This window comes from Paramisgurnus dabryanus, chromosome 14, assembly GCF_030506205.2.
Source record: "Paramisgurnus dabryanus chromosome 14, PD_genome_1.1, whole genome shotgun sequence".
Classification (NCBI taxonomy): domain Eukaryota; kingdom Metazoa; phylum Chordata; class Actinopteri; order Cypriniformes; family Cobitidae; genus Paramisgurnus; species Paramisgurnus dabryanus.
In genome coordinates, this window is record NC_133350.1 from 35,831,903 (window position 1) to 36,051,167 (window position 219,265).

Below are 219,265 nucleotides of genomic sequence, written 5' to 3' on the forward strand. Positions count from 1 at the left end.
ATGATGTAATGGCACGTTTCGTTTTTGTTGATGGCATTCGAAATCTACATCCAGATGGAAGTAAAAAGAACTCTAAGAAAAGTGGGTGGGATGGATCATCCAGTATCCTCAATGCCAGATTGAGGGTATACTGGTCTGTAAGATTGGAGATGGTTTTAACATCGGATCCAGTAATTTTTCTGCCCATTTTGGTCACCTTATCCAGCATATTCCTGTTCTGGACAGAAAGACCTCCCCTCCAGCACTGGATGGCAAAAGACACTACACTCTGAATAAAAGTTAAATAAAACAATGTCAGAGTTGTTGTGTCTGCATTAAAACTACGCAATTTCCTTAAAAAATAGAGCCGCTGCTGTGCTTTTGAATATCTTGCTAGTGTGTTAGACCAATATTTATGTATAGATAGTAAGAAACTAACAATATTGTGTATGGAACAAATGGCGGTTCTCATGCTACAGTAAATAGGTGGGAAACTCAAAGTAGATGTTGCTGCCTATGTAGGGCATATTGAACCAATCACTTCTGAGGTTCCATTATAGTTAGGATGGCATCTTAAAAGGCAACAAAACATCCAACTATGCTTTGGAACAGAGCCAATATCTCTAATGTTATAAATACATTTTTTGATGAATCATTACGTACACAATAAACATCCTTCATTGATCCAAGGGTGAATATATAATTAGGCAAACATGATCTTACCTTAAATAGATTGAACACCGATCACAGAAATTGACCCTTTTGCAAAGCATTTCAATATCGATGTGTTCATAGTCCAGCTGAGAGACCAATGCGAATTTAAATCCAATTTTAAACACGTAACCATGTACATTTCTTATTTAACTTCCAAGTAAATAAACAATAAAATACTCTTGCCTTTTAACACAAATATTTAAAAAAAGTATTCTCCACCACAAGACAAACAATTGATCTTTGTTTTGCATTGTTACAGTATGTAGTATTTCTGGGTTAAAGGGAAGTTATTCAATGACCTACATGTTTCCATGTTTGATCTGTATCTTTGCATTTATAGCTGTCGTCAGGGAGTGAGCGTCTTTATACCACGAATGTGTGTCAAATGAACACGGTTTTTATTCTGCCCCTATGATGTCATTGTCGTCTACGTGCCATATTAAGCCGCACAACATTATTTGCAGTCTCTCTCGTTTTCTCTTCCTGTGAGCATAAGTGTGTGGTTCCCCGTCCTGACCCCTGGGTTTAATCTGAATCAAACTCTTCAGCTGGAAAAGCTAGATGCACTGCCACATTTGCATTATGAAAATAGCCTCATAAATGAGAATTACATGAAAGATGCACCGGGGGAACAATTTGATTCAGGATGGGGCAGAGAATGATGCACTGTATGGGAAAAGCATGTTATAAATCTGAGACAAATGTGTTCTCCCAAACATTTCCCATTATTTTAGAACAAAAATACTTTTGGAGATTTGGAGTTTTTTATAAGGGGTGCATTATAGTTCATTTTCTGTTTGGGCCCATAATAGAATAGAACATGCCCACTGTGTTTGTTTATACAGTATTGCTCACTTTAAATTCTGCTCTGTTATTTTTAACGCAATGCTGGGTAAATATTGGCCAGAACTATAGACCAATTTCGAGTAGACGTCACAGTTACGTCACTGCAAGCTGCGCGCGCAATGTGGTTGCAGAAAAACAGTGGAAATGAATTAGACACGAATGAAACGAGCAATATAACTCACTAGAAAATGTCCTGTCGTGCTGTTAAGTGTCAGAATAGGAATGTCAAAAAAGATGACCTTCATTTTTATAGAATACCATCATCGAAGACATCATTTGAAGGTAAATGTAGGTGTTTATGTTTGCAATAAGCCCTTAAACGGACAGACTGGAGCGATGAAATCATCTTGAAATCTATTAATAATTAGAATAGAAAATAAGTAGAGAAGATGTCCGGTGTTCTGCCGAAGTCTGTTCCCTCTATGTGTTTCTTATAGCATTTTTATTACGTTATGTTTATAATTTAGAATATTTAAAATAACAGTTTTTTATACTGTAAAAGCAATAATATCACACATTTTTATATTTCATATTTTTTCGTTTTCTATTATTTCTTTTTATTTTCTTATATCTCAGCTTATGTCTTCTTCTTGTTTGTTATAAAATTATTATGTTTACTAACTTAATAAATATAGCCCACACACACAATGTAAAGTTTTATTTACATATAAACGGGCCTTTTTAATTATAGTGTAAAGATAATACTTTTAATAGTTTTAGAACAAACATGTAGGCTATAAATATAAGGAAAAATTAATAGAAAACACAAAAGAGATATCACTTTCTGCAACCAGTTTGGCTCCACCCACAAAAAACGTCATCTCTGTTTGCAAACACGAAAGTGGTCTATAGGGTTGCAAAATTATGTGGATTTTGAAGGCTGGTAACCCTCCACAAGAATTAAATATGGGAATTAAATGCAATATATGCGAATTAACAAGAAAATAATGGGAATAAACTGGGATTTTGAAAAAAGCACAGTTGCCTATAACAGAGAACTTGAATGTAGTATAAAACAAATTGTTGCAGCATAATTTTGTTTAAAACAAAAAGATTTAATGCAATTTCAATTGAATTTCTACCCAGCATATTCTTCAGTCACATGCACACAGCACACTGATGCCACACACACTGCATGTACTTGCATTATGTCATAACATTCACAGATAATTTCTTAAATCCTGCATGCAAAATAAGGTCAAAATGTCCATCTTTGCATTTTTACGTAAATTACATAAATGTGTTTAAACCTTCCTTATGTAAAGACAAATACACTGACTGAGAAAACATTTAGGCGAGAAATTTAAAAAGGTAGTCTCTAAAAATGACCCCCCCCACACACACTCACTCCCCCTGAAATAAAACAATCCTCCATATATATATAAAAGGGGGATTCCCCTCCATTTTCCAGGCCTTGACTAACAAAGAAGCCACATTTAATTGCTGCATTTTAACAGTTAAACTAGCAAATACCCAGGCCCAGATTGGCCATATGGAGGACCGGGAGAATTCCCGGTGGGCCGGTCTGTTTTTTTGCCACGAGGGCCGGTGTTGTATATTGCTGTCCATATAGGCTGTCAGCACTCACAGCAGCCCCACTCAAACATTTGCGGAGATGTTCCCGCCGATTTATGCCCAAGTTGATTGTGTCCCGAGTCCTAACCACTTATTGGAAGAATTCTTGCATTAGGGTCCATTAAGATCTAAAACACATGGAAAACGAAGGTTGCGCTGCTTTCTTCTGCTTTTAAAGCGCTCACCTGTGAACATGAGTTTTGTTTCAGACGCGTCTACATTTGAGTGCGCTTGTCGCGCGTCTAGATTAAGAACACGAACGGCCTCTAAAAGGGAAAGGATCTACAAATCGTATTTAAAGCTCACGTAACACAGGCTGTTTCTGCATTTCTGATGTTAATCTGGAGTACCTATAGAGTAGTATGACATCCTTTATATCTCCGAAGAGTCTTTCTACACTATACAACACTGTTTTAACTTATGATTCACTACATGTTCATGTCATTTATATAATATGCACGCGACTATTTCCAACATAAGACAGAAATCTTACTTACCGCGTGCAACTTGTCATGACCTGGTTGGGAAAATCCACCGCATCAAACACACATGCAAAAGTCCGCTGCTACCCCAGATAATAAACTATATTTACGTTTAAGATTTGAGAGATAAAGATAAACTGTCAAGATTATGGGTTCAATCCCAGGAAACACACATAAAAGTGTATAGATTAAATGCACTAAATTGCTTTGGGTAAAAGGATAAATGTAAATGTAATAGCATGCTTCTGTGTGTGTTTCTGGTAATTAACACGTTGTGGGGACATTTTGGGGTCCCCATGAGAAAACAATTAAGCTTATAAATCAAACAGAATGATGTTTATTGAAAATCTAAAATAGGAGAAAGTTTTTTGTGATGGTTGGGGACTTGGGGTTTGGGAATACACAGTTTGTACAGTAAAAACCCCATTACATCTATAAAATGTCACCACAAAAGATGAAAACCAGAATATGTGTGTGTGTTTGTTTAATGTGTATTCACACACACACAACTCAGTTGTTAAGAGCAGGACACAAGAATAACCTGAGGTCTTTATCAATCACCTGTTAAACTTTAACTGGCCACCGGATACACAGCAGTCTTATCAGCCCAGCTGCCCGACACAGTTTTTTTCCACACACAGAGGACGAGAGAAAGAAATAAGAGGGTTATGAGGGGAGAAACAGAAAAGGATTTTGACAGAAATCTGTAGATGATCATCTTTTGATTTGTAAAAGATCAATTATTGATGGCTCTGCTGAAAAAGAGCTTAAATCATACTGAGGTGTTTAGCTGGACTCTTTTCCGAGATGGGTTTATCCATCCTGGTCCCACTTGTAATATAAGATTAACACATAACTTTCAAAATCACAAAACATTTGAGCATTTAAATAGATGCTGTAGAAGTATCTGCAACATTTAATCCAAAACCCTTACAAAATGTTTAAAATATCTAATGTATTCTTTTCAAATGAATGCAACGTAATGGACAAATATGCGTAGGACAATCTGTTTAACAATAGTAACAAAATAACTCTTAAAATATATTTGAAACCACTAAACCTACAAAAACAAAAAGTTTATTAAAATCATGTACTGACAGAAATATAAAGCATAACAGACAGGTGTAAGCACAATAATTTATTTCTTGCAAAATTTCAAAAGCAGTATGAAAAGTAAGAAAATTATGATGTGCTCTCTGCCTTGGTCCTCTTTGGAGTTTTTGAAGTACAGAGAAGTATTAAAGTTATTAATCCACCAGAACGTTAATCCAAATTTTCTCTGTCAAGGTGAGCATTTCAAATTTCAAAAGTAGAAAGACTAAAAAATGGCAATTTCACAAATCCTTGACGTAGCACGCAAGAGCCATTGAGCGTTTGATATCAGTGTCATAAAGCAATGGTTCGTAAAGTTTCTTGAAACGCAATATTTGAATTCAAATTCACAACGAATGCAAGATTTGGCATTTACAGTCGCTAATGAGGAATGGAATCAAGATCGCTGGATAAAGAGCTGAATTTGGATCTGTTTCTCACAATTATTTGAATTTTAAAGATGTGGATTCTTTGTGAATTTATGTTGTGTTAAACATATTAACAAACTTAATATTACATAATGGTTAAATGATTACAGAAATGTTATTCATTTTATGGTTTTAAGGAGTAGTCTTGTTTAAAAACCCTATAACTGTCACTGTCCCACAGGTGGGACGTTTGGCATTACATATTTAGAACAATAATTACATAGTCTAAACCTACACCAATCTTGACAAACTATATACCATTGGAAAGCTCTAAGAATGTAGTTTTAATATATCAACACCATTTTGAAAAAAAAGTATATAGTAAGAGTCATTTTCTAAAATGCCGCAGACCAACAGGTGGGCCCAAAATGTTATTACATATTTATTTGTAAATATCCCATTAACCTGAAATAACCTCGACAAACTATAAATTGTTGGAAAGCTCAGGGAATGTAGTTTTCATATTTCAAGGCCATTTGATGATAGAATTTGTATAGAGACAGTTATTTTGTTAAATGTCTCTCACCCCATAGGAATACATATAAATGATTATATATTTTAACACTAATACCCTATAAACTTGAAATAATCTTGACAAACTATATATTGTTGGAAAGCTCTAGGAATGTAGTTTTCATATTTCAAGGCCATTTGATGATGGAAATTTAGTAGGGACAGTCATTTTGTTATTTGTCACTGACCCTGTAGGAGTCCATATGAATTCGTATATATTCATAATTCTAATATTCTTCAAAATGAATATATGAATCTTCAAAAATCTTGACAAACTATATATCGTTGGAAAGCTCTTAGAATGTAGTTTTCATATTTCAAAACCTTTTTGCATTAAACACAATGCAGAGACAGTAATTTATTAACTTGTGACAAGATATTGCAACTAACCGTTGACACCTAGTGGCCTTGGTTGGTAAAACCACTAAAAGTGTGACAGAAACTTCATTTTTTATTATTTTCACCTAAAATTTGGTTCAGAACTAGTTGACACTTGTGTCTTTATTGGTGTGGTCTTTTGAGAGTAAAACATTTTAATTTTTATATACATTTGATTAGAGAGTATATACTTTATTGCATTATTTTTATTATTTAAAATAAATTTGAACGGGTATAACTTTTTTGTCATTTAATATTTACAACTTCAAACACCTCAGTGTAAAACTATAAATTGTCTTCTTAAAAAAGAGACTTTTTTAAATTTAAATTTAGATTTTGCTTCTAAACCAAAGAATGCCAGAGTTATAGTAATTTTAACATGCAGATCACCTTTTCACCCCCCCCCCCCCCACTCAAAAGGGGCGGTGACAGTTATAGGGTTAATATTGTGTAATTCTCTGAAACCCATGAAACCCATAATAAATGAGTTAACTGTCTTAAATATTAAAGTCAGAAAATATGACTAAAAACATGTCATTAATATGAGTAAAAATTCCAATGCCCGTGATTTTAATATTTATGAATAAAAGTATGTACAAATATGAACATCTGTTAATATGTAAATAATTAACATATTAGTCCTGTTAAAGTGTTGACATTATACATTCAATGTGTTTTAAAATGTAAGTAAACGTATGTGTGGTACAACTTAAAAATAAACACGTATTCACATGAGATCAGGTTGGTTTATAACGTTGGTTTAAAACTAGTCACTCCTGTAGACCTTTAGCTAAACTTCATGTTGAACAAATTGGGAGACCAGCTAAACCAGGCCAAGCTGTTTATTTCACCTGAATTGGCAAACTTGTAAGGAAATGTACAGGTTTTTGTTGTCTGGATTGTAAAAAAGTAGCCAGGATGTGGATTTCCATCTCAGTGATCATGGTTATCCATTTCAGTGTGTCTGAACTCAAGCAGAAAATCTTGGAGAAAAGAAGAAAAGGAATCAGGAGGCATGTGGGTCTGCGGACCAATAATGATGATGAGATCAAATCAATGTGAAATAAAAAAAAACCTGAACCAAGAGTTCAGCAGCTGATTTAATAGATGTGTTTAAACCGCACACGTGTTCGATCACTTACCGCTCAATACGTAGTGAATGCTATTTGTGAGTGAAATTGAGTAGATAAAGACAGCTGATGACTAGACTGCATTTTGTGTATGAAATTACAAATGTCACATCACAAATAACTCAATTAAACTACATGAAATGGAATCTAACCATTCAGACTAAAAAATATTTTCAAAATTCTAATCTTAAATATGAAACTGAGCCCATATTTTAGCCATCCTAGGTGTATATGACTTCCTTCTTTCAATCAAACACTGAGTTACATTTATAGTCACAATGAAATAGAAGTAGTGACTGTCTTATTAAAAAAAAGGTAGGGCTGAACATGAATTCGTCCATCGACAACTGATTGGTTTGTTTGAAGTTGGGTCATGTTGCTATTCGATAATCACTGTGATCTTTTCCTGGACCCCGCCCACCTGCCATACCATAAGCCGGAAGTAAAGAGAGATCGTTTTGAGGAGGAGGATATTTGCGTTTTTGATAACAGATTATGAGGGCACATGAATAAAAAAGTAATTTTAAAAAATACCACAATATTTCAAAACAAATGACATATTTTTATTTTTATTTTATTTTGACTTTAAGCAATATGGCTGGAGAAGGAGTGTGATATACTCCAGCTCTATATCATCACAGCTGTGATTAGGCCAGAGGCACGAGTATGTAGTGTCTCAGTGTATAGTGAGCCAGTGTCCTTACCTGCAGTTCCAAACTGTGTTTTTGCATCCTTTTAAGGGCACTTCAGGTAGGTTAGATGCTTAAACAGCCTCCCAGATAAAGAGAAAATTATTGTTTTCATTGCTTTATTCACCATGTATATGTTATTCGTCCACATGATGTGACATTATTGTGCTACTCCCTTGAAAGTTTACATTCAAGAGCTATGATCTTTGAAGGGATTTGGGCATAGGGTTAATCACTTCCGACTGGGATTCACAAACTGATTCATGAGCTCGGGAACTTGAATGATACAAGCGGTGAAGTAGTTACTGTTATGTTATCAGTACAATATCACACAGCTGGAAAGAGCTCTTAGCCAATCAGATTCAAGAACCAACAAAAACTGTTGTAGAATAAATTATATCCTGCTAATTTCAGCTACAATGGCAGAGGATAATGCCCCATTTTTTAAATATGGCCTCAGTTTCATTTTGGACTGAACTATTATCAGAACGTTTTTGATAATTTTTTCATACTGCAATATTCCATATAAAAATATTTGTGATGCCTGTCTAAACAAAGTTTATGAGAGGTTGATTGTATGTACCACCACCTTGTAAGTCGCTTTGGATAAAAAAGCATACAGTAAATGTAATTTAAATATACTGTAGATCCATCAAACACAGTTTGTTTTGTTGTTACGTGCCATTCAATCTAAAATAGATTGCACTAAAATAATAGACCAGCATTAATAATAATAATAATTAAAACTGCAAGCAGTGATGGAAGGGCCCTCGCACGCATGTGCACCGCCACTCTATGGCCTTAGTAAAGCAATGAACCAGGGGGATTGAAATTTCAGTGGGTAAATATAGGCGGATATTCAAAGGAACTTTGAAGTGCCACACCTCCTTTGTGCAGCAGGTGGCGCTATGATTGTATTTGATTGTTGTAACATTGATGTGTTGAGGCCAGGACCCTTGTCAAACGTATGATGTCTGTGACAGGTCGGACATTGCATGCCTGAGTTACAACAGCTTTCTCATGACGAAACATCACTCTTTGCGAGGCCGCCACGGACACGCCCTTCAACGAAAAGTCAAGATCTTCGCAATTTATCATCGCAAAGGGCTTAAGATCAGTCTCACCTGATATGATAATGATTTGATTAAATCTCTGAGAACAGTGAATCACAGCGTAAAACAAGGCATTTCCTGCTACCTCTAGGTGGCGCTAGGACTGAAGCTGAATATTGGCATTGAAATGTGTTCAGGCCAAGACTCTTATCAAACATGTGAAGTGTGGGGCAGATTGGACATTGTATGCCTTAGTTATAACAACTTCCTGTTTCATGGCGAAAACGCTGAACTTTGTCAGGCCGCCACGGACACACCTTCCAACGAAAAGTCAAAAGCTCCGCAATTTAACATCGAAAAAGGCCTTTAGATGAGATTGACCAAATATGATGACGATCTGACAAAATCTCTAGGAGGAGTTCGTTAAAGTATGAAGCCTGGAAATGACAAAATTTGCACAGAAATTACAACAAAAATTCAAAATGGCTGACTTCCTGTGAGGTTTAGAGCTTCACTCCAAGAGACTTTTTTGTAGGTCTTGGGGTGATATATGACCCTACCAAATTTCGTTTCTGTAGGATTTTCATAGCGGCGGGGCTGTTCTCTTGAAATTTTGCAGGTGGCGCTATCGAGCCATTTCTGCACGCCCACTTCTGGCGCCTATGCCACATGTAAATTTTTGCCACTTCTGACGTGTGTGCAACGTTTTATGACTTTTTGAGCTTGTTTAGCCTGTCAAAATGCGATTCATTTAGCGATACTTTGCCAGGCCGCCACGGACACGCCCTTTAATGAAAAGTCAAGGTCGTTGCTTTTTATCATCACACAAGGTCTTGAGATTACACTGGTGAAATATGATGTTGATATGGTTAAATACCTAAGAGCAGTAAGTCACAGCGTCAAACATGGTATTTCCTGCTGCCTCTAGGTGGCGCTATGAGTGTTACTGAATTATGCCATGTTGATGTGTTCAGGCCTGGACCCTTATCAAACGTGCGAAGTCAGGGGCAGATCGGACAATGTATGCCTGAATTACATCAGCTTCCTGTTTCATGGCGAAACATTACACTTTGCCAGGCCGCCACGGACACGCCCTCCAATGAAAAGTCAAAAGCTCCGCAATTTAGCATCGCAAAGGCCTTTAGATGATACTGACCAAATATGATGATGATCGGATTAAATCTCTAGGAGGAGTTCGTTAAAGTACGACGCTTGGAAATGTCAAAAAATGACAGAGAAAATTCAAAATGGCTGACTTCCTGTGGGGTTTAGAGCTTAGCTCCGAGAGACTTTTTTGTAGGTCTTGGAGTAATAGATGACCCAACCAAATTTCATATCTGTAAGTTTTTCGTAGTAGGGGGGCTGTTCTCTTGAAATTTTGCAGGTGGCGCTATCGAGCCATTTTTACACGCCTACTTCTGACGCCTATACTACATGTAAATTTTCGCCACTTCTGACGCGTGTGCAAATTTTCATGAGTTTTCGGGTATGTTTAGGCCCTCAAAAATGCGATCCATTTCGGAGAAGAAGAAGAAGAAGAAGAAGAAATATAGCTGCAAGCAGCAATGGCGGGCCCTCGCACGTTTTTTTACCGCTACACGGTGCGTCCGAGAAAACGATGCACGGTGGGCAAGGGCATCAAGTGGGTAAATATCAGTGGGCCATTTAATGTTGTTACTGAGCCATTTGGGGACTGTAGGTAAAAGAAACCCCACATTTTAGACAAACGGGGGCGCTAGTGAGCCACTTAAGAGACACGCCTATTTCTGACCTGTTTGTGCACACTTAACAGCCGACAACTCTGATGTGTGTGCCGACTTTTAGGTAAATCTAAGCACGCCAAGAGTCCTAAATATGCCTGAAATAAATGTACGTTTGGGGCGATGCCATGGGAACAGCGTTCGAGATATCAAAAATCCCTTCGCAATTTATCATCTACTATGTCTCGGCATCATGTTGACCACTTCTGGTGTCAATCTCATGAATATTCTAGAAGGAGTATTTAAAAGAACATTGGCGTCAACTGAAAGGCTTAAATATGCCTTTAAAATGAAAGTAAAGTTTGACGCGTTGCCATGGGAACAGCGTTCGAGATATCAAAAATCCCTTCGCAATTTATCATCTACAATGTCTTGGCATCATGTTGACCACTTCTGGTGTCAATCTCATGAAAATCCTAGAAGGAGTATTTAAAAGTTTCCTGCATGCAACAGAAAGGCTTAAATATGCCTTTAAAATGAAAGTAAAGTTTGACGCGTTGCCATGGAAACAGCTTTTGAGATATCAAAAATCCCTTCGCAATTTATCATCTACAATGTCTCGGCATCATGTTGACCACTTCTGGTGTCAATCTCATGAAAATCCTAGAAGGAGTATTTAAAAGAACATTGCATGGAACTGTCAAAAAAATCCAGCTTTGTGACTGACACACTTCCTGGCGCCTGGTGGTGGCGCTATACCCGGTAGTCACAATAGGCACATCGATGCAATCGGAATCTTCAGACGAACAAACACACCGCGTGTCATCACAATAAGACATTTTTTGCATTTGATATTAGACACTTCCTGTTTCTCTGATTTCACCATAAATTTGTCGCCTCGCCACGGCAGCACCGTTTGAGATATCAAAAATCCCTTCGCAATTTAGCAAGTACAATGTCTCGGCATCATGATCACCATGTTTGGTGTCATTTACATGAATCCCCTAGGAGGAGTATTTAAAAGTTCATCGCATGCATTTTTTAAACAATCCAAAATAGCCGACTTCCTGTTGGGCGGAGCTTAAATGTTAGAGGGCGAAAGTTGTTCGGGTCGATGAGATCTATAAGCGTCCCAATTCTCGTACATGTGCATACATGTTTGTCCGATCTGTGCAACAATGTTTGTTTTTGCATTACAGGGGGCGCTACAGAGCCCCCCTGCCACGCCCGAGTTCCAGTCTTTGCCAGGTCCTAATGGCCGACGACTCTGACGTCTGTGCCAAATTACAAGAGTTTTCGAGTATGTTAAGGCACCCAAAATGCCCCAAAATGTAAAAAAAAAATAAAAAAAGTACAAAAAAAAAAAAAAAAAAAATAATAAATCCGAGCAAAAACAATAGGGCTTCGCACCTTTCGGTGCAGGCCATTCTGGCCTGCTCCTCGGTGCTCGAGCCCTAATAATAATAATAAACGGAGCAAAAACAATAGGGTCCTCACACCCTGGTGTGCTCGGGCCCTAATAATAATAAACGGAGCAAAAACAATAGGGTCCTCACACCCTGGTGTGCTCGGGCCCTAATAAACGGAGCAAAAACAATAGGGTCCTCACACCCTGGTGTGCTCGGGCCCTAATAATAATAATAATAATAATAAAACAAACAATGGAGCAGCCACATGTTTACCTTTTATAAGGGATCACTGTATGATGACGTTATCAGAAGAGTCATTAAGAAACAAAAGGTATCGTCATCAGACCTGAAGGTGTGCAGGCATGAGAAGTTGAAAAACATGCCTCACCTTGCATTGTTTCAGACAGGCGTTGTCTTACCCAGACATGCCAGTTATATGTAATCAGGGATAGGAAGAGCCTACTTTTCTTACTGTATAGCACCCAACCTCAAAGCAAAGGTTTTTCCCTAACACTACACTACAGATTTGTTATAGTTATGTGCCTGCATGTGGCGGGATACACCAGGTTATGTAACCACACAATTTCTGACCTTGTTTTAGGTATCGAACATTTTACGGAGCTATAAAAAGTGAATCCAGCAATGAGTGCTGAATATTTGAACCCTATCCAGAATGTTATAATAAGACATGTATCTGAAAAGCCTAGGATATATCACTCAAGGCCAAGGGATCTATGATGAAGAACATAAAGGAAGAAAATTTCATGAACCTTATTAAACAATATTTAATAGACATTACAGAAATTCATAGACATATTTAGCGAGTATTATCTTTCCAAGTTACCACAGGCAGCTCACTGTGTTTTACAATAGAGCGTTAAAGGGAAAGTCTCTTGACAAAACACACATATGCCCATTCCTCATGAGACCCAATGATTTATTTGAACAGTCCTAAAATGTGTATTAAGATTTGTTGGTTCTTCACAAAATCATAAAAAAAGTTTCTCTTTACGTCTTATTTGTTATTAGGACGTCACATGAATAATGTGACTTATTCAACCTATCAACCAACAGGATGAACAGGACGGAAAAACTGAATGAAGCTCTCAGTTAAACTATGCCCACATCAAGTATTACATAACACTAATTGTTTCAATGTGTACAGAAAGAGAATAAACCTGCTTGAACCCTTAAACTCCATTCATCACTGCTCAAATCTTGCTTTGCGTGTCAACATATTCACCTAACATGGGGCTAAAAGAAAAGTTACACTCAAAAGAACACTTTTGTCATTATATACTTAACATCATGGCATTTAAAGCCCATATGCTATTACATTATGGGTTAAGTTTACATCAGTGGTGTAGGAGGAGAGGCAAACAGATAAGAAAAGGCTGTAAAGTGTACATCGCATTGGCCAAAAGTGATGTCCAACTTTGAATAACTGATCTAATCTTATCTCTTTGTTAAAATATTAAAGAACATTCAAAATATTGTATTCATGTTGCATTGGAGTTTATGAAGTAAAAAGTGAAGCTCAGCTTTCTGAAGAATTTTAAAGGGATAGTTCACCCAAAAATGGATATTCTGTCATTATTTTCTTACTGTCATGTTATTACAAACTTATATAATTTGTTTTGTTTGATGAAAAAGATCTTAACATCTAAACTGAATAGTTGTCCACAAAATAAAAACAAAAATGATCTGACCAGCTAATAATCCTGACATCAAGTGTACAATAATGTTGTTTCTTACGCTCATATCACATTACACTTACTTTTATCCACATGTGCAAAGACTGGTAAGCTCCTCCCCCAGAGAATCGTCATTCTTTAATGATTGGCTCTTTTCATTGGAAGGTGGAGCTTTATTCACTAAGGCACAGAGGTACTTTGCACTTTGCCCCATTCAAAGCAACACTACTGCACTGTTTTTTTTTTATTATTAATATCGTCTATAACATGAAGTCATATTTTGAATTTTATGTGGTTGATTCAGATTAATTTTTTAGGCACTTTCATCCAAAGTTTTTTTTAACACAGGTGTACCAATCACAAGCATACACAGTGTGAAGGCCCAGCTTGAATACAATGCTTTCAGTTTGATCCTCTCTTGTACACAACAATTCAAATTTGAACATACTGAAAACCACAGGATTGCATCTGTTCGCCAACTTCAAACTGAAGTTCTCACACCTTTGTTGCCAGAAGCCTCTCATGTTAGATATCTCCAAACTGATTTCACATTTAAATAAGTTGCGGCTGTCACCAAATGTGAAGTGTAAACGTGAGTCAGATATATATCACATACTGTAGCACTTAACAGCTCTGACACACTGTGGTTGGGGTTATCAGTGGCGCCGTGTACCTTGCATCTGGCAGCCTTTTCTCTGTGGAAACTTTAAAGAGACAGTTCACCTAAAATGAAAACTGTAATGATTGACTTTGTTTTCAAACATGTACTTTTCCGTACAGTGAAAGTGAATGGTTACCACTGTCAAACTTATAATATTGCCCATTAGTTATTTGCTTTTATGGGATTTATTTGTCATATTTGGATGTTGACAGACCCTGATCACCCTTACATTTCATTGTATAAAGCAAATTAAACATCCCACCTATCATCCCCCTTTGCGTTCAATGGATGAAAGAAAATTAAAGTGGTCATATCTTCTCATCTGTTAACATGGTTCATGAAGGCATCATGGTCTACAAAGGCTGTTTTTCAGGGTATCTGGACATGGACAGTTTAAACTCGGGTACGACAGGCTCCATGTTTTCGTGAACGGGGCGATCTAAATTTCTTCTCCACCAAATGAAATAATTCCAAAAAGAAGGGAAAGCACCAAACTCTGGGATTTCCATTTTGCCACTCCCAGCAACTTGGCCACTCAAATTCGAGGACAGAGTCTTACTTCTATACTTTTAAGAGGTACTAAAAGAATCCTGCAATTCCTGCACTACAAAATGAAAAATACAGTTTCAGCCATGGATCATTTAGGATATCCATCATTAGGGACACAATTAACAGCACTGCAGGCTGAAAAACCAAATGATGAGTTTCCTGATGCTCCCCATGTGGTACTTTGCAGCATTGTTATATAAATCCAACGGCAAACATATCAGCAACAGAAAACCACAGTGAGAATGTCGCTCTGAAAATCATCAAATATTCAATGACTTATTGAGTGTATAGCCTCCAGAATCCTCAACAAATTGCCAAAAGTTTTGGCCTTACAGCTTTCTGTGATTGTGTAGGATTGATTTCTTATTGAAGCTGAGAAACTGAGAAAGCTGGGCTGTGAACAAGTATTGGGTCTTGGTAAGGCTGTATTTTGTGTTTTATTGGTTTGAAGTGTGAACACTTATATAAGTCAATAAAACAGCGCAAAAGCTCATGGATTTGACTCCCAGAAAACATACATGATATAATGTGTACAGTAGCTTGAATGCCCTGCAAGTTGCTTTGGATAAAAGTGTCTGCCAAATGCAGAAATGTTACTATGTTTAAAGTTAAAGTCAGTTTTAAATATTGTTCCTGTATGTAAATTAGTTTGTATATCTTTACTTGAGCTGTAGCGATCAGGGCTGCTTCAACTTTTGGAAGTCTTGGAAAGACAAGCAAATACATTTTTACGTGTTAAGACTTGTTTGCACAGTATTATGTAATTTACTATATACTGTATGGGTGTCCAAAATATGCCACAATGTAGATTTCTGCAGAATCAGCATTAAATAAAACTGAGGCTACAATTTGGTGCTATTTGTCTAGAGGGAAATTAAGCTAAATTATGCTAAAATAGGTCTGAAGATCGATCCCTTGAGAGCACAGACAAAACAAAAGCAATAAAGTATTGATATGTCGAGAAGTAACAAACTAGTAGTGGTCAGGTACTGTTTGTTAGGCTGACAGTTTTAAATGCGAGCTATAGTGAACAGACTAGGAACAATATTAAGAGCTTATGAGTCAGTAAAATCATCAGGTCATCCTGGAAGAGCTGTCTCAGTTCTTTGTACTGGATGATATAAGGATGAATCACTTACGTTGTACTCTGGATAAAAGCTACTTAATGAACACAGTGGGTAAAATAAGTATTGAACACTTCACCATTTTTAAGTAAATATATTGCACCAGATATCGGTAACAACCCATGCAATCCACACATGCAAAGAAATCAAACCATATGTCTATAAATTAAGTGAAATCATGTAAAATGACAGGCAAAAGTATTAGATCCCTGAAGAAAAGGAGGTGCAAAAAGGCATGGAAAGCCAAGACAGTCAGTATAAAAAGGCAAACATGTCTCTTATCAATGAAAACAATAACAGCTAGTTCAATCCCAACTGAAGGCCTATAAAATAATTTCTTGTTATTAGGGTTGGGCATCGTTTTGAATATATCGATTCCGATTACAAATTCGATTCCAATTTCTAACGATTCTTGGTTTCGATTCCAAACGCAATAAAATTCAAGCCTTTATAGGTAAAAAAAATTATTATGTGCCATTACTTACACTCGTAAAATCAATGTGTTAAAATAAAACATCCCTTTGAATTATTTGAAGATGTTGCAAACCCATCTATTATTCCTAACTTATTGCACATAACTTGAATTTTAATTTAGATTTAGACATCTATGATTTGATTTCTTTGCATTGCATTGGTTGTTACCAACATTTGGTAAAAATTTCAAGTCCAATAGCACATTTAGAAATATGTTAACTGAGAAGAATGGTGACGTGTTCAATACTTATTTTATCCGCTGTAAATGCACATGTAAAAGGAAAGCTTCACTGAAACACCTCATAGAGATTATTACAGACTGTACTGTAGCATGCAGGCAACCAATCACGCTCAACAATTTAACCCAAAAAGGCAACAGTGAGATAGTCCTGTAATGAATGATCACAGTTGAATCGGCACAAGGATTCTTCAGTATTGAGGACACAGCAGCAGTGTGCTGAACTTCTCAATTTCACTGCATTCCAGTCTCTCGTCCCATTGTGTGTCTGGTCATTCAACAGCGTATCTAATTTGATTATGATTTCATCCACCATAAAGAGTCTACCAAATCTATTTCACAGAATCCTATAGACTTTCTTCTAAAATCAGCTCAGAAAGTGCAAAAAAAGTGACGCAGTTTCTGTTTAAATGCTGGAAGTGAGTTTAGTGATAGTAGACTGCAGTGCAGAGGAATACTGTAGGTGTAGATTTGCTCTAAGCATTGGGGAGTGTTGAAGTGTCATATGTATATGAGGAGTTCAGATGCAAAACCCTTTAAGTGTGACAGACATAAAATGTCTAAGTTCAGTAATGTCACTTTAGTGCCAATGAAAAGGTTATTAGTCAGTAATAGAATAAAATTCATCAGGAGTAATAAATAAAACAGGAGTAGATTTTAACATATATGTCATTCAAAAAGATGATTTCATGCCTAGAAAGTATTTCACGGAGCTGAATAACATATATTGGGAACTTTCCTAGACAGGGTTTAAATTAAGCCAGGACTAGGACATTTTACAAATATCCCCAATGGTATGCATATTGAGACAAATCAACAGCACTGATATACTGTATTTTAAGATATGGAAGTGCAAACTCCTCGGGCGCAGTAACATCATCACTCCTGACTCGGAAATTTGAGCGAGGGGGGAGAAGTCAGGAGTGATGATGTTTCTGCGCCAGATGTCAAAGTGCTGCAAACTAAGCGCTCTTCCGCCATAAAATAAAGTTCTCATTTTTTATCCACTTAGAAAATTGCCATGTTATTTTGTGCCACCATACTTACTTTTCTAAATGTCTTTAAATAGGAAAAACATGGAAGTGTTTTGTGGCTTCTAAATTCATCTCTGTTTGGATCCTAAAGAATGAATGGTGCTAGGCTAAATGCTAACACATTCCCGACCCGCTGTACAAAGATTAAGTGCACCCATTGAGTAAAGACAGCTATGTATTAATTTATCAATAAGCTGAGATAAGATATACAACCCCTGGCAAAAAGTATGGAATCATCCCTCTCAGAAGATGTTCATTCAAAATGTTTAATTGTGTAGAAAAAAAAAACAAGTACATATATCCCACAAAACAATTTTTACTCAACAATCCAAACTTCTGGCTGTATAAAACACTTTAAAAAAACAAAGAAAGATAACTTTAGTCAATTACAACTGTTTTTACAGATCAAACAGAGGAAAAAAATATGGAATCACACAAATCCGAGGAAAATTATATGGAATCACCAAATCAAAACACTACTAGTACTTTGTTGCACCACCTCTGGCTTTTATAACAGCTTGAATTCTCGGAGGTATGGATTTAACTAATGACAAACAGTATACTTCATCAATCTGTCTCCAGCTTTGTCTTATTGCAGTTGCCAGATCAGCTTTGCAGGTTGGAGCCTTTTCGTGGACCATTTTCTTTAATTTCCACCACAGATTTTCAATTGGATTGAGGTCTGGACTTTTTGCCGGCCAAGCCATTGACATTATATGTCTTTCCTGTAGGAATGTTTTCACAGATTTTGCCCTATGGCACGATGCATTATCATCCTGAAAACTGATGCTACCATCACCAAACATCCTTTCAATTGATTGAATAAGAAAAGTGTCCAAAATCTCAACATAAACTTGTGCATTTATAGGAGATGTAATGACTGTCATCTCTCCCATTCCTTTACCTGACAAAAAGTTCCAGCATCATCACCCTGCCCAATGCAGATTCTTGATTCATCACTGAATATAACTCTCATCCAGTCATCCACAGTCCAAGATTGTCTTTCTTTAGCCCACTGAAACCTTGTTTTTTTCTGTTTAGATGTTAATGATGGTTTTCGTTTGGCTTTTCTGTATGTATCCCATTTCTTTTAGGCGATTTCTTACAGTCCGGTCACAGACATTGACTCCACTTTCTGCCCATTTGTTCCTCATTTGTTTTGTTGTGCATTTTCTGTTTTCACAGCATATTGCTTTAAGTTTTCTGTCTTGGCGCTTTGATGTCTTTCTTGGTCTACCAGTACGCTTCCCTTTTACAACCTTTCCATTTGATTTGTACTTGGTCCAGATTTTAGACACAGCTGACTGGGAACAACCAGCATCTTTTGCAACATTCCGTGAAGATTTACCTTCTTTGAGAAGTTTGATAATCCTCTCCTTTGTTTCAACTGACATCTCTCGTGTTGGAGCCATGGGTTATGTCAATCAGCTTGGTTCAACACATCACTAATGTGTGCAAGCACTCTTTTTTAACTGCAGACTGATTAGCAGTTGTAATCAGATACAGGTGTTTGTTTTAGAAATGCAAAGTGCATGCTGATTCCATATAATTGTCCTCAGATTTGTGTGATTCCATATTTTTTTCTTCCGTTTGATCTGTAAAAACAGTTGTAATTGACTATAGTTATCTTTCTTTGTGTTTTTTTTAAGTGTTTTGTACAGTTAGAAGTTTGGATTGTTGAGTGAAAATTGTTTAGTGGCATATATTTGCTTGTTTTTTTCTACACAATTAAACATTTGAATGAACATCATCTGAGAGGGGTGATTCCATACTTTTTGCCAGGGGTTGTATATGTAAAATATTGAAAAACCTTTAAGCCCTGTCCAGGAAACCACCCCATAGAGTACAATAGAGTAGAATATATTATTTTGATGATACTGACAACCAAACATCCGAAATGCTGCCTTCGGAGACAATCCAATGTTTGGTTTACTTCCTGTCTCCTGAAATAAATTCATGTCTTGTCCCACAATTATATGCGTTTGTGTGTAGGTGGGGAATGTGATTGTTTGAGCCGGGTCAAGTCTGAAATAAAATGACGGTCTAGCAAGTGTCTGTAGCACAAATGTATTATATTTTCACGTTTTACACCTTTTGATTGCATTTTTCTCTGTTCATTTTTTTATGCTGCCTATGAAGGCTGTCCGAATGTGTTTTTTGGGGCTGCCTTCATGCCGTCAAAGTCATTGCCTCATGAGGCAGCTAGGCAATAAGTCAGCTACCTTAGTTTTCAGATGCAGCCATGATAATCTGTGCGCCCCTATTATCTGTCTCCAACCACTATAGACTTCAAGTCTATTTTTGCAACTATGTTGTTAAGAATGCAGACTTTATATCAGCCTATACAAAAGTATCTCTTCCTTTCTAAGTTCTGACTGAAATATCTCACTGAAACCCCCTAAAGAGAAAGCACTAAGCTCTGTTTTCTGCCTGTACATTATCACTCACCCCTATCAGAATAAAACATTTCAGTCGGATTATGGTCATCTAACACCCTACAGGACATACAAACAAAAACTATAGCATTAGTTCTAGCAGTTGTCTCCGGTTCCTTTACAGCCTCTCATGCTCCTCCATCATCTCTTCAGTGTTTAACTCACTCGTTTCTTTTAACTATGCCATTAGATCCATCCTCTTATAAATCTGAGTTGAAGTCTGTTTGAAATCAAAACACTCATTCTTCCCCAAACAACCACCTCCCTTTAAAGGGACACTCCACTTTTTTTGAAATATGCTCATTTTCCAGCTCCCCTTGAGTTAAACATTAGATTTTTACAGTTTTGGAATCCATTCAGCTGATCTCCGGGTCTGGCGCTAGCACTTTTAGCATAGCTTAGCACAATCCATTGAATCTAATTAGACCATTAGCATCGCACTCAAAAAAAAACAAAGAGTTTCAATATTTTTCCTTTTTAAAACTTCACTATTCTGTAGTAACATCGTGTACTAAGATCAAACAAAAAAGTAAAAGTTGAAAATAGTCCCCTTGGTAACTTTCAATAGCAGAGGACTATTTTCAGGCACTGTGTAATATCATTGTGCCTCCTGCAGCCATGGTACGGTAGCAAAATCCTTGATTCCAGAATAAGAGTATAGTTTCTAGCCATATCGGCTTAAAAACATCACAACTTTTAATTTTCCATTGGTCTAAGTACACAATGTAGCTAAGAAGAGTCAAGTTTTAAATGGGAAAAATATCAAAACTCTTTGGTTATTTTTAAGCACAATGCTAATGGTCTCATCAGATTCAATGGATTGTGCTAAGCTATGCTAAAAGTGTTAGCGCCAGACCTGGAGATCAGCTGAATGGATTCCAAAACGGTAAAAATCTAATGTTTAACTCTAGGGGAGCTGGAAAATGAGCATATTTCAAAAAAAGTGGAATGTCCCTTTTAAAGGAAGGTGGTTTGGGGAAGAATGAGTGTTTTGATTTCAAACAGACTATGAGCATATTTTCAAAAAAAGTGGAGTGTAACTTTAATTTTGAGAGATCTTCTCTAATCTTTTACCTCCCCTCTCCTCTGTCAGCACATCCTCGTCTGGGGTCATCTTATCAGATATAATGCATTAACAAATCCTGTATAATGTCTTAATAGTTGAACAGGGCATTGATCATAAAATTATACAATGGAGACTGAATATAGACTGATGCAAAGGGAGTCCTTTTTTCTTACCTAACAGTATACCTAGGATTTATAGTGCTCCTAGATAAGAACAACATTTTTTAGAAATGTAATTATCATAAAAGTAATTATTGCAAAATCCAAAACACTATTATTTATACATATTTAATATAAATAAAGAAATACATATTACTTTTTCATCCAACCTAAAAACAGGATTAAAATATTTTCCATCTACATTTACTATACGACTATGTTTGAAGACCTGAAGATCAAAGGGGTCTCTGATCTTGAAATATGAGTAAAATCTTCACTCATTCTCAAATAGAAACATACTGTAGCACATGGGTTAGAAAGAGGAAGCCGAGCAGCGATAGTTTAAGCAATCGGATGTGGTGCCATCACATGCTTCAGAAACCATCTGTATCTGAAATTAACCACAAGGCAACAGGAAACCACTTCAGTGTGGGTGGGGGAGGAAGTCTCACCTCATGTTACAAAAAACACCCCCTGAAGGACAGTTTCCATACAACTACCCTGAGATCCACACAAGATGATCAGAACTGAAATCAAAGAACATATTAATGCAAACCATTTTTGTCATATTTTTTGTGGTGTTATAGGAAGAGATGGGGAGATGTATACTGTGTGAAACAAGGACACCAAAAAAACTGGAATGAATAGCCACAGCAGACTAGATAACCAAAAAATAATTCAATATTTATTTGCAGTACAAAGTCTTGTATTGGTTTTCATATACTATACAATACATAGGGACAATTTTATATCCTTCATAAACCAGAAAATTTAACTGCCCGGTTACCAAGCCCAGTATTATACACATATATAGATTGTATCTTTAAAAAAAAATTGTATACAGCACATATAAAACAGCTCTTTGACATTTGAAGCTGTAACACGATGCCGTCGCATTGTCAAATAAAAATCCCTGAAAAATTCCTCAGTGAGGTAAGATATACATTTCCTTATTCACTCATCTCTAAATGTCTCATTCTTGCTCCGTATTATCACGTCACTGCCTTTTACTGTCATGGAGCTACAAGAAATATCCACAGAAAACCTTGTTCCTGTGTTCTGGCAATATACAAACAGAGAACATTTTTTCTCTTTCCCATTGTTATGGACACAAACATTCCTCCATGTAAAGCAGCTTGAAATCAAGATTTACATTTAAATTAAAAGCAGCCCTGAAATGAAGTACATTTCAATCCTAGGGTGTACGAGTCGAACATCGCGTGTCCCGTTTGAGACTGTATGGCGAGTCGTTTCGAGCACAAGAAACAGTCATCCAAGATGATATGTTAATGAGATGACTGTTGCATATCTGCACATAATATATGTTCAGATACACAAAAAGGCCACAGGAGTCAGCATATAGCACATTATTACGGAATTCCGTGGAGTAAATCGAATCCAATGAAATGCGACCGGACAGATCGTAACCGAACGAATATGTGATGCCAAGCCCTGTACTTTGGACACCCCAGGATAAAAGCTACTTCGGTTTCAAAGCGAACGAACGAAGCGTTATTTCTGTGGAATTCTAGTAGAAAAAGTCGGAGTCAAAAACCCGAGGCCATCTTCTAGAAAATACTGCAAAGTGTTGTTGAGTATATTGCAGAGTAACAAATACAACTTTGACTGACCCGTTAGAGACCGTTAGTCGTCTATTATTACTACACATCATTTTCTTTAAAAATGAACAAAATGCCGTTTAATACAATGATTTCTAAATCGAGATACAAACCGTATTGAACAGTCAAGAGTAGGAAAGAATTAAAAAGGTTATATAAGGCCAGCTTAAAGCAACCCTGTTAACTCAAGCACTCGCTCGCTCGGGTCCGTTCGCTCGTTTCCATGGAAACGCCCTCGCTACACACTGTTCGCCGCCCTGATGGCACCAAGTGGCGCGCACGTAGGCGGCGATAGTAGTTAAAAAAACAGTTCTCGACATTCGATGCTCACGAGAGGAACACATGCCCAAATACGTATAGTGACTAGATATACTCTTATTTTGAAATTAATACAATATATATTCATACTGTAATGGGAAACATCAAGGCCAGAAGGTGAACGAACCCTAACAAACACTTTTAAACGAGGAAGTCGGGACTCCTAGCTAGGACTGAATCTGTCGTTTACAGTTAAGGAACAATGAGCTTTGAGTAAGTGCGTTGTGTTCCTCGCCACCACGCAGCTGCATGGCCTCGTCGCAGCCTAGAACTGGCAGCTCCGAGGGATCTCTGAATGTCTCTTTATGTGTGTTGGAGTACCGGTTTTAAGTGCCAAGAAGTGAAAGGCTTCACCACTGTGCAAAACGCATTAGGTCATTGCAAATGTAGGAAAAAAACAGAGATTCCTATGGAGAGGGGAGGGGTCACAATGTTTGTTTTTGTTGGCTACGACCTAGAATTCGGCTCCGTCGCCAACACTGCTCAACTCCAAAGGCACAACTTTGGAGAACGTTCGACACACATGTGTTTGCCAACATTGTGAGGAAATAAAAAAATATATAGAAACAGACAGACTGTATGTATTGAGAATGTATTGTGCACCTTTTCAATGGTGTTTTGTCTCTGCTTTCAGAAAATAAAATAATAATCCAAGATTTTCTCCAATTTCAAAAAAAAAACAAAAATCCCAGTTGGTACGTTATTGGCACCCTTCAAGACAGGAGGTTGAGGGCTTCATTGCCGCAAGACAGCAGTTCTGCTTCCCTCTCTTTGTATCAAGCGCTGTGCAAAAGTCTCTTGATTCGTCTTTCATCAAACCAAGACAAAAATAGAACAGTCAGTTCCATAAAGGCAAGAAAAGCTGCATTAAAATCCACCAAAATAGCTGCAGGGCTTCAAAGGGTTCGCCTTCAAGAGTGGCACCCTCGTGAAAAGCAATACCACGTGTGTAACCACCCTCCATCCCACCCTTCGCCATTGCCACTGGCCTGCTCCTCCAGGTCAAAAAATCCCCTGGGAGATGATGGGTGATAAACATTCAAAGGGTGGTGGCTCCCACCCAGCTTCCTCTGCTGGCCTTCATGTGGACTCCAGCGTATCGAGCTGGAACATGTTGTGATTGGTTGGCGTAGTGAAGAAGAGCTGGTCGTTGGGCGTGCGGTTGTCGCAGGGGCTGTTGAGCCCTAGCGTCCTCTCGAAGTCCAAAAGTTGGCCCATGAAATTGAAGTTGGGCGAGATGTTGGATTTCTTGCGCTTGACAAAGTCATAAGCGTCGTTCAACGACAGGTTGAGCTTCTGCATCAGGTACGCCACCGTGACGGTGACCGAGCGGCTGATTCCTGCCAGGCAGTGCACCAAGATGCCACACTTTTTGGAACGAGCTTCATCTGAGGAATAGAAGAAGAAATATAAAAACTGTATTATGCTACACCAACTTATCCACATTTTACACTTGAAACGAAACCAACGTGACGTATGGTTTAGTACCATAAAAACATGCATTTACCACCATGATAAAGATGGATAGGTAAAATTGTCTAGAAGCTTATCTAGATTTTTGTCTTTCTTCTTTAGCATCTCTGAATGTATTCATTTCATCAAAAAGTACGTTCACACCAGATGCAAATGGGATTTACATGTTAAGTCAATGCAAAGACGTGATATACATCCTGCAGCGTGATTCGTGTGAATGACCAATCGGGAGCTTGGTCTCGTTGTGACATGATTACGATGTAGCAAGCCGAGGCAGAAATACGAATCTTTGTTGCTGTATGTGGAAACCCAGAGCTGTACGACACATACTTTAAGAAACAAGAATAAAAAGGCTCTTGCTTGCGAGTTAAATCAAAATGTTCAAATAGTTCGATTTATTAGTTTCATTAACATCTGGTGTAAACGCACAGTAACAGCTGTCTGTCATCATGCTAAAACTCTCATTGACAAATCCAAGGGCATTTAGCTGCACAATGTACAAATGCAGATGAAGGTTTTCAAATGTTGTGCTGGGGTCCTTCTGTATTTGTGAGCAGTCCACACATGTTGGGACTATGTAATTTAAATAAGTACACAATAAGTAGTTTCTGCACATTTTTACTCTGTAAAAACTTCAATTATAAAATAAAGCGACCACTTATGTTACGAAACAACCTACTGGTGTGAACTAAAGCCTTTTTCAATACGGTAATGTGAACTGCATTCATTCCTTTCTATTTATTCATTGACTTTAAACAAGGCTCTTCAAAGTGAAGCACTGCAGGTCGGTTTAAAGATACTGTTCAGTGGATTCACAAGCAACGTAATCTTACGCTGAATAACAACACAGCTCTTATGAAACCCTACGTCAAGTGAGAAATACCCTCTTTAAACGGCCTTACTTCGCCTGATCCGCGAATTTGAAAGATCAGCGGCATGCATTATTTACAGATAAAGTGCATCTGGTTCTGTGGTGCATGACGTACTACAGAGCCATTAGTGCCAGGCAAGCCAAAGTAAAGTGGCTGTTTCCTTCTCTCCTCCTGTGATGGATGATGAACAACACTTTCAGCCCAACTGAACCCTTGAACAATGAGGTCACTTCCCCAGAATCACTATCTCCAACAGCGAGCCTCTTATCTTCTGCGTGCAAAGCGAAAGGTTGGTTTTCTAAGCGACATAAAACCATAAAAAATTATAACGAGGCGACTGGCAATGACATGCCACTGACCTCAATAGACTCTAAAAAGGAAGTGTCTTTCTTTCACTCCAGGATCTTTATTAAAAAGCAAGATTTGCATGAACGGTCACATGAAACGTCTCTGTATGTTTACGTAGCAAAAGCGAAACCGTTCGCAGACTGAACGACGTCCAGCCACATAACAGGATGTTTTGATCGAGTTTGGCGTTCACCACTTTGCCCTTCCGTTGTATAAAAGTCACGTATCTTTTAAAAACTCATAACCTGACCACAGAAAGATTTTTATTATAACATATGAATGAACAGATGTTCCAAAAAACAAAATGCTCTGTCATTGAGGAAAAAATAACATCATAATCACAAAAGGAGATTTCTGAAGGCCCTTTACGCATCTCTGTTTGATGAATGTGAGCCTGAATGAGATCTGAGAGGTAAAGGATTTCTATGCATAACACAAAGCTATCATACGACTTCAGATGAAATTGTATGGATTACTTTAATGATGTTTTTATTGTGTTTCTGCTCTTTTTAAAACATGAAAGACATGATGAGCTGTTGTTGTATGGAAAAGAGTTGCATGCAGATTCTACGAAAATTCACCTTTTGTGTTTGGTTAATAAAACATAATATCCGGAAATGATATGAGGGCGAGTAGCTAACGACTTGAATTTTGTATTTCTTTAATAGCAATGTTGAACCCATTTATAATCCTACACAGTATGAATGAACCAGAACGACAGAATGAAATGTACACCACAAGCTCGTAAAAACCAAGAATGAATTAACAACTCAAACCAGAACAACAGGTTCTAGTCACAGATAACATGCAATACACCAAAACTTCAAGATTGGAAATCCATCTCTGTTTCAAATACCTGTAAAGCTCTACATGGTATTTAAAATCAAAGTTCAAGGAGTGCCAGCAAATTCGAAAGCTTGTTTCCTTTCACTTTGGTTACCAAAAGCTAACATGTGAATAACTCGAAAGCAGGATGAAGCCTACATCTACTATCCTGACCTTTAAAACATCATAATTTTGCTCAACAGATGAATTCTGGGAAAAACAGGCTGAGCTTTGTCAAAAGACAAAAACACCACGTCATCTTCACAAACTGATGCCTGTCTTTTAATACATCAAGATAAGATAAGTTTGTTTTAAAACAGCAAACATCCTTAAATTGTCCTTTAAAAAGCGGATACCACCAACCCTCAATTTTGATTGGTCGAGTCATATTAACTGCTAAATTGCCTGACATCCATAAAATGATCAATAAAAAAAACCTAAAGATGGTCTCTGAGATTAACTCTAAACTTTAAAGCGCTTAATACAACTGTAATCCAAAAATGGATTACAGGCATTAACAATATCTACATAACTGAAAATAGCCTTTATCATGCAAATATAACCTCATACAGGATGTTTTTAGGAAATGACTTTAAAATGTGTCAACCAAGGTCTGCCACAGCCAGAAAATGTGGCGGTACCTGAAATACACTCGCACAACCCAAACAAAAAATACAAAGAGAAAGCAAAACCAATAACGGGCTTATTCTTTTGAATAAAACAATTCTAGTCAATTAAACAAGCGAATAACAGATTACAGAACTTTTAAACTACTTTCACAAAATCAAAACAAACAGTGAAATAAATGGTTTTGTTAGTATATGCTAACAAAAGTGGGCTTTATTGATTCACACTTAAATGGTTCAGTTCACCATTAACAATGCAGCTCTGTGATCCATGACCTAGATTGATCACTTCTGTACTAAACTTAGGAAATCAATTAGATCTACTTCCGGTTTAACTTTTCTAGTCATTTTGTGCTGTTGTTATACATCACTCAGGCAAATCTTCTTTTGACTGGATAGTTTATATCTTTTTAAGTCATGTTCACAAATAAACAATTGTCAGTCAGTAACTAAGTTTACAGTATTGTTTTTTTTTATTTAAATCTCAGAATAACAAAATGCTTTTCAGCCCTGTGCATTAACTTGTGCCGCATTTTAAAAAAAAAGAACAAACTTTTTAGAAATCAAGACCACAAAGACTTTTGTGCTTAAAGAGTTCAAGTAGACTGTTGAACACAGAACAATGTGTGTATACAAACTGTATATCATCTCCTTTATATCCTAAACTTATATAGAGTCTCAAAACCTAATACGGTATAGACGAAGGTATAGACGGTTCAGCAGTAACAACATAAACAAACAGCTTTCGTGGAACAAACATAACTTCCGGTAAACTTTTACAAAGAATCAAAAACAACTGAGTAATTTTAGAGTAGTTTATTTCTGATAACAAGCCAAATAAATAATAAGTAGAATACCTTTATTTTAATTATAGCTAAAGCGTATCACATTGAGCTAACATTACAGTGTACTATAATGTATACAATGTTAACTACAGATCGTTTGCCAAATTTCCCTCACATAGCAGTGATCCATTATTGCCCTCTCCCCTCGTCTTTAGGAAACAAAAGACGAGGTATTTGTTCAAGAGTTCAGATTAGCCGCCAGACCATTAAACAAACAGAAACCGGAAGTTAAGTTTTGTCCAGACATCTAACCGCAACAACATATTAGAATTACACTTACAAGAGGTCAGCTACTTACCTATGAAAGAAATGGCTTCTGGGAAAAACTGAGAGAGATTTTGGCTCCAGTGATCAGAGATGGGAATTTGCTTGTACTTGAATTCCCCGTCGTGTTCAAACATGTTGGGCAGGTTGGGAGTTACGTTCAGGATGTACTTGATGTTGTACTTGCCCAGAACGTCCAAGTTGGCGGAGTCTTTGGCACAGCCCAGAAAAAGGTATGGTAAAATTTGGACTGGGAACGCTGGTTGATTACTGGGTAAAGGGCTGCCCTCTGACTCTGTTGCGCTACCTGGTTCCCGGTCCGACTCTCCGTCAGAACAATCCGAACTGATCCGTAAACCTCCGAGGCCCAAGACGGATGCGGGTGGAGAGCTGCTCGGACACGAGCTGTCCAAGTTAGTCTCGCAGTGCTCTGGGTATTCGGTTTGAAACTTGTTAAATCCTCCTAGAACAAGCCAGAAAGCACATTATTATTAGTAGCAGTACTAGTAAGTAAAATGGGGCAACACTAATATTAATTTATTAATGACAGTAAAACATATTAATGTATTAAACAGTTCATACTGACCACTGGTTACCTTGGATTCAACTAGTTGAAGATTGACATTAAACATGAATATGTACAGATAAATGTTAAGCATCAAAGTCTTTTAGGTTTTATTAGAGTAGTGTTTGAGTGTTGAATGTTGGTCACGTCTTGTTGCTGTACTGCGTTCATGAAAGCTCGTGAGTTTAACTCACTCGCCTTATTTTGTGAATGGTGGCGATGCAGAGAATTACACAACCACAAACCATATCACAGCTAAACGACAAAACGCCACACATATGCTCGTATTTACATTAAACGTCGAATAAAATCCATAAATGTGTGAAAAGGCGTCAAACTGCGTCGTATTTCAGTCCTTTGGCAGTTCATTCATGAATCGCTTACTTGAGCTCTGAAAGACAACATGGCGGAGCCATTTTAGGAAATTAATTGAAAACATCTTTTCTTCCAAAGACTCTTTTTAAAAGTTTGCCTTCAAAATACGTCGCTAAGAAAGAAATAAAATCTTGTATCAACCAATCGTGATTTGGGGGATCTAAACGTGTGTATACATTGTAATGAGTGTGACATTGAACCATTGCAAATAATGTAGGTCGAACATCTGAAGTTTGTTCAACTCGCACGAGCGATTCACTGTATTCGTGAAACAGTTTCTCTTTAGTAGACTAAATAAAGTCAATGTTTATCCTCAACATCTGTAAACGTGACAACTTGTACGTTTAAAACTTAAATGACGTTATTTCTTACTGACAGATGTGCACGAGTACAGTCAAATCCGCTACGAACGTAAATCCGTTTGAATAAAAACCCGTTTTCACGTAAACTTGGCGCTCAAGGACCGTACAAAGTTTTGAAAGGCAAATGGATTAAATCTGGCTTCAGGCTTCAGATGAACGTCTGGACGATATTTCCCTGACTAGTAACTTAATGCTTCTGTATTAAAATCCAGAATTTTTACCTTCCAAATAATAGGCTTTACATCCATCATCCCGCAGTTTCTGCATGAGCAGCCCCAGCACAGAGCCCGCGGCTCCGTTCTCCTGCCAGTCCGCGGTCGCCTCGTCGTACAGCACCACCGTGTCCGTCTTGCAGCGCTTCACGAACTTTTCCTTGTCCTCGTTATTGGGAAAGATCGATCGGATGGGCAGGTTACCTTTCTTCAGTCTCCGGAGCATAAGTCCCGGGATGGCCAGGTGGATGGCGGACTCGATATGCGAGGACTCGAAAAGTTCGTGCGACCTGCAGTCGAGGAGCAGCAGCGCGCCGCCGCCGCCAGCCTCCAGTTCATCCTGCAGCCATTCCGCACTTTTGCTCGACATCATCGCGCCGCTCCAAAGATTATTTTTCATGGGGGAGATAGGGCGAGAGGCGTCTGTGTGCGATAAAATGTAGGGGAGGGGGAACGAAAAATTAAGCGATGAAAAGTTTCCCGGTAGGCATATCCACACTCGCGGGTCTCCTGTTTCAGTGTGATGGCGCTGAGATTGCGTGCGCGCTCACCGACACATCGCGGGTCTCCTCCTGCGGTCTGCGGAAACAGGAGAGAGCGGGCTCGGCGTCCATATGAGATCGCGGGCAGGTGCGGGCGGGTCAAATGAGGATGGCAAAACGAATTAAATGTTCAGGGAATGTAGGGTGAATAGTGAAGCTCATGATAGCTCTGTGTCTGTTTGTCATTTTCGGATGGCAGTTTGACAGGCTGTAATAAAAGATACACGTCACAGGAGTGGGAGGAGTCTGCCGTGTAGCATTTAAAGGCGCAGTGCCTCTTATTTTTCCCTCTTAAAATAATGAATGATATGTGGAGAGCTGTTTGCTTATTAAATTTTTGTTACTAAATGGTGTTAAAAGGATACAGATTTATATAGTTCTTAGACAAAAAACATGCAAAGACCACCTTACATTACAGACCCATAAATAAAAATAGTACGTTATTTCTTTTTGTTTGTATCTGTTAGTTTTAAGGTTATTTATATACTCGTGTCCTACCAGGCTGATTCCATTTTATGATGTACCTACTTGGAATACATTTTTACAAAATCTGCAATTGCTATAAAAACCACCCTAAACAAAACGAAAGCAGATTGCATTTAAATTCATGAATGATATTGTACACACTTATACAAAATAGCCACCTAATAAAACATTTAGCCTTGCTGTGAGATTGGGTTGGTGCTACCTAAAGGTACACTGTAAAAAAAATTGTATCCGTGCTGCCTTTAAATTGTGTTGATTCAACTAAAAATATTAGTGAACTCAATTTTTTATTTGAATTAGCTCAAAATTTTAAGGCAGCACAAACACTAACTTTTATAAATTAAAACAACATTTTTTTTACAGTGTAGCGAGTACTGTCATTGTTTTCTTTGGTTGGTTAGATTTTATTTTGAAAAGAAAATAGAAATGTTTCCCTAAATATTTACTTGCTTCTTTATTTTAACCTCCATTTTATCATTTGAAATGTTTAAGGGGTAAAGGGGTACACCTCAATTACAGTCCTTTATCTTGAAAAATGTTTTAAAGCAGTACACCGAAAATAAATCAAATCAGTACCGGTCCTTTAATGATAACAGTTGTGTCTCACAACATAATTTCTATCAATGTTGATTATGAATGGATAACTTCCAGTAATCTTATTAAAAATTAAGTAAAAGATCTTACTACTGATGCTGTGTAAAACCTGATTTAAAAGTATGCTAATAGAGAAATGTGATCTATTTTTAATTCATAACATGAGAACAGGTTAGCCCAGAATAATGTAATCCTCCAGGAACGAGGCCAAAGTCTTATATGATTTGAAACTGAAAACTGATGAGATTCCTAACATTCCTATAAACAGAAACATCATATTACCTGTAACTCATCCTGAATGCTGACGATAAAGAATGCAGCTTTAGATTGGGGGCAAAAGAAGGCAACTTTTCATTTCAGTACAGATGCATGATGGGAGGAGTGAGATGCTTAGGCAAGACACAATGGCCTTTTATATTTCCAGATGAGTTGTAGTTACTGTCAGCTCTTGTGTGTCTCCATCCTCTCATCCCAAAGGCCTTTCCACAATAAATAGCACAAGCACCTTTTCACTGAAGGCTGTTGATTGTTTTAACAGCAGAAAGATTATATCTACTGACAGATACACTTGCTGAAATTTTATATCAATTACAAAATAACAGCAAAGGGATGACAAATGCTTTTTATTAAAGGGGTGTGTAATGCGCACAATTACATGGTTTTACTGACAAATTACAAACCCATATTACCCGAGACAGCTTGTCTTCCCAAAGTGCATTTTTTTCAGGTGATGATATGAGATAATAAAAATAATGTTTCACCAAGAAATTTGTCACATATTCTGAGTTATTACTATCACGCTCTATCCGCACTAGGTTTTGTATTTCTGTCTGTCACAGTGCCCAAACTCTAAATAGTGAAGGATGATGGGCAGGAAACCACACTTAGTTTTAATTTCCTGCTGGATTCGACTCCCAGCAAACTCTTCCAAAGTAAACATCACAAATACTGCCGAGTTAGATACAGCAGGCCAAACATACATTTCTACCTTGTCAATATAAAGATTTACTATGATTTAAAAGTGTCAGAGCTTAGAACGTGTCCAAATAGCTTGTCACGAATGAATCTGTCAAAATATATCTGCACAGATCAGATTTGTATCATTAAGAGACCAGCTACTGTTCAGATAAAGTATGCACAATATAAACAGGACAACAAAGTGATCTTTCAAATGACCATTAGATAGACATGGTTCAGTGAAGTCTAGTCTACGTGATACGCAGTATTGTTTATGCATGTATTTCAAATACATGTTGTTTCTTCTCCTTCTTCCTTTATTTCTTTATGCCATTCCAGCATCTATGGCTATATTCATGGCGAGAACCAGTTAATCCATACACAAGTTTTATTTAGACAAGTTGATCCATACACAGGTTGGGGGAGGGCCAATTTCTTCAATTCACCTAACTTTCATGTTTTCAGCCTGTGGGAGGAACCCGGAGTAAACCCACACTGACACAGGAAAGGCTCGAACCAGGAACGTTCTTGCTGTGAGGCGACAGTGCTACCCCAGATATTTTGTGCAGCCTTTGACACAATAGATCACACAATCTTACTTAATAGGCTAGAAAACTATGTTGGCATCAGTGGTCAAGCGCTAGCCTGGTTCAGATCGTATCTAACCAATCGCTATCACTTTGTTTATGTAAATGAGGAGGAGTCACATCACTCCCTGGTTAAATACGGCGTACCGCAGGGATCAGTTTTAGGTCCTATCCTGTTCTTGTTATATATGTTACCTCTGGGAGATATTATCAGGAATCATAACATACAGTTTCACTGCTACGCAGATAACACACAGCTTTACATCTCCTCACATCCTAGCGAAACACACAATTTTTCTAAGCTATCAGACTGCATCAGCGATATAAGTGACTGGATGGCACATAACTTTCTTATGCTAAACTCCAATAAGACAGAGATACTTATTATTGAACCGAATCTCTACAAATATAATATGACACACTACAAGTTGCCCATAGATGGCTGCACTGTGGTGCCAACCTCCACGGTTAAGAATTTAGGTGTGATGTTCGACAGAAATTTATCCTTCGATAGCCATATCTCCAATGTCTGTCGCACAGCATTCTTCCACCTTAGAAATATCTCAAAAATACGCCATATGTTGTCTGCATCAGATGCAGAGAAGCTTATCCATGCTTTTATGACCTCTAGAATAGACCATTGTAACTCGTTACTCGGAGGATGCCATTCAAATCAGGTAAACAAGCTTCAGCTAGTTCAAAACGCTTCTGCAAGAGTTCTTACTCGATCTAAGAAGTATTACCGCATAAGCCCAATTCTGGGATCTTTACACTGGCTACCAGTTAAATATCGTATACAATTTAAAATATTACTAATCACCCACAAAGCCTTAAATGGCCTAGCACCCTCATATCTTAGAGAATTATTATCAGAATACAATCCATCACGTGCATTGCTGTCACAAAATTCTGGCCTCTTAATAATCCCTAAAATATCAAAAGTGTCTAAAGGTGGCAGATCCTTTTCCTACTTAGCCCCTAAGCTATGGAATGATTTACCAACCGACGTCCGAAAATCAAGAGACAGTAGATAACTTTAAATCTAGACTTAAAACTTTTCTCTTTAACAAGGCATTTGCATAGTTTGTTTTAGCAATAGTACTTATCTCCCAATAGCTAGCTTGTACAACCTAATAAATAAATAACTTAATGAATAAATTAAAACCCTTTTTTTCGTCAACACTCCAAAGCATGGTAAATGTCATTAATACTCTTTAGTAATATGCTGAATCTTTGAATTGGTTGTCGATTGAGTCTTAATTGCCAAATATGGTCGGTTTGCAATTTTGGCATTTTTCCCATGGCCTTAAAAATAGTATGTCATACAGAACCGTTTGCCACTGTACGTTAGTATTAACGACGGCAGTGGGGCCTCTGGCCTTAGTCAAACGAGTTCTGTTTCTGTTTCTAAAATCATCAACTATATGTAATACACTTATCTCCCAATAGCTAGCTTGTACAACCTAATAAATAAATAAATTAATGAATAAACTAAAACCTTTTTTTCGTCAACATTCCAAAACATGGTAAATGTCATTAATACTCTTTAGTAATATGCTGAATCTTTGAATTGGTTGTCGATTGAGTCTTAATTGCCAAATATGGTCGGTTTGCAATTTTGGCATTTTCCCCATGGCCTTAAAAATAGTATGTCATACAGAACCGTTTGCCACTGTACGTTAGTATTAACGACGGCAGTGGGGCCTCTGGCCTTAGTCAAACGAGTTCTGTTTCTGTTTCTAAAATCATCAACTATATGTAATACACTTAACTAGCAATAGTTAGCCTGCCCGGAACCGAGCTGACTAAAACCACATTACTGTGTGACACTTGCTTTTTATGTGAACGGCCCCTACGCTAATAAGATTTTGTTTCTCTCTCCCTGTCTCGTCCTCAATCCCGAGGACAATAAGACAAACAGATCCAGATCCAGTTCCGGTAAATGTGAAAGTCGGCACACCTCTGATCTACTGGCTGTTCTTCAACGTGATGTCCAGCTGATGCCTGACCAAAGACCACCGGCAGAACCTGCTTAATCTCCGCTTAATCTCCTTCTGTTTCAATGTGTATATATATATATATCTCCCAAGGGTTTTTTCCTCCTAGGACTTTTTTTTTACTTCCCCGGCTAAAATTCCGGGGTTTTTTCCTCCTAGGGGGTTTTTCAACCCGGGGAGGCAGCCTTTTTGGGCTTAACTTCTATACGTTACATTAGTAATACGTTTGCTTATAATGTTGATTTATAGCCGCAGCAAATTTAGCTGCTTGTGCTATCATGTATTATGTTATGCTATCTGTCGATTTTCTGTGCTTTTCACTACATCTATTATGTAAAGCTGCTTTGATACAATTACCAAATTGTGAAAAGCGCTATATAAATAAAATTGAATTGAATTGAATATATGTATCAAAAGTGTGTTTTGTATTTTTAAAATATACTGTAAAATATTTTGTAAGAAGTCTACTTAGTCTTGACCACATACAAATGCGGCTTCTGATTGGTGTCTGAACAATATATTTTGGTTTGCATACCATTGGATAAATAACTGTCTGACACGCAATATATTATTATGATAACAAAACAAATGTTTAATTTGTTAAAAAAAAACTAGTTGCTATGAATACAGGTGCCATCAGTTGTCTTCTTATCAATGACTTTGATTGAGTCATCCAAAAATCTGACATAACGAATGGCCTACTTTGCATTAGCAACACTGACAAACAAGTCAATGTAACTGTGAAGCAAAAGATCTGATAAAAGTTGTATTTTTAAAATTATTTGTAAAAGTTTTTTTTTTAGTATTTTCAAAATAGTTTCTTTTGATACATCTTGTGGCTGCTGTATTTTGTAGTTTATTTTGATACACTTAAAACTAAGGTATTAATGTATTTTAAAATCCAGGTATACTCTGTGTAAAGTCAAGGATTTCTGTATACCAACTTAAAAATGCGGAAGGATATGCAACAAAATTACACTCTCATTCATAAATAGTGTGCCAGCTGGTTACTTCCTTTAGCGGGTTGAACTTTTATTTATATTTGGTGTGTTTGACTTCATGTGGCAGCAGCGTGAACTAGACTACACTACACTACTGAGATAGTTGAATGTTAATGTCATTAGTAAAGGTGAGCACTATAGCTGATGCTTCGAATGAAGTGGTGTTTGGCAAATCGGCAGGAACTAATGACACCAGACCCGGCTAAAGTTTCCATGCAGCAAAGTAAACCCTTCATTACCAGATACACATGTCAGATTTTTGCATGACTCAATCAGAGTCAATGTAATTGTGAAACAATAGATCAAATAGTCCATCTGATGTAATGTTTGTCAAGAAATTCTATGCTCCCTTGTAAAAGTATAATTTTTTTTAGTATTTTCAAAATATTTATTTTGATACATGTTGTGGTTGCTGTATTTTGTAGTTTATTTTGATACACTTCAAACTAAGGCATTTGGTATTTTATTTTAAAATACATTTGTAAGTATCTTTGCCCAACCCTGTATGCAGGTATACGCTGTGTAAAGTCAAGGATTTCTGTATACCAACTTAAAAATGTGGAAGGATTTGCAACAAAATTACACTCATTCATAAATAGTGTGGCAGCTGGTTACTTCCTTTAGGGGTTGAACTTTTATTTACAGTCAGGTCCATAAATATTGGGACAGAGGCACATTTTGTGTTATTTTAGCTGTTTAGCAAAATGTATTCCAGTTACAGTCATATTATGAGTATTGGCTTACAGTGCACACTCTTTATTTTGAGGGTATTCACATCCAAATTGGCTAAAGGATTTAGGAATTACAGCCGTTTAATATGGAGCTCCCCCTTTTTAAAGAGGTCAAAAGTAATGGGACAGTTGACTTAAAAGCTGTTTTATGGACCGGTATTGTCTATTTGTTAAATAATTTCCTCATGAATGACAGATGTTAAAGGTCTGGAGTTGATTTTAAGTGTGACAATTGCATTTGAAAGCTGTGGCTGTGAACCAAAATCATTCGATTCAGGGACATCTCCATGCAAGTGATACAGACCATATTTAGGTTTCAAAAACACAACAAATCCATCAGAGAGATAGCAGGAACATTAAGAGTGACCAGATCAACAATTTGGTACATCCTGACTAAAAAAACAACACACTGGTGAGCTCAGCAACATAAAAATCTTGTATGTCTATATAGGATAACAGTAGTGGATGATCGCATTATCCTCTCCATGATAAAGAAAAACCCCTTCACAATGTCCAGAGAAGTGAAAAATTAATCTGAATGCTTCTGTCTTCTGTTACATCACCAAAAAACACCAGCGATCCAGTGCCTTAGGAAACCATGCATGGAAATGCAATCCCACTGCCTGAACACTATTTTACTGAAGATGTTTCTGCTGATATAATGAGATGTTCTTGGCCTTCTTCATCAATTTTTATTCTCATTAGTTTTATACAGGTTGATATCAGTTTAATCTCTCCAAATTAAGCTTTTTGAGAGCTTGTCTGACTTTTTTTGGAGTCTAATTTCCCCTTCCTATTCTTGTGGCTTTTGTATCTTGTGGTGAGCCCTTTTTATTTCTCCTTGTAATATCTTCTCTTTATTGTTTTGATTGACAATGACATCTTTACCTCCTGTCCTCTAGAGTGTTCTTCATTTGTCTGGACATTGTAAAGGGGCTTTTCTTTATCATTGAGAGGATAATGCGATCATCCACCATTGTTATCCTATATAGACATACAGGATTTTTATGTTGCTGAGCTCACCAGTGTGTTGTTTTTTTTAGTCAGGATGTACCAAATTGTGGATCTGGCCACTCTTAATGTTCCTGCTATCTCTCTGATGGATTTGTTGTGTTTTTGAAAGCTAAATATGGTCTGTATCACTTGCATGGAGATGTCCCTGAATCAGATGATTTGGGTTCACAGCCACAGCTTTCAAATGCAATTGTCACACTTAAAATCAACTCCAGTCCTTTAACATCTGTCATTAATGAGGAAATTATTTAACAAATAGACAATACCTGTCCATAAAACAGCTTTTAAGCCAACTGTCCCATTACTTTTGACCCCTTTAAAAAGAGGGAGCTACATAACGGCTGTAATTCTTAAATCCTTCGGCCAATTTGCATGTAAATCCCCTCAAAATAAAGCTGAGAGTGTGCACTGTAAGTCAATAGTCATAATATGACTGTAACTGGAATACATTTTGATAAACAGCTAAAATAACACAAAATGTGCCTCTGTCCCAATATTTATGGACCTGACTGTATATTTGGTGTGTTTGACTTCATGTGGCAGCGTGAACTAGACTACACTACTGAGATAGTTGAATGTTAATGTCATTAGTAAAGGAGCACTATAGCTGATGCTTTGGATTAAGTGGTGTTTGGCAAATCGGCAGCAACGAATGACACCGGCGGACCCGGCTAAAGTTTCCATGCGGCCCACTTAAGTGCTAATCCACCCCAACTCCTACGCTGTGACTGGCATTTCCTTTACTCGCATTCAGACTGGGAAATCTATTTGGTTTTCTCCTTAACAAGAAGCCATTTCTTTTTAGGAAAGTCTTGCCGTGTCAGTTCTATGAATGGTCCAAAGGATTTTTCAATAGAAAATTAAGAAGGTGACTCATTGATGAACTCTGGCTTTCTTTCACCCAGCTTTATTCGACTATAAAGAGATCAACACCTTCCTACGGCCATAAAACTGAACGACAGAAACAGATAATTTTAGACTTAATTATAACTTGACTGTCATGTGCAATAAATTAGATGTAGTGTGCCAGATACATCAGAGATGGTTCGCTTATGGTTTAGCACAGAAACAAAGTCCTGAGTACATGGCGGCCGGTGATTTTCGAGGGAGAACAATGCAAGGCCCTTCATCTAAACATATGTGCATCACGCGTCATGTCAAAATAAGTGCCTGCTGCAGACGCTTCAAAGAGGTTTATGATAAAAGAGATGCTCACGTTTGTGTTATCAAAGTTTAGTGTTAAGTTAGTGTTTTGAGAGTATTTTGTGAAGGTGAGCATCTCTTTTATCATAAACCCTTTTGACGTGTGTGCAGGAGGACACATATTTTGTGCATGATGCACATAGGTTCACATGACGCAACAAACACATATTTTAAATTTGCGCCCCTTAGAAGAGAAGTCACCGGCCGCAACTGCCTGCTTATTAAATTAGGTGTGTGATAGATTTGATTTCTGGGCTGTTAAGACTTCAATCCAGCAAATGTTTGCAAGCTTTCATTTTCCAAAGTTGGTCATGGTTATAAGAGATTAGTGTTCAAACAATTTCTGTAACATTTAACATCTGCAACGATTCATGCATACACTTCACTGATGTTTAAAAGTATACCTAGAGAAAGCTATTCAGCAGCATTATTGATGTCTAATGGTGTAGTTACATCCATAGATATGTATAATAAAGGTTAGATATGTTTTGGCGGAGTCTCTACCGTCATCACCTGGTGGCCATCTTACCTCAGACAGCTCGCTCACTCATAGCATTGAGTTTTAATGGTGCAGGTACTTTTAAATGACCATAACTTTTTCTACCGATTTTCAAAGGGTTTGGTTTCTTACAAATAACTTACGTTATTAACGTGACTATAATTCTGGATGCTTTAACATGATTCATGAAAATTATTCATTAAGTATGCAATGTCATAGGTACATCTCTGACGTTTATAATACACCAAACCGTTTGAAAATCGGTAGAAAATTGAGCAAGTAATGGTCATTTAAAAGTACATGCTCCATTAAGTGCAATGCTACGAGTGAGCGAGCGCCCTGTGGTAAGATGGCGGCCAAATGCGGACGTTCCACTCAATTGGCCAGCAGCGCGGCCGAGACATTTAGCCTTTATTATACATATCTATGTTACATCTATCTGATCTGTCAACAGGGGTTAATTTGCTCAGGCTAGCTCTAAAGCTAAACACTTCCCTTCTGTATAAAAAGTAAAGAAAAGGCTTTGTTTTGATAAAAATATATTTTTATTTAATAGTTTTTGTAGTACAACAGGTAATTTAAAATAGTTTATTTTTAATGTAAGCCTTTTTACTGCCAAGTCTCTTATTCTGTACTTTATTTATATGTACTTTATTAACATTTCCATCTTAAGATTCACTTGAACACCTTAGGTTTGACTTTACCTTTTAAAAAAATATGTGTTTGGATTTTTAAGAACAAAGAAAGACATTGGGGTTCAGATGGCATGAGGGTGAGAAAATAAAGCAAATGATAAAGTAAAATTTTTTTGTGTGAACTATCCCTTTAAGTATTGAGTAAAGTAAAGAAAAGCAGAGGCAACAGCAGCAGTGAGTGTAAACTTCATTCTACAGTGCTGTGTGGGCTGATGCTGTGAGCTCACGAGGGAAAAGGAATGACCTGAATTCCCAGACAAACATAAACCCAATACTCACACAGGGAGAGGAAAGAGGAAATAAAGCACTGCTGTGCCCAGTCAAGCCTGAGCAATATTAGTGGTCAGGGGGTACATCACTCCAGTTCTTTCATCAGCTGTAGTGTTTTTTGCTGTCTAATGTTTATCTTTTTGATAAACACCTGCTTTTAAATGGTTTTAACGCTCCTTTAAGTAGTCAGGTGTACAATAGCATTACAGTTGCAAAAAATTACAAATTAAATCAGTTAAGGTTCCTCCAGTACATTTACATTAAGGCATTTAGCAGATGCTTTTTCCCAAAGCAACTAACAAAAGCGAGGCAAACAGTAGAGCGACTTACTTTATTGACAGATTGTGTCAGTACAAAACATTGACACCTGCTGCCATTTTGTCAATCAACAAAAAGTAATAAACGTAAGGCTGATTTATTGATGTTTTCAGCACCAACAACATAAACGCAACTTCTCGTAGTCTTTTTACAGTAGTTGAAATCTTGCCTGGCTGCCAAACCTCTCCGCACAGTTGTGATCAGTGCTCATGGTCTCCCCTCATCTTTAGCAAACCAAAACATTAGATTTTTTTACAAGGTATTTGTTTCAGAGATCACTTTAGCCACTAGCCAGATTGATAAATTAAATCGAAAGTTCACTTCAGTTCAGGCGCATTAACTGCGACAATGAAACCGTCTATAGACCCACGTGTGCTGACGCGATACACATCTGAAACCGAACTTTACTTCCGGTTTCTTTTTTTTTAATGATCTGACTAGTTGCTAAACTGATCTCTTAAACAAATGCTTCGTCGAAAATAACTAATGTTTTGGTTTCCTAGGTAATCTATTTGTTGATTTTTTGCTTGTTATATAAATAAATTACGTTTAAAGAACTCTTCTTAGTGGAGTTTATCGGAAGTTACGTGCTGACCACGACAGCTGCTTGTTTATGTTGCTGAAACCGTCTTTACTTCTACATCAGACCAACGAGTCAGTTTCATTCATACTTCTGTGTTGTTGTTAACCAATTACACATGCAGATCGCTAGTAGTCAAAGTTGACGGGCATGTTAGTCGTGTAACCCACAGTTTCAAGGCAAAGCCGAAGAAGCAGCAGCTTGTTGTGTCTGTTGTTGGAGTAGCATCAGCAGTGATTGTTGTTGCAGCTTGAGATGTTAAATATCTCTCCTCAAATTGGTCGATGTTTGTTTTAGAGGGATTGTTATGTCACCCTTTAAACTGTAAAAATTACCATTTTCCTTAACAGCTGATTTTCAAAATATTCTTAATATTTTGTCTCCTATCAATCTACGCTCTCTGTATTCCCAGATTTAGGTAGGAATGTAAAATGCGAGTCTAAATTGCAGAACAAACCATATTACTGCTTAAAATCATTTTAATAACTGTAAAAATCATCTTTGTGAAACTGGAAAAAATTCACACGTTTCCTTGAGCAACCATCCAACCTCCCACATTCCCAAGAACAGGAAACTACTTTTCTTTTCAAATCCTATAAATCTTAATGAAGTAAAACGATCAGGAGAAATATATTAGCCATGAAACTCTGAGATCACTGCAGCGTCATACTGAACTCTAACATAGGGCTCATATGAACACAGCAGTGGCACACAGCAAATTCGGGGGGGGAAACTGCATCCAGATGTTATCGCCATAAAGGGCCAGAGAGAGAAAAAACAGGGCTGACTAAGTCTTGCCTCAGCCCCGTGGGCCACACATGTGCAGCATTATTGTTGCGGTTTTCATTTCTCCACTTCTTTTCTTCCAAAAAGCAAATGCATAGAAAGCACTACATGAGGGAGGCACTAGCTGTAGTTTGAAATAAATTTGTTGTTAACATCCTCGCTCAAGGTCCGATCACATCGGCGGTCTGTTCGGCCCTGGCCGAATCTCAAACGTTTAAAAGGAGGCCCTGTCCGATACAGACCCGTGCCTCCAGACAGGAAGGAAAAGAGTAGGCTGTTTTGAGAATTCGGCTTTTGTTTTTCTTTTTTTCACGAGTGTTAAGCACTGTGCAAACTTAAGCACACTCCAGCAGTTGAGCCATGCGTGTTTTGTGGCCAGAAGGCATCCGGTTCTCTCAAGGGAACGAGCGAACAGAAGAGTCCCACCTGAACTACAGTGAGGTCATTTGTCTGGCAAACTACATGACAACTAACTCTAAAGTAGGTCTACAGAAGCGGGGTTATCTTTTCTTTTTACTGCTGGCTTGGTATTTTCTGGATGCTGCAGAAACCGAACACAATGTAAGAGTCTAAATATCAAGCTGTAAGAGATTACAGGTTTTTGAAATGAGGAAACAAAGTCAAGTATGTATACAGAGTCCTTTTAGAACTTATTTTTGTGTTGTGATGCTAAATATGCTAAATAGATGTTTCAGATAACCAATACGTTTGAGAATTTATGCTATATTGTAACTTTAATCAAATGACATATTTACAATAAAAGTATTACCTCTTGTACCGCATCGCTTAATGGCTAATGCTTATTCAGGGTCTCCACATCTTTCCATGAATGAAATTCAATCGACATTTTCCTTTGTTATAGACAAGCAATACTGCACATGAAGTCATGCTTTATTGTAAATGTATTTCACAAAGTGTTTTAGCAGCTTTTTCACAATATGTGACGCTGGTCATACATAACATCGCACAGGTATAGCAATAGCCAACAATATACTGTATGGGTCTAAATCATACATTTTTCTTTTTTGATTTATGCCAAAAATCATTATGATATTAAGTGAAGATCATTTCTTATGAAGATATTTTGTAAATGTCCTACCGTAAATATTAAAAACATGTATTTATGATTAGTAATATGTGTAAATTAATCTGGAATCTTTTTCAATATTTAGATTTTTTTGCACGCACAGATTAAAGATTTTCAAATAGTCATATCTCAGCCTATTTGAACAAACAACACATCAATGGAAAGCTTGTTTACATTACAATGAAATATAATTGACCCTTATGAATGGTTTTGTGGTCCCGGGTCACATATCTTTACACTAATACTGCATTTAAGCTCACTAATGTACAGTAATATACATCAACGACACATAACAGCATACACAGAGCCCACTATTCATGTTAAATAAACACATTTTATTAATGTTTTCATTGAATAAAAATGTATACAAATATGTTGCCAAAACTATGCAGTGCAATACTTCACGTCTCATAATAGCAATGTTTCAAAAAGAGCATCAACTCACAGCACATCAACACACAGCATCAATAGTAAAAAGGATAACTACAACCCCAGTTAATTTAGTTCAAAACATTCATACTGCTTAACAAGTTTGAAAAAAGAAAGGTTGGCATTTAGATTTTTGTCTTATCAGAATAAAAGGTTAAGTTTCATCGTGTGGTTTTAAAGATGGATTACATTACGGTCTTCCTCTAGTCCTGCCGGCCGCAAGGGACACGAGTGGTAAGACCATACTCAGCAGAAACCAATACAATCCTCAGCACAATTCTCCATCGTATTTTGTATACAATACAAAAATCTGCCTCTCAAGGCACATCTCTTACTACATAATAAACTATGATTTCTTGTTTTATTTACGTGTGACAACAAATCAATAGCAAATCTGTAAATGAAAATGTTTTGGGGCTAGAACAAATGTTTAATTGTTAAAAAGTAAACGTGTTTGAGAGGTAGATGGCTGGATCATGTGTCAGATCGGTGTTGAGAGCTGATCTTGTGTTGATTCTCCATGCACTCTTTTAGTTTGTCTTCCGTGAGTGTCAGGCGCTGCTCCAAAATGGCCACCGTCTACAGAACAAGACATGAGAAAGTGACTACATTGAGTGAATCATAGCGAATGTTTATACGATTTTCACATTATTCCCAAGCTGCAAAGTTGGAAGGGAGATTTCCAAAAACTAAGGATTATAAAGCAGAATGGATACACTGAAACCAAAAGACATCAATACAGTAAGATGTTGGGAAATAAATGAAAGAAAGAGAAAGTTAGATTCAGTCGTGGGTGAAGTCATCATCCGTCGTCAGAAGAATGCATGAATGCATCTATTTTAGACGGCCCCAAACAGATGTGCCGTTCTCCTCGCAGACAAACCCTCTGATTATGCGGGAAGGAATACGACCCCCCGCTCGTGGCGTAAAGCAGAAACCAAACACCACATCCACTATGTGGGGCGGAAGCACGGACAGACATCTCAAGAAAGCTCCCTTTTCTGAGCGAGACTGAAGATGAGACGAAGGAATGAAGGCAGCATGTGACGTGCCAGGGTCAGCGTGGTGTAGCGTGCCCATGGTGAGGGCAGACACAGTCAACACTCCTGACCTACTGTACTGAGGGGGCTGGGCAGAGGGATTTGCCATTCACTACGACACATCTGTTATGTGAACACCAATCGCGTGAAAACAAGCTGTCTGGGAGAAATATGAGTGCACGATTATGTGTTTCTTTGCTACTCACAGTAGCTCATCAGGTTATTACATAATATTACCCAACCTATTATTGTCCTGGTCTGGTTAATTACAGGGATGTGCAAAACTACATATTTTCAACTAGTCGCTCTAATGTGTGCCAACTGCTACTATAGTCCTCACAAGTGATAATGAAAACAGCGCAGATTGTTACAGTGCTAAAATGGGCATCAGTACGTCTTCGCAACTATCTGGGAACACTTTCCACTAGATGTTCAGCCACAATAACATTTGTGGTGTGTGGCGCCAATTGGGTTTATTATCATTACGTCACAGACAGCCTTTTAAAATTGATGGTGTTTGATGGGGTTGAGGTCAGGACTGTCAAGTTCTTCCCCACCCATCTTGACAAATCACTTCTGTATAGATTTCCTGTTGTCATAATGAGTCAGGAAAGGACCGTCCTTACACTGTTGCCACACGTTCAACAACACAGAACTGTCTAGAATATAATAATAAACCCGTTTTTATTCTTCCACGAAACACTGGCACAATGCTTTTGGGCAGGTATAGCGTTCTGCTTGGCAGGCACTCAGACTTCTCCATCAGACTGTCAGATGGTGAAGTGTGATTCATTACTCCAAACAACATGTTCCCACTGCTAGAGAGTACATCAGCAGCAAGCTTTACATCACATAGCACAGTGGTCCTAGACCTGGGTCTCCGGTACGACCGTAGACACGACTTCACAGAGTTCCAGACAAACAATTCTCGTGTTAAAGGAGTAGTCCACTTTAAAGATGGGGTCTATTGACTTTTCATAGTAGGACAAAAATATACTATGGTAAGTCAATGGGCCCCATCTATAAAGTGGACTACTCCTTTAATGTTACATATAATGCCACTTTACCACCAAGGCAGTTAGCCAGAGCCTGATTTTAAATCAAATCTTTTTTTGACACCCAGTGCACCAGCTCTGAACCACTGTGTGTGTGTGTGTGTGTGTGTGCGTGTGTGTGTGTGTGTGTGTGTGCATGTGTGTGTGTGGGGGGGGGGTGATGTACACCTTCAAATCGTTTGCATTTATTGTAATAAATAAAAATAATGCAATAAAGGATATATTTATACTAGGGCGTTAACGCAAATTCATTTTTACGCCACTAATTTTACTAACGGTGATTAACGCAACGCGCAATTTCTGTTTTTCCCTTGGTCCAGCCCATAGTTGAATGAACAGAGACGCAGACAAATGTGACCCTGTCTAAATGAGTCAAAGGTGTTCATAGAAATAAGAACATTAAGCAAATTGTCTAGCATATCCAATGCTCTAAATGTTCGTTGGACATCTGAAATGATCTTTATTTATATGTCTGAGATAGGGCTGTCACTTTTCGTTCGAAAATCGATTGCACAATCGATCGGACCAACCAAAAAAAGTTTCGAAACGAAAATAGGCAATCGATTTTAATCAAATATGTACACTATTAATTTTAAAAGAATTAAACAGTTAAAAATATAGATGTAACAAAACTCACAAACAAGCAGAAAAAGAAAATAAATAATTCCGAAAGTGCAGTAGGTGTGCGAAAGCTAGACAGAAAATACCCAGCAATTTTACGCACCTATAGTTCCCTTTCAGTCGGTCACTACGACGTCACGTCGTGACCGACGAATTGGGAACTCGCTTAGAGAGACCAATCTGCTTCGAATACTACTAAAACGCCAATGAACTTGGCATTGAGATATTTGCATAATGCTGGCGCCGCCCCGCCAGGTGCGTATATAAGCCACAGGTGCAAATATGGAAATTAGCTTTTTTCGCTTCGAAAGCCGGCATTATCTGCTACTGAGAAGCTACTCTCTGCTCTTCTGGGAACGGTTGCTGAAGTTGATTGACAAGCAGTACTGACACAGCGGACGCTCGCAGTATTCCACTGCTCTGCATATTTTTGTTTTGAGTTTAGTGTGTGCGTTGCCTCTCCCTGTGCGCATCATCAGCTGAGCACCTAAAGAGTGATTTCCCTAAAGAGTGATACGTGAGAGCTCTGTGTCTTTTTAAAGACAGCCACTCTCTCGTATATTCGGAGATCAGCGTCCTTTTCAGGATAGCTTTTCCTCCGTGCGATCTTGGATGCGAGAAGTACAGGGATTCCAGTGACGGTCACGAGCGCTGTCTTCGTGCTATGGCATCGAGCACTCCGAGGCTGCGTTCGTGGAGAGCTCTTGCTCTCTCTGTGAGAGCATAACCCTCTTGGATTGCGGAGACGACTGTCGTTTCTACGGGAACGGCGTCCGCGCCTTTGCAGTGCTGAACGCCGCCATGGTGCGGCTGTCAAGCGCTCGCAGGACGCTCTTCGCATCACTATGCTGAGTAGGACGGAGGATGCGTCCTTCACCTACCGGCCTTCTCATCCTCAGCCGGTTGAGGCTCCGGTGGAGACTGCAGAGTCGTGTTCTGCGATTTCTGCCGAATCCACTGGACCTCCTTCTGGTCCCGTCACTTCTACAGCATCAGAGGGGTGCCCATTTTTTTCCCTCCGAGGCGGAGTCTTCCCGGAGATGGCGGCCGTGCCCGCTCGAGCGGCGGAAACGGTAGAGTTGGAGGGGTTAATCCCTCTCCGCCCGAACCGTCCCGCCCACATGATTGGTACTTCGGAGCTGTCCGGGCCTCTACGGTCCTCACCTCCTGTGCCTGCCTTTCCCGACGGCACGAAGAGCTGACGTGATTTGCGGCCGTCTCGGCCGTTCAGCTTCACCCCTCATCTCCCTCACTAACGGAGCCGCTAAGGGGGGATCCCTTCAGTTGAGCGGGGGGTTGCGATGCAGCTGCGTTCCTGGAGGGACCACCCAACCCTTCCCTCCCGTGTTTGTATAGACAGTCGTCCGGTTACGGGCGCTGCCCATCAGGCATGCGGAGACGCGGCTTCAGCCCTGCACGCATTAACGTACTGCAGGTTCACCAAACGAGGCTTTAGAGATATACGAGGGAAGCCGCGACCTTCAGTCGTGCGATGTCCACCACAGTGTTCAAGATCGCCACCCTTGGCTATGTCTGGCTTATATGACGGAACAACTTCATGAATGCTCCTGTCTCACAGACCGGCCTCTTCGGCGAGCCCGGGGAGTCGTACAGCTCCGCTGCGCAGACTGAGGCGATCTCCTAGGTCGTGCCCCGGCGGATGAGAGCTGCCCTGGTCCACCAACGCCGGCTCCTCAGTCTGCCTCTCGCCGTCCGCGTCCTGCGGCGGCCACCTCCGTTCCCCTCCTCGGACCCCATCTCGGCAGCGCAGGGGAACCGGTCGTCAGCAGCTCGCCCCGCCCGCTTAGCCGCTTCCCGTGAAAATCGGGAGTTTAAGTGGCCAGAGACGGGCGACCCGGAGTGGCAGAGGATCACTCTTCAGGAGACAGTGATTCGCTCCTTCCCCCGGTAGAGGGTCGGGTGGAAAATCCTTGGTTTGCATATGTTCCACCGGCTGTCCAGCCGGTACCCACTTAACCACACATAAGAGTGCATTCCTCTTTCCTCTCCAGGTCTCCGGAGGATCGAGAGAGCCGTGGGCGTACACCTGCTCACTCTACCTCTCCTCTATCGCCAGCGGGTGTCCTGAGGAGTCCGAGCTCTCCACTGAGCAGACCGGACCACCAGCACCCTCATCGGAGTCTGCGCTCTCCGCAGAGGAGACCAGACGACCGTCACCCTCAGCGGGCTCAGGTCAGTGTCTCACCACACACATACTGTAGATGTTTATGCTGTCACAGCAGACGCACCGGCAGTATCACCTGTCCCGCTTCGCTGCCCCACCGCGGGTACTTCGGTAGTGTCGTTAATTCTCCTCGTACGGTCCCGGGATGCTTCGCTTCAGTTCCCAGCCCGTCTCGTTGGGTTTTACGCACTATCCGCCTCGGTTACGTAATACAATTACCGGCACTCCCCCAAATTCTCGGGCATTCGTTTCACTATAGTGAAAGCGTCCGATGCACATGTACTGCGTGCAAAAGTCGATGTCCTGCTGGCGAAGGACGTTTCGAGCCGGTCCCTCTTACCGAGAATGATGATAGGGTTTTTCCAGCCTTTATCTCATAGTACCCAAAATACGCGGTGGGTTACGACCGATTTATTTACGCACCGGCTCTACAAATGTGATCCTTTAGGATGATACGCCGAGGCTCGTATTTCAATATTCAGATCGGTTTGCAGCATAGACCTGTAGACGTGTACTTTATGTGTCCATCTCCCCTCGCCTTAGACCGTTTTTCGCTCTGCGTTCATGGAGTGGACATACTAATACTACGTACACCATTCGAGCTGTCTCTCTCTCCCCGTGTCTCCATGAAAGTGCTAGTCATGGCATTAAAATCTCAGAGAGAGAGAGCGTTGTTCGTATTCTGCTTATATTTACGTCAACTATAATGGCTCGTTCTCGGCAGACGTGCGCGAACACAGAGATTTAATGCTTCAGCATCTCGCTCGTTTAAGTCATCAGGTCAGCTGGGAAAAGAGCAACTTTGCCCCGTGCAGAGGATCCTTTTCTCAGTATGGAAATAGACTCGATCGATTTATTGGCGTGTTTTACAAGAGCGCGCAACCAGTCAGTTCTGACTTGCCTCGGTTTAATTCGAGGGAAGTACACGGTCCCTCTGAAACAATTTCAGAAGCTCTTGGACATATGGCAGCATGCTGCGGCTGTGACACTGCTCGAGCTGCTTCATATGAGACCGCTTCAGCATTGGTTTTACGATCGAGTCTCGAGGAGAGCGTGGCGCAACGGCATACACTGTGTAACCATTACACCTGCGTGTCATTTCAATTTTACCCCGTGGCAGACCCAGCATTTCCGATAGCAAGATATGCCCCTGAGTCGGGTCTCCTGGCATTCTGTAGCACATACAATGCCCCCAGCACGGGATGAGCAGCCACGTATGACGGGCTTGCAGTCTCAGGGGTGTGCATAGCACCCCAACTGCCGCGAGCGGTGCGCTGTATATCTGGGACTTGTACGCTCCGCTATGGAGATGCGAGGGAAGGATGTATTAGCCGACACCGACAACATTGCGACTGTTGCGTTATTTACCGTTAAGGCGGTTTTTGCGCTCTCGTCACCTGTCGCATCTCGCTCGTCATCTCCTCCTTTGGAGTCAGAAGCATCTGAGGTCCCTTCGTGCCATTTACATCCCGGGTTCGCTCAATACAGCGGCAGACGCGCTTTCCCGAGCTGCGTGCCCCGGTGAATGGCTACTCCACCCCCAGACGGTCCAGCTAATTTGGAAGAAGTTTGGTCGTGCACAGATATATCTGTTTGCGTCGCCGGACGATACCCACTGTCGCCGGATTTTATTCACTAACCGAGGGCAGCCTCGGCGTGGATGCGTTGGCACACAGCTGGCCGCGGGGGACGCGAAAATACGCATTCACTCCAGTGAGCTTAAATGCACAGACACTGTGCAAAGTCAGGCAGGACGAGGAGAGCCTTTCGTTAGTCGCCCCATACTGGACGACCAGGAATTGGTTTTCAGAGTTAACGCTCCTCGCGACAGCCCCTCCCTGGCGAATTCCCCTAGGAAGGACTTTCTTTCTTTAGGAAGGGGCACATTATGGCACCCGCGCCCCGACCTGTGGGATCTCCATGTATGGTCGTTGAGTGCGCGCAAGGTTTAGGTGATTTATCGCTAGTGGTATCTAACACCATCGACGCGGTACGAGCACCGTCCACATGACGGGCTTACGCGCTTAAATGAAACCCTTTTCGTCACCTGGTGCTCTTCGCAACGCGAGGACCCCAGAGAATGCTTAACATTGTGCTTTTATATATCCTCAACATAGGTTAGATGGTAGGCTGTCACCCTCCACCATTAAAGTTGATATCGCCGCTATTTCTGCTCATCACTCGCTTATTAACAGCAGATCAGTTGGCAGCATGATTTGGTTATTAGATTTTAAGAGGCGCTCGCAGGCTAAACCCCTCGCGCCCTCCCTCTATTCCTCCTGAGACCTGTCCATGGTGCTGAAGCCCTACTACAGGTTCCGCGTTCGAGCCTTTGCAGTCTGCGAGTCTGAAGTTTTTGTCAATGAAAACTCTGACCCTGCTAGCATTGGTCTCCGTGAAGAGAGTAAGGAATTTACATGCATTCTCTGTTGACGATTCGTGCCTTCAGTTTGGTCCTGCTGTCTCACTGAGACCCAGACCAGGCTACGTGCCCAAAGTTCCCACCACTCCCTTCAGAGATAAGGTGGTGAGCTTGCAAGCGCTGCCCCCCGGAGGAGGGCAGACCCAACCATGGCTTTATTATGCCCCGTACGAACGTTACGCATCTACGTGGATCGCACACAAAGCCTTAGGACCTCAGATCAGCTCTTTGTTTGTTATGGTGGTCAGCAGAGAGGGAAAGCTGTCACTAAGCAGAGGATGTCTCATTGGATAGTTGATACTATCGCCCTTGCTTATAATCTGCAGGGCATTCCTTGTCCATTTAATTTGAGAGCTCACTCTACTAGAAGTGTTGCCTCATTTTGGGCATTCGCTCGTGGTTCCTCGCTAACAGACATCTGCAGAGCTGCTGGTTGGGCGACACCTAATACGTTCATTAGATTTTAGTGTTCGTGTCGAGCCTGTCTCCTCTCGTGCCCTTTCCTCGTTAGGGGAAGCACAGAGAACAGGCTCGCAGGTCGGCTTGCAGCCTCCGACTGCTGCTCCAAACTGAGCTCAGTATGGAAGGCCACCAAGGCAAAAACGCGTAATAATTTGTTTTGCCTTCCTCCGCTGCCTTGGCAGCCTGATGTTGCGGAGCATCCGCTGCCAGCCTCTCACTAGCTGCATCCTCGCGAACCTGTGTTTGGCTCGGGCATCCACATTGCGTCCCACCGGGTTCCTTTGTGAGTATTTTCCGTGGGGTTAATCCTACTAGCCCACGTTTCCCTCAGCAGAGCACTGCTTTGCTTACACAGCCACGGCTGTCATTTTTACCTCAACTACGGTTGACTTCGCCCACCAATAGCCCTTAACGGGGCGGTGGCTTCCGCAGCGTCCCTATACCGCTCAGATAGGGCGCTTCCCAGTCGCTAGCACTACTGTGGGGTTAAAGGAACATCTAGTGCCCGGCCTTCTGCCTTAAAACCTAATTCTCCTTATCCTTAAGTGGAACCGGAGGGCTTTACGCAGACACTGGAAGAGGTCAGCCCTCAGTGGCGTTTTGGTAGGGATTCCCAATTCGTCGGTCACGACGTGACGTCGTAGTGACCGACTGAAAGGGAACGTCTCGGTTACGTATGTAACCCTCGTTCCCTGAAGGAGGGAACGGAGACGTCACGTCCCGTCGCCACAGGGCTGCTCCCTGCTGTTTATCGGCCGGTCACACTTTCCGGCTTTCTCAGCGAAATGAAGCTAATTTCCATATTTGCACCTGTGGCTTATATACGCACCTGGCGGGGCGGCGCCAGCATTATGCAAATATCTCAATGCCAAGTTCATTGGCGTTTTAGTAGTATTCAAAGCAGATTGGTCTCTCTAAGCGAGTTCCCAATTCGTCGGTCACGACGTGACGTCTCCGTTCCCTCCTTCAGGGAACGAGGGTTACATACGTAACCGAGACGTTTCACGCTTTCAACCGCTGCATCTAGTGTTTTGCAAAGAAAATGGAGGACAACGTCAATAAACCTGTGCAACACGAGAGAGCGTTGAAATTGTGACGTTACAGGAGATGAAGGAGTTATGACAAGGAGCCACCCTTGCGAGCTGACAGCAACCCGCTTTTGTGATGGAAGATTGGCAGTACGAAATACGCAGCTGGCAACGAAGTACCCGAGTTTCCATGGGACATCAGTGCGGTCGGAGTGCGTCTTCTCAACAGATGGACATATAGTGAATGAAAAGCGCTCTGCTCTTGACCCCTAAAATGTTGATCGACTTGTTTTCCTGACCAATAATTTGTAAAGGCCCTATTCTTTTTGCGCATTTCATTATGCCTGCCTAGTGCCGCCTAAGTGTCGGTTACGTTTAATAAAACACAGAGAACACACAGCATGTTCTCAACTTCAAGTAAGTCTATTTAAAGTTTCATTTTTGAATAGTTGTTTGAAATGGATCGAATCATTATTTAAAATAATTTTTGAATTGCCTAAATCATAAAAGCAGCCGGTTGAAGCCTGCAGTAATGTTTTTCATTTATGGCAGCAGTCCACTCTGCATATTTTTTTAGAGAATGTTGCACTACTGTTGCTGTTTTTTATTCTGCACGAAACTTAATGACAATGAATAAGAAATATTGCTGACTTGTGCGTTTCAGGCGCTCTCTTTACATTTGTCTGTTATTTGGCGTTGAAAATGGAAACGTCTTTTTTAGACATGGAAAATCGATTTTACAATCGATTCAATGAAGACTTATATATTAAAAATCGAAAATGATTTTTTCACAAAAGTGACAGCCCTAGTATAACGTTACCGTCCTCCTAATGCTTAATCTAATACAAAGATGCGTCTCAATTCATTTTGGTTTCTCTTTTATGCATGGCTTAGAAAATAGACTGCAGGACTTGCTTGATTCCGACTCAACTTGCCAGCACAGGTCACAAATGATGCAGCAGCAAACAAAAATGGAGAAAGAAAATTCTTCTGAAAGAGAAATTGCAATGGCTTGATGGTTCTGTTAAAAATTTAAACAGGCTGTTGTTAACATACATTTGCATAAAGCATTCATGCCAGAAATGCTACCAAAATTGAAGACCTAAGTCTAAACTAGCTGTTATCCAAATCCCGTCAATGTAGGTACGCAAAGTCATTGACCATGAATAATAATGCAACATCTGATATCGTTTATGGTAAATGGACTGCATTTATATAGCGCTTTTAAAATACCCATGGCCATCCAAAGCGTTTTACAATTTGCCTCACATTCACTCACTTATTCATACACCGACGGCGGTGTCAACCATGTAGGGCGATTTCCATCTCGTTGAGAGTAGACATGGGCCACTATGAGATTCTGGCGGTATGACAACCGTAAGCAAAAATACCACGGTTTTGCGATGAAAACGGTCTCACAGAACATATTAGTGGTTTTGAAAGCTTGACTCTTTAAGACCTCGGTATACCTTGAAACCGGTAACCAGCCCATGCCTAGTCGGGAGCAGGGTTAAGTGTCTTGCTCAAGGACACATTGACACTTGGTCAGGTGGAGCCGGGGATTGAACCACCAACCTTCCGGTTTGTAGACAACCTATATGAACCACTGAGCCACTGCCGCCTTTTATGGTGTGTTTGTGTTTGTGTTTGGCTGCTGTGCTTACATTAGTCGGAAAGATGAGATGTATACAGTGATGGCTCTGTTTAAGCGCATGCAAAGGCAAAATGATTCTTAGATGGCCCGCCAGTCGAACCAACTTTGAACTAGCAACCACACTAGCTCTAAACCAGCTGGTATAAAGGTGGCATGAATCTCTGTATTGAGCACTGTGACTGAGTACAGACAATGTTTTCAACTTTGAGTGACCTGTTGTTCCTTATTTTAAGAATAGCAATCTGTTGACCAATAGGACTGATCAGGGCAGAAATATGTTGTACTGACTGAATGGAGTAGTGGTGGCATTTTAGTCACAGTGTAAAACTGGAAGTAAAAGAGCTGCAGTGAAACTGCCTACAAAGACTAATTACATGAAGTACCTACTCATCGTATATGTTCTATATAGTATGAATATGGGTTTTGGACGAATCTGCCATGTCGATACATCACGTGGTTGTCATAACAACAAGGAACAACAGCAATTTAACCTCAAGGAACAACAGATGTTCTGTATTTACATTTGAACAGAGCCACATTACCGCATTTTTGATAGCCTCTTTCATGCAGTAATTTGGGTAAATTACCAAGAATTTACCAGAATGACTACCAGTAAATACAAAAATGTGCTGTTCACACACGCAGTGACGCTGTCTTTTTACCAGTGAGATATCATTCACAAATCAGTTTTAAAACACCGGTAAACATGGTGAGAAAGCAAAGTTATCCGTCTGGCGAGCTCAGTGTTGTATTTGTAATCAATGGTGGGTTATGACTTCATATCCACCGTCAATAGTTTGTTGTTTTCACTTCTGTGCAAAAGCTGACAGTCGTGCAGATGCTCGTGACCAAACAACATTGCATTAGGTGACTACAAATGAAACTGAACTGCAACCGGCATGAGGCGAAACAGACCTCAACACTTTATTTACGCGCTGTTGGATAAGTTTTGTGTGTGCGCACAAAATCTGACACGTGCACATTTTAAAGTGATTTGATTACTTTATTCAGCTTTTGTACTGTATCTGAAAAACATGAATAGAACTATTTCGTTCATTTGTATGTTTGTTCTGTTGTATTTATTTGTGCTATTGCTACATTTGAACAGTCATCATCGTTAATGTTTGAGGATGGCGTGTCTGAAGCGATCGTAATAGTGACAACAGCCAATCACAGAGGACCGCAACACAACAAAAAAGCAGCTTTTGTTTTGACAAATGGATGCTGGTTTGGTTGCGCTAGCGATTGCTGGTGTAGCTCTAGTGTTATCCACCACAATGATTCATCTTTACTCCATTTCTATGCTGCTCTGTTGTAAACACAATTGGCTAGCATCTGCACTAGGTTTTTGCATAAGGTGATATGGTTGGCTGACGTCTGCGTTGACCAGACATGGGGGACTCGAGTCATATGACTTGACTCGAGTCAGACTTAAGTCGCAAATTTGAGACTTGAGACTTGCTTGACAAATATTAAAAAAAGACTCGACTTGACTTTGACTTGACATTCATGACTCGAGACTTGACTTGAGTTAAATGACTCGAAATAACTTGTTTTTTTACAAAAAAATCTGTTTTTGAATGCACACAAGAGCGTAATCTAACCACGTGATGCAGCAGGCAAGCAGAGGGAGAGCGTGCAATATATCCGATATAACCAGCACCCACGTCGAATTTCATTCGACACTACAAATCACACAAAACACTGTAAGTAACAAAGTCTGTTCCATTGTTTTCAGCTAACGTCTTAGCCATGTTAGAAGTTGATAAAAATAATCCAAGGCACTCAAATGTTATTGAGAAAAAAATGTATGTATTCTACCGGTAGGTATGATAAACTGGTAGAAATGTGTCAACCAGCAGAGATTTTGGACTATAGTCTCTGTCGAGATTAAGCGCCTATACGTCACATGCTGTGCGCATGCATGGTCACGAAAACTTAACATTTGTTCACATATTTAAGCACCGCACGCTGTTTCTGTGTGAGAGGAGCGTGCAAGTCACGCATCCGCTGCTCATTAAGCTCGTGAGTATTTTTTGCCGCTTATTGGCCCTATATACACATATGCATCAAAATTCCCACCTTTGCAAGTATCCTCATAAATATGGCCATTTAGGTCTTAAGAGAAAGTAAACCGCTAAAAGAGTGAACGCATGTGTAACAGCAGCTGTGTCCCAATTCAAGGGCTGCGACCTTCTAAGCATTAGACATTGAAAGGTGAGCACTATGTCTTTCAAGGTGGCAGCCTCAGAAGTTTGCAAAGAGATAACTGAAATGAGACGGTCTAACCTTCGGAGGACCCATATTTGGCATCACCTGCTGCACGCGCCCACCGCGCCTGTCAGCAGGACACAGCGGAGACGTTTCTGACTTATTAAAATAAATATGGAATCAGAAAAATATCAATTTATTTAAAAAAATATATGACACTTTGATGTAGATTTAACTATTCAACAGTATATCAAATTAATCAACCTTAGAAATATACACAACATAAACAGAATAATATTAACATAAAACATAACTTATAATACTAAAACAGTGACAAGAAAAAAATGTTTTCTGATAAATTCAAACTTTTATTTAATAAAGGTTTTTATTGCTTATTTTAGAATATTCAGCCATTATACAGGTTGTTGCAGGCGCGCACCTTTTAATAATTTTTTGTTGCAAATAAAACTCTCATAGTCCATAACTACTGTAGATTTAACTTTGTTTAATATATACATTTAGTTAAATCATCAAACATCTGTATGACTTGCCAGTGACTTGCTTGACTCAAGCTACGACTTGACTTGAATTGCTTGACATAAAGCAGTGACTTGACTTGACTTGACTCGACTCTCACAAAAAATGACTCGGACTTGCTTGAGGCTTGAAAGTTAAGACTTGAGACTTACTTGTGACTTGCACATGTGTGACTTACTCCCACCTCTGGCGTTGACGCACGAGAAGTTGATACATTTAAAAAAATGTAAAGTGTCAAAAAACATTTCGTACAAGTTTCAGAAAGTGCTTTTTTGATTACGGGCCCAGCTGACGTTACAGGGGCTTCTATACGCATCGCTTCAAAGTGAATTTTTTTTACATGCAAGTTAAAGGCTCATTAAATTTAATAGATTATAATAAACACTAAATTCAAAGACAGGGGTTTCCTTTCTGGTCAGAAAGCTTACATCTGACCTCAGTATACATTTCTGGAATAGCTTCTGTTGCAAAGGAGAGTCATATCAGACAATGCCGGTATAGAGGTACTGTATCATCCCGTATCCTGTTAGAAAAAATACTAAATATATACCCAAAATTCGGTATGCTGCCCAGCCCTAGTCTCACTAGCCTATGTTGGTTTAATTATGAGACAGTTGAAGCTACATCAAACCAAACAGACGCTGTCCAAAAAAGATCAAACCTTAAAACTATCAGCAAGAACAAAGAACCCTTGTTGTTGAAGCCCGGAAAGGCCAGCGATTACTTTGAAGGAGCTGAAGAGTTCAGTCGTTGAGAACAGAGTGAAGTTGAATAAGTCAACCACATCAATAGATCTGAAGAACACTGGACTATGAGCGTGAGCCACAGACAGCGACCGAGTTTCAGTCTATCACAGAAACTCTGTTTGATATGTAAAAGGCAATATGTCCCCTCAATGGCCTTTGACATACAAGAGGGCATCTGCGAATAAAGAATAACAGGAATGTCCTTAGAAAAAAGTCTATGAACTTCATGGAAAGAAGAGTATGTCAGTTATAAGATGGTAGCTAGACTCAGGAGCAAACATGAACATCAAAAATGTAAAAACGAGCTGATTTTTTTTTACTTTTTTAAAAGTGTTTTAAAATGTTCTTCCATTTTTCACTCCCACTTCTGAGACATTGGCCATGTATAACAGACATCTGGACAGCGACAACTACAGCAGCAGCGGAGGAGGTCAGATTTTCAAAATGTGGCAGACTACAAACATGATAAAAAGAAAAGATTTGACGATTTAACACGTTTGTTTCTATAGTGTGTGGAGTGCCGCTATGTGGTCATGACACCACACCTCGCGCTATTAGATTAACTTCACAAACAATGAGAGTCTCAGCTGAGAACACAGGAAATCTCATGGAGATCTTGCGATGTCTCTTGCGGCCAAACGTAACTTCACAATAAACAAACATGGTGAACAACAGGCATAAAGAAATGGCATTAATATAATGGACTGCTTTTTTATATCTCTGAAGTCCATCTCACTTTGGACTGTATCTGCTGCACCATGTAGTTGATATACCATATACCTACATGCACAGGGGTAGACATAACTGGTACGCAGGCACAATTAAATAAAAAAATGTGCACCAGACACTAGGGATGTCCCGATCAGGTTTTTTTGCCCTCGAGTCTAAATCCGAGTCATTTGATTTTGAGTATCTGCCGATACCGAGTCCCGATCCGATACTTCTATAATACATAAAAAAAAGAATAAAGAAGAGCGAAAAAACAGAACCAGGATGTTCCTTATGTCATGCCGCACGCATTGCTGTTTCTGTGTGGAGTCAAAAGAGTATAACTCTGTGCCAGCGCATAACTACAGATGTGTTAAAAAATAATGAATATATAGTATATATGTTCAGGGGTTAAATTGGGGTTTGTTTTGTGGGAAGGCTCTGTTGGGAGGGAGGGTTCGAGGGGTAACATGTTTAATCCTGATGACAGCAAAGCCGGTGTGTTTCAATGACGTTTTGTATCTCTGATAGGATTTTATAAGTTTCAGTTTTAAAGCTGTGCCACATGTTGACCCAAACTTTAAAACCTGAACTTTAAATTATGCAAATCTATGAGTCTGACACCCTATATGCATTTGTTGCACATGTCATTATGCACAATTGATCAAACTTTGAATGAAGTTATAAGACTTAACCTCCTTGACTCATTCTAGGCATAAGATAGGCTACCCAAATAGACTCAATTAACAAGAAAAACAACATACTGATTCAGCAATATGTCTTATAAATTAGCCATGGAGATTCCCTAAGCTGAATGCAGTTAGTTAAACAATCACTAGTTAGGTCGTGATTCATTTGTATAATCAAAATACATTATTTTATTAAACTATACAATCAGTTGTATCCAGTTATCTAGTTAACATTTTGTAATGAGATGAGTGACATGGCTATACATACTTTAATACTTTGTTTCTAGACTTCTATTAGGTTTTTTCGACATGGGCACCATTCTTACCCCTCTCTCTCTCTCTCTCTCTCTCTCTCTCTCTCTCTCTCTCTCTCTCTCTCTCTCTCTCTCTCTCTCTCTCTCTCTCTCTCTCTCATCTCTACAGTAATGTCAAATGATCCTGCGCGAATGCGCGTTCTTGAGGTTCTGAGTGAGACGCGGAACTGCGTCTGAGCAAATGTTGACAATAACGATCAACGCGTCGTTTAAATGAGCGGTAAAAACGCGGTTTTGTCGTGGGTTCCTTGCACGCAAGAGTGTGAAGCCTATGAATGAAAGCACGTCAATAGGCTTGTTCGACTTCATGCGGCGCCGCAACAATCGACAGCCGGGTGACGTCAAACTACCGCGAGAGTGATCTGCGAAATCATACGGAGGAGTTTGCTTTTAAATCGTTCACGCGGAACTTTGACGTCATGCAGCACCACAAGAACCAGCAGCCGGATGAAGTCGAACAAGCCTATTCTCTTCAGTTCACACGCACCAGCGCAGCGCGTACACTGGCGCGGAGCAGAGCGAGAACTTAATGGATTTTAAACCCTGCATATGTATCCGAGTCCTGATCGGGAGGTAACGTCCGATTCCGATCGAGTCTGAAACCACGTGATCGGGGCCGATTTCCGATCACGTGATCGAATCGGGACATCCCTACCAGACACTGCTCTAAAAGGTGCTTTTTGTATACCAAGGTTGCTGGAATTTTGTTACATAGTAACTTAATTTACTGCAACATAAGGGATTTCTCCATGCATCATTGGTAAGATAGTTATTACAAACATGTGTTAACAGTGATGCAACAGCCACTGGCCTAAATGGCCAATTTAAATATTTAAGCAACTAAAAGACGATAAACAGATCTCAGTACTTCAGTTGTTTGATAAGCACCTCTAAACTGCAAACCTGATCAGCATTTCAACAGCATGCAGTTCAAGCAAATAGTAAAGATAGCGCGCAAATGACAACTGAGTTCATGTTTTCTTGCACTTGAGCGGACATTTCAACACAAAATTATCTCAAAATGCTGTGATTATAGTAGTACACAGTCTGTTACACCTTAAATGAATATAAGCAGTTGAGAAATGCGTGTGTAACAATATATTGGATCCGTGAACTTAAAGTGACAGTACACAAAAGAAAAAGGTGGGTTGTTATGACCTAACCAAATATTCTGTTCAACACAGACCCAGCTATGGGTTAAAAACAACCCAGCATTTTTGGAGTATAAACCACAATGTAATCATTTTATTTCTGTCTTCTAATTGTTTTGCTATAAGTAAAAGTTTGGCATTGTAGTCGTTAGAATAATAGGATTGTTCGACTCCATTCGACGCCACTAGAACTGTCAGGGGGATGACGTCAAAGTGCCGCGAGAGTGAGATAAAATTACACTTCGTATGATTTCTCGAATCGTTCTTGCGGTACTTTGATGTCATCTGGCTGTCGGTTCTTGTAGCGCCGCATGAAGTCGAACAAGCCTATAGACACACTATGTGACTGATCCTGCTTCTGTCAACAGGTGTAAGCAATTGGCAGTGTGTTTGAACTTGAGTACTTACTGAGTTGTTGCCTTTGTATGTGTGCCTAATGAAGGTATCTTGATCGAAATGTCGCCACTTTTAACTTTTATAAATAAAGGGAGAAGAACAATGTGCAGATTTTCTCTTTAATATGTGATATATATATATATATATATATATATATATATATATATATATATATATATATATATATATATATATATATATATATATATATGTATATAGATTATATATATAATATAAATATATTTTGATACAGTGGATTAAGCAGATGTGCGTACTTTAAATTCCTCTATGATAATTAAACCACAAACAAAGAAAATCAAAGAAAATCATTCAGTTTCTGTACTCTGAAAACTACTGCCAATCTGAAAACATGAACAGCACTGTTTATTTAATTTGTATGTTTGTTTTATTGTATTTATTTGTGCTATTGCTCAAAATTTGATTATGTTTTATAACTGAACATTTACTTGTCTTTAACAATATATAAAAAAATATGAGTTTAATATGGCTTGTAGTTATTTATTAAGGTTATATGGGTTTTTATGCTTAAACCATATAAAAGGCGAAGAGAGGTGTCAAGAGATTAGTGATGATGATAGCATGTAGGATGTCTGTGCTATGAATAGTGTGAGTACCTAGCAAAATCTCCAGGTGCTGCTTTGAGAACCAGGCCAAAAAGTTATGTGAATCCCTGAAAATTAATGCCCTTGACAGAAATAACTAACCAATAACTACTATTCCAAAACTAACAAATTCCTCAAATTCTATGTTTATTTACAAACTCTCATCTAGCTTTCATGCTTCACATGCGCATTTGAATGTTTGTCTTTACCACAGTATGCACAATGTAAACCTGCTCATCATTTAAAAGCCTGTTGTCTCTTTAGAAGACATGAATTTGATCTGATAGGTTAGAAACAACATGAGGGTATGTGATGACATTTTCATTTTGAGGTGATATATACCTCATAAATACAGTAGACTGAGTGTTTAATAACACTTACTTTAAAGAGCAAATCTACAGAAGCAAGAAAACGTGTGTGAATCCCTAGGAATGAACTGGTTTTCTATAGTGATTTGCCATAAAATGTGATATGATCCTCATCTAGGTCACAACAAACACAATGTGCATAAGCTGACAACACAAAAATACTTCTATGTTTCTTCTGTCTTTTTTCAAAAACAACCATTAAACATTCACAGTGCTGGAGGAAAATGTAAGTGAACCCATAGATGAATTACTTGAATTATAATGAATGCTAATTTGTGTCAGAAGCTGGCAAACTGGAGTCCGATTAATAAAATGAGTTTAAAAATATGGTTAGTGCAACTTTTATTAAAAGACATTCAAGCATTTCAATTAATATATAACACAAACATGTGTACTAGTGTGCACAATTTTAGCAAAAGCAGAGAAGAATTTTCTTGCACACCACTATGTGCGTTTACAAAAACACTCAAGGATCCTCAGACACCTTTCAATTTAAGTCTGATCTGGTTTAAAGACATTCGACAATAACAATCCACTATTCAAGAGTGCTTTAAACTTTTGGCTGTTTGGTGGGGTGTAAACAACACGCCACATAGCAGAACACAAAAATCCAATAACAGACGTTCCTTGTTCTTTTTTACACAAGAAAATTTGAAGGATTTAGTTTTCATTTAGTTTTTTCAGCTGTCAAACGCTGGCTACGTTTCTATGCGTCAAACGCTCCAACCACAGACTTGAGTCTTTTCTGTCTTGGGACTGTCTTTATATAATACTTAAGTTTGAAATCAGTTTACAGTAAAAGGCAAATCCAGGGAATGCCAATTATAGACGGAGAGTTCTTTACAGTGCATTTCGAGTGTGCCAGAGCAAAGCCCTTCTTTCACCAGGACGCACTCGACGCTCAACCCGAGGATGACCCGCGGTTCAGAATGTGGGCGAGACAGAGCCGATGCTCAGTAAACAGGCTTCCTGAGCCAGTCTCTTGAGGCCTGAGAGGCAGAGCTCGATAACATCTGCTGGTATTTCATGCTAGAGGGAATGGGTTTTGCATTTCCTTCCTCTGCAAGTGTGCTTTTCCAATCAATACGTGCAAAAGCTTATCGGACCTATCTGAAATAGCTGGGCAGCACCAGACTGCGGCACAACACAGCGCTCAAGGTCACCAGTGTTACCACAAGTTAAATTGCTATAGCGGTGCGCAACATGTTATTTACAGAAGTAGTGATCAAAGTGTAGAATCGAACTGAAAATAATGCTTTTATTTTCTTCGACTTTGACGCGGCTGACGGCTTTTGTTGGATAGGATGAGTGTGCCACTTTAAACAGCATTTCTAGAGTCATTCGCTTTATAGAAAGTGACTGCTTTGGCAGTAACAGATGTGAACTGGCGCCTGATTTAGCCATGGCAAGGAAATAAAACGTTTGGTTTTAAACACCACATTTTAAATATATTCTAAATAAAGGAGCGAATTCAGTTTTCCATTATTAAGAAAGAAGTTTTCATAGATAAACCAGAGAAACTCCATACTGATGTAGTACAGATGGAAATCATTTATAAATGAGGTTAACTGGAACGGCATGCAAGAATTTAGATAGAAGTCAAATAAAGTAAGTTCAACCTAAAATAGATGCTTCTATACGGAGTAAAACAGCAGGTTTGCACCGTAAAACACGTGTTATAGCTCCATTAAAGCCAACTCTTAACACAGCTATATTTTTGTTTTAGTGGTGGCTCTGTTACCCACATACCCCAGCTGTGGTTTTCAGTCTTTTGAAATGGGTCCTGGACTTGAAATTCAGTAGTTTGAGTGATCGTACTGACATTTGGGCTCACTTTCATAAGCTGAGGTATTAAAACTGCTTTTAATGTTACCAGTTTGATTTCCCATAATAACATTTTCAATCTGCAGTAAGGCTGATACGGCCTGTCAGTGTGTGAAAGTGTGGAGCTTAGCAAATTCCCCCGTTTCAGGTTTGAATGTGAATTATTCATGGGGTCCTTCCAGCAACTGGATACAGTGTTTTCTTTAAAGAGCGTTACACTTACAGTGTGCATTAGATATGCTTAACACTGAGCATTCATACGAAGATTATATTACACAGATAAAACACATTGTAGATGAAGGTTTTAGCAAAGAGATTTACATAAAAGGAAAAGTTCATACAAATAAAATAATAATTCACTCACCCCAATGATTTTCCAAATACGTATGACTTTAAGAATACAAAAGGAGATTTGAAAGAATTGCACTGGCGAATCTTTTTAGTGCAGTGAGGTTTTCAAACTTAGCATTAAAGTATTTAAACAGCTCCATATGAGTTATGTTTTTTTTTCTTAAGTCTTTTGAAGCCATACTCAGATAGCTCAGAAAAAGCAGTCGTGTTACTCATTTTGTAGAAACAGCTATAGTTGGGCTTTAACAGGGTGAAAAGTTAATTGAGTGTTTATGTATCTTTAAACAATGTGTTTGAAAGGGAACAGATAGTTTTTCTGGGTAAAGAAGAAAATAATTTGATCCAAGAATTCATCCAATCTGCCTGTTAATTAGACCATTTTAAATATTTATAAAAGACAGCGTTATAATGAATATGAACAAAGTATAGATTAGATTTAATTATAGATCAGAAGTGTTAAGTTAGTTTGGATAGCCACAGACCCCACATCCAGAGTCTACCCAGTGATCATCGTGGGCCATCTGGGTGGGTAAAAAAGCTTTGCTATGTTTAGATATTTACGTCTAAAACTACGACCAGGTGCAGCTAAGCTCCGATGTGCATTCCCGCGTACAAAACTGCAGTGATGGGCTGTGTCCGATACCGCCTACTTCCATACTATGTAGTAGGCGAAAAGCAGTTCGCGAGTGGAGTAGTATGTCCGAATTCATAGTATTCGAAACAGTTGGTGAAAAGTACCCAGATGACCTACTACTTCCCGCAAGATCCCAAAGTGTTTACTCGGTGGACACTTTACTATCCCGTGATCCCCCAGGAAAGGAGTAACCCAACGAAGAAGACGGAGAGGCATTGTTTTATTTAAAAATGCCCAAAAGCTTTTACGTATATATGCAAATACATTGTCCCCTGTGTTTAAAATGCACTTGTTTAACATCATTCCAGTTAAGGAATAACTTATTGTTATGACGTCATATGTCATGTTTTAACATGGTGGATACAGAACGTCTGAATTCATTCATCCTATCCATATTCATACTATATAGTACCTACTGTTTTAACAGTTCAGGGCTCGAAATTGCGACTATTTTGGTCGCATATGCGACCGAAATTTAATCTGTGCGACCTTAAAATATATTTGGGAGCATTTGTGCGACTGCCCTTTTTGTTGTGTGGTGCGACTTGATTTAGATTGTGATGCTGCGTGCTGCTGTCCCAGGTTCAGTGTTCTCTCCAACGTTACATAACCAATCAAATTTCACCATTAAGTTCTTACGTTTTAATGAAGACCGCAGATTGGCTAATATGAGCGTCAGTCATTCCTTGTTGCCGTGCTACGTTGGTACGTGAAGCGCGAAAATGTGAAAGACAAACCACGAGCGTGACGAGAACGAGCCGATTATAGCCAATGTTACTACTCTAATTAATGACGACGATCCGGATTCAATTGCGACTCCACCACTGGAAAATAAGACTTGACGTTAAACCTTTCAGAGAGCGTGGTTTAAAGATTACGAGTGTCTCCGCTATGAGAATGGCCTCGATGTAACTTACTGTGTTTACTGTAAATCCTGTAAAACGGCGTTGGTGGCGGAATCAAAACATTTTAAGCGCCAGACCTTGCTTAAACATGGCGAAAGTGCCAAAAACACAAGTAGTGTCATGATAAATGTGTTCATTATTGATGGAGACACCGACCTGTCTGTCAAAGAGTGTTTGATATGTGCGCATGCGCTGGTGAATGGACATCCGACAAACACCCTTGTGGTCCATGTTGATGTGGAACACGACAATGATGGTATGTTTTTATAGTATTTTTTAAAACATTGCCTATTTAGTAGTAATAGCATCCTGGTAATGCAGTTAAAATACCAATATATTAGCCTTCTATTTTAAGGTCAGTTTTGTAATGTCCCAGTTAATCACTGTTTTACGTGTTTGCTAGATTTTCTATTGTTATCTTAATCATTTTACCTGTAATTGTTAAATTATTATTGCTATACTATTTCAACAGCATTTGGGTATTAATTTTGGAATCTATGCAGCAAAAAAATAAAATAAATAGAAGACCAAATTTTAAATGCTGGGTATGGTGGCGTTTTATTAACATATACATTGTAGTTTTGGTGCCTTTAAATTTTTGGATGGATGCGCCTAAATTTTTGCTGGTGCTCCTAACTCTTTAAAGTTGGGAGCACCAGTGCTACTAAATAAAAAAGTTAATTTTGAGCCCTGCAGTTGGTGAGTAGATCCATCATTAAGTTGATTACTATGATTGATTACAAACTTAAATTTACTGCCTCCAACAAATAGAAGACAGATAAGAACTGTCTATCCTCTCACATCTTTGCCATTGTGCCATCAAAGACCCATACCGTCAAACACAACCTGCACATCAACTAAATGAAAGCCTTTCCTGTTTGTACAAAAGGTTATAATTTTCTGATTAATTCATTTTTTAAATCATATAAAAATAACTGAAATATTTTGATACGTTTTCTACAGTTAGAGTTATAAGCAGTGTTGGGAACGTTACTTAAAAAAAGTAATTAGTTATAGTTACTCACTACTTGTTCCAAAAAGTAACTGAGTTAGTAACTGATTTACTCTATAATAAAAGTAACTCGTTACCAGGGAAAGTAACTATTTGCGTTACGGTTAAAAAAAAGTTGCTATATGTCAAAGAATTTGTATTTTTTTTAGCAGTTTTCACATGTCAGTTGAAATGAGTAGAACAGACAGGTGTTCATACATAACTTTCCATATTTATTGCACGTCAACAGACAGCAAGAGTTTTATCCTACACTTCAAGTATTATCTTTGTAAGAAAAGTAAACAAGTTACACCATATAAAGTGCATTTAACTTCAGCAAACTAAATTAAATCAAACTCTCTCAACCTGAGACAACTGGTCAAGTAAACAACCTGTACTTCCAAGTGTTTTGTTCACAAAAAGTTAACTTTTAAACAACAAAAAGTGTGTTTGCTCTGTAGTCGTATTCTTAATTAAATAAATCAAACTCCAAATGTCAGACAACTGGTCTGGTAGACATTCTGTACTTCAGGTATTTTCTTCAAAAGTAAACAGTTAAATAATATACAGTAAAGTGTGTTTGCAATAACTGTAGCAAATTAAATAAATCAAACTAACAACCTGAAATAAATAGTCTGGAAGACATAGGCTGCTGTATTTTGTTTTCTTCATTAAAAAAGTAAACAGTTTAACAATATGATTCATTAAATTAGAGTTGCTTACAACGGATGTCGACAAAGTCTTCGCTCCCGGACATAATGTACACATTACATGCACATTTATGCCAACTTTTCATCGCATTGCTCCTCCTGACTCGCCATATCTCTTCTGCTACCGCGAATCTCTGTTTAGCTGTTGCGTGTGTGTGGGTAAATTCCAAATGCCGTTTGTGCGCCCTTGAAGGGCACTTCGCGAAGGGGATGTAAAATCCAAATAAACAGAAAAAGACGCTGTATTTTATCACCAAGTGTATTTTAATTAGCCACACTATGAGACAACATTGCGCAACTTTCTCTAGAGTTTATACATCAAGAGATTTGATCTTCGAAGGGAATAGGGCATAGTGATCATCACTTTCGATTGGAATTCGCCCTGTGTGTGTGTGTGTGTGTCGCCGCAGGCGCGTGCGCTGGCATATGTATAACAACACATGTATAACCTACCTCCTCACTAGCTATGTGAGCCAGGGTTGCGTTTGCATCACACAGTTTATCAAGTCAGTGCATAGTAACGCACCGCATTTAACGTCCCCTAACGTTAACGGCGTTGTAACGGCGGGAAAAGTAATTAATTAGATTAGCCCGTTACTGAAAAATGAACGTCGTTACGTAACGCCGTTATTTTAAACGGCGTTATTCCAAACACTGGTTATAAGAATATATAAGAATTTATTGGTTTGGTCTCCGATTACTCTTTCATTAAGGTACATTCACATCCACTCCAGTAACTGACGAGAGACAGATAACGTGAACTCCCCTGCTTCGTTCTCAATGGTAGTCGTTCCTGAATGTCGCTCATAATTTGCATAAAGTTAAACATTTCTCAACTTTGTCACGCGACTTGACACGCCCATTCAGCAGTCAATGTTCACTGTCGCTCGTGTTGCCGAGCTTCCATTGAAATCAATGAGATTGCGTCGCTCTGCTACTGCTAGTCGCTTATTATGTGAATGTACCTTTACTCTTACACTGCTCGCATAGCCTGTGCAATGGACGCACCATTGTCTTGACAATTACATTTTAAAGTCATAAAGTCAAAACTTCATACTTTACGCCTACCTTCAACTGGAGGTAAAATTTAGTCTCAGATGTTTGTGATGCCTAGATTGTGCAACAGGTATAAATTCTACATATGATTTAAAGTAAATTATTCGTCGAGACTAGTCTGACCAAGTGTACGTCCAGTTGGTGCAACTGGATCCAGATGTGTATTGTATAGTAGCAAGCCGCGATCTGATTGGCTGACTTTACACAGGGGACACAGATTGCTTTAAATCAGTCTGCTTGATATAGTACGTGCTTTCAAAAAAGAACCTAATCACGCAATACGAATTGGAATTGAAATATTCAACTGAAGCAGAAAATTTGCATGACGTAAAGTTAAATCCCGCGAGTAATTTAGAGCGATGAACATGATGCTTGGCGTTTGGTGTTTACGCAGCATAAATATTTAATCCTAATCCATGCAGAATAGACAAAGGTCTGTACTAGTCTGAATTTGGGTAGAAATTGAAGAGTTTGGTTCCAAAATGCACTAAATACATTATGACTCATTTCTGTTAAAACTCGTTTTCTATACCAAGAAAGTGACGAGATGAAAAACACTATTTTCTGTTACAAACTTTTACATAGCATCTTTAGGTTATAGTAACATAAAAAATTCAAATCCATAATTTGATTTTCAAAGATTTATTATAAAAACTGATTATTTTTTCCGCAAAATGCTATAAATCTACTACGGGTCTGTTAAATGCTTTATTTTGATTGGCTAAGAAATGTTCTATGAGTGTTGATTATTTTTCTGTAAACTGCACTCCTAATATTTTAAATGTCTTAAAAATAGGCACCTGAGCAATGTTTGTGGTAACCGTGGTATAAAAGGAATAACTGACTTTGAATTGGTCCTTTGAATTATTCGAAAATAATGCAAACCTTGCATAGTGCCACATTACCATCTTGGGTGTGCATTGTTTTTGAACAGTTAACTTCAAGTAAAATAATAAAAAGTTTTTCATAAGTTCCCGAGGTCAATGTGTTAGGATGACAGAAGCTTGATGCTTTAACAAGCAACAGCCGGCATTTTTACTCTCCGTAAAATATTCAAATTTGATGGCTTACGTTTCTTTCCCGCCACAGTAAACCATCACAGTTTATCAATGCCATCAAAAGTAATATTTTGTTTTTGTTTGTTTGTTGATTACGAAGTACAAATAAATGAGGATAACTAGGATTCTGTATGTATTCGAAGCGCCGCCATTGTTGTTTATAATGCGTGAATGGTGCGCTGTGATAGGTTGAGCGGATTTATGGCATTTTGCAAAGGACTGGTGTTTGCAGCAATTGGGAAAAAAGAGAGAAAAGATGACAGAATAACACGTCGGATATTGGATTTTGCGTAAAATGAAGAATTAACTTTTTAATACAGACCTGATACAATACTGATTTTGGTGGTAACAAATAATAATAATAATAATAATAAAGACATGTAACAGTTTATTTGAAGGAACATATTATTCAAAAACATTGCTTGCCAACCCATGTTATTTTTAATTTGCTGAAGTAAATAGAGGAGTCACTAGAAGTCATCACATAATACCAGGTGTTTAAAAACTTCTTGAAAATCTTGACTTTTAGTGTCCACTGGCTTTGTTAGCTGTGAAGTCTGTGGTGCAGAACTCAAGCACATTACGCGTTAACTTATCAGCTCTGCTTATTTGCGACTCTGCATTAATTTGTGCTGCTTTAGTAGATTGTGATTGTGTGCACTTTTTTAGTAAATAACCCGCAGATAGTACCACTCCCATTTGCACATTTTTGGAATTGCACTTGCAAGCAATTTGCCCCGTTTAGTAAATCTGGCCCATAGTGTGCAATTTTTGAATCAGAATTGCAAATAAATCTCCAAACAGCCTTTTAAACCCTCCTCCAACTCAAACACAGTCTCTGCATGTGGCTGTTGTTGTCCTTGCATCCTGTACTGGTTTAGAACAGAAGATCTGCACTTCACATAAAACACACACTGCACTATTAACGTTGTTTGGATCAAACTTAGCTTTGGTCTCTTAATCTAATTGAAGCCTCACAAGTGAACGACTAACAGACCCCTGTAGCAGAAATACAGGTCATAGCGGACAGTGCTGTTTGTTTACAGGTAAAAAGGTTAGCAGTCTCTGCATGGAGAATGTGAATCTGGAATATGGATAAATGCTCCCAGATGATGAAAAACCTCCTTTGAGGCTCGACTATTTTCCACATGCTAGAGAAACAGCATTAGGGCAGAAAGTGGTGTTCTGCAATGGAAAGCAGCTGTTATGTGCTAATAGCTGTAGCATAAAGGTTTTTTTTCCCTCTGCTATCATGCATTGAACTGATTATGAAGTGATGCTGCACAGATCTGAATGAGGTCAGGTCAGGTGAAACGGCTGACCTGTGCAGCTCAAAAATATCAGCTTGTACAGTACTTCCCAACAGATAATGAGTCCATACACTGATGTCTGACATATTAATTCATAATGTAAATATCTGCCGATATTTGAAGGGTCAGAATTCATTGACCTTCCTCATCATGTAATAAAAATCGGTTTAAGTGAGGTCAAATGAATGTACACTGGCTTCTTCAACCAAGTAACACAGCATATTACAGCGAGATATCTGGACCATACAGAAAGCAAAGTGGTGTGAAACTGGTTCTTCAGTGTATAATATCCAATTCATATTTCATCCAAATGTGGAGTAGACAAACACTTCAGAAAGGTGAAGATTATGGGTGGTTGATGTTTCTTCATATATAGCTTGCATGACTTCAAAAGTATTAGAAAAAAGACAATCCCACCGAGGCATAAGGTCTAGCAAAACTATAGATTTTTGCCGAAAAAATAAGTACTTTTCAACCACAACTTCTCGGCTTCCACGTTGTTGTTTGTGGAATGATACTAACTGATGTCTTTGTGTCAGTTGACCTGATTGCTTATTTTATTTATTTAATTTTCGTTAAATTTAGTTTCGCTAGATAAGAACCTTATGCCTCGGTTAGGATTGTTTGGAGCCCATTGAAGCTTCAAATATTAAACTGCATTGAAACTGTGAACTGTTGAGGTCCATTAAAGTCCACTATATGGAGAAAAATCCTGGAATGTTTTCCTTTATATACATATACATATATATATATTCGAATGAACAAAGACAAACATAAACATCTTGGATGACATGGGGGTGAGTAAATTGTCAGGATTTATTTTTTTATGAAGTGGAGTAATCCTATAAGCGAATTTAATTGTTAGCACAAGCAGATTACATTCAAAGTCAATGCCAAGACATAAACAAATGCAAATTCGCATCAGGTGACAAATTAGACAATGTGATCGCTGCAAACTGCATGAAATTTGCTTGTTGACAAATCTGGTTGTATAAAAAAAAAATGGAGGAATGTTTTAATTCGCAATAAACAAGTAATCACACTTTGCACCTTAATTGATTGAAAAATCACGAGTGAGTACATAAAGATTTTTTGTGAACTATTCCTTTAAAGCTTTAGTTTAAAGCAACACTATGTAGTTTCCATGTAAAAATGACTTACAGCTCCCCCATGTGGTTGAAAAGCGCAACAGTGCCTGGTATCAGACACTCTTCTGCAGGCAGGGGGAGGGGCGGAGCTGTGTTTCCTACCCTCCACCGCCACTTTCAGAGTGTGCTTGTAGCAGCTAGGAGGCTGCTCAGGTTGCAGCAACAGTACAATTTGTCCAGTTAAAAGTTGTTCTATCACTGAAATAATTTTGGAGACATTATTTAAAGGTAAAAAAACTACATAGTGTTGCTTTAAGTTTTAATTCTGACCAAAAAAACATCTACACCTTAACAACTAGTTAAAGCATTATCTAACACAAACTATCAGTGAACAATACTTCTTGTGCATTTATTAATCAAAGTTCACTGTCAGAAAAAAAGGTTTAAAATTGTACATTTTCTGACACTGGGGTGGTACCCTCAAAGGTTCAGTTTTGTACTTTTTATGGGTATACAACACATTGAAATGTTGTACCTTTTGGGGTACAATATTATTCCTTTAAGGACCTATTTTGTACCTTTAAAGGTACAATTAAATGTTTTGTACCACTAACATTTATTTGGTACAAAATTGGTCCTTAAAAGGTACACAATAGGTCCTAAAGGTATAATATTGTACCCCAAAAGGTACAACATTTCAATGTGTTGTATAGCCATTAAAGGTACAAAACTGATCCTTTGAGGGTACCACCCCAGTGACAGAAAAGGTACAGTTTTAAACCTTTTTTTCTGAGAGTGTTCATGTTAATTTTAGCCGTTACTTACAGAATCAAACATTGAAACTGTTAACACTAGTTTGCACGATAAACTGACATAAACAACTTACTTTTACAGTGCTTTGCTTCTGATGCACCCGTGTCCTTTGTATTTGGACATATTTAGGAAGTTGCACCTTTGAGAAAACTTAAAAATAAAAATCTTTTTAAATGTTTAATTACTATTTGGAGCATTGGGATCGCTAGACGAAGGCTTAATGAACTTATTTTATAAAAACCTTAAATTTGACCAAAATAAAAATGTTTCACTTATTTTGTCTGTAGCAAAAAATTAGAAAGTGTGCATTTCGACTTATTAATACAGGTCACAAACAGTGTGCATATTAACACTGACCTATTAATCATCCATTCTGATATGGATCTTAATTTAATCAGGCTGTGGTGATTTTGTGTTTCTGGAGGCGCATTAAACTTAAACTCCAAAGCAAGTAAGCTTTTCTAATCCCTGAACTCATATGAGTGATGCATTTTCCTTGAGGTTCTGTCCCTAGATCTACACAGCAGGAGTGATGAACATTAGTGAGCACAGAGCAGATTATTACTCTCATTTCCTGTACATTGAGCTGATCAACACAAAGGCACTAAAAGTCCTTTAGGAGTTCAGCTCAGGGAACATAAGCGTCCGGTCATATATGCATACAGCTTCTAACAAGAACACATAAACAGGCTGTGTGACTGCTGAAGGTTTCACCATTCTTCATTAAAATGTCCTTCATCTCTTAAAGATCATTATAGTTAATTACTCTAGATGTATTGTACAGTACTTAAATGGCTAAGGCTGATTTGAGAATATATATTTAATATCACATACTCTTGCCTAATCCATGCAATTACTAGAGCAAAGCATTAGGGTGTTTTCACATATACACTGTTTAGGTCGGCCCAAATGACGTGTCGCTCCGAGTACGGTGCGTTTGGGTCAGTGTGAACACAACAGCCGCACTCGGGTGCGCACTAAACAGCCGCTCCGAGACCGCTCTAAACAGGTGGTCTCGGAGCGGCTGTTGCCGAACTCTGGGGCGACCCACCTGTGGTGTGAACACTGCTGGACCTCAGGCGGAACCAAATACAGGAAGTTCTCCACATGTTTGAGCCACTGGGCTTTCGTTGTGACGTGAGCCGGGTGTTATATTGTGGGTTAACAACAAACAAGCCAATCCTGATCCGTTGCATAGAGATTCGCGGTCTCCTTTACGTTTGAGCTGATGATTTTATAAATGCATAGCTGTCCTCCACACACAAATAGTGACATTACGGGCTTTTTAGCAAACGGCTCCGTGAGAAAGGCTTTAATAGAACAGCTACGCAATTTCGCGTTACAGCAAAGAAACTTCGCAAAGACGTGCATCGTTTATCTCCACATCTTGATAGCTGCGCTCTCCCTGTCAGGCTGGTTGTCGTGGAAACGTGGGGGTGGTCATGAGACGGTAAGAGCTGTCAGAGACCAATGACAGCGCTGACCGTTGTCACATGGTGTACGGTGCGGCATGTCGAGTAAAGTAAAAAATATATATATGTGAACACGGACCGCACTAACTGAAAAATGATACAATGTATTTTGGTGCGCTCCGAGGCCGCACCACGGTGCGCACCAACATATGTGAAAACTCCACTCTGCATATTTTTTTAAAGAATGTTGCACTACTGTTGCTGTTTTTTATTCTGCACGAAACTTAATAAGAAATATTGCTGACTTGTGCGTTTCAGGCGCTCTCTTTACATTTGTCTGTTATTTGGCGTTGAAAATGGAAACGTCTTTTTAGACATGGAAAATCGATTTTACAATCGATTCAATGAACACTTATATATTAAAAATCGAAAATGATTTTTTCACAAAAGTGACAGCCCCAATACTAACTCGTATAACAAAAATGTATAAACTTGTACTAATCTTTCATACAAAGATTTCAATGTATTACAAGTTACCTATATACATTTTTAAATTACATTTAAGCACTTTTATTTAATATTAAATGTACTAAAGAACAAAAAAAATGTAGGCTTGTAGGATGCATTAACAGGTGTGTACGACTTCATGAGGCGCTGCAAGAAACGACAAGTGGATGACGTCAGAGTAACGCGAGAGCGATTTGAAATCAGCCTCCTCCGAAAGATTTCTCGTGGTACTCTGACGATGATGGCGCTGCGTAAAGTTGAGCACACTTAAAAAACTTAAAGCAGCTGAACTCGACAGTACTGCCCTGCGTATGCATGCGCCTCATCCATTAATTGTATATAGGGCTGGGCGATATGACTCAAAAAATTATCGAGAAAATGTTTTCCATATCAGTCGATATCGATAATTATCATGATAAATAACAAATCTTTACTCCTGTCAAATTTAAAGGCAGATTTTTGCTCCTGAATGAAAATTGTAAAAACCAGACAGTTAATAATGGTTTTAAACTACTTTTTATTCAGAACATGACAAATACAAAAACTAAAATCTTGTTTTAATGCATCTGTATTAAATGTAAATCTATTTGTTATGAAATCAACACATTTCTGACACAAAAGCAGCAGACTACTGTCCCTTTAAGACCCAAGACAGACTGCTTTAAGTTTCAATATACTGAGTAACAGCTGTTTATGTTCACTTAAACAAGAAAGAAAACTTAGTTCGGTGATCACGCGTGTGTTATACATATACGAGCTATACACGCTGATAAATGGATGTCAAGGGTGTCACTTTGCTGTGGGAGCGCACATACCCAAACACTATATTCACTGCAGTGGTGGATCTGCTGCTTTTCCTCAGTTTCCTGAATTTGTGAATGTCCTGTAAATATACTTTTAAAGCTGGGCGGACGTGTGCGTGCGCAAGGCGGATGCTGAATGTAAGTAAAGTATACTGCACGCACCTGTGTCTGCTGTGTTTGACGAACCCTGTTTGCGCGTCCAACATTACACACAAGAAAATGTTTCCGCGCATTTGGATTCCGTGATTCCGTCCGCGTTATCCGCATCGCGAAAATCATAGGTCTCTACTAATAAATAAATAACTTGCCTCATCTTCCACTCCTTCAAGTCTGAATGTCACTGTGATTGTAAACCAAGAGCGCGTGCCGCATCCGGAAGTGCTCGCGCAACATTACGCACAGTGCTTAAACATTATCGATCACTTATCGAACTGTCCTTATCGTTTTATCGAAAAAGTTTATATCGGTAAAATTATCGTTATCGAATTATCGCCCAGCCCTAATTGTATATTAGCAGGACAATTTATCTCCTACTTCTCAGCGTGAGAAATACAAGGTATGGCATGTGAGCGTGTGAACTGACTGAAATGCATGTGTCTCATGGTGAATGCGTGAGACTTTAGAGCCCTGATGTACTTCCACTCACATACCTAACAACTGCTGAAAACGCCAACACACAGTCCTCGTCTTTTCCATCACTCTCTTGCCTGTACTACTGTAACTGACTGAAAAGTGAAGTTTTGCCAAACTTGCGATCTTAAAGAGGCCGGCGGTATCGGTTACTACATACTGCACCCAGTGGAAAAGCTCCCAAAAGTAAGCTGACCCAACCCAAACCAAACCGTGGGGTACAATGCAATGAAAAAGCGCCATTAGAGTGCAGTAAGACCTAAACAAAAGTAAATGTTTTTGAGTCTGTTGTATAAACTGCTTCTCTACCTGGGTGAGCACATCCAGTTGCCCTACAATGTGCTCGAGGGTGCTCGCCAACGTAGCAGGGATGCTGTCTGTTTCAGTCGGCTTCAGCTGCTGCTGTTGGGAGTATGATGGAGATGAAGACTCCGTATGGGGTTCAGAGAAGATCGGAATGGGCTGATCGAGGCTTCTGCTGCTACTTTTGTGCGAGTCAAAGTCATGAGACTTTTCAGTAGCATCTGACACCTGCAGAAAAGTGTTCAAAATTATTTCACTTTGTTATCAAACCATGATCGTTTCAGAATACATTTAATTAAAGGATTGGTAGAAGCACAGGAAAAATAAAGGTTAGCTAATGTTGCCAGGTTACAATACTTTCATGATTACTAAATAATGATCACAAATGAGACTAACAGATTAACCACAGCATATTTTACTAGTCTCCACTGGACAATAAGATGATGGAAGCACCACCAACATAATAATAACAGCTCTTGCTTAAATAAAATGACACTAATAAAGACAGATTAAATCTTGGGCACTGAAGACACTAATCAGCATTTTAGCACCATAATTCTTTGCAATTTCCATCAATGATGATTTAAAAATGTAATATTAATTTCTGGTCCTTACTGTATCTTGACTATAAAATTATACAGCCCAGTTTCAGACAAGACTTAGATTAAGCCCAGATTAGGTCTTAGTTAAATTAAGATGCACAGCAGTAAAGCTGCTTAAAGGTCCCATATTTCAAAGCTTTCTAGAGTTTTATTTTAGTTTAGTTTAGTTTAGTTTATTTATTTAAGGACATTGCACATTAATAAACATTTCTGTAAATGTGCCAGTATTAGCCAGCAGGCTAATTTTCAACTGTAGTCCATTTGGCAAGATGTTATATGCACATAGTAACTAAAAACGAAACATATTAAATCACAGAACAATTAATATACATACTAGCTACGTTTACATGGACACATTTTGCCTCCATCGGATTAAAATCCTTCCGACTAATAAATCCTATCATAGCGTTTACACGAACACTTAATAATGTGATCGGATTGATGTGCGTGTTTATATGACACAAGATTTACATCAGATTTGATCATTTGACATGCGCACATTGCACAAATATAGTTTCAGGCTGTTTCAAGATTTGCTTTGTGCCTCACTGATTATAAAGCAGCAGCAAAAACACCCATTCACGTGTGCCCAAAAAGCGTATTTTACTTCACGCGGTGCTGCAAGGACCGTTCGCGAGAGCGAGTCCAAACACATGCGTTTGTGGATCAGAGAATAAATCATGGACTGACCGGACAACGCTGTCTTGTATCACTTTATGGGGAATTGGACGGATAATAGGAACAAGATTAACAAGACAATGGGCTCTATTTTAACGATCTGAAACGCAAGTGCGAAGTGCAATGCGCAAGTGAGTTTGTGGGCGGATCTTGGGCGCTGTTGCTATTTTCCCGGCGTGAGAAATAACTCTTGCGCCGGGCGCAAATCAATAAGGGGTTGGTCTGAAGTAGCTTCATTATTCATAGGTGTGGTTTGGGCGTAACGTCAAATAAACCAATCAGAACGCTATCCAACATTCCCTTTAAACGCAAGGGTGCAAGTTCCATGGCGGGTTGCTATTATTATGACGGATTTACCAGGCGCACGCCAGGAGCGGTTCACAGCCGAGGAGACCGACGTCCTTGTACGGGGGAATCCCACGCTTGCCAGCATAAATCGGGCACGCGGTGTAACGGGAGGTGGATCTGCCTCAGGACTTGACGCCAGCAGAGGACATCGCTGCGTCCACCCTCACCGCTGCAAGGGTTTGGGGGCTTTGAAATCGGACCCAAGAAACGCAACCATGGTCCAACCCCAAAGTACTCTTACAAATCAAGTTCATATACATTAAGGTTTCTTATGAAAACATTTTAACTATTATTTACATAAAATAAACGTAATACAGCCACACAACAAAGTTATGAAAATATTTTAATCGTTATTTGCATGAGAATAAATAAAAACTATCACCACAATGCTCACCACTATGATTCCCCTTATCTCGTGTATTAATATTTTTAAGTGTAACAATTTATGATTTGCAAAAATAACTGTTGCATCTGTGTAGATTAGATAAGCAAAGTGTATGCGCGTTGTGCACGCTATACATTATGGTCAAGCATGCGCCCTTAAAATAGCATAATGAACCACGCGCAACGCGCCACTGACTTTAGACTAGTTTTTTTTGGTTAGTAGCGCAATTGTTTTTTGAAACTGCAAAATAGCATAAGAGAGGGTTTGCGCCGCAACACACCTCCTTTTTGCGCTGAACCGCCCAGGGAGCGCAAGTTCATTCCCTAGTTTGCTGACGTGCATCTGTGGAGGGAAAAACCCCGCTGTGCGCCGGCGCAAAATACGAATGATACATGCGTCACTGACAAAGTCAATTGCGCTGGGTGCAAGATAGGGCCCACTCACTTCTTGTGACTTCCTTCAACAAAACAAACTCGAGTTATTTGCGTCACATGTCATTACGCCAATTCTACGTCATTGCACGTGTGCATATTATGGTGCATAAGCACCACACTCCCGTCCTGTAGGTGGCAGAAATGCACCTTTCAGTGCGTTTGCCAACCGGCATTAAAAAAAGAAAAGATGGCACATGCGCAGAGCATCCCAGTTTCAGTTATCCATCCGATCAAGTGTATACATGTCATTTTGAGCGGATTACAAACGGTATAAAGCAACCCCTAACAAGCGGATTACATGGAGCATTTTTATTCAGATTGATCATTGAAACGGATTACAAATGTCCATGTAAACGCAGCTACTGCCATAATACTGGCTACATTAAACATAAAATCATAAAACCTAAAACATATAACCAGACAGCCATACAACTGTTGGGAAATTAATAAAATTACCATCTATCAGTCATGCATAGTATACCATAGGTTACATAAAGCTAAAATGTAAATACAAGCATATATCACATCTTTTTTTGAATGTATGGTATGAGGTGGAATTTCTAATGTCCTCTGGCAATTGGTTCCATAATTTAGATGCTCTCACTGAAAAACATAATTGACCAAAGGAATTGAACCTAAGAGGGACTACACAGTCCCCTCTTAAGGCAGACCTTGTGGTTCTGCTGCCAATTAACTTTTGCTTTATAAAAGTACAAAGTGGAGGTGGGGCATTCCCATTAATGATTTTAAAAATGAGGCATGCATCATTATATTTTAAAATATTTTCCCAACTAACTAGACTGTATTTGTTAAGAATGTTACAGTGATGATAACATTTTTTTTTTTTTATCTAAGACTTTAAGAGCTTGTTTGTAAAGTGTTAAAACTGGCCTTAGTGTTGTGCTACATACCTGGGTCCAGCTAGTAATACAATATGTTAAGTGTGGAATTATCATAGTATTCATGTATAGCTTAGCTACAGGTGTTGACAAACAGTTCCTTATATACCTAAAATTTGCTAGGTTATATTTTGTTATTTGCACAACCTTTCTCACTTGTTGTTTCAATGGCAGTATAGAGTCAAGAATAATGCCTAGATATTTAAATTGTGTAACTGTTTGAATGATCTCCCCAGACACACAGACATTGCTTTCACTGTGAGATACAGTGTTGTCTTCTTAACATTAAGATTCAACTGTGAGCAAGTAAGCCATTTACATACATGTATCATTATGTCACTGAGTTTAGCAGCAGCTTGGGATTTAGTTTTCGCATGAACATAAATGACTGGATCATCAGCATATATCTGCACCTCACATCCAGTGCACACTAATGGTAGGTCATTTATGTAGATGCTGAACAAAATAGGCCCTAAGACAGATCCCTGGGGTACACCCATTTCATTTCTCAGGGGTGGTGATGTCACACCGTTTACTCTCACATACTGAACTCTATTTGACAGATAAGATCTCATCCAATCAGTAACACTGATTAAAATAATTTTAGGTTATGATGTCTTTAAAAATATTGCAGTTTAAGTATCAAAAACAATCTCTATATATTTGTTTCAGCTCCTCTTTCAGGAGCTCTGCTTAGAACAGGTAATTTTGGCCTGTATCAAGTAATATTCATGAGCCTCTCTTCTAATAGGCCTGTTGTTTTATGAGTGAAATACACAGTTGAAATAATGTCATTATTTCTTGCTCTTTGGTCAGTTTTTACCATGACTTTTATTGCTTTGTAGAATAAAATCCTTCTTTGGTAGACCTGATAAATTATTTAATCATCAAAAAGTTAACAAAGTAAACGTCTATGATTTTTTTTAGTTTAGACTGTTATGCATGTTTTACTGGTTTTAATGTCTTACAACAGAAACAGAACAAATGTATATAAGAATGACATTATTGATCACTTAAAGTACAGTATATGACAGGTCAGAGACTAGTAGCAAAAGCTCAAACACTAAAATGGCTTTGAAACAAATGTGACGTAGTGATGTCACAAATATGCAAATTAGTACATCAAGAATCGATTCTGAATCGAATCGGGACCCTAAGAATCGATTCTGAATCGACCCTATCATCAGTATATCAGGACACGGCGCGTTTACATTTGTCACATCAAAGTGGCTTCTGTATCTGGATGTGTGATCGGATCCCGTGTGGGGAGACGCGCTGGATGAATAGCTGTCAATCACAAATGCCTACAACTGCCTTTAACCATATGATTTAGGGTTGTTGCGGTAACCGCAATTCCTTATTATACAGTGCTACTGAGAAGCCAACAGCAGAGAATAACTAAGTAGTTATATGGGACCACCATTCGTCAAACTTTTATGACCCCCTCCCCCACCCGCTGACAGGTCGTGTTTTATGACCCCTTGACAGATGGCGTTTTATGACCCCTTGACAGATGGCGTTTTATGACCCCATGACAGATGGTGTTTTGACAGGTTGTGTTTTATGACCCTTAACAGATGGTTTTATGACAGTTTGTGTTTTATGACTCCTTAACAGATGGTGTTTTGACAGTTTGTGTTTTATGACTTCTTTGACAGCTCGTGTTTGGCAGGGGGCGGGACCATCAATCAAAATCTGTACAAGTTGTCAACTTTAGACAGAAAGTATTTAATGGTTTTATGACGGGTCATTTAGTGGTTTGTTTATTCTTGAGCGTGTTTTATGTCAAGCGTATGGTGTCATGTTTAATGACGGCTCGTGTTTCGACATTTGCTGTTTATTGACATTTGATGTCAGATCTCAACCATCCTCCCTCCTTTGCTCGCCCCGTGCGCTTCTCAATACTGACTTTCACACCGCGGGTGTGTTGTTGAATCTAAAGTTTTGCAACAGCATAAGTTTATTTAAAGGCAATCACTAATCATATATATATATATATATTAGATGTACCTGGCTATGCTTAAAGCCGATGTTTTCTATCGAGCTATAGTTTCTGATCAGACACAAAGTCTGAACTAAATAAAATTTTAAACGGTTCACGAAGTCCGGGAATCTTTTCATGACCTGGTCTACAGTTTCACGCGTATTAAAGATCCGGCGGTGTCTGACAAAGCGTCGGGTGATTGTTCATATCTGTCATTTAAAATAAAGTTAATAAATGTAATTCTGTCCACTATGGCAAAATAGGATTTTATTTTAGATTTAGGGGAATCTTTAACCAAGTCTCTGATTAAGACATGTGTATACGTGCACAGATGGTGACAGAGAAACTTATATATGACGTTAATAAACTTTTAAATGTTTTTAAGAAGTATTCACCCCATTTTGGGGTTTTATTTTTAATTAAAGGCTTCTTAAAACATGTGTGATTATGTGTATATTATACAAAGAGTCTTATATTGTCTGCTCTGACAAAAATAAAGTATTATTTAGATTTAGGGGAATTGACTGCGTGTATCTTATAAATACAACTTGATAATACGTTTGTTTTGTAAAGAGACTTCTTTAAAGTCACGCAAGAATAAAATCTTTTAGTTGTAATGGTAAACATTAAATATACTATTATCTATTTAACTATAAGCTATATTTTTCTGATCAACCTCAAAGTTTTTGATGTTGAGCTTATGACCGTGTGTGATAGATATTTCACAGCAGGGTCGGTTTGTAATCTAGGTAGAGTCTTTTAAAACTGTAGTGGTAAAATGTAATATGGACACTCTGTCAAAAAAAAAAGTAAAAGGTTTATTTTAGATCATAATCTATTTTATGGCAAACATTACTGTATCTAAAAGTTTTTAACAACACAATTTATTTAATGAAATACGCAGTATGTGTATAGCAATGAATTGTACCAAAACCCCCGTAGGTCGACATTTCTTTAGACTAAATCCTATTTATTTTAAACTATATAAAAGTTTAATCTTTTCAGACATAGTATTCTGATCACAACATTAGATCGCGCTCCGGCGTTTACAAACATACGCGGATGAATGTTCATATCCACCGTTAAGAAACTTTTAAACGATTAAAAACACTTTCATATCATCTTCTGGGTTTTGTTTTAAATTAATGATATCTTAAAACCAACTGGGAATATGTGTTTATTACACAATAAAATGTAATTATGGCCGCTCCGGTATAATAGGAGTTTTATTTTAGATTTGGGACTTTCTTTAACCAAGTCTCTGATTAAAACATGTGAATGCGTGCACCAAAGTTGTCAGATAACGTAGACTGATGCGCACATATATCTGGTGTTAAGAGCCTTTTAAACGTTTTAAGACATTTCACACCCTATTTTGAGTTTAATTCATTAATGTCATCTAATATCGAAGTGTGTACATGTCTATTTACGATAAATGTAACACGGTACGTATTGTCAAAATAAAAGGTTTCTTGAACATGTTATTCCAGTGTGTGGTTCTTGTCTTGCGAGTGTTCGACATATTTAGTGATGTGGAAAAAGTTTGTTGTTTGGACGAACAGTTTCAGTCTCTCTCTCTCTCTCTCTCTCTCTCTCTCTATCACCAGTCCGCTATCAACCAGCAGACAACCCCCCAGATGTCTGGACAGAGGGAGTGTTGGTAAAATAAAAGAAACTCAGCCCCCATTGACAAAAAGTAATAGTTTTATTTTAGATTTCAGGCTTCATTACTCAGATACAGATTAAAGCATGTTTATTTCTTATTCATAATTTAAAGAAACTTAGAAGTTTTAAGACATTTCATCACACATCCTATGATGACATAAACCCTTGTGTTAGCCCTTAGAGGACAACAAAACGGGTGCAAATATTATCAATGTCTGATGTTGTTATAAACCAGGTTGTCACATACGTGACAACAATCATTGCTTTAAAGACAAAACATTTAACAAATTTGACATTTTGTTAAACATGGTTGTGTGCGTCCACAAACACAACAGCAGCTAGGACATGGCTCTACATAATATTAAAATCACGGGCTTACGTTAAATAGGTAAACCTTAATTTTTACTAAATAAAATAAAAATAAACTATTTGAACATCTTAACCGACATTAGGTTAGGTTTAAGATGAATCAGTGTCTATAGCTTTACGAATTACATCGTAAAACCCCCCAGAGGATATGGTATGTGTGTGTGTGTGCGCAATGGTTGTTATCACGTGGTGCGGACCAAACGACCAACGCTGCGGGGGTTGTGAAGCGAAGAATGAGTTCTGAACACAGAACCTTTACCAAAAACGTAACACGGATTAACACATCACAGAACAATTTGAACAACCGTGTCGGATTCGTACACACCAGAGGTCTGTTTTATGTTTTGCAGAAACTGTGGAAACTTTTGATGCTGCCAAGGTGTCCGAGTTCGCAAACAAACTATCAAACGCAACGCGGCGGAAACAGTGGACACGAGCCTTTTGTTGCTGAGAAGGCGATTGAACTCAGAAACAAACAAGCAAGCAAAGTTGTCTACGAAACTACAGATTCTTGAAAAAGATGTCACAAAGATCATTCGAACGACTACGCAATGGCCAGATGGGGTATGTGTACGGGACCGACCTTTTTAAAGATATGCTTAAAAAGAACTACAAGCGCGAGATGTCCAATCTACTATGTACTGTGATATACAAAGAGGCCAATGTGTGCATGCCTCCAAACTATTGCGAATCTAACGCCGGTCGTGTAACCAGACTCAAGGAAAAACAGATGGTGTGAAAATTATAGATGGAACTCTTAATAACATGGTACAGGCCCAAGAGGAACCCCGTGTGATTATTAGAAAGGCCCTAGAGATATTTTATGAATGTGACGAGGCCGAGTTCTACATCATCAATATCATACTTATGTCGGCCTTTGTAATTGACGTATGCATTGATATCTTTGTAAAGAAACGAGAAATTAATGTGTGTGAAATCATAGAAAATGCCGTAGATTTCATGTTTGAAAAGGGTCTTGGATCATGCATGCACTATCTATGGTATCTAGATAATATCATAACGGTTAATGATGACTAAAAAACCAAACCTGTGAGCCAATGGTATATTTTACGCAAGTTTTACAGTTGTTTTTTAGTTTTACCAAAAGTTTTAATCTGATTTTATTTTTTACTCAACATTATGATTGATAAACCATGTCCGTCAACAAATGTATACTTTAACAAAAACTACGTTCTAGTAGTTTCAATGTATGGTAACTGGTGGTTTTTCATCATTGATTTTGTATACTGCTTATGTTTTTGTATGTTTTGCTGTACCGGTTTCATAAAAACAAAATATACAAGGATTTTTTTTGGTCTTAATGTCTGTTGCTACCATAAGATACAAACATTAGAACATTTAGACATCTTGTTCAGACAACGTGTGACATTGCTCATTCTTCATATGTTTTTGCAACACCACACAGAGAAACGTGAAAGATTGATAGAAATTACATGTGACTACATCACATGTCTTTCAGAGGCGTAAAATAAAGTCCCCAATGTTAGTATGGGATGCTAAAACAGCACAGGCACAAGCTGATCCTAATTTTGATACCTGACGTCTGTCACATAGTCAAAGCTCATATACTTCATGTCTCTACGAATCCTGACAGAGTTTTAGTTTCATATACACAACACATCAAATGTAAACCACGGTAAACTAAATACATTTGACAGCAAAGATCTCTAATTTTCTGACAACCCCCAAAAAAGATGATGGGGTCATCATCAAACATCACTCACTTTTTAGGTAGCGAAAGGTTTTTGTTTATTTTAGTTTAACTCGACACTGAAATTTTAGTTAAGCACACAGAAATGCACAGATTTTACGTTTTAAGTATACATGTGTACATCACATTGCGATTTCAGTCTCAACTAGATCGATGATCTATCAATATTAGCTACAAATGTTGTTAGTATGCTTGCTCTGATTTCACAAAACATCCATATACATTCAAAACCTAGGGGTTCAACGCCTTAAAGTCATCAATTTTATTTCGTACACATCAACCACACCAAAATTTTTAGAATGTGCAAACTGTTTTACTTCGTTTTAAACATGTTTGTGCGGTTTCGGTCTAGATTTTATAGAAAACTTCAGAACATGACACCGTTTTAACATTTACAAAATGATGAAATATTTTACTTTTAAATGGCTCCCATGAGTATGTGTTGCTGTGACAAATACTTTTGATTGTTTGGAAATTATATGAATGCAGAGAAACAACGCAAAAGTTTTGAACTTTAACATAATTTTATATGGGTCCTGATTTTTAAAAACAGTAAGCTGTAATGTTTCTTACACACAAATCTAAACACATCACAAGTCTGAATGTTATTAGTATGCAAAGGGTTGTTGGCGTATTTTAAACACAAGCTGTTTATCTTCATCTTTAAACAAATGTGTATGACAAAAGTTGTTCTGCCTGAACTGACACTAAGGATCGATGCCGAAATGTTAAATCTTAAGTATTTGCAAAACAACCTTGACCACCATATAGATGTTTTCAATCTAACGGTACCGGTTTTAAATGTGACCAAACTATTTCAAACATTACAAAGTTGTAGATGTTTGTGACTCAAGTTACAAAGGTTTTAACAAACATTACTGTTTGTCACGGTGTGTTTCATCGCATTGCTGATGTATGCAACAGACTCTCTAGTTTATGGTAAAAGGCTTACTAAATAAAAACCTAAGCATTCTGTATTATGTTGGTGCTGATGATTTTACAAGTTTACAGTTTCAAACATTTTTGCTATATTCGCTGTGAAAGATTTAGTAAATAAATCTAAAACATAAACAGTGTTGAAGAGTTACCTTAATCTTCTAGCAACAATTTTCAAGAGATTACCAACATGTATGATGTACTAACTGTCAGGGGATCTGTGATATTATTTTCAGAAGTAATTAGCTATCTAATGGCTACTACACAATAACTTAAGCGATAAAGAGTTTGACAAATGTTACATAAACTATAGAAACGAAACAAGATAAATTACAAAGTCACTGGCATGAGGTTTACACTTAATTAAATCACGCAGATGTTTAAAGTGAAGTTGTTACGCCCAGAGAGGAATGTCCCTAACACCAGGACTCCTATCTCCGCCTATCCATTACAGTCATTAAATCGGTGCCAGTATGATTCATTCAAACACAATCGCCTAACAAGTTTCAAGAAACTATGGACTCCTACTGCTACACCGACACATTCGCGCTACCCACCCCACAGCAATATGAAGATGATAGAACCTACAGTTGGACTTGCGCACTCAATAAGTCCTCCACAGTATCTGATGGCGGACCATCACCCTACAACAACACCACCCTTTGTACGGCTCAAGTAATGTCTGATGATGTTCCAATGGACCTGTGTCCCCAAGAAGGATCCGACAATGCCTGATGAATCAATACACATTGTGTGTATCGATTCCACAGACTGTTTGGTTTCAAGATCATGAAACAGGCTTCGTGATACATCTGTTACAAACTTGATGACAAAAAGCTAATGGTATTCTGTAGAATATTTAGAGACTATTACAGTGTGTTTGTGTTGTTTACAATATCAAATAATGATCAAATTGCTGTTTGTGAAATTATTGAACCGATGGATGATCACATTCTTGTGAAAAACGTTGTGATATTTCTACACTACAATGATAACAAATTATGTATTTCTATTACTTGATGAGAAATAAAACACATGTACCACTTTAAACATCTGCGTGATTTATTTAAGTGTAAACCTCATGCCAGTGACTTTGTAATTTATCTTGTTTCGTTTCTATAGTTTATGTAACATTTGTCAAACTCTTTATCGCTTAAGTTATTGTGTAGTAGCCATTAGATAGCTAATTACTTCTGAAAATAATATCACAGATCCCCTGACAGTTAGTACATCATACATGTTGGTAATCTCTTGAAAATTGTTGCTAGAAGATTAAGGTAACTCTTCAACACTGTTTATGTTTTAGATTTATTTACTAAATCTTTCACAGCGAATATAGCAAAAATGTTTGAAACTGTAAACTTGTAAAATCATCAGCACCAACATAATACAGAATGCTTAGGTTTTTGTCATCAAGTTTGTAACAGATGTATCACGAAGCCTGTTTCATGATCTTGAAACCAAACAGTCTGTGGAATCGATACACACAATGTGTATTGATTCATCAGGCATTGTCGGATCCTTCTTGGGGACACAGGTCCATTGGAACATCATCAGACATTACTTGAGCCGTACAAAGGGTGGTGTTGTTGTAGGGTGATGGTCCGCCATCAGATACTGTGGAGGACTTATTGAGTGCGCAAGTCCAACTGTAGGTTCTATCATCTTCATATTGCTGTGGGGTGGGTAGCGCGAATGTGTCGGTGTAGCAGTAGGAGTCCATAGTTTCTTGAAACTTGTTAGGCGATTGTGTTTGAATGAATCATACTGGCACCGATTTAATGACTGTAATGGATAGGCGGAGATAGGAGTCCTGGTGTTAGGGACATTCCTCTCTGGGCGTAACAACTTCACTTTAAACATCTGCGTGATTTAATTAAGTGTAAACCTCATGCCAGTGACTTTGTAATTTATCTTGTTTCGTTTCTATAGTTTATGTAACATTTGTCAAACTCTTTATCGCTTAAGTTATTGTGTAGTAGCCATTAGATAGCTAATTACTTCTGAAAATAATATCACAGATCCCCTGACAGTTAGTACATCATACATGTTGGTAATCTCTTGAAAATTGTTGCTAGAAGATTAAGGTAACTCTTCAACACTGTTTATGTTTTAGATTTATTTACTAAATCTTTCACAGCGAATATAGCAAAAATGTTTGAAACTGTAAACTTGTAAAATCATCAGCACCAACATAATACAGAATGCTTAGGTTTTTATTTAGTAAGCCTTTTACCATAAACTAGAGAGTCTGTTGCATACATCAGCAATGCGATGAAACACACCGTGACAAACAGTAATGTTTGTTAAAACCTTTGTAACTTGAGTCACAAACATCTACAACTTTGTAATGTTTGAAATAGTTTGGTCACATTTAAAACCGGTACCGTTAGATTGAAAACATCTATATGGTGGTCAAGGTTGTTTTGCAAATACTTAAGATTTAACATTTCGGCATCGATCCTTAGTGTCAGTTCAGGCAGAACAACTTTTGTCATACACATTTGTTTAAAGATGAAGATAAACAGCTTGTGTTTAAAATACGCCAACAACCCTTTGCATACTAATAACATTCAGACTTGTGATGTGTTTAGATTTGTGTGTAAGAAACATTACAGCTTACTGTTTTTAAAAATCAGGACCCATATAAAATTATGTTAAAGTTCAAAACTTTTGCGTTGTTTCTCTGCATTCATATAATTTCCAAACAATCAAAAGTATTTGTCACAGCAACACATACTCATGGGAGCCATTTAAAAGTAAAATATTTCATCATTTTGTAAATGTTAAAACGGTGTCATGTTCTGAAGTTTTCTATAAAATCTAGACCGAAACCGCACAAACATGTTTAAAACGAAGTAAAACAGTTTGCACATTCTAAAAATTTTGGTGTGGTTGATGTGTACGAAATAAAATTGATGACTTTAAGGCGTTGAACCCCTAGGTTTTGAATGTATATGGATGTTTTGTGAAATCAGAGCAAGCATACTAACAACATTTGTAGCTAATATTGATAGATCATCGATCTAGTTGAGACTGAAATCGCAATGTGATGTACACATGTATACTTAAAACGTAAAATCTGTGCATTTCTGTGTGCTTAACTAAAATTTCAGTGTCGAGTTAAACTAAAATAAACAAAAACCTTTCGCTACCTAAAAAGTGAGTGATGTTTGATGATGACCCCATCATCTTTTTTGGGGGTTGTCAGAAAATTAGAGATCTTTGCTGTCAAATGTATTTAGTTTACCGTGGTTTACATTTGATGTGTTGTGTATATGAAACTAAAACTCTGTCAGGATTCGTAGAGACATGAAGTATATGAGCTTTGACTATGTGACAGACGTCAGGTATCAAAATTAGGATCAGCTTGTGCCTGTGCTGTTTTAGCATCCCATACTAACATTGGGGACTTTATTTTACGCCTCTGAAAGACATGTGATGTAGTCACATGTAATTTCTATCAATCTTTCACGTTTCTCTGTGTGGTGTTGCAAAAACATATGAAGAATGAGCAATGTCACACGTTGTCTGAACAAGATGTCTAAATGTTCTAATGTTTGTATCTTATGGTAGCAACAGACATTAAGACCAAAAAAAATCCTTGTATATTTTGTTTTTATGAAACCGGTACAGCAAAACATACAAAAACATAAGCAGTATACAAAATCAATGATGAAAAACCACCAGTTACCATACATTGAAACTACTAGAACGTAGTTTTTGTTAAAGTATACATTTGTTGACGGACATGGTTTATCAATCATAATGTTGAGTAAAAAATAAAATCAGATTAAAACTTTTGGTAAAACTAAAAAACAACTGTAAAACTTGCGTAAAATATACCATTGGCTCACAGGTTTGGTTTTTTAGTCATCATTAACCGTTATGATATTATCTAGATACCATAGATAGTGCATGCATGATCCAAGACCCTTTTCAAACATGAAATCTACGGCATTTTCTATGATTTCACACACATTAATTTCTCGTTTCTTTACAAAGATATCAATGCATACGTCAATTACAAAGGCCGACATAAGTATGATATTGATGATGTAGAACTCGGCCTCGTCACATTCATAAAATATCTCTAGGGCCTTTCTAATAATCACACGGGGTTCCTCTTGGGCCTGTACCATGTTATTAAGAGTTCCATCTATAATTTTCACACCATCTGTTTTTCCTTGAGTCTGGTTACACGACCGGCGTTAGATTCGCAATAGTTTGGAGGCATGCACACATTGGCCTCTTTGTATATCACAGTACATAGTAGATTGGACATCTCGCGCTTGTAGTTCTTTTTAAGCATATCTTTAAAAAGGTCGGTCCCGTACACATACCCCATCTGGCCATTGCGTAGTCGTTCGAATGATCTTTGTGACATCTTTTTCAAGAATCTGTAGTTTCGTAGACAACTTTGCTTGCTTGTTTGTTTCTGAGTTCAATCGCCTTCTCAGCAACAAAAGGCTCGTGTCCACTGTTTCCGCCGCGTTGCGTTTGATAGTTTGTTTGCGAACTCGGACACCTTGGCAGCATCAAAAGTTTCCACAGTTTCTGCAAAACATAAAACAGACCTCTGGTGTGTACGAATCCGACACGGTTGTTCAAATTGTTCTGTGATGTGTTAATCCGTGTTACGTTTTTGGTAAAGGTTCTGTGTTCAGAACTCATTCTTCGCTTCACAACCCCCGCAGCGTTGGTCGTTTGGTCCGCACCACGTGATAACAACCATTGCGCACACACACACACATACCATATCCTCTGGGGGGTTTTACGATGTAATTCGTAAAGCTATAGACACTGATTCATCTTAAACCTAACCTAATGTCGGTTAAGATGTTCAAATAGTTTATTTTTATTTTATTTAGTAAAAATTAAGGTTTACCTATTTAACGTAAGCCCGTGATTTTAATATTATGTAGAGCCATGTCCTAGCTGCTGTTGTGTTTGTGGACGCACACAACCATGTTTAACAAAATGTCAAATTTGTTAAATGTTTTGTCTTTAAAGCAATGATTGTTGTCACGTATGTGACAACCTGGTTTATAACAACATCAGACATTGATAATATTTGCACCCGTTTTGTTGTCCTCTAAGGGCTAACACAAGGGTTTATGTCATCATAGGATGTGTGATGAAATGTCTTAAAACTTCTAAGTTTCTTTAAATTATGAATAAGAAATAAACATGCTTTAATCTGTATCTGAGTAATGAAGCCTGAAATCTAAAATAAAACTATTACTTTTTGTCAATGGGGGCTGAGTTTCTTTTATTTTACCAACACTCCCTCTGTCCAGACATCTGGGGGGTTGTCTGCTGGTTGATAGCGGACTGGTGATAGAGAGAGAGAGAGAGAGAGAGAGAGAGAGACTGAAACTGTTCGTCCAAACAACAAACTTTTTCCACATCACTAAATATGTCGAACACTCGCAAGACAAGAACCACACACTGGAATAACATGTTCAAGAAACCTTTTATTTTGACAATACGTACCGTGTTACATTTATCGTAAATAGACATGTACACACTTCGATATTAGATGACATTAATGAATTAAACTCAAAATAGGGTGTGAAATGTCTTAAAACGTTTAAAAGGCTCTTAACACCAGATATATGTGCGCATCAGTCTACGTTATCTGACAACTTTGGTGCACGCATTCACATGTTTTAATCAGAGACTTGGTTAAAGAAAGTCCCAAATCTAAAATAAAACTCCTATTATACCGGAGCGGCCATAATTACATTTTATTGTGTAATAAACACATATTCCCAGTTGGTTTTAAGATATCATTAATTTAAAACAAAACCCAGAAGATGATATGAAAGTGTTTTTAATCGTTTAAAAGTTTCTTAACGGTGGATATGAACATTCATCCGCGTATGTTTGTAAACGCCGGAGCGCGATCTAATGTTGTGATCAGAATACTATGTCTGAAAAGATTAAACTTTTATATAGTTTAAAATAAATAGGATTTAGTCTAAAGAAATGTCGACCTACGGGGGTTTTGGTACAATTCATTGCTATACACATACTGCGTATTTCATTAAATAAATTGTGTTGTTAAAAACTTTTAGATACAGTAATGTTTGCCATAAAATAGATTATGATCTAAAATAAACCTTTTACTTTTTTTTTTGACAGAGTGTCCATATTACATTTTACCACTACAGTTTTAAAAGACTCTACCTAGATTACAAACCGACCCTGCTGTGAAATATCTATCACACACGGTCATAAGCTCAACATCAAAAACTTTGAGGTTGATCAGAAAAATATAGCTTATAGTTAAATAGATAATAGTATATTTAATGTTTACCATTACAACTAAAAGATTTTATTCTTGCGTGACTTTAAAGAAGTCTCTTTACAAAACAAACGTATTATCAAGTTGTATTTATAAGATACACGCAGTCAATTCCCCTAAATCTAAATAATACTTTATTTTTGTCAGAGCAGACAATATAAGACTCTTTGTATAATATACACATAATCACACATGTTTTAAGAAGCCTTTAATTAAAAATAAAACCCCAAAATGGGGTGAATACTTCTTAAAAACATTTAAAAGTTTATTAACGTCATATATAAGTTTCTCTGTCACCATCTGTGCACGTATACACATGTCTTAATCAGAGACTTGGTTAAAGATTCCCCTAAATCTAAAATAAAATCCTATTTTGCCATAGTGGACAGAATTACATTTATTAACTTTATTTTAAATGACAGATATGAACAATCACCCGACGCTTTGTCAGACACCGCCGGATCTTTAATACGCGTGAAACTGTAGACCAGGTCATGAAAAGATTCCCGGACTTCGTGAACCGTTTAAAATTTTATTTAGTTCAGACTTTGTGTCTGATCAGAAACTATAGCTCGATAGAAAACATCGGCTTTAAGCATAGCCAGGTACATCTAATATATATATATATATATGATTAGTGATTGCCTTTAAATAAACTTATGCTGTTGCAAAACTTTAGATTCAACAACACACCCGCGGTGTGAAAGTCAGTATTGAGAAGCGCACGGGGCGAGCAAAGGAGGGAGGATGGTTGAGATCTGACATCAAATGTCAATAAACAGCAAATGTCGAAACACGAGCCGTCATTAAACATGACACCATACGCTTGACATAAAACACGCTCAAGAATAAACAAACCACTAAATGACCCGTCATAAAACCATTAAATACTTTCTGTCTAAAGTTGACAACTTGTACAGATTTTGATTGATGGTCCCGCCCCCTGCCAAACACGAGCTGTCAAAGAAGTCATAAAACACAAACTGTCAAAACACCATCTGTTAAGGAGTCATAAAACACAAACTGTCATAAAACCATCTGTTAAGGGTCATAAAACACAACCTGTCAAAACACCATCTGTCATGGGGTCATAAAACGCCATCTGTCAAGGGGTCATAAAACGCCATCTGTCAAGGGGTCATAAAACACGACCTGTCAGCGGGTGGGGGAGGGGGTCATAAAAGTTTGACGAATGGTGGTCCCATATAACTACTTAACTAGCAACCCCAATAACCGAGATGTTCACATTTTAAGCTTTATATTTTTAGCTTTAAAGGCTTTATCTTTGTTTATCTGCAGCTTCCGCACTGCGGATGGACGTTTCAGCCGGTGTAACTTTACCTGAACTTGACTTTCACACGTAGGCCTATGCGTTTCATCAACAACAAAATCCGTGGAAACATTATGTTATTATGGTTTGTACACTGTAAAAAATTTCTGTAAATTTACATGAAAATTCAACAGCAAAATGCTGTTTTAGTGTAATAACAGTAAGTTGCTGTTTTTTACAGTGCATTGTGGGTAGACTTGCTCACTTCAGGTCGGTTGTCGAGCAACAACAGAATGTCACTGTTATTTAACAGTATTATAGCATATTTTTCGTTGTGCACGCCATTTTGGGTTGTCTGCATGAGGTAGGTCTGCAACTTTATCGATGCTTATGCTATTTTAAAATTACATATTACTTTTGAATATTGCATTTTATCCAGTGAAGCTTTAAAAAAAACAAAATCAGATTCCATTTCCTATTTTAATCAGGCAAAGCTGGTATTCTACCATCACATCAGTTACACTCACATCAGATCACAGGTAAGAATTCACCAAAGTTTTATCCAACATGTTAATTTTACTCAAATCTGTGTAAAAGATGAATGAGGAATGATCAAAATCAATGATTGGTTTTGTGTGTTTACATTTTTTATGTGTGTATTCTCTCTATGCAAGTGAAAGATAAGCTTGTGTTATCTGCAAATTCGCCTGTTATTTGTATTATCTTAAAATCCTTTTAAAATCCATTGTTAAGTATATCTACAAATAACACTAAAAAGATCTGTTGTAAATTCATTACATGCTGGTTAGCTGGTTTTAAACATCCTGTTGTATGTGGCACACTTTTATCGGTGGTAAGACACATTAAGTTTATAAAATGGACATGTATCCCGGTAGGGCTGCACGATCACAGGAAAAATGATGATCACGATTGTTTTGCTCAAACTTTTGATCACGATTAAAAATACGATCATTCTTTTAGTGAAGAACTTCTGTTTACTTCAGTATTTTATTACACTTTACAGCCATGTATATAATATTATATACATTTTATAGGCCAATATTATAAAATATTTTATTGTTTTGTAATATCCACAGCTCCCATTCTCTTAGATCTTTTTAAAACATTTAAAATAATTCCGCAAAATTCCACATAGATTTTGCAAAAGAAATCAGCAGAAATAACAAAAATAACTCCTTACACAGATTACAGCTGTACGACTATTGCAGCAATTAAAGCAGTTCAGTTTTAACTGGCAAAATTATAAAATATCTTTTATTTATTTTAGAACCTTTTTTGTTTGTTACATTAAGGTTTTTGATACTGACCAAGCGGTTAGCGGCCGACAGCTAACGTCATGTTGACGACTTGTTTGATCAAATGAGCCTCTCAAATCAACAATTCACTTGCCTACAATAACATCTATATAATATATATATTTTCAGCATATAACAATGTTAGTTTAAATGTTTATTATCAACACACTATTTTATTAAAAGCGGAGGGGGGCTGCTTTGTTGCTCGCAGACGGCGGGGTGCAGAAAAATAATCAATCAAAACAAAACGAAATAAACATGAAACGAAATAAACATGCAGGTTGCTTTACCTTACACATTCGCTATGCATCAATTAAAATTCAAGGCTTTATACCGCTTTTTTTACATGACTACCGAAAGAAGTCTTTTATAGATTATGCACAGTATTTAAGGTTTTTATTCAGTTCTCCATATTCCCCGATGCACTTAAGGTCCTGCTGCTGGCGGAGACGCTAAACACCGTTGCAACAGGTGCATTGTGAATGTGCGTAGTGGACTCGTGCGATTGTTAAACGTCTTTCTTTTACAATTTATCAATGTCTCAACGTTTCTTTTAATTAAATTATTATATATAAAGGTGGAGAAGCCTAAAAAATCCAGAGGCCTGGCCGCATATCAACTGTGATCTTAAAATTGGTCCGAAACCCGACCCAATGGGCGTAAAAAGGCTGAAATGCAGGGCTCTAATATATATTTATTTCAAATTAGAATTAAACTAAAATAAAAACAAAACATTTTTTAAATAAAAAATGCGTAAGATATGCCTTTTATGTGGCAATATTTTTTTTAAACCCCTTGCTGCTCACGGTGCTTATTGGACACATATCCTTGGCTAACTTACATGATACGCGATCCGTTATTGTTGTCTGTGTCGTGGATGGTCGGGGATTTTTTTTGGTTGCGGCTTGTGTCTTCAGCTTTTGAAACTCTTGATATTTCACATTTGGACGGAACAGGAGCACAGTTTGCACAAGACTCGTGACTTACCCGATCAACATCACTTTCCTCAAATCCGAAATATCCAAACAATGGAGTAGGCCTATATGACCCTTTTTGGGATTAATACATACCTATTTCTGCACTTTCTTCTTGTTGCTCTGCCATTATGTTCGAATGACTGTAAATCTCGTGATGCTAACGTATTTCTACCTTAACACAGACTTCACTTGCAAAAAAACCATCTTGACGCGGAGGTATACCTTTCGCGTCACTTTTTGACGAACTGGGGACTTCAATACTATCAGGTACGCGAAATTGTCTTTCCTATTTTCTTACCATTTTCTACCATTTTCGCGTCGGTTTAGGGTTAGATTTACATAATGACATCCCTACCCAAACCTATCCCTAACCCCAATGTCAGTTGACAACTGTTTAATTTCGCGTACCTAATAGTATTGAAGTCCCCAGTTCGTCAAAAAGTGACGCGAAAGGTATACCCTCCGCGTCAACATATTGACGCATGGTCAAGTGTCGTCAAATATTGACGCCATGGGTGTGAGACTGTGTTGAAAAAACACTCTGTTTACTCTGACTCCGCCCATAACAAACACTTTGCTTGATTCTAGACCGTGTGTTTTGTGCTTGGTCTTTGCTCATTAATTGCGACGATTGTCATTAATTAATCGTGGGGCACGCATATCGTTATCATGATAAAAATATGATTAATCGTGCAGCCCTAACTTCATGTAAGTTATGGTAAGTGGGGTATATGAATTCGTTATTATAGTCTGATTACACAAAAAATTAAACAAAGGCACCCTAATACATAAGACTCAAGCAATGGTTCTTGGTCTTATTAAGTGTTAAATTAACTAAAAAGCGCTGTGTAAGTATTGTTTATTGTAAATTCATGTTCACTAAAATATTTAACTTATGTTATTTAATGACACATTTTTGTAAAGTTTAACTGAAAGTTTGATAATCTAAGTCAGAGTTTTAAATCATTGTTCACTGAAAATATTCCCTTTTTATTTTCCAGACGCTTCATTAAAATCAAACCAGAAAAGGGAACCAAGGCTGCAAAGGGAAAAGTGACCTCTAAAACAAGAAAACTGCAAAAGAAGACCATCAACAGTCAGTCTGAAACTATCAAATCTTTAAAAAAAAACTTATGGACTTTGAGTGGTACTTCATTTAAAATGTAGCTGACACTTCCCACCAATTTTTTTTTAAATATGGTGGGATGCAGCCTGCAGTGATGGCAGGTGACTTCTCTGAGGGGGCACGAATGCAAAGCTAGCCAAAACATTGTCATGTGTGTGGCTCCTCATTTCGAAATGTGTGTTCGGCGCGTCATGTGAACCTGTGCATCGCCTGTCATGTCAAAATACGTGCCTGCTCCAGACACTTTGAAGGGGATTATGATAAAATGCTCGCTTTTGCCAGATAATCTCATGTGTAAACAGAGTTTAGTGTTAAATGAGTGTCTTGCGAGTATCATGTGAATGTCTCTTTTATTCTTTATCATATTCAAAGCGTTTGTGGCAGGCATGTATTTTGACATGATGTGCGATGCATATAGGTTCACATTACACCCCGAACACATATTTTGAATTCAGGCAAACACTGGTGGGGTGGTGTTTTTTTATACTGGTTTGTATATTATAGACCATGTTTTCATATTTAAAATTGGGCTGGTGTCTGTTAAAGAATTAGTGAATGAAGTTTTTATTGAATTCTTTTAAAAATGTGGTGTTTTTACAGTTGTGAAACTTTTGTGCTTTTTTGAAATCTAAATTTTAAACTACATTTGTATTTTAAGTAAAGATAAGGCATCTCAATATTGTTCTTTGTTTGCTAGGTTTTTTGTTGTTTTTGTATTTTAGTATGTTATTGGTGCCTTTTTGTTGCACCACAGTTTATGCACTGAATATTAAAATATATCTGCTTGTATTTCTGCCTGTTTTATGGCATAACAAACATAGCATAACAGTCAATCTGGAGTTGAATAGAATAAAGAATAAAAAATGCATAACCTGGCCTTTTTTGTTTTATGTTATCCACTTTGACAAATTTAAAATGCAGGGTATAATAGCATTTAAATAAAAAAATAATGAAGTTGTGACTGTAAATTAACAGGTATATGATGCTAAATAACAGTTCCCTTTCAGTCGGTCACTACGACGTCACGTCGTGACCGACGAATTGGGAACCGCTTCGCGGGTGACCTATCTGCTTCGAGAAACCTTTAAAACGCCAATGAACTTGGCATGCAGATAATTGCATCTGCCGGCGCCGCCCCGCCGCACAGGTATTTAATGAGCGGCAGGTGCAGTTTTCAAATCAGCTTTTTAGCTTCGAAAGCTGGCAGACAAACACTGCTCACGAGAAGCTGCTCTTACCTCTCTGGATAGATCTCTGCGTGCTTAGTTGGTTGGGCGAGGGCACCACAGCGAGGTTCGCGGAGTGTTCCACCTTCTTCACTCTCTTTTATTTGAGTGTGTGCGTTCTCCTCCCTGTGTGCTTCATCAACTACACAGCTAAAAGAGTGATTTCCCCTAAAAGAGCTGCAGTTGAACTTGTGTCTTTTTAAAGACAGCCGTTCACTGCTCACGGGCGTTAAAGCGTCTTTTTAAAGATGTCTTTTCGTCCGTGTTCGACTTCTGGATGCGGCAAATACATGGGTCCTCGCGATGGACACGATCGCTGTCTCTCATGTCTGGGTCTCCAGCATGCTGAGGCTGCTTTCGTGGGAGGGACATGCTCCGCGTGCGAGAGCCTGACTCTTGCGGATCTGCGGGGTCGTGTGGCGTTTCTCCGGGAACGCCGCCCTCCGTTGCTGATCACCGCTAAGAAGGCGGCTGTGAAGCTACGGAGAGACGACCTCCGCCTCACGGTGCTGAATCGGCAAGCTGGTTCGTCCAGCGGCTCTCAGCCACCGGATCCGCAACCATCTGAGGTTCCGATGGAGACGGAGAGCGCGCGTTCTGCGTCGCTTTCTGCCTCTGTCGGACCTCCCGAGGATTCGGTATCGGTCGTAACATCGGAGGGGGGGCCGTCATTTTCGGACGTGGATCCGGATCCTCTCCCTCCTTCGGGAAGGGCTGCGGTTCCCGATCTCGACCCGGAGATGACGGCCATGCTCGCTCGGGCTGCGGAGGCGGTCGGGTTGGAGTGGAGAGCTCCTCCCCCTCCCGTACCGTCCCGCCTAGACGATTGGTACTTTGGGGCTGCACGGGCTTCACAGTCTTCCCCACCAGTGCCTTTCTTTCCCGAGGTGCATGATGAGCTGACTCGGACGTGGAAAACCCCGTTTTCCTCCCGGAACCGTCCGCATCAGCCATCACCCCTCACCTCCCTCGATGGGGGGGCCGCTAAAGGGTATGCCGGTATCCCGACAGTGGAGCGTTCGGTAGCGATGCAGTTGTGTCCTGCCGGCGTCTCCTACTGGAAGGACCGTCCTACCCTTCCCTCACAGGCCTGCAGGCATTCGTCAGCTCTGACGGAGTCTGCATACCGGGCTTGTGGGGAGGCGGCCTCAGCCATACATGCCATGGCTTTGTTGCAGGTCCATCAGGCTAAGGCTCTGAAGGACCTGCACGAGGGAGGTCACGATTCGGCGGTCTTTAAAGACCTACGTGCGGCTACGGATCTGGCGCTACGTGCGACCAAGACCACCGCACAAGCCGTCGGTCGTGCTATGTCCACCTTGGTGGTCCAGGAGCGCCACCTCTGGCTGTGCCTTGCGGACATGCGGGATGCCGATAAAACCCGGCTTTTAAATGCCCCGGTGTCCCAGGCCGGCCTGTTCGGCGAGGCGGTGGAAGACTTCGCACAACAGGTCTCCGCCACCCAGAAGCAGACTGAGGCCCTTGCCAACATCATGCCACGTCGAAAGAAACCAACACCTGCCCCGTCGACGTCGGCACCTCAGTCTGCCCCTCGCCGAGGGCGTCCTGCGGCGACGGCCGCCTCCGTTCCTCATCGGGGCCGTCCTAGGAAGCGAGGAACCGGCCGTCAGCAGCCCGCCCCGCCCGCTCAGCCCGCTAAGCCTGGTGGAAAGCATAAATTTAAGCGGCCCTGAGACGGGCGACCTGGAGGTGGAGGGGATCGCTCTTCGGGAGATGGTGAACGCACCACTCCCCCCCCCGGAGGAGGACCGGGTGGGGAATCCTTGGTTTTCTTTAATTTCCGTTCCGCCGGCTTTTCAGCCGGCACCCACAGAGCCACAAAAAGAGCGAATTCCTTTTCCTCCTCCAGGTCTTCAGAGGCAGCCGGGTGTGACGGATGGGCTCATAACCCTACGTCCTCCCTCTCCTCTCTCGCCAGCGGATGTGTCGAGCGCACCGAGACATCTTCATCAGAGTCTTCCCCGCGCAGCCATCCGTCAGCGGACTCAGGTGAGTGCTCATTCACACAATACACATGTCAACGCAGCCCAAGAGAGCGCGTCATCGAGCACCGCTGTTCCGCTCGCCGCGGGTACTACGATTGTGCCGTTAGTTCCCCTCGCTCGGTATCTGGAAGCTTGGCAGCAACTTCCCAGTCCGTCGCGTTGGCTTTTACGCACGATCCGTCTCGGCTATGCGATACAATTCGCCCGGCGACCTCCCAAATTTACGAGCATTCGTTTCACTGTAGTGAAACCCGCAGATGCGCACGTATTACGTGCAGAGATTGCTGTCTTATTGGCGAAAGACGCGATCGAGCCGGTTCCTCCAGCCGAGATGAGGGCAGGTTTTTACAGCCCTTACTTTATTGTACCCAAGAAAAGCGGCGGGTTGCGACCGATCCTGGATCTGCGCGTTCTGAATCGAGCACTTCACAAGATGCCGTTCAAAATGCTTACGCAGAAGAGTATATTTCAATGCATTCGCCCACAGGATTGGTTTGCAGCCATCGACCTGAAGGACGCGTACTTTCATGTCTCAATACTTCCCCGACACAGGCCGTTTCTCCGCTTTGCGTTCGAGGGTCGAGCATATCAGTACAAAGTCTTACCGTTCGGGCTCTCTCTCTCTCCCCGCGTCTTCACGAAAGTCGCAGAGGGGGCTTTGAAGCCCCTCAGAGAGAGCGGTGTTCGCATTTTGGCATATCTCGACGATTGGCTCATTATAGCACAGTCGCGTCAAATGCTTTGCACTCATCTAGATCGGGTGCTCAAACACCTCGTCCGTCTCGGTCTTCAGGTCAACCGAGAAAAGAGCAAACTGTGCCCTACACAGAAGATTTCTTTTCTCGGCATGGAATTGGATTCGGTCAATCTTACAGCACGTCTCACGGAGGCGCGCGTCCAGTCGATTCTGGCTTGCTTGAATACGTTCTCGGGCAAGACTGCGGTCCCTCTGAAACAATTTCAGACATTACTGGGGCATATGGCAGCAGCCGCGGCTGTAACACCGCTCGGTTTGCTACATATGAGACCGCTTCAGCATTGGCTTCACGACCGAGTCCCGAGGAGAGCGTGGCTCACCGGCTTTCACCGTGTCACGATCACACCGAAATGCCGTCTCACTTTCTCCCCGTGGTCAGACCCAACTTTTCTCAGGGCGGGGGTGCCACTGAGACAGGTCTCCAGACATGCAATAGTATGCACAGATGCCTCCAACACGGGGTGGGGAGCCACGTACGGCGAGCTTGCAGCTTCAGGAGTGTGGACATCACCCCAGCTGCACTGGCACATAAATTGCCGAGAACTGTGGGCTGTATATCTTGCGCTCGTCCGCTTCAGCAGCGAGTTGAGAGGCAAAGATGTGTTAGTTCGCACAGACAACATTGCGACTGTTGCGTATATCAATCGCCAAGGCGGAGTGCGCTCTCGTCACATGTCGCATCTCGCCCGCCATCTCCTCTTTTGGAGTCAGAAGAATCTGAGGTCTCTTCGTGCCATTCACATCCCGGGGTCGCTCAACGCAGCGGCAGACGCGCTTTCTCGAGCAGCGCGCCCCGGCGAGTGGCGACTCCACCCTCAGTCGGTCCAGCTGATTTGGAGACGTTTCGGCAGAGCGCAGATAGATCTGTTTGCATCTCCAGAAACAACCCACTGTCGCCTATTCTATTCACTGAACGAGGGAACACTCGGCGTGGATGCATTGGCACACAGCTGGCCGAGAGGTCTTCGCAAATACGCATTTCCCCCAGTGAGCCTCATTGCGCAAACATTGTGCAAAGTCAGGGAGGACGAGGAGAAAATTATTTTAGTTGCTCCATATTGGGCCACCAGGAGTTGGTTTCCAGAGCTCACTCTCCTCGCGACAGCCCCTCCCTGGAGGATTCCCCTGAAGAGGAGCCTTCTGTCTCAAGAAGGGGGCACATTATGGCACCCCCGTCCCGATCTGTGGAACCTCCATGTGTGGTCTCTGGACGGGGCGCGGAGGTTCTAGGTGATTTACCCCAGGCGGTATCTAACACCATAGCTGCAGCGCGAGCGCCGTCTACGAGACAGGCGTATATGCTGAAATGGAACCTGTTTGTTGTGTGGTGTACCTCTCAACGAGAGGACCCCCGAGAATGCTCGATCAGTATTGTGCTTTCATATCTCCAGCACCGCTTGGAGAAGAGGCTGTCACCATCTACTATTAAAGTAGATATCGCGGCAATATCCGCGCATCACGCACCCATAGACGGTAGATCTGTAGGTCAGCACGATCTGGTCATTAGGTTTTTAAGAGGTGCGCGGAGGCTGAATCCTTCGCGCCCTCCCTCTATTCCTCCGTGGGACTTGTCCATGGTGCTGAAAGCCCTTCAGCACTGCCCTTTCGAGCCTCTGCTGACGGTGAGCGTCAAGTTTCTCACTATGAAAACTTTGACGCTCCTCGCACTGGCTTCTATTAAAAGGGTAGGGGATCTTCATGCATTTTCGGTCAACGATTCGTGCCTTCAGTTCGGGCCGGCTGAATCCAGCGTTACACTGAGACCCCGGCCGGGCTACGTGCCTAAAATTCCCACCACTCCCTTTAGAGATCAGGTGGTGAATTTACAAGCGCTGCCTTCGCAGGCAGACCCAGCCATGGCTTTGTTATGTCCTGTTCGTGCACTACGTGTGTATGTGGATCGTACTCAAAGCTTTCGGACCTCAGAACAGCTCTTTGTCTGCTATGGTGGTCAGCAGAAAGGGAAAGCTGTCACTAAACAGAGGATGTCTCATTGGATTGTAGACACAATCGCCCTGGCGTATGAGAAACAGGGCATTTCTTGCCCTTTTAGTTTGAGAGCCCATTCAACCAGAAGCGTGGCTTCATCTTGGGCTTTGGCTCGTGGTTCCTCACTTTCAGATATTTGTAGAGCTGCTGGCTGGGCGACACCTAATACGTTCACTAGATTTTACAGTGTTCGTGTTTAGCCGGTATCCTCTCGAGTTCTCTCGTCAGATCAGTGAGAACATCGAGGAACGGCTCCTGTGTCGGCTTGGTGCCTTTCTTTTTGGTGCTGCGCAAAAACCGCACCATTATGGAAGGCCATCAAGGCAAAAACGTTACAAAAAATGTTTTTTGTCTTCTCCACCGCTTGGTGGCCGATGTTGCGGAGCATCGGCTGCCAGCCTCTCACTAGATGTATCCTTGACTATCTGGGTGAGGCTAGCGCCCACATTGCGCCCCCTAGTGGTTTCTTTGTGAAGTATTTCCGTGGAAAGTTTCTGATTTACCATGTTTCCCTTAGCGGAGTTCGTCCCGCGCCTCTCTAGTCTTGCTAAGAGGGTGTATTTTTTATAGACCTCGTGTCTTTTTGTCCATCACCTTAGTGGTAGACCCCTAGAGGGTTTTCTTTCCGCAGCGATCTTAGTCCCGCCTGACGAGTTCGCTTCCCAGTTCGCCTAGTCACTATCGTGGGTTAAGGAACAAGTAGTGACCGGCCTCTGCTTCAACCCCTTTTCCGTTCCCTTAAAGAGGAGAGTCGGAGGGTTTACGCAGGCACTGGAAGGGTCAGCTTCAGTGGCGCTTTGGTAGGGATTCCCAATTCGTCGGTCACGACGTGACGTCGTAGTGACCGACTGAAAGGGAACGTCTCGGTTACATATGTAACCCTCGTTCCCTGAAGGAAGGGAACGGAGACGTCACGTCCCGTCGCCACAGTTTGCTGTTCCACTGCTGATATCGGCCGGACATTTTTCCTTCTGGCCAGCTTTCTCAGCAAAAAATAGCTGATTTGATAACTGCACCTGCCGCTCATTAAATACCTGTGCGGCGGGGCGGCGCCGGCAGATGCAATTATCTGCATGCCAAGTTCATTGGCGTTTTAAAGGTTTCTCGAAGCAGATAGGTCACCCGCGAAGCGGTTCCCAATTCGTCGGTCACGACGTGACGTCTCCGTTCCCTTCCTTCAGGGAACGAGGGTTACATATGTAACCGAGACGTTTTATGCTGTAGATAACAAAAACAGTATCATGCTATTAAATAACAGCTGTATTCCATAGATAACACAAACAGTACCATGCTGTTAAAATAACAGTTGACTGCTGTAGGTAACAAAACAGTATCATGCTGTTTTTCCTAATAACAGTATCCCGCTGTAAATTAACAGTGCAATGCTGGCAACCACAGCTTCCAGCATAATACCGTTTCTTTACAGGGAAATTTTTTACAGTGTACGTAAGGGTGTCACGATTTCGATTTTAAATTGAAATCGATCGAAATTAAGTCACAGCTTCGAACTTCAAATTAAAAAATGGGATCGTCGATGCTGCCACGCCCCCATGACACGTCTGGTTGGCTTGCCAAGCGAGGGAAAAAAACTCTCAGAGATGCCTTTAAAAACATCGGTCCATATTTTAATATTTTAAACACAAGGGATGTATTGCTACAACTCCTTGAAATGCATATCATAAACAGGATTACTACCTAGTGATCTGACTTTGGACAGAGCGCAGCTCTCTGCACGTGCACGAGAGTGAGGTGGGAGCAAAGATGCAGTGGGTTATATTTTAAACAAAAGGGATAGTTTGCCTCAGCTCGCATGAAACGTGTAAAACTGAACAAATACATAAAGATCACTACTTTAGTTTATGTTTAGACTTCGGACAGATGCGAGAGCGCATGCACGTGAGACAGAGAAGCGCAGCTGCTTATGATGCTGGATTTATTTCAGATGCTAGGAGTTCAAGACCTCTTGGCCGAGGCGGGGCAGTCCAGAGGACATGCTTAAAAAAAGCATGTCGTGTGGCCAGGATGTTCCAGGGTCAAGGGGCAGGCGTGGACCTGGGTCATGGGGCAGGCGTGGACCTGGGTCATGGGGCAGGCGTGGACCTGGGTCATGGGGCAGGCGTGGACCTGGGTCATGGGGCAGACGTGGAACTGGATCATGGGGCAGACGTGGAACTGGATCATGGGGCAGGAATGGACCAGGGTCGTGAAGCAGGCTTGGATATGGGTACACCTCTGCCTCATCCTCGCTGTCCTCTGCCTCCCTCCTGTGTTCGGGTACTACCCCCCCCCAAAAAAAAACTTGGGGAAGCTTCCGCTGACCAGGGTGGCGATGGAGGTGCTTTAGACCCTCCAACTGGAACATGACTTGACGGTGACTCAGGTGAAGCAGACGAATCAGGTGAACCAGACGACTCAGGTGAATCAGGTGAACCAGACAACTCAGGTGAATCAGGTGAACCAGACGACTCAGGTGAATCAGGTGAACCAGACCACTAGGTGCGGGGGGCTCAGGTTCGGACCTTCTGGTCGTGGTATCAGGTGCAGGAGACACCGGATCGAATCCCTCTAGCCGTGACAGGAGGTGCATCAGATGATTCAGACTCAGGGGCTTGAGGCGCTGAGTTGCTGTTCAAACAAAGTGATGAAAATCCTCCTTTTCAAAATGTATGTTTTAAACGGAAGCAAAGATAACAACCATGCATTAGGAAAATTAATAATTGGTTTATTTAGGCTATAGCAGTGGGGAACCTTCAGGGCCTTCTACGCCTTCAGAGAAGGCCTTAAAAAATTTATAAAAAGATTTTTTATAAATAAATAATAAATAATATAGTATTCAATAAAAATATGTTTTTACATTTTTAAATTTCTATTTAATTCAATTTAATACAATACATGTAATATATTTTCTCTCATCTATGTTCTAACGTTAAGCTTACTGTCAGGTTCATGTCATGAAAACATCTAATCCAATCAGAATCGTCTGTCTCTATTAAGGCCCGGTTATCTGGCTCATTCATTGGTTAGGACTTCATGAATCCCAGGGAAGGCCAAGCTATGTGTTTTGGTGTGGAGAGTGACGGGCAAATCGACCAATCACGTTTTGATTTCAAGTGGGCGGGTAAAAAACAAAGCATTGTAAGCCTTCATGAAGTCCTAAGCATGCAACAAACTGGATGCGAGCTGCTGTAAAACACCAAAAACGAAGATCATAGACCGTTAATATTAATACAGTCTAATGGCCCGAAACTCTGCGGTGAGAGTGGTTGAGGTAAATGGCGGAAAACGTGATTGACGTTGTGGCTAGCTTGATAGGGGTGAGGTAAAAACGAAATTACTTAAGCGCGTACTCGTGAAGAGCACTGCCTGGAGAAGCGCGTGCAGAGGAGAATGACGCGAGAAAAATAATGGGTTTAATTATACTTTTACTTCCTGACAGTTTCACTTGTTACGTGAGGATAGTAATGACTGACAGACGACGCCGAATTACATACAATATAATTTCCTAACTAAATCTGAGAGAATGCGAAAACATACAAATATTTTTTTCCACCATATACCCGATGGGCAGGGCGGAGATACATTTTTCGACATGAATTCGCTATAGCCCCGGGACCTCGGGGCTCGGGTTAGCGATTTTGCGAGCCCTGGATATCTTATAACAACAGTTATAAGCCACAAGGAGGTGCACTGAGAACGCTGGGTGGTATATTTCCCCTTATGAAAAGACTAACAAGGTATCCTACAGCTAAATATATATTTCCAAAAAATTAAAAAATAAATTAAAGAACATAATTTAAGCTTGTTAAATGCAAATTTACAGAGCCCCTGTCATTACAGAGCAGCAGAGTCTGTATTTGTGTTTATCAGTTAGATTAAAGTAATTTTAAACTTTAAAACTGCATTTAAAGGCAGACAATGCCCATTCTGTAATTTAACTTTGCGTGCTCAGAATTTTTACACGTTCATTGTATGATTTAACGAAATACGAATAGTTATGGATGTAGAGGCATTTGCACTTCATTGCATATTTTGTAGGCCCAGCTGAAGTACCCACGGTTCGCCACTGGGCTATAGTATATTTTCTATAGACGTGTAAAACCATATTTCGGCAGATTGTTTTTTTACTTTCATTATTTTTACTAGTTTGCCTGCCCATGTAGTTTTAATAATTAATGAAACCTAAACGAACTTGGCTTGTTGTTCTCAAAGGCAGCTCGAATCTTGGTCGCGCTCGAGCCCCAATTCCAAGTAACAGAACAGAAGAAAAATGCAGTGAAGGAGGAGAGATGCCAGAAAAATTGCGGCTGGGCGCAGAGGCACGGAGACTCACGTTTACCATATGATTTTAATGTTGACTGTTTAGGTTCCTTTCAAAACCTACGTTAAAAGTGTAGCCGTTAAAATATTATTAGCCTAATAGTTTATTTTGATCATGGTGCTACGATCGATGGATAATTCTGAAGTTGTTTTAAAGAAGAATAAAATAATTACTTTTCAGTCATTTGCGATGTCACACACTTGAAAGTCTCCACGTATTTACATGATTTGCGACGTACATTTGCAAATGATTCATAAAGTCATACCTCCGCCGCAATTCTTTGATCGATTGTGTTTTAAAAGTACTGCAATGTGATCGCTGATGCGCTGGTAGAGAGAGAGAGGCGGAGAAAAAGAGAGAGCACGGCCCTGTACAAAAGTAGAAATTATTTGTTATTTGAAGTCGGCTCTTAAAGTACAAAATACCTGATTAAGTTATTACATGGCTATTATACAAAAAAATGTTCTTGCGACCCGGTGGCAACTTGTCCACGACCCAGTATTGGGTCGCGACCCGGTGGTTGGGGACCTCTGCTCTAGCAGACTCGATCTCACTCGTCGGGTTAAGGGGTGGACTGGAGAGGTAGGTGAGGCAGCCATTTTGTGCATTGGCAATAGGTGTGACAGCACTCTTGTGAAGTGGCTCAGGTGCAGGTATTAGGGCCATCTTGATGGCAGGTGCAGGGTTAACAACAGCCCTCTTCAATGCAGGTGTGGTGGTGATGGCCTTTTGGATCACAGGTGCAGGAATGGGGGTAGCCATCTTGAAAACAGGTGCAGGTGACATACTGCCATCTTAGGTGCAGAGACAGGCATGGTGGCGGCCATTTCAGAGACAGGCATGGTGGCGGCCATCTTAGAGACAGGCATGTCTTGAACAGGCTTGGGTAACACAGGCATGACTTTAGCTTGCTTTTGTGAGGTGGCTGTGGTTGAGCTGCAGTGTTCCTCATCTACAGCTCCCATGGTAAAGGGAGAACCATTCAACAAGAGAGCAAAGTCTATGTACTTCTTCAAGGACCAGGTTGAAGCATCACGTGGCATACACAGGTGTAAATTTCCATCAAGTGCATTATAAAAAATGTTCTTAAGCATGTCATCATCATAATGTACGTGATAGCTCAGATCCAGAAAGTCTTTGACGTAATCCTCAATAGGTTGGTTGTTCTGGCGTAGTTCAAGCAAAGCAAACAGTGGATTCATGTTGCTGGCTGGAAATTACAAACCTCTGCTGGATTCCGGTTTGGCTGATTATTCTGTAACGTAGGGTGCTTGAAGAAAGCGAAGGAGAGTAGAATCCAAGTGCAAAAGAGGTTTATTAAGTAAATCCCAATAGGGCAAGCAAACACATCCAAAAGGGGCAATCCAAAACGTAATCCATTGATCTGAAGAGGCTATATACTATACAAACAGGAAGTGGGAAGTGAAGCATGACATTTCAAAATAAAAGCCGGAACAGAACAGGGTGTCAAAATAAAAGTACAAAACACAAAACACAACATAATACAAGACAAAACACTTACATAGAAACTGCCAACAGACCAGAAAGAAGTGCAACATTCACGTTGATATGTCACCATGGAAACTCAAACATTACTGTATAACGATCCATTAAATTCTGCCATTAAACAGGGCTCGACATTAAGGCTTGTCCACTTGTCCGGGACAAGTGGATTTTTTGTTGGACAAGTGTAAGAGAAAATTAGTTGTCCGACTGGACAAGATAAATTTCAAACAAAATAAAATGACATGTTACTTAACGTTATGTGCCTTTAACGACAGAACGCGCAGCACAAACACAGAGCGGAATATTGAACAGAGAGCGCCGACACACACACGTTTACACCTTACCGTTATTGTTCCTAAACAAGCTGCGCGCGCATGAAACCTGATCGCCAAACACGTAGGGGCGGGAAGGCATAATTTTCACGGCAGTGATGTTTTTCAGGCTCCGGCGTGAATATAAATGACAGGCACTTCAAACGCGTTTTCATCACTGCGTGTCAAAAAAGCCGATTTAAGTCCGTATTTTTTCTCTTCTAAAGTTCGGTAAAAACACATAATGGGCTTAAAATCTTGTTTTATAATGAGGATCTCTCTTTTGTGTGTGTATGTGTGCCGCGCGACAGAGTTCGTCACTGTATATTCAAAAATTCCACACAAACATTACAGCGTAAATGCTAGGATTAACGTTGATTTTATATATAACAGACAATCTAGATACATTTACCCTAATACGTTTTTTGAAACATGGTAATGTTTTAATGTTTTGCTTTAGTGTTTTAATGTCAGACAATCATTGAAATGTGGGAAAAATGAGGAGAAATGCAGCAGATATGGCATCCTTCTTCAAAAGAGTAGCAAGAAGCAGCCAAATGAATCTTAGTAAAATACATTTCAGTAAAATACATTAACGCACCTATAATACTTAAAAAAGAAGTTGAATTATAGAGATTTTATGTGCCAACCCAGAGTAACTGCTGGCCCCTGCCTGGCCACCCCTATGAAAAATACCTGGCTGCGCCACTGATTAGCAAAACACAAAAAATAAACTATATTATAAATCTTTACCCGGACAAGTGACTTTTGTGCATGGCCAAGTGAAACACAAGTGAAGGACAAGTTCCTCAAAAAGTTAATGTCAAGCCCTGCATTAAATATTAAATCTCTCCATGAATACAACCCCAAAACAGAAAAAGTTGGGACACTGTAGAAATTGTGAGTAAAAAAGGAATGGAATAATTTACAAATCTCATAAACTTATATTTTATTCACAATAGAATATAGATAACAAATCAAATGTTGAAAGTGATACATTTTGAAATGTCATGCCAAATATTGGCTCATTTTGGATTTCATGAGAGCTACACATTCCAAAAAAAGTTGGGACAGGTATCAATAAGAGGCCAGAAAAGTTAAATGTACATATAAAGGAACAGCTGGAGGAGGACCAATGTTTAGGAATGGGAATGTTGTCCCATTCTTGTCTAATACAGACTTCTAGTTGCTCAACTGTCTTAGGTCTTCTTTGTTGCATCTTCCTCTTTATGATGCGCCAAATGTTTTCTGTGGGTGACAGATGTGGACTGCATGCTGGACATTTCAGTAGTCAGATCCTTCTTCTACGCAGTCTTGACATTATAATTGATGCAGTATGTGGTCTGGCATTGTCATGTTGGAAAATGCAAGGTCTTCCCTGAAAGAGACGACGTCTGAATGGGATCATATGGATCTAGAACTTGTATAAACCTTTCAGCATTGATGGTGCCTTTCCAGATGTATAAGCTGCCCATGCAACACGCACTCATGCAACCCCAAACCATCAGAGATGCAGGCTTCTGAAATGAGCGCTAATAACAACTTGGGATGTCCTTGTCCTCTTTAGTCCGGGTGAAATGGTGTCCCAGTTTTCCAAAAAGAACTTCAAATTTTGATTCGTTGGACCACAGAACAGTTTTTCACTTTGCCACACACCATTTTAAATGATCCATGCCCAGAGAAAATGCCTGCGCCTCTTGATCATGTTTAGATATGGCTGCTTTTTTGACCTACAGAGTTTTAGCTGGCAACAGCGAATGACACGGTGGATTGTGTTCACTGAAAATGTGTTCTGGAAGTATTCCAGAGCCCATGTTATGATTTCCATTACAGTAGCATTCCTGTATGTGATGCAGTGCCGTCTAAGGGCCCGAAGATCACAGGTATCCAGTATGGTTTTCCAGCCTTGACCCTTACGCACAGAGATTGCTCCAGATTCTCTGAATCTTTGGATGATATTATGCACTGTAGATGATGATAACTTCAATCTCTTTGCAATTTTTCTCTGAGAAACTCAGAAAACTATTTTTTGCTGCAGCATTGGGGGAATTCGTGATTCTCTGCCCATCTTGACTTCTGAGAAACACTGCCACTCTGAGAGGCTCTTTTTATACCCAATCATGTTGCCAATTGACCTAATAAGTTGCAAATTGGTCCTTCAACTGTTCCTTATATGTACATTTAAATTTTCTGGCCTCTTATTGCTACCTGTCCCAACTTTTTTTGGAATGTGTAGCTCTCATGATATCCAAAATGAGCCAATATTTGGCATGACATTTCAAAATATCTTCCTTTCAACATTTGATATGTTATCTATATTCTACTGTGAATAAAATATAAGTTTATGAGATTTGTAAATTATTCCATTCATTTTTTACTCACAATTTCTACAGTGTCCCAGCTTTTTCTGTTTTGGGGTTGTAGTTGTAACATAAACATATGTCTGAATTACTTAAATACAATCATCATCAGTGTTAAAATGCTTTTGTATATCGATTTATTTCAAGATACTTTTAAGCGTAGCTAGCAATGCTCCACAAATATGAATTTGTGCGTCTCTCACCTGCGCTCCATGACCTAACGTTGTTTATTTTTGACAGCTGTCAGTGAGATAAGATGATAGTGGGCAGGGTTTTGTGTGACGTTGACCTGTAAATGCAAATACGATGGCTGGATTGCGTTTACATTACACTGAGATCCGATCACAAAGCGTTCTCGACAACCTCTTCATCAGGACACACAGAACGGATAACATTCCGATCACAAACGCGTTTACACTTGTCTTTTCAATGTGTATGTGGACAACATCTGGATACAGGCCCCATGTTAATGCCAAGTGTAAACGCAGCCTAAGAGATTGTATTTTTTGTTATTAGAAGTCTATACTCAAAAGTCTGAAATGCATAACTAAGTTTACTGAAGAATTTCAAGTATATAATTGGGTAAAATTGTTGTTATACAGCGACTAATTGTTGAAGGGCAAAGCAGTGACTGTTGAGTTGGACATTATTAAAAGTCAAGCAGCGGAAAATTGTAAAACCATTTTGTCTAAGATGAACAGATGATGTGAAATTGCTAAATGTAATGAACGTGAACTTGTGTTTACAGTTTCATACTATAAAATAAATCCAAATTGACAGTACATTTTTAGAAATTGAAAAACAGCTGGGAAATAATATGGATCCATGTAAACAGTTCTTTGTTTACATTGGTAAACATAAATGCGCTATATATTGTCTTTTTCTATTTAGATTTTAAATTATTTAAAAGAAAAGACATGTTGGCATTATCTGTTTTAAAAGAGGATTATGTTTGCAGGGTTACAATGTTTTCCACGCACACTGAATATGCAGTGTGCCTGTAGCACAATAAGACATTTTCTGCAACTTTGGAAAAGGGAGGGTATGGTGCTTCTTCTCACAAACCTAGCAATCAGGTAATCGGTATCAACTCTGCCTCTTCCATATAGCATGTGAACTATGAAATGTTCCCAGATCTGTGATGTAATGTTTGTTCTTCAGATCCATCCCTGAAACCCAAAATAAATTAGCTAAATGCAGAAAAAAAGTAGAGTTTCTTTCTACTCAAATCTGCCAATCTAACTGTTTGAGTGCTTGTGTGTTAAGGGGAGAATCTAAAGCTATTTTATGCATTCTGACTTATTAACACAGTTAAAGAGTTAAATTATTAATGTTAAAGATGGGCAAATGTTCAAAAAAGCAGTTGGACGAATAATGGAGTATTTCTGGGTCAAACACAGTCCTCTTCTTTCCTACAAGTTTCAGAAAGTTTTTTCGACTTCTGAATCTGTTGCATAACAGGTCTCGAGAGTATAGTGGAAGTCCTTATATGGGCACTTTAAGGTGTAGTTCACCCAAAAAGGAAAATTCTGTCATCATCTACTCACTCTCATGTTGTTACAAACCTGAATACATTTCTTTGTTCTGATGAACACAAAAGAAGATATTTATTTGGGTTTGTAACAACTAGGGATGCACCGAATCCAGATTTTTTGGGTTCGGCCGAATACCAAATCCACTGTTTAAGATTCGGCCGAATCCGAAACCGAATACCGAATCCTACTCGCATCCTTATTCCATTACAGGGCTCGCAAAATTTCAATATCCCTGGTAGCCCTTCGGGCAGGCACTCTTCAGTTTTTGGTAGCCCGAAATTTTGCCAATACAAAGCCAATAGGGCCTCTAACCACAATGTTTAATCTGCTATTCTTCTTGTTGTTTTGATGCTGTTGGTTTTTTAACAAACAAAAAAACTGGATTTCCATGTAAACCAACTGTTCCTGCTCATCCCCACACCAGATATACCCACCATTTAAAAGTGGTTCAGTGGGTCACAAAACTCACAGTTTGGATCATCCAGTTAGAGATTGGAAAATTTTTTCGATCAGAAAAACAGGGGCTACTGTCGCTTTAAGAGCGATTCTGCACAGAGTCACTATCTTCACTACCCGTACAATCTATATCACTTTAAAGCTTGCTGCGAGAGATTTAATTTTCTTACGTGAGGATAGTAATGACTGACAGGACAAAGTTGGAGGATTTGCACAAAAATCCATGACAAATCAGTATGGATTGCTTCCTGTACTGCGGCTTCGCCCGATCGCGAAAGTGAAAGTAAAACTCGAGCTCGCGCTCAAACGCAATTTAAATACCCAATGCCTGAATTTCATGCACCACAATTACCCATCCAAATCTGTGAGAGGATACATAAGCATTTAAATATAGTTTTTCCTCCCTATAAGTCAAGATAGCCCGACGAGCCGTGCGGGGATGCATTTTGATAGCCCGACTGCAAAGCACAATGAAAGCGATGCGGTGCAATGCGTTAGTTTTTCCAGGTGGGTCCACGAAATGTGAAACGCCCCTAGGGCTCACCGGGAAAAAAAACACTTATCTCCACGTCAGCACCTGATGTGTGTAATCAACGGCCGCGTGACGTCGACCAGCATAGCGCAAGCTTAGGGTTCGGTTCGGTGGAAAAAAATCTAAGATTCGCCCGAACCCGAACCCCGTCAAAAAGCCCAGTATTCGGCCGAATCCGAATCCTGGATTCGGTGCATCCCTAGTAACAACATGAGAGTCTGTAAATCAGGGGTCTTAAACTAAAACTGGCTTGGGGCCATTTCTGAGACTGACATTTCATCAGAGGGCCACAGAGCTATTTTAACGTTCAAAAAAGTACAATATTTCTTTAAAATATTTTTTAATGTATAATAATACTTAAAAATATATAAACAGTGGTTTTTATCTTTAAATATACATTATTTTATAAAAGTAAGTAAATATTTTCTTAACCTTATTAGGCTTTGAATTATTAACTAAGGCCTATTCAAACTAACAAATTTAATTCCTATACATTTATAAACTATTATAAAAAAATGTACAAACAGTAAGTGTTTCTGTTTTTATTTATTTTGGACTGTTTTCAGTCATAGTATTGACTTCATTATGTTCAATTTTTGTTATTCCACCGTTTTAATGAATTTGCTATTAAATTTAGAAAAATATTAATAAGTGAAAGTGATCCTAAATCATTTGGATGGGTAGTCAATGTTACATAAGCTAGTTGGACAGTAAAAATAAATCAATAATACTGCTCTATGTATAATCAAGCTAGATAATAATGTATTATACTTCATATATATTTCATTATACATAGAAGTGTACATAATTTTATCCTCTGTAATTTCTCCTCATCTTTCCTCTTTTTTCTAACCTGGGCACTTTGATGGGTAATTTTCTCATCCGTAGTTTAATATTAAACTGTTGCAGTACATCTCCCACTGCGGTGTCTCCATTAGAAGCTGTGACTTGATGTGAACTACGTTAATAACCCCACAGCAGCTCTTCTCTGAGTAACAGAGTATCCACCCGGAAGTAACAAATCTTCTCTGGACAAACACTATAAAGACGCGATCAAATGAACTGATTGCATTTTGACAATGATATGATTGACGCGAGAGGAATTAAAATCCGATCACACATTCTGTTACCCTTGCCATCACGGAGCGCCCGCTCGTGGCTGCGTAGCCATGGGTGACGCGACCCCACGCTGCGCAACCTCCGCTCCCAAGCAAGCACTTTGAAAAGTAAACATACTTTAAGAAATGCCTTGACTCGTTTTAACTCGCGTTGTTAGACGCGACGTGACCAAACCCTTAAACGTAAAAAAACGAATTTAAATAAAAATCTTTCTGCGGGCCAGATGACGTTATATTGTTGAAAGGTGATGTGGGCCGCAGAGAGGGGGAGGGCGGGCCGCAAATGGCCCCCCGGCCGGGAGTTTGAGACCACTGGTGTAAATGATGACAGAATTTTCATTTTTGGGTGAACTATCCCTTTAAACAGAATAACACTTGACACACCAACCAGAAGCGGACACAAAATCAACGTCACCAGAAAAGTGTGTTAATGTTTGTAAGGGAAATGTAAATTTGTTCATGGGAACAATGCATATAGTTTGTTTATTCGGTGTAGCAGTGGAATTGTGTGTGTTTGTTTAATGCTGGATTTCATTAAAATGTCATGAGTCACAGACAGTAGGTAAAACTGCTTCAAATGTCTGTGTTTTGTTGGCCATCACTGCGTAAGTGCATATAATGTAAACTACATGAACATGTAGTGAATCATAAGTTATCCAGAGATAGTGTTTGTGTGTGTTGCGTGGTCGTGACTATCTCCGCCCGCGGTACGCCTCAAGGAGCTCGGGTTTCTTCTTCAAAAAAAAAAAAAAAATCGGTACAGCTGATCTGTCTTTTATAAATCTGACAAAACTAAAGACTCTTTGCAATACTACTCTATAGGTACTCAAGATTAACATGAGATTAGCAAAACAGAATGTGTTATGTGACATAAAATTGTATAAATAAAAACTACATGTATACAAATAGCTATCACAACTGTTACAATTATTACACTTCTGTAATAATGTATATGAAGTTACTATTGTTAAAGCACTTAATATAGTACAGTGCCATCCATAAGTATTGGGACAATAAAGGCAAACTGCTCTGTTTGCTGTGGAGTCCAGAAATGTCTAAACATTCAAATGTGAATATGAGACAAAAATTCAGAATTTCACAGTTTATTTTCATCCGTTTTAAGATGCAATTACTAGACTCAAAGGATTAACCCATTTGGATTTTAATAATTGATACTAATCTGAGCATATTGAGACAATTGTTTGACAAATGTTAAGTGATGAGCTGTGTCCTGATGCATTAATTGTTCACAAATGAAAAGCAGATAATGTGCAGTATCAGTTTTGATCCATTGCTTCTATAGTCTAATAGTCACGATAAAAGGGTATTGTTCTTTGTTGGTAAAACATGTATAGTATATGTTGAAACAATCAAATGTTAATAAATGTGACATTCTGTACTTTTGCCAGTACTGTGTACTTTTCTTGTCTCCACAGCAAACAGGGCAATTTTGTCTTTACTGTCCCAATACTTATGGAGGTATATTAAGTATATGACACTTTGTACTTTGAACTTGTGATGGTACACTTCACCAGTGTTGGGTGTAACTAGTTACTAAGTAATAAGTTACTGTAATTTAATTACTTTTTTCTTTAAAAAGTAAAGTAAAGGATTACTCTTATTTTTAATAAAATTACTTCTGATTCTGCATAACATCATTCTACATACTTAATCTGACCCAATTCCAACCAATACTTAAACCTAACAACCACTTTACTAAGAAGTAATAAGCAGTAATTATGAGTATAATGAGGCAAAAGTAATTGGGTCATTCTGCAAAAAAGGTGGAAATGCTTGTCCCTTGCTTTTGCAGACCCCTTAATCATTTAATTTGACCCAATAACCCCATAATGATATATATTTAATAAATATAGACTGTCTTTAAAATGACAAGAGAGTTTATTCATTTAATTTTCTTTTTTTTTTCTTTTTTTAAACTTTTTTTTAAATGTCTGGTCCTGAAAACTGCCCTGTCCCTTTGATCATATATGGAAGTTGAACTGTATTATTTAAAACCATGTTTTTTATAAAACAAATCTAATTTATATTTACCTGTAACCCTGTATGAATTTACTACAACACTGAAATGGTAAAATACACTATTAATATGAGTAATATCAAATAAATATTTGTCCACCAAATTTATGTCATTGGTGTTACCCTACCAAAGCACTTTTATTTTGAAACAATGCATCAGCTCTTTGAAGTTTTTCATGGGTCAAGAGGTCAGTGGAAGAAGTGCAGTGGAGGATGGCAAAAGGTTTGTGAGATGTCTTACCTTATTTGTCTAAAATATCATGATATATCTAAGAATTTTGAGATAAGATTTTTTTTGGATGTCATTAGTGTTACTCTTTTTATAGCTGGGAGCGTTAAGATCTTTACATAAAAATACATTATACTGAATAAGTATGTGATTGTTACATCTCTGATTAAATGGCACATGGCTAATGGCTGCCATTTTGTTAAAAATTAGTTTTTTTCTTTAAATTGTCATTGGTGTTACCATCATTGGTGTTACCGTCATTTGGTGTTACTTCTCTAATGAGTACTTCCTAAGCACTATTCCTTTAAATGACCAACATAAAAGCATAAAAACAAAACAAGATGGAAAATTTTATGAAAGTTTATAAGTTTTATCATATTCATTATCTATTATTATATTCTAATTTTGTCATTGGTGTTACATTGTGTCATTTTGTTACATTGTGTCATTGGTGTTAAACCAAGTTTTGGTGTTATGAATGTATTTTCTTGTACTTTCTAGTAATATTTTGTTGTTGATATGGGATGTAAGACATTGTTGATATTTTCAGTCTTTGCATCAAAGCCTTTTTGGTTGAATATTTTTGTTTATGTTGGTTTTATAGAAAAAAGTCAAACTGAGAATCAAATAATTTCATAAAATGCTGGGTAAAAATGAATAATGTAATTAAACAAATATTAATAAATCAATTATTTTTCTTGCTGTTATCATTCCTCTACTCTAGCTTTCACTAATACACAAGCTGTACTTAGAAAAAATATTTAGTATCAACATTAATGTTCTTTAAAATCACAAGTAACACCAATGACAAATAAATGACTCATGGATTCTTTATTAAAATTTATTAAAAAGTTAAAAATAGATTAAACTCCCCGTTTTGCGGATTCATAGATTTGACAAGTTAATCAATGCTATTAAAGAAGTTTTGGGTGTGTTCAAAGAAGTTAATTTGAGCAAATTTCCATCACCCGAATTGAACCTTTTCTGTAGAATGACCCAGTTAATAATTAGTTATCAGAATAATTTATGTACTTTTGATACAACTAATACGAGCCATTTCAAGCCTATATTTGTATCATTTACTAAACAGGATTTAGAAAGTAATTAGTAAGAAGTAATTATTACTTTTTGGAAAGAGTAATCGTACCATAGTAATGGTAGGAGTAATGTACCATAATCTAGTTACATGGTTGAAGATGTGATCAGTAACTAGTAAATGAATTACTTTTTTGAGTAAGTTTCCCAACACTGCACTTCACCAACGTAGTGATGTACTTGTCATAAAGACCTTATGTGGCTGCAGCTACAGAAGTTTAATGGTTTCCACCTAGTCTTGCATATTTTGCACAATTAAAGTAATAATGTCTGATTTTATATATTTTTGTAATGTACATATTTATATGAAGTTGATGATGATTTGTATGGGATGGACTCAATTTCCCATGATGCATCTGTCACATTGGAATGTATTGGATGGACTCAATTTCCCATGATGCATCTATGTCACTTCCTGTTAAATGTTTGGTGAATCTAATGAATTAGCTGGTGAGGCTACAGAGGGAGTAAAAGAAGAAGAAGAAGAAGGCTACAGAGGGAGCTACCTGTTTGAGGTGCTGCATGCTTCATTGTGTCTCATGTTATGTGTACAAAGGTTTATATTGTTTATGGTCAACTCAACAACGAATTGTGACATCCTCTCTTGGTTTACAAGCCGGTAAAGTGGTATGTTATGCTTTATTTCGGTTATTTTAACAATGATTGATATTGTGTTTGGGTTTATGAATGTATGATTGACGGTGGTATGTAATCTTGTGTTTGTGTAGTTCTACGTTGTTTATGTTTCCTTGTTGGAGAAATAAAACATCAGTTTGGAGAACCTGGCCTTGGATTTGTGACTAAGAGCGGTACACCTTATACTTAATTTCCATTCTTTAAGGTAATATTATTTACTGATATTTATTTATTTCATGTTGTATAGGCATATGCATGTTTTTTTGCCTTAACAATTGTTAAGCAATTAACAGATTTTTAATACTGAATTTTTTATATTTTAAATTGTATTTAATTAAGATTATAAACACCAGGGGGACTTGGTGACTTGGACTCGAGTCGACTTGAGTCACTATTTTTGACTTGAAAAAAAATAAAATACTTGAGACTTGACTCGGACTTGGAAGTTAAAGACTCAGGACTTGACTTGACTTGAGACACGGTGATTTGAATGACTTAAGTGTTAAAGGAATAGTCTACTAATTTTCAATATTAAAATATGTTATTACCTTAACTAAGAAGAGTTGATACATCCCTCTATCATCTTAGTGCGTGCACGTAAGCGCTGGTGCGCGCTGCGACACTTCGATAGCATTTAGCTTAGCCCCATTCATTCTATGGTACCACTCAGAGATAAAGTTAGAAGTGACCAAACACATCAGCGTTTTTCCTATTTAAGACGAGTAGTTATACGAGCAAGTTTGGTGGTACAAAATAAAACATAGCGCTTTTCTTAGCGGATTTAAAAGGGTAACTATATTGTATGGCAGAACAGCACTTTTGGGAGTACTGCGACTCGGCGCAGTAACACTCTCCCTCTCCCATTATGAGAGGGAGAAGGGGACCGGATTTTTCAGGCGAGTTGCAGTACTCCCAAAAGTGCTGTTCCGCCATACGGCCACATCAGCATTACGGTTACTCCCAAAGGGCCGATTGTATTTGAACGACTGAATGTATCAACTCTTTTATTACTGTATATTGCATAATTTTCTCTGCATTTGCTTACTATTGGTTTTGTTAATAACTCAATTAATACATAGCTTTGAAAGTAGAAGCCCAGGCAAATAATGACATGGGGCCCTATCTTGCACCCAGCGCAATTGACTTTGTCAGTGACGCATGTATCATTCGTATTTTGCACCGGCGCACAGCGTGTTTTTCCCTCCACAGACGCACGTCGGCAAACTAGGGAATGAACTTGCGCTCCCTGGGCGGTTCAGCGCAAAAAAAGAGGCGTGTTCCGGTGCAAACCATCCCTGATGCTATTTTGCAGTTTCAAAAAACAATTGCGCCACTGACCAGAAAAAAAAAGTTTAAAGTCAGTGGCGTGTTGCGCGTTGTTCATTATGCTATTTTAAGGGCGCATATGCTTGACCATAATGTATAGCGTGCACAACGCGCATACACTTTGCATCTAATCTACACAGATGCAACAGTTATTTTTTGCAAATCATAAATTGTTACACTTAAAAATGTCAATACACGAGATAAGGGGAATCATAGTGGTGAGCATTGTGGTGATAGTTTTTATTTATTGTGTGGCTGCGTAAAAAAATTCTCATGTATTACGTTTATTTTATGTTAATAATAATTAAAATGTTTTCATAAGAAACCTTAATGTATATGAACTTGATTTGTAAGAGTACTTTGGGGTTGGACCTTGCTTGCGTTTCTTGGGTCCGATTTCAAAGCCCCCAAACCCTTTCAGCGGTGAGGGTGGACGCAGCGATGTCCTCTGCTGGCGTCTGTGTAGAGGCAGATCCACCTCCCGTTACACAGCGTGCCCGATTTATGCTGGCAAGCTTGGGATTCCCCCGTCTCCTGACATCATTGTAGCGCTTGGCGCAACGATGGATATGCCAGCTGATGAGACTGTGGCTATTTCCTCTCACGCCTGTTTAACATATACGCTGATTTGGGCGGGTTTCTCCTATCCCCATACAAAACAACTTCTCTGTCTGACTGCTCTTACAAGAACGTCGGTCTCCTCGGCTGTAAACCGCTCCTGGCGTACGCCTGGTAAATCCGTCATAATAATAGCAACCCGCCATGGAACTTGCGCCTTTGCGTTTAAAGGGAATGTTGAATAGCGTTCTGATTGGTTTATTTGACGTTACGCCCAAACCACACCTATGAATAATGAACCTACTTCAGACCAACCTCTTATTGATTTGCACCCAGCGCAAGAGTTATTTCTCACGCCGGGAAAATAGCAACAGCGCGCAAGATCCGCCCACAAACTCACTTGTGCGTTGCGCTTCGCACTTGCGTTTCAGATCGTTAAAATAGGGCCCAAAGTGTATAGAGTACAACTATTCTACAGATTATTTTAAAAATAATTGTGGTGACAAAACACATGTTGTATGTGAGTACACTCAAAATGTTCTGTTATCCTTCATGGTGCAGGTATGAAAATGAGAGGTATTTTAAGATACTAATAAAGAGAATAATGCTCTAATAAATCTCCACCACAATATGCATTTATTAGACACATATACTCTCGCTTGTCATTTCTTGCCCTCTTTACAAAAAGCTGTGATTTTTACCTGGCTTTGAGTGTCTGATTGACTGACGTCATATGAGTTCAGTGTTGTAGGCTACAGATCAATAGTTTCAATCGTTTATTAAAAGTAATCGGTTCAGATGAGTCATTAGTTTACGTGTTTAGCGGGAATAGACGCGCTGTAAACATACTGTAAACTAATCCCAGCTGGACATCGCAAAACATTTCTGTAAATGAGACGGAAAACATTTTCTCGCTGGATGCGGGTGAGCGTGCGTGAGAGAGGGAGAGAAAGAAAGAGCAGATAGGCTACTGTCCATTTCTAAATCCAAAGGCTACAGCCTGCGGAGGTCGCATTGCAGCGTCATCAAGCCTGGTTTATTTAAGTTAACTGACCATTACATTCGCAAGTCATACGCATATTAAAACTATTTACTATAAACGAAGAATAATTTTAAACTTTATAATTGTTAATATTCTGAAACAACACAGTCTTGATGACGTATGCAGCCTGGAAATGCGCCCTCCGGAAGCTGCACCCTTCGCATTAAGACACGGCCACTGTAGTAGTGCGCGCGTGCGTAGCACTGCTCGTTCTCCCACAATAAGACTTTGGAGGGACAAAAATTAGTTTTGGTGGCTGCTAAAAAAATCAATGTAGGAAATAATCTGCAAAAAATAAAACTTATAATAACAATAAAATTATCTGTAAACTCTCGTGGGCCATATAATTAACATAATTTGTAAACTCTCACGGGCCAGATGAAATGAAGGGGCGGGCGGATTTGGCCCGCCGGCCTTGAGTTTGACACCCCTGATCTGAGCGATACGAGACTTGGCTACTTTTTCTAAGTTTGCCAGCTCAACACACACAGAGAAAAATGACTTGATTCTACAATGTTAGGGGCGGTTCACACGTCCTTTGCACACTCAAGTTCGTATTTCAAATGTAGGCGTGCAAAAAAAATTTTGTTTGATTCCATGATGTATTTTACTGAACATGAGTATTTACAATGCAAATCCAAATTATTGTAATTCACCGATAGTTACTTACTGTATATCTTGTCTTTTTACTTTATTAAGATCAGATTCTGCAGGTAAAATTACAATAATAAGGTGACTTGACTTGAACTACTACAGGACTTGACTTGACATCGCCTGTGACTTGACTTGCCCAAGAAAAAAAATACTTGGGACTTACTTGAGACTTGCACATGTGTGACTTGGTCCCATCTCTGATAAACACCCACAACAACGGTACCACTGCCGGTAGATAACAACACATTACTATAGCAGTTGTTCTGCGACGACTTTAAAGCAGGCCAACCAGGCCTTGCCCCGACGTCTTGCGTATGCTTTGGGCAGGAATTATTTAAATGAGCAAAATTATGACATTTGGATACGGAGGAAGCACGTTGTAGTCATAATAATCCATTTGTTGTAGTTCAGGAAAAGTGTTTTCTATTAAAGAGATCGTCTCCCTTTGGAGCAGACTTTGTAACTTTGCAGGTTTTAATGCTTAAACGGCAACAATACATACTATGATAAAGCATAACAGGACCCCAGTAAAGTACCTCAAGAAAAACATGAGACGAATGCTGACAGCAAACATGAAACTAGTTGTCACATGTAGTCATAGAGTCTGGCGAGATGTCTAAAATTTCAAATTAGGTGATACAACAGAAAACTTAACAAGCAACCAAGTCAGACCAAGAAGAAAGACATATATCCAGCAATAAAAGGCCTCTGAAAACATCTGGTGAGCAGGTGCTTTCCGAGTACCAACTCCTGGTCCAAAGCACGGTAAATATTTGCCTGTGTGACCCTGGTGATTTCAAGGCTGTTTAACACACACTAATGTGATGGTGGTACAAAGCTGCCCTACTAAAAACAAGCAGGATCCTTGTATGGTAAATAAAGTAGCCCTACAGTAAAGCCTTTATATACTAATCAGTACAGGGTGCAAAAGATTAACACAGATGTGTGATGACAGTGTTTATAAAACAAAAAAATTCTAATCTTAAATATGACCTAAAATATAATAAAAGACAGTATTGGATTTGTATAAATGGACAGTTGTGATTGTTATAGAGAGGTGTGCTATTTCTTTATCAAGCAGTCGCATCTGTTTTGCAGTGATGCAGCGAAATGAACACAGAAAAATCTGGATTTATTTACATGAAAAACAAATAAAAAAAAGTTTTTGTGTAATTGTATCAAAGGTGCGTTAAATTAATGAATACATTTTGCTATGCAATCATAGCAGTGGCCAAGTATTCAATGCGGCGCCCATCAAAACAAGAGCTAGCCTTAAAACCAGGGCCTTTTACTTATTGATTTTATGCATAAATTATAAGTAGACCATAGTAAAAAAATAACACTATAAAAATGGCTGATTTACAGCATCTTTAATATTAGACATTAATTTAATAAATTTAAATTGGACTGCAAAACAATAAAATAATCAAACTATTTTGAAAGTACCACAGCAAAATGATTAGTTACATGCAACAAATTTAACAGCTTTTTCTTGTAGGAGAGAGACTTCTTGTGTGAATAAGCTTGCAATGCGCTCACACTTTTCCTCGCACTAGAGAGGTTGTTATGCGCACAAGGGTTTAAAACCAGTGAGTGACTTGTTCCCACTTTCTGCCACGCAAGAAATTTACAGAGCGCCCAGCAATCATGTTATTAACGGCATGAAGTTTAAGAAGGGTGCGGTCGTGACAGTGTTGCTAGCTGCCCTTAAAGTAAAGCAGCTTCTGTTTTAGTCTTCCAATCCAATGGCTTGTCATAGATAAATCAGTAAAAAATTATCACATAAACAATTAAATGAAATTATTGCCCCTGAGTAAGTCAGATTGCATAAAATAACGTTTATGTAATTATTTGAGAGCCATAGCATATAAGGCAATAAATTCCCTAAGATATGTTAGCAAACAAAATAATTTAGTGTAAATTAAGTATGAACAACAGAACAACTTCTGCTACTATTTTAAATGTTGTCCCAATCTTTCCTAAACAAAACAATGGGGTTAAAATCTCCAGTGGTGAAAATTAGATAGTACTAACTATACCAGCTGATGATCTGTAAATCTATTAAACACAGTCCTGCTGTTTCTTTGTTTAAATTACATGTGGCCTCTTTCCTTTACAAATGTCTATTATTTAGTTTTATGTAATACTAAGACAGCTGCCACATTCTCTCAGAATTAAGTTTAAGGTCTCAGCAGGTCTGTGTAGCATTTAAGAAAAAAAAAATCTTGGACAGCTTAGTAGCTCCACCTGTCAGACATCAGTCCAGTCAACGTGGAAAACTACTCAACTTTGCCAGCAGATTTCAGTGATACAGTATTTAGTGGAACTCTTTAACCACCAACCAGCTCATCTCTAATGACTAAGCCCTGCTGCTTATCAAAGGATATTTATTACAATGGCAAGCATGGGATTTTCTTAATCATCATTCTTTATTCACTCACATGTAATGTAAAAGTGTGCATTAATTTATTAGTATGCTCGGAGAAAACTCTGCTTTAAATAGAGGACACCACAAAGTGCCGCGTAAGTGGCACTGCCCTGCCAACTCAAATATTTACGTACAATGATGTATACCCTTATAAAAACCATGTGCGACCGGCTAAGCACACTACAGCTCTATATTCAATCAGGTTGGGTTGGTCTGGATTAGTACAGTTCATGTACTACACTTTCATATTGGAAACAGAACTTTTTGGTCTAGAAGCAGGAGTTTGACAATACACGTGCTTGGGTCTTATTATAACACATAATAGTGTTCCTGTTTTTGAGCCATTAGGGCATGGAGCTAGCAACTAGCGGTGTGAATCATTACTGGTCTCATGAGTCAATTACAACTATTAGGTCAATGGTTCAATTCGATCTTGATGCATCACCATGCTGGCATTCTTATTGTTTTATATTACTGCACACAGTTAGGCTAAGTCTGTCTCCCTCATACTTTTACTGTTTACTTTTACTCTTTGTCTTCTTTCTTATCAAAGGCACTCATGAAAACTTTGCTCCAGAGATGGGCGCTTTATTAATATGATGCGTATTATTTTGAGACGCAATGTGACATCTTTAACGTTGACTGAGCCTTTTATATCCTAAAAAACTTTCAACAGCAGCCCAAGTAAAAAATATATATATATATATAAAATGTGCTCCATTTAGACTGTCTTACTGTGCATTCACACCGCCACCGGCGAGAGAGTCAATAGAAGCTCTGGCTGCCCTCCCAACGACGCTAAAGAAAAGGTGTAGTGGACGCGCCGACGCTCGACTGCATTCTCTGAACTCCTCTCATGCGGAGGTTTCCGCCTTCCGATTGGTTGCCGCCGAAAATTTCCGCCTTCCGATTGGTTGCCGCTGAACAGCGTCATATCTCATTACCATAAAGTTGAGCTGATTTCAACTCTCCTCGACGCTCACGCTGTACATGACGCGACGCGCCGGAGCTCGTCGCCGGCTCTCATTGAAAATGAATGACTTCCGGCCACTTTGACGCTCTCGCCGGTGGCGGTCTGAATGCACAGTTAGTCTTTTTGAAACTTTATCATGTCGGCTCCCATATAAGATAACATGACCGCATTTGTAAAATCTACTTATTTGTTTATGTTCAACTGCAGAAAGGAAGCCATATACATTTGGGATGACATAAGGGTTAGTAAATTTTCATATTTGGCTGAACTATATCTTTAACTGAATTACATAAAGCTGCTGATCCAGTAAACAGACCTTTAGAATAGCACGCAGGCAGTGGGCAGTGAGGTTGGACTGCTAAGGAGGGGGGATGAAACAAAAACACAAAAACATAAAAGCTGAAGCTTATGCCGATCCAACGGGCCTCCAAAAAGCAGGATTAACTCTTGTTGAGAGTTGGACTTATTCACAGCTCAGCAGTAACCCAGCTGCTCAAACACGCACACGCAAACAGTGATACACACTCACGCACCCTTTAACACCCTCACCATGAATCACCTGGACTGGAAAAACCAACAGTGGAAAATTTCCTGGGGCCCTGATGAAACTCTAAATTGCACTGGACTGACTGATCCATCAATAGCCGCTTCCTCATATGCAGTCATTCATCAAGAGCCGCCTCATATACAGTACCAGTGCTCCCACATACACAAGAGGAGGCACTTTATCATGTTACCAAGCTGAAAACTGGGAATGCATGTGTAATGTATGATTCACCAATGGTTAACATATCAATGTGAATAAAAAAAAATATTCTGTAATTGTATTAGGGATGCCACAATTCTCAATATAATATTGAACTGTTCGGTACGACCTTCAAGGTTCAATGCTCACATGTGAATTGCGGTTTTTCAGTTTATGCGTCCAGACCCGTCCTTTTATTATTCCTTAAGCATCTGTTTGTGTGTCTGCAAATCCACTTGCCTCCCCCCGAGTAAATGTTTAATCACTATGCACTAAAGCTACAGGCGCTTAAATATGCTTGCGATGTTGGTGTCAGATTTCACACACACTCTACCATAGTGAGCAGAGAAGCGAGACACCAATTTGAGGCAGCACCGCCATCTTTCAAATCTGTAGTGTGCAGGGTTTCCCGCAGCATATTTCAGTTAAGGCGGCCCGCCTAAGCTTGGAAACCCTACCGCCTTAAAGGAATAGTCTACTCATTTTCAATATTAAAATATGTTATTACCTTAACTAAGAACTGTTGAATCATCCCTCTATCATCTGTGTGTGTGCACGTAAGCGCTGGAGCGCGCTGCGACGCTACGATAGCATTTAGCTTAGCCCCATTCATTCAATGGTACCATTTAGAGATAAAGTTAGAAGTGACCAAACACATCAACGTTTTTCCTATTTAAGACGAGTAGTTATACGAGCAAGTTTGGTGGTACAAAATAAAACATAGCGCTTTTCTAAGCGGATTTAAAAGAGTAACTATATTTTATGGCGTAATAGCACTTTTGGGAGTACTTCGACTTGGCGCAGTAACACCCTCCCTCTCCCATTATGAGAGTGAGAAGGGGAGCGGACTTTTCAGGCGAGTCGAAGTACTCCCAAAAGTGCTATTACGCCATAAAATATAGTTCCTCTTTTAAATCCGCTTAGAAAAGCGCTACGTTTTATTTTGTACCACCAAACTTGCTCGTATAACTACTCGTCTTAAATAGGAAAAACGTTGATGTGTTTGGTCACTTCTAACTTTATCTCTAAATGGCAGCATTGAATGAATGGGGCTAAGCTAAATGCTATCGTAGCGTCGCAGCGCGCTCCAGCGCTTACGTGCACACACACAGATGATAGAGGGATGAATCAACAGTTCTTAGTTAAGGTAATAACATATTTTAATATTGAAAATGAGTAGACTATTCCTTTAACTAACTTGTCCAAAAAACAAACAAAAAAAATTCGCTGCACAAAAGGCCGTCAAGTTCATCTCGGAGAACAGCGCGTACGTGCATCACACCGCATGCGGGGACGCGCGCCACACGGCCGAAATGAGAAAGACGTGGTCCGGACCTTCACTGTCTGCAGTATAACTAGCCAGTTCATAAAACATCTCGGAGAATAGCACGGACGTGCTTCACACCGCGAGCGTGCACGTGCACCACACGGACGAAATGAGATAAGACTTGCTCCGTCATGTCTGGAGGATAGCCAGTTGATAAAACGTGTCCGTGAGAACTGTAAGTGGACTTCTGTTTTGGGTTTATTTAAGCCTGTTATATAGGCTATAGTTCTTCTAATTTTAAAGTAAGTTAGTGTCAGGATCCGTCAAAATCATGTGTTTAATTATATCTAGTCTTTTTTTTAGGGGTCCTGGCAGTACCATGTTCTATGTGGGAAATGCATGGTTTTAGTATTGAATTATTCTGACCACGCATTTCCTGGGTCTCGTCACTTTTTACCCGCTCCCTTACTTGTCATTGATTTCAGCTGTGTCCCTCATTAGTTCTCCCTATTTATTGTCCTTGTGTTTGCTGTTCTGTGCTCGTGCGTCTTGTTACATTCCTTGTTGTATTCCTCGTCGTGTTCCGGTATTTTGCATCTGTAAGTATTTAACTCTTTCACCCCCAGCGTTTAAAAAAAAAGTTGCCAGCCAGCGCCAGCGTTTTTCATGATTTTCACCAAAGTTTAATGACTTCCAGAAAATGTTCTTCTTTAAATATATAAACATACAATAGACCAAATGAAAGAACAGACCCTCTGCTTTCAAACAAAAAAAACCGTTTCATCCTACCTTTAGTGGTTCTTTTGCAATCAGCTTTTGAATATGGGTAGGTTTTTGCAAAAACACCATATTTTGAGCAAAAAGCAGAGATAATTCCATTTTTGTGACGTACTTTTCATAGAGATCCGATTCAGAGCGATCTCTAAAACAGACACGGACATGCAGCCGCTTGCCATAGGGCAATACTTCCGGTTTTAAAAAGTTGCGGAAGGATATGGATAATAACGGTATTGCGGAAAGACGGAAAATCTCGTCATTGGCGGGGAAGCGTTTTCTCTTAATTGACGAGATATCTCGTCAATGGCGGGGAAAGAGTTAAGAAGATTTAGTCTGGTCTGTTATATGTAGTGTAAGTTTATTGTTGGTTTATGTTTAGTTTAGTGTCAGGTTAGTGTTTTGTTTTTCCCTGTCTTGTTTTGCCCCCTCATGGGTTTTGTTTTCCCCTGTTTTGTACAAATAAATCATTCATTTTGTCACGTTCACATTTGGTTCATTTCTTTGTTATATCCTCAGTTAGCTGGTAAATTTTGTTGTTTGAGCAACCTGCTTGCTAGGTTTCACATGTCTGTTGATTAGATATAATTGTTGAGCGCTCTTGTTCACTTTATTCATGTGCACTAGGTCAGGTGGAGCCAGGGATTGAACCACCAACCTTCCTACATTGTATCTTTATTGTTATAGTTGGGGTCAATTCCACTATCTTCTTTAAAATAAAAAAATTGCAATTAAAACCATTTTTTTCTTTTAAACATTTCACTGTCCCTGTCTTTCATCCTTGCTGTCTGTTATTACTACAGGATAATGAAGCTGTTAAGCTTTAACCACAGGTCATAATCATGTATGAGCGACTGTGATGATGATGTGATTTGTTTTGTCTTGGTGACTTATGTAAAGAATAATTGGCAACGAGTCGTTGAATTATTCAAAAGTAATGAACCCCCAATGCGATAACGTGGCACGACACCAAGTGGAGTCAATTATTCCTCTTATGTCACCACAAACATTGCTCTGATGGTTAGTTTAAGACATTTGACAGGTTAGTTGTGCGGTTTACAGAAAAATACTCAACATCTGTGGAACATTTCTCAACCAATCAAAATAAAGCATTCAACAGGCCTGTGGTGTACCAAGTAAAAAATATTCAACATGTCACCATATAAAGTTCTAGAGAAAAATAAATACTTTAGGCATAGTAGGTAAAAAATTAAATGTTCAGACAGATGGTCTTGAGAAACAGACAGATGTTCTTGTTAGTAGATTAGATAAATTATATTTGTCTGCAATTACTTTTCCTCACTGAGTGCAATGTACCGCTGACTCTATGCAGAGACGCTAACAAACTGTAACTTCAAATTTGGTTTCTATTATTCATCAGAATTAAGTGAAAATTATAAGAAAAAAATAAAGAGTGAATTACTGTAGATGATTGAATCTTGAATAATAGTTTTTGCGTTACAGGCATGTGGTCATAGAGAAACAATAACTACTCTCTTAAAAATTCGGCCGACAATCAATCACTTCTTAGAAGAATCATTTATTTTATACATTTTTAAATGTATCATATCATGAGCCTCAAACACGATTGTTTCCTCCTTCTTATGAAAACCTTGTGCATGCAAAAGACCGCTGGAAAACAGACCAATCTCAACATAACACCAACTGTGACGTTACAGTCGTGATGTACACCCCCAACATTAAATGACACATTAAATTAAGTACAATGTTGTTACAATGGTAAAACAAATTTGTGACTGCTGAGTTAGCGCTATATGCTAGTTAATGCTACATGCTAACGTTTAGGCTGAAGTTTTACTATTGAAGTTACAGTTACGGTTTGCAGGTCCATTATAAAAAATACACAAACTTACCACTTAGAAACGTCCATTAACAATCTCCAAACAATTGATTATTCCTCAAAATCTGTATCTTCATCTGATGATGCAAGACTTATAACGTCCGTTTACACATACACACAGAGCTACTCAAATGAGCTGCTCTGAGAAACAGCCAATCAGAGCAGAGCTCAAAGTTATTATTCATGACCCTTTCAAACTAGGTAATAATAGACCATTTAATTCTGAAGGCAAATCCTATTGTTGTAAATGGACATGTAAAACCATCACTGGATAATCTTTGCACTTAATAAAGCCACCGACAGATATAAGAGAACAATGTAACATATGGTACCAATGCATTCTTTGGGACTTTTTAAAGGTTCCTTATGGAACCCTTCAACCCACAATGCTTCTTCTTTGGCATCATAAAGCACTTTTATTTTAAAAAGTATACAAGTAGATGTGTGAAAAACAATATAGTCTCTAGGGGTGTAACAATACATCGATTATATTCCTAACGGTACAAAGCATAGATGCCACACATAAAAAATATACATTTAAGATACCTTTATTTTGACACTCTCCACATCCTCATTCCTTAACTTAACGTCCATCTACGCATTTCCAAAGCATGCATTTTCGTTTATTTTCGTTACTAGTGTCGGCAAATGAATGTGATGCAGCAACAAAGCGGTTGTAGTTGTAAAAACACAGTGAAAGAGACAGAAGTCGAGCGTGTGTTTAGCACTGCAGGTGATATTGTCCATGAAACGCAGTGTCCTCTCTCCTGAACATTATGATCAGATGATTTTTTTTTAAAGAAAAATCTCCCAAAAGAGACCACTGCAGCATTTGTTTGACTGTTTGATCTGAATTTTTGTGACCGATCAAATGCTTTAGCTTTATTTTTAGGGCCCAAGCACCGAGGAGCAGCCCAGAATGGCCTGCACCGAAAGGTGCGAAGCCCTGTTGTCAGATTCATCCATCATTGCGACCGGGCAAAGACTACAACACAGGCGTTGCAGGGGTGCTTTGTCGCGCCCCCAGTAATGCAAAAAAAAACAAAACATTGGTGCACAGATCGTGCAAACATGTACACTCAGGTATGAAAGTTGGTAACCATAGAGATCTCATCGACCAGAACAACTTTCGCACTCAACCTATTAGCTCGCCCAACAGGAAGTCAGCCATATGGGATTGTATATATTTTGGTTGCATTGGTAAGTTATTAAAAACTACCACTGCTTAATATGTAATATAAAAATATAAATAAATTGATCGAATGGAATAGTAATTGCATCCAAGAAGTGTTTGATGTATCAGCAAATATCGCATAGCTGGTGGAGAAAACAGATATTGTATCGCATGGTAATTAACTGTCCGGTTTACACCCCTAATAGCCTCATTTGGATCTTGTAAACTGGTCTGATATTTTGAAAAGATAACATAATAATAAATACATAAATCTGAGTATTTCTATTATCATCAGGTAGTTTGATTTAAGATAAGCTTCAAGCTCTGGATTATATAAGTTAGAAAGGATAGAGATGTACACAGGGAGAGATAACATGAGTATCAAGCATGGCACCATATCATTCTGTCTTTCTCAGTAGTGTTGTTCCTGGAAGTTCGGTTATTAAGACAGCGAGAAAAAGAGAACAAGAAAGACTTCCAAACCTGACAAAGGGAATTCTGTGAAGTATGGCCAACAATTGCCATGAAGAATTACAGCATGCACATTGTTTTAACGTTCCCAGTAACCTCGCTGATAGGAATATGATTCACTGTGAATATAATATTCCAGAGTAGTTCAAAGTTGAACATTTCATTTTCCTTAGGTTACAAATGATGTTGAATGTCTTGAGTTCATATTCAGTTAAACATAAAAAATGTATATTAAAAAATATCACATTTATTATTATATAAAAGTATGCATTTCAACTATTGTGAGTGCAAGATTTGCATTTTATCAATGTAAGTGATTGTCATGAAAGACCAAATTTCTTGATCATTTTCAGTCGAAAATGCTTCATTTTCTTTGTCAAATATATTTTTTATATAAGTATGAAATGTAACGTACTTGCACGTTAGATGTTACACTTACAATATATAATACATCACCTACCTATTTAACATCTGTTATTATTCTATTATATATCAGAATAAGGATGTAATAGATCAGACACTATTGTTTGATGTATGTGAGCTTTAATGGTGTTTGATTGAAGCGGATGTTGACTCTTTTTAACCACAGCCGGTAGCTGTTCACTGCTGTGATGCTCGTATGTCTGTGCACGTGAGAGTAGGCGGAGGGGGGTGGGACACACAGATGTGAAGCGGGGGAGATTACATTCAGAAGAATGTGATCCTTAAACGCTCATCTGTCCATCACTGCACCAGCGTGTCACTATAACCTCTCTATCCTGATTTTACATGACAATCTCTCTTAAACTCCCCACAACCTGTGAGGTTACAAGAGCACCAGTTGTGACAGATGAAGTGCTTCATCAAAAAAACAGCAAGCACTGGACTGGGTGGCCATTATAGATGTGATTTTCTAAAAATTATTCAACTTAATGGGGTCATATGATGCAATTTCATGCTTTTCTATTTGCTTTAGTGTAGTATGTGACTGTTTGTGCATGTATACGATCTCTCTTTTTTCACAAATTATGTGTTCTGTTGTCAGACATAAAACAAGTACTGTATAAAATAGTGATTGAACATGACCCAATAACACTTCATGTTTTTAATCCAACCTGCTAAAATCCTAATTCATAAACGTGACATAATCGGGTGCATGCCGCACCACAAGGAGGGAGAGACCTTGCACACAGACTCAAACCAAGTACATAATGAATGGGTGTGTGTGGGAAACACTGCTAACCTTTCGGTAAGTCATGATAAACTCGATTAGCCGTCTTCCCTGTCAATAACATCTGTGACTGTTGACATTTACGTAAAAAGGCAAGTACACGGAGGAAGGCATTGAAAACACTGCCACCTTTTAATTTGTTCACGGTCATGTGAGGTGCGCTTCGAGGCACTGCACACAACGAGAGAGAGAGAGAGAGAGAGAGAGAGAGAGAGAGAGAGAGAGAGAGAGAGAGAGAGAGAGAGAGAGAGAGAGAGAGAGAGAGAGAGAGAGAGAGAGAGAGAGAGAGAGAGAGAGAGAGAGAGTGTTCGCAACTACTACAATGAACTAAGTTTGGATTAAAGATGACGGGCCGTAGAATCTTTCGAAAGTAATGGTGGTAATTTGGCACCGATTTTTGTGTGAGCATTTCAGTGAACACCCCTGACCCCTCGGTGAGTTTCACGTCTTTGTAAACGAAAGTTTAATGCATTTTAGGAAGGATTGTTCCAGTGCACCATTAAACCCATTGTAAAGGTAGGAGCTGAAACACAAACACCCCAAAATTCTCGGGGCAGCCGCATATGTTGAAATTTCAGTCAAAACCGTTCTATTTCATCATAAACAATCTGAAAACAGGGCTTTAAGTGTAAAATACCGAACTTGTCCTTTAATCAATCAGAATAAAGCATTCAACAGTAAAATAAAAATGGGAATCATGAAAAATCTATTCCTGACGGCCAGTGTTGATACTGTTGCGGGCCGCCACAAATAAATCAATGTATGGGAAACACTGTCAAAAACCCTACACGTGCTGTTTGCTGTTACCTTTTTTAATACATGAATGATACACGCTTTAAATAAGCGCAAACCTTTTTATATTTTAAATGGAAAAAAAAAACTTTACGGTATAGTGGAAGATTTTCTTTTTCTAGGTGGATCATCAAGACTATTGGTCATCCCAGTTGTCAATTATTCTGGTGATACGTTTACGTAAGGCCGTCGTATGTGCTTGTCTCTAGGTTTGCTTTCTGCGCATGCACACTTTTAGGTGTACCGTAAAACTTCAAATAATAGCCTGGGCTTTTATTTTCGCAAACCTATCGTCACACCAGGCGCCTAAAAGAGACAGGCGTCTATAAGAGACAGGCTTTTAATTACATTGTTCCAAGCATGACAGCAGGAGGTTACCACATATTACGTTTTATTTATAATAAATTATTATAAATTATTAAATTATTGGCAGCATAAATAAAGCGAACGAGAATATGCTTTTTATTGGTTGTTGCGTGAAATCTTACCCAGATACAACAGTGCAATTTTCTGATTGGCTATTGTTTAGCCTCTTTCTTAAATTTTTTGGATTGGCTCGCTGGACTAGAACTCCAGGGGAGCCGGGCTTGATAGAGAGAACAGTGCGGCCAGATACATTTGGGTGCTGCAGCATATTAAATATGATAAACAGTGTTTCCGCGCGAGAAATACAATGTGTGGCGGGAGTGCATGCATGACAAAAGACTGAAAGCCTGGCTATTATCAGCGGCCTCAAAACACTACCGGCCCACTGAGAAAAGTCCCGACTCTCCCGATTCCCACTTCGCTACTGTCATCATCACTTCAATCCCGACGACGAACCTTGTTGTGTTGTCATAGTGATGAGTAATGGAACGACTGCGTCTGTCACGTGACATCTACCGGTAATCAAAACTTTAGAGTGTGCTATCTGCACCATAGAACTGGCTTAAACAGACGATCTGACGGGTTTTATGGTACGTTTACACCAACCGCGGTAGAGGCGTGAAGCGCGAGTGATTTCAATGTTAAGTCAATGTGCAGACGCGTTGACGCGCGTCAGGAGGTCCCGCGGCGCGGAAGAGGCGTTCGGCGCGGCGCGGAAGACGCGTTTCCGCCTCTTTCGCGCGTGAAGCTCGGGCGAAAGGCGCGAATTGAGCGTTGTGCGCGATACGCGCGGTAAGCGCGAATGTTGTTTTTGTGCATCTTGCGGTTCACGCGAATTTGCGGCTGACGCCCGAGTTGAAAAATTTGAACTTTGGCGGAATTTCGCGCCGCGTTAACCAATCAGGAGCCTGCCTGCTGCTGTGGTGGCAGCCCCGCCCGGAGTCACTCATTCAAGCAGTCACTCGGAGCTATATGACACAAGTTGTTATTTCTATAGAGGAGACAGGGATAAAAAGGACCTCGCTTGGAAGAGTGTCAGTAAGGACTTTGGGCAACTTGGTAAGTTGTAATACACGCTTCACTTTTGAGTCACGTGACGTTTATCTGCCCGCGCCGTTTATTTTTCCCCATAGTAAGGTTAACCAATACAAAATTGGTAACTCTCTTGATAAATGCACAAGTAACATCAGTCATCTTGCAAACAGACACTCGCACAGCAGTTGCCCCTCCCACAAGAAGCGGAGTTTGCCTCGGACGCGCGTCAAATGCTTGTTTTTTCCGCGCGTCTACTCCGCTCTACACGCGCGAATGCATCCAAAATGTTCAAGCGGCAAACCTGGCGCGGTAGACGCGATTTTGACGCCCAAACCGCGTTTGGTGTAAACTCAGCATTAGAAGATTAAATACAACCCGAAACTAAAAACAGAGCCCGCCTTTATTTGAGACAGGCGTTTATTTACCCAAACCTGTCGTCACACCAGGCGTCTAAAAGAGACAGGCGTATATTTGGGACTCGGCTATTATTTGAAGTTTTACGGTATATGTGTGGTGGGCTACGGTTTCAACCATTCATTGAAGCTCGCGTTCTCATCATGTTTTTTCAAAATGTCTGAGGGTCATAAGAGAAAAAGTGTTAACGAATTGTATGACAAGAAGAGAAAGGCCTTTAAAGAAAGAAACAAGACCAAGAGTGTTTTGGGAGAATATTTCACACAGGTTGGGCTTCCCTCTTGATGCCTCAGTCATGAAGTTTCTAATCGACAGGTAAAGTTTGGCATGCTATTTGGGGAAATCCATTTAAAATCGCTGCTAGTAAAAGTTGATGTAAGCTATGATTAGCGATGCTAGCCCTGGCACAAGTCACGAACCGCGCAGACATGGTAAAACATCTCAATGTATGAGCCATGCCGGCAGCAACTTGTAAACAGAGCGAAGAGATGAACTAGGCTCATGCATGCTCTCTCAGGTAGAGTGTTGTGCATGTGCATTTTTTTAAAAAAGTGGAGGGGCCCTTCTTTTAAAAAATTCAGGAAAATCCGCTGAACCTTTAACACAGAGTTGAGATCTCACTTGACTCTGCCGACTATGTGACAGTCAGCACACGGTCATTTCACATTTGTTTACAAGATGAATGCTCTTGTTATGTTTATTATAAAGTTATATTTACATTGCATAAAAGCGCTGAAATTTTTTAGGGGTGTAAGAAAATATCGATACACTTGTGTATCGGGATTTCTTGTTTGCCGAAACGATTCTACAGAGCTTATATGGGGACATTTGCAAATAAAATATAAAATAAGACTTAAAATGATTTGTTTGTGTCTGTAGATACAATGCAAGATATATACAATTGGTAAATTTTTTTGCTTATTAAGAAAAACAGACAGTACTTTTAAACATCACATAAAGGGCATTGTAATGGATTAAAGGCCAATATGACAGAGAAATGGAATGGGTCAGACAATGGGTTGGGACAAAAAGTTTTGTTTGCTTCTTTAAAAGATATTTCATTTTATACAATTTGTTTCTTAATTTTAATATATGTTTTGTTGATAGGTTTTGTGAATATAAATAAATAAGAGCATTAAAAGGAACACAAGGAACATCTCTTATAGCTTTTTAAGTTTACAAGTAGGCTACACTTTACTCTTTCCCCGCCATTGACGAGTTAACTTGTCAATTAAGAGAAAACGCTTCCTTGCCAATGGCCAGTTTTTCCGGCAATCTGTAATACCACAGTAATACAAACAGTAAAAACTCTGTGTATGTTTTGATCATCGGTCCGAATCTAATCTCTATCGAAAGTGGTTTACAAAAACACAATCTCGGCTATTTGCTTAAAAATTTTTATTTTTAAGAAACCTAACCATATTTAATAGGTGATAAAAAGAGAACAAATAAAGGTAGGATCTAGGATTAAATTTTTTTTATTTGTTTGAAAGCAAAGGATCTGTTCTTTCATGATATATTTTAAAGAAGAACATTTTCTGGAAGGCACTAAACTTTTGTGAAAATCATAAAAAACACAGACGGGGAAATAGTTAAAAATAGACACAGGACAATCTCTTTCTCTTTAGGGTTGGGCGATGTCCCCTCAATTGGCAGTTGACGATGGTTACGTTAAACCATCGCGATGGACGATGATATCATTAGGCGGGGGTATTTTAATTTTTCGTTATTATATAATTATTATTCATTATTTTACTTCATTACTTCCACTAAAGAAGAGTTGTGCATTTTTTTATATATATATCTTTACATAAATACTATTATGTACTTAAAAGCTATAATTTCGTTCTTTTATAACCCAGCTACTGACTCTTTCTAATAGGATGCACATAAGGGAGAAAAGTAGCTTTATTCCATAAGAGGAGTTGTGCACTTTTTTTAAATATCTCTTTACATAAATATTATTTCTTCTAATTAAAAGCTATAATTTCGTTATTGTACTAACCCAATGACTCCTCCGCGCATTCCAATAGGTTGCACATAGGCTAAATATCTGTGCATATCTGCCACCAGTAATCCGTCAGAGTGGGTCTTCAGCACCGCGGGGAGCAGCCAGCACCTCAATCCGCAGCTTATAAAAACTAGACAAAGTAAACAAGTTGGTATTTCTGGCCAGAAACATCGAAATTTAAACATGGTCTGTGTATGTAAATCCCGTGTTTCGGTCGGAGTGTTGTTCCCGTTTTCTTGTTCTTGGCGTTCGCTGAATTCTGGGTTTATATCTTAATCTGCTGCTTGCAGTATAACCACATAGCTATATAACAATTAAAATATTAATACGCTAGTAATAAATGATTAATATGGACTGTTTTCTTGTAGAAAATTAAATATTTTAAGTTAAATGTACACAATGTAAAAAGACAAGATTCTAGAAATGTCAAGATCAAATGCCTGACAGGATATTTTCACAGACTAACACACGTCACGTCTCAGGCATATACTACAGTATTTAAAATAGCATATATGCATTAGTTATATTTTCAATTTAATTTATAGAGCAATTCCCGCAAAGATTTTAGGTTAACTATAGTCTATAGAAGAGAGTTAGTATATGTTGACCCGCAGCGGAGTGGGGTGGGGGCGTGACATCAGGATGGTGTTTCTCAACGATGATATCGTCCATCGGCACAACCCTATTTCTCTATTTTCAACAGTTTTGTGTCATCTCCAAAATTCCAGGAACAGCTTATCTGTTTCTTAGCTTCTGACAAGATAAGCACCCTTTTTTAAATATATTTTAAAGCTGATATGTTTTTTGGATGCTGGTGTGGTGATCTCAGAGTCTGATTATGACAGACAGAACCTGAAGCGGGTATTCAGCAAGCAACCATGTTTCTCTGCTTTTTGGACATGCACATATTAATGTGGACATGCACATCACACATTATTACAGTGACAATAATTCAGAGTTAAATATAAGCTTGTTTTTAAATAAAAAAATTAAAGTGCACAGGTGATGGGTGTTAAGAAGATTGTAAATGTATTAGTTAGTAAGGGATATTGTTTGTTGGTAAGAGAGCTCCTGATTCTTTACACCACATCGATATTAATTGTATGGCAAATTGAAGGAATGGAAAGACTCGGCTTTGTGAACAAACCAATGAAATTTAAGTCGGCAAGGACCTATCGCGCAATTCTTTTGCTGGCTGGCACTCTTCCTCAGTCTGGCATTTATTCTGCTGGCTGCATAGAGCAGGGGACTGTGACATTGGACTGTGATATGACACGTTTGGTGGACCGACTTCTCTCCTGGACTGAGCATTAACTGAGTGTCTCCCTTATTATAGAGCACCCGCCTGCCTGCGGTTTGCCCAAACAGAAAAAGGGGGGTAACCAGTTTGATATTATGCTGTGTGATTTTAAATAATGAAATAAAGAATTGTTTTATTGACATCCTGGTGTCAATTTACATTTATGGCATTTCTCGGTTCTGCACGGGTCCGGGTCCAACTTTTAAGTATTAGACGGGTCTGGGTCTGTTCTTAACTAACTCTGGAACACAACAGTTCACACAACATATTTTTTTGCTAAGATGTGCATATTGTGGTGTGTACTTGAAGATAGCTTTCCTAAAATTGTATCCTATTTTATTCCCAAAATAAGAAAACTCTCAGTATAATCACCTCGCTTACCGACATGGGCCGCATTGTACCGTATTGCAATACTTGTGTGCAAGGTATTGTGGGCAAATGTGACCCAAAACAACTGTTAAATCTCTTAGACAGGACTTAAGAGTTCAAATTAAGAACGCAATGTCCAGACACTGTGATCTTCATACAAAACACCATTTATTCAGGCACATGTTGCAGACACAGTCTAATGAATAAAACCCGCTTTCAGCTCGGACACAGACAATGGAGAAATATTAGTGTTATTTATTCTTTTTTTCACTCTTTTACAAATACGTGTGTTCACGTTTCAAATGTTCCTCTAATTACATCTGACAAATGTAATGAGTTCATAAAAAGCCATTAAGAAACCATGGAAAAGCATTTCTTTGAATTACAGCATGTTTGACTTTGACATTTACAGAACACACAGGCTGATGGTTTTAAAGGTTTCTTTCAAAGCCTGCTGTTAAGAGAGAAAGCTTTCAGTGGTTCAAAAATAAAACTACGCTTAACCAAACATGCTGGCCTAAAGCGCTATGCAAAACTACTGTATGCTTACTGACCACAAATACTAATATAGGTTATGAAATGGTTTCTTGCAACCTGCGTCGAGGTAACACTCCTGTCGGAGGACTCAGCATTAACTATTCTTACACACTTGTCTTTTGGAAAATATCTTTTGAAAGCTTGAGGCACTAGTCCCTAACAGGACACACGGTACTATACGATACAATGCATAAAAAAACAACCAGGGACTACCAGCAGTTAATGTTGATGCATTGTGATTAAACCTCATTCAGAGGTGGTCAGGGATAGATTCTCATCACATTCAAGTAAATTTAAATGTGTTAATTTGTTTACATACAATTGTGGAAACGTAAAAATGCAGAAAAAAATGTTTTAGTCTGTTTACACCTGGTATTAAGATGTGTTTTAATCGATCGGATCACAAGTGGACAACGCTAAGGACAGGTGTAAATGAGGTGTAAAACGTTTTAAGCTACATTCAGAGGTAGTCAAAAACAAATGTGTTCAAACAGCCACAAAAGACCACCTACTCTCCACCTATTGATCTACTGTGATGTACTGAGCACAATGTTTTTACATTGGACATGACTTCTAAATCAAACACACTGTGTACAGTACAATCTTTAGGCTTTCATTGGGAAATCTTTGTTTCATTTTGCAAGTGTTTGAAAGTTGTGCAAGCTTATTTTATTATTGCACAATTCTGATATTTATTCACAGTTTTTTACAGACACTAGGACACATTTCTCAATACTAGGTCACTTTTGCAAAACTCTTCACACAGTGAGCACAACAGAAGTCTATGTGGGATAAACTAAGGATCAATTATCATTGCTTTGGCACAAAATGCATTCAATAACTACATCTCTCAAATTTAATGAATTTTTTCTCACTCAGACACAACAACTGCCTAAACTCTTTATACATACAGGCCAATTTGCAAATGCTTACATACTGTTTTCAAAACTGTTAAACTTATGTTCAAAACAATAACATAATACAAAACTGAATAAGACAGCAATTCTCTACATTTCTACAGTAATATTTTAATGAAATATATTTTAAATCTTAAAAATAAATGCTATAAAAACTATTGGCCAAATGGAGAAGACCAAGTAGATTAGCATTACTATTGTATCTGTCTCAGTGGATGGTGTGTATACAAATTCTTGTATTTTGGAATTACTCCTTGCAAAAAATAAACTATTTTTCCAGTAACATATATTGCAGTAAATTATAAACAGACATGTGTCCTTGTTTTACACAAGAAAACATTGTATAATGCTACATGTTGTTAGTATTTTTTAGGTCATTGTTTTGTGGGTGACAAAGTGTGTTTGTCGGCTGTAAACCTCTGCTAGTGTTCTGGAAGAATAAGTTGATTTGAGACCTTGTAAAAATGAACTGCTTTGCCAAGCTGAAAGTTGGTTAGGAGAACTGTGTGAAGAGTTTTGCAAAAGTGACCTTAGTATTGAGAAATGTGTCCTAGTGTCTGTAAAAAAACTGTAAAAAAAAATTTATTTCATTTTTTAATAGACCCTTTTGCTGTTTGTACACAATGATGACGTGGCAGCGTATGCGCGCGCATTTAGGCAACGGAAGTATGGCAAGAATCAGCAGTGAAGCAACACAGACAGAGAAGGTTATTTTAAAAAGTTGACTTATCAACTTTTTCAACACATCAACCAGATCCGTGTACCATAGTGGAGTGGATAGAAGACGTTAGCAGATGTCCAAATATAAACTTGCCAGATACATATATACGTATATTATATTAGTGCAACCAAACGCAACAACCAGTCATTTTGATGCTGGGAAACCGTTTTAATAAACTTTCTAAGTCACTAACACGTTAGAACCAATGGGGAATAACACCACTTCTGTTGCCTAAATGCGCGCGCAGGCTATTTGATCACGTGAGCTGTAAAAGGGTCTATACAAATATAAATAACTAATAATAAAAATGTCTTAAACATTATTAACTAGCTTTACTAATAGCTAAAGTATGTTGTTAGAGATGAGTTAAAACAAAGAGTATGGTTTCCTTTCACAACATCAATTTAAAGTTCTCTGTGCTATTGATCTGTGTAAAAACAGACGGCGGTGCACTGGGAGACATACGTAGTTCAGAGGCGGCTGCATCGAACCTGTGCTATGCCCTTGTCAATGTAAATCACACTGCTGGCTTAAAAACACAAAGTTGAAGCTTTACACGTGGTTCCACTTCTCCCACTACATTGGAGACCGCTGTCCTTTTCACAACACCTACACTATATTTAATGCCTGTAATTTCCTAGCCTCGTTTGAAACACAACGTTCAAAGGAATTGGTTAAAATAGTGAATCGATGGTGGTCTGGAAACTATTAAAGAACGTGACTTTGTTTCTACGAAGGAAACCTATGTCTGCGAGATAATTATAAAAGTGGCAGAGGCTTCGCAGAATAAAGCAAACAGCAATGGCTGTTGTTACAGTAATTCACTTCTGCTTTCACTGTAGACTATTAACCCAAAAAGGTCTAAAGTAGACATATGAAGCACACTTTAGGGGAAAATATCTGAGCGATTGTTTAGGACATACTATCCAAACCAAAATGTTTTTTGTTGCATAAAGATGGCTTTATAGGCCTGCGTTAGTTGTACAGCGTAGTCTACGCAGAGACACAAACCCTACCTAGTAGCCTATAGCATAGCTTAACGGGCACCTCTCCCAAAATGTAACAAAGCAACAAGAACAACTAAAAGTTTGGGAACCACCACTTTAACCAGTTGTGTGAGGGACAAAGATATTTAATATTAACAAGATGCATCACTACATTGATATGAAAGGGGGAAAGTGAAGCGACTTCCTTAACCCTGAAAAACCCATGGGTCAAATTTGGCCAATGTTAATTGCTGCTAAGAGAAGGGTTTTTGGGCTTTCAAGGGTTAAAACGACTTTGCATTAAGCAGCACCCCTACAGCCACTTAAAGCACAGATTTTTAACATTCACTGCATTCAACAACCAACACAAATGCTTTGAATCACCTTCTTAATGACTTCGTCATTCTGTACATAGGACCCTAAAAGAAACATGATAGCTTTGTGGTACAGGTTAGTTATTTAACAAATGTATGAATGTGTGTCAGGGGACACGCTCTGCACCTATAAATACATCCGATCAGTATCTAAACCAGTCCAAGTATCAAGTCTATATGACAGTCTAGTACACTGCAGACGAACATTGGTCCTGGAGAGCCGCAATCCTCCAGAGTTTAACTCCAACTTAAACCCACCTGAACAGGCTAATCAAGGTCTAATGGATCGCTAGAAAGCTACAGGCAGGTGAGGTTTAATCAGGGTTGGAGATTCAACTGCGTCTCTCCAGGACCGATGTCTAGTAGTTCTGACAGCTCTGTCACATGCCCACTAGAACAACCACAGTAAAAACAGCTCATGATAGGGATCTTTAGGTCAGGCTTTTAGCCTCTATTTATCTCAAGCAAAAGATCAATTTGTGCTTTTAGGTGAGAGGAGCAAACTCTGGTTAATTTGGCTGCTGTGAACACACGCGTGAGAGTGGGACACATGTTCATTGTGTGGGGATTGCCTCCAGTCTGTCAACGGCACGATAGCGTGATGAATCAAAAACAACAGTAGCGTTATCTGATGCCGCCGGACCGTGCAGTGTGGCGTGACGATGTGCTTTAAAGTGACGCAGGCAGGAAATCAGCCTTTCACCAATGCATTCAGTAAGTTGACATGACAAAGCCAAAACAATGCAATTGTACAAACTGGGTCTTGTATTTTTTAAAGTGCCAGTCAGGTCCAATTTTTAAGCTTCCAAATATTGTGGTTAAGAGATGCATGTTGTTCCAAGTAAAATGGGTACTGAAAATATGCCAATGCTGGGCTGTTGTTATGCAACCACGGGTTAAAATAACCAAGCAGTTGTGTTAAAACAACCCAGCATTGGGTCAGTTTTAACCCAGCAGTGTGTTCTGTCTAATATTTACCCAGCAAAAGTTAAAAATAACCCAGCCATTTTTTACATGTATTCAGTCTAAAGCAGTATCATCATGTATACATGAGGAAAGTCTCGCTGTTCTCAACAGTACAATTGGCAGGCACAATTGGGAACCCCTGAAAGGTAACTACTGTACAGAGTTGCACATCTAACAGTATTAATAACAGCACAAAAACAATGTTTTTTAATGCCATGACATTGGAAATATAAACTATTTCATTAAGTTCTACTAGTTTTAAATAATGCAAAGTTATCCTAATTTAATGTATATTTGATCTTCTCTTTGAAATACAGATTAAAGCATCATAATCTAATGAGATTTGGAGTATCTAAATTTGATTTAAAATTTAAATCCCCGATCTCACATTGATGTCAAGGACCTTACTCAATGTAACATAAATGTTATTCAAATTATGTAGAAAGATTTTATGTAGAAAACAGTAAATCACTTAAGAGGTTTTCAACGACTGGGTCACACATTTTTACTGGAAGACATTTATGTTAGTACCCATATTACACAAAACAATTAAATATTAGATAAAATATTACCCGTCTTTGTATGTTTACGAATCCATGCTCTGCTAAGGCAAACTACACATGATGGGCCCTATTTTATCGATCTAAGCGCATTGTCTGAAGCGCACAGTCTAAATGGGCGTGCCCAATGCCACTTTTGCTAATTTAACGACGAGAAAAACGGTTTGTGCGCCGTTTTCATCCCCTTTAAAGGGATAGTTCTGCCAAAAATGATATTAAACCCATGATTTACTCACCCCCAAGCTGCCCTAGTTGCATATGTCCATAGTTTTTCAGACAAACACATTTTCGGATATTTTAGAAAATGTTTTAGATCTTTCAGTTGATTAAATGTAATTATACAGGGTCCACCCATAGTCCATGACATTCAAGTCCAAAAAAAGTGCGTCCATCCTTCACAAATTAAATCCAAACGGCTCCAGGAAGATAAACAAAGGTCTTCTGAGGGTAATCCGCGCGGTGTTGTTGTAGAAATATTCATATTTAAAACTTTATTAACAAAAATAAATACCTTCCGGTAGCGCTGCCATCTTAAGGGGATCGCACACCGGCCGCGCCGTTCTAAATGAACTAAACACATTACCTAGAGTATGGTCAGATTTAGAGAAATCAGTCTGACACTATTTTGCAATCCACCTCTGACTTGTAGCAAGTAATGTCAGTTTCAGTGCTGGCATTTTTAGGACAGAAACTTTAAACAATAGTCCCTATTACTCAGTTACATTTTTGTGCACAAATTATATAAAAATCAGTAAACAACACTATATATATATATACATTCACAGCATTCTGGATGAAGTTATCCTATGGGCCTCATATATGTTTTAGTTTTAACGTGTATTTTTTTGTAGTGGGTAAAGATTAATAACAATTAATCACATGCAAAATAAAAGTGAGTTTTTGCCTATACACACACACATTTATGTATGTATCCAAGAAACATTTACATGTGTGTGTGTGTGTGTGTGTGTGTGTGTGTATACAGTATATACTGTATATATAAAAACATTTTCTTATTGTACACATGTATATGTTTGTGTTACTATATACATAATAATTACACACAAAACACACATATATTATGCAAACTTACTTTTATATGCAATTAATCGCAATTAATCTTTGCCCACCACATGTAGCACTGTATGACAAAATCTGTTCGAACTCTCCAAGTCTGAATATTGCATGAAATATCTTTACGTTTGTGTAAAGTTGACTGTATTCACGACAGACCTGTGTGTAATAACCCCAACAGCCTGTCTTTACCTTTGTTGGTACGTGGTTGGACGTTTTGTGATCATGACTGAAAGGCTCAAACTCTGAACGAGTGCATTTCTGCTCCAGGACTTCACTGTAATCCACACTGTCAAAGTTAGTCCTCCATACCATCACCTGCAGACAAGAGCCACATGATGTATGTTACTCATTATATATACGTCAAACTATAAATTCCAGACTACTGAAGTTTATTTCTGTCTGTATAAATATATACTGCATCACCTGCTCATCTGAGCCACCAGAAGCAAAGTAGTCTCCAGTCCTTGAAAAAGCTACACAGGTGGCAGGGCCCTAACAAAATTCAAGAGAAAAATAATAAGATACAATATGAATTTATTAAGACATATGCACAATTTCTTACTCAAGACATAACAAATTCTGAAAAGTGGCTTTAAAGACCTGAAATGTAGAACTACAAATTATGGTTGTGCCCATAGACAACAATACTATCGCGTCACACATGACGGTAGTTGGCAATAGTTATTATTATTATCATCATAGTTTCACATTAACATGCGCATTGCATGATTTTCCTTGCATGAGAAGGTTTGTAGGATTCACTTTGCGTGAGAGAGCTTGTAACCTGCGCGGATTCCTTCTTTGCACGCACCTAGACTTAATGCGTACGTCTTGGATTCTTGCTCGGACCTGAATGCACACGGCATGGACCCCTCCTAGCACCTGAACTTGTAATTCCATGACTAATGGCCAGTTACTCTTCGCAGGGGTTTAAAACCAGCGAGTTTCTTATTCCTGCTTCCTGGCATGCAGGAAAATTTCAAAGCGCCTGGGCTTTAATGATGCGCTCGAATGGCATCAGTTTTAAGAAGACTGGGGTCATGACAGTGTTGCCCTTAGAGTACATCAGCTTCTTTTTTGTCCACCAATAAAGTGACTTGTCATAAATGGGTAAAAAATGAACAAATAAATAAATGAGTCAACTACTGTCCCGCCCCCCAATACTATAGTATATCTGCGAGCTCACAGGCTGACGATAGGACGATCTCAAAATAAGGCATATCACCCAACACTACTACAAATGGACTACTTTTTATTAATGATTGAAAACAGCCCCTTGGGTTTTGTTGTATGGCAGACATTTTGCAAAACACATTCTTTTGTTTTCTACCAATACAATACTGTAATGATATGAGTGTGACAGTACCCAAAATACAGCAGTGAAGTTTTATTGCTACAGGGCCAACAGCAGTGAAGAGTGATGACTTCTTTATATAGCCTTCCTAGAAAGATGTGTTGTTTTGCACTTTAATAATCCATTTGGTTAAAAAAAGCTAAGACACCGCCCCTCTATACACAAAATTATCGATGAAAGAAGAGAACAGAAGAGAGCGCTTGACCATCCTGTAGGAGGAAAATTATAACATCATGATGCCATATTGACTTTGGTCAAACAGAGTAGGCTAAATTTAGACAGGACATGGTGCTGAACACAAACCAGACACATTACACAGACACAGCTCTGGCAAAGCAAATAGACATGTCGACAAACTCCACCCACACTGCTGGCATAGTGGTTGAAAAACTATTATAAAGAACTAGCATTACATTGTTTATGTGTATATACGTCACATATAAAATATAAGGGTGGATATATAGGTCTGTTAACATGTGAAATAGTCAAAATTACTTTGACCTTCACTTCATGCATTTCATGAATACGGTTACAACACAGAAGCACACAGTTTCTGACTAATAGTAAAGGTATAGGTTTTAATTTTCATTTCATAGTTCGCTCTTAGAGGTCTTAAAGTACCCATTCATTGGATTAGTGTGGCTTTGTACCTGAATTAACCCGTGAGCGAGTGTATGTGTGGTACTGGGGTGACTCACTATGAGTCAAAGAAACAACACCATAAGTCCTCAGATGCACCTCCGTCAGTCCGCCAATCATATCAAGCTGACAAACAAATCCATTAGCTGCACATCTTTATCAGGGACAAAAAAAGTCAAAACCATTAACACTTTCACAAGCTTGACAAACAAAATGGCCAAAATCACCCACATCGCTACACCAGGCATCTTCCCAAGCTACCTGCTTTAAAAACAACATTTACAAATAACTTTGTAAATAATTCAAACATGCCTCAACTGCATTTGCGCTGTGCGCTTTAGACCCTGAGCTTAGATTGTTAAAATCTGGCCCTTGGTGTCTGTGATGTCACCCGTAGGTTTCTGAAGAGCATTTTTGAAGCCCAAAGCACTTCACATCACGTCACTCACAGATAACCAAAAATGGGCAAAGAGGCGAAATCACAGTTGTCATGACAGCAAAATTAGCCATATAGACCAAAAACACTTTTTGTCCCAGGCTGTAAACATATTTTGTCTGGTGTAAAGTTGGACATTTTAACATGGGGATGGGGGGTTTATGGGATTTAATGCTTTTTGGAGCAGTCTCTGGTAGCTAGTCAATGAATTGCAGTTTAAGTCAATTCCGTGTTGAATTAACGAGAGATAGCGTACGGTTGCTGCTTAATGTGGATGCAAATTCAGGTTAGTCAGTAATTCTGAATTTCGTTCAGCTCTTGACCTCCAGGACATTACTTTAAAATGCTAACGTTGTTCACTAATCCCAATTTGGCAAAAGTTCTGACACATTTCAGAATGGGCTGATGCATAAAACTACATTTTAGGGTGTTGACTAGCAGAAATGCATCTATTACCCATAATGCTTTACAGTAGCATATCACAAGCTGAGTTTCCATCCAAACGTGAAGTTAATCTTCTTAAAATTCACAAAAATATAAAAACAAACAAATGCAAATCAGGTTAGTTTTCATCAGGTTGTTCGAGCAAATGATGGTTGCACTGGTAACCTGGTAACCAACAGTAAATAAAACAAGTCATGCTTGGACAGACAGGACTGCATGTAGTCACGATTTGGCAAGTTTTTAATTTACTAGCAGTGCAGCTTGTAATTGCCAAACTAAATGCTGGGCGCAGAAGAAGAAATGCAGACAAGGTCGATTCCCATGTATGGTAAAGACAACGTCAACAGAAACAACTAGACGGTAAGTCCCATGGGTTTAATGTTCGCTACGTCAGAATTTATTCGGCAAATGCGTTTCCATCTCCCGTTATTCACATTTATTCTTTTTCAATTAAGTCAAAGCGAGCGTAAAAAAAAATATTTTTATTCGAAATTTGGTGTTTCAATCACTTGTTTTTGATGCAATTCTTCAAAATCTGGGTGATGGAAAAATGGCAACAGAGTGTGCTCTGAGCTGTCATGATTTTTGTCAGCAGAATATAAAACAGATTGAAAAGCACTGTAAGGTTACAGCTCCAAAACATGGCAACACCTGCGGATGCTGAAAAAGTGATGGTAGCATCATCTACTTCTGGGTAACGTGCCATTGTCACTACATGTCAAAAAGAGTACAGAAAAAATCCATGCTATGCTTCTTAAGCATGCCAAACTGTACTTGTTCCAACCTGAAATGAATAAAGGTCGCCTTCGGGAGTCAAAGAAGGAAGCGAGTTGCAAAGGAGGGCGACTGATGACGGCAGATGAAAATGAGGAATGTAAACTTGGCAGAGGTGTGGAGCAGGACAGACATCCCAGCTGGATCCAGGCATTCCAGACACCTTCTGCTGAACAGGTCTGTAAGACGTACAATCACACACATGCACGCACATGCTCAGAGGAGCTTAACCTCCCCTGCCCTCAAGAGTAGCATGAAAAAGTGAACAGATGTTGTATGCTTCAAGTAAAAAAAAGTCAATTCTAGTCATAAATGCAATTTGAGCTGCATTTTCATTGCTAAGTCGCTTTGAATAAAAAAGTCAATTGTAAACACTTTTACAGTTGTTTACATTTACATCATCTAATTATTATTATTTTCTAAATATAAAGTAATATTCACACCAAAGAGGTTATGTAAACACAGCACATATTTAGCACTTTTCCGCCCTTGGGCCGAACCGTTTAAACCCCTTAAAGGAATAGTCTACCCTTTTGCCATATTAAACTATGTTAATGGGGCTAGGCTAAATGCTAACACATTCATAACACGTTGTACAGTGCACTCATTGAAAAAAGATAGGTATGTATTAATATGTCTAGGTTGAGGTAATAACATAGTTTAATATGGCAAAAGAGTAGACTATTCCTTTAAGTGTCAGGTTAATGTGCATCTTCAAATAAAAATAACTCTGGCATTTTTTGGTCTAAAAGCCTAATCTTGGTCTTGTTTTAAAGAAGTCAATTTAAGATTTTTCACTGAAGTGTCTGAAGCTGAAAATATTAAACAGAATATATATAAAATACTGTTATATCACTGTTATAGCAGTTTGAATTTATTTTAATTGATAAAAAATAACGCAATAACATGAATTTTTAAAAATGTAAATGTTTCACAAAATAAATAATGTTAACATAAAGCCATTAGCCTCAAGTAGTTATCTAAATTTTAAGTTCAAATAAAAAAAAAAGGTTTGTGTCACACTTTTAGTGATTTTACCAACAACGGCCACTAGGTGTAAATGGTTTGCTGCATACTCTTGTCACAAATTAATAAATTACTGTCACTGCATTATTATTACTGGCCAAACGTTGGGAAATATGAAAACTACATTCTTAGAGCTTTCAAATGAGATATAGTTTGTCAACATTTTTGTAGATTTATACTAAGATATTGCGTTATGAATATATATATTAATTAATATGCCTTCCTATGGGGGTGTCATATAACTTTCACTACATTATTTCTATCATCAAATGACCTAGAAATATGAAAACTACACTCTTGGTTCTTTCAAATGTAGGGCTGTGATGGATCACAAAACTCACGGTTCGGATCACATTACGGTTTTTGAGGCACGGATTGGATAATTTTTCGGATCAGCAAAAAAAAAAAAATTGGGCGGGAAAAACTAATAACAAATAAGGAAATTACAAACATTTATAAAAAGAACAAAGTTGCACTTTAAGTAAGGTCTAAAATTAGCATTAGGTACAGAAATCAAATCAAATGAATAATAACCCTGTCTTTATTGTATGAATTAAATATAATTATTATTTTTTAGAGCCACAGAAGTGATTTTGTCTTGGGTTGTTTGATTAACATTAATGACACAGATTTAAGAAGGTTAATTGAAGTTACTGTCTCTTTAAGAACAAATAAGCACAGCCTGGTCTGGTTTCTGACTCTATAATTGACATAAACAAATGTTCTTATTAGAAAAAGAATACTGTGAGATTATTTTGTGTGTATGTGCCCTGTCAAGAACAGAAAGATTTTATGTTGGCTTACTTTTTTTAACGCAACTCAGTCCATATATGCACTACTGAGGGCACTTAAACGCATGCACATGCACACAGGCAGGCTGAGGACGAATTCCAAACGGCGCTTCAGGAAGAAGATGCAGCCTAGACAGTCACTTCAAATAAATACGTTACGTTTTGTCATTGCTCTATTCAGCATGTTAATGGACTACAGAGACACAGTAGCGCAACTCTCTCTATAGTTTACACATGAGGAGTTCTGATCTTTGAAGGGAATTACGTCTGACTGGAGCTGGACCGGACACACTTAACCGCATGTGCCTACAGAACTCTGCTCACTTTAGCGCCTTTTTGCGGTTAAATTGTTATAAATCACTTGAATGTTAACATTTGCAAGCCTAGAAACACGTGCAAATGATAAACATTCCCGATTTAAATTAATTTAAATTAGCATATTAATCCGCGAATTGCATGCAAGCCGAACCGTGGGTCATGATCCGTGCGGATCACGCATCAACTCCCATCGTCACAGCCACTGATCTATATAAATGACTGGATTGCGCATAGAACACTTGACATAACTGCGTGAGGTAGAGCCAGCGCAGAGTTCGAGTGGCCATCTTGGTATACCCAACCGGCAGAGGGCGTCATTCACTTCCATTCATGATCAAAATGTACCCCATTTACAGCGTATCAGTTACACAAGGTTAATTTTTAGGTACGTTTAGTGTACGTAAATTATTTGTTAATGCTGGTGTTATTTGCAATGTTTATGTTTTAATCGGGCAGGATCATGGATTTATAAAAAAAACGTAAAGGTGAGTGTGTCTGCTGCATTTGTTAATGACACGGGTATAAATAAAGTTTTTTTTGACATTCAGCTACACGGTGGCAGTCAGCGTTATTTCTCTAAATAAGTTTAGGTAACTTGTAAGTTTAGATAACATAATTACAAAACTAGCAAATTATTGCATGCACATATGGTACAAAGCATGATTATTTATTTAGATTTCAGAATGAGCACGTTTATTGTCATTAATACTAAATATGTCTGCTGATCTGATACTGTAATAAAGATAAATGTATAATAACTGATTAAAACGCAAAATGTACAACTTTCAGTAAATAACTATTTACATCCTTAGGACATTTGTGTTGTAATAATGTACAGGGTAACTTCACATATAAAAATGAAGACGAATAAAGAGATGTTTTATCATTAAAATCTGATAACGTCCATTGATTTAATAGAACATTGGGGTATACCAACATGGCGGCGCGGTGGCTTCTCAAGTGTGACGTCATGCGCAATCCAGTCATTTATATAGATCAGTGGTCACAGCACTATTCAAATGATATATAGTTTGTCAAGATATTTTAGGTTAAGATAGGGTATTAGTCTTACAAATATATAATAACAAAATGGGCCCATCTCTGGAACCGTGGCATTTTAGAAAATGTCTCTCACCATGTCATTCATTTCCCAAATGAGGATAAATGAAAACTACACCCTTTTGAGCTTTCAAATGATATATAGTTTATCATGATTATATAAGAATTTACATAGAAAACACTGAAGTAAACGTAGGCGTCCTGCTGGCGGGACAGTGACATTTAGCAGGATATGAATGTTTTGAGGGATACTCTTATCATAAATGAATCAATTACTCTTCCTATATTATTTATTTTAAAAACAAGAGACAAACATGGCAGTGAACACTTTCAAAATAAAAGACATGAACATGACAAGACAAAACCCTTATACCATTTCGACTCATTCAGTACATGCTGATAGGCAACCGTTATTAAACGGTGCTGTGCCGATTTGTGTTCACAGTCTGTCTGAAGACTGCTAAAGATTGGTACTTACAGCGCAATTTGAGGGTGCTGTTTGGGTCACAATCTTTGTCAAATGGATCGGGTAAGGTACTGACTAGATCTCTCTACATATGGGCTTCCTTTAGCTTTTTCCTAAAGATTTATAACTTTATGTGAAACAATCAGGTTTCATTAAGCTTCAGAAAAACAATTTAAGTTTCAGTGCTCAGTCTTACGCTTGCTAGAAAATCCATTTTGTTTTGTATTAAACATTCATAATGTGTACTGTGCCTATATGCCTGCTGGCGAATATGGTCAGTTTATCATAAACAGACTTTAAGAAACACATGTGAGAGACAGACTGTGCTGCTGACTAATAGGCTCTCCCAGCCACTGTCTCACGAGTCTATGAATCTCACAGACTGGCGAGTGCATGCAGACACAGCTTACACCCTCTTTATTGTGGCTTAGTATGTAGCATGCTATCAGTAACACCTGCTTATCATTTTTAAGCCAAGACTGGCCCATAACAAAATCACAGATTTAAGCGAGAAAGAACTGGCTGAACCTTTGGTGAACAACAGCTAGATTCTTACCACAATTACATGAATGCATTTTTTAACTTAAAACTCAATACTTTTGCTATGGTTATGCGTGGTTATGCTATGGTTATCCACACTACTCCGTAGTTTTCGACTCATAAACGGAGACTGATCTGTTTTACTACAGTGCAGACGCGCCTAAACAGAGTCTTATGTAAAGGAAGGCACTCCGACTTCACTCCCTGATTTTGGATCATTGCGTATCCTTTCCTGATTCGCCAAGCCCCTATCATGTGACCATAATTATAATGAAAGATGACAATGACCAGCTGCAATGACTGTGTAAACAATAACAAAGACATGGCACAACAAGCATGCAAGTACACTGTGGCTGCAAACAAAAGGCAATCCATTATAAGAACAATAAGCTCTTTTACACATGTACATGCATGCCCAGTGTGCGTGAACGATCAGGTTGAATTTGTTTATTGTATAGTGTGGACGGAGACCTTTTATGAAATTCCAGTATAAACGAGGACCTCTGTTTAACCTCTTATGAAATGGCTGAAATTCCACAAGGGGGTGTATTTATTCCTCAGACATTGCACAACAAACGTGACACCCAAATGTAGCCTTATATGTCTTGAATGAAAAGTGAGAGTCGAACAAATGTCCGGTAGTGAACTACTTGTTTACAGTTTTTATATCATAATTCGGTCAGAAACATCAAGATTGTGAGGCAAACAAATTGTTTTGGATTAAAAGGCTTGGATATTCCATTTCCTTGGACTTTTGGGGATTTATGAACAATTTGTTTTGGACAATTTCACCGAACTGGATAAAGGGAAGATTTTGAAGGTAAGTAAATAAACTCAATCGCCGTCGCCCGGTTCAGGTAACTAACAACTAGATTACAGTTTTATGACTGCTATAAATCATATTATGCTTTGTGTGTGGGCTTAATGGAATCCTGAGAGTTTAAGCTTTCAAACGATGTGCCGCATTACTGTATATTTTAAAGATTTAATGCTTGAAAGTTACACCGGATTTCCACCAACTGCAGAGCGGCTGCGGATCTGCTGCGGAATGGCAGGCAAAGTCAACCGGTTCCCATTCAAGTCAATGTGTGTATTTCCACTGACTGCATTCTGCATCCGTCACAGCTCCGGCCATCTGCAGCCCTCTGGAACAAATGCGCAGAGCTTATATTTTTTCCGGATGGCGGCCAGCTCCACAGGGCGGAGCCATGACTATATCGCGTGATCATACCTGAATTGGCGAGATCTCATGTTGTGATCTGGGCTGATCAAGCAAAACGTCATAATTTAACGTCATAATGGGCAGAGACAGAACTAGATATCGCGCGATCATCACGTGAATTTGCGGCACAGTGATCCTCCTTATCAGGTTAAAAAGGACTGTTTCAAAGCGAAAATGTATCTGCAAAAATCTGGCGGACATATTGACATATCACAATACAAGGGTCGCGATACAATGCGATACTTCGTTACGATACTGTAGGAAAGGCAATACGCAAATATTTAACTTGTTGTGTAAACTGTTGTGTTGGACCTGGACCTGTGCAGAACCTAGAAATGGCATAAATGTAATACTTTAATCCCAGAAGATATAAATAAATCTTAGTAGACACTAGGGCTGCTTGCAAATGGGCAAATTCATAATCACAATTATTAAACACGATTACTCTGTGACTTTGAAAACATGCTACTTTTTTATTAAGTGTTGCAATATGCTACACGTGTCAAAGCAGTGGTGCCTTTGAAGTGCCATACAAACACAACAGTCCAGCAGCATGCAATTTATATTTTAATTGCACAATAATTGGTTTACCTTGGTTATCTTGTTTTTTAATTGTTTGACATATAAATTTAAAATTAAAAATGATTAATTTGCAAGCAGCACAATATTAAAATCCTGCTGACCAGAAATGTTCAAAATAGAGCATCTGTACGGTTGTTGAGTAAAGTCATTTTTAAATGCGACACCTAAAAGCATATGCTGACATACAGTAAACATCCTACTTTTCTGGCAAAGCAGCTGATTGATTTGCTGGTGCACCTTCCAAACCAACTGCAGGGAAACTAACACCAGTCATTTTGAGCATGCAGTTCTGAAGTGTGTTGTGTGTGGATTAAAAAAAGAGCCATTCAGTGGAAAGTTACGCAACAGACATGTAGGAAGATGAGGTCAGTGCAGCATAGGCCGATATTTCACACAAGCATTTCATAGCGTATATAAACAGATGTCAAACACCAGATGGGATGGGAGACCTCCGATTAGTGTGATGGATCCTTAAATTAGGAGATTTGTCTTATCTTGGGCATAGGCCATAAATATGTTGGGGAGAAATCCACAAAAAATACCAGTTGAGGATTTAGATTGATTAGATTATATTTCAGCACATGAGCTTAAAGCATTAACAAGCAAACTTCCAATACTGAAACTGTGACTACCTTCATAATTCTGCACATAATAACTCAAATACTAGCATCATATATTTTCAATCCATGTTACATGTACATCTACCATCCATGCATGTTCGTGTCCAGGGTCACTAATAGTAATGAACCTACACCTTCATCCTTTAAAACTAAACTGCTGTATGATTTCATTGTCTTGATTGTTTGTATTTATCGTTGTGTAGAAGAATGCGTGTGTACACAGGCTTAGTGTTTCTTCAAAAAAGCAACTACTGACCTTGCATGCATAACACAATGTTTTAGAAGCTTTCAGCAATCCATGCAAACGCCGATCATTTGTTGTGTGTGCAATTTTTCTAAAGCAGATAACTGTTTGTAAGCCGAGCCTAAGGGCCGATTAACATTTTGCGTCTTTTGCGCGTCCAAACACGTTATTCTGAATACAGCCACGTGGCGAGCGTGACACAGCCACTTGAAAAAACGTTAACTTTTCAGAATGCAGCGTTGAAAGCGCGTATGAAAGAATAGGGGGAAGCATCACGGTGTCACATTTTAGCACACCAGGCTGGTACTGGTAAGAAAAGTTAATGGTAAGACCAGAAAAATGAATTAGGAAACTACACAGAGATCAGTTTCATGTCATGTAGACTTTAGTAACTTTAAAAACACTGAATTAAAAAGAGGCGCACACACACATGTGATGTGATGGCTAGTTCAGCTTCTACCCATAGGGGATAACCAGTCGTGACTGTACTGTATACTGTATGTTTCAAAGTGTTGCATTCATGAAAGCTTCGTTTAAAGCTTTCTCTTTTCATTTTCTATGCGTTGAAGGCTTAGAGAGGTTATTCACAACTCATCCTACACCCACAGATGATAGCAGGCGTTTAGTACATTCTGCAATACAATTATAACACTACTATAACCAGAAGGAATCAGGTTTACAATAAACATGACTCATCATCAATGGGTAGGCGGTGAGGTTTTTTTATACACTTTGTGCAGGACTGATTTAGTTGACGTTCCATTAAAGAGAAAATAAAATAACTGGAAAGGACTCATGAGTGTGCACAATATGTGTCATGCAATTCATTCGTTTCTCACACACATACAGTATGTGTGCATGTATGAGAATTAAAATAAAGTACATTCCGTTTAATCCATCAAGAGAGAGCTATCAGGAATATTTCATAGGTGCGTTGTTACATAATATTAAACATTTATATTAAAGCTGAGCTTTTTTGGAAGTAAAAAATGGTTATGTAAATGTAATTTATATGGAAAAGCATGCATGAAATCAGCTTTACAGCAGCATAAGCATTCATTTCAACTATGTATAAAGAAAGATTTGCACTTCTTTATACATAGTCGCATATACTCAAGACATATACAAGATATTTTAAAACGGTGTGTTTATGGGATGTATTTTATGCATTTAAAACTATCAAAGTGGATAGTATGAACCCTATCTTGATTTTGGGTTGAACACATACACTCAAAAAAATGAACTTGGTTGGAGTCAGTTTTACTAAATAATTTCTTGTTCACTTTACTTAACAAACACAAGTAATGGCATATGATTAATTTAACTTAGTAATTTCAACAAAAGACTGTGTCTTGTCAGCTTTACTTCAAAATTATTTGTTCAGCCAATAAAACATTGTTGCGTAAAAGTAACAGATTAATAAAACCAATACAGAATTGCATCTCATTGGCTGATGATGCTGCAGTGTATTATGGGTAAATTGTTGTTCTGGCAGAATTGTTGTACCCTCTTGCAAAAGTGTAGCACGATTAGATAGGTACCTGAGTAATAAGTGGCCAAATATTAGTTAATTAACTTGTTCTGATATATTTTAGAACAAAACAAACCAACAAACGGTTTGAAATGTTACATTGCATTTCAAATATGTTTGTGATATGTTTGATAAACTGTAATTAAATAAAGGTTGTATTGAGCAGCTGCACTTTGATTGATTGATTCGTTGTAATGGAGTTATTAAATCTTTTTTTTTTTCATCAATTAAATGTTTCATAATAGTGACTTTACTAGGATTTCTTTAGTCCATGTAACATTTAAATTGTCAATTTTACACAAACTTTTTTAGTAAATACAACTTACATTTTATTTGTTGACATTACTTAACAAAGCTATGTGGAACCCACTTGACGAAGTTTTTTTAAAGAGCATCAATTATGCTAATAAATTAGCACGTTAGCACGTTATTGTAATATCCCATAGTACATACATGTTATTAAAACTTGAACTAATGCACTGTGAGTCTTATAAATTGCTTACATACCTCACCGATTTCTGCATGTCTGGAAAACGCTCGGATTTAGTTCCTGTCTCCGCCTCCCAAAATGTCTAGTGTATTCGGATTGGTCAGATGACTACTCAACTGTAATTGGTCAACTGGGTTCGGCGTGTGTTTGAAAGGTTACGCCCCTGACTACGCGTGGGTTTTCCGGTTCTGACTGAGAGTCACAGGCAACGTAAACAAGCGCTATATTTCTCTATAAACGATGGTGTCTGTACTGCCTTACCACTTCGAGCTCGATCCAGAGAGTTCAGACGGCCGTTACGATATAAACGATCTCCGTCAATGAACGCGATTGGATTTAACTTTTTTAGGTGTCCTTAGCTCTGCCAGAATGCTAAACGAAGACGAAAATGTGTTGCAAAGACATCTAAAAGGTAATTATAACGTACTACATTACTTTGCAAACTATATGGAAACACCAAATGTAGCACATAGAAAGTATTTTTTGAAATGATTATAAAACTATTTCACTTATTAACATTATTTTACTATAGTAAACTTTATTATAAAAGCCTGCTTACATACTATATTACTGTGCAAACTATATGGAAACACCAAATGTAGCACATAGAAAGTATTTGTTGAAATGATTATAAAATAAATTCACTTATTAACATTAATTTACTATAGTAAACTTTATTATAAAAGACTGTTACATACTATATTACTGTGCAAACTATATGGAAACACCAAATGTAGCACATAGAAAGTATTTGTTGAAATGATTATAAAACTATTTCATTTGTTAACATTATTTTACTATAGTAAACTTTATTATAAAAGACTGTTACATACTATATTACTGTGCAAACTATATGGAAACACCAAATGTAGCACAAAGAAAGTATTAATTGAAATGAATGTTCTACATTATTTCACTATGGTAAACTTTTTTATGAAAGACTGCTTACTTATAAGTGCTATGTTTTTACTTATTAGGTTTTAAGGAGAATGCAACAGGTTCCAGGGACTCTTACCTGCGTGATTCATCATCCAGGTTTTGCACAAATTGTCTAAATCCCTACACACAGAACATTTATTGTACCGACTATAAGCCTTTGAGGTGCAGGACTAGAGTAAGTTTTATTACATTTTTAAACCAATAACACTAAAGTATCATTATAGTAACAAAGTACCCAAAAGAACAAAAGATGTAACTTTAAAGAAAATATAAAAGTCAGTAAAAAGTTTTTTTTATTTATTACAAATATATATTTAAATGTTAAACAATATATAAATAAACATACTTTAGTAACCATATTGTGCTCTTGTTTCAAAAATTGTTCAATTCATTTCTTACAGCTATCTATAAATGGCATATCAAAGCTTTGTCAGCTGATGCTATCTAAGACGACACTATAAGGTTATCATCCTGTCGTGTGTTGTTCTCCAGATACGCTTGGAGCTTCCTGATCAGATCGGTCACAATTTTGGCTTTCGACGACCCCTGCACTGAAGATGGCATGCAATCACGTCCTCATTTGAAGGTCTCTCAAACTGTGATGCCAGGTCCATTGGAATCGGGGTTTCCTTCAGCTTATCTTCAAATACCTCATCAAACACAAGCCTGATCACATCATCCACATAACTGTAGAAATATTGCAGTCAATAAATCTTTTGTTTTGATCATTTATTTCCCTGCTTCATACATTACGTTTTTAATTATGAATGTATTTGAAATAAAACATTACTGCTTACGGTATGTCACTTGTGTGTTTTGGGAACATAGCCTTGTACTTTCCCTCTCCTGCTTTTGTTACGGCTTGGTGACATTGTAATGGATGGCTGCAAGGTACAAATACCTGTAAAATATAAACAAGCAATTAATTTATTGTAAAAGTAAATACTACTTTATTTAACACAGTTACTAAAATACTTAAATACCTGCACAGCATTCCAATAAATGAGAAAATCAAAAATTTTTTGCTGCAAATCTGAAATCTCAGGCTACGGACGGCAAAGGCATCCACTGATGATGGTGATGGAAACATTGTGAAACGGTGCTACTGCCTGGGTTCCTATTATTATGCAGAGAAAAAAAACTTTGTCATCATCAGTTATACATCTAAGACTGGTAGTGGTTTCACTAGGTAAATACATAATATGTGTTAAACACCTTTGCTCCTCATATGCCAGTCTGACTCCTTGTACTGTGTGTAATGATGTTGCATGTTTGCATACAGTGTAGAAGGATGTGTACAGCTGCGAATCTAGGATATAGACAAATAAAACAAACATGTATTCAGTCAAAAATACATATTATAACAATAGAGTACAACGACTATAACTCGTTAGACTATTCATTAAAACGTAAATGTATTACATATTACATTAGCAACACACATTACGTGTTTACTTCGTTTCAAAATCTAAGAAAGCTTCAAGTAAATACAACAGTAAAATACATATAACTTTAAACAAATCATCTGTACTTAGAGTTTCTTGAGTTTGATCATGAGAACAAATTTTACTGGTAACAGTTTAGCTGGCATTTGTATTTGTATTTATCTTAGCAACTTAGCAAGTTTGTAAACATGTCTAAACCAACATCGATAAAAAAAAAACGATAGTCTGCATAATTCAACATACACGTGTGTAAATATGGTACGTTGTTTATGAAATACAGTATTCCAACACAAAACAATTAGCTTGCAAGCTTAGCTCTATGCACATTATGTTAATCTCCGGTTACCGGTTACGTAACGTACAGTAAAAGGCAAATAATAAACGTGAATACTTACAGCCTGTGATCCAGAAGTGCACAGTAATCCAACTTTCAAGAGGAGACGTCGTGCAAATCCAGCTTCGGTTCATGAGAAGCAGTTATTGTGAAAACTCCGTGAACAACTTCTGACTGGATTTTTCCGGAACCGTATTAAACATGATGTCCTCTGTGGAAGTCCATAAAGTGCTATTTTGCCCTCGCATCTAAAGAGACAGCGTCTACTCGAGAGATTTAATCGCTTAAACAATGAAACAAGAGTTTGCAATGCAAACAGAGTCAAAGCAGGGACTCACAACCTCCGCCATTTTAGCTCTCTTCTGACTCGGCGCTCCCCACCCCCGTCTTTGAGGGCGTACCCAAGCAAAGCAGAGAGGGCTGAACTATGATAATGTTGGTCTTATCTACGTCACTAATCCCAGGAAGTAAACTGTTGCCTACAATCCGAGTGTTTTTTGTAGTCCTCAAACGTTAGAGACGATAACTCGCGTCATCGTTTTCTTTGAGGTATGTACTTTTTGAATATCGTTAGCATGTACTAATGCACACTTACACACAAAAGGATGTTTAAAAACGTGTATCCCATAATAGGTGCTCTTTAAGTAAATCCAACTTTTTATTTTTTTGAGTGTACTTGTGTCACATGACTAAACAAATGCCTCATCTATAACAATACTTTTCCTGTCCAAAGTATAAACACACTACATCTTCAAATGTATGCTACTGTGCTAAAAAAACTATGAATGGATTATCAAGATTAATGTGGATGTATGTAGCCCTAGTTATTACACAAAGCTGACACAGTTTGTGGACAGAAATGTTCTTGTTTTTTGCCGACTAGCCAATGCATGGTCTGGTGTTAAAGCATGAAGTACAGCATGTGGTGGGTTACCTGATGACCGTGTAACGTGAAGAGCAGTCTGCCCTCCAGCAGGTCCAGTATCTTGAGGGTGGAGTCGTTGGAGGCTGTTATGAGGTAATTTCCAGACGGGTGGAAGGACAGTCCATTCACCACACCACTGTGAACTGAAACAGGACATGCAAAATCTTCACGCACCATGAATACGCAAACACACAGCTCAGCACATCTGGCTACCGGCAGCAGTGGTGTCTCAAAAAAAGAAAGTTTATAACTCGAGTCAAACATTAAAACATTGACTGCCTGTGTCCCAATAAATGTAAGTGTATTTCAATATGGCTAGGATGCAAAGGAACATTGATACATTTGTAAATTGTAAGTATCAATATACTTTGATACATTAAAAGATGCACACTTTTATCCAAACCGACTTGCAGTGCATTAAGCTCCATTAAGACAGCCAGCGACCAGCAGTAGCAGAGCGACGCGATCTCATTTATTTCAATGGAAACCGGGCAACTTCCGGCGGCACGAGCGAAAGTGACCATTGGCGACCATATTCCAGCGACACGAGAAAGTTAAGAAAAGTTTAACTTTATGCAAATGTCGAGCGAATTTCGAGAGCAACTACCAATGAGAACGAAGCAATGGATTTCACGTCATCCTTCTCTTGTCAGTTACTGGCGTGGATGGTACTTATTTGTTTATGACAAGCAGATTTAGAAACGACTCATTGAAAGAGACAGGCGACACACAGCGATAACATCACTGGCTGTCTGAATACGGCTTTACATGGTATAGAAATAAAGTATGTGTGCTACTTGGGAATCAAACCCATGACTTTTTGCACTGCTAACGCAACCTTCTACTCTCTGTGCTACAAGGTTTTCTCCCCTTCTTATAATATCCACTTTGAAAATTAAAAAAAACAAATACCTTTCTAAAGTGTTGTGTTACGTGCAATTTAGTAGTTGTATTTATCATCACAACTGTGACTTTAACCCTGGTAAAACCAATAGCATAGAACAGATTTCACGTAGTTCATTAAAATGTGTGTAAAGACGTGTGAATTTGTACACATACATTGGTATTCATTTCACAATTAATGTAAAGTGCAAAAGGTTGTGTAGTAAAGTTAATATGTAAATTAACTTTACTCAGTCTGAAACTAATGAACTTGAAGTCTTAACTTGGCCCCAAGTCTCTATGGCATTACTGTAACAATGAAACTCTGAACTAAGTCTTAAGTTATGTTTCCAGTCAAATACTTAATTTTCTTTTTGCTCTGATTTTTAGCGCTTGCACACATGTGGATATCACAAAATGGCCCTCAGCAGAGCTATAAAGAATATCTACTTGCCCGAGTGAAGCACAGGCCTACTTAACTTCCCTGAGGACAAACACTAGTTTGCACTACATGACGTCACCCTTATGAATGATTACTGGACTGCAAGCCTTAGACTGGGACGCCCTCAGCAGACTCATGTAGGAATTGCAACCCAATATACAGTCAAGTAAATAATGTAGATGATTTGTGATTTCACTTATTGAGAAATCAATGAGTGAAATCAAAACTGATGAGACTTTAGACAGGATCACATATAAATAGGATGCACTGGAAATATTATGAAATGCAGGTTTTTCCTGCATAGAGAAGTTTGAGGGGCCACCTCCACTAAATTACCTGCTCTTGACAGATGTCATTGTTATGTATATTATGGGAAACACTAACAATTGTTGCATCTGGGTTTTCATCTGTAACTGTAGTTGTTGCCCCCTCCAACTGTCAATCCCCTGCGAGTTCCATTTCTGAATAAAACGCCTGTTCTATATCCAATCAGTTCACAGTGGAAACAAAAGCCACGCCCACTATTTTCTTTGTGTGATATTTCGTTTCACTTGGGAATAGGTCACAATACGGAAGTAAAATCGATTGCGAAATTCTGTTCACAAGAGCTTTAAATTAAATATCTGTGAATACTTATTTAAATACTTACTTGGGCCCATCAGTAAGCCGTTGAAGACAATATAATAGCAAAAACTTTGTATTTGATCATTACAATTTGGTTTAAATGTTACAATGTTATTTTAACAATATGCCACATCTGTCTAAACTGTGCCACTGACATCTCTTCGGTGTTGAGGATATCAGAAAGGGATTGTGACGCTGAAGGTGAATAAAGACGCTGCATCATTATTTCATGAGTTGAGCTCTCCAATCATAATGATGTGTTCTTCACCTACTTCACTCACTGTCTGTGTCCTGGGCCACGTGCCAGCCAATGACAACACACTGTGGTCCTGTATTTAACCTCTAGCAAATGTGAAATCTATTTATATATCATGGAAGCTCTATCACCACTTAGTCATATTGAGTATACTGCTTTCTAAATCAAAACATCCACAAAGTGAATCGTTTTGAATATCAATGCAAGTTTCCATTGTAATCCATCTTTTGATTTGCTGAAACAAAGCAATTTAGCTATCAGATGATTTAGTAAAAATTAGTAATTTCTACTATGCTGTATTTTCACAGCCTCATCCTTTGTGTCTTTGTTTTTATAGCATTGATTAGAATTTCTAAAAAAAAAATTACTGAACACTGTGAGCAATTAATTTCACTTGTTTTGACAAGAAGTTTCCATAATACTAGACTAACTTCCATTTTTATTTTTATCCTTTTTTTATTTTCCTTACTTTAAGCCAGAGCTGTCAAACTCAAGGCCTGTGGGCCAAATCCGGCCTGCCACCTTATTTTATGTAGCCTGCGAGAGCTTACCAATTATTTTATTATAATTATCATTTTTATTTAATTTTTTTGCAGGGTATTTCCTGCATTGAGTTTTTTTGCGGCTGCCAAAAAAAAATGTTTGTCCCACCAAAGTCTTTTTTTGATAATTTAATGTAATTAAGGAGTGATAATGTTGAGGATTGCAGGAGAGAGAACGAGCAGAGAGCTCCGTCCCAGACGTGCGCACTCTCCTTACTATGCACAGTCTATGCTCTTTCTCTCTCTTCCTATCTCTCTTGCGCGTGCTTATGCTCACATTCATCAAAACACATACAGAATGATATAAAGTCGGAATCCCAAATCCTATCCAGCGAGGAAATGTTTTCCGTTTCTACACAAAGGTTTGCCACTGAACCTGCATTAACGACGACAGTGGGGCTTTAGGCCTTAGTCAAACGGGTCGTCAGGTTTCATTTTCTCTTAAAGATCGGAAGGTGACCCTTATTTACCATATATACCCTCGCATTGGGCCCCCAATTTGCTAAATCCTCAACTGTGGATAACATAATTATGCCGCAATATTTAGTCTGTCTGGAACTAAGCTGAGTTAAACCACATCACTGTGTGACACTTCAATACATATGAACGGCTGCTACGCTAATACGATTTTGTTTTTCTCTCCCTGTCTCGTCTTTGACCCGAGGACGAGACAAACAGACCCAGTCCCGGTAGATCTGAAAGTCGGCACACCTCTGATCTACTGGCCGTCCTTCAACGTTATGCCCAGCTGATACCTGACCAACGATCACCGACAGAACCGCTTAATCTCCGCTAAATCTCCATTTCCGTTCTCCCAAGGGTTTTTCCCTCCTAGGACTTATTTTTCCTCGGATAAAAGCCCGGGGTTTTTTTTTCTCCTAGGGGGTTTTTCACCCCGGGGAGGCAGCCTTTTTGGGCTTTACCTAGCTTCCTCTTCTATACGTTGCTTTAGTAATACGTGCAATTATAATATTGAGTCATAGCCGCAGCAAATTTAACTGCTCATGCTATCATGTATTCTGTTGTGCTATCTGTCGTTTTCTGTGCTTTTCACTGCTTCTATTTATGTAAAGCTGCTTTGAAACAATTGACTTTTGTGAAAAGCGCTATATAAATAAAATTGAATTGAATTGAATTGAAATGTTTTGCGATGTCCAGCTAGGATTAGCACACAACATGTCTATTTCCGCTAATGTCTGATTCGTTCATTAATTTTAACGAGTGATTGAAACTGCTGATCTGTACAACAATGAACTCATGAGACGCCTGTCAATCAGTCACCAAAGCTTTTTTGCAAAGAGGGCAATAAATCATGAAACCAAGAGTGACCGGTATCTGTGTCTGATAAATGCATAAAGGCCTATATATAACGTGGTGGAGGTTGTAAAACTCTTTATTGGTATCTGAAAAATGTCTCTCATTTTATTACATAAACATGTTTTTTGTTAGCACATTTATTTTTAAAATAATCTGGAGAATGGTTGCACACTTGAATACACTTTGTCATTATATGTCCTGAGCTTCTACATTCAAAGCTAGGTATTAATGGAGTTATTAACAAAACCAGCAGGAATAATTATGCAATGTAATAAAAGAGTTGATACATTCTTATAGTCTTATAAACAACCGGCCCTTGAGAGGGCAACCGCAATGCTGACGTGGACCGGGATGAAACTGAATTTGACACCCCTGCTTTAAGCAGAGTTTCAGATGGAAGTATCGACCTGTCCTATTGCCAAAACAGGTATGACAACAAGATAACCAAATGCCAAGCTTTGATAGTTTTACCTTGATAGTGCTGCAGGAGTTTGTGGGTGCGAATATCCCAGACCTTTACTGTGTTGTCTGTGCCAGCTGTTGCGATGCAGGTGCCACTTGGGTGAAAGTCAACGTGATTCACATATCTAAAAACAACCGATAAATAACATTCTTTGTGTTTTTGTCACATGGGTGTAGCTGAACATCATATTGAGACTGTGTGTTGTGGCGCTCACTCACCCGCTGTGCTCACAGAATGAATGGATGCACTCTCTGCTGTTCTTATCCCACAGCTTCACTGTTTTATCGTCACTGGCAGAAACTATCAGTCGCCCATCAGGTGAGAATCTAAAGGATGGAAAAAACTTTACATCAGTATTTTTGTAGCTCAACTGCATTAGCACCACAAAGGTTATACGTTTGATCCCCAGGAAACAAACGTACTAATAAAATGTACCTTTTGTAAGTTGCTATTGCGTCCGCCAAAGGTATAAATGTAAATATAATTGCCTACCGGCCTCAGACACTGCTTTCAGTTAGTGTATTCAATGTGCTAGTGTACCTAAACTAAACTAGGACTGTATGTCTAAGTCTTACTGTTACTTCAAGAATGTATCAGTTCATGCAACAGGTAAATAAGTGAGATACTATCTGGCAATCTTTACTCTCTTTAAAAGATCTCACGTATCAAGTGAGTGTTTGGAATGAGGGGGTCAAGACCTACCTGTAGTCTCTAAATGTTATCCCTGGGGGAACTGATAAAACAAAAAATGCCTAAAATAATTTTTCAGAGATGCAAATAAAGTAGATGTTTACAACTTTATATTATCATTTGTGACAGGAAGCTGGACATAATTAAATTTACTAAACTGAACTTTACGATGTGTCAGCAGACTTTGTATTTATTTCATCTTAATGCCATTCCAGCATCTATGGGTATATTCATTGCGAAAACCGGTTAATCTATATAGAAGTTGATCTATACACACTTTGAGGGAGGGCAATGTGATATCTCCAATTCACTTAACCTGCATGTTTTTGGACTGAAACCTGAGTTAACCCACGCTGGAGAGGGAGAACATGCAAACTACACACAGAAAGACCTCCTGCCCCATTCGAGGCTCGAACCAGTGAAACTGTCAATGGTCATTAGGCTGTCAAGATTCCCACACCTATGTTGTTCAAAGGTGAATTTTCAAGAATAGTATTTTGCGGGAAAAGTATTTATACAGAATTTCCATTTATACGGATTATCCCAGGTTTGTCTTGACCACAGGAATCCTGTCATGTCAGCACACTGTCTAATCTGTCAGAAGAATGGGAACCACATACTTAGCACAGCGGACCCAGTTAATGTGTTGATTGAGAGAGAAGAGAAACTTCTGGCGATGAACAGTCCAGACTTTGATAGTTTTGTCATCAGATGAGGTGACTAGGGTCTGGCCATCACTTGAAAAGCTCACACTTCGTACTGTTCCAGTATGGGCTCGGAAAACTGTTGACTCCCCTTTCCTAAAATAAGTTTTAAACAAATATTTAGAAATATACTTATAAAAATCCCTTTTTAAACAAATAAACCCAATGTTCAGTAATTGATTAACATTGTGTCAAACCTACAGGATTTGATTAAGTAAGGGATAATGTATAGGCAGCATCCGGGTTTATTGAAGTGGTTTATTTCTCGATAACAACCTGTTATCGCTGCCTGTACATTATCCCGCTTATTACACTGCTATTTACCTCACAAGTAAGGTAAGGAACATTAAATACTGATTTGGAATTTAATGTGCTCTTTTTTGTAAGAATGCAGACCTTCTGTGAGGAAAACACGGTTACTTTCAGTTTTAAGATAAAACAAGACGTTCAAATGTAATGAATGGTTTATTCATTTGTAAATAAAATGTCATATCCTGCTTGCTATTCATATGACATATTTATATTTATTTTTTCTGTCATATTAAACTCTACCTGTCAAAATGATTTGCAGCATCCGGGTTACCATGTGTTATTAGTTTTAAGCGGTAGTAATCTGATAAGTACAAACCTTGGTAACGTTGTTGACCTGCCAATCAGAATCTAACATTTTTAAGTGTCATGTAAAATTCAGACATATTGAGGACTAAAACATGTTTATGAGGCTATTAAATAAATACTTTTTTTAAGGGAGAGGGTTTCTTCATTATTAAAGCAGACTTATTTGATTATTATAAATACATGTAAATTAGGAACTGTTTGACTACAGGGTTATAAATGTTAACTCAAACTAAACACATGTCAGTCAAATAAAATAAAATACAGGGTTAAAGGCGGGGTGCACGATTTTTGAGAAACGCTTTAGAAAAGGGAGTCGAGCCGAGTACCAAAACACACTTGTAGCCAATCAGTAGTAAGGGGTGTGTCTACTAAAAGACATTGTTGCCTGGGTTGGGTATGTGTGGGGCAGATCTATTAAAAGAAGGTCCAGGTCCTATTGTGGTAGGGGTGTGTTTGTTAAGGTGATTTTAAATGTCAACATTGGCTTTCAGAGATCATGCGCCAGCCTTAAAATTTGAGTTAAAGTAAAACTTGAGTTAAAGTAAAACTTGAAGTAATTAATAGTTAGAAATGTTGCTTTAGCAAAACACTGTACTAAGTGTAAGAAAGAAACAAAACAAAAAATAATTTAACACTAAAATAAAAGGCATGAAAGCTATAAATTTAAAATAAAAGTAAATAATCAAAATGTTAATAAAACTAAAATAAAACTCAAACACTTGACTTTTGATGTTTACAAAATTAATGAGTTTTTGCCTACCCCTACTGTTAACATTACACATTGCATAAATCCAAAACCTCATAATAAGGTTCACCTAATAAAATCTGGATTTATAAGAGTTTGGTTCCAAAAAGGGAAAACTCTCTTCATGTTTTTGATTGTGCATTCCAATTAATATTGATCAAACTGCAGTTGGTTTGTTTCATTTTTTTTATTATCTCGTTTTGGAACCACACTCTTCATTTACACACACATATGGTTATGCCAGATCTCTGAACACAACAGATACTGCTTATGTGTTGAAATGGATGGATGGATAGAGGTTTTTTGTTCTTAAAGATACAGTATATTTTCACAACACATGAGGCTCTTAAGTGTTCATATGACTAGGGATGCATCGATACCGATACTGGTATCGGCCTCGATACCACATTTTCTAAAGTACTCTTACTCTTTAAAAGTCCCCCGATACCTGGAATTGAGAAATGTCTATGTTTGAGCGGCATGTAAGGGGTTAATGCCTCTTGTGTTGTCCAAAGAGGCAGACTTTACAACAAACTGGAAAACTAGTCCTTTGTTTTTTTTGTTAAATTATATGACTAAAGCTGTTACCTGTAAATTTAAATCATGTTTTTTATTAAGTACTCGGTATCGGTATCGGCAAGTACTGAAATGCAAGTACTCGTACTCGTACTCCAAAAAAGTGGTATCGGTGCATCCCTACATATGACCTCTTGTGTTCTCATAATCTGAGGTAACACTTTATTTCGACAGTCCACTTTAGACATTTTACTAATTATAAGTAACTTTGCAACTACTTATCAACTACTTATCTTTAAAGAATTTGTAGACTGTCAGCTTAATATCTACTAACACTTTATTGTGATGATATCTCAACAGACATTCAATTGTTTATAAGTATCTTTGCAGGTGCATGTCAACTTATTCCACTAACCCAAACCTCTTCCCTAACCCCAACCCTTACAGTCTACTAATACACTAATGACAGTTAGTTGATGTTTAGTTGCAAATTATTGAAAGTTAGTTGACATGTAGTTGCAAAGTTATTTATAGTTAGTAGAATGTCTAAAGTGGACTATCAAAATAAAGTGTAACCTAATCTGATTTCAATTGAGCCATTACTCACACACTGGGAACCCAGAGCCGGACCGTCTTGTCTCTGGATGCAGAAACAACAAGATGACCAGAAGGTGAGAACTGAACGGACATCACAGCATCTTTATGTCCCATGAACCTGTAACCCCTCATTTGAGGCTTCATATTCCAGATCATAATACACGAGTCCATGGAGCCAGTGGCTGTTAAACACAAATAACACTTTACACCACCATTCATCTGAAAACCACTAATTTTGGTCTAAATAGAAGAGTCTTAATGTTGACCAACAAGAAGTGTAAATGCATCATGTCCTGCTAGATCCAAGGAAACCTAGTTGGGCTTTCCTGTAGTTCAAATGGTAAAGCACTTGGCTTGCAACAACAAAGTCATGGGTTTGATTCCCAGGGAATGAATGCACTGATAAAATATAAAGTCTAAATGCAATGCAAGTTATATTGGAAAGAAGTATCTCCAAAATGTATATATATATATATATATATATATATATATATATATATATATATATATATATATATATATATATATATATATGTGTGTGTGTGTGTGTGTGTGTGTGTGTGTGTGTGTGTGTGTGTGTGTGTGTGTGTGTTTTCTATTCAACCATTTATGTTTTAGGTATTATTTAGCCAAGAGACTATGCGATTGCATGCACTTTTTGTGTTGACAAGTTGTTTTTAAACTGTAAGGTACCTTTGAAGGCTGTGAAAGTTATCAATAAATACAATGTCTTATTATCATTATTATGTATCCAATCTGATGTTTAACATATGAGATGATGCACAAACCATGCACATCAGTCTAAAGCTGGTTGATGGACAAAAAGCACGACATGATGCATAATCACACAATATCTTACCTATTTGTTTCATATTAGAATTGAAATCCACACTTGTGATGACATCTCTGTGACCCTTAAAATGTCTCTCAAGGGTCGGATCATCCTGATATAAACATATCAACAGGTTATATAATATTTGCAATATTCAAACGACACTTATAAGTTAACAACTCATGATTAAATTTGTGTTTTATTGTATTCAGATTGTAATTCGTCACTTACCAGGACAGTGCTCATTGTCAGATGAGATCTCCCTCCAAACAAGAGAAAAACTACGAATACGAAAGCTTTAAAAGTTCCTGTAAAGGTAACTTAACGTTACTATTTTAATACATGAAGTCTTTGCGTTAATATAAAAAGAAAACTGTCTAAAAAAATAAATATTTTTACTCTCGTAAATTAAGAGTATGTTGTTTGTTTACATGCAAGAAACCAAACTAATTTAGCCAAGTTAAAATCTGTTAAATTGGTATTTCCAGGTTAAACGTCCATCAAATGTCAACGAATTTGCAGTTAATGTGTTATAACAGCTTCTCAAACTATCATATGAGTGAATGTCATGTTGCAGACTGGTTCGTCCGTTAATTCTCGTGTTTTACGAAGCTAACCGGTTGCTAAGGACCGTCGATCGGTTATTTACAGCTTTCATTTTACCCGCCCTCGTTTGCGCATGCGCGTCTGCGAAAACGCTCTTAAAGGGGACGCGCAGTTAAATTTAACTGTTGTTAAATAGGGCTAATGAAATGCATTGACGATTACTGATAGTCCGAAATAGCCACATACCATTATGTAATGTGTTTGAGGGAACAGTCACAGTTTACTAATTTAATTACACGATGCACCGCAATAACGAGTTTACAATCGATGTACGCACACAGATAGCCGGGCTGTGGCTAGAAGCAATACAGCTACGTCCAACATCTCGTGGAATCCCGCCGGATGTGCGCTGTTTTCATCCTAATCCTACCCCCTAAATTAACTTTACCCGAAACCCAACATTACCCGGAATTTATGCCGTAGCAATATTCTATCTAGCCAGAACTTTTCTTTTTATTCTGATCCTACCCCAAACCTTGCCCTAAACCAAACCTCTCGCGAGATTTGGCCGTAGTTGTTGTATACCCTCTCGCCAGAACTAGATGACCGCTTGGAAACACCCACTGAGGCTGAATATATTCCCGCATCTCGGCGCAAGATGGCGCCCGTAGGCCTTCTGCTGTTCTCGTGCACTTGTTTTACTTCACTTCAATTGGACTACTGTATATTAATAAATTAATGTGGGGAATATTGATTGAAGTGAATATAGGGTAATTTGGGACACAGCCTGAGACAGCATAAAGTAAAGTTTCAATAAAAAAAAGAAATAGCACAAAGTAGTGTTTCAAGTCATGATGAGCATTTAAGTAACAAAACAAAGTAATTAAAACATCAAATCCAAACGAAGGCAGCTAAGTTGTTGCCAAGTAAATAAAGACTTTGGAAACAAGATAAAACACGCATCAAGCGATTTTCTAAACCTCAGCAAAGTGGGTAATTTACAGGTTTGCACAGGACACAAGATAATAGCGTGAGATTGCCTGATTAACTGTACCTTATAGAGTGGTTTAATTTTCCACTGCATGAGTATTATTTGTCAACAATATATATTTTTAAATGTATGTAAATATGAATGAAGAAAGACCCATGATGGTGACAAATGTTTTGATAAAATACCTTCTTTATTGACAAATATAATCTTTTAAGATTATGATGTTACACGCAACATTGTATTTGTTTTGTTGCATAACTCATTGAAACAAACATCACTTTTAAACCTTAAACAAAAAGCACTGTCCTTATGAGGAACATAAATGGTTATTTTACTGGCATCAATGGGCATGGGGGTTTTCTTAAAACCACATTAAAATGTTTAATCTTTGGTTGCATAAACTTTTATGAAGTTCCTTTTACTGTCAATAAGGGCTTGAATGAGGAAATAGTAGCCTGTTTGTTTGTTTAAACTTTATTATCCATCCCACAAATGTCTTACGTCTTCTTGTCCAAAGCTGTTTTTTGCCCTCAAACAGCAATAGTCACTTTTAATAGTAACTACATTACTGTTGCTATTAAAGTTTCATGACTCTTCATGAGTTTGCCACTGCAGGTGAAGTGTTACACAAACACCTCATTTGTACTTTGATTCATAAAGGGCCTTGAACTCTACGAATGTTGATATTTTGATGGTAAATATTAAACTTTTTTCCTATAACTTTAATGTAATTTGATGTTGTTACATGGATAACCAGTTCCTCAGGTATAAACCTTAAGATTAGACTGGTTTTCAAGTAGATAATATAACATTATATTATTATTATTATACAAATATTTTGTACTAACATGATTGATTACTAACATGAACACATTACAGGACAATAGCGAGAAGCAATTTTTAAATAATTAATAAAACTTTCATTGACAGCTCTTCTTTTTGCATGCATGGCCTATTTTTCTTTCCAAGACAAACAAACAGCTTCCTCTGCTGTTATACAGGACGAGACCTATAAGCTCCTCTATTGTTTCACATCTATGGCGCCAAAATATGCATACACAGCCCACCAGCACCTTATAAAACACCTTTTCTGAAGAGTGGTTTGTTCAAATCATGAATCCAAAGTATGAGGAATAGTAAACCCTAAATAGTCAGCCACATTAAATGACCTTTTTGCTGACCCACTTTTAGAAGTGCTCCGGATAAAACTAGCTGTGCGAGTGGGTCACTCTGAACAGGGTTAACCTACCAAGTGAAGGTCTGCCGATAACCTCATTCATAAGACCTTATGCCCTGGTTGTGTGTGCATAACCGGTGAAAGTGTCATAAGATTCAGCAACATGCATTTTCTGTATGGGGTGACTTTTCGGACTGCTGACTATCTGGTACGTACTGTAAGTGTCCTTTTGAACGATTTAATGGTGGAGTTCAGGTGCTTGAATCAGTGCAGTATTTAATCGACCAGCAGGGACGGATTGGCAATCTGTGCGTTCTGGAAAAGTCCAGAACGGCCGTTCAATGGAGGGCCGTCGCCCGGCCGATGGCAAAAAAAGTCTAATAAATATGAACAGCCAACAGCAGAGGCACTAATACAATCACTTATATGCTGCTACGTGTAAAAAAACGAGGGAGAAGAGTCGGCCTACTAGTCTTGATTGGTCCACGGATTCCCGGAATTCGCGAGCGTCTATGTTTGCGAGCCTGAGCATCCACAGCCTGGTCATGATGAGGGACAGACCGAGTTAACTTCACATCAGCAAGAGCTAAGTGCCAGTAGTAGCAGGACACGTGACATTATAATATAATATACACGATATAAAAATAAATAAAACTCGCGTGAAAATTAACGTAATGCGCAACTAGTGTTAGAGAAAGACGTGATGTGAGTGTGTATGCGCACGCGCGTGTGTGAGAGATGCGCGATTGAACAGTGGAAACATAAAAACAATACATACTCTGTCATTTTGTTCATATGGGACATAATTCAAACGGCAAAGTGTTTGCTTAAATTTGTATACAGTCGCAATAAAACAAAACATTTTTCTTTTGTCAAACTGTAAACTCTTGTCAAACTGTAACCTACTGTACAACCAACTGTCATCTAACCAAAATCACACACATCAAAGCAAAAAATATTTATCCAACCCCGTTTAAAAACAGTCTGTGGGTGGACATTAATCGTATTGCATTGGTTTTCATTTCTTTCATTGACTTTATTGTATATGAGAGGTTGTAGTGAGCTCACATTTTCTGCTACAATGAAGACTAAGGTATTGAATTAAACGGGTAAATATCAGGCATGTGTCACGGCCCAGGGGCTGGCGCTCACTTTACTAAGCCACGCCCCTTCTCAACTCCCACCTCGAGGCGGTCCCCAAAGCCAACCCAATGACCAGACAACACGAGAACAGGTGAGTATTAAAACAATCTTTATTTAAATATTTAAAAGGTAGTAGGGGAAATGGGGAAGGGAAATTAAAACTAATGTCTATCTCTGCCCTCCAGGTGGGCCACGGACAGGGAACAAGGGGTAACGGGATGTCCAGGACACTGAAGACCAGGAGGGACGTAGGACTCAGGCTCCAACCTGGTCTAGACTACCCGTGGCGCGCTCCTTTGTCCTCCTGGAGGCAGAATCAAAACTGGATGAGTGTTGTAGATCTTTATTTTAGGCTGCATACCTGGGTCTCCCTGGTGTGGGCTCTTCCTCGCGTTTTCACAAGGTTTCGTCGAGTCACTCAATATTTCCTCTTTCTTCTCCACAGGTAACAACTTAGGCACAAAGCACAGTTAATTGGCTTGGAATGGTGCTCACCTCTCAGCTGGACTCAGCGTACCGTAAGTACAAGTCTCACTCCTTTGCTCCTCAGAGCAATAACTCTCTCTCCTCTTCTTCCCTCAGGTATCGACTTGGACACAAAGCACAGTCAGTTTGCTTTACAATGACTCTCACCTCTTGGCTGGGCTCAGCGTACCGTAAGTACAGGTCTCACTCTGTTACTCCTCAGAATAATCACTCTCTCTCCTCTTCTCTCCACAGGTATCGACCCGGACACAAAGCACAGTTAGTTTGCTTTACAATGGCTCTCACCTCTTGGCTGGGCTCAGCGTACCGTAAGTACAGGTTTACTCTGTTACTCCTCAGAATAATCACTCTCTCTCCTCTTCTCTCCACAGGTATCGACTTGGACACAAAACACAGTTAGTTTGCTTTACGATGGCTCTCACCTCTCCGCTGGGCTCGGCGTACCGTAAGTACAGGACTCGCTCTGGTTATTCACTTTCTCTGTTCTTTCCTCCACAATTATCAACTTAGACACAGAAACACAGTTATTTGACTTTGGATGGTGCTCACCTCTCAGCTAGACACAGCACACCGTAAGTACAGGCTCCTTCGATCTCTCCTCAGGTTATTCACTTTCTCTGTCCTTCCCTCCACAGGTATCCGCCTAGCGAAACACCTGATGGAGTAAGCCGTCCCTACGTGGCGTCGGGGGCGAACCCTCTCGACGGCTGTGCGGTGGCAGGGGGGTGGGAATACTCAACGTCTCACCGGGCCGAGCGCTTCCCTCTCCTCGCTGCCGTCGGCGTTCGAACTCTGGACAGGGGCGCCCCTTTGTAGAGGCCACGGGACGATGGAAATCCCTTCACCTCGCTCTCTGCAATAATAAAACTCGCACAGTTTACAGTGTGGAGTAGTAATTGTCACAAATCGTACTCACGATGCTGCTGCTTCTCCAGCTCTTCGTTGGCGCTCACGCCACCCACCAAATGTCCAGGCGGGACAGGATAGTCTCGGGGCGCCGTGCTAATCTTCTAAACTCTGAAACACGCTCACAACATATGCAGGATTAAGTCAAGCTAGGGCCAGCAGCCTCTTGGTCTTCCTTTAGCGAAGTATGTAAAAGCGGGGGTCTATCAGACAAGACACACAGCAATCCACAGCAACCCACAGCAATATACAACACCACGTCAAACTCAAAGGTCTTCACAGCACAAAGGACTCACCCACCACGCTCAGTGCACAAAAAGGACTCCCGTCTTCCTTTACTTCACTTTAGTCGGAGCGGCGATGGATAATGTGGCCCAGCTAATGATGTCGTCGTTGTGACTGCTTCAGTGAAAACCTCCACTCGGCTCACCCACCACGCTATAATAGGGGTATGGCCGTTCTCTTTCTCCTGAAGAGAGTTTAGCATATACCAGGTCAATATAACAATCACTTGCGCTTGCTCTGGTACTCACAGCATTTGTTGGTTTAAATATCCCCTTTCACTTCGTCTCAATCCGTCATGCATTCGTTCTTCTCATCACCTTTAAGGTTTACAATGTCCTCAACATTTACTGTTCCAGCCTGTGAGAGAGAGAGAGTTCAACAGCCACAAAACACAGCGCACCAGCAGGCACTACAGTGCTTACACACACCCAAAAAAAACTCCTGACTGTGAATAAACTCAGCCTTAAGTACTGCTGTGTTCAGCGTGTCTTCCAATCATCGCCCGCTGTTCCTAACTAGGCACAGGTGCATTGAATTTCCCAATCTTCTCCCTTACGGCGCTACCGGAAGTCCGGTGTTCGGTTCTTCCGGTCTGGGCGGAAACACTTCCGGGCGGAACCAAACTTCCCCAACTTTGGTTCCGCCCCCCTAAAAGATCGTCACCTTGTGACATCCTCCCCCGCCAATGCGTTCTAGTCCCTAGAACGTCTTCGAGTCGTCCACTCACCGTAACGGGCGGGAGGTCGACCTCGATTCTCCCGCTGGGACCGCCTTAAAGGCGAATCGGGCTCAGCCGGTTCAGGGGCCGCTTCTGGTTCTCTCGGGGCGACCGGAGGTGGCGCTACCACGGGTCTTCCTGGTATCACAGCCCATCCTCCAATCCAGGGGGCCGCCGGTACGGGCTCCGTGGGAGTTTCTTCCACAGCTTCGGGGTAATTAGGGCAGGGGCGGATCATATTGCGGTGTACCACCCGCTCTGGGCCCGGCTTGCCCTCAGGCCGGATGGTGTATACCGGCTGTCCCGATCTCTGCTGTCTACAGACCACGTAGGGGGTGGACTCCCATCGGTCGCTCAACTTGCCCTTCCCTTGCCGACGATTATCCCGTACCACAACCCTCTCACCTGGCAACAGGGGGGCGTCTCGGGCGGTTCGGTCATACAGCCGCTTATTCTTTTCCCCTGTCATCCGAATCTTTCTTGACACCTGTTCGTAGGCGTAGTGTAGTCGTTGATGGTGGCGTCCCACCCACTCGGTCACATTCCCCTCTTCCTGACCTGCTGCAACTCCTAGGACCAGGTCAATGGGCATGCGCACGTGCCTGCCAAACATCAAATAGGTCGGGGCATACCCCGTCGTACTATGTATGCTATTATTGTACGCTTGAAGAAGGTTTGGTAAGGCACTCAACCAATCACTCTGCTGCCGTTGGTCCAGGGTCCCCAATAACCCCAATAGGGTCTGGTTGAACCTCTCGCAGCCACCGTTTCCTTGGGGATGGTAAGACGTTGTATGGGTTTTCGTGCAACCGTACAGCTGGCATAGTTCCCGGATCACTCTGGATTCGAAGTTGGCTCCCTGGTCAGAATGTAAAAACTCTGGGCACCCAAACGTCTGAAAAACAACCTGCCATAAAGCTGTGGCGGTAGTGTTTGCTGTCTGGTCGAGTGTAGGGACTGCCCAAGCATACTTGGTAAACAAGTCGGTAATTACCAAGATATTCTGGTATCGATCTTGAGGCCGGCCCAGCATCAGGAAGTCCATTGCCATGATGTGCAGGGGAGCCTTTGCGTGCATAGGCAACATGGGTGCTCGAGCCTCTCGCCTAGACTTGAACAACAGGCACCTGGGGCACGCTTGGATCAGGGCGTGTACCGAGGCTTCCAGCCCTGGCCAGTAGAAGAACCTGCGCAGCAGAGATACAGTTCTCTCTTGGCCTTGATGTCCTGACTGATCATGGTATGCTGTAACTAGTGCTGTCACCTGGTCTGTCGGTACCACGATCTGGCGCACCTCCTCGCCTAGTTTTGGATCACTGATCTTCCTGCACAACACTCCTTCTTGCAACTCCAGCCTGTCCCATTGTCCCAACAGCCGCCTTCCAACATCAATCTGGGCCACTCGCTCGGCCGGTATCGGCCGTCGACCTTGCTTCACCCACTCTCGCACTTGACAAATGTCCCGGTCCTGGGCCTGTCTCTCCGCCCACCGGCGGGGGTCCCACCCCCAGTTCTCTGGCACGGCTTCTGGTCGGCTTCCTGGGGCGTCCACTGCCCCCACCATGTAGCCTTCCTCACGGCTGACCGCATCAGGATCGGCCCGGTCCCTCGGGCCTTCTGTCTCCTGTAACCTGGAGAGCACATCTGCATTCGTGTGCTCCCACCCAGGGCGATACTGGATCTGGAGGTCATAGTTGGCTAGTAGGGCCACCCACCGCTGCTCCACGGCACCTAGTTTCGCCGTCTGCAAATGTACTAAGGGGTTATTGTCAGTAATCACAGTTACCTTGGCACCCCAGAGGTAGTCCTTAAACTTCTCACTTACAGCCCACTTCAGCGCCAATAGTTCTAATTTAAAGGAGCTGTAGTTCGCGTCATTTCTCTCAGCGGGGTGGAGGCTCCGACTTGCATACGCGATTACTCGCTCCGCTCCCTCCTGCCGTTGGGCTAACACCGCCCCCAATCCAAGGTTGCTGGCATCTGTGTATAAAACAAATGGCTTGGAAAAGTCAGTGTATGCTAGGATGGGGGCCTGCAATAGTTCCTGCTTCAGCTTGCGGAAAGCCGCCTCGCAGCCAGCGTCCCAGTCAATGGAGGGTGACCCCCGACCTCGGTTCCGACCTGTACCAACTAATAACTGGTTAAGGGGTTTGGCAATCTTGGAGAAGTCCTTTATAAACCGTCTATAATAGCCCACAAACCCTAGAAAGGATCGTACTTGTCTCACCGTCGTTGGTGCAGTCCACTCTTCCACCGTAGACACTTTCCCCGGATCCACGGCCACCCCTGCTGCACTGACCACATGACCCAGGAAATGGACTTCCCGTCGCAGCAGGTGGCATTTGTCGGGCTGCAGCTTCAAGCCATACTTTTCCATAGCCCGAAAAACTTCCTCGAGGTGTCGGAGGTGAGAATCGAAATCTGGGGAATAAACGATTACATCATCCAAGTATATCAACACTGACTCCATCAACTGACCTCCAAGGCACCGCTGCATCAGGCGCTGGAAAGTGGCTGGAGCGTTACAAAGCCCGAAGGGCATCCGATCCCACTCTAATGGTCCGAAGGGGGTCGTAAAGGCGGTCTTCTCCCGATCTACTTCGGCCACCTTCACCTGCCAGTAGCCACTGGCCAAATCCAGGGTGGAATACCATGCCGACCGCGTGAGGCTAGCAAGAGAGTCTTCAATCCGTGGTAGGGGAAACGCATCCTTCTTTGTCACTAGGTTGAGCTTACGATAATCCACACAAAATCTCCATGCCCCTGTCTTCTTCTGGACGAGCACAATGGGCGCTGCCCACGGGCTACTACTCTCCCTGACGATGCCTCGCCCCAGCATGCCCCGCAGAAGAGTGCGCACTTCGGTGTATAGGGTAGGTGGGATCGGCCGATATCTCTCCCTGCTAGGCCCAGCGTCCCCAGTGGGGATGTGATGTTCCACCACCCCGGTGCACCCATAGTCTTCATCATGCGTGGCAAACACATGTTGCCACCTTCGGAGGAGTGCCTGTAACTGTTGTGTCTGCGCCCGTTCTAGGTCCTCTCCCTGTAAGGACTCGCCTCCAAGGTGGGTCGGCACACCCTGTCCAGACCTTCCTGTCGGGACATCTACCTGTGTCAGGGCCACCTCGATGACAGTGGGGCACACCTGACGAAAGCGGACGTCTCTCTCCTCCCTCACCTGCTGGGGCGCAACCACCGTCAACCGGGCCAGCCGTTGGTGTCGATGTAGGTGCACTGCGTATGGGTGTTCGTTCCGCACTCGCACAGGGATCTTCCCACGGTGAACCGTTGCCAGGGCTCGTGCTACCTCCACTTGTGGGCAATCTATGTGGGGTTCGATCAACACCCACTCTTCCGGTCCAGGCCCCCGGGGCGGCACTCGGGCCCACACAATGGCCTCACTCCTAGGGGGAATAGACAAAGCAAATTGACAGGTTACTCTTCCTACCTCTTCTCGACCCTTACGGGCCTGGTTCATCTGCACCCGTTGGCAATCAGCCACTACACGCTTCCACTTGGGCCTCTCAGCAGGCGCGATCCTTGGGCCCGGCCTAGCCCGAAACAACTCTTCCCAACATTCGGAAAGGACATTCATGCCCAACAGAGCTCGGTGGGTACCTAAACATTTATCCTGCACAATGATCACACCTCTCTGGGGGACCATCACCCCGTGAATTTCCAGGTCTGCCAGTAAGTAGCCGAGGTAAGGAATTTCCAGGCCGTTTGCGCCCTTCAGGGTCAACCAGGGGGCCTCCGCTCCATGCGTCCCTTGTCTACCAAACACTTCTCGGGACAGACTTTCGGCAAACAGCGTAACTTGCGAGCCCGTATCCACCAGGCACGAAACCGTCTTGCCACACACTCTTACCTCCGCCGTTGGGCTATGCCCGACCATCTGGCTCCTAGAGCCATTTTCTCTCCTAGGGTCTTCTCGAGGGGTCCCGGCCACACGACCCACTGTGGCCGGTCGACTTAAAAACCCCCCTCAGATGCTCTGCGGGGCCCACACTGGCGACTATAGTGACCCGGCTTCTTGCAACGGTTGCAAATTGGTCTCCCCTGCTCGTCCCACTCAAAACGGGGCCGATTAACATAGTCTGTCCGTCCGGGGGGCTCTCGGCCCCTCTCAGAATACACTCTTTCTTTGGGTACCTGCCTTGGCTCCTCTCGCGCTCGTCCCTGGCGCAACTCTCCCAAGAGGGTTTTAGATAACTCCGACATCTGGTCCCGGACATCTTGGAGAAGTTCAGCCTTCAACATTTGTTTCCAGTCAGGGCCCTCCGGTGGTGCCGGCGTCGCTTCACTGACCACCGCACACACTGGGGGCTCACCCAACTCGGTCTCGTCGCCTTCTAGAGCTAACGCCTCTTTCTTCAAATCTTCGTACGTGAGGCCTGGATCTCTTCTAAACTGCACTCGTAGGCTCTGTCTCACTGGGCCTTCCTTCATGCCCAACAAAAACTGATCGCGCAGCAAGGCTTCCCCGTCTCCCAGCCCATGATCACGTCGGGCTTGTAGTCGTGTAAACTGTTCTCGCAGCCTTAGGGCGAAAGCTCGTATTGGTTGGCGGGGACCTTGCTTGCAATTAAAAAATTGAGAGCGGAGGACGGCTACGGGGGTGTGATCGCCATATTGCTCAGTGAGAAACTGGAATATCGATGGGCGGTAGCTCGAACAGCTTCGGGGGCGGCCTGCACTTCTCTTCGTGCTTCCCCATCCAGGGAATTCAGCATGAATTGGAGCCGCTGGGCTGCACTAAGGCCCTGCAAATCGGCCAGGTACTCTAACTGGGCTTTCCATTCTGCTAATCGTACCTCAGACTCTGTGCCTCCATATTTCTGTATCCATGGACTACCCATAAAAACGGGCGTGGCCCGGGGTTGGGCTGCCGGTGCGGGCGTGGCCCGGGGTTGGGCTGCGGGTCCCGCGTTGTCGGTCATTGGGTGACCTTGGTTACTCAACTCGAGGTGGGGCCCTGCCGACTACGCCAAAATCTGCCACGGCCCAGGGGCTGGCGCTCACTTTACTAAGCCACGCCCCCTTCTCAACTCCCACCTCGAGGAGGTCCCCAAAGCCAACCCAATGACCAGACAACACGAGAACAGGTGAGTATTAAAACAATCTTTATTTAAATATTTAAAAGGTAGTAGGGGAAATGGGGAAGGGAAATTAAAACTAATGTCTATCTCTGCCCTCCAGGTGGGCCACGGACAGGGAACAAGGGGTAACGGGATGTCCAGGACACTGAAGACCAGGAGGGACGTAGGACTCAGGCTCCAACCTGGTCTAGACTACCCGTGGCGCGCTCCTTTGTCCTCCTGGAGGCAGAATCAAAACTGGATGAGTGTTGTAGATCTTTATTTTAGGCTGCGTACCTGGGTCTCCCTGGTGTGGGCTCTTCCTCGCGTTTTCACAAGGTTTCGTCGAGTCACTCAATATTTCCTCTTTCTTCTCCACAGGTAACAACTTAGGCACAAAGCACAGTTAATTGGCTTGGAATGGTGCTCACCTCTCAGCTGGACTCAGCGTACCGTAAGTACAAGTCTCACTCCTTTGCTCCTCAGAGCAATCACTCTCTCTCCTCTTCTTCCCTCAGGTATCGACTTGGACACAAAGCACAGTCAGTTTGCTTTACAATGACTCTCACCTCTTGGCTGGGCTCAGCGTACCGTAAGTACAGGTCTCACTCTGTTACTCCTCAGAATAATCACTCTCTCTCCTCTTCTCTCCACAGGTATCGACCCGGACACAAAGCACAGTTAGTTTGCTTTACAATGGCTCTCACCTCTTGGCTGGGCTCAGCGTACCGTAAGTACAGATCTCACTCTGTTACTCCTCAGAATAATCACTCTCTCTCCTCTTCTCTCCACAGGTATCGACTTGGACACAAAACACAGTTAGTTTGCTTTACGATGGCTCTCACCTCTCCGCTGGGCTCGGCGTACCGTAAGTACAGGACTCGCTCTGGTTATTCACTTTCTCTGTTCTTTCCTCCACAGTTATCAACTTAGACACAGAAACACAGTTATTTGACTTTGGATGGTGCTCACCTCTCAGCTAGACACAGCACACCGTAAGTACAGGCTCCTTCGATCTCTCCTCAGGTTATTCACTTTCTCTGTCCTTCCCTCCACAGGTATCCGCCTAGCGAAACACCTGATGGAGTAAGCCGTCCCTACGTGGCGTCGGGGGCGAACCCTCTCGACGGCTGTGCGGTGGCAGGGGGGTGGGAATACTCAACGTCTCACCGGGCCGAGCGCTTCCCTCTCCTCGCTGCCGTCGGCGTTCGAACTCTGGACAGGGGCGCCCCTTTGTAGAGGCCACGGGACGATGGAAATCCCTTCACCTCGCTCTCTGCAATAATAAAACTCGCACAGTTTACAGTGTGGAGTAGTAATTGTCACAAATCGTATTCACGATGCTGCTGCTTCTCCAGCTCTTCGTTGGCGCTCACGCCACCCACCAAATGTCCAGGCGGGACAGGATCGTCTCGGGGCGCCGTGCTAATCTTCTAAACTCTGAAACACGCTCACAACATATGCAGGATTAAGTCAAGCTAGGGCTTGGTCTTCCTTTAGCGAAGTATGTGAAAGCGGGGGTCTATCAGACAAGACACACAGCAATCCACAGCAACCCACAGCAATATACAACACCACGTCAAACTCAAAGGTCTTCACAGCACAAAGGACTCACCCACCACGCTCAGTGCACAAAAAGGACTCCCGTCTTCCTTTACTTCACTTTAGTCGGAGCGGCGATGGATAATGTGGCCCAGCTAATGATGTCGTCGTTGTGACTGCTTCAGTGAAAACCTCCACTCGGCTCACCCACCATGCTATAATAGGGGTAGGGCCGAGAGTTTAGCATATACCAGGTCAATATAACAATCACTTGCGCTTGCTCTGGTACTCACAGCGTTTGTTGGTTTAAATATCCCCTTTCACTTCGTCTCAATCCGTCATGCGTTCGTTCTTCTCATCACCTTTAAGGTTTACAATGTCCTCAACATTTACTGTTCCAGCCTGTGAGAGAGAGAGAGAGTTCAACAGCCACAAAACACAGCGCACCAGCGGGCACAACACAGTGCTTACACACACCCAAAAAAAACTCCTGACTGTGAATAAACTCAGCCTTAAGTACTGCTGTGTTCAGCGTGTCTTCCAATCATCGCCCGCTGTTCCTAACTAGGCACAGGTGCATTGAATTTCCCAATCTTCTCCCTTACGGCACTACCGGAAGTCCGGTGTTCGGTTCTTCCGGTCTGGGCGGAAACACTTCCGGGCGGAACCAAACTTTCCCAACTTTGGTTCCGCCCCCCTAAAAGATCGTCACCTTGTGACACATGCATTGCAACCACTCTAAACGTGCTAATAAGAAAGGGGGCTAAATAATTGACCAAATATTAGTTTAACAAAAAAATCCTAGCTTGCACTTTCTGTCTGTCTTCCATCAGAGTACAGTTTTTCCTTGTCTTTCATATGTGTTTAGTATTGTGGAATTGGCAAAGACCTGGTGGTTGTTTGTGAAAGCTGTACAGACAAAATTAATAGGCCTAGCTATTTTCATTATTTCACAGCCTTATTATACATCACAGTTTAATATGACATGGACAAAATATTAAATATCCTTGTCTAATAGTCTGACAGTATTGTGGCATAGTATCAGGACATCCTTGTGTCTGTTGTGCACGGCTAGGGGCGAATGGCCGGATGATGGGCCTATTTGGGAAAAAGTCCAGGGCTGTTTTTTAGCCCCAGTCCGTCCCTGTCGACCAGTATGTTAACCTTTGACAATAAGGTTATGTTTTTCATATAATTCATACTACATTTATAATAAAGCTTAATTCACATGACTTTAGGAATATGAGCCAAACATAGAGGAACATGAAGTCAAAAGGAAACCAATTCCTCCTGAACATCATGCGAATGTTATTTAAAGTTGCACATGCAAAATGTTGAACTAGAACATTAAAGGGATAGTTCAACCCAAAATAGAAATTCTGTCATCGTTTACTCATCCTCGTGTTGTTCAAAACCTGTATGAGTTGTTCTGCTAAACACAAAAGAAAAGATTTTGATAAGCACACAGTTGACAGTATTTGACTTTTATACTAATTGTTTATCTATTTTGGAAGTCAGTGAATATTTTGTGAATTTTCCACTAAACTTCACAACCTCAAGTCTGTTCAAGTTTTACTGTATGCTTCTTATTTTCCAACTAAATGAAATCCTTTAGCTTTTGTGATCTGTTGTGTTGATAATCCAAACCCCTGCCTGCGTACGTGCATTTTTTCATGTACAGTACACAGTAAAGGTCCTTAGGAAAACAGCTCTTGGAGTTCTATTTTTAATGTTGGCAGCTGATCAAGAGAAGCTACTGTAGTGTCTGCTCATTACAGACACATCATAATCAATTGAGTTTAATTGACCTTTTTACTTACAACAACATTTGTTCTTTTTACGGTTAGTACCTGCAATATTACCAGAATGAGTTAAATCTCAGTGCAGTCTGAGAACAGTGCTATCTTTTGTTTGCTGTTAAAAGGAATAGAGTTTCCTATGTTCGCGTGACAAAGCACTGTTTACAATCCCCCTGTGTGAAGAGATCAGTTCTGCCCACTTTTGAGATCAGGGAGAGGAGCTGAACTCACTCATGAAACCGCTATTCAAACCTTCATACCTTTACTGTGTTCTAAAACGCAGTGACTTTACTGTGCTGTATGACATTACTATATCTACAATAAGAATAAACTTATATGAAAATCACTTGTTAACCATGTTCTTTACTATTGCTTTTCTTTTCCATAAGTTTGTTTTTCCAGCTGTCTTATTTAAGACGAAGACATTTATTTAAGACAATGTAATTCTGATGCTTTGTTATTTTTATGGTTGACCTTTTGCTATAGGAAGTGCGTCTGGTTATGGCGTGCAGATTCAGGAATGCACAGTTTCCACATATGTGTTGCTGGGTGTGTAGCTGAATTAAATCGTCTAACAGAGGCAACAGCATGACTCACAAACTCACCCAGCCCGCTACCCTGACCCCCCCCCAAAACAAACACATACAGAAGGCTATGAAGAATTCAATAAATTATTTTGCTATATTCCTAGATTCTTATTACAGCTATAAATCTACAAGTGTCACACCCTTTCTCCACATAATAATCATATAATTATTTATATAAAGTAGCGAGTTAGTTTGCATAAAAGAGCATTGTGTTCTCACCATCACATGCCTGAGGTGTCTCTCTCTCTCTCTCTCTCTCTCTCATATAAACCCAGAGAGATACAAAAGAGTTTGTTTTAACATGTTAAATGTATTGTATTGACATGGCTGTTAAAAGAAATGTTTGGTTAGAGCTTACAAAATATAAACTGAAATTATGTTGATTAGGACACTTTTCCCAAATTTGACTGGCAAAAAGTGTGCCAGTCAAACTGAATTGAGCCAGTACAACTGTGGTACGGTTGGTAAATATACCTATCATTATTATTTGTTGCTTCCTCACTCTTAAAACAAATGTGTTAAAACAACACATGATGGGGATGTAGTTAAGGTGTCCTTAACACATCTCTGTGTTATTATTGAAACAACACACAAGTGTTGTTTTAACACATCTTGTGTTGTCCCTTTTATTTAAATCAACACAAAATGACACACAATGTGTTAAATAGGATAACACAAAACAATGTGTAAAATAATAACACTTCTGAGAGTGCTGTTTTAGGCTTAGCATCAATTACTGAGAGCATTTTTGAGCCTCTGAAGCTTTAAGTGTCATTTCAAAAACTGACCCTTCCAGAAAACCTGGATACCATTGTCACGTCACGGAAGAAATTTAATTATTTAGGACATTGTGATCCTTAATAAAAAAATTGTTTAAAGAACTTTGTGTTTGTAATGTTAACCAATTGAATGATAGAAGGACGTAGCAGACTTGTTCGAGTTCATGCGGAACCACAAGAACCGACAGGAGATTGACATCACAATACCGCGAGAGCAACTCGAAATCAGACTTCTCCGTATGATTTCTGGAATCGCTCTCACGGTACTTTGATGTCATCCAGCTGTTGGTTCTTACAGCGGTGCATAAACTCGAACAAACCTAATAACAGACATGAAAACGTATGCGTGTGTATGAGGGACAGGTGCACTAACACCTGATTGCATCAGTAACTTGATCTGTAACAGTCAGATAATTACACATTATTTTGTAGTGGACAAAATAAGTAAAACAAGCAGATTGTAATTTAATATCTATTGTCAGATGACAGCTGTGCTTGAATACAAACTGGACAATGCAGGCAATGTGATTATATACATTTTAGTGAAGCAATCTCTTGTATTTAGTTAAAACAACAGGAAACATGAATAAAAAATGAATGAATAAAACCATCACAATAAATGAAAACGTATAGAAGTGAATCCCATATGAAACAAAACTTTATTCAAATGTATTTTTCTAACAAACCATCACATATTTACTGTCATCTCAACACAGCTGTGATTATTCTACGGCTTTATTTTCATGAATCAGCTGAGCACTTTAATTGTGGTATATCCAGGGTCTGTGCGTGAAGTCTGGGTGCTGAGGAACAGCCCTGTGTGTGTATCGAAATCACCCGATTGGCTGATCTCCGGTCGATTGCTTTGCTTTCCCGTGGCATCATGGGAAAGCTGGGATAGAAGTGTCCATCCGATGCACGCTTCAGAAACTGGGCGGACTCAGTAGGGCATCCGGGGATTTCTCGCCTACTGATTTTATGGATACTGAGGATTCGGACGTACTATTCGTTCGCCTACTGCTTTTTGCCTACTATATAGTATGGCAGTATGCGGTTTCGGATTCAGCCCTCGTTTTGGTAAACTATTCTCTGCAAGCATGTGAAAGAATAGTTCATGGAAATTTGGCTCCCTTGTGATGTCAGAAGGGGATCTTATTAAAATAATATCGCCTCTTAAACTGCTCTATCCAACCACAACACTGCCATTTAGTGCAAAGATCAACACATTTGCATTTAAAGGACACACCCAAAAATGGCACATTTTTTCCCACACCTACAAAGTGCCAATTTGAACATGTTATAATAAATTATCTATGTGGTATTTTGAGCTTAAACTTCACATATGTACTCTGGGGACACCAAAAATGTATTTTACATCTTAAAAAGTATTGTGAAATGCCCCCTTTCACATGTGTTCTTTTTACATTAAATACTTTTTAAAATCATTTTTACATTAGATGGATAGACCCTTAACAGCCAGCACAAGTGTTTGGTAGAGGTCTGTAAAAATCTAATTTAGGGTGAATAAGAAAATCAACAATCTTAACTTTATAAAAGTCACCTAACATCAGACACAACAACTTTCTTATTTGACAAAAAGGTACATCTGAGAGAGCCATATAAACGACTTCTCTTTTGAATCAGTAAACTTTTCTACAGAGTGCTGGATTAGTTACACTTTAATCTGATGTGACGTGAGTTTAATAGCCTGAAAATCACATGACTGCATACCAGCCAAGGGCTGCGTGTCTAAGCACATACAGCTCACCCGAGAAAGCTGCTTAATAAACTCCGGATCATTCGTACTCTGACAGATGTAATTTGAGTTTAAATTCCTTCTTTTTATGAAGTCAGATAAGGACAAAATGGACTATTGTTCAAAGGCATCAGGTGTGTATTTGTGTATAGCGTTAGAGAGATGTGTCACTGATAAAAGCCCTGACCCATAGATCTCCTTAGATGTGATTCTGCACTACTGTGTCACATGTGTTCATGTGAAATCTTTGTTCAGTTTCCACCTGTACATTAAATGAGGAAGTGTAAATCAGATTAATAAACCCAAATGTTTCCTGGCACAGAGCTCATTGTGTGCCATTGACAGAGAGATTTCATTTGGAGTGTGTTGAGCGGTTGTGTCAGAACAAGTCCTCAAGAAGCAGGTTTGCATTTTATCTCTGATGATTTAGGCTTTATAAAGTCATGACGTTCATTAACTGTACTATAGAGGTAAACTTTACTCAGGTGAATCACACAAATCTTGCCAAACCTGTTTGAGTCATATTTCACAACAAATTCACAAAGCAAAAAGCTTGTTTAGTTTATTTTGTTTGGCATTTTGACATTAGTATTATGACAGTAAGTTAATTTACATAACCACAAGATTGCCATAAGGGTTGGTCCATCAATATTTAACTAAGACCTGGTGTTTCCACATACGTAGACATCACATTTTTTTTTTTTTTTTGCACCATAATACTTAACTCTTTGTAACTGGAACCTTTTGTACACAAACATGGAGAATTACACTGCTTCCTGTTCAAAGAAAAATATTTGGTTATTATTGGTTCTTACTAACCCCATATAGCTGGAAGAAATATAAAAAAGACAAACCAAAGCTCAGGTCTCAGGAGGCTGTAGACAATAAAATTAAGTTTCTTCAGGTGACTGATCTCCACGGTGTTGTTTTGGACATTCCCCCATCTGGTTAAATAATCAGATTAAATTAAACAGGTTTGGGTTTTATAAAAAGCAGACACTTCCATTCATCAAGACAGATCAACTCTGTACACTGTAAAAATGCAACACAAAATAACATTTGGATTATGCAAGTCAAATCAACCTACTATTTTAAGTTTTGACTTGGAATAAGTTGACATTACTTATAAAAACAAGTTGAGTTGTTTAACTAGATTTGTAAAGTTAAAGTAACATACAAATATATCTTGGTTTCACATCACTTTTTACAGTGTATGGTCCTATTTAAGGCACCCAGTTAGACAGACTCTACACCTCCTCTTTCTCTTTTTAACCTCAAGACATGACTCATTCTCATTACATCAGCTTATGGTCATGTTTATCCAGACACATCAAATTTAGAGATGAAATGTTTTAGATAAATAAAGTTGATTATAAAATAATACATGTTAGAAACAGTAATAGAGCAGTATAAAAATAGTCTTTTTATGACGTAATGACATCATAGTTATGGTGTATTACGGTGGTGGTGAATAAGACACATGCCTTTGGTGTGAGAGACCCAGGTTCGAATCCACTGTGATACACGTGTCCCTGAGCAAGACACTTAACCCCTATTGCTCCAGAGGTTGAAATATATAGCAATTGTAAGTCACTTTGTATAAAAGCGTCAGCTAAATGAATAAGTAAGTAAGTAAAATGAATAAGTATTATGGAGATTATATATATACAGTATCACATCATAAAATGTTTTTTTTTTTCAAATAAACATTGGCAAAAACGAATGGAAACAGCAAGGAAAACAGCTCAAAGTCTTCTCTGATCATATCTAATGAAGAATTGATGGCAGGTGATTATTCCTCCAAACAGAATTTCTCCAGACCCTTCATATGTTACTGATCTCTCCTCTTCAGTCATAAGCTGGTGAACTGGTTTAAACTGGTCTTCTAGTTTGGTTTTAGCTAAGCTGGCCTAACTGTGTTTTTGGTCACTTTTTAAACTGGTCGAGCTGGACTTAGCTGGTCAGGCTGGAGAACCAGCTGACCCAACAGTCTGACCAGCTTTGCCAGGCTGGGAGGACCAGCTTTAACCAGCTACTGCCACCTTAAACCAGCTAAAACCAGCTACCAGTTTATGCTGGTCTCAGGTAGATGTTTTAGTAGGGATGTCTTGACGGATGATTTAACCACGGCCCATTATAACATCTTGTGTTCCTGCTGCCAATAAACTCTTTTTGGTTTCATATGGCCACAGAACCGAGTCCTGTTTAAAGTTTCAGTTCGCCAAATGAATTTGCTGGTGTTTGTTTTTTGCATGAGAGCAAAGGATTTCTTAAACTGTGTCCCAAACAACTTGTGGTGCTTTTTACCTTTATTTATGTATTTATTTTTAATATTTCTGACCTGAAGATTCATCTGATTTCTGAAGTTCTCCATCTGTGATCCTTGGAGAGTCTTTGTCCACTCAAATTATTCTCCTTGCTGAGCATTAAGATGATAGATAGATGATAGAGATCCTCCTTCAGACAGATTTGCAACTTCTCCACACGATTTAAACGTCTTTATTATTGCCCTGATTGTGGAAATAGATGTTTTTAACTATTTCCATAAAGCCGCTTTCTATTTTGTGTAGTTCAACAATCTTTGGCTGCACATCAGATATAGTCTTTGGTTTTACCCATTGTGATAAATGATTTAGGGGATTTGGGCTTTGTGTTACTTAATATTTATTCTCTGGACAGCAACATGTTTGCAGTCACCTGGGTGTGCTAAGAAAATTTGTAATAACAATACGAATGTAAGATTTATTTTCACTGTGCTCATATTTACCAAAGGTGCCAATATTTTTGTCCACAACTGTATATATATTTCTAAACTCTAAAAAAATGCTGCGTTATTTTCAACCCAGTGTTGGGTCACAAAGGAATGTTTGGTTGTAAACACATGCTGGGCCAAAATGTTTTAAATATAAACATTTTCTGGGTTAATTTAACACAAAGGCTGGTCTTGACCATAAAAATATGAATCATGGAAATGATTTCTTTACACACTTCTATGATTCATATTTCATTTATATTAATTTTCATGACTTTTTCAAGTTTGGAAATCAGGGTTAACATATTACCTAATATTTCCTGGGTTTCCACGGCCGTGGGAATCTTGAAGTTTATATGTTGAAATAATTTCGTTTACTGGCATTTTCTGCTACAATTTACAGCATTACTCATTCCTAACCAAAACTGAAAAGTTAATGACCACTGAGTAAATAGTTAAAGATGTGATGGTGTTTGCCAGTACTTAAATTCCTCTTTCTTAAAACAGCATGATAGATCACAAGAAACAGCACAGGAGCCAGCCGGTCTGTGGTTAAAGCTAAGAATGAAATTTCCAGATTAGGAAAGGTCCGTTGATGTCAAAACATTGGCTGATTCATCATCAATCATGTGACTTTCACTTGAAATTCATTTAACCACATTAACAGACTGCCATTTAATAGCATTATTTTATAAGCAGTGATCTGGAAACTCAAATCAATGACACTTTTTTTCCTCAAAAACCAAACTGAACAAAGGGTGTAGCTTTTTGAAATTAGTAGTTGCAACATCATGGCCCACGTTTTTTAGACCCATTTTTTATATAGGTCACCTCATTTTCACTTCCACAGCTAAATATCATCACTGGATGGAGGAAACAGATGGTGATGTCATATACACCTGTTTTCTACAAAAGGATTGGTTGTTGTCATCTCATGTCCATCTGTTTGGAGAACCGTTTCATTTTTCAGCTGACCCACTACCTGGCCAGTTTATGTAAGTAGGTTAGTGTGTCAGGGATGTTACGTTTATTGTTATGGCCATTATTTATAGTGATCACTGTAATTGTCAACATGCTTTGAAAAGGTGACATTTTCACTTATACAGTAAACACAGTGAAAGGGCGCGAGGAAGTAGGTCATTCCCACTTCTCTTACATGCCTATTACTCATAGCTCTCTAATATATTAACCATGTTTTTCCTTTACGCTGTAGACCCAGCTTTTCCCAGCCATTTTCCAGTACATTGATATACTCCTTCAACAGAAACCCTATCGTAGGCCTACGTGTATTAATGAAATGTATGCATTTGGCATTTGCTTTTATGTAAAGTGAACACCTGAGCAATTCCATGCATTGTCAACCTTACAATAAATAAAAGGTTTTCCAAATACTGATGTCTCAGATGTCAGTGTCTGGTGGCTTTAATATGCATGTAAGGTCTCTGTTTAAGTTTTCAAACTTTATTTTTTTCTAATTTCTTTCCATAATTAGATAAGTGCAGATTTCAGAATTGTCACATTCATAACATTTCTTTCTTGTAAAGGCACACCCGAAAATTAAAATAAAATGTTGTTCCTTGAAGAGCCGCCCCTTCTCCATTTGTTGGATATTATTGTTTGTGCATTTTCATCATGCTGGGCAAGCTACTTGGAAAATGTAGTGAGCTAAGCTACCAGTTACTTCACATTAAATGAAGCTTCACTACACTGAAGCTACCCCCCTGGGAAATGTAGCAAGCTAAGCTACATCAATAGTAGCTTGCTACATCCAAGCTACTTTTTTATTTTTAACCAGTTTTATTATGTAATTATTTATTCAGTTTCAATTTATCATTTTGGTAATTATAGGCAATACAAGCATAATGTAGGCCTACGTACTTCACATTTTGGGGCTGTTTGCTGGACTTATCCTACTTTCAGAATAAAATGCATGTTTGAGCTGCCTTTATTCAAAAACACCTGGCCCTGAAAAATCTTAACACAAGGGTCTCCAACGTGGGCCCGCAGGCAGCAGGTAGCCTGCACAGAGTCTGTGAGGTGCCCGCCAAAGCACATTCTATTAATAGTTTCAATTGTAATATTTATTAAATGTTTTTATATTAGCTTGGCTTGGTGACATAACCCAGTCAGAGGTAGAGCACGTGTCTTCACAGAATGCGAGCGGTAATGTTTTGTATGAATGAAGGCTGCACAACTCGAAAATACGGAACAAATGACGTCCTGTGTCGATTCAAAATGACGCGCTTATTCTCAAATTCAGGACGACTTCAGAACTGTTTGGAAAATTGTAGCTTGTGTGGAAGCTACCTCACTACTTGGTCAAAAAAAGAGCTTAGCTACTGAAAAGCTATTTGATTTAGAAAGCAGCTAAGCTACCGCCAAGCTACTGAAAAATGTAGTTAAACTTCTAGCTTCGCTACTTGTAGTGAAGCTACTGCCCAGCACTGCAGGCACGTCTGTGCACAAAGGCCACACCGAGACAGACGGCGGGAGAGCGATGAGAAACACACTGGAACGGGGAGAAATCCACACACGTCTGGGCACAAGCCACACTTCAACAGACGGCGGGTGAGATATAAGAGAACACACTGGAGTATTAGTGAAATCCACAACACGCCTGGGCACAACGCCACACTCGGCAGGCGAGGGGAGTGATCCTGTGGCGGGCAGAGAGAGAGAGCGTTAGGTGCTGAGAGCTGGACAGAGAGAAGCTGGACAGCTCCCGAGGCGAAAGACCGCTCATAAAGACCGCTGGACGGCGACAAAGCCGCGGCGTAAATCCTCTGCACGGAGATGGAGAGATCGGCAGTCTTTATGAGTAGGAGAAAACAGAGGACAGCAGATGGAATCAGCGGCGGTAATCCAAATCTTAACGATCAGCAGAGAGCACAGATAAACTGGAATTAAACTTTAAACAAACTAGATAAATCACACGACAGGACAAGACTAGAATCTAGACGGGGCTAGAAACGGGCGAGCACATACAAAAACTAACTTGCAACGAGACACAAAACACGCAGGGATTAAATAGCAAACCGATTGGCTATCAAAATGAGGAGCAGCTGTGAAGTGACGCACGTGAAGGAAATCACACTGATGACACCCATGTGAGAGATGCGCACGTGTGAAGCTGTCAAAACAAAAACACAAAGACAGGGAAACAAAACACAGCGGCCGGTAAGACCGAAATCATGACAGGACCCCCACACGACCGCCACCAGGCGGTCCATTGCAGGGCTCACCTCGTCGCCGACGGAAGTCCTCAATCAGGTCAGGGTCCAGGATGTCCCAGGCCGGTACCCAAGACCTCTCCTCCGGACCATAGCCCTCCCAGTACACTAAATACTGAAAGCCCCTGCCCCGACAGCCCACATCTAACAGAGATTTAACAGTAAAAACAGGGGAGCCGTTTAAAAGCTGCGGGGTGGGAGGGGTGGGAGCAGAGGGAACAGGGTTAAGAGGAGAAAAGAAAACAGGCTTAAGTTTGGACACATGAAATACTGGGTGGACCCGACCGAGAGCAAGAGGCATTCTGAGGTTGACCGTCACCGGATTGATACCTTAACAATGCTGTATGGCCCAAGGAAGCGAGGTGCCAGCTTACGAGATGGGCCTCGGAGAGGCAGATCCTTGGAAGAAAGCCATACCTTCTGCCCACAGATAAAGCTGGGCGCGGGTCTATCGTGACGGTCTGCCGCGGCTTTGTTCGTCTGGAAGCTTGGAGTAAAGTAATTCTAGCCCTCCTCCAGGTGCGTCTGCAACGTCGAACGAAGGCTAGCGCAGACGGAACCACCGCATCGGGTTCTTGGGCTGGGAAAAGAGGACGCTGGAAACCCATGGAAGCCTCAAACAGGGACATGTTAAGGGACGATACCGGGAGAGAGTTATGGGCATATTCTACCCAGGGTAACTGTTGGCACCAGGAGCTCGGATATTGAAATGTCAGACAGCAGAGAGCACGACTGAGATCTTGGTTAGCCCGTTCACATTGCCCGTTGGTCTGTGAAAGATAACCTGAAGACAAGCTGGCTGTGGAGCCGATCTGTCTACTGAACTCTTGCCAAAAAGGGGAAATAAACTGAGGACCCCTATCAGAAACTACGTCAGAAGGCAGACCATGTAAGCGAAAGACGTGTTCTATCATAATCTGAGCCGTTTCCTTGGCAGAGGGGAGCTTGGGCAGAGGGACAAAATGCGCCGCTTTAGAGAAACGGTCGACAATGGTCAGAATAACAGTATTACCCCTAGAACAAGGTAAATTTATAACAAAATCAATGGCTATATGAGACCAAGGACGGGAAGGGATAGATAATGGTTTAAGCAGACCAACCAGGGCTTGATGAGAGGCCTTATTACGGGCACAAACCTGACAGGCTAACACAAACTGTCTGACATCGGAACCCATAGAGGGCCACCAAAACTGCTGACAGACGGCAGCCAGCGATCTCCGAACCACGGGATGACAAACCAACCTGGACTCGTGGCCCCACCGGATGACCACGGAATGGACCGATTCCGGAACCCAAAGTCAACCCGCCGGGTACCCTTCTGGCACTTCCCCCTCCCGTCCAGCCTTCCTCACTCGCTGTTCGAATCCCAAGCGCAAGGCACCCACCACCCGCCCCTCCGGGAGGATGGTTTCGTCCCTTTCGGAACCGGAGACCTCTAACAAGCGAGAGAGGTCATTGGGTTTAGTGTTTTTAGAACCCAGCTGGTACGAGAGGATGAAGTTAAATCTGTCAAAGAAAAGCGCCCAACGAGCCTGACGAGATGTTAACCTCCTGGCTGAACGGATATATTCTAGGTTTTTGTGATCTGTCCAAACCAGGAAGTGTTCCGAGGTCCCCTCCAGCCAGTGACACCACTCACCCAAAGCCAGTCTGACGGCCAGCAGCTCCCGATTCCCTATGTCGTAGTTTCGCTCCGCTGGGTTAAGCCGGTGTTAGAAAAAGGCGCAAGGATGCACCTTGCCATCCTTAGAAGATCGCTGAGATAGAACGGCACCAACCCCTACATCCGATGCATCCACCTCAACAATGAATTGAGCAGTAGGATCTGGAATAGAAAGAACAGGAGCAGTGATAAACCGGGACTTTAAATTATCAAAGGCCTCCTGAGCCTCATTACCCCAGACAAACCTCTCCTTAGTGCAGGTGAGAGCCGTAAGGGGTTGAGCAATCAGACCAAAGTTTCTGATGAATCGCCGATAAAAATTGGCGAACCCCAAGAAACGTAGAAGTGCCTTACGGGAGTCGGGAAAAGGCCCCTCGGCCAATGCTCTGACCTTGGCTGGATTGGGATGAATCTCACCAGCGGCAACCACAAAACCCAGGAACAAAACCGACCTCTTATGAAACTCGCACTTCTCCGCCTTCACAAAAAGTTTGTTCTCTAACAGCCGGCGTAAAACTCGGCGGATGTGCTGAGTGTGTTCCTGCCTAGAGGGAGAAAAGATGAGAATATCATCTATATACACAAAGACAAACTTGTTAATCATGTCTCTCAGCACATCATTAACCAGAGCTTGGAAGACAGAGGGAGCGTTCGTGAGCCCGAACAGGAGAATGCAGTACTCAAAGTGTCCAGTAGGGGTGTTAAATGCTGTCTTCCACTCGTCACCCTCTCTTATGCGCAGCAAATGATAGGCATTGCGCAGATCTAATTTGGTGAAAAACTGCACTCCCTGCAAAAACTCAAAAGCCGAAGACATTAAAGGAAGAGGGTACCTATTCTTAACAGTAATGTCAAGCCCCTATAATCAATGCCGGGATGGAGGGAGCCGTCTTTCTTCTTAACAAAGAAAAACCCCGCCCCTGCGGGAGAGGTGGAGGGACGGATGAGACCGGCATGTAAGGCATCATTAATGTAACGGTCCATAGCCTCTCTCTCAGTACCAGACAAAGAAAAGAGTCTACCTTTAGGCGGACAAGTGCCTGGGAGGAGTTCGATAGAACAATCGTATGGCCGGTGGGGAGGAAGGGAGGTGGCCCGGGCTTTACTAAACACCTGACCGATGTCGGCATACTCCGCCGGGACCCCGGTCAAATCAGCCGCCGGAACCTGAGAAAGAGAAAGAACAGAACCCGAAACAGCAGAACCAAGACAAGACACATGACAAGACTGAGACCAAGCTAAAATAATATTGTGTTGCCAATCAACGTGAGGATTGTGCTGCGCCAACCATGCATGCCCCAAAATAATGGGAGAGAGAGAGGCATGAAGGAGGTACAACACAATTTCCCCACTATGACTGCCGGAAATAAGAAGACTTACAGGTGGGGTGCAGTGCGTGATCTGTGCCATCTGCTGACCTCTGATGGACCAGACATCCAAGGGAACCTCAAGAGGGACAGCCGGAATACCACAAGAGCGATCCAGATCTTTATTTATAAAATTGCCTTCAGCGTCCGAGTCGAGAAGAACCGTGGTGGAATGTTCATGGCCAGAGAAAGACAGCGTGACAGGGAGTTGGGTACATGATGACAGGGAGGATTTCTGTGATAATCGCATCCAACCTAGAACGGCGCTGGTCGCGGAACAGCATCCGGGCTTCAACCCTCAGCGCGAGCTCAATGATGCCGTGAAGTGAGTGAGGCAGGTCGTGGGTCGGGTGGAGGGTTGGCAGGATGGGGCTCCGTATCAGAGGGCAGGCGAATCCGATCAAGGCGTGCAGAGAGCTCGTTCATGCGAGAGGACAAATCATCAACCTCCTGGGCTGTAGTAGTGAGCTGCGCAGTATGTTGACCCAGCCAGGCTCCCTGCTGAGCAAGAGCAGAACGAACCGAATCAGCATCTGCGGGATCCATGGTGCAAGTTTGTTTTGTTACGAAGAGAAAACACAGAGATCCCAGTGCAGATGATCAGAAATTTTATTATTAATAAAATACTCAAAGTCAATATCCACGGCATGTCTGGGCACAAAGGCCACACCGAGACAGACGGCGGAGAGCGATGAGAAACACACTGGAACAGGGAGAAATCAACACACGTCCGGGCACAAGCCACACTTCAACAGATGGCATATGAGATATAAGAGAACACACTGGAAAATTAGTGAAATCCACAACACGCCTGGGCACAACGCCACACTCGGCAGGCGAGGGGAGTGATGCTGTGGCGGGCAGAGAGAGAGAGAGAGCGTTAGGTGCTGAGTGCTGAACAGAGAGAAGCTGGAAAGCTCCCAAGGCAAAAGACTGCCCTGCTGGACAGCGGCAAAGCTGCAGCGTGAATCCTCTGCATGGAGATGGAGAGATCGGCAGTCTTTATGAGTAGGAGAAAACAGAGGATAGCAGATGGAATCAGCGGCGGTAATCCAAATCTTAACGATCAGCAGAGAGCACAGATAAACTGGAATTAAACTTTAAACAGACTAGATAAATCAAACGACAGGACAAGACTAGAATCTAGACGGGGCTAGAAATGGGCGAGCACATACAAAGACGAACTTGCAACGAGACACAAAACATGCAGGGATTAAATAGCAAACCGATTGGCCATCAAAATGAGGAGCAGCTGTGAAGTGACACACGTGAAGGAAATCACACGGATGACACCCATGTGAGACGCGCACGTGTGAAGCTGTCAAAACAAAAACACAAAGACAGGGAAACAAAACATAGCGGCCGGTAAGACCGAAATCATGACAAGAAGGGGTATTGGTTTTAAGAAAACTTTTACTGTATGAAAGGTTTTAATCTACTTGAAATGTTGATTTGTGTTAGACTTTTACTTGTGGTCCACAAGTTTTGTTATTTTAGCTGTTTACCAAAACATATTCACAACTGTTCTGGTTTTCATGGACTTAAAGTACAGACTCTCTCTTTGAGAGATTCACATCAGAATTAGATTACGGGTTTGTGAGTTGCAAGTGTTTCATATGTGGCTCCATTTTTTTAAAGAGGCCAAAATTAAAGGGACAGTTGATTCAAAAGCTGATTTATGGACATGAATTGTCAATTGGTTAAACAATTTCCTCATAAACATAGGATGTTAAAGGTCTGGAGTTGATTTTAAGTATGACATTTGCATTTGAAAGCTGTGGATCTGAACCCACATCATGTGGTTCAGGGAAATCTCCATGCAAGTGATACAGACCATATTTAGCTTTCAAAAACACAACAAATCCATCAGTCAGACAGGAGGAACATAGTGATCAACAATTATTCTGAGAAAAACTACATTTACTGGTGAGCTCAGCAGCAATAAAATCCTGGATGCCTACATAAGATAACAATGGTGGATGACGGTATTATCCTCTCTATGACAAAGAAAAATCCCTTTAAAATGTCCAGAAAAGTGAAAAATAAATCTAAATGCTTCTGTCTTCTATTACATTACCAAAAAACACCAGCGACCCAGTGCCTTAGGAAAGCATGCATGAAAATGCAATCACACTGCCTAAACACCATTTTGCTGAAGATGTTGTCTGCTCATTGGCCCTCTCCATCATTTTTATTCTCATTAGTCTTATTTAGGTTGATATTAGTATTATTTCTCTAAATAAGTTTTTTTAAGAGCTTGTCTGACTTTTTTAGGAGTCTTATCTTCTCTTCCTATTCTTGGGGCTTTTGCATATTGTGGTGTGTGCATTTCTCCTTGTAATGTCTTCTCTTTATTGTTTTTATTGATACTGACATCTTTACCTCCTGTAGTGTGTTCCTTACTTCTCTGAACATTGTAAAGGGTTTTTTCTTTATCATGGAGAGGATAATGCGATGATCCACCACTGTTCTCTTATATGAACATTCCAGACTTTTTTGTTGCCAAGCTTTCCAGTGTGTTCTTTTTTAGTCAGAAAGTACCGAATTGTTGATCTGGCATCCACTTAATTGTATCTTATATGACTCATGGATTTGTTTGTTTTTTTAACCAAAATCTGTATCACTTGCATGAGAGCTCCCTGAACCAAATGCAAAAACTGTAATCAACTCCAGATCTTTAACATCTTTCATTCATGAGGAAATTATTTAACAAATAGACAAAACCTGTCCATAAAACTGCTTTTAAGTCAACTGTCCCATTACTTTTGGCCTCTTTAAAGTCATATAACTTGTAAACCCCAAACCCATCATCTAATTTTGATGTGAATAGGAAGAACAGGTGTATTTTGAATAGGTTTTGGTAAACAGCTAAAGTAACAAAATACAGTGCACCGTTTTGTGTTGTTTTGGGTTTCTCAATTTTTTTAAATATTTTTTACTAATGTCACTTGGGTTTGGGGTAGAGCAAGTTTTTGTTACATAAAATGACATCCAAACTCCAATTCTAACCCCAACTCCAAGCGACAAAATAGGCAAAAACATTAAGAAAGCTATATATTAAATGACATCCTAAAGCAAATCCCAAATATAACCCAAACGAAAATGTAAAAAAAAAAAAAATCAGAAAACAATCTGAGAAACCAATAGATAAAATGACACAAAAAGATGCGTTGTATTAAGTGAATGGGAAGGACTGGCGTATCATATGCATGGAAAATTAGAATTTGGTGTATGTATATGTATCTTCACACTAGTGCTATTCATACACATCTACATGAGACTGGGTATCAATGGCTTAACTTATTCATATTATTCTAGATAATTCCCAAATATGTAATGAATGAATTAATGTTTCGTTTACTAAAAACATTATTTAAATAAACATTTTAAACTAAATATATCATATGTATTATATATTGTTTCCATTAACAAAACACGTACACAAAATAATTTTTTCTATAGATTTATTTTCTCATACAGGATCTGATGTACAATAGAGATCATTTATGGTACGTCAGACGCTAACATATCTGTGAGGAATGCATAATGCTGGATGAAGGCGGGCGTTAACCGCAGGCCATAATGGGTTGACTGAGTCCCCTGAAGTAGGCTTTCTCCCTCTCGCTCATCACCTCAAAATGCAGCGGCTGCCGACACATGTTGCACTCGGCGGAAGTGTGTGGCTTCAGCTCTAGACCCACCTCCTTCCAGGTCTGGGTTAGCTTATCTAGGGTGGAAGAAGAAAGTCATTGATTATTAAAATGAACAATATATATTAGGAAAATGAATTTTTTGTTCAACCAGACTTACCGACAAAGTATTTCATCATCTGTGGCGTGTGATGTGGTGTTGGGGCGATCCGGAGGAGCTCTTCTCCTCGTGCCACGGTGGGGTAGTTAATGGCCTGGACGTAGATGTTGTAGCGACTCATCATTATGTCACAGACCTCTGTGTTCTTCTCTGCATCTGCAACCTGAATATAATCATTTATATTAGGGCACATTTCATTGTAAAAATATATTATATATTCAATTATATATTCTAGGGATGCACTGAAACATTTTCTGTGGAAAAGCAGATATTCGAATACTTCGAAAGACATCTACTGATAGATACTGATAATTTTGTGCTTTATATTGATGTTTCGAAACCCTAGAAGTGCATACATTACAAAAAGTTCTGATGCATTTTATATAATCAGATATAATGCAGATACCGATTATCTGCACGATATATCACTGCATGCTTGAAGACAGTGATTTATCAGGTTGTTAATTAATATAGAAGTACACTTTGTCAACCAACAGAAGAAATATGTAGTTTGTTTAGAGGTAATTGCACTTTAAGCGATTTTGTATCAAAAACAACAGATATCACAGTCCTGTGAATGATAGCCAGTATTGAGCAGTATCTACGTACTCTGACAGGAATAATGTGACTGGGGCAGTGGACTACAGGCAGGCCGGTATCCATCAGCATCTGACGCAACAGCTTAACGTTACGCTGATGTTTGCGTCGCAGTGCTCGACCTTCCTCACTCTTCAGGATCTGAATGGACTCGCGGGCACCGGCGAGCAGCATGGGTGGTAGGGATGTAGTGAAAATAAAGCCAGCAGCATAGGAACGGACCGTGTCGACTAAGGCGTTGGTACTGGCAATGTAGCCTCCAACACAGCCAAAGGCTTTACCTGTGAAAATAAAATAAAGGAGACATTAGAGAAAGTGTCTTCTCTAAGACTATTTTCTGCATATCTGTTTTCAGTGCAATAATGATGCACTGACAGTAATCTTTTAATTTGTGACAAGAGTATGAGGCATACCATTGACACCTAGTGGCCTTTGCTGGTAAAACCATTAAAAGTGTAACACAAACCTCAATTTGTAAAATATTTTTATGTATAAAATATATATTTTATTGCATTTTTTTTTACAATATATGTAAACTAGTATAACTTTTTTTATATATATTTTTACTTTCAGATACTTCCGTAAAAACTTTAAAGTGTCTTCTTTAAAACAAGAGTTATTAATTTGAAGGTGTACATCAACTTTTCACCCCCCCCCCCCTTCTCAAAAAGGGCTGCACCAGGTAAGCGGTTAAAAACCTTTTACTGGAAAAAATCTGGTGATTTTGCTTGTAAATTCAGTCAGCAAATCAGTTTCAATCACTCATACAATAATTTTCCTTCCAAATCTGCTTGAATGATTCTCTAATTGAGCTGAAAACAGTGTGAACATTTTACAATATAATTCTTTCATATATAATTATTTATGCATGTTGAACAAGAGATTGAATGTGTTTTAAGAAGAAAATGATGATTTACTAAAACACTCCAAATGCAATTTGGGTAATCTCGATCAGACTGAAAAAGCCTTCAAGAGTCTTCAAAGGGAATTCAATAAGAGCAAAGCAGCAGCACTTGTTGCTAGGCAACAAGACAGCAGCTTCTGTTCCACGAATATTCACTAGAGCTTTGAGTGACAAAACCAGACATCCTCTGTCACGTACACAGTCCTGGCCTCGATTCAAAACGAACAATGGGGCTATACAAATAAGATAACTTGGTATGAAAGGTCACAACCGATAAACGAAGAGAGACCGTTCTCACCGAGTGTTCCGGAGATGATGTCCATCTTGTGCATAATACCATCCCGATCTCCAATGCCACCCCCTCTGCTTCCGTACAGTCCCACCGCATGAACCTCATCCACAAAGGTTATAGCACCAAACTCGTGAGCGACATCACACATCTCCTCCAGTGGACACACAGCACCTAACACAACAAACAAGAGTCCCCATTAACTACCCGAAGACACAGGTGTTATCTCATGCTCACCGAGCATAACAAAGAGGTCCTTACTAACCATCCATTGAGTGCACGGTCTCAAAGGCGACAATCTTTGGAGTAGAAGGGTCAGATTTCACCAGAAGCTCTCGCAAATGGTTGGCGTCATTATGACGGAAGATAAACTTCTTGGCGCCGCTGTTCCTGATGCCCTGTATCATCGAGGCATGGTTGCCTGCATCTGAGTAGATCTCACAACCTGATAGGAGAATGCATATCAGAAATCTGAATAGAAACAAGTCATGTTTCATACCAAACCCTCTGAAGGTCCCTTAGCAAGCATTATTTGTGTGACAAAAGGCACGTTGTTCAAATGCGTGATGAAAACAATTACCTGGCAGCATTTTTGCCAAGGTAAAAAGTGTGGAGTCATTGGCCACAAAGCAGGAGGTAAACAACAAAGCAGCGTCTTTCCCGTGAAGATCGGCAAGCTCGTGCTCCAAGTCCACGTGAAACTTACTCGTCCCGGATATATTTCGAGTTCCTCCAGCTCCTGAACCATGTTTTTGTAAAGTTTTCCTGTTGAAAGAGAACACAGGAAGCTGTTAATCCAGAAAGTGAAATTTCAAAACATCAAAATTATCAAAAATAAAATTTGGGACTCAACATTAAAGTAATGTGCCTAGACTTTATTTGGGCTTTCCAATTCTTACTGATTTTTAAAATGTTTTTCATCATCATATCATGGTGGTAGAGCATTGCATTAAAGGTCATGGGTTCGACCCCAGGGAACACACATGCAGATTAAAAAATATTTAGACCTTACAATCCACCTTGAAGAAAGCATCTGCCAAATGCATAAATCTAAATGTATAAATTCTTGAATTTATTTTTTGTTACATTAAAGAGACAAGAACAGGATAATAGAAGTCTGTCCCTATCTGTCATAATGCAACAAAACAATAGGGCTTTATTTCTTTCTCACGCATTTATTTTCTTCAGATATCTGGCGAAATATGACACTGAGAGCTTCTTGAGAGGTTTCACAACATTGCTTACATTACAGCTTGCGCAACTCGTGGATGGCGGCTCATGCCGAGATAGTCGTTGCTGCACCACACTGAGACGTTTCTCTTGAAAGACTCGGTATAATCGTCGCCCATTGGGAACTCGGTAGCTCTTCGGTTTACAGTTTTAAACACACGGTATGTGTGATCATTCTTTTTGGCCTCGATTTTCTTCTCGAAAAACTCATCGTAACGAAAGTTGGAGACGGCTGCAAGAGAAGAACACAAGGTAATTCAAAATGGGAAGTGGTAATGGGTTTCAGTTTCCACATTTCGAGCTAAACATAAACTCTTACTCTTGGGCATGTTCTCCTGCAGCAAATGAGAGACACTGGTGGGGCGCTGTTTCATCAGCTTCCTCATAAGGTTCCCTCCAACCTTGGTGTCTTGGACATCTAAAAAATAAAAGATCACCTTTAAATGTCAAGCTTCATAAAAAGCTTCAAAAGCAGTGAAATGCTTTCTAACAAACCTTTGGAGACGGTGCGTATTTCTGAGACGTCTTCCTGGAGTGCCATGCTGACTTCCCGAACCACACCGCTGTTCTTCTGGCCCATTTCTGCAGCCAGGAAGGGGCATTTAGAGGCTCCTGCTTGACCTGCTGGAGGCATGGGGTGGCCAACAGGCATTTTGGGGGCATCTTTTGACTCTAATTTAAGGAGCAAAGAGGAAACTTTTAGTACAGTTTGTAATGGTTACGTTGGAAATATATGTTTCTACATTAGCATCTATTTTCAAATGAAATTGTGAAACATTCACTGTAACTATCATTATTTAACTGAACTACCAAGCTACTAAATTTGACACAAAACTGAATTGACCTCACAATAGATGATAATTAGAACCAGACCTAATATTTTCACATAACAAATTATAACTTTTAATAACCTCTTAAAAGAAATGTAATAAATAATAAAACAGGACAATGTACACCATGTATACTATTTAGTTAGAAAGCCAGTTTTCCTTCCACACTATAGTGCAAGACCATAAACAAGCAACGGTTTAAAGCACTGACCCTCATTGGTCGGGGTTGTATTTTCGACCTTCTGAAAGCTGGCAGAAGACGTGCAGACAGAACGAACCAATGGCCTTGAAGCAAGGTCCATCATGACAGGACACTTCACTGCGTACGCTACCAAGGACTTTCTAGCCTGCTGCAGGAAAGTTTGGGGGACACGAGACAGGAATGGGCAGCGAATGATGGCGTCCATGATTGATTGTCCAAGCCTGAAAAAAAATAAAGCAAAGAGGTTATAGAGTGGTAATAACAATGTAGCCAATGATCACAAAGATTTATACATGTGACCCTGACTGTGAAATCCTGACTAAAGTCTCATAATCTAATGATGAGATTAAGAGCATCAAGTTTAATTTCAATACCTGACATGATCTTACTCAGTCAAGATTAAAGATATCAAGTTTATATTTTAACAGAATGTTCTTAACATTACATGATTTTATGTTGTAAATCAGACAAAAATTACTTTAGCTGGGTTTTCACAGACAGAGTCATAACTAAGTACAGTGACTAATCCACTGAAACCATGCAGTCCATTTAGTTTTTGGACATGACTTTGAAAATCCACAGCATAAATGCAACAAAAAACATTTTTTTTATTTCTGTGACATGAAAGTAACATTTAGCAGCATCTGAACTTCTTATAGGGCCAATCTGCTTAGAGAAATCCAACATTAAATCGATTAAATGCCCCATTTATTTTCATAGTAGGAAAAAAATAATACTATGGTGAATGGGTCTTAATATGAACTGTCTGGTCACAAACATTTCCCAAAATATATTTTTTAGTGTTCAATAGCACAAAAAATATAATGCATGTTTCAAACAACATGAGAGCAAATTAATGATAACAGATTTTTCCTTTTTGGGTAAACTATACCTTTAAACGTCTTGAAGAAGAACAAGGGATTAAGTTGTCTTCCAGGGATTTAACCACAACAAGCCCTGAACGTAAAGCACTACACCAAACCACCCTCAAGAAAATTATTATATGAAAATCCCACCACAAGTAAAGGTGATCACAATAAAAACTGTCACTATAAGTGTCTGATCCTCTGGACGAGCAAGTGTTAAAACTTTTCATTAATGAGAACACGATATAAGAAATATGAAGTATAGGAAGCTATACAAAAACTTTAAATTACGCACATTAATGCAAAGATCCAGAAAACCCTGTCAAACTGGAACAAATGTCACACAACCTAATACAGATAACGTTATGTCATGAGCCAAACTAACTACACCAAGCCTAAAAAACAGGGTGTAATCGCATTATGAGAGGTTTGCGTTTCCTAAAACTTTCCGTGTAGTTTCTTTAAATATTTAAGATTTGTGTAATAATATAAACGGTGTTTCCTTAACGTTAACGTCTGAAGATGTTTTAGTTATAAGCAAAGGACACTTCAAAACACCGGGTTAGTATGACAACTGTGTCGTGAAAAAACAAATATTAAACTAAATATACTCTAAATTCAGCAATGTAAGTGTTGAATTTATATAATTGTATTGTTGACTTTATATAATGTACATAATTATGTTACCATAAGGAAATGGACTACATGTATGCTAATACATGCAGTAGCACGAATGAAAATCAAAACTACTCACCTTAGTTTTATTCGTGGTTATTCCGTCTTTTAACGACTTGTGACCGTTACTGTGTTAGTAAATAAGTTTATCGTACGTGGCCTGTTTTAGGTTTTGCGATGAGCGCGTATTTTCGTTATCCTGCACTGAGGACGAACGAGAGGGCGAATGCACGGACCGGAGGTTATATGAAATCGCCTCACGAACAGTTATCGCGAGATTTACTCAAGTATCTGACGTCATGTCACATGCAACCAGGAGCACGCCCATTTCTTTCCTCGAAACATTTTTTATTAATGCCGTAAATAAGAACAAAACAGTAAGAACATTTGCGTTCAAAGTAAATCAAAAAGGTTAAAATATAACAAACCAGGGACAGAACACACAATAATAAATAACAAAAGAAAAAAAACCCACTTCATGTAACAGTATGACATTGCATTCCTACCTGTTCAATTGTGAAAACTCACAAGACAGCTTGAAATCATTTCAAAAGGTGAAAAATATGATTCGAAGTCAGACTATATCATTTAATGAATGTGATACGTTCTCAATAAGATTATTAATTGTATAAGATATGTCTTTAATAATTCCATCATTAAAGTATGTGATTATGATGAATCTTTAATGTTCCACATAAATCTAAAATCCATTTTTGTATCCACGCAGTGGGCAAATAAGTCAAGTAATCATGGAAACATAAGGTTGAAGGACATTATAGTCTAATAATGCTTTAATTATATTTTTAGAAGTGACTACTTAATTCTTTATAAACTCTATATTTCCTTTATGAAAAAGGAAAATAGAGAAATGTGTGACATCTAGCGGACACTCCATTACATTACATTATTGGCCCCATACAAAGCTCACTTTAAGACACTCAGTGAGTGATACTTTTGTGCATAATACATCAATGTTGCAGTTATTTAATGAGAGTCAAACAGTATGGATAATTGCTACATTTACATCACAGTAATTTACATGGTAAACACAAAAATGCACATTTTACACAGTATATTCTAAACTGTGTTAAGAGTCTTTTTTTATCATACATTGATGATAATGATGAAGTTTTGAATATTTCCCGCAAGAAGTTTATTATGCAGTTATGATGCTTAAAGAAAATAAGGCTTATGGTATGGATAAGATATCTGCAGAACATTGCAAGTAGGAAACTATATCCTCTGCTATCCTATTTCTGTCACGTCCCGGGGTTGTCATGGTTCTGTGTGTGTGTGGCCCTGTCCCAATATACGCACTTCTGCCCTTGTGCCCCTCGTATGCGCGCTCTCGCTAATGGGTGCAAGACCGTAGGGTGTCCCGATTCTCTAATGGTGCTCTCCAGGGGTGATCATAAGTGCACTTAATGCACCCTTTTCGCAAGTGCGCATCAGACCGCACTTTGCTATGGGCTTTTACCCAGAATCCTTGTAGTGTCCTGACATTTCCAACAGCTAACCAATGAGGGAGCGAAACGGTTGCTATGGTCGGACGCCGGCAAAACTCAGAGGAAAAACATTTAAAATGTTTACTTCAAAAAGATAAGTTTAATAAGGAATTTCATACTCCTAAAATAATAGAGTTTAATGGCTTACTTCAGTTATTGTGTCACAAAACACATAAGTATTAGTGATAATATTAGCTAACATTTAACTTTATAGTACATTTATTGTGAAATTACTAACAGCTGGAAAACGCTCTGAGCGGGAGTCAAACCAGCAATCGATCCGCCATGTGAGTCGAACGCTCCGAAAGCCCGGGCAAACTTCACCACCCTCCGCGTCCATCTCTGTCATGCGGACGTGTGGGACATAACCGGGCACGTATAGTGAAGCACCCGCAGGATGGACCGAATGGGAGATTAGGGAATGATATTTATTCACTGCACCGCCTTCATTAGCTGTAGTATATATCTCGTTAATGATTACAAGGTGGTAAAAAGATGAATGGACGGATAACCTCATGAGCAGAGTAGAATAATTCATTTCAAAGCTTGTCATTTTACTCTTAAGACAAACATTTAAGATATTCTTATGTAAATATTTGAGAATATTAAGAAGTGTTTGAGAATTGCACTTGAAACATTGTTACGAACTTCTTATAATTTATCTAAACTACTTTACAATTTTTTTGTCTTAAGAATGTTTTCGTGAATCCAGCCCCAGATCACGACAGAAGTGACGTAAATAGAGACGTGTGTCAAACTGTCCCAATTCTGGTCTTCACCGCTTCGAGCCCTTACGCACTTACTCTGCTAAGTGCACTTTCAACAAGTGTCCACTTCGAGGAAGACCTTAGGGCTTAGTGTGAATATTGGGACAGGGCATTCGTATGTGTTCTCACCTTTGTGGGCGTGTCATACCCTCTTGTGTGCACCTGCTCTCTCCCTTTCGTCTGCTGATTAATTTCAGCTGCCGCTTATTTCCTCTGTCTATTTAATCTTCTCTGTGTGTGCGTCTCTTTGCGTGCTTGTGTTGTTTTGTTCGGTTGATCATTGCTACGTTTTGCTGCTCTGTTTCATTTTCTAGTCTGTGTTTTCCTAGTTCAGTGGTTGCCTCCAAGATTCGCTGCTTATCGTGAGCTCCCGGTTTAAAGTTCCTGTTTCATCACAAGTGGATTTACCCTTTTTTCTCTCTCCAGTACTTCCAGTGTTATCTCCTTCACATCTACCGGCTTTTGTGTGACTGTGAATTATCTCTCCCTCTCCAAGCGGGTGCTCAGTGTTTCTCGCCTTCAGAATAGAACCGAGGACTTTGACTGTGGACTATCGCCTTCATACCTGGCTGGTCATCAGGAGATTTACAGGGTTGCCCTTTTTAAGAACTTTGGACTATAGCCTTTTAATACCCGGCTGGCCTTCGGGAGATTATTTATTGAGTACTGCTACCGCTATCTGTCTTTTATAAACCTTTTACTTGCATCAGATTCTGTGTCTGACTACCTGATTCCTAACAGTACGAGCACGCCAACCGGGAGGGCGAGAGACTGGGGAATGGCTGTGTGGGAGGCCAAAGCACCATGCACGCTCAGCTTTGAGAGTCTCTGCATCAAGATGTTGAAGTTGTTTGACCGTTCGCTCCAGGGCGATATGGCGGCCACTGAGTTGGTTAGACTTAATCAGGGCAATAATTCTGTTTCTGATTACAGCATCAGATTTAAGACTCTCGCAACCTCCAGTGGTTGGAATGACGCTGCCTTACTAGTCCAGTTTCTCGACGGACTTAAATCTGAGATTCAAGATGACATTGCATCACACGATCTACCTGTGTCCCTGGAGGCGGCGATTGAGCTGGCTTTACGGGTGGAGACACGTCACCGTCAACGTAGTAATCGTCAATCATTTCGACAATACCTCACCAACTCCTCATCTCAGGAATCTAGTCACGCACACACACCGTCTTTTGCTGCAGATGGAGAACCCATGCAATTAGGAAGGCTCCGGCTTACCAGCAGGGAGAGGCAGCATCGCCTAATGGGTTATGTCTCTACTGCGGTAAGCCGGGACATATGGCTGTCAGTTGTCCAGTAAAAGGGTCCGCCCGCCGGTAGAGTCGGGAGTACCGGTTGGCGCTTCTCCAGTTTATAATTCTCCCGGGGGCCGTACACAGCTTTCTGTGATCATCAACTTTAATAACTCTGATTTTCATTCTCAGGCTTTATTGGATTCCGGAGCTGAGGCAAGTTTTTTGGACGCTAAGTTAGCCGAATCCTGGGGCATTCCTGCTGAACCTTTAACCAGTCTTTGTCCGCTTGGACATTAAAGGGTCAACACATGGCTTTGATCACCCATCACCCCCCCCCCTGTAAGTCTATTTGTTTCTGGCAATAATCATGAGGAGATTGAATTTTACATTTTACACTCATCTTTATCTCCCATCATTTTGGGGCACGATTGGTTAGTGAAACATAATCCTCACATTGATTGGCAGAATAGTGTTGTCTTGTCTTGGAAACAGTCTTGTCATGTCTCTTGTCTTGGTCCTGCTTTTTCTGGTTCTGTCTGTTCTGTATTTCAGACTCCTGCTGCTGATATCTCGGGGGGGCCGGCGGAATATTCTGATCTGCATCAGGTGTCCAGTAAAGTCCGAGCCACCTCACTACCTCCTCACCGATCGTACGATTGCTCTATTGAGCTTTTCTCAGGCTCTGGGTTTTGTTATCGCCGCAGTAGAGATACGTCCCGATCCCGCTAAGGTCAGAGCGGTCGCTGATTGGGCAGTTCCCGACACTCGTAAGGAGTTACAGCAATTTCTGGGTTTTGCCAACTTTTACCAGCGATTCATCAGAAATTTTGGTCAGATTGCTAAACCCCTTACCGCTCTTACCTCCACTAAAGCTTATTACCACTGAAGTAATGAGGCTCAGAGAGCCTTTGATGATTTAAAGTCCTGCTTCATCTCTGCTCCTGTTCTCTCTATTCCAGATATGGCTAATCAATTTATAGTGGAAGAAGATGCCTCAGATGTCGGGGTAGGCGCCGTTTTGTCACAGCGGTCACCTGTTGATGGGAAAGTGCATCCGTGCGCTTTTTTCTCCCACCGGTTAAACCCAGCAGAGCGAAATTACGACATAGGTAATCGGGAGTTGCTGGCGGTCAGACTCGCTTTGGGGGAGTGGCGTCACTGGTTAGAGGGTACATCGGAGCCCTTCCTGGTCTGGACGGATCACAAGAATTTAGAATATATCCGTTCGGCCAGGAGGTTAACATCCAGACAGGCTCGCTGGGCACTTTTCTTTGATCGTTTTAACTTCACCCTCTCGTACCGGCCAGGTTCTAAGAATATCAAACCTGAGGCTCTCTCTCGTCTGTTCGATCACTCAGAATACGAACGGATCGAAACCATTCTCCCGAAGGGAAGGTTGATTGATGCCCTCGTCTGGAGGATCGAGCGGCGAGTGAGAGAGGCCGGTCGAAGGGTGGAAGTTCCAGAGGGGTGCTTGGTGGGTAGTCTGTGGTGTTGCGCTTCGATGTCATTCGTTGGGGTCACGAATCCAAATTTGTCGGCCATCCCGGAGTTCGGAGAACGTTGGCTGCCATCCGTCAGTGTTTTTGGTGGTCCACTATGGGCTCAGATGTCAGACAGTTTGTGTTAGCCTGTCAGGTTTGTGCTTGTAATAAAGCTTCTCATCATCCACCCGTTGGTCTGCTTAAACCTTTACCCATTCCCTCCCGCCCCTGGTCTCACAAAGCTCTTGATTTTGTCACGGGCTTACCGGCGTCCAATGGTAACACTGTTATTTTGACTGTGGTGGATCTTTTCTCTAAAGCCGTTCATTTTATTCCCCTGCCCAAACTTCCCTCTGCCAAGGAGATGACTCAGATTCTGATTAATCACATTTTTCGTTTACACGGTCTTCCGACTGACGTGGTTTCAGATAGGGGTCCTCAGTTCATCTCTCGTTTTTGGCAGGAATTTTGTAGACAGATCAGCGCCACAGCCAGCTTGTCTTCTGGTTATCATCCTCAGACCAATGGGCAATGTGAACGGGCTAACCAGGATCTCGGCTGTAGGCTCCGTTGTCTGTCGTCTCGATATCCGAACTCATGGTGCCAACAGCTTCCCTGGGTCGAGTATTCTCATAACTCCCTTCCCGTTTCCTCTACTAAATTATCTCCATTTGAATTATCTATTGGTTTTCAGCCCCCCCTTTTTCCATCACAAGAACCCGATGCAGCGGTACCGTCTGCTTTGGCTTTCGTTCAAAGATGCAAACGCACTTGGAGGAGAGCTAGAGATCTTTTATTAGAGAACTCCAGACGGACCAAGGCTGCGGCTGATCATCACCGGCGACCATCTCCTCGTTATGTTTGTGGTCAGAAAGTGTAGCTTTCTTCCAAGGATCTGCCTCTCTGTGAGCCTTCTCGTAAGCTGGCTCCACGATTCATTGGGCCATACAGTATCATTAAGGTTGTCAGTCCGGTGGCAGTTAAGCTTAAGTTACCTCCCTCTCTTGGTCGGGTTCACCCTGTTTTTCATGTTTCCAGGGTTAAACCAGTGATTTTTGCCCGCATTAATTCTCCTGTTTCTGCCCCTAAGCCCCCCGCCCCTCAACTAGTGGATGGTGCTCCTGCCTATTCGGTTAGGAGATTACTAGATGTCCGTCGTAGGGGCAGAGGTTATCAATATTTAGTGGACTGGGAAGGTTACGGTGCGGATGAGAGGTGTTGGGTACCGGCTCGGGACATACTGGACCCTGATCTGATTGAGGATCTTCGTCAGCGTCGGGGTGAGTTTCCCCCGGGTCCGTCCGGTGCCGTCCTTTAGGGGGTGGGTACTGTCACGTCCTGGGGTTGACATGGTTCTGTGTGTGTGTTCTCACCTTTGTGGGCGTGTCATACCCTCTTGTGTGCACCTGCTCTCTCCCTTTCGTCTGCTGATTAATTCCAGCTGCCGCTTATTTCCTCTGTCTATTTAATCTTCTGTGTGTGTGTGCGTCTCTTTGCGTGCTCATGTTGTTTTGTTCGGCTGATCATTGCTACGTTTTGCTGCTCTGTTTCATTTTCTAGTCTGTGTTTTCCTAGTTCAGTGGTTGCCTCCAGGATTCACTGCTTATCGTGAGCTCCCGGTTTAAAGTTCCCGTTTCATCACAAGTGGATTTACCCTTTTTTCTCTCTCCAGTACTTCCAGTGTTATCTCCTTCACATCTACCGGCTTTTGTGTGACTGTGAATTATCTCTCCCTCTCCAAGCGGGTGCTCAGTGTTTCTCGCCTTCAGAATAGAACCGAGGACTCGTTGTGACTGTGGATTATCTATTTCTCTCCAAGCGAGTGCTCGATGTTTCTCGCCTTCAGAATAGAACAGAGGACTTTGACTGTGGACTATCGCCTTCATACCTGGCTGGTCATCAGGAGATTTACAGGGTTGCCCTTTTTAAGAACTTTGGACTATAGCCTTTTAATACCCGGCTGGCCTTCGGGAGATTATTTATTTATTGAGCTACCGCTTTCTGTCTTTTAATAAACTTTTTACTTGCATCAGATTCTGTGTCTGACTACCTGATTCCTAACAATTTGTTTTACTGCGTTCGTAGCTTGTGGTATTTTAACAGATTCTTTTTTATCTGCAATGCTAGTGCCTATTATTAAAGAAAAAGCTGGTAAAATAAATAGCATGGATAATTACTGGCCTTTATACCACAGGTCTGTTGAATGCTATATTTTGATTGGCTGAGAAATGTTCCATGGGTGTTGATTATTTTTCTGTAAACCGCACACCTAACCTGTCAAATGTCTTAAAAATAGGCACCAGAGCAATGTTTGTTGTAACCGTGGTATAAGAGGAATAATTGACTCTGGTCCTTTGAATTATTTGAAAATAATTAAATTATTCCTTACATAACCTTGGCAGGTGCATTGTCCAAGATTTTATTGAATAAGATGGGACATTTTATTCTGACTTCTCACAGCCAATATGGTTTTAAAGTAAAACATAGCACTGATATGTGTATTTTTGCTTTAAAGGTTTAAGACTTTTATAATAGTCATGTTAACAGAGTAGACGCAACGATGTGACTGACTTCGAACGCCCAGCAGCTGCGCTCACTCAAGGTGATTTTATTTAACACTTCAATCACATTAGGTACACACCCACCCACATTAACACTCACAGGTGTCTGTGTAGAATCATTCAATCAAATAAGCAAAAGAAAAACAAAACAAAAACATAATACAATACAAGTTGAGAGCACACAGTTAACACCCCCACTTGCTCTCACATGACAATGAAAATACTGTGACAGTAAGTGCATTTAAAGCAGGGCTTGTTTGGTGTCACACAGTACATGATGGTTAATATATATAACATCTCCCAAAAATAAATGCAGCAAACTTCATCAGCTTACACTTGGTTGCAGGCTTTGTCAATACATCTGCTACCATTTGATTAGTTGGACAATACTCTAACAAGATTACACCATTATTTACAGTAGACCTAATAAAATGATACTTGATGTCTACATGTTTGCATCTTTGTCTGCTTACAGGATTTTTTGCTAAGGCTATTTTACCTTGGCTATCTTCATATACTTTAGGTGGTGAGTACTGACATTGATCAAGATTTTCTAACAGATGTTTAAGATAGAGACACTCTTGGATGGTTGTGGCTAGTGCTATATATTCTGCCTCACAAGTGGACAGTGCGACAGTGGGCTGTTTCGTGGTCTTCCATGAAATCAAAGCACCACATTTGGTTAGACTCACACAATAGCCTGTCTCATTACATTTTGTATAACACAGCTCTTTGTCAATTGTACCTTTAAGATACCTCAGTACATGTTTAACCGTGGCCCATTGCTCAACAGTTGGCTCTGTGAAATACTGTGCCAGTTTGCTTACCACAAAGCTTATATCAGGTCTAGTACAGATGGTCAGATAGATAAGGCTTCCCACTGCCTCTCTATATTTTTTCACATCAGTCATCTTTTCGGCATACTCAGTATAGTCAAATTTTTGTTCACAGGGTGTCGATCTAGGTTTGCAATCCTGCATGTTAAACCTTTCCAATATTTTTCCCACATATTTTGTTTTTGACATTTTCACACAGTTTTCACTCTGGTTGAAATCAATACCTAAAAAATTAGTTTTAGTTTGCCCAAGCCCTTCATTTTGAATTTTTCTGTAATCATGTCCTTCACATTTCTGAGTACATTTTCATTACTTGCAGCAATCAACAAATCATCAACCCATATAACAATTATCACTTTTTCATTTTCTGTTTCCCATGTGTAAACACAGTGGTCAGCTTGATTCTGCTCAAAATGGTTTTTGGTTAGGTACTCATGTAGTACTTTATTCCAATTTCTGCCAGATTGTTTTAGCCCGTACAATGATCTTTCCAATTTACAAACCAATTTTTCATTTGTGTCTGATATCACCTCATAGCCTTCTGGCTGTTCCATGTAAATTTCATGGTCTATTGGTGCGTTCAGGTAGGCAGTTTTCACATCCATTTGGTGCAGAATCAGGTTTTCTTGCGCTGCTTTTTGCATTATCACTCGGATACTTGTTAAATTAGCTGTAGGAGAAAATTTCTCCTCATAATCTATGTCACAGGTCGGGGCTGACCACTGATTTAAATAAGCCGCGCCCCTTCCTATAGTTTCCACCTCGAGGAGGTCCCAAAGCCCACCCAATGACCAGACAACACAAGTGCAAGTAAGTATAAAAATATAATTTTATTTAAGTTATTTAAAAGCAAGGTATAGGGATGGGAAGGGGGAAGATTAAAACTAAGGCCTCTGTTCTGCCCTCCAGGTGGGCCGTGTTGCGAAGAGAGGGGAGGGGAAAAAGAGGCCAAGGGTCCGGGATCCAGGACACTGTGGGGGTGTGCGGGTAAGGCTCCTCTGCTTTGTTTTGTTGATCCCGTGGCGCCCTCCTTTTTCTCCTGGAGGCAGAAAGAAAAGCAGAACAGTTCAACGTTTTCACGCCCAGGGGAGCACAGATACCTGGCGCCTTCGAATAAGGTGGGGGTGGGTAACTCGAGCTCTCTATCATTCCGTAGGCATATAGCGGACGCACAGAGGCTCACTTCACAGGCGCTGGGACGTCCTCTCGTCACTTCAGGGCCACACGCACAGGTAGTTCTCTCCAGGTAAGTATCACACGTTTTCCCTTTCTCTCGGCGTGAGTCACAACTGTAACACAAAGGGTTAATGTAAACACTGGGGTCACACTGGGCTCTGGTGACCACACAGGTAGGTATCTCACGGTGACAGGCTCTGATTCTCTCTCTCCTGCTGTGGGCTTGTAGCTGTAACGCAGGGGGTTAATTTCAGACATTGGGGCTAAACCTTAGTCGCTGGTGACCACACACAGGTAAGTATCTCACGGTAACAGGCTCTGGTTCTCCCTCCCCTGCTGTAGGTTTGTAGCTGTAACACAGGGGTTTAATTTCCGACACTGGGTTCACCCTAGTCACTGGTGACCACACACAGGTAAGTATCTCATGGTAACAGGCTCTGGTTCTCTCTCTCCTGCTGTAGGCTTGTAGCTGTAACACAGGGGTTAATTTCAGACACTGGGGCTCACACTAATCACTGGTGACCACACACAGGTAAGTATCTCACGGTAACAGGCTCAGGTTCTCTCTCTCCTGCTGTAGGCTTGTAGCTGTAACACAGTGGTTTAATTTCAGACACTGGGGCTCACACTAATCACTGGTGACCACACACAGGTAAGTATCTCACGGTAACAGGCTCTGGTTCTCTCTCTCCTGCTGTAGGCTTGTAGCTGTATCACAGGGGGTTAATTTCAGACACTGGGGCTCACACTAATCACTGGTGACCACACACAGGCAGGTATCTCACGGTAACAGGCTCTGGTTCTCTCTCTCCTGCTGTAGGCTTGTAGCTGTAACACAGGGGGTTAATTTCAGACACTGGGGCTCTCACTAGGTCAACACTGGTAACTCTTCACCACTGAAACAGGGGTAGTTAGCTTTAGCCACGCTATCTCTTAGGTTTCCTCAGACAATATTAACGTTCTGGGCATTCAACAAATAACTGCAATAATGGCCCCGATTCGGGAATGGTGGACTTACGGTGGTTGTGCTTCAGTCGATTGGTAGATATTCTCCAACCTTTAAGATGGCGGAGCGTCGTGGCACGACCTTCCCAAACGCCTCTGATCCTGTCAGCGGGGGAAATCCAACACCATCACGCCGAGCCGAACGCTGCCCTCTCCTCTCGTTCACTTCGACTCCCGAGAACTGGACAGGGGCGCACCTTTGTAGAGGCTCCGTGACAGGTGATATCGATCTATGCCACCCTATATACAACAGTGCAACATACACACAGCGTACTCTTTAAATGGTTGCTTTACTCACGGTGGTCTGGTATCCCAGTATCCTTCACCACCGTTCCACAGAATCGGCCACGTCCAAGGGATGACAGAGTCAGCACTCTGCTTGAAGCTCCAACACAAGAGTCTCACACACACAGCATATACAGTAGGTAGATAGCCAGCCTCAACGGCCTTCTCGTTGTCTCACGACGAGTTCAGCAAAGGGGGCTACTGACGACACCACACAGCATCA

The 219,265-nt window shown here is 39.7% G+C and overlaps 3 protein-coding genes and 1 long non-coding RNA gene across 5 annotated transcripts; all 4 read right to left on the bottom strand.

Moving 5' to 3' along the window:
* Positions 1-22,083: 22,083 nt before the first annotated feature.
* On the bottom strand, positions 22,084-30,925 carry dusp7 (dual specificity phosphatase 7). The gene is made up of 3 exons (XM_065273049.2): positions 30,134-30,925; positions 28,645-29,073; positions 22,084-24,745 (listed from the first exon to the last, which is right to left on the bottom strand). The coding sequence occupies exons 1-3, from the start codon at positions 30,522-30,524 to the stop codon at positions 24,438-24,440; spliced, it is 1,128 nt and encodes a 375-aa protein (XP_065129121.1). The 5' UTR covers positions 30,525-30,925; the 3' UTR covers positions 22,084-24,437.
* Positions 30,926-43,483: 12,558 nt separating this feature from the next.
* poc1a (POC1 centriolar protein A) lies at positions 43,484-173,167 on the bottom strand. 2 transcript variants are annotated; one of them, XM_065273046.1, is made up of 12 exons: positions 172,846-173,167; positions 172,194-172,270; positions 171,990-172,074; positions 171,141-171,312; positions 168,571-168,750; positions 167,479-167,586; positions 167,269-167,384; positions 162,744-162,877; positions 146,979-147,047; positions 146,745-146,870; positions 76,512-76,733; positions 43,484-44,479 (listed from the first exon to the last, which is right to left on the bottom strand). In XM_065273046.1, the coding sequence occupies exons 2-12, from the start codon at positions 172,206-172,208 to the stop codon at positions 44,375-44,377; spliced, it is 1,332 nt and encodes a 443-aa protein (XP_065129118.1). In that variant the 5' UTR covers positions 172,209-172,270; positions 172,846-173,167; the 3' UTR covers positions 43,484-44,374. The 2 variants fall into 2 exon arrangements, with proteins under 2 accessions (XP_065129118.1, XP_065129117.1); XM_065273045.1 differs by having other exon boundaries at positions 172,755-173,167.
* Positions 160,455-162,735, bottom strand: LOC135758185 (uncharacterized). Its single transcript, XR_010536483.2, has 5 exons — positions 161,871-162,735; positions 161,246-161,339; positions 161,014-161,147; positions 160,828-160,931; positions 160,455-160,717 (listed from the first exon to the last, which is right to left on the bottom strand). It is a non-coding gene; the product is annotated as an uncharacterized lncRNA (long non-coding RNA).
* Positions 173,168-202,217: 29,050 nt separating the features above from the next.
* On the bottom strand, positions 202,218-208,411 carry alas1 (aminolevulinate, delta-, synthase 1). The gene is made up of 11 exons (XM_065272975.1): positions 208,253-208,411; positions 206,642-206,853; positions 206,096-206,272; positions 205,920-206,018; positions 205,616-205,832; positions 204,951-205,135; positions 204,636-204,815; positions 204,380-204,544; positions 203,190-203,458; positions 202,581-202,743; positions 202,218-202,497 (listed from the first exon to the last, which is right to left on the bottom strand). Exons 2-11 carry the CDS (start codon positions 206,835-206,837, stop codon positions 202,337-202,339), a joined length of 1,812 nt encoding a protein of 603 aa, XP_065129047.1. The 5' UTR covers positions 206,838-206,853; positions 208,253-208,411; the 3' UTR covers positions 202,218-202,336.
* Positions 208,412-219,265: the final 10,854 nt, after the last annotated feature.

What these genes read in the sequence shown, in the direction of transcription:
- dusp7 (XM_065273049.2), bottom strand. Translation starts at nt 30,524, where the DNA reads ATGAAAAATAATCTTTGGAGCGGCGCGATGATGTCGAGCAAAAGTGCG. An exon ending in TAAAGCCTATTATTTGGAAG is followed by an intron (nt 29,074 to 30,133) that starts GTAAAAATTCTG and finishes GGCTTGTTCTAG; the next exon opens with GAGGATTTAACAAGTTTCAA. An exon ending in AGAAGCCATTTCTTTCATAG is followed by an intron (nt 24,746 to 28,644) that starts GTAAGTAGCTGA and finishes TCTATTCCTCAG; the next exon opens with ATGAAGCTCGTTCCAAAAAG.
- poc1a (XM_065273046.1), bottom strand. An exon ending in CGGCTCTGGGTTCCCAGTGT is followed by an intron (nt 168,751 to 171,140) that starts GTGAGTAATGGC and finishes AACTTATTTTAG; the next exon opens with GAAAGGGGAGTCAACAGTTT. An exon ending in AACTGGGTCCGCTGTGCTAA is followed by an intron (nt 167,587 to 168,570) that starts GTATGTGGTTCC and finishes TCCATCCTTTAG; the next exon opens with ATTCTCACCTGATGGGCGAC.
- alas1 (XM_065272975.1), bottom strand. Translation starts at nt 206,837, where the DNA reads ATGGACGCCATCATTCGCTGCCCATTCCTGTCTCGTGTCCCCCAAACT. An exon ending in CGAGTTGCGCAAGCTGTAAT is followed by an intron (nt 205,136 to 205,615) that starts GTAAGCAATGTT and finishes CTCTTTCAACAG; the next exon opens with GAAAACTTTACAAAAACATG. An exon ending in GTCACATTATTCCTGTCAGA is followed by an intron (nt 202,744 to 203,189) that starts GTACGTAGATAC and finishes GATTATATTCAG; the next exon opens with GTTGCAGATGCAGAGAAGAA.